The sequence below is a fragment of the Podarcis muralis genome, chromosome 5 (genome assembly GCF_964188315.1).
Source record: "Podarcis muralis chromosome 5, rPodMur119.hap1.1, whole genome shotgun sequence".
Lineage (NCBI taxonomy): Eukaryota > Metazoa > Chordata > Lepidosauria > Squamata > Lacertidae > Podarcis > Podarcis muralis.
In genome coordinates, this window is record NC_135659.1 from 60,879,438 (window position 1) to 61,165,218 (window position 285,781).

At 43.9% G+C, this 285,781-nt stretch overlaps 3 protein-coding genes across 11 annotated transcripts; 1 reads left to right on the forward strand and 2 right to left on the reverse strand.

Annotated features, from left to right (window-relative positions):
• Nucleotides 1–5,838: 5,838 nt before the first annotated feature.
• DSTYK (dual serine/threonine and tyrosine protein kinase) lies at nucleotides 5,839–43,471 on the reverse strand. Of its 4 annotated transcripts, XM_028734308.2 has the most exons (13): nucleotides 42,910–43,433; nucleotides 30,561–30,949; nucleotides 19,975–20,638; nucleotides 19,011–19,246; nucleotides 18,625–18,708; nucleotides 17,758–17,934; nucleotides 16,410–16,539; nucleotides 15,997–16,153; nucleotides 15,307–15,439; nucleotides 14,071–14,184; nucleotides 13,125–13,239; nucleotides 11,884–12,018; nucleotides 5,839–9,897 (listed from the first exon to the last, which is right to left on the reverse strand). In XM_028734308.2, exons 1-13 carry the CDS (start codon nucleotides 43,205–43,207, stop codon nucleotides 9,710–9,712), a joined length of 2,820 nt encoding a protein of 939 aa, XP_028590141.2. In that variant the 5' UTR covers nucleotides 43,208–43,433; the 3' UTR covers nucleotides 5,839–9,709. The 4 variants fall into 4 exon arrangements, with proteins under 4 accessions (XP_028590141.2, XP_028590142.2, XP_077785127.1 ...); XM_028734309.2 differs by lacking the exon at nucleotides 11,884–12,018 and having other exon boundaries at nucleotides 42,910–43,471; XM_077929001.1 differs by lacking the exon at nucleotides 30,561–30,949 and having other exon boundaries at nucleotides 42,910–43,079.
• An 11,161-nt stretch (nucleotides 43,472–54,632) lies between these two features.
• TMCC2 (transmembrane and coiled-coil domain family 2) lies at nucleotides 54,633–147,717 on the forward strand. 6 transcript variants are annotated; one of them, XM_028734310.2, is made up of 6 exons: nucleotides 54,633–54,988; nucleotides 55,378–55,599; nucleotides 79,103–79,624; nucleotides 134,003–134,937; nucleotides 142,331–142,466; nucleotides 143,053–147,717. In XM_028734310.2, exons 2-6 carry the CDS (start codon nucleotides 55,411–55,413, stop codon nucleotides 143,362–143,364), a joined length of 2,094 nt encoding a protein of 697 aa, XP_028590143.2. In that variant the 5' UTR covers nucleotides 54,633–54,988; nucleotides 55,378–55,410; the 3' UTR covers nucleotides 143,365–147,717. The 6 variants fall into 6 exon arrangements, with proteins under 6 accessions (XP_028590143.2, XP_028590144.2, XP_028590146.1 ...); XM_028734311.2 differs by having other exon boundaries at nucleotides 55,384–55,599; XM_028734314.2 differs by lacking the exons at nucleotides 54,633–54,988; nucleotides 55,378–55,599; nucleotides 79,103–79,624 and adding exons at nucleotides 111,795–112,288; nucleotides 119,693–119,835.
• Nucleotides 147,718–223,470: 75,753 nt separating this feature from the next.
• NUAK2 (NUAK family kinase 2) lies at nucleotides 223,471–243,084 on the reverse strand. The gene is made up of 7 exons (XM_028734317.2): nucleotides 242,767–243,084; nucleotides 234,054–234,174; nucleotides 232,510–232,661; nucleotides 229,962–230,027; nucleotides 227,722–227,841; nucleotides 227,083–227,215; nucleotides 223,471–226,665 (listed from the first exon to the last, which is right to left on the reverse strand). The coding sequence occupies exons 1-7, from the start codon at nucleotides 242,974–242,976 to the stop codon at nucleotides 225,509–225,511; spliced, it is 1,959 nt and encodes a 652-aa protein (XP_028590150.2). The 5' UTR covers nucleotides 242,977–243,084; the 3' UTR covers nucleotides 223,471–225,508.
• Between the last annotated feature and the right edge of the window lie 42,697 nt (nucleotides 243,085–285,781).

Consider the following 285,781-nt stretch of genomic DNA (forward strand, 5'->3'; position numbering starts at 1 on the left):
AGGCTGATGGGAGTTGTAATCCAACAAGATCTGGAGAGCACCCGGTTCACCTTCCTGGCCTGAAAGAGAAATCGAGGGGCATGTTGTGATAGCCGCAGGGCTTGTGGGGGAAAGGCATCTACTGAGCCGCATTTTCTCTCCAAATTACAAATATCCATAGCTGTCAACTTTTCCCTTTTCTTGCGAGGAATCCTATTCGGAATAAGGGAATTTCCCTTAAAAAGGGGGAAAAGTTGACAGCTATGCAAATATCTGGAGAGAAAGAACTGAGATATTGAAAGCAAAGCAGGGTAGCTATGCTCCCGAAATGGCTTCTCAATCAGTTCTGTTAAATGCTGTATGTTAAAGGTAGTAGAAGCAGCAGCTGTAACGTGTTTCGACATGATTTCATGCGGGTAGTTTTTAGACTTCCCTTCGAAGCAAATCCCAAATTTTCACGTACCTATTTCTGATAAACCACTGCCCTTGCTGTCACATAACCTTACCACATAGTCTGGAATTGTCGTTTTTAGGTTTCAGCACCAGAAACACAACCCTTCTGTTTCTAGCACTTATATCTGTTGGGACGTTTACTAAATATTTACTAACTTATATTGTTTCAGAAGCAGGTTCAAGACAGGTGGTTGCAGAGTAAATGAACACACCACGATGCAGCAAGCAGAAAGCAGCTTTAGCTTTCCTTAAGTGGGTGGTGGTGATAACAGTGCTCCTTCTTGGGAGGGATGTGAGTGGTACAAATACACAAGTATTTCAATTTTATGGACGGTGCACTTCAAAAAAAGTTATGTTTATATAGAAAGTGGTATACAAATAAAGTGACTGTAAGTGTCTCAGTTATCATTTGTAAAATGATAAAAGTATCACAACATTGTTGTTGTTTAGTCGTTTAGTCGTGTCCGACTCTTCGTGACCCCATGGACCAGAGCACGCCAGGCACTCCTGTCTTCCACTGCCTCCCGCAGTTTGGTCAAACTCATGCTGGTAGCTTCGAGAACACTATCCAACCAATCACAACATAGACATCTTTTTCTGTAAACTGGCAGGCTTCTTTTTTTCAGGTTCTTTTTGGTCTTGTTGGTTCTTTCTCCCAAAAATCAAAAGTCATGGTAAGGCTGTGAATATTTACCTTCCAATACATTTTTATCCCTCTGAGTTACAGTAATATATTAAACAGAAAACAAATAAGTTCGTGTCCAGATCTGGAGGTCCGTTCTTATCCTGAGGTACCACTTTAAGCTAATGGGGCCTCCTGCTGCCACCACCCAGCCGGCACACAATTTATGTTCTCATCCTGGGACAAAGTTCTTAACCCGAGGTACTACTTCCGGGTTAGCAGAGTCTGTAACCCGAAGTGTTTGTAACCCGAGGTACCACTGTACGAGTGCTACTTTTTCTGTGTTTCTTCCCAAAGTGTGGGGTAAGCTGCCTTATAGAAGTTAGGAAAATGTTATGAAAGCTGCAGTTCACTTTCTGCATTCTATGTGAATTGAGAAGAACAAGAGGCAAAATGCCTTGTTTCTTGCTTCTCAACAACAGACATCCTGCTTCTTCTATTGGCAGTGGGGTGAGGAAGTGGGAGGTGAGCAGACCTCAGGCCCAGGGATCAGAAGTAAGCCTCCACATCATTCTGTCCAGTGCTCAGCACTCTACCAAGGCCACATTTCTCACTGGTTCTGCTCTGCACTGCCATCTTGTGTTGCAAAAGGTTCAAGGAATGTGTCCTTGAACCTTTTGCTTGCCTGAATGGAGTGGTATTTGTTTGGCCACACCCACTTTGGCTACACCCACCCCTCGGTAAGTGACCCCTGTCATTGTCCAAAAGGGAGTGTGACCCTGGAGCTGAAAATGTCTGCCATTTCTCTAGTGTTCTTTGGAAGTTTCCTGGTCCTCCATTTTAGTCTTATCTCAAAGTCCAGGGCCACTACCAGAATTCTCAGCCAAAATTTGTGAGGGGTTGAAGAAGAGTCTCTTCAGCAACTTTTCAAACATGCTTTGAATAAAAATAACTACCCTCTTTTTTGCTCTGAGTGTTTGGAAACTCCTATATTGTACAGGTTTATTTGCCAAGGAGCCAAGATTAGCTGGGACATCTTGCCAGCGAAAACAGGTTTGCTGCAATATATTTACTTGCAGGAGGCAATGCTTCTTGAGTACCTGTAATCCTAGCTTGATGCTGGAAAAAATATATGCAAGAGGGCAGCCTAATTCAATTTTGTAGATTGCAACAGCTGCTGTGATAGAGGCTGTTTCTGTTTTGTGTGGGGTTCTTGCTTTGTCATTAAATTCATCAGCAATTGGGATTTCAATAAAACATTTGCTGGTTATATGATTGGGACTAAAGACTTTGAAGAACTATAACAGAGCACCTCTGTTTTTCTGACAGGCACAAATCCAGTTTCATTTTTCTGTGCTAATGCTGACTCACTTGTTGACAAGTTAATGTACCTTGCCCTAGGAAAATGCTGGGAAATGTTCACAATATTCCATGAGATCAGCTGAAAAGCTTGTCTATACTCATGTGGCTTTTTATATTTCCAAATATGAAAAAGCCCAGGCAGATTTTACGTTTCCAAATAGGTGTAGTCCTGGTTAGGTGGTTATAGTTAAAAACAAGTTTCTTGAGCACCTTAAAGACAAACTGTTGTGTAAGGTTTCATAGACTAGTACATAGGAATATGCTTTTATGGAGCTTGGTCACTGGTCCATCTAGCCCAGTATTGTCTACCCTGACTGGCAGCAGCTGTCCAGGATTTCAAATGAGTGTCTTTCCTAGCTCCACCTGGAGATACTAAAGATTGAACCTGGGGCCTTTTTCATACAAATCATGTGCTCTCCCACTGAGCTACAGCACCTCCCCATACATATCAAATCCATGAAATTGTAACGTTAGTTGGCATATTATGTACATACATATGGGTGGGTGTTGGTGGGTCAAGAAAAACAGGGATCAAATGGTCATGAAATGCATAAAGTACAACCTATAGTAATTTAAAGGCCAAACTACACATTATGTATTTGTACTTTTGAAAAAGCATACTTAAACTCATCACCATTCTCTGGGGGGGAGGGAGCAATCACAGGGCCCCAATCCAGAACATGCTCCCAGTGTGGATGGGGGCTCTGTGCCAGTTTCCTTGTGAAAATCTCTCCTACCCACTGATTTAGCTAAGCCCTGCTATGTGGCAATGTGTGGGAAAGCCTTCCTTGTGATGGCACCTTAGCTTTGGAATTTCCTTCCCTCTAAAATATGGCTTGCACCTTTTTTTAAAAAACCAACTACTAATTTGGATGTCAGCTGAAGACCTGGTTATTCACCCAAGCTTCTTGTTACAGTTTAGTGCCAAAATGTTTATTTTAGCATTGACTGGCTGCAAACTTATCTGCCTTCTTTTGCAGTGATTGTATCAGGTACATGGATGAACTGTAACTTGCTCTGGAATTGCAACTGAAATGAACAGGTAAATAAATGCTTTAATTAAATCTCTCTCTGAGGATGCAATTTCCTGGAAGCAAATAGCAGCTGGGGGTGGGGATTTCCAGGAGGAAACTGGTGTAGGACCACCATTCAAATCAGGAGCTCTTTTTAGATTATGGTGCTCTGCTTTCTCTTCAGACGGAAAATATCCAGTTTAAGCATGAACAGTTTAGCCCTAAGGATCATTCACAGTAGTGACAGTAAGGAATAGGTAAGGTATAGGACTCCTGGATGTCCAGCCAAAGGCAACTATGGGGTGCAGCGCTCATCTTGCTTTCAGGCCGAGGGAGCTGGCGTTTGTCCAGTTTTCCGGGTCATGTGACCAGCATGACAAACGCTTCTGGCGCAATGGAACCCCGTGACGGAAACCAGAGTGCACAGAAATGGTGTTCACCTTCCCGCCGCAGCAGTACCTATTTATCTACTTGCACTGGTGTGCTTTTGAACTGCTAGGTTGGCAGGAGCAGAGACAGAGCAACAGGAGCTCACCCCATGGTGCAGATTTGAACCGCCGACCTTCCAATCGGCAAGCCCAAGATGCTCAGTGGTTTAGACCACAGCACCACCCACATCCCTACAGTAAGGAATAAAATAATGTGTAATGGAAGGGGGAACTGTCCTTATTCAAGCCTAGAATGCAATCAAATCTTCGATAAATTCTAATCCAGCAACCACACACGATCTTGTACCCACTTAATTGTATTTTATTATAGCACAAGCTTTCACGGACAGATGTGTCTGGCCTCCATGATTAGCTATTAGCCTTTACTGTATGCAGTAGACTAACTCTAACCAGCACATTGTTTTTTAGCACACATGCCCTGCTGCTGTAGTTTTTAATTATTCCTTAGGGATAAATTAGATGGAATAGCAGCAGACCTGGATGTCAAAGGCAGAAGGGGAGCATAGTACACAGGATACCCTCCTTCCCATGGGTACTCCTATTGCTGCAGCCTGACAGAGAAAAAATAACCTTGAAAACTGTGGGTGGGAGGGTGGGAAAGAAAACAGAGCAGGCAAGGGTTAATTTAGCCTCAAATGTTTTAAGTCCTTCTGTCTTCTTACACATCCCAAATGCCCCAAGTTGTACCCTCTGGCAGCAAAAGTAATTGGGAGGAGTCATCTATCAAGTCTCATTTGCCATCTAAATCCAGGATGTTAAACCTTTAGAAACAGTTAAAGGAATTTATGTTAAGGAACATGGCTGCCTAGAGCAGCCAAGAGGAAGCGCCTTTTTCCCCATCTAATTTCAAGAGCTGTTGCATTTACAAAGAGATTGATTAAATTTGTAAAACTGGCACTATTTGTCAAGAGCTGCTGAAGAGCAAGGCAACTCTGGATTAGGATATGTCAGTACATGGCTTATTAAGTTTTATTCGTTTAGAAGAGATGTTTGGGGAACCTTTACAATAGAGGTGAACATGACAGGAGCATTTTTGTTCCCGTATTACAGTTCTGTGTATAACTTCTCTCAATTTTATGTGCTCTTTGCTTTTTTATTTGCTCTTTTGCTTTAAAAACTCTTTGCTTTTTCTTTTTTGAATATCCAGAATTACAAGCAGGCAGTTTTTTTTATATACTATAGTAAGAAATTGTGGCAGCCTTATATTTTTCTAATGCCAGACATTACTTAATGCAGTAGTAAAATAGAAATCTCTTCCAAACTAATCCTCTAAAATCCTAGGCCACCTTGAAGATGCCTATGGTAGAATATAAGAGGCAATGACTATGGGACAAATGGCTTTGAATGGACCCTGTGAGCAGACCCAAAACAGCCTATCAAAATTACAAAGACTAACCCATTTGATTCCATCATAATAAGATTATCTGATTAAATGATTATCTGATTAAATGATATCCCATTAAATCCATTGAAATTTATTGTGCCAGAATAAAATTTGCCAGCTTTAAGGTGCCACAGGATTTTGACATCCATGATTGCCAACGTGCCATATCCAGAGTAGTAATCATGTGGACTGCAGCAAAAACAGATTGCATTTTATCAAGCAAGGTTGCAATATAGTATAGTGAAGAGAAAGATTAGGTGGAAACTATTACAACAGGAATTGGGATTATTACTGTGTATACTATCCTAGGGGCAGTACTGGCACATCCCCAAATAAGTGATGAATTTTGTGATGCAGTTCAGTACCCACAAGGACATCCATCCATCCCCATTGCCAGAGAGCATGTACTGCTGTAGCTTCATCAACACAAGCCCACGCCCTTGTGGCTCAATAGCCACTTGATCAGTGTATTAGCAGGTATTATTGCTACCCCAGGTGGTGGTGTGACAGATTCAAAACTCAGCAAAGTCTCTGGAACAATTATTGGAAAAGTAAAACCACACAAGCAGCAGCAAAAAATGTTAATGCAACCTTTATTATACAGCACTTCTGTGCATTCTACTCTCTATTAAAACAGACTTTCATTATAGCACTAAATGAAGTCTTGACCCACAGTCACGTCTCTTAAAATACACGTAATGGGGGAAGGGGCTGCAGTGGAGAGTCAATTAGTATTACAGAATACAAGGGAAATATTTTTCTCAATCATGTCATTTTCCATGTTATTGCACTTTTCCTATACAGTTGGTAAGTTTGTTACCTTTGCCTTTAACACTAATATACATAAGTTTTAAAAAAAATAAAAGTAGTACAAAAAATCTATAGGCATTACAATGGAACTGTACAACTCTTAACTCAGGTTTCTACCTCCCCCAATAGCCAAGTTGTAACAGTTGACCATCAGTTTAATAGAACCAAAACAAAGGGAAGCATTAGAAGTTCAAGAAATACAGTGCTATTTAAGCCCCTGAGGGAGTTTTAAATGCTGCTGTGCTCTTATTCTCTCCCTGGAGGGGGAAAAATCATAGTATTAAAATTTAAAAAATAACAAAGCGAGGACAACTGGCCAGGAGACCAGTAGATACAGAGAAGGCATTATGTACATCTCTAAAAGTGAAAGCTCAACAGTGAACCACATTAGATTGGGATTCAGTACTGATGGTCCTTCCATTAACGGCAGTCACCCTACAAGAGCCTACATTCAAGCAGCTTCTGAGCCTCCAAATACTATCCAGGAGGGAAGGGGCTGAGAGAAGGATGAACACAAAAGTGCTAAAAAAAAGATAAATAGAATAGCTTGCACCTGAATTCAACAAGCTAGAAGGGCTTGCATTGTATAATCAAGTCACTAGAAGTACTACAGATGGAGGAAACACACACAAAAATGGTCAGTTGCCAAACAAAAGCTCCCATAATCCACTGCACTAGACAGCAATGTGATAGACAGCAGCAATGCACTAGCAAGCTGAGGGCAACACTCCAGCATCGCAACATGGCAATGTGACATTGCATTCAAGCCTTGCTTTCACTCATGTGAATCCTATGTAGTGTTTGTATCCAGAGCCTAAATTGGCCACAATATCCAAACCAGAAATAAGTGGCCTAGCAATTGGGCAGCTTTGAATAGCTCCATCTTTGAACCATGAGCTACTAGCACCACTATGGATTCCTCCAGCTCTGCTTTCTGTAAGTATACTTGTTTTTGTAAACTAGTTTGATGTGTCATGTTTCCAACTCTAAAGAAACCTCTCTTTTGGAGCACCTGCTTTAGCCATCCAGTCAGTGGCAACCTGTAAACGTTGCATAATACAGTTTAGTAAACAAAGTTTCCTTTTGGGTACAGAAGAAAGTGGGTGATGAAGTTAAGAGGCAGGTGGGGAGAGAAGAGGTATTTTGCAGTGCATAAGATAGTTGTACGTGAGCACAACAATAACTTTATTTTTAAAACAACAACAACCAGGAGTTGCTTCTAACAGATCTTCAGTTTAATGCTTTTTGTCAAGTAACTGGAGTGGGATCGCAGTGATGGATGCTCTGCACTCACAGCTGGCCTGAATACACAGATAGCCACCATTACCCCTACCATAATACCTGGTAGTGGCATCTGTTTGCCTCTATTGAAACAGCTATGAAAAATTTTAGTGTGTTCAAAATACATGCTTCTTAGGCCACAAGGGTGGTAGTAACGTAGAGAAAGCATACAGCATTGCCAAATATGAACAAGGGTTTTAATCGAAGTCAAATGTGCTTTAACTAGAAGATCTTTAGACGACACAAAACCCATCTCTTCCCTCTTGTGAGGCATGTCAGGGGGCCTGTGAAATCTGATTCAGAGCTGCTCAGAATAATTAACATTTATGCCTAACAAAGGAGCACATGCATTGTTGTACATTGGGAAAGGTGTACTGAGCCAGAGGTGTCCATGGGGAAGACAGTCCTAGTGGAATTTGATACACTACTTCAACTCAAGTTTTCAAAAAGGCACAGGATATTATAGAATAAGGAAGTGGCTGTTTGGGAAAAGCTATACAAGCCGTTTTCAAATAGTTTTATTCATTTTAATTTTACATAAACTATATACTTCCAAAAATACTGACCTAGACCCTCCTAACTCTAAACAAGGTCACTAGCCACTGTAGCACAGAGTAAATGGGTATGAAATGAGTAATACTGTCAAATGAGTGGAACAGTGGCCTAGCTAGCACATAAGTGACATTTCTAATATCTATTTGAGAATATATGTGCTTTTTTGTGAGCATGGTTGGCAACCGTTGCTGCCCATTCAAGTTGCCAGGTGCTACAATTTGTAGACAGAAGTGCGAATACAGTTTAGATCATCACCTAGCAATGAATGCCCATTAAGTAAAAAGCAATCATTTTAAAAGCACAGTTTCAATTTTATTGCACACAGGAAGGGCTGGGCAAGGTCACTTTTGTCTCTAGTAGTTTATGTAAACAGGCAAGAGGTTGTAATTCTGCTTTGTGCAACAGAAGCAATGGACTGTATGTTGCATGTTTGATTGGCTTTGTATAGCGCACACTCAATTATCCTATGACGATGAAACCAGTGCATGCCTCATTGTGTGGAAGAAGGAGAATAAGGTTTCACCCTTCATTCTCCAAACACACGGGAGAAAAACTTTGACCTTACGCCAATTGCATTCTCCAGCTCATCCCACACCTCTCCTCAAAACATTGTTGTACTAAGAAACTAAGTCTTGCACAAACAAATGCAAACAAATCTTTCTCTCAGGGGTGCATTAAGTACATGAGAAAGAACCCTTCATTTTGCAGGACTCTGGACTGTCCTCCCCATGTGCTCCCTGGAATGGATTCCTAAATTAACATAGTCTAACACAGCCAAACAACAAACCCTAAAGAAGGAAATGGTCAGAAATAGCAATCATGCACATCTATGGAATGATGTCAGGTCTCTCTTAGGTATTCTCCAAGGGAATGGCTTAAAAAAAGTAGCTGAAGAAATATTTTAAAATGCCTGTCAATAATTAGTTTAAAACAGTCACTGCCTTTATACTTGGGTTCAAAACAAGAAAACTGCTGTAGTTAAAAACATGGCCTGCTAGTTGTCCACTGGGTACAGGCAGTAGTTAGTTGCAAGCAATTTATGTTTCAATTTCTGTATGTGCAGAGTCTTTTTTGGTGGAGTACCCATCTTGCTGTAAGATTGTAAAAATAAAAATAAAAAGGCCATCTTTAATCAGATGTTGCAAAAATTGCTACTAAGCGTTTACCAAAAAGAGCTTGGTTCACAAGATAAAGCACAGGTAGCTTATACTTTCTTTAAAGGGCATTTCCATTCCAGTGTGGCCTTCCCCTCAAGAGAATGGATGCTTTGATCCTTCCATGTAAACATACCAAGTACTATGAAGTTAATATTAGCTTAACACCCCTCAGAATCCACGCTAAGAATAGCTGGAAAACCCATCCTATGAAAGAGATACTACTTTATGTCTTCCAATAATCCACATTCATGTTTGTGACCTTCAAGGGAGCCATTGCAGACATATAGCAGACTGAAGCTAGGGATGCAGATGTGCTGGCTGCCCCAGTTATGAAACATACAGTGCTTTCTTCCTTTTACTGGAATCTGAAGGGGATAAGCAAAATCCTTTCCAGGCAGCAAGGCCTGAATTTCCCATCTTTCTTGCGTTTTAAGGGAAGAGGGAAGCACTAGCAACTTGCATTAGTAGTGTATTGGGGATGAATGTCCCTGGCTGCTATATGAGGTGGAATTTCGGTATCGTCTCACCCAAGCGCCCAATTTCTGGCCAGTCTCTCTTCAGAAAAGCTACCCTCTTGAGCTGCCCATGCCAAAGTGGGGGCCGGCATTCTCACATAATAGAACAGTTCCTCCATGGCTTGTTTTTCAAGTAGAGTCATCTAATCCTTTATTCAACGGTGCCGAGTTTGACCCGCAAAGCCTGTCCATTATGTTCTGCAAAGTGGGCTGGACAATGCCCAGGAGTGGGCGCTGAGAAGGGTCTCCATCCCAACAGGCTTCCATCAGCTGCCAGCACTCCTCATCAAAAATACGAAGGCGTTCGGGACGTACTCCTGGACAAAAAGGAGAACATGGTTAATTGACTGAAAGGGAAAATAATTCATTTGATCTTTGCTACTTCAGCTTTAATTACATTGGTCAGAGGCATAAGCTGCTTACCTGGCCCATCTGGAAAGAAACCAGACGTAAGCTTCCAATTATGGACAAGGCTCTGAGTCAATACACACATTATTAATATATATAAATACTGACTTACACAAAGTAGGGTGCACTGGGAAGGTATGGCCCCTTACTCATGGAAACTGCTGTTGTGACCACGAAAGTGTTGCCAGCATTACACTGTTCACATGAGTTGACCACTTATAAGCCGTTTTTCATATGTTGTAACGGTTCTGAAACCTAAAAATTAACACTTCGAAACATGTCAAGGCTGCAGCTCCAAGCACACTTACTTGGGAGCAAATCCTACTGAGGAGACATGTATAGAATTGCACTGCTTAGTTGTACTACAGGTGCTAGTCCTGTTTTTTCATGAGATACTACGCACTGTAATTTCCACAACTACCATTATCCATAAGGCAGGGAAGCTTTCAAATTAAGTAAAAACTTCATCTTGGGAGGTCATGTTTGGGGAAGCTTGAAAATAGGCATGAAGTTAAAAGGGTACATTTTAATAACAAAAGGAACTATGCAGGAGGCTCCACTAATTTAGGTAGCAACTAATAGAGCCCATTGTCCAAAGAATGAAGCATGTTCACAGAGATTCCCAACACTCCAAGCACTGCAAATTCTCAAACACTTTAAGGGGATTTAAGATATTGCTGGGTGGTTGTTGTTTTATTTAAAAAAGAAAATCACTTAAGCATTAGTCATGCATGCATGTTTTTGAAAGAATTAGATTGCTGTTGCCTTATTCCAAGAAAGTACTGATTATATCTAGTTTGAAGATCTTTAGATGTCTCATTTCTATACGAACATAATACCAAGAGTTGAAATCCTGGTTATCTGTCAACATCTGGAACAGCAGATGAAATTAAGTATTGTCATTCATATCTGGCCTATATTTCTGTCATAGCCCTCATAGCAACTTATAGACTCTTGGGACAGTTAGTTCTAAACAAAGGTACTCTTTATGTTACAGGACCTTCCTTAAATCACACACACTATGCTTTGCAGTGCAATTCTAAGCATGTTTACTCAGAAGCAAGTCTTCCTGGGCAGTTTTAAACTGAAAAGATCCACTAGTGCAAGGACTTTGGGCTGTGCAAAGGAACTTTGCCTCCATAACTCTGTTCTGGGTTCCTCTCCAACCCTCTAGAGCAGATTGAGGGAGGGGAAGTTCCATTGTGCAAGAAAAAATCTGTGCACTAGAGCAGATCTATGTAGTTGGATACCGCCCACCAAGTTCAGTGCAGCTTACTCCCAGGTAAGTGTGCATAAGACTGCAGCCAGAATTTTTATGCTTTCTAAGCTATCAACAGTAGCCTGGAAACCACAGACTAAAGGAAATGCTCATTCTCCCATTTCTCTCAGCCCACCTTATCTGCTTCAAGTTTTCAGCTGCTGTGAATATAAAGACAACAGTACCAGGAGATGCAAAGACATGAGCACTCCAGTACTACCTTATCTAGCTTCTGCTGAAAATGCAGAGGGTGTAAAGATTTAGTCGAATGGCTTATTCACTCAGGACAGTTGCTCCAAAAGCATTTAGTCAAAGCAAATTTCTCTATGCAAAATTGCTTCAAATGTTGGAAGTCTGCTACAAAGCAGCTCACTCACATAAAAAACACTGCACTGGAGCTCTTTGTGCCTTCTTCAGCCTTGTTTAGGAACAGCAGTTGCACAGCACTGAAGGAGGTTTCTGAAGCTGCCATGAGTTTCAAGGGCTGGCTTGTGTGGCAGCACAGAGGACTGTGGTCGGAAGAGAGAGACCCCAAAGCTCCACCACGAGAGCAGATCTTGACATGCGGTCATTTAGATTAGGAACTTTCGATATAGTCTCCATCCCTTCACAACACTGAATTATGTGTTATGCCTACCTCTTCGTACATTGTTCCAAAGGTGGTCCTTGCTTGCACATCTCTCAAAAGCTTCTGGTAACTTGACTTGACCCGAACAGATGTACCAGAACAAGATGCCAAATGCATATACATCCACAGAATTATCATATTTCCCTGTGGCAGATGAGCAAGAGATACTGGTTGAAGACTAGAAAGCATAAGATTGTTGTCAGGAAAATAGCAGCACACTGGGTCACTGGGGACTCCAACACAACCTAGAGCTTAGTTAAGGCAACTTTATTTTCAGCAAGGCTACTACTCTTAAATGCTCCTGCTTGGGACAAAAGCACACTCAAATGCTCTTCCCACACAAGTCCACTGGATCAAGTGAGGCACCACCATGCCTTGGATGTTCTGACGTTCATCCTGGAGCCTGATGACAGTTCCTTCTCATCTGATCTTGTGGACTCATATGGGAAGAATATTAAGATGTTCTTCAGGGGTGTGGCACTCGCCATACAGCTACACAATACAGTGGGAGTTAGCTACACAGTTTGTGGAGAGGAGAAAGGGATATCCTGTCGCTAGCACTGAATTAAATCATTTCCTACATGTGCCCCATAACAACCACCAAGGATCAATACCAAGGGCACCTTTAGTTATAACATTTGTGTCAGTTCAACCATATGAGAACGAAGAGGTATTCTCTGTAGCCATCCCCACCAAATTAGGAAAATTCCCCCTCTAGGTAGACTTGCTGAAGTCCAAGTGTGAGCACTTTTTGGAAGCTCTGTAAGAGTTGTTTGGGTTTCATGGTTTGAGCTGGTCTTTTAATGTGATGAAATTTTACTCTGGTTTGCTAAGGGTTTATGTTGATTGCCCATATCCACCCTGGGTCTTCATAATGAGGCAGGTTATAGAATAAAGGGCCCTGCATAGCTAATCCTTTAACAAAAATAAATTTGTAACAGGACAGAAGTATCGAAGCATTCATTTGGGACAAGGGAGATTCAAAGATAAGAATTAATTTATCTAAAGATATTTTGATCTGCAATCCAACATCTACCTGTTTTTTCATTGGTAATAACCCACACAGTTCAATGTGGCATATCTCCTTGAAAGTATACTCCTCCCCTCCCTGAGGATACATGCATGTATCTGCCAAACTTCCTGGCAGAAGCATCCCTCTAACTGTACACATGTAGTTTTGTCATCTTAAGGGAACGGACCTCAAATTCTTCATGGCTAACAGTCCATAAGGAAATCTATGATAAGTTTACCTGTGAAGAGTTCAGGAGCCATATGGATAGGGGTCCCAACAATACTGCCGGACATCATCGCCTCAGGTTTGCAGAATCCCAGGTCTGTGATTTTAGCTCTGCTGTTTTTATCAAGCTGTAAAAGATACAAACTATTCAAACCCAAGCCTCAAGACTTATCAAAAGAGACCAGCATGCCATCACTGTAGTACAAGTGTCTTCTACAAACAATCCCAACTAGCACATTACTAATGTATTTGCTGAACCAAGCTGAAGTTCATTATCTAGCCCAGCACAAAAATAATCACAAATTCCTTATTTTGTTTTTTCTTATAATTTTGTGTTATCTGATTCTGTCCTGGAGATTGCTAGCTAACAGCCACAGGTACACCTAATCCTTTATGAAATGGTAACAGTGTAAAAGTAGTCCTCTAAACTAACTGCCATCACCACATCTTGTGGAAATGAAAGTCTGAACAGATGAAGGGTATATTAGCCTTCTGATCATTCAAAGGATCAGAAAAGATAGCTCTTTGTTACTCCAGTCAATTTTACTCTGGCTGAGCTCCCTTTAGATATGCCTCAGTTTCTGATCTTTCCCCTGGGTTTAAGCTGTGATCGGGTATGGTTGTCTTTTCTTTATAAGGAAATTGGTCCAGTCATATGAAAACCTAGATATTCTTGAGTTTCTTGTTCAGCACTTGAGTCTGTCTTTTTGGGCAGCACCATTGTCCTTTGGTGTTCTATATACAGCAAAGTACAGGTTTTGTGCTTCACAATGGCAGCGATCACTTTTGCTCGTGCTCCCCCCCCCTTTTTGAAAAAAGTGCTTTTTACATTTTTAAGAAGTTATAAAGCAGAGATACAATTCCAAGGAATGGTTTTAACAAGGCCATTATTTATGTACCGATGTCTTGTTCCATTTTAGCAAAGAGAATGACGCTCAAGGCAAAAAGCTGTCCCTTACCAATACATTTTTAAGCTTGATGTCTCTGTGAACGAGCCCCTGGCTGTGAAGAAATCGAATCCCTTCTACTACATCCAAGGCAATCTGCAATCTTATCTCCAATGTCAACTCAGCCTGAGGGGAAAGTGGGGGGAAAAACCTTATTATCAATCCCTTAATGGGATTCACATCTATGGTTATTAGGCAGTGCTTCTTGCCTAAGGTGAAGCAACTCCAACAAAACAGATCCTTTAACATTGTTTCTTCCTTAAACAAGCGGGTCAGAGAGTAGTTCTGCTGCTATTGTGTTAATCCGTTCTACTGACGCATACAGTTTTAGTCCCACAATGGTAGCCAGGATCAAGTGTTGTGTGTGCTCTCTCGCTCTCTCTAATGAAATATATAACAATATAAAAAAATGCCTTTACAGTTGTACTTGTGATCAGACCATTAACCCTAGATTTTACCCGCTGCTAACCAAAAATGTAATAGGGCTGAGGTTGGGAGGTGAAGAAGAGACCATCTGATCTACCAATAGTCAGGATCAATGTGAAGGGAGCATAGCTGCCAAAATTGTAAAGCCAAATTATAACTTATCAACTTGTCTATGGATAGGCAGTTCACTGCCCAAGGCAGTAGCTTCTGTATTCTCTAGAGACTCCAAGAACGCAGAAGTATATTAGCTTGTAAGTTAAAAGAGATGTGGGGGGGGCGGAAACCTAGCACAGCCCAAAGAGGACTGAGCATCCTTAGTAGCTTTCCAGAGCTATGGAATAGTGAAGGTGTCATGGTTTGGGGGAGCAGGAGAAAGAGAAAATTGACTTGGCTGGACCTTTAACAACTTATAGTAGCCACAGTGACAGTTTGGGTACATGAGTGAACCTCTCCTCACTGAAATACACAGGCTTCAGGAGGCAAAAGGAAATATGCCATTGCCTTTTATAACTCTAAAGTCTTTGCCACCCTGTAATATGGCAATATAGGGCTAACCCAAGTGCTTTATAACACAGCTGGGGAATATTTCAGGTGGGTAGGAAACAAAAAGCCTGCAAAAACCTCCCCTCCCACAAGAACCCTAGAGCCTTGCAAGGCTTGTGTTCCATGCTGGCTAGAGGCCTGAAGAGGAGTACTTGTGTTGAGTTGGGGATACTCTGCAACTTTTTATTATCTCCACTGATTCGAGTATAATGAAAAGCTACCAGAGATGATCAAATATTTACACTGTCCATTTTCCATTTAATTGTTTTAATTCCTCACCTTTAATCCTGTATAGAGGTCTCTGTGCAATTGTTCCATTATCAGTAGAACAGCAATGCTGGAACCTCCACCATACCCATAATCTATCACTGATCCATGAAGATCTACCAACCGCTCATGCTTTGGTAAAGATCTGGAGAAAGATGCAGCACAAGAGTCAAGAATAATGGATTTATGTCTTCTAAGGAGATAAGGCATTTCCCCCCAGTCCCCTGTTCTAGGAAAACATACAAGGCACACACCATTATTTCCAAATGACTATTCATGTTAACAGAATAACTGTGCAAGCTAGATATGCAATAGAAATGTGCAGTTTCAAGATATAGCAAATGCCAGCTTTCCCCAACTGCTGCACTTCCTAGGTGTTTTTGAACTGCAACCTTCCCCATCCCAGGCCATTTACCATGCTAGCTGAGGCTGATTGGAGTTTTAGCCAATCATCTAGAGGGTGCCATATTGGAGAAGGATGACATAGGCAACCTAATTCTTCAGAGTATGAAGACAAGTATCAACTCAACATCATTATTTTATATTGTCATGGTTTCACTTAAGAAGGTTCCAAATAGCCCTTTGTGCATACATGAGAGGAATTTTGTGTCAGTCATCAGACTCTGTCGAACCACTCTACAAAATATAGTTAAGCTGCCAGGTTAATGTATGTTTATTACGGAAGAGTTTAATGCCACCTACCTCATATAGTGAAACTCAAGTGCAAGGTCATTCCAGTGCTTCTCATCTGGTGGAACAACAGATTTGAGGGCACAAGGGAAGTGGCCCCCCCAGGCATTGCACAAGTACACCACTCCATACTGCCCTCGGCCCAGCTCACGGCCTAGCTTTGGTTTACCTGAAATATAAGCACCTGCTTGTCAACTTGTTTTCTCTTTCTATTTTATTTTTAGCCAATTATTTTTTACTGATTTCCCATCATTTTTACTGTCGACATGTTTTCTATGTCCCTCCGTCCCTCCCCAGTAGCATGAATTCCTCAGGATTCATTCCCTCAGTGTGTCTGGAACAGTACAGAACAAGTCTCGTTGTTTCATAAGAAACTTCTGGAAAGTCATCAATAAAATGAGATGTGCAGACAAGGCATTGCTCACCATGTAACAAAACATCCTGTAAGGACCTGCTTTCCAGTGAGAGGCGAGCAAGCCGAGGGGCATGGTCTTTTCGCACCTTCAACCAAAGATCTTCTGTCTTCTCCAGCCTGCCCGAGTGGCCAGCCTCTAGCTAACAAAACATAAGGCCAAATTTAAGTAAGGTTTTGCTGTCCTGCTGGTCACACCTAGAACTGAATTCCCAAAACCTGCTCCCCTATTTCCTCTTTGCTAAAGAATGAAACAGGCTCTCATTTTAAAATGTTTGTTCTGTAGAATAGTCATTTCCATGGATTATAGAATCACAGAATTCTAGAGCCGGAAGGGACCACAAGGGGAATCTAGTCCAACCCCCCCCCCCCCCCCCCCGCAGTGCAGGAATCTTTTTGCCCCAAACACCTGCATATTCATGTGATCATAGCCCATGGAGAATGTGCTAGGACATATTCTCTTTCTAAGCTGCTCTTCTGGGCAAAAGGCATGTAACATTTTTTTCCTTGTGAATAAAACCTCTATGAACTACATGGATGGAATGCTGTGATAAATGTTCCCTTTGCGAAGCATTTCAGCTTGCTAGATGAAACAATTCCCCCTCTCCTCCCACACACTGTTCTGTGGGTTCCCCCCAACCCCCCAGAACCAATTTCAGAGGGTGTAAAGATGCACAGGAGGATTGGGGAGGAAAGCCTTATCGCACTAGTGGAAGCCGTTAGGTAGGAGAATCCTGCCCTAAGATTTTCAGGTCATGTTATTTGAATATATTGCCCAACATGGGGCTTGAACTCACAACCCTGAGATTAAGAGTCTCATGTTCTACCAACTGAGCTATCCACAGCCCTTGCGTTGCCTCATTAGTCTAGCAAAACTATATAAAAAGGTGCAGTTTCCCATCAACAGAGGTTCATAGTACCTAGGAAGGCAGAGAAAAGGCAGCACTCTCAACTTCTCCATAGGTTTCAGAGACCACTACTATAGCTGGCTCACTTAGTTCTTTAAAGCTCAACATGACACCGCCAAAAAAGGCACAGGCACTTTTGTGAGTTGGAGAATGAACCCTATTGTGTGGTCACTTCCACCTCTATCACCATTAAAATGCCCCTAGAAGAAGCAATTGCAATAATGACCCAATGGTCCTCCAGTCCCATAGAACAAGAACTGCTAGTGCTTTTATAGCCATTTTTGCCTGTCTTAAAAAGTCAGAAGAAACAGCAGAGCACCTGTGTGACTGCTTCTTCTTCTTCTTCTTTTAGTGGCAAGGAGTAGAGAGAGGATAGGCAGGCAATTGTCAACTATTTGAAAAATGGTTAAGTTTCATCTAAAGAGAACTGCGATGAACAACAATCCAACTGACCTGTCGCAAGGAAGCTGCAAAAGCATCATGAGAAATGTATAGTCTTGTTCGGAACTGGCTACAGATGCTCTTGGCCAGCCTTGATGCGCTGAGACTCTCAATGGCATCCTGAGCTACTTTCCTTTTCCACTCTGTGGTGATAGCTGGTGGGCTCACCCAAGTAATCCGCTGTATTATCTGAATAAGACATATGTCTCATTGTCAAAACTCAAGCATTAAAAAGTCTACTTTCAGTTTCACCTGCCCAAGGTAGGGCATGTGATGGTATTTCTTCTCTCCCCAGCAGCTTGCCATGTGCCCCCCAAACCTTCACAGGAGGGCTAGGAGACCCTCTGGAGCACATTTCAGCTGAGTTGTGGGAGAAGAATAGAAACAGCACACCCAGTTGTGTAAGTAAATTTCTGCTGTGCAAGCAGGTAGACATCATTAGATGTCACCCACCATACAGGCCAAATAACATGAAAATCAGAATAATGGGGAATGAGCGAATGAGAATACAAGTTGTTTGTTTGCAACTGTGGTATGGGTATGTGGGTGATATTTATAAAAACAAGCCAACATCCACACAAAAGCACAACATACAAAAAAAGGAATAGGAAGGGAGGAGGAAAAAAGCAAAACCATGTGCCAATTCCTAAACAGTAGTTCTTCTAATGACCAACTAGAATGGAGATTCTTTATGGAGCTGGAATATCAGCAGAGCTGATAGAATAAGCCCTGCTTCCCACCTCCCCTATTAAGGCAGCTTGCTGGAATGGCTGCTACCATGTCAGTTGAGGGGGAGAGAGACTCAAAGGAAGATCTACCAAAGATAAGGTCCCATTACAGTTACTAGGAGAGAGCTTTTACTATCAGAATATTTAATACCTGCTTGATTTGTTCCCATAGCATTCTAGATACTGTTGAACCGGAGTGAAAGGTGATCTCAACATTGTAGGCTGCATTCAGTATCTATAAGCAGAAAATATATTAAATAAGCCACTGAAAACTGAAGGAATTGCTTATTCGGTAGATTAAGCAAACAAATATAAGACCTTAAAAGCAAGTGTCTTCATTTGTAATCTGGAAGAATTGCAATGAGCTCAAATTCTTTCCTTAAATTACAACTTAAAGCAAAAATCTGTTTGGCGCCATAACACAAAAGATATCAAATTATGTTACCAATTCACTTTGTCACCACTGATTACAGGCTACAGCTAACATTCTAGAAACTGATCTGCAATACCAGGTCAGCAATTTTGTATTACTTTTACCTGCTTTAGATAGTTGCTTGTGATATGTACTGTAACATCTTGCTGAGATTTCTCCAGACTCTTCAGACATCTTTCCAGAGTTCCCACAAAGCTCTCCCGCAGATAGTCCACAGAATTTATCAACTTGTTGGCAACTGCTTGGTTTAACCGTGATATTATCAGTTCTTGGATTTGCTTAATGCAACATTTAACATCTCTGGAACTAATAGGCTCTCCGTTTTCAGGAACTATAATATCTAGAGGGAACAAAAGGAAATCCAAGATTGAAAAGAAGCATAATTTCACAATTCCAGCATATTAGCAGCCACCCAGAACTAGTGTAAAGTAAATTTAATGACTAAAGGGCAATGAAAGCCTCACTAGCTGGACTGGATTGGTTCTGAAACATTGCAATAAATTAATCACTTTGATCCTTTGATGTCAATTGGCTTTAATCTTTCCAATTTAGTTCACTGTGACAAGATGTAATCTTATACCATGTACCTGGGAGTAAGCCCCATTGACTGCAACAGGATTCACCACTGAGTAGAAATATATAAAATTGTGCTGTTTTAAGTGTTTATACCCAGGTTGGGTCACACTTTTGATTACAGTTATAAAACTTCATCCAAGAGATGTTTACAAGCTTTTAAGACAATCAAATCTTGTTCACTTGGATACAAATATCTGCAAAGTTTGACATTTTAGCTAAACACATTACGACACGCTATGCTGACATTCTTTACAGATTATGGGGGGGGGGGAAATCTGATGAAGAATTTCACTATACAACGGCTTGCTCAGAGTTGAAGTGCATGCACGCAGCAGGTGAAAGAAGTTGAAAACAGAGGTAGCTGACCCACAGCCTCCAGTTCTTGTTGGACTAAACCCCTCATCATCTCTGACCACTGGCCATGCTGACTGATACTGATAGGAGTTGGAGTCCAACAACATTTTTAAGGCTTTTGGTTTTTCCGGAAATTACCTTTGAATTCCATATTAGCAGCATCTTCCAGCAGTTCTTCTTTCATGTTATTGAGAGTCTCAATGATCATGTCCTTCATCTCCTCTTGTTTGCGGTTAGCTATGAGCATCAGAGATTCATACAGCTCGTTCTCTTTTTTCCGTGTGTACTCTAGACGCTTTGGAGTGATCTGAAGGTCTCGTTGCATATCAAAGGCCTGGTTGATGAAAATGTCCAGGCAACGGCAGTGCACTAGGTTCAAGACGGTCGCTGCATCCACCAAGCGCTGCTGCAGCACCTGCCTGGAGAAAGTGCTAAGAAGACGGATCTTATCCGATTGTTCCACCAGCATGCTCTGGGCTTTGGCATCAGAGCTGGGAGCTCCACAGCTGCAATGGTTCGTACTAAGGTAGCCTAAATCCAGCAGCTGCCGGTAAAGGGACGACTTTTCATTCTCCGCATTCTGAGGGGATATCAGTTCAGCACCCAAATTTGGCACTTTGAAAAAGAAGACGGGCAGAGAGAATTTCTCTTTAATCTCCTGCAGTTCATTCACATCCAGCGTGGAGAGTTCTGCCTCACCGATAGCAAACGTAATGACTGGAAGGAAATGGTTCACGTATTCTCCCAAAGTGGCTTCGGCTGACTGGAATCCCCGACACGGAGCTACCACAATGTCCACTTCCTATGGGCAGCAAAAGCAATAGAATTTTAACATTAAGGCTGTAGCAGCCGAGCTTTGCAGCTGACACTCCACCCATTCTTCATCTACAACAAGAAACCTCCCCTACCTGCATTCAAGTGGAATTGGAGAAAGATGCAAAGCACTTACGTATTTCCTTTTGTTTTTAATGAAGAAATTCAGAAAATGCTTCTAAATGAGAAGAAAAAATAATGTTTTCAGGGCTGCCTTTCCCAAATCTAGTGCCCTCAATATGTTTTGGACTCCCAGATCTCATGGCCAATTATCGGGCACGGTAAATTACATAATCCAAAAACAGTTGGAGGGCACTTGGGTCAGTAAGACTGTTTGGGGGCAATTTTTAAAACCCTATGTGCAAAAGGCCCTTTTTTCATTCCTATGGGTTTTATCTTTTGTTTTTTAAGCAAGTCTAAGCACAGTACAGTAGGAAATACCACTCCACCCCCACCCACCCCCTGGCAATGTACACAGAGCAAACAGGAAACCAGCAACAAGAATGTGACCTAATTCCTCTAGAACCGTGGTTCCCAACTGATGGTCCCTGGACCCCTGGGAGTCGGCATAACCTACCCAGGTGGTCTGTGGCACCATTCACATAACAAAAACTATCACATAGATATCAAAACTTTCAAAAGTAGGAGGGTCCATGGCTTGGCTTTTAAAAAACGGGGTCCACACTACTTAGCCAATCGGGAACTACTGCCCAAAGCAACTGATCAGTGTTTTATACTCTCAGTGTGCCAGATAGTTAGGCCTAGATTTTAATGAGGCCATAAACCTGCATATTTTCTACAACTCTACACCACTTCAGACTGCAGGATACAGGCTCATAATGGAAGGCTTTTCTGCAACACATTCTCCCAAACATCTACTTTTCTAAACAGAGGGAAGTTTCTGTACAGAGAAGCATCAGTCTAAGCAGTCATGTGCATTCTGAACCGGTACAACTGAGACATAGGTTTATGGTTATGGAAATTTAACTAGGCAGATGATGTGGTAAAGCCAAGAGAAAAATTAAGAGATATTTAAGTGAGAATTAGGCCTTAGCCCCTCCTTGAATTCAAGCACTTGCCAAGTCCATAGCTTTTGAAATCCCCTCCGATGACTCCCATTCAATTAAGCTCTTTACACCATGCATTTGATATTCTGTAAATTGCCTTGTGCTCCTTTGGTCCAGATATTTTTTATAAGTACATGAACAGTTAAATGCTGTAATAGCTTCTGAGATACCCTTCCTGAGTCAGTTAATATCTGCTTGAGCTTTAGATATACAGTATTATTTTACATCAGACACAGCAATTCATTATACACAATCCTAGCCACACTCAGCACCTCCAATATGCTTCCCAGAAGAAAGCAGGAGCATGATAGGTATTTTTCTAACTTGTCACAGCATCTAATTTGAAGTACGTTGGATATTCTGGATAGAGAGCCAAGCAATAATAAATATGTTAAAAATAAGATCTATGCTATGAGTTATACACAAATTATGTCAGTTATGGCCAAGTATCCATAAGTACACATTTGTACAAAACTGACATCCTTGTGCCCTAAATGTCCTTCTGAGGGAACTGCTGCTTCAAATATCATCATCACTTCTTAGGCCAGCCTTGCAGCCTTAAATTACCATTATGGAAACTTAACTAGGCAGATGAATTGGTAAAGGCATAAGGAAAATCAAGAGGCATCTTAGAGGGAAAGTTGTTTTAAGCACTCATGAGATCTGGCACATTAATCTTTTCAATATCAATTAAACAGGAAACGTTTAGATTCCCACAGAAAACCGCCAAAGCTGTAGCCAAGGCATGAGCAAGATCTGTCAACAGCTGACAGAGGAATTATGATAAAAGTTATAAAGCCACTACTAATTCACTACTAGGCTTAATTTATTAAAAAATCCTAGCAAGTTTCAGCTATTCCATGTATCGCTAGATCCTCCCAAATTCCCTTTCTATTACTCCCAAAACAAACATTTAACATTGGTTTGCCTGTTATGACTGTCATGGGACTCCCAAGCATGGAAACGCAAAAACTGATGTGGTCAGACAAGAGTGCAAGTTAAAGAGTAAAATTGGATGTGCAAATCAACATTCAGCATGCGAGATGACTCACGCTGATGGCAGTAAACAAAGGAGGAAACCAATGCTGTCTCTAGGAGACATAAAGGAGGGAAAAGTTAGAAAAGTTATGTCTCAGCTAATAAGAACAACTAATCTTGCTTAGGCAACAGTTAATGCCTTGCTGCTGGGTATTTTTCTGCTAGATAGCCTTTATCTGTGATTTCCTTCTAGTGTCTGCAGCTCCTCACAGAAGGCAGCAGAGATGTTATGCAAGAAGGTTCACCTTTAACAATAAACCCACCAAGCTGGAAGCTCATTTTTGCAACTGACCCCTTTGATTCTCTTCATTTCACTGAAGGGAAGTACGTCAATAATCACATTTAAACATGATTTCGAGGTATCAAATTCAGTACGTACATTAAGTGAACTTTTTTTAAAAAAACTTCAATGTTTAGGCAAGCGGCAGTGGCTTCAGAGGAAAATAATCATCTCTAGGGCTACAACGCTTAATAGATTAAAAAATAATCAGAGACTGAATCAAAGATGCCTGATTAATCAAGCAGATTTATATTTAAACACAATGTCTATAGAGCAGCACTCAATTAGCTCATTCTGTAAGTGAACAAATTTCTCCTTGCTCAATGGAACTTCTCTTTCCCCTTCCTGCATGTTCCCCGCTGAGCAAATCCATTCTGCAGGGTTGGAGAAACCCCTAGAACAGGTTTAGAGGGCATACAGAAGGTAGCTGTTGAGTCAAATGCCCCCAAATTGTTAAAAATAATAATATTAATCATCTTGAGCTTTAATTCAGAGCCAAAACCTTTGGCAGACTTGAAGATAAAACATGCAATCCTGGTAGTCTAATTCTCTTTAAAGCAAAATGTTCAAAAGTCCGTCATTACATTTTGGTCTTGATGCCTGCCAAACGTAATTTCCTTAGCACAATGTTTCAATCATTTCATCTTACTCTAGATAGGTCACCCTTACTTCATGATTCTATGCCCATGACATTCTTCCTGCATGCATGAATCTCTCACACATCTTTGTGCACATGTATACATATTTAGAAACAGCAGCTGGATAGTCTGTCTCCCAATAGTTGACTGGTCAGTCCACAACTCATAATAGGCAAGGAAGATTCACATTTCTATTGACTGGGTAAAACTAGTTCCTTCCTCTTCCAAGAGAATCCAATGTATGCATGGATGTCCAGAGACCAAGCTGATACAGTGGTACCTTGGGTTACATATGCTTCAGGTTACAGATGCTTCAGGTTACAGACTCCGCTAACCCAGAATAGTACCTCGGGTTAAGAACTTTGCTTCAGGATGAGAACAGAAATCGCGTGGCGGTGGCACGGTGGAAGTGGGAGGCCCCATTAGCTAAAGTGGTCTTCAGGTTAAGAACAGTTTCAGGTTAAGAACGGACCTCCAGAACGAATGAAGTACTTAACCCGAGGTATCACTGTACTCAGCTGGTTTCACTTTGCTGAGTGCTGAAATGAGGCAGAAGAGAGAGGAAGACAGGGCTATTCTGAAACAGTAGAAATGTATGCTGTGCGACTAACATGGACAGGAGAAGGCACAAGACTCAGCCCATAGCAAAACAAAAAGTGCCTGGGGTTGAGGCTTGGCTTTTGCATCTTGAAGCAGCACACAGCAAAGGCCATTAGAAGAGAACACAGAAAGTGCAGTGTGCTTGCTCTCATTCAATTTTCTCTTGTAATTTACTTATTCTCCTTATTCCATGTAAGCTTTCTAAGCTTTCCTTTGAGTCAAAACTTTCTATTAATTGGGTCCTGCATTCTTAAGGAGTAAGAAACAGATCTGGCCAGCTGAAGTACAAGGGGGTGTCCCAACTCACCATAGGAGCAATGATCCATTCCAGTTCTTTGCAGATATCCTGAAAAGGTTCTGGAGAAGAACATAGAACATCAGGCTTCAGAGGAGCTTTTTTTTTCCTGTCCCAGGGTGGATGGGATCAGAAACTAAAAGCTTAGTGGATGGCAGGTCAGAACTAGCTTGGAGGAAAAGCAGGGCAATGAAGGGCTATCCGAGAGCATCACATTTTCTTACACAGAAGGACACATCAATGATTCCTTGGTTGAATTTATGTGAATTACATAATGAAACCCCACAAATATAATGTATTAGAAGCTAAATGTTGCATAATTATATTGGGTCTTAAGCAAGCCCACGCAGAGCTTGTCTGAGGCCCAGGACAGGAGTTTTGTTAGAATAAAGCTATGAACGCAAACAAAAAAGCAGCCAGTCTGTGGCCGACTTAGGCCTCTGAGGCCCAGGGCAAGTGAAGCTGGCTGCCCCCCACTCTGCACAGGCCTGGTCTTAAGTATGCCCTTGGCTTATTTTCTATTAAGAAAATCAGGCGTAACAAAGTTAGCAGGGAGCTAATGGTCAAAAATCAGTTAACTAGAAGTTAAGGAATCTCCCATCCTGAGATATCCCATTTTATATATTATTCTGTAATTTATTCCAAAGAAACGCAGGTCTTTGAAATTATACCTAATGGAAAAAGAATGCACTATTATTAAATATATTTTCAAAACATCAAAATAGCTTTTAGTGCTATTTGCAAGTAGAATAACCACAATTTCCTTTTCTCTAATAATATTTTCTTGCTGGAAAGGTGTCAGAATCTGTAAATGGACCAGAAAGTGAACAAAATGTGAAGGCTTGCTTGCTGGAAGGATTGAAAAAGGCCTACCTAGTGTTGTCAAGACTTTTAAAAATAAGGTTGAACAAAGACAGATGAAACCAGCAACAAATTTGAAGCTTTAAAAAGGCAACAGGAATATACAGATAGGGGCTTTAATACATATTGCCTCTAATCTACAGATTATTTGCCCGCAACAGTCACACATAACAAATGGTCCTAGACAGGGATGCACACCTACATCTGAATCACTGATGAAGAAACTGCTTCAAACTATGGGCTTATCCTGCTAGATCGGCATACACTCATCAAAAGGTTTTAAGGAGAAGAATCTCAAGACGGTTTATATGTGATAAATGGTAAAAATGAAAAAGGAAGCCCTTCAGAAAATACTTGAGTGGCTCCAAAAGAAGAGCAGACATTCACATATGGCAGGAATGGCTAATTAACCAAATGTTTTTTTAAAATGTGTTACAATAATGAGATACAGAATGCAGCATTTCCTATGAATGTAAAATATTCCCAATTGTGGATAACGTTTTTGTGCACCCAGACAGGATGGTGGTCTTGGACTTAATAGTTAAAACAGAAGTAGCTGCTGAAATGAGATATGTGCAACACTAGATGCAGACAGGGAGGTAACTTTCTTTTACACAGATAAGGGAAAAACCATTCTAAAACAACTGGGAGCAGCTCGCTGAATAAAAAGATAGAAGAAGAATGAAAATTCAGAGACTGTACTATGAAACTGACATAAGTTCTGAAAAGACTTGGATGCCAACTAGTTAATCTGAAGAGAAACAAAAGCTTAAGTTTATAACAGAGGTGCTTATATCAGTGGGAAAATACCGTATTTTTCGCTCTATAAGACACACCAGACCACAAGACGCACCTAGTTTTTGGAGGAGGAAAACAAGAACAAAAAAATATTCTGAATCTCAGAATCCAGAACAGCAAGAGGGATCGCTGAGCAGTGAAAACAGCAATCCCTCTTGCTGTTCTGGCATCTGGGATAGCTGCGCAGCCTGCATTCGCTCCATAAGATGTACACTCATTTCCCCTTACTTTTTAGGAGGGAAAAAGTGAGTCTTATAGAGCAAAAAATACGGGTAATTCTTAAATACAGAAATATGAGTGGGATGTGCAACAAAAAGCTGTTTCGTATCCTCATCTCCTAACAGGATTCCAGAAAACCTGGACTGGGGGAACAGAGAGACGAGAGACAAACTAAAGAGGACACCCTTTGTCTCTCTCACCCTAATGAAACTTTTCCCTACTGCTCAAGTGCTTTATTGATTCCCCTCCAGAATCTACACCTCCAGGACACAAGTTGTTGTTAGGGGCTTGAGCAGGCCAATCCACTTCTCCCCTAAATTCTTCTTACCTCCTACTCCAACTACACACAATTACTCTCAGTATCTCCTGGTTCCTAGAGGCCACTGAACATACCTCAGTCCTTCAGCAATTTTAGTTTCAACCCTCAATTTATAAACTAGTATGTCTGCATACCAGGGGCATCAGAGGCATTCAGTAATCACTACTGTACAGTAATGTGGGCTGTCCCATTCCTCTACCAAACTGATAGGGACAGTGCTACTAAATATAGCATTAAAAAGAATGATGCCTCTTAGATCATAGCAGTATGATCGTTAAATACAAAACTGTAACGTGGCAATATAAAAATTAGGATAAAAATGAAGTCAACAGACTAGCAGTCCAACAAAACTTGGGATGTTTTAACTATGGACTGGTCCTGCAAAATCACCTCCTTTGAAAATACTGGATTCTCTTGTAGTACCTTTTAAACCTTTTAATTTTTTTGCTAACTTTCTTATTTGGGCTCCCCTCCCTAAATGGAACTTACTATATACTATTGGTAAAGTTAGATGCCCCACATGCAGCAGTATTAACTGAAATGAAGGAAGGGCTGGAGCCACAGAATTCCTACAGATGTGAGAGAATCCTGACACAATAACTCTTTTATAAGTTCTTTCACTGATAATGGATTTAAGAGTCCGATAATTTTAAGGGATTGCTGTTGTGTTGTTTTATTTTCTTAATTCTAATATGTTTGGTACTGGTGGCATATAATAGTTGTTGCTCTTCAAACCAGATTTGAAATTACAGAATTCGACAATAAATTCTATTAATTTTACAACATGCATTATTATCCTGAAGACCAAGACTGAAATTTAAGTTGTTCATTTCCTTTACCTAGCTAGATGCCTCCTGCACACTGCGAATCTCTCTATGAATAAGGTCTAACACAGTTCTCAATAAATATGCATAGAATATATTGATATTTTCAGAGGAGATACAACATTGTTATGATTGGGTTCAACTTATGTTCAGGTTTAAATTATTTTATCTTTTATATAAAACTTAACCGTCACTCTCCAAAACATTTTTCAGTATATTCTAAGGCCACACTAAATTTCAATACTTAATTCAGACTCAAAATGTTGGCTCATGGTGGTCAATAAAATGTGTAAAACTAATTGCACAAGTGGATAAAGGAACGTTAGTATTACCGTATTTCTATTTATGAATAACTTTGTAGGTGCCAGCCCCGTTAAAAATAATATTTCCATCTTCTGTCCACTTTCTATCAGATCACATTTGATTAAAGAATACACTGTGAAAGATAGGCTATGTACGCCACACAACAAACAGAATCTTTTACTATCAAACCCTCTTCTTATCAATGCAAGAGAACCTGCCTGACAAACCGTCAGCCATCTTTTTGCATCTGATGAATGAGGCGTTTGTTTACAAAGGTCCATTTTTCAGTTCGTTAAGATTTGAAGGCTTACATAAAGGTGCCACTTATATCGTAAAGTGGAGTCTGGGATAGTGCTCAAATCTTATTCCAACTGGTTAATTCTTGCTTCTTGATTAGTCTGGCCTGCCTGACATAATTACTGCAATTGTATGGTGTGCAAATTTAATTTTGGAACCTGCAGTTAGTCCACCGGGTATGGATTTTAACTTCCTGTGTCACACAGAGGGGATGGCTGTGTATAATTCCATCTAGACTGCCTTTCCTTTCTAGAGCTCCTAACAAAGTGAATTAGCATTTAGATTACTGTGCAGATGTGTTTCTTATTGGCAGCCATTAAATACTACAGTAGAAATGGAACCCATTTCCTATAGCCTTTCTACTTATTTTGCCTGGTGCCATTATTCCACATAGTAAGACAATAGGGTTTATTTCAAAACTGTCATTAGTTTTAAAGCAATTCATTTCACTAGAAACTCCTTAATTTCAACATTTATCCAAACTTTTAAACATGAACATGGCACCAGTGCTGCCCTCAAACTACAGCAGAAGAAGGATTGGTGCTAAAGGATCCAAGCAAGCTGTGGGAGCTATGAAGCCTAAGGTGGGAGGCAGCACAATGTGTTAGAATGTACAACTTATTTACTGGCACACAATTTCCATGCTTTTAAAGCAATCATGGATTTGCAAAAGCCCCAATGCCTTTTTCAATTGACTTTTTAAAAATGTGGATTATGTCCGTTTTAAAAATTTATATCATGCCTCTCCCTATGGTGGAAGTATTTACTTGTTACCACTCATTGAAGCTTGCAAATTACAAAATAGGAAGATCCCTCCCTGTAATTAGATATGCAGTTTTCACATATAAGATGTAAATGTTAACTTTCCCTGTTTAAAAATTCCATTTGTAAGAAGGAGTTTTTCACAGTGGCTCTCCTACACAGAACAGAGGAAACAGTCCTGTGCCACTCCTTACAAATTAATCCGAGTGGCTGTTTTCATCTGATTTGTCCTAGATATATCTGGAGCCTAACAAAGAAATCTTTGTCACTGGTTTGAAAAGTTTATGAGAGATATTTGAGCTACCCTGTGTTAGCTGACCTATTAAAAAAAAAAAAGAGCAAGACAGACATATTCAGTTGAAGTACACAAAACCAAATTCAACACTCGGAGCACACATTCACAAACATTCAGAACAAAGTTATACTCAGGAACAGACAGGCTGGCAAACCCTCGAGGGGTAGTGGTATCGTGAACATGACTCACACGGGAGGCAAGAATCCCAAGTAAAAGGAACCCTTTCAAACATTACCTCCCCTACACTTGCCCTGAGCTACAGAATGCACTAGTTAAGTGTTTCGACTTTGAAGTGAAGGGATGGAGAGAAAAGAACATAGTATCCATTCTATTTAGTTTTAGAACAGGGGTTGGCAATGTTTATCTTGCTGGATCGGTCCCGCGAAGATACCTCCGTGGGCTGGATCATGTGCACAGATGCGATTTCCAGTGCTGTGGAAGCGAGTCCCAGCGCTGCGCTGGTTTACCGCAGTGTGCGAGCGGGCAGCTCAGTTCGGGGGCAGCTCGTGGGTCGTTCAAACAACCTCCACTGGCCGCTTCCAGCCCATGGACCTTAGGTTGCTGACCCGTTTTAGAAGGACTCCTTAATGCTAATTACAGCAATTCAAGAAAAATTTTGGGTGAAGACAAGGGTAACTATTTAGGCATGTCTGCCCCTTCTTTAGGGTATCTGCCTGTGTATGGGTTGGCCCTATGCTACCAAGAATCCTCCCACAATCTCTGGTTTTGCATAATAGAGCGCCCCCCCCCCACTCCTAGATGGAGGACAGAGGAGCATAAACCATCAGCACTTATTTCACAGGTACATATGACTGTCATTTCAGATTCAAAGCCAGGAGGAAGCTGGGTTCAACACACGGCCCAAGGTGCCACTGTAAGCACTGTGCTTTATTACTATGTCTGTCTACACCCTCAGATACCTTGCAGAAATCTAAGCAAGTTTATACAATCACAGGTCCGGCACCTGGGCTGCAGGAAAAGCAAATGAGTATGGGCAAAACCAGCAGTCAGGGGAAGAGTTAAAGCTTCACTGCTGCAAACTGCACCCTCCGCCCCTCAATCTTCCACAGCAGCAGTCAGACTTCAAACAAGAACCACTGGGTTGAGGCAGAACATGTGGTATCCGCCCTCAGAAGTCTTTAGGAATGCAGACAAACTCTGTTCTAGTTCTAGGACTCCTCTAGTTTTTATGTAGAATTTACTCAACTAAACGTAGGTGCAAAATATTCATTAAAATGCTTCATGCCAACGCTCCCTTTCTCATTAAGTTTATACAGGGCAGGGCAAGTACATACACACTGGATCTCGTCAGTACCTGTAATAAAGTGTGATTCAGTGTAACCTCCAGCTCTGCAATCTGGTGTGCAAGATCTTCATTATCGCAGTGGATTTCTAAGTCCTCTTCTGGTATCGTTTCCCATCTGCCTTGATGAGCTGCCAAGTTGTGAACCAATTCATACTGTCCTGGAAGAGCCAAACTAATCCGTGTTTGTCTTCCATGTGTGAAGCGAATTCGACGCCTCTTACAGTTCTCCTCACTGCTAACTTTGGAGGTCGGTAGCAGTCTCTCACCCAAAAGCATGTTGACTAACTGACATTTGGCATTGCAGTTCTGACCAAAGATTAAAAGGCATGGGTGACAGCTTACTGTCAGCTGGAGATACTCCTCTTCACGCCGGGGAAAGGCAATAGAGCTCAGCTGCCCTAAAAAAGGCAAAAAAGAATTTATTAGCAATTATATTATGAAGTGACCTATGGAACTTCAAAAGGATTCTATAGCTCTATGTCAGTACAGAATGAGACATTCCAAACTCTGACTTGAAAAAAATATTTTTGCACATGAGTGGGCAGCTAAGACTGAGGGTATCACAAAGAGGACTGAATATGGGGCAATGGTCACTCATTCCAGGATCCAAGTTTACCTTCTTCCCACATTCCCAGCCCAGATGACATTTTAGGCAGCAGGAACAGAAGAAGCAATGCAGTTTCTCACCAAGAATCAGAAGCCTTTAATTTGCAACATGGCAGGAAGAAGTTCCGCAAGTATCTATTCCACATACATCCCATATCAATGCAGTACTACGAGATGAAGTTATCAGCCCAAGGTTTAAATGAAAAATGATGGCTATTGTGCAAGGTCAGGAAGATATGATCAATGGTCTGGTATGTCTCAACTTACTAAAGAAAGATGGAAAGATGAAAGGAGGAACATATAATTTGGGGGAAATGATTTCCTTGATTATTAGAAATATAATGTTCAAGATAATGTATATCTGCACTTTTTCTTTCATATATTGTTGAATATGCAATATCACTGCATGGGGTGAGGATGTCTTTTGTGTTCTTTGTATAAACACTAGGGTAAATTGTAAGTTGGTGATTTGGTTTTCTACTTGTATTACATATATACAGGTGGCTTTTTAAAGTAAGTACTACATACGCGGGTGGCTCTGTAGTCTAAAGCACTGTAACTTTCAAAAATTGAAAGTTACAGTGAAGTATGAAATAAGGTAAAAAATTGCTGACATGGTTAATTTAAAGAACGCAGATCCGGAAGGGGTGGGGAAGTCCAAATGTATCTAATTCTTTCTTTTTCTTTCTTTTTTTCTGTGCTTTTTGTATTGCTAAAAAAGAAAAAATGTTTCTTGTATCTATTGTATGTGTTTGCAATGTACAAAACTATGGAAAGAAACGCAATAAAAATTTTATTTAAAAAAAAAAAAAAAGCACTGAGCCTAGGGCTTGCCAATTAGAAGGTCGGCGGTTTGAATCCCCGCGACGGGGTGAGCTCCCGTTGCTTGGTCCCAGCTCCTGCCAACCTAGCAGTTCAAAAGCACAGAGGGAAGGTAAGTGGCGTTTCCGTGCGCTGCTCTGGTTTCGCCAGAAGCGTCTTAGTCATGCTGGCCACATGACCCGGAAAACTGTCTGCGGACGAACACCGGCTCCCCCTCAGCCAATAAAGCGAGATGAGCGCCGTAACACAAGAGTCATTCACGACCGGACCTGACTGTCAGGGGTCCTTTACCTTTTTTTTACCCATAATAACCCAAGTGGTCTGCCTTATAATAATCAGAAAACTGTAGAATAAGATATCACTGAAAACCTGCCTAGACCTTATCTCCATTTGTGACACACAAGTAGGTGCCTATGAATTCCAGTGTTTACTTGTCCAACACGAACAGCTCACCTTTGTATATCACTGTCTCATTGTACTATGTATACTCCTCAAAGATGCCAAAAAGAATTTTAAAAATCCAGTGGTCTCTTATTTCCATCTTAAAGGGTATTTATGACTGGAGCCTTACACCTTTAAGCACAGCTCCTTTTAGAAATCTTGAAGTTCTCATATTTTACTACTATTATTTGTTGACCACTTAACTCAGGTGTGGGAAACCTTGGGCTTTCTGAATATTGCTTAACTATAACTCTCATAATCCTCGGCCACTGGGCATGTTTGCTAGGGCAGCACCTAGTGGCATCAAAGGTTCCCCATGCCTGATTTGACTAATAAATAGTGCCCAATGTGCTTTTTCCTTTCTCTCTCCCTCCTAATCCCTTTTACTTAGCCCTTTAAGACTAAGTTTAAGGGCAAGGTCAGTCTTACCATTAGAACTGATAAAGCTGCTCTGGAAGTATTTTTAGCTGAAGAATGGGATAAAAGTGTTTTCAATATTTAAATTTAAGAAGCAACCCTATGCTCCCAGGGAGTGGCTGAGCAGCCATAGTAGCCTGCAGAACTCTATCTCTGGAGTTCCCTGATGTAGACAAAGAAAGCTCCACTGCAGTTGATGAACTATCAGCAGTCCATGGGTCTTCGGGATCCTAAGGCCCATTATTACTCCAGTATGCTCCCCCCAACAGGTCCCCAAACTATACCAGCCCTGGAGATAGCATGGTTAATTCCCTCTCATTTCAGTCACGGCAGGTGGGTGGGCAGGTAGGTATGGGGAGAAAAGCTAGGAGGGAAAACAGGAAAATCTGTCATCCCCATCTCCTGTCCTCGTTTCAAGTAGCCAGCAGGGCTACTGTCACAGGTTCAGTAAAGGTGTCCATATTAAAAGCAACTTTATGTTCAGTGCCTTTAAAAGGGGGTTTCACTCATGCTGCACTACATTCTTGACCTAAGCATAACATTTTCCAAAAGGTATTTGGTACAAAAATTATGAAGAACAGAAAAAGAGAACAGCTTGTGTGTTTTATTCCACCCAGCCAACATAGAGCGATTCTGTTCCAAGTCAACTGCCAAACTGCTTCACAGTAGTGTCTTGTATGCAAGGGAAGAGAAGTACAGTAGAAAAAATTGTTTAGTGGCAGAAAGAGCCCTGCTGAAAATCATTTAAGACAACAGGGCCCCCAGTCACACCCTCAGCAAGGCAAGATTGTTTTCTGCAAAACCTGAAAAATCAACATTAAAAATGAAGATGAAGTAAGGTACATATAGCTTTAGACCCTGTGAATATTCAGCTGGTATGTGAACTTTTTCTTCTAGACAGGTCATAGCTTCATTTACCTTTTCCCCAGTCTAGGATGGGTACACTAGCCAATTGATCAGACAAATATTGCCAGTTGATTGCTTAGTCACCTGTTGAAGGATACCGCAAGTGCTAGATCAAGTTCAGAATGCCACTGTGTAGATAGAAGCTTACTTCTTTAAAAAATTGGATTTTTTTTTTACTATGAGAGAGATATACAAGATGAGAAATTTGATGATGGAGGTGAAAAACCGGTTGAAGGTGACGCAAAGGAAATGAACAATTGGCCTGCTGCCTACTTAACATTGACTTCTGGATGTACAAGTTACTTGGTTTATTTTTTATTTTTTATCTCCCTCTCTCTCTTTTTAAAAGTGTATTAACTGTAGGCTGACCCTAACTTTCCAGGAATAAAGCCAAACTACTATTCAGTGACTTGTTTATATTTATAAAAAACCTTACCTGCAACAATTTTTAAGTAGTACTTCCACTCATTAATCATTATTGTAAAACAATTTGGTTTTGCACTCAACATGCATATCCAACCACTGACTACTGGAATATTTTTATAATAAAAATATAAAATACTGGACCATTATTTGACCAATGTTTGCTCAAGTCAAATGCCCAGCTCAACCCTAGTCAGAATTCTATCTTCAGGGTCACAGAATAGGTTCAAGGATATTGGCTGAAAATGCCTGGGCAAACAGAAGCTGCATTCTATGCTGCAACATGTAATCCAGTCTGACTACACAGCAAGTATATTTTTGTTGACTGCATGTATAGTCCTGGTGCTGCCAATGAATAAGTCTCTAGACAGATGGTTGACTGCCACTAATTAATATCCTTCATGAATATTTTAACTGCCTGTTAAGTATCCATTTCCAGAGGGGTAGCCATGTTAGTCTGTTGCCAGGGGCAGGGGGGAAGGGTCCTGTGGTGCTGCTGTGAGTGACATTATATATTTATCTTGCTTTCTCACTCAAGAGCTCAAGGTTATGTGTATTATCCTCCCTGCTCTCCCACTTTCATCTTTGCAATAGTATCTACCCTATTCCTATAACTGTAATTTATTTTAAAACAGATTTTAATAGTAAATGCATGTGCAAAAACATCAGTTCTTGACAACAGGTTGTGGGGTGGGGGTAGGGGAGGCAATCCACATACAATGTTCTGGGCCCAGGAAATCCTGTGGGCATCTCTGCTAAAGATCAACAGCACAGACAGAGAATAGTGATTAAAACTTATATTAATATTTTCATATCCATTGCTAACGTACTAACAGGCTGAATAACTCCCAAGTTATTCAACTGAAGAACTAGCCTCAATTCAGCAGTTAAGAAAATGACTTTTTGTTGTGCCCAGCTGTCAACAAACAAGAATTCCTACACTAAAAGGATTAGTTGAAGGAACCATTTTGCATCAGTTGAGAAAACATGTGATCAGCACTTCAGAAGTGCGCAAAGGGTCTGCTTTTCCCAAGAAGAAACTAGGTAACTGATCTCAAAATAACTATATGAGCAGCACAGAGGAATAGTTTACATCACGTTACAACAAGTAGAGCATATTCACATAAGATAGAAATAAGATCTGATAAGGAAAAAGCCATCACTGAAAGGGCCTAGTTAGAATATTTCTGAAGTTAAAATCTAATGTAGTGATAAATGGATCCATGAAGTGGGATCATGGGTCCTGAATGTGAGCCAGCTCCACCTAGAAACTTGGAGAAGAGCCTTGCGCTCTCTGAGTGCGACCCAGGCATCGGGTATCCTGTTTCCTTGATGGAAACTATCTTGCCACATCTTGGTGATTATCAAAAGGCTGAATGTGCTGTGTGGGTCTGAGGGGGCTCTTTGCATGTCTGATCATATACAAATGCTTCCTGAGCCAAACAGCCATTGCTGTCATGACCAAGAGGTCATTTAGGTAGAGGTCGATCGCTATGCCTTTTAGTCCCGTGGCCCCTGCTGAGGGGATTGCAGGAGAAACATCAGTGTGGCTGCAGTTTCTCATACCACCATGCAGTCATACCACCACTGAGCAAATGGGGGTGGGGGAGAGATGTCTCTGTATTTGGTGCTTCACCCCATTTTACAGTCAACTGAGCCTAAGGTACTACGCTGCTCTCCACTGTGTCATGCAGTGCCAATTAGGACATGTGCATCACTTCTGCCCCAAGCACAAGGCGCACAACTGACCCTGCCTCACTAAGGCCACAGTGAGTCAGAGAAAATGCCAGGTACCCACTGCTTCCTCTTGACCAGTGTTAGAAGCGCAGATATATAAGCCAGGTGCCAAATGGCTCCTTAAACCTATGTTTCAGTCACCAAAACAGTTGCCATTTTGGTGCAAGGTGGCTCCAAAATCTTGCTTTTCAAATGATGGACTGACTGTGATTGATTTTCAGTTGAACATCTGGCTAATTCATATGAAAACTTTGAACTAGGTTAACAACTCTGAAAATTTAAAGAAAAGTCACTTTATCCAGAAACAGTCCACATATATATATTGGCTTATTTCTACCTCATTTTCTTAATGGTGACACGGACCACCCCTACCTCCACAGGAGTGCAACACAGAAGTCTCAAGGAAGGCAGAGTCAAGACTGGTGTAAGGTTGCTTCCTCTTTCAGGATGGCCAACAATAGCAACTGCTTCTTGTTTTGAGACAAGGGTGGTGTGTTTTGTACTCCACTGCTGAAAAAAACCAGGGTGCAAATTTCTTCATCGTTACAATTGCTTGTCAAATGTGATCATATAAAGTGTCTCTAGTTCAGCAGTGCAACTTCACAGGTCCCTTTAATGATTCACCAATATATCCATCAAGAATCAACTTGGCCAGTACTAAGACACTTGCACAAGTATAACCAAATATGCAGAGAATGGGGTGGTGCCTTAATGGTTCACACATCTAGCAATGGATTGTTAGATAACATGGATAGCAAGGTTCAAGTCCTGTCCCTGTCCTCATTATGCAAAGACTATGGGGAAAAGCTGTTGAAATCAGAGGAAGGTTACAAACTTGAGAAGAGATGACAGCAAAGAGTTTAGAACAAAAAACTGAAACACCTTTTCAAGAAAGCTAGGGGGAGCTTTTGTGGGCGGGGGGAACTCTACATGATAATTGAAAGGGGTAAAAGAAAATCACAACAAATCCCAGAGGAAAACGTGTGGGTTCTCAATTAGGTTTGCACATTACATGGGCAATGTTTCACAGTTCAGCTCCCAGGAATCATCATCTAGGGTTAAGGCTCAGTTCCTGAGAATAAGTTTATTCAGGGAAAAGAAAACCTTCACTAGTGTGATATTCAAACTTAAGCATTATTGAAATATGTTACTATTAGTATATTGCAACTTCACATACTATTTCTACTCACAACACTTACGTAAGTTTCCACTTGAATAAGAACTTTCGGCACAACCTTGTTTTCTTCACCATAGAATTTCACTGTACCAAGGGTGTGGATCATTAAACTTTGCCAAGATTAGAAGTCCAATAGGGGGAAATGGGGTGTATATAGAGCCAAAAGCTGTAGGCTAGCCCTGCAAGCATTCAACAGGCCACTGCAGACATCAGATTTGGTGGTTATGGGATTTTGTTTGTTTGTTGCCAACACTGACCTTAAGAGAGGATGGCTTACAAACAGCCCTGACCTTTTGGGATAAGGTGGCTTACAAACAAAATGCTTAAAGCCACAGAAAGGACTGCATTTTGAGAACAGGCTCTGTACCATTTGGGACTTTGTTAATCAAGACACAGCAGAGCATGTGCATGCTAATTCACAATCCAGGATATTGTCATAGTATACTCCCTATACCACTATCAGACTTTGCAGTCTGATAGTATAGACTTTTTTGAGGACAGGAGTGCCTGGCGTGCTCTGGTCCATGGGGTCACGAAGAATCGGACATGACTAAACAACAACAACAACAACTATAGACTTTGCAGTCTATACCACTATCAGACTTTGCAGTCTTTGCACCACTAACTCCATCCATATGTCATATGAAAGAATTGGTTTTGAGCTTCAAGAGCTCCCAATTACTATTATTGGTTTGGGGCTTAATTTTCTAATTTTGAATCCTTGCCCAGAGGTTTCCTTCGTCCCAAAGCATCTCTGTTTTAGAAACTTCACTTAATTTTATTATTTTACTCCTTTTAAAACCCAGCATCTAGATTTTTGCATTGCATTGCCTGAATGTATCTTGATTTAATGTTAAATTTATAAGACAATAAAGCAAGTAATTGCTTTTTAGCTGATTATTTAGATTTAGCCAACTGATAAGATTTTACTCTATTTACATTTGTAGAACCTCACTGAAGGAGGCCTTAGTGCATTTTGAGAAAACGTAAGAAAACAAAATTTACATTCTAACCAAAGATTATGTTTCTTTTAGAAATCAGTGCCATCTGAGTATGACATTTCCTTATAATAATACATTGAGATGAGTTATAAAAATAACTAAACATGAGATCTGTACTGTTTGTTTGTTATTAGTGTTTATTTTGTTGAAAACCCAATGAAAGCTCCATAGAGACCAGCCTGGATTGGTGAAAATCCAGCTAAGCCTTCTTGTACTTTCCTCCTAAAGCAAGAACCAATAGTTGTAATAACTGAAAGCAAATTATTATTTTACTCCTTTTAAAACCCAGCATCTAGATTTTTGCATTGCATATTTTTGCATTGCATATTTTTTATCTATGCATCCTACATGGCAGCAGTTTCTATAAGTATCCCAAATCAAGTCATTGTTCATCTGCTCCACCATTTACTCTGAGGCTATGTTTAAAGATTAATCACACTGATAATTAAACATTGCAAACCTGGTCCTTTTCATGTTATGAATCACCCAAATGCTGCGCCTCGTTTTCCAAATCAAATACCTTAAGAACAGCTCCCTGATAAGATTTACTGGTACCACGTAAATAATGTGTGAAACTATCATTTGCCTATCTTGTAACATGAACACATGACTTAGTTTCCAATCATGTGCATAATTTTTATGCAGAGTTATGTATATGCTTTCTCACCAAAGTCAAGCAAGAAGAAATGTATTCTATGAAGCCATCCTCTGTAACTTGGTTCAGACAATCCACTAAAGAAACAACCTTTGGGCTTATGTGTTCCCCCACACCCCCCCAAAAAAATCCCACAGCAATTATCTTACAAGGTCTCTGGTTACAACAGAATCAGATAAGTACTGTTTGTCCATATCCTATATAAATCACCATCTCAAAACACAAAATGGCAAGGGGGGAGTGTCTTCAGCCCATGCCTTGTTCCTGTTTTGTTCAGAAAGCGCTGAAGTTTATGAGGCAGGATTTTTTCTTGTGCTTTATTTTTCCACAGAATATTGTCCGTTTCATGCATTCATTAGAACACTGAACGTATGCTAACTGCAGTACTGGCGTTTTTGCCAATTGGAGGCAGGCAAATGTTTTCTACATCTTTAAAAAGGCAGGTGGGAGGAAGAGGACCCATGCAAGTACCAAGCGGTCATCAATACTAGGAAAGGTATTAGAACAAAAAATTAAACAGCCACTCTTTGAGTAGTACTTAGAAAAGCATACTGTGATTACTAAGAGCCAGCATCGGTTTCTGAAAAAGAAGTCATGCCGCACAAGTCTTATTTCTTTTCTTATTTTTATAGAGTTACAAGCTTGGTGTATCAGAGGAATACTGTGGATAGAGCATATCTTGCTTTCATTAAGGCTTTTGACAAAGTGATATTTGTGAGGAGAAGCTGGTAAACTGTGGGCTAGATGATGTTACTCTCAGGTGAATTTGTAGCTGATTGACTGACCGAACCCAAAGAGTGCTCACCAATGGTTTCTCATCATCCTGGAGAAAAGTGACAAGTGTGGTGCCACAGGGTTCTGTCCTGGGTCCAGTGTTATTCAACATCTTTATAAATAACTTGGATGAAGGAACAGATAGGATGCTAAGCAAACATGCAGACGACAACAGACTAGGAGGGGTAGCTAATACCTCAGAAGATGGAATCAGGATTCTATATTACCTTAAAGTTCAATAGGGACAAATTTAAAGTTCTATACTTAGGCAGGAAGAACTAGCTGCACAAAAATAAGATGGGGAACACCTGGTTTGCCAGTAGTACATGTGAAAAGGATCTAGGGGTCTTAGTAGACCACACGCTTAACATGAGTCAGCAGTGCGATGCAGCAGGAGTAAAAAAAAAAAGGGGGGGGGATGCTATTATAGACTGCATCAACAGAAGTATAGTGTCCAGATCAAGGGAACTAATAGTGTCACTCTTCTGTCTTTGTCAGACCAGTACTGTGCCCAGTTCTGGTGTGCAGAGGAGAGCAACCAAGGAGATAAAATGTCTGGAAACCAAGACTTATGAGTAACAGTTGAGGGAGTTGGATATGTTTAGCCTAGAGAAGAAAAGGCTGAGGGGTGATATACCAGCCATCTTCAGATATCCAGAGGACTGTCATATGGAAGATGGCGCAAACTTGTTTTCTGCTGCTCCAGAGAGTAAGACCTGAACCAATGGCTTCAAGTTACAAGAAAGGAGATTCTGGCTAAACATCTGAAAGAACCTCATGACAGTAAGAGCTGTTAGACAGTGGATCAGAGGAAGGTTTTTAAACAGATGCTGGATGGCCATCTGTCATGGATGCTTCAGCTGTGGTTCCTACATTGCATGGGGCTGGACTAGATGTGTGAACTTGCATATATCTGAGAGTTTGATTCCAGTTTCTCCAAAAATAAAAAAGCGTTTCAATAACAGAAATAATTGCCATCATGTATCACAGTGCAATTCTGATTCATGCTATTCTGCTGCATACTTGCCGGTGCCCAGAAACCATAGCATGGTAGAAATCCGGAAGCAGCATTTTAAGTATAAAACAGCCCTAATGCTTCTTAACAACTGCAAAGCCAGAAGGAACCAAGCCATAAGTAGACACCTACATTTCCATTACTATATATTTGTAAATAAAACATTTCAGGTATTATATCAGTATCAGTCAAAACCTGCCAACTATAGAATATCCAAAGACATACACAAAAGAAACAAGTTTTTTTAAGGGTTGCCATACATCTGGATACATCCAGAATACTGTAGTATTCAACCAGTGTCTGGGTGGGGAAATCAATGTCAGTGGACTGGGTGGACAGTCGATGTCAGTGTCGTCTTTGCTGATTTTCCTCAGAAAAAGCTCAAAAATGTCTAATTTCTTTGCAACCCTATTTAATTGGCACATCAACAGCTGGTTTACTCACAAGTGTAAACAGGATTGCAACTTAAAGCTTCTGCCAACTCCTTCTGATCTAATATTTTAGAAATGCACTTTGTACAAAACTTCCCAATGAAAGAGTGGGGAAATATACCTAGAAAGTTAAAGCTGTAGGGCAGAATCAGAAAGCGGAAAACATCTGATTGTTTTGACAAACATTTAAAAACAATGTCTCTGTAAGAAGAATCACATTTCAACTAGGTGCAGATTTATTACAAGTTCGGGGCCAACAGCCTGTGTAGCGAGCCACTTGTTTCCTGAAGAGGCAGGTCATGCATTCCAATCACACATCTATTCAGATCCTCATTCTAATTTTTGTCTTACTTTATTCATTCTCAGAAGCAGTTTTGATTCCGTTACTCTTTTACAAACCTCTAGTGTCCATCCAGATCATTCCGTCCAATCACATCTATGCCATTTCTAGTTCACTGCTACTTCATTCAGCATATTTCAATGCAGTCCAACCTCAGAACATTTGTTTCCTTCCATCTCAAGGAGCATTTCTTCTCATTCACCAACAGAGACCAGAATCACAGCATTTCAGAGTACAGTGGAGAAGTTGGGGCAACAAGCTACACCAACATGCATACTGAGAAATTAAAATACTAATAATAAACATCAAGCTATTGCTTAGACGTACAGGAGGCTGCTGACCACAATGACTCATGCTCCAATAAATCTGTCTCAGAAGCAACTTCTCTCTGCTATCCATCCTGGGGTTTGTTTGGTGGGGGGACTATGTTAGTTTGTAGCTTACCTTACATAAAATTCTTACATTTTGGTAGAGTATAGGCAGAGCCTAACACAAGTGAGCACATAAAAGCAGTCACTGATGGTAATCTTCAATCCAAAAGGCATATATGGGGGTGGCAACAGTGCCATACCAAATTCTTATTCAAAGCCTGCATGCCAAACACTTAAAGGGCAGCCAATGTCATTTGTTTGTGCATAGCAAAATTCTTCTTGGGTTCTGGGCAGCTTCAAACAGCAGCCACCTGTCAACCACTAGTTTCTTCAACCTTCAAGGATTCCTATAATTACTCCTGAATAATCACCTTTTTTCTCGGCTACCTCCCTCTTCACCTTGGCTACCTGAAGGCCTCTCAATTGCCTTTTCCCACTCCCTCTGGAAAAGCCAGGATCCCCTCCACATACCTTGCAGTCACCCACAGACATGGATGCCAGATCCAGAACCATGAGCATCGCATGTGGTTAGAGATTATAGGACTTGCAGTCCGGCAACATCTGGACAGCCACAAGTTCTCCAGCTCTGCCCCAGCAGGCCTCTCCCTGCTGTCAATCTTCTGTTCATCCACACCATACATTTTAAGCAGTCTTATACCACTTTAACTGTCCCGTCCCGTCCCCCCACATTAAGTAATCCCGAGAACAGTAGTTTGTTAAGGGTTCTTTGAGGAAATGGTAGTTCTGTGAGGGGTAAATTACAATTTCCAGTATTCTTTTCTGGGAGGTAGGGGGAGAGCCATGATAGCTAAATGTGCTTTAGCTGTATGGGGCGGATGTGGCCTTACTTGGGGGGGGGGGGCAACAACAGTACAGTCCTAACCATGTGTACTCCAAAGCAAGTCCTACTGAATTTAATGGGGCTTTCTCCAAGCCCTGCAGCTCTAGCACTTTGGTGAACTCAGCCAGAGTTACTTGGGAGTGCAGATGCACAAGACCAGACTGCAAGGGCTGCCCAAGAGGGGGGAATTCCACCCACTGAGTGCCATTCCCACACCGCTTCAGTGATGGAAGAAGCCACACCGGTTGGAGTTTCCCTTGATGCGTTTTTTTTTTAAAGGGAGAGGAATATCCCTGCGATTTGGGCAGAGACCCAACATAAAATGCGGAAGCTCCTCCTCCCACCGACCCGCCCGGTTCCCCCGATACGCCCCCCCCCCACTCCCCTCCCGAGCTCCTTACCGGCCTGCAGCGAGGGACCCTCACCAAGAGGGGCACAGACATCTGGGGAGGGCTGCTCCTGCTGAGGCCGCGGCTCCTCCCCGGCCGGCCCAGGCGTAGCGGCGGCGGCGGCAGCAGAGGCAGCGCCGGGGCCCTGGGAGTACTTGATGTCGCGGAAGAACTTCTTCGTCTCGCGCAGGTTGTGCTGCAGCCGCGCCAGGTGCCGGTTGTAATGGCCGAAGGCGCGGCACAGCTCGCGGCTCAACCCTCCGCCGCCGCCGGAGCCCCGGGTCGAGGGGCCTCCCGTTCCCCCCGACATCTCGCCCGCGGCGGCGTCCGCCTCAGAGCTCTCCCCCCACCACGGCGGCGACTCGGGGGATGCCAGGCTGTTCTGGCGCCGCCTGGGCCACGGACTCGGCCTCCTCCTCTGCCAGCAGCGTCGCACCGAGCCGCACTGCGCACGGAACGGAACCTTTATCCGGGCGCTCTGGCGGGGAGGCGGCGGCGGCGGCCGGGGGCGGACCCCATTCCGCGCGCTGGCTCGCCTTGCACTGTGGGGGATGTAGTCGCCGCTTCCCTCTTGTTGCAGAGTAGCGGAACTGCACCCTCTTGGAGGGCGGGGAGAGGGCGGGTGAGGGCCTTTCCGAAAGGCACTCTGGGATTTGTAGTCTTCTGCCGGGAGACTCCCCACTTCAGTTTACAAGTCAAAGGACCAGTGCCGGATTTACGTATAAGCTAAACAAGCTACAGTATAGCTCAGGCCCCACTCTCCGGAGGGAGGGCGGGAATTAAAGGAGGGGGGAATCTGGATGTACATTTCCAAAATATAAGATAAATAACAAATAAAATAAAACCTGCATACAGCAACAGTGGCAAATGGCTTTAGATACCTATTAGGTCCATAAATTACCATATATTCAACACAAAAAGGGACAATTTGTTGTTGACAAAGGACAGCTGGACATATAAAGGGCCCTATTACCTTCAGTAGCTTACGGCCTCATCAAACCTAAATCCCGCCCAGACGGTGGGCTTGCAGGGTTGGCAATGCCTCCAGTTAAATGCAAATAGCATATATGGGGGAGGGGGGAATACTGAATAGGAATGTTGAAAAAGTAACGTTTGAAGCCACAAGATACTACTTTGGGGTGGTTTTAGAAACACTTCGCTTGTTACAGTAAATGCTAAAAAAACAAACAAACCTACAATCTAAGACCAGGAGTCAGCAAACTTTTTCAGCAGGGGACCGGTCCACTGTCTCTCAGACCTTGGGGGGGGGGGGGGGGGCGGCGGACTATATTTTGGGGGGAAAGGATGAACAAATTCCTATGCCCCACAAATAACCCAGAGATGCATTTTAAATAAAAGGACACATTCCACTCATGTAAAAGCACACAGATTCCGGGACCGTCTGCGGGCAGGATTTAGAAGGCAATTGGGCCAGATCCGGCCCCTGGGCTTTAGTTTGCCTACCCATGATCAAATGAATTTGCCTCCATGAGGAGAACAAACCTTTCCGTTCAGAGCAAAGCTAACCATAATTGCTTGAAAGTATATCCTGCTGAATTCAAAGGAGTTTACGCCCAGGTATGCGATATTAGGATTGCAGCAGTAACCTCCTTCCCTTTAGAATCATAGAGTTGGAATAGACCACAAGGGCCATCGAGTCCAACCCCATGCCAAGCAGGAAACACCTAGAGGAAACATCTAGAGTTGCTCCTAGAAAGAGAAACAAGACATCTTGTGACATCTTGAAGAATAACATATTTGTTGTGACATAATCTTTTCTGGGCTCTTTCATCTTTTGCTGCAACAGACTTAATACGACTTGTCTTCTGAAGTTGTCATTGTGGTACTTAACTGGCCAGCCAAAGCCATTACCTTGACAAAGGAACTGGCTTGGAAAGCTTCTCCTTATCCAGTCAATCCTCACAGATACAGGATTGTCAGTTCTGGAAGAGGACCCAGGGTTCCATCCAAACTGACCCCTGCCCAAACTCATAACAATACTAACCTTCATTTAATGTGGAGAGTTATTTTTCTGTTTGCCTGGGGATCTGTGCAATGTGGTGGGCTTGAATGTTCTATTCTATCTCCAAAGTTCTTACAGCAAAATACTTCTTACATTTTAAAGCTTATAATTAGGGATCAACCGGAGAAGAGTTTTCTGTAACAAACTGAGCCTGACCAATTACAGGGAATTCTTACTTGTAGTCCTTAAATAATTTCATTGCTATACTTGATAATTCATATTATTAATTATCTGAAACATTTTGGAAAGCTACTTAAAATAAGGTTACCAGACGTCCCCGTTTCCTGGGGACAGTCCCCGGATTTACAGATCAGTCCCCATACAAAATCCATTGAACTTGAAAAGTGTCCCTGGATTCATTGAAAAAAATATGGTAACCTTAGCTTAAAAGCTATTATAAAAAGTTTACTATAGTAATGAATAGCTCTCAGAATGATTTCTTACTTCCTGCATTTAGACCTGGATAAAATCCAAAAAGCACTTCAAGTATGAGAAAAGGAAAATGCAAACATTCAGTTATCTCAAAATATAAAACTGAATGTCTGGAGAGTCCTGCAATGTAAATAGAAACTCTAGTTACAAGTAATTGATTCATGGCAAATCACAACATAATTCTCAAAATTCATAGACTAATAAGGAAACCATCTCCTTTGTTTAATTAGAGCAATTGCTTTCAGCAGTCCTAGATGACAGATGCAGACAAATTCCATACAATTCTCCCCTTTATATTTGTGAAAAAAATGCTACAGAGGATCCCATATTTTTCAACTCTTTTATTTTTGGAAGTCGACATGTACCGTATGTCACTTTATATGACGTTGTTCTGATTTGCAAAACAACTTTGAAACAGAAATGTAGTATAGCAAACAGCTGTATTTCTTACCATGTTAACAAAAAAAAAACAAAAAGCAAATGTATTTTTATATGCATGTGACAGATTATCTGGTAAAATTAATCCTTTTTGGATTCTTGTTCTCTGGACAAATTGATTTATACTGGATGTAAAAATGAAAACCAGTTGTAACCCCCCCCCCCCTTCTTCTTTTTTTACTGGTATGCTTTTATTGGTTAAATATATTTCAGCTAATGGCCAAACAAATAAATTTTGATTGATTGATGAGACAGATTTAACCTCCAAAATATTTAAGTTCTTTGATTCTCCCTTCAAAGGCTGAAGTAGCTAGGAACATGATGCTTTTTGTAAATTGCTATTTTAAAGAAAAATGAAGAAAAATCCACATATTAGTTAAACCAGATCCTTTCTCAACCTTGCTGACCAAATCCATGCTAATTTGGAAGTTAGCTGGGTTCATATTTCATCAACTGTCTAGAAAACTGCAAGATGGAACTTGAAAAATCCTAACTGCCTTCATTATTAACACATGATGCACATACAGCACCAAGAGGCTTCCCCACTCTCACATTTTTGATGAAAATCACAACACAATATAGGAGGGAAGGTAGATGCAAAGGAAAATATCATAAGAAGAGCTTTGCTGGATTGGACCGAAGGCTTATCTGTATAATCCAGCATCCTGAGTGCAGAAGCATTCTTCCTACTTGTGATTCCCAGCGATGATTATTCAGATTTCTCCTGAATTGTAGGAGAAATATGGATGTCAAGGGAAGAACAGGCTTTGCATAGCAAGGATTGTGAGATGGTACAAAACAATAAGACACATTATTCATTACATTTATCTCACCTCTGATCCTAGTGATCAAATTCAGATTATTATAAACTGAACCTCATATTTCTCTGTGTTTTTCTTTAAAAAAGCAGCAATAGTAAAACTAATCACAGTCACTGAGACAAGCTTTGTGAAAAAAATGCAACATTATTAAACCGAGGGAGTCTATTCAGATCTCCGTGAATATGCATTCTGGTTAATTTGGTTTATAAAAGCAATATTATCTGCCTAGACACACACCCATCTTCTGGGTAGAGGATGTGGCTCTTCACATTTCCCATACAATAAAAAATGACCTCCTTTATTCCTACTCCTTTTTAAATGACCTTCAGTGCCCTTTGGCCATTATGATCTCACATGAGCTGAAAGGATGATTTGTGCAAAAATTACCCACACCATTAAATTGGATTTTTGTGTGACAGCTCAAGTTTTCTTATTTCCTGCAGGGAATTTAGAGGCAACGTCTTATTTCTCCCAGTCATAAGTCATAAGATCATCTCAACTCATTGGCTCAAATGCTGCAACCAATTCACACAAACAAGGCCCAACCTTATGTATGTTTACTCAGAAGTAAGGCACACTGATTTCAGCAGAATCACAGCTTTATGCACCATAATGTACTTCTTGTGCATGATGCCTAGCTGAATCATTTGAATGTGTAGAGTCGTGTTCTCAGAAGTTCCTTTTTAAAAGAACAGAAATTGGACTATTTGTCTCTGTGTGTGTTTTTTTGGCTTGTTGAAGAAATGGTAAGCAGGTTGTGCAGGGAGCTGGTTACTGGATGAATATACAACCCAGCACTGAGCATGTACATCACCAATTTTGCAGTTTATCTATATTGCTGTTTGGTGCGACACGGTAGCCAATACATAAAAATTAATGGGAGAGAGATCTAGTCACAACTGTGAGCTATGATATCTAAAAATCACTTTTGTGTTTCAAAGGCAATATACCTCTGAATAGTAGGAGTGGATGTGTGGAAACCATGGATAAGAGCTGTTGCCTTTGCTCCTTGTGTGTGGGCTTCCCAGAAGGATCTGTTGGGAAAAGGATGCTGCACCAGGTCGGATCTGGCAGAAATATTATATTCTTATGATGTACTGAATCCTGCTTATTGAAATGATAGCTTCTTGGTATTCATGTTCACCAGGTCGCTGTGTGAGCCAGAAGCAGTAAGGCCTCAAGGGGGATCCACTATTACTTTTGTCCTTCTTTTCTGTTGGATTGTAGAGGTTCAAGCCCCCCATTTTCTTTCTAAGAAAGAAGATGGAAACTGCCATCTCACCATTGCAGCACACTCAGCTTGCATAGCCAGGATCGGTCCGGGTCCCCAGCTCTTAATCTCCAAATGCTATGTACAGAACAAAGATCCAGTCATTGTCATCTCAGAGTTATTTCAGGGTTGTCGTCCTGAGACAACAACCACTGACTACACAGACATGGAATTCATTGAGCCTTTCTTACGTCAATAGATGTCTTTATGGCAGCAGATCCCCTGCCACCCTGCACACACCAGAGATAAACCAGAGATTGCTTAGGTGTTTACTAAATCCTAGAGGAAAGTGAGATAAGCTATTGGACAATGATCTTGCCAGAGGTTGTGGACTTTCTTTCAGCTTGTTCTAGTTCTCTGATTCACTCTGTAAACATGTTTAGAACCACTAGGGGCTGATGTGAGTTCAGGGGTTAGTAGCCCAGAATATGGGACGCTGGTGGCGCTGTGGTCTAAACAACTGAGCATCTTGAGCTTGCCAGTCGGAAGGTCGGTGGTTCGAATCCCCGCAACAGGGTGAGCTCCCGTTGCTCAGTCCCAGCTCCTGCCAACCTAGCAGTTCAAAAGCATGCCAAAAAGTGCAAGTAGATAAATAAGTACCGCTCCAGCAGGAAGGTAAACTGCGTTTCTGTGCACTGCTCTGGTTTCGGTGTTCCATTGTGCCAGAAGCGGCTTAGTCATGCTGGCCACATGACCCAGAAAAACTGTCTGCAGACAAACGCTGGCTCCCTCGGCCTGTAAAGCGAGATGAGCACCGCAACCCCAGAGTCATCTGCGACTGGACTTAACCGTCAGGGGTCCTTTACCTTTACAGTACCTTTAGCCCAGGATAACTGGATGTGTTGGTGACTGGTTGGAAACCCAGGATAATTGATCTTATGTTGCTTTTGCTACCTTCGTCATGTGCTCTCACCTGTAGCTGTAGTTTCTTTCAGCCTTTCAGCCATTGCTTATTGCCAGCCCATCCCCCTCATCAGGCTTCTTGTGCCCCTGGGAATCCCTGTGGCAAGATGTTGAAAAATAAACAACAAAAAAAAGACCTGCATATTAGTGCATGCTCATTATGAGAGTAGCATTCATTCAGCATGGTGATAGCTCTCAGAGGCAAAGGAAGCAGAACTTATTCCAGCAGATGACAATAAGTCTGTGGGCACGCTATACCTTTAAAGCACATTCTTTCTCTCAAAGCATGCTGGGCACTGTAATTTGTTAAGAGTGGCTGGGAATTGTAACTCTGTGGGAAGTAAACTACACTGTCCAGAATTCTTCGAGGGGAAGAATGTGTTTTGAATGTGCTTTGAATGCATAGTTTGTACACAGCCTTTAAGAAATATCAGTATTTTGTTTCCTTTGCGTTCCCATTTAAGTAGCTAGTGATACTTGGTATAAATACTCTCAGTAAGAGGCACTTATTGTTCAATGCTTTTTATCATATTGTTTGTGAAGCCTCTACATTATAATCTAAAAGCACATTTTTTTTCCATCTGAGACCTAAAGAGCTGACAATGGGTAGAATTTTGCCTCTGTCTGGAAAACTATTATCATATGAAGGTACTGAATAAAACCATTTAAAACGCAACATGAGTTAAGAACACTTGGGCCCATTGATTTAAGATTTAAATCCGAAGCACATTTAGTAGTAATTCCTATTGAACTCAGAGGGACTTATCTCCGAGTAAGTATGCTTAAGATTTCACTGTATAAGTGCTTAACTCTCTGTTGAATTGAGAGCTCTTGTTTGGACCTCAGAGTGTTTCACCCAAGGGCATGTATGGTTTGGAGCTGTTTAGCTAAGACTCCTTAGATACGTGTCCTCTTGAAAACAGACATGTTTGCAACCCCTAGACTCTCTTGGTGGCGGATATGTCTCATTTGCCCATCTGCTCCTCCTGTTAAATTTATGGCATGTAGGAAAGGAATCCAACAGGACATTGTTTGCATACCCACAGGGTTTCCTAAACTTGGGTCTCCAGCTGTTGTTGGACTACAACTCCCACCATCCTTAGCTAGCCAGACCAATGGTCAGGGATGATGGGAATTGTAGCCCAAAAACAGCTGGAGACACAAGTTTAGGAAACCCTGCTACAGTATGTGGCAGTTCCCAAATGATTACATAATATAAACTTAAGAAACACTATCTATGTGGCTTTTCTTTCTCCTTCCCTGCATCTTTATATGTATTGAGATTGAAAGAAAATGGATATGTCAGAATAAAAGCGGTGGAATCTAAATTTTGGGTTTTACCTACTGGGACAGCTGCAGAGAATGTTCTGTTGAGTGATATGAGGATCTGTCCTGGAGTGTCAACACAAGGGGGCTTGTGAAGAAGGCGCAGCAGAGACTGTACTTTTTGAGAATTCTAAGGAAAAATCATCTTCCGCAGAAACTGCTGCTTGCCTTCTATCACTGTGCCATTGAGAGCGTGCTCACTTATGGGTTATGTGTGTGGTACGGAAGCTGTACTACCCAGGACAGGATGGGGTTGTGCAGAGTTGTTAAGGCAGCAGAGAGCATTGTTGGCTGCCCACTCTCCACCTTAGAGCAGATTTATGCCACAAGGTGCCATAGGAAGGCACTGGACATAGTAAAAGATCCATCACATCCTGGTCACTGTCTCTTTGAGCTCCTGCCATCGGGACGGAGATACAGGACGATGAAGACAAGAACGAGACGTCTTAAGAACAGCTTCTTCTCCAGAGCGATCTCGGCCCTGAATGGGAAGCCTGGACTTTGAAAGTCATCTAATCTTCCTTGCTGTATTATACTGTATTGTTTTAATTAGTGTTTTTATAGTTCTTTTGATTTTGTGTGGAGTGCCCTACCTGGGTGGATGGAGCAGCCAAGTAATTCCGTTGTCCCCGAGAGGGGGCAATGACAATAAAGATTTTATTATTATTATTATTATTATTATTATTATTATTATTATATTGCTCTCAGATGTATTAGGTCATAGAGCTGGGAGAGGGTAAAATCACATTCTATCACATTCTATAACACCCTACTTCTTCCCCATAGCTGATCATTTAGACTAATAACAACTAGTTAATCCTCAGTGGGGCACCTTAGATCAGTTTTATGGGATATGAAAATAGTTTCTCATCGGTAAACATGGATGTAGGTGAGGTCAAGCACTCCAGAAAAACAAAGCAAAACAGGAGGCCAGGTATTATTGACCCTTGCCTGTACAATTGCCCTAGATTTTCCTGTATAACAAAATCAATGCTAAGGAGCTCCAAGCAGGAGCCTTTTGTATTAAATTTAATGAAGTGAATGTCCCCAAGGCCCTTTCATAGGAGGTTATCTCTGTCAACCTGGTAAAGTACCCTGCTGTCTCAATGCCTTAAATTTAAAAGTGAATTATGCAGCAGGCACATTAAGGCTTCAGCCTTCATGCAGACTAATGAATATGCTTATAAAGCTATATTAGAGCTATGCATGTAAAAATAACTCTTTACAGAAATAGTCAAGCCAATGAGACCACCTACTAGAACACATCTGTTCTGTGCTGACATAACTTGCACTACTCAGAAACAGGAAATGCTTTAAAATAAGATGAGAGGAGCTTATGTATCCATCACGGTTCATTTTCATCAGAGCTCTTTCCTTTGGGTGAAACAGGTCATTCTGTGGTCTGTTGAAGCAGTTTTCTCAGTGAATCAATCAATTTATGTGAAAGCACTGAAACCTCATATAATGGCCACAGGATGATATGAAGCCCTTAATTAGTTTTCCCCCGATCAAATTGCTGCCAAAAGCACTTGGACTTCCACTTCAGGGGAAAAATAAGTAAGATAAGCTGAGAATTTCCCAGCTGATATGACTGACGCTCCTGCTGAAGCCCTGGCCAACTGCTGGAACATTTGGATGGCTCAGGCCATTGATATGATCGCTGCTAAGCACCCTCTCCTGCTTCATGGAGCCCACTTGGCTCCCTGATATACTCCAGAGCTTAGACAAGGAAACAAGCTAGAAGATGGCTTAAATGTGAGTGGAGGAAAACTCTAGTCGAATGCAACAAAACACTGCTGAGGGCTCATCATTGGGCCTACCTAGTGGCAGTGAAGGCACCAAAGAAGATATTCTCCATTGCATTGTCATTGTGCCAACTGAGTTGTAAATTGTTTTACTCTGTCTCTGCTGCTTTTATGTCATTTTTACTGACATATTTTTAATTATTTTATTTTAATATATTGCATTTTGCACACTGCCTAGGCAATTATATTGATGGGCAGCCAAATACAATCTAATAATAATGATAATAAAAAGACATCTTTTAATTGCCAAATGTTTTGCTACCCCATCCAGACATTCCTCCCTTTATCTCTTTTGATTCTCTTCTGAAACAGCCTGCTTCTCCTTGGTGTGTGGTGGGACCAGCCCTGATTGAATCACTTTACAGTGATGGCCGTTCACAGACCAATTAAATTTGTTTCAATGACTTTCATGGGACTAAGATCACTTATATCAAAGCAGTCTGATTTAAATTATTTATGCACTAGGTTTTTTGTGTGGTCGGTTCTGTGGAGCCAATATGGCACAGTACCATTGAAAAATAAATAAAAATAAATACATGCACATATTTACAGAACTAGGATCCCATGGATTTAGCATTTAATGGTTTTCATGGTGAAGGTTTGGATCTTCTGAAAATATTAGCAGTCTATCTACCTGTATGGAATACAATAAGGGTGGAAGCCTCACATACACAGATCAGAGGTAGTCAGACGTTCTGATGCAGTGATGGCCAGAGTGACTGCACTGGGCAGAGCCATAGATGTATTGTATTTGATTAGCGAGTGCGACAAGTCCATCCTGCTATTTTTCTTTTTGGTTACAATCCGATAATAAATGTCTATTTTTCCAAACCTTGGATAAGTAAGTTTACACTAACACATTTGACTTTGCAGTGGTCAAAATGCCACTATACAATATTTGGTCAAAATGGCTGTTTTCAGTGTAGCTTTAGTATTGAACTACTACAGTGGTGTGGTGACCTGAACAGCTAATTATGCAGTTACATACCATGGTGGGTCACAACTCTGGAAGGAAATGGCATTTATTGCCAATGCCACATCATAAATGCCCTTCACCCCAGTTCTGCACAAAGGCTCATCACATATTCAAGGCTGTGGTTCTCAAGCCACCTACTCTAAACTTACTTCATTGAATTACACTGCATTTTTCTAGAATGTGTAGTTTAGCACAGCAGCCCATGGGGCTTAAACAAGATTAAAAAGATAGTGTGGGAGTACTAGATTTGGTCTTCTGTTCTGAACTCATCATCAGCCTCAAACGATAGTCTGCAGTTATTGATTATAGTGTGCTACCATTTTCTGCCTGGACCACAAAGCTTGTGAGCATTTTAAAAGGCAGACCTATAGTTATAGCAATTCACAAATTTAGGGTCAGCAAAGGTTATCATCATTCTTAGGAGCAGAACAAGACTGCCGGGTACCCAAGGATTTTGTTGCTAAAGCAGCAAATGCCTCTGTCATCACTGGATTCAGGTGTGGCCTTTGATGTCCTACAAATGTATCACGATATGCAAATGGAGTATCATTGTGTTTCAAATTATATACACCAACAAACACCGATATATGTCAAATAACAAAGAGGCAAATGAAAGGGTAACACAATTCCAAGAGGATGTTACAGACAGAACATTGAGTCACATATTGCTGACAGTGGCGACCTGCTTTCTTAATTTAGGCCTCCTTTGCATGTGACATTTTTCTTTTAGCATTGTATAGAGTAGGCTGGATCAAAGACAAAGTGGGAGATTGTAGGAAGTAATTCATAGAGAGGCTACTATACATCACAGACTACCCAGCTTTTAAAGAAAGGAATACCCACCCTTGTCCACTAGTGGGAGGAAACCCATGTATGCTGCCTTGAGCTTCTTGTTGGTGGGGGTGAGCACAGGATACAAATAAGATTTCCCCTTTTTTCCTTTTGCAAAGGCCAAATATTGTGTGGTTTTGACAAAGTCTGGGGACGAGTCTCTGTTCTGCACAGATTCTGGTACATCGGAGTGACACACAGAGAGAGAGAGATGTCGAAAGCGGCAGTCTCCAGACAAAATGAAAGAGTGCGAGTTAGAGGCCTGTGTAAGGCTGAAAAACAAGTTTAGCAAATAGACTTCCATCCTTTCCTAAAGGAGGAAAAGACGAAGAAGAAAAGAAAGGGGGAAGAAAGAGAAAACACTTGGAATCTGTCTGTCCTCAGGAATCGAAAACATCGATGATGTCTGCGTATCAGAAATGGCACAGACACAACAACAACGGTAATAATGGCAATTGCGATAATAATAATAATAGTAGGAAGGAAATCAAGTTGATGAGGCTGCAACGTAGTCCTTGGGTGGAACCTGCTGACGGATTAAAGGCAAAACCAGCCCCCGGCCAGGAGCGAGGTGGTGGGAGGAGTTCCCATGGCAATGGGAGAGGTGGCGCTTCTCCTTCTCCTGATGCATCGCGGAGACCGTTCGCCACGTTCCCACAAGCAGCGCCGGGCGGGGGTCCTCCGAGGAGTCCCTACGCACGGCGGAAGCGCCTCGCCAATACAGCCACCGGCTCCTCGGCCTCCCGCCCCCCCACTCCCAGCCTCCGCAACGCTACGAGGACGGCGGCTGCCTGCACTGCAAAGCCGCAGCCCTGTGCAGCACCATTCCCCCATCGACAGCTCCCGGGAAGCGGGCGGGGGCCGGCACGGGGGCGAGGCGGGGAAAGCGGAGGGGCACCGGCCAACCAAGCCTGGAAAGTGCCCGGCGCGGTCTGCCTCCTGCCGCTCTCCAGATCGGGCTCGGGCTCTGATTGGTCCTGCCCTGCTGTCAGTCAGACTATCAAGCCGGCTGGCTTAGATGGGTGGGTTAGGCTGAGGGATTTGCTCTTGAGCCTGGGCAGGAGCGGCGTAAAGTGGGTTCTCAGAGTGAGAGAGGGAGAGGGTGGGTCGGCCGGCGGCTGGCTGGCTGGGGAGATAGCAAGGCAGACAGAGAGCAGCTGTCCGGGACATTGAATGAAAGGGAGAAGACATGCACTCATCGGATGGGAATTTGCAGCCCTGCAAGGCGGCGCGGAGAGCCGAGGCGCTCGTTTGCTTTCCTAAACAGTGAGTAGCGTTGCCAGGAGGGAGAGAAGGAGGGAGGGGGGTGTGTGAGTATCAATCCATGGCATCTGCACACGCACCCCATCAAATTCCAGCTACTGCCTTTTGCAGATGTGGCTGCAGCCAAAGTTTTAATTGGGGGTGGGGGGGTGGGTAGTGGTGCTAGTGGTAATGGTGGTGGTTCCACTCCTGCTGCTACCCAATGCAGCGAGTTTGGATGGAGGCATCTTCTCCCCGGCTCCTCCCCATGGCCTGTCTGGCTCCCTGCATCTCACAGGTGAAATGAACTTCAGTCTTCAGTGGTGATCAAGCCTGTCTGGTCCTCTTCTCTCCTCTCCCCCCCCCCTTCCCCATCTCTTTCCCCCTGTTTTTCATCCATAAATGCTTTCAAGAAGCAGAAGGGCAAGCCCGACCTCTCACCCAGCATGAAGAGGTGCAAATCGGATGAGCTGCATCAATCAGACGAAGACTCTGCTGGGGCTGAAGATGCCCCTGTCCTGTCCACCATGGATGCCAAGGCTGGGGATTCAGCTGCCGCCCTGTCAGATTTGGCTGCCTCCAATCCTAACCCTCAGCCCCATCCTGTTACCCGGAGTAAACCTCCTGATTTAAAGGTAAGCTTTGGTAGGTCTATTTCCCTTTTGAAAGAAAAAGAAAAGAAGGCATATTTTCATTTGTTTTGTTTTATTGCTGCTTGGAACGCACATTTCAGTTTCCAACTCATAGGCGTTTAAATTATTGACAGCTGCAAAAATATTACAGGTGCCGCATTTATGAGCTGTCTTTTTGAAGGCATGTCAGTCAACCCAATGTTTACCAAATGGTAACACTAGCCAACTTGCCTGGCAAGTTCCTGGTGTGGGAATTCCTTACACTCATATAAATAATATTGGTCCATCTTTAAGTCATCTTTCCATGTTCCTGTTATACAGATAATTTTTTGTAATGCATCCCAGCACTGGTGCAGACAGTGTTGATTCAATCAGATTCAATGATTTTTTTGAACACCTGTGTTGCACAATCATTTTTATTATAAATGCATTTGGACTCCAGGCCTAGAAGTGAGTCCTGTCAAATTCAGTTGGACTTAATCTTTGGTTGACATATTGTGCTCTTAATAGTATCTAGTTTCAGATTTTGCCCAGTGGCTGTTCCATAAGAACTATGACTTACTCTCTGTGTGTGTCAATTTATGCCCAGTTGTATGCCGGTGGCATAATGCTGTGAGGTGTCTTAACAGCCAATAGCATAACAGGGACATTTCACATGTTTATTTCTTTGCCAAAATGGTTCAGGCATGCAGCTTCGTCTCAGGCTTGCTAGAAGCCAAGTGTGAATGTCAGGAAAGTGTTCATCCTGTTATAATGGCTGTATCTTGTTCTTTGGTTTCTCCCAAACCTTTACTATTGTACGTGGTCACAGGTAGGAGGCTGGATCTTAATGGGCCATTGGGGTGAACCAACACGTATATATATCCATTGCATGATACAGTTCAAAGCTTTCTTTTCCCTTACAATGTAGCCATGTAAATCTTTATGTGGTTGCAAAATGCGTCTGAAGAAATCTTTATCAGTGATAAAATAGAACTTTTATACACAGCTATGACACAGACACATTATGCAAAACAGCTCTTCTGAGCAGTACTATGCGTTAAGGGTTGTGTGATGAGTATAATCTGTATGAATGGTTTATTGGCTTGCGGTTCAGGAATTTCCCAGCATTCACAGCTGCCTCCTCGTGTGTGTGCTGTTGAGTCACTTTGCTTCTGTAAAAATAGAGTGATATTTATTAACCTATTTGGTAAAGCAGTTTTAAGTGTATAGACAAAGAGTGCAAAAGGTTACACTCAAGTGGAAGTTCTAATACTATGTTTTTGTAGACTTCTACATAGTGATTTAGTCACCTTTGGAAAGCGAGACTCCCTTCCAGATGACCAAGCAGGAAAAATACATTTATGCAGTGGAAGGAAATTGTTCCTGTTGCTTTTTGATTTGGTCACTATTATGTCACAATGTTAGGCAACCTTCACCAGCCAGGTAACCTGCAAGTATTTTGGACTACCTATGTTGACGTGTTTATGAGAGTTGTAGTCCAAAACATCTGGATGGCATCAGTGAAGGCTTGTAATATCTGTGGACTTTTTTCTAAAATTGCATGGCAGCAAGCTCCTTTTCGCTTGACCTCAACAGGAGATCCTTGCTGCTGTTCTAATAGAAATAATTCTGCAGAGGCAGCTTGGAAGGCAATAGGAAGAACTGCTTATTTATTTAGTGATCAAATGTTTAATAGAAAAAGTAGTCTTCAAGTTGTTCACTTAAAATATAACTTTCAAAAATCAACATAAATGCATATAAATATACAACAATTGAATAGAACCTTTAAGTAGCTGACTAAACTATATCTCATAGGTAAAACTAAACTGTGCATAAAAAGTAGAAAGTTGCAAAATTAGGTAACAAAGTCCAGGAAAGTTTGGGTAAACATATTTGTATTTAAAAAACATTTAAAACTAGCTACTGCTGCCTCTGGAGAAAGTGTGAGTGCGACCACTCTTCCATATTGTCACCAGGTGACAATTTGCTGGTTGTAGGTCTGCACCAGGGAAAACAGTTCGCTAAGCCCACTGATCCCAAATCATTTAGGGATTAAAATGTCAACAGCAAAATCATGAACCTGGCTTGGTAGCTAATAGCCAGCCAGCACAGACCTTGCATCGCTGTTGTAACATGTGCAGAGGTGAATTCCCCCTTGAGCATTCTAGCAGCTACATTTTGCACTAGCTGCAGCTTCCAAATTGGATGCAGGGGTAGAACACCTGCTTTGAGTGCAGAAAGCCCCTGGTTCAGTTCCTTGCAACTGCAGTTAAAAGGATCATGCAGCAGGTAATGGGAAAGGCCTCTCTCCCTGACACCCTAGAGAGCCACTGCCAGCCAGAGCTGTGGACAGGAGGGGCAAATAGATTGACCTGCATAATGTCAGCCATGCTTAATATACAACCACACTTACCATAGTTTGCGTCAGTGTAATTCGCCTTGTGTTAGGCTGATCAGTAGAGGCCTCTCTTACTATTCAGGCTGCAGCAACTGAAGCAATTTGGCTACAGTGGGCCTTTGTTGAGCACGCTGAAGCAGGACTTAGTGCCCTGAACATAACCTGTTGAATACACAGTAGTAACCCATTGCAGCAGCCACTAAGGAGATCAGCAAGGAATGTTCATCTCCTCTGATAGGATTAAACACATTTACAGTCAGAAAATGGCCCCTGCTCACTCCCCTGGGATGCTTTTTCTTTGGCTGTACTAAGACCAGAGAGCAAGAGCATCCACAGGTGATGGAATATATAGATTAGAGTGCGCTGCTGTAGAGGAGCTATTTAGTAAGTTCCACTGCAGACCTTTTATCGCTTCTTGGAATGGGAGAGGCACAAATGGCATTTTAGGGAGTATCAGGAAATTTCAAATAGTGGTGTGCTAGACATAATGTACTAGGAATAGCAGTGGCATCAAAGAAAAACAAAAGGAACAATTTCCTTCCAATTCCAGTATTTAACTGGAACACGGAACAAACTATGACCAGAAGGGAAATGGAATGCTAATTATTTATTATCCCTTTTTCTTGAAAAGAACAAGATAAGAGACCAAAATGGGTGTGTTTTTTCAGAAACCCATTATATGCTAATGCATGAAAAAATGTTCTCCTCCATTGATAACATAATGGTCAGTAATAACAATTAGCACGTAGCAATAATTGCACTTAGTATGTGTGGTGTTTGCCTTTTCCTTTCTTTTTTTTGCCATGCGTTGCAAAAATGAAGAAGCATCTGGGTTCTCCATTTTATAGTATGAAACAATAATGTAGTGAAGCAGGAAACACAGATGGCTGTAACTCATTGTCTTCAGAAGAACTGTGTTAGTTTACACAAGCTAAAAAGTAGAGCTGCATTACCAAAAGCGCAGCCGTTCACAACCCAGGCCCAATTTTTAACATCAGGGTAGCCAATCTATTAATGACTGAATATTGATTATATTTGATTTTGCAATTTTTCATAATTTCATGGTTTGAATGCCTGATGGAACTAAAAAGGGATGCTGTTTGCATTTTTATTGCATTTTTATTTCAAGCAAACATAAAACAATAAACAAGCAATATATTTTACAATACAGAGCAGAGTAAAAAAATCAAAGACATATGTAAATATAATAGTAATAAATAATAAACTTTTATTTGTATCCCGCCCTCCCTGGCTGAGACTGGGGTTATATGTCATAACCACATACTTGAATACACTGGAAGAATGGGTTGGTTATATTCTGTTTTGTTTGTATAAGAGATAGAATCATACTGTATTGTGAAAAAATGCATCATGTGTGCTTTGTCCTCTGGCTACCTTAAATTTGTGTTACTCCTCACCCCCCAATAGGGTTAAGTGTCATACTTTACTATACAAAAATGAAAGATTGCATAAATTAAAAGTTTTCCAAAATGTAATACTGGTAGCAGAGGACCTACCAAGAATTGTGTGATGAGTTTCTGATTTGTAATATCTAAAAACATTTTAGAAAGGTAGCTATGGAGATAATGGGACCAGCTGATCAGTAATGAGAACAATTTCAGCAAAACCTGTCACCCCCCAAATTGCCCCCAAATTTGGGGCAGTTCCACCACAGGTGTTGATAGGAGCCTATAATTCCACACCCCTTCTAACATAGAGGGGACAAATCTCGCACACAAAAGAGAACTGTCTTGACATTTTGAAACTCTGTCTTTGATATCAAGCAAGTACCTTCACTGTATTTTCTTTGGTATTTTCTTTGGCCTGCTGAAAACATTCTTGTTTAGACAACCCTACCCAGATGCTCACAAAGTTGCAAATTTTAATCTGTTTTATGATTTTAACTATTTGCATGTTTTAAAGTATTGTTCAAAAGTTTTTTTGTTTTGTTTTATCTTTTTGTATACTTTGTTGAGGTTTTGGTTTACAGTCAATTTTATGAAATAAATAAATTAAGTACAGTACCAGCCATGGACCAACTTCAAATACAGCTTCCTAATTTGCACAGATAAGGACTTTAAGGACTAGTTTTTCCTCCAAATTTCATCATTGGTTACCATATCCTAATTCTGCTCTCACCAAGTTTATTGAGCCAGATTGCACTTAAATGAAGCCAGGAGCGTACTTTGGTATTTCAGTTTTCAGTGGCGCCCTGTGTGAGGCCAAATTTCAGTGCTCCCCCCACCCCTCACCTTCTGTTTTGCTCAGTTCACTGCGTCAGAGTTGCAACCCCGTGCAGTGCGCCATAGGCTTGGCAGTGGAACTAGTAGTGCTGCCCTAAAACCTCCTGAGGAAGCTTCAAGCAAGATTTTGTATATAGCTGAAATGAATCCTTGAACCAAACCAAACATAGACATTATAAAGCAGCCAGTTATCACCTGTAGTCTCCTTTCTATAGCTCCAAGAGCAGACAAATAGAAAATGCCTTTTTAACGCTTTATTCTCTCTTATGTTAATACAACTCTTATAATCAATACTTCACTAAGTATTAAGCACAGAACTTCTTCCAATAATCTAACACCTCGAGCGAATAGTTGGTATACTATCCCAGCACAGCATCAATCCTAGTAATTGGTTGATAAACCAGTTAGTAGGTAGGAATGTTACCAAGGCAGGAGTTACAGTGCTTGGATTAGATGTAGTCCCTTTTTACATGTGTGATATGTGTATCCTAAAGATTTATCCCTGGACCTTTGTATGATTTTCCTCAGAATTACTCTCCTGGGCAGATATCATCATCATCATCATCATCATCATCATCATCGAATTTGTATATAAATTTGAAGTTTCCGAACTTGAGATATTGAAAACTACTGCCCAGTTGTGAATGTTCCTTTCTTAGGCAGGGTAATAGAGAGGATGGTGAATGGCCAGCTGAATGTATATCTGTATGAAGCCAATCGTCTGGACTCATTTCAATCTGGTTTGAGGCTTGAATTTGATACTGAAAGAGCCTTGGATGGCCTTATTGATTAACTTTATTGAGAGGCAGGAGGTATGCTACCCTGTTGATTCTCCTAGACCAGCTTGGTGTCTTTTAATACCATTCACTACGGTATCCATCTGGAGGGGCTCAGTTGATTGGGACATTGGGCGGCGGGGGGGGGGGGAGTTTCGGTGGTTTGACTCCTGCCTTCAAGACTTCAACCAGAGGGTGCATTGTGGGACTTCTGCTCTGTCCCCCTGTATCCCACAGGGTTCTGTCTTGTTGCCCATGTTATTTATCATCTATTTCAGGGGTTCTCAAACCGCAGCCCATAGATCACCAGTGGTCCAAGAGCTTCACTCAGGTGGTCCATGTCTGTAGATTTGTGGTTGAAGATGGGAGAGAGCACATCCATTCCACTGAATATCCATATTGGTTTTTAATTAATTCAAACCGTAATACAATATAAGAAATAAAAGAAGCAATACACTTAAAAACCATGCAGCATTTAGCATGGTGGATTATAAATGCTATCACAGGCAGAAAAATCATTAAGTGGTTATTCAGCAACTTTCAAGTGGTCTGGGGGGGGGGGGAGTTTGGGAACCACTTGGATCAGAATAGGTAACAGTGGGAAAGAATGGAAAGAAGTCTGACACACGGCTGTTTAACACTTTATAATAGGGATGGTGAAACTGTGCCTCTCCAGATGTTGTTCAGCTCCAATCAGCCAGAATAGCCAAAGGTCAATGATGATGGTGATTGTACTCCAGCAACTTTTGGAGGGCCATAGGTTCCCCATCCCTGTTTTACAACTCACAATGATGAGAGTGAACAAGTAAGTCTGCATTCCTACTTTCTGCCGCAAGTTATAGCTTGCATTTTGAGATGCGTGTGCTGCAGAAGTGGACAGGACTGACAAGTCTCCCTCCATGCAGCCAGCTCCAGGGGGTGGCAGGATAAGGCACTTGCCCAAACCTCATGACCAGCAAAGCACTTAAAATCCACATGCCAGCATTCAAGAGATGCATAGGTCTGCTTTCAGCATATTAAACTTTGCACTGGAAAGCAGAAGCATGGGACTATTCATGCATCCATTTTCTCCAAAAGTGGAATCCCATGAAGACTCATTCATACAACTCCTTTTGTTAAAATCTGCCCGGGTGCCCTTTTAATTGACATTTTGGGAACTGAACCTGGACCTTCATTCATTGTTGTTGTTGTTTAGTCGTTTAGTCGTGTCCGACTCTTCGTGACTCCATGGACCAGAGCACGCCAGGCACTCCTGTCTTCCACTGCCTTCCGCAGTTTGGTCAGGCTCATGTTTGTAGCTTCGAGAACACTATCCAACCATTTCATCCTCTGTCGTCCCCTTCTCCTTGTGCCCTCCATCTTTCCCAACATCAGGGTCTTTTCCAGGGAGTCTTCTCTTCTCATGAGGTGGCCAAAGTATTGGATCATCAACTTCACGATCTGTCCTTCCAGTGAGCACTCAGGTCTGATTTCCTTAAGAATGGATGCGTTTGATCTTCTTGCAGTCCATGGGACTCTCAAGAGTCTCCTCCAGCACCATAATTCAAAAGCATCAATTCTTCGGCGATCAGCCTTCTTTATGGTCCAGCTCTCACTTCCATACATCACTACTGGGAAAACCATGGCTTTAACTATATGGACCTTTGTTGGTAAGGTGATGTCTCTTCATTCATAGACCTCTCTATTTCAGCATTGTATCAATAACCCCACATTCACCTCATTGGCTAAAGCTGGGTTTGATCTGTTAATTTAATAACAAAGGTGCTGTTGTAAAAATATGCACCCTCTTTGTTGCAGAACATTCAGACTTTAATGTTCTGCTGGATCCTTAGCAGGAAAGAATCTGTTCTCCTGTGACTGGGGAAGAAAGAGTGCAGGGTTGCGTACATACCTTTATCCAAATAAAAGTTCAAATCATCTGGTGATGAGCAAGCCTTTTAGAGCAGAAGTGGACTAGGAAAAAGTCCTGGCAAGACACAACAGCAGATGGATGACCTAATTCTGCCTAAGATTGGATGGGCAGCAGTTATAAGCTCAGCAACAGGATGCCTGAGTTCATAATAAATTCAGTGTCATAAATAAATACACACCCCTTCACTTTACTAAAGGGAGAATTGAAAGTCCTATGGAGAATTGGTTTCTAACTGCTGGCCAAGCTTTTACTGATCTGCTTTCAATATGATTTTTTGGCAATCTTCTCCCAGATGTAGTGACATATCCCAATTTTCCCCAGTAGCAACTTCCAGAGATTAAAAACACATTGCTAATAGCAGGCCACAAGTTCATTTGGGATTTCTGCAACTAAAAAGATGCACCTTGCAGAATCCTTAGAGTGAAGAGCTGGGCATGAAGCATTGAGCGATTCCACAAAGTGAACCTTTGTTGCCAGCTTGAGGCAAGGTGCTTCTAGAAAGCAAACAAATATTCCCATTTTTACATGCCTGCTAATTTTGCTAGATGTAGTGACATATCCCAATTTTCCCCAGTAGCAACTTCCAGAGATTAAAAACACATTGCTAATAGCAGGCCACAAGTTCATTTGGGATTTCTGCAACTAAAAAGATGCACCTTGCAGAATCCTTAGAGTGAAGAGCTGGGCATGAAGCATTGAGCGATTCCACAAAGTGAACCTTTGTTGCCAGCTTGAGGCAAGGTGCTTCTAGAAAGCAAACAAATATTCCCATTTTTACATGCCTGCTAATTTTGCTAGGGGTGGGGATAATTTAAAGAAAAGATGGAGGACCTTTTTCCTATGAAGGTCCATTAACTCATTGGAAAAGGCAACCAGGAGTTGGAACTGCAGGTGGGCACACATCTGATGGAGAGTGGAACGGCAGCCAAAAGTAGTAGAAGTGCATGATATTGCATCGCTCTCTCTGTTATCCCTTGATCTTCCTCTGTGTCACCCCATCTCTCTCTGCTTCCTCACTCCCTTCCATTACTCTGAAGAGCTGGATGATGCTATGGGTTGCATGATGTTTGGTTGTGGGCTGCAGGCTCCCTTCCACACTATGCTGACATAGCAGCCCCTGTGTCTCTGTAACCTTGTGTTTCCTTCTGTTATGATCCTCCTTCCTCTTGGCTGATGCCCAGTGGCAGTGACCATCGTAATTTTCATAGGAAGCTGCCTTATACCAGGCCAGACTATCCATCTATCCAGCCCACCACTGTCTCCTCTGGCTACCAGCATCATTCCCCCAGCATCTCACACCAGAGCCTTTCTTGCCACCTGCTATCTGATCCGCTTGAATAGGAAATGCCAGAGGTTGTACATGGGACCTTCTGCAGTAGCAGCTGGCGGGGTGGCACAGGTTGGGACCCAATGCTCTCCTCACTTCCGATGGTCATAAATGGAGTTGTATTCCAGAAACATCTGGAGGGAGATGGGTTCCCTACCTCTGCCTTAGGCAATCGATGCCCAAACTCTAGCACACCAACCATCACTGTGTTTTTTCTTTATAAAGATTTAGTGCAGTCTTCTGAGTGAAAACTTAGTAAATGACAGCCTTGGGTCTCATTTTTCTTTTTCTTGTGTTTACAGGCATTCTGTCTTTGTAATAAATGAAGACCTGAATGTTTTAAGCTAGCAGATTTTGTGTGTGTGTTTCGGGTGTATTCTTCTCTTGCACATTTTGCTGAGTGTAACAGAATATAATTTAGTCCTTGATGAAGTGCAAGTCAGGCTCCTTCCAAGCCCAGAGTGAGAACAGCATTGCTTTCCTTATCTAAGCGTGACTGTGTATAGGTCCTGTTCTTTTACATAACTATGAATGTTTTGCATTGTAAGGTGCTGTCATAATTCTTTGCAAGCTGAGTGCTTAAACTTTGTGTTGGGAAAATCTCCCCTGCAGTTAAATCATGGGCTCAGACAACTCTTCAGCATAGTAGCAGTATAGCTGTTCATCCTGTTTCCTGACACTGTTGAGGTGGGAACTGAGAGCCACATTAGACAGGATGCTAAATGCACCATTAGCAAGTCCCATTGGTACCAATGGAAGCTTTTTTCTGGGCCTAATAGAAGCATTGGCGAGCGGGGGTGGGATTTTTGTTGGGATGACGGTGAAGCAGGATGTCATGCTGCAGGTGTAGGGTCCCAATTGCAGGAGATACGAACTTTCACCAAAGGACTCGCCAATGAGGGCAGGGTTGCAGATGCAGTATGTTTCAAAGACATTAAGCTCAAACACAGAGATTTAGTCTAGGTTCAAACATGACAGAATCATGCAAGAGTCCAATGTCAACATCACAGGAAGTTCAAGCAAGGTTCAACACTGCATGGTAGGAAGACTAGAACCAGGAACTAGAAGCCAAAGAACAAGGAACAAGGCCTGAAGCCAAAGCTTTTTAACATAATTACATATATAAGTATTTTGTTTTGCACCCCACAAGAAGCCCAACTTCCATTTGGAAACAAAAGTAGCAGGTTTCTAGTCCTCTTGTTGCAGCAATAAAAATTATATACCAGATGGTAAAAACCAAAATGCTGAAGGGCTTGCAGTGGACTAAAAGGGAACTCAATGTATCATTATACATTTTCAGTTTCCACAAAGATTTTGCAGAAGCTGACTTAACCTTTTTCACATTTGAGTGGTTTGATTTTGAAATAGAATGTTGCAGAAATGCAGTCTTTTCACCATCTGCAATTTGGCATCTGCCATGTTGGTTAAAATAATATGCAGGTTATGTTAATTATCAGCAGTCCATCAGCTTGCAAATATATTGTGAATTTGGCACAAATGTGCGAACAAATTTCCTAACCTTGCCTTGTGAAAATAGGTGATCTCCTTTCCCTGCTCTGCTGTGCACTTCAAAACCTGAAGGGATAGCAAAGGAAAATCATCCCCAGAATGGTACTTGGATAGCTCTAAATTAAAATGCAGTATTGAATACCTATAGTTAACTGTGTTCAGCTTAGTTTTAAAACCGTTTACCGTCTTTGTCTCTGGCACCATTCTGGAGAGACTGTTTCAGGGTTTGACGTCTCTGAAGATTAGAAGCCTACTTCTGTCAGGAGACATTAATGTCTCGCCTTGTGGGATAGCTGGAGTGGGTGGATGTGACATTTGCCCTTTTTTACCCGTGAAGATTAGTATGTCCAGTGTCAGAGCTCTTGCATAGTATGCTTGAAATGTGTGTCCAGCGGGAGAATAAGCTATTGCCTTTCAGTCTTAGAAGGTCATTGTCAAGGTGAGCCAAGTCCCCTACGGGTTACCTGAATATATTTGCTGTCAGGCAGCATGAACAGCACCAGCTTGGGCTCTGGAATGACATGATTAGTGACTGCCCTGTAAAATCATTTATCAGCCACTGTCTGGTTTTCTACTGTGGGTTTCAGTCCTTTTCTTGCATGCTCAAACATTTGGTGCATGGAGTGTTGTGCTCTATAACTTTATCATTATGCCGCCCTTATGATAACATAGTGTTTGTAAGTGGACCCTTTGCAACACTTCATGCTTGCTGGCAACTCTTTCTTCTTGCCTCCTGCACTTGGTGTGGTGCTCACCCAGAATTGTGCCATAATCACGATTATGATACTGTGTTGTACCGGATGCTAGTTTGATGGTCTTTTATATTCATGTTATGGTTTAATATTTTACTACACCCTGCCTTGGGGTCACTTACATGAGATCACGTGGGCAAAAATTACATTACATAAATAATCCTTAAACAATACTTTGCTAAACCTGTATGTGGGATTTCGAGACATGTAAATGTTCAGTGATGTTTAATAACCTTTCAGGGGGAATAGCACATAGATCTTGAAAAACCAGTTTTTCCAAGTGGATTTGTTTGAGTTAAACAAGTAAATTAATTAGATATAAAGGTCACAATTCCTCAGGACTTCAGATGGCAGATGTGTGCAGTTTCTTTTATTTCTGTTTGAGGTGACATTTAAGGAGGATAAAGGAAGGCATGCGTGCGAGCACAGACACACGCACCATTTCAGGTCACATTTGATTTTGCTTCCATTACTGTGGCCAACCTCATACTGGTTATAAACTGTTCAGTTGGCCTGAAGTCTGGCTTAAAGAAAGAGAATCACTGCAGGGAGAGCGAGCAGGGGCCCTGAGGTTCCCCACCCACAGTGAGCACATAGAGGGCCGACTAAGCAAGAACACAGGTCATCTGCACACAGTCTAGCCCACTATGGTGAAATGTGTTGCATTACTGTTTAAATTGTAGTGTTTGTTGCATCTAGGCATATAAATTAGCATATGGAAATTTTATTCAGATCTATGACCTCTTTTTTGATTATTCATTTCTTCTTTTTTTGGTGATGTGTAAGGGACGCAGATGGCGCTGTGGGTTAAACCACAGAGCCTAGGACTTACCAATCAGAAGGTCAGCGGTTCGAATCCCTGCGACGGGGTGAGCTCCTGTTGCTTGGTCCCTGCTCCTGCCAACCTAGCAGTTCGAAGGCATACCAGTGCAAGTAGATAAATAGGTACTGCTTCGGCAGGAAGGTAAACGATGTTTCCGTGCACTGCTCTGGTTCGCCAGAAGCGGCTTAGTCATGCTGGCCACATGACCCGGAAGCTGTATGCCGGCTCCCTCAGCCAATAAAGCGAGATGAGCGCCGCAACCCCAGAGTTGGCCACAACTGGACCTAATGGTCAGGGGTCCCTTTACCTTATTAAGTGTATCACACTGGTCCAAAGCAGGCACCAGCGTGTAGACTTCAAGCCAAATGGAGGAGTTATCCATGAGAAGCAATAACTGACAGGAGAACATACAAACTGGGATAGGCTTGCCATTCCTAGCTGGTGGTGCTACACGTCCTTTTTCACATAGAATTACGTGGACAGTTTTGTGTATGTGTGCTTTCATGGTTCTGCAGCTTGCAGCTATGGTGCGGTGCCTCTCTACCCTCCAGAGGAGATTTGGGTGAGGTGTAGGGGGCATGCAGCAGGAGGAGAAGGGGAGAGCCCTGTTGTGAAGGCTAGAGCCCTTTCCCTGGCGGAATGGGTTTGCTGAATAAGATAATATTCTCAGACTGCATTTGTAACATAGATGAATCTGTGCCCTCTTCTGCAGCATAACTTCACTTTAGCTTCTGTCTGTCTGTCCTGGATTTGAGCAACAGTCATTCTATGCCAGCCACCTGCCATTTGCAAAGCAAATGTTGGCTGATTCCAATAATAATAATGGCTGGCTGGCTGGCTGGCTGGCACTTTGAACAGGAGCACTCCACAATGAAACATTTTGTGACAGGTCCCACTTGTCTTGACTAAGTTCCATTGGAAGCTGTGGGTCTTGAGTTAGTTGCAACTGACTTGTCGCATTGGGTTCGGTGGGACTTTTCTAGGACTCATGTTAGCTACATTTGGGCCCAGTGTGGTGTAGTGGTTAAAGTGCTGGATTAGAAGTTGAGAGGCCAGGGTTCAAATCTCCACCCAGTCATGAAGCTTGCTGTGAGACTTTGGACCAACCACAACCTCTACCTCTATTTCTACTGATCTACCTCATAGGGTTGTTGTTGAGATAAAAAAAGGGGGAAAAGGACAGCTTTGGGATTAAAGATGGGTTATTAATTTAAATATATATATATATATATATATATATATATATATATATATATATATTTTCTTTGCAACCAAGACTCTCGTTTGTACAGGAACGGCAAAGTGCTTTCACCTTTAAGTCATGGGGGAGGGGCTTACTGAAACAGTGATTTTTTTGAACTGAAGGTTGTATCTATGGCCGGAATCTTTCTTTTGATGTGGTAATTACCCGGAACAAACACCACCACCATCATCTTTATCATTATTTACCAATGTCAGTTTCATGTCATAAATGCAGTATTTTGTTTGTCTGCCCCCCAGTGGTAAAAATCAGTATTCACTAGGCTGGGTCAAATTCTGCCTTTTGAATTTTTCTGCTTTGCCATTATAATTATTTGCTGTTGTTACATGAGAGTGTACACACATAAACCATGAAATTGCTGCCATAAAATCACTTCACAGTGACTTTACCATGTCAAAAGTTATCATGAGTTTGGGCCTCAGTACCTTGAGAGCAAGCCCTGCAAGCTGTTCCAATAAAAACGGATTTAAATATGTACCTTGAAGTCCATTTTACAATTACAGTGATTGTTGTTGTTTAGTCGTTTAGTCGTGTCCGACTCTTCGTGACCCCATGGACCAGAAGAGTCCCCATGGGCCAGGCACTCCTGTCTTCCACTGCCTCCCACAGTTTGGTCAAACTCATGCTTACAGTGATACCTCGGGTTAAGTACTTAATTCGTCCTTAACCAGAAACTGTTCTTAACCTGAAGCACCACTTTAGCTAATGGGGCCTCCTGCCACTGCTCTGTCGGTGGAGCACGGTTTCTGTTCTCATCCTGAAGCAAAGTTCTTAACCCGAGGTACTATTTCTGGGTTAGCGGAGTCTGTAACCTGAAGCGTATGTAACCTGAAGCGTATGTATCCCAAGGTAACACTGTATTATTTTTAATTAGGTCAGTTGTTTAGCCAGAACAATAAATTAGATTATCCAAAGGGATGGAAGGTTTAGGTGTCTGCTTCTACATATATGTAAAATATCTCTGTGTATATGTGCAATACATGGAAATAGACTCCTACACTTTTGTCACTAGCAGTGCGCATTGGTAATTTGTCTAAAATTTTCATTTGCATTGTTTGGAAAATGAGTCACGTTTCATGCTTTGAAGGCTGTTATTGACTCACTCAGGTTAAGATTGGCAAGTTAATACAAACATGATTGAACAGGATGCAGTTTTATTATATATCAAGGCTTGGGGTTAATTATATTAACACAAAAAGTGCTGTGCTAGATCAGGTCAAATGCCTATCTAGTCCAGCCCTCTGTTCTCACAGTGGCTAAACAGATGCCTCTGGGAGGCCCATAAGTAAGTTCCTTGTGCAATAGCACTCTTGCCACATGAGGTTCAGAGGCATACTATCATTATCATGTCCTCCTTGTAATGTGTGGCATGTAATTATTGTTTTGAGGTGATGGGTGGTGGTTTTTATTTTATTTTAAATCATTGCTTTAATTAAGTTGCATCCAACTAAGTCATTGCACTCGCAAAGCAACTTTGCATCATGCACTTGGACTTCCTCTTACTCTCCTCCCCACTGCTCCTCTAAATCTCTTCCATTCATGCAGTGACTGTATTTGATTCAACCAATGGTATTGGACTTTTGTATGTTCTGGTGAAGAGCAGGTCTTTTATTTATTTCTATACCTATTACATTTATATTCCCACTTTTCCTTCAAGGAGCTTCAGGGTGATCATGCATGACTTTCTTCCTCCCCATTTTATTCTTACAACCACCCTGTAAATTAAATTCTGCAGAGAGGCAATGACTGGCCCAAGGTCACTGGCCCTTCGCGGTTGAGTGGGGATTTAACCCTTGGTCTCCCAGATCCTAGTCCAACACCTTAGCTGCCACGCCAGTGGAACCAATTGGCAGGTTCTCGTGCTGCTCTGCTGATCTCCCAGACCCTCTATGTTCAGAAGCAGTATGCCAAGAAATATCAGTTGCTGGGAACGAACATCAGGTGAGGCCTGCTGCTTTCATGGTCTACTTATGAGCTTCCGAGTAATAGTTAGCTGGCCACTTTGGGAAGCAGTAGAATGACTGCTCATGCTTGTCAAACAAACAGACAAAAACAGAGAAAGGAAAAAAGAGGTCACAGATCTGCATACAATCCCCTATCCTAATTTATATGTGTGTGCAAATGTGGAAAAAATGGCCATCATTTAAACAGAAATACTATACATCTCAGGGTTGTGGGTTCGAGTTCCACGTTGGGCAAAAAGATTCTTGCATTGCATGGGTTTGGACTAGATGGCCCTTGGGATCCCTTCCAACTCTACAGTTCTATGATTGGATATCTCACTATGGTAGAGAAGCCTAAAGCCAGTGCCCTCTTTGTGCCTACTCAGTTTTGCTGTCTATGTGTTGTCAGTGAGCAGCTTTAAGGCTCCTGCTCCTCTCTCTTTTTATGGAGAAAGATAACTGGACTTTGGGTGCATTTGGATGTGGGGAATCTGGCGCTAGTTTTCCTGATTGTAACGCTAGGACTTATGTCCTATTTTCTGACGTCCCTTTCACACTGCAGTACCTGTTATGCTATGGAAGTGGGGTTTTTTGACTGACGTGTTGCCCTATATTTTGTTCATACCAGTGGGTGTGGCTTGACACAGCAATAGATGTCATTGGGCAATGCTCGTGCCTGATTCTGTTTCCACATGAAAACAGCAGGAAATAACTGTATGCTGGTATACTGTTCCAAATTCCATCACTTTACTACCACAGTTTTCTAGGGTAAGGGGGCTGCACATTGATTTTTTTCCTGGAATCAAATAGCACAGAAATGAAGGTTAACATGCGCTATATTCTGTTAGTTTTTTGGGAGTGGCTTTTACATTGTGTGAAAGCTCAAATCTAATGTGGAAATTACCTGCTTGGGAAATGTCAGGGAAATGAAATAAATTGCTGCGTGAATGCAGTCTTGGACCAGACAGAGAACTGTGAAGTAGGACACACAGGATGTTAGGCTTGGCAGACATTTGGCCTGACTGTGCAGGGCTTTTCTTACTTTCTTTTGAGAAATCCATAGGTCAGAATAATTTGCCAGCGTACATTTGCATGGTCTGGTTATGTCAGTTGTCATCTGTCCATTTTCTCCCAAAAGGAAACATGGAGAGAACGCAAGGCATGGCGTGATGCTGTGAAAACAGCCTATTTTTCCTTCCCCAGCCTCTTTTTTAAAAAATGTTTTTTTTAATGGTTATTTTTAAAATGTGGGAACCAGGCATTTTGGTTCCCATGAGCCTTTTTTTAAAGGGCAAACGAAGAATCTAAATCCATTCTGTACCATGATGCAGAAATCTGTGGGTTTTATAGTTCTTTTCTACCTTACGTGCGCTCCGTTTCCATAGAGACTCTATAAATAGAATAAACTTTAAATCATGATGGCCCAAAGCAGCAATTCAATACAGTAGGATTTCCCCCCCTTTCTTTCTGGTAATCCTTTTCACAGGTGAAAATCAGTAAGACGTTCTGATTCTTAAAGTCTGTTGGCTGATGAGGAAAGCTTGAACCTCTTTGCCCTTCACCTGTGCAACTTTAGTGGCTAGTAAATTATTCCTAACTTTTAATGAGAAGAAAGGAGGCCTAATGATTTGGGTACTAGTGGGAGTTGAGTGACTTGAGGCTAGTTTGCAGAAAACTACACATTAAATGTTCTTCACTTTTGATTAAACCGTGGGGTGCTGATGTGAGGCTTCCAGGAACCATGAGATCAAGTTGATGTTTGGGAAATGAATGTTTCTGCCCCTTCTCTGATACTTCAGTGGAGCTTAAAATAGGGTTCAGGCATAGAGAATGCAAAAAACATGGAAGGTTCAAGGTTCTTGTGTTGGTATGCAAAGGGCTGAAAAACGAGTCCAGGCTCTTAAGCACTTCCTGAGCCCTTATTTCCCAGCAGAATTCTTGAGATCATCCAGAGGAGTGCTGTTAGTTGTGCCGTGTGTTCCAGAAGCCCAACTGGCCTCAAGTGGCTATCAGGCATGTAGTGTCACTAGTTCCCTGTTGTGGAATACAGTACTCCTCCTGCAGTCATTTGGCAGGCATTCTCACCTTTGGCTTTCAGGCATCTCTAGAAGACTTTTAAAAAAGCAGACAGGCCTATTCAGTTGTTTAAAATGTCTCTTGATTAGCCAGTCATTTTAATGATTGCCCTACTGATGTTTTGTATAAATGCTTTTATTAACAAATAGATAAGCCACCCCCCCAAAAAAAAAAAAATCCAAGGAGGGAGAGGCTCCTGAGAGAGGAAGTCCCTGGGTGGGACTGTGCAGAAAGAACTGACCCAGACTAAGTCCTTAACATGTCTAGTTAGGAGGACCACATAGCTGGTCATTAGAAAAGACCTCCGTCTGAGACTGTAGAGAGCTATTGCCAGTCAGAATAAGCATTACTAGGCAAGATGGACCAATAGTCTGATCTGCTATATGGTGGATAGCTTTGTGGCAAGATGAGTTTTGCATTCATAGGCAAACCAGAACACAGGTGGGCTGAAGATCCTTTGTGGTCTGGTTTGGATTTATTAGATATTTGTTCCCTACCACTTGCCCCATGTCGTGCCCCTGTTGTGACATGGAGCACACAAGCCTTGAAAAAGCAAGGTGACGTCCAGAGGAGCAATTTTTTTCAACAGTGCCTTGACATCTAAATCCACCCCCTTTTTGAAAGTTAGTAAAGGTAAAGGGACCCCTAACTGTTAAGTTCAGTTGCGGACGACTCTGGGGTCGCAGCGCTCATCTCGCTTTACTGGCCGAGGGAGCCAGCATACAGCTTCTGGGTCATGTGGCCAGCATGACTAAGCCGCTTATGTGAACCAGAGCTGTGCACAGAAATGCCGTTTACCTTCCTGCCGGAGTGGTACCTGTTTATCTACTTGCACTGTGACGTGCTTTCGAACTGCTAGGTTGGCAGGAGCAGGGACCGAGCAACAGGAGCTCACCCCGTCACGGGGATTCGAACCGCTGACCTTCTGATCAGCAAGCCCTAGGCTCTGTGGTTTAAAAGGCTTTGAAAGGGAAGGCCTCGGGCCTGCAGCCTGACATCTCTCCAAGAGTTTTTTTAACCAGTGCATAGGCTGCACTGAATGTGAGATCCTTGGAGGTGAATATGCTGCTCTTTTATTAGAATTGGGCCCAGTTGTTTCTGCTTCAGGGGCTTCGTTCTGTTTGCTTTGATGGAATGTGATGGAAGCTTGCACTTCTCATGCCAAGTTTCACCTGCATGGTGGCCCTGATCCCACAAGAAAGCCCTGGTCTCAGGTCAGCTGCTATTCTTGCACCAGCAGTGGACTTTTGAATTTTCAGCTGTTTTCCCAATACAAAATCATTAATTTAATTAGAAGAGAGTGCTGATGCAGACTCCTTGTCAGTGGGCTGCTTAGATCACTTTTCTAAATGCTCTTCAAACTGCAGCTCCTGTAGGGTCACCGTTTGTCATGTTTTTCAAAAGAACTCAGCATTGTTGGGCTTGTTACATATTAATGATTTCACATAACCAAGCTCAGTCTGGTTTATTAATAATGAAAGAGCATTACAGGTTAATCTTTCTGCAAGAAAAATAAAACAAGATAAGAAGTAATGTATGGCCAAATACCATGTTCTCCTGGGAGAGCAGAATGTACAGAATGTCCTTGTTGTCATCCTTCAGGAGATCTGATCCCATAATTAGAGATGCATACAAATGAAAATAGAAAATTTCCCACATAGTTTGTTTATGAAAAACATAATCTTTTAATTATGTTTGCATCCACTAACATTAGGTAAGTCCTTTCTTTTATGACCATGGACAACATGTAACATGGATTGGAAATACCTTTTATTTCATCCCCTAGGGATCCTTGTTCAATACAGTGGTACCCCGCAAGACGAACGCCTCGCAAGACGGAAAACCCGCTAGACAAAAGGGTTTTCCGTTTTGGAGGCGCTTCGCAAGACGAAGTTCCCTATGGGCTTCCTTCGCAAGACGAAAGCCCATAGGGAAATCTCCGGGACAGCGGGGAAGCGCCTCCGCTGTCGCCCGCCAGCATTTTAAAAAGCCCCGGGACAGCGGGGGACTTCTCCGCTGTCCGGGGCGATCTTAAAATGCTGGCGGGCGGGATCGAAGCCTCCGCTGTCGCCCGCCAGCATTTTAAAAAGCCCCGGGACAGCGGGGGACTTCTCCGCTGTCGGGGCAATCTTAAAATGCTGGCGGGCGGGATCGAAGCCTCCGCTGTCGCCCGCCAGCATTTTAAAAAGCCCCGGGACAGCGGGGGACTTCTCCGCTGTCGGGGCGATCTTAAAATGCTGGCGGGCGGGAGCGAAGCCTCCGCTGTCGCCCGCCAGCATTTTAAAAAGCCCCGGGACAGTGGGGAACTTCTCCGCTGTCGGGGCGATCTTAAAATGCTGGCGTGCGGGAGCGAAGCCTCCGCTGTCGCCCGCCAGCATTTTAAAAAGCCCCGAGACAGCGGGGAACTTCTCCGCTGTCGGGGCGATCTTAAAATGCTGGCGTGCGGGAGCGAAGCCTCCGCTGTCGCCCAGCAGCATTTTAAAAAGCCCCGGGACAGCGGGGAACTTCTCCGCTGTCGGGGCGATCTTAAAATGCTGGCGTGCGGGAGCGAAGCCTCCGCTGTCGCCCAGCAGCATTTTAAAAAGCCCCGGGACAGCGGGGAACTTCTCCGCTGTCGGGGCGATCTTAAAATGCTGGCGGGCGGGAGCGAAGCCTCCGCTGTCGCCCGCCAGCATTTTAAAAAGCCCCGGGACAGCGGGGAACTTCTCCGCTGTCGGGGCGATCTTAAAATGCTGGCGGGCGGGAGCAAAGCCTCTGCTGTCGCCCGCCAGCATTTTAAAAAGCCCCGGGACAGCGGGGGACTTCTCCGCTGTCGGGGCGATCTTAAAATGCTGGCGGGCGGGATCGAAGCCTCCGCTGTCGCCCGCCAGCATTTTAAAAAGCCCCGGGACAGCGGGGGACTTCTCCGCTGTCGGGGCGATCTTAAAATGCTGGCGGGCGGGAGCGAAGCCTCCGCTGTCGCCCGCCAGCATTTTAAAAAGCCCCGGGACAGCGGGGGACTTCTCCGCTGTCCGGGGCGATCTTAAAATGCTGGCGGGCGGGAGCGAAGCCTCCGCTGTCGCCCGCCAGCATTTTAAAAAGCCCCGGGACAGCGGGGGACTTCTCCGCTGTTCCGGGGCAATTTAAAAGCCCCGGACCATGCCCCGATGCCGGGCGGCGGACGGGAATGCCTCCCCCCACCGCCCGCCATCGGGACCATGCCCTGATGCCGGTGGACGGGCGGGAATGCCTCCCCCCGCCGCCCGCCATCGGGACCATGCCCCGATGCCGGGGGCGGGGCCGCGAAGCCTGGGCGCGCTGATCTCAGCGCGCCCAGGCTTCGGCATGCCGGCAACTTTCCGCAAGCTGCGGCAGCGCTGCCGCTGCTTGCGGAGAGGTCCGCGAACCCTGGGCGGACATCTTTTGAAGGCAGGGGGGGAGCAAAGACTTTTGCCCCCCACCAGCCTTCAGAAGAGGTCCTGGACCTCTTCTGAAGGCCAGCGGGGGGCAAAAGTCTTTGCTCCCCCCTGCCTGCCTTCCCGGGAGAGCGGAGAAACGCAGCACGTTTCTCCGCTGTCCCGGAGGGCTTTTGAATGCAGGCGGGGGGAGCAAAGACTTTCGGCCCCCCCAGCCTTCAGAAGAGGTCGGGGGACAGACTGTCCCCGGACCTGGTCTGAAGGCGGTTTCCCTAGGAACGCATTAATTGATTTTCAATGCATTCCTATGGGAAACCGTGCATCGCAAGACGAAAAACTCGCAAGACGAAGAGACTTGCGGAACGAATTAATTTCGTCTTGCGAGGCACCACTGTACATAGGAAAAACTTTTATCTACATTCCATGCATAACCAAACCATGCCCCATAAGCACCACAGACTAATGAATGGGTTCGAAGCAGCCCAGGTTCTGGGAGTTGCAGGCTGGGAGCAGGCTCCACCACACACTTCTCTTCCACAGATCCACTTATTTACCATATGGATTAAACACGCACAGATATGGGATGATGTGGTGGGAAATTCGTCCTCTGCTCCAAAAATAGCAACAAGCTCATTTGAAATGGCAACTGACACAAGTTGCCACCCAGCGGTCTTTCTAGGGGACAATCTGTTGTTTAATTGCTTTGATATGTTGCAAGATATGGCAGGATCAACACTTTCCTGCTCCTGACTTCCAGCTTCCTTGGAAAGTTTATGTGGCTCTTTCATTCCAGCTTGAAGCAATGTCCCAAAAGGAAGTTTGTTCTCCTTATAAGCAAACTTTTATACACACACACACATATATACATACATATATATATATATATATATATATGTGTGTGTGTGTGTGTGTGTGTGTATACACACCCACCCATATATATATATATATATATATATATATATATATATATAAATTTTTTGCTGCATAGGCGATAAATGCCTTGGACTTTTGTAGCCTAGATTTTAATACAGTACAGTGGTACCTCGGGATGTAAACGTGATCCTTTCCGGAGCCCTGTTCGCATCCCGAAGCGAACGTAATCCGTGTCCGCGCATCTGCAGGTCACATTTCGGCGCTTCGGCGTATGCGCGTGACGTCATTTTGACGGTCTGCGTGTGCGCGCACGGCGAAACCCGGAAGTAACGCGCTCCATTACTTCCGGGTCACCGTGGAGCGCAACTCGAATTTGCCTAACCAGAAGCGTATTCATCCCGAGGTATGACTGTAATAGCCAAATCTGATTCTCTCAAGATGTTGTTAGGCCACAAATCCCATCAGCCTCAGCCAGCAAGGCCGATGGTCAGGGATGATGGGAGTTGCAGTCCAACAACATCTGCAGGGCACCACATTGGCTATCCAGGGTGTAAGACCAGCATTTTGCCCCTTGTTCTGGCATTCTTTCCTGTCTCATATTACTTGGATTGTGGAGGAAACCCGAGTGGGCCACAGCCAAGACTTTTAGCTACTAAAGCCGCATAAACTCTGAAGAAAGGAAAATCTCCTATTCCGTTTTCAATGATGATTTAATGAAGGAAGCTTTGGCCACCTCATGAGAAGAGAAGACTCCCTGGAGAAGACACTGATGCTGGGAAAGATGGAGGGCACAAGGAGAAGGGCGCGACAGAGGACGAGATGGTTGGATAGTGTTTTCGAGGTTACCAGCATGAGTTTGACCAAACTGCGGGAAGTAGTGGAGGACAGAGGTGCCTGGCGTGTTCTGGTCCATGGGGTCACGAAGAGTCGGACACGACTAAACGACTAAACAACAACAACAATGGTTTGCTTTTGCATTTATACATGAAATTTGGTTACATTGCCTGTAGCTTCTATAAGATGCATCTGGTTAGGCTTGACTTGAGTAACTGTAACCATAGTTTGCCTTGTGGTTTGGCAAAAGCAGCAGAGCATCCAGCTCTCTTCTAGACTTTCTTCTCTGTCTCCCTCAGTCTAGTGAAGCTGTGACTTTGGCAAAAGCTTGTGCCGCCTCACGGGACTCCTTAAAAAGAGAGTTTGCAGGACAAAGGGGCAGGAGTTAATATCTATAGCTGGCAGGTTCAGTTGGGAGGGAGTATATCTTGTTAAAGCATATTTAAAAGGCCAGGAAGAAAAGCACCTGCTATGCAGAATGCTTTTGCAAATTGAAGAGTTGTCAGCAAAAAGTGTGGAAGCGACCATAGGACACCTGCCACACCAGTCACGGTTAGGGTGCAGGTCAGGGGCAAAGAACCTGTGGCCCTCCAGATGATGCTGTATTCCCATTAGCCCCTGCTAGGATGGCCAGTGTTCGGGGATAGTGGGAGCTGTAGCCCAGCAACATTTGGAGGGCCGCAAAACTTCTCCACCTCTGCTGCAGATCTTAATGCAATATAGTGATCACCTTTAAAACATCCAGTTGTGACAATGGATAGGGCGTACTATGCCAGGCTTTGATTGTTGCATAGGAATGATGAATAATCCTGATGTTTAGCACCCTTTCCACCCCTTAAGAAATATGTCTCGGGGAGGGGGGGCACACACACAACATTATCACAATTGTCACTGTGCTATTAAATGGTATCAATGTGATCTCTCAGCCTTCCAGTCGCTAGATATTGTACAACCATCATAATGCTTACCCTACATTGCTCACATCCATTGCCTCCTGCCCTGGCAAAAGTGCTCTGACAATGGTTCTTGCTGGATGCTAGCTGACGTGGGATCTTTTGGGAGGCATGGGGGAGCAGTAAGTGTGTATAAGTGTGTACTGGTGGTGCATTGTGACAAATGGTGGTGGTGGTGGAACCCTAGGGGTTAATCAATGCTGAGAGTGCTGGATCCCTAGGTTCATGGTCATGAAATGCAAAATATTGTACTCCAGATTGTTATGTGTGGGTGAGCCTGGACTTCAAAAACGCTACACCAGTTCGTAACAACAGAAGATGCAGCTGCAGGATTGTGGCAATATTGCGAGCTAATTTTTCCATCTGTGTTCTGTGCCGTCTGTGTTATGTAAGAGAAGCCCTGTGTAGCCCCTGTGCTCCCAATGCTTTTGTCTCTCTTCTCCATGCAGAAGATACAACAGCTGTCTGAGGGATCTATGTTTGGCCATGGCCTTAAGCATCTTTTCCATAGCCGCAGACGGTCCCGGGAACGGGAGCACCATAACTCCCAGGAGTCATCACAGCAGCAGCAGCACCAGCAGCACCATGGCATGTCTGACCACGACTCCCCAGACGAAAAAGAACGTTCCCCTGAGATGCACCGTGTCTCCTATGCCATGTCTCTCCACGATCTTCCGGCTCGGCCCACTGCCTTCAACAGGGTGTTGCAGCAGATCCGCTCCCGTCCTTCCATCAAGAGGGGAACCAGCTTGCACAGCGGCAGTCGGCGAGCCAAGAGTGGCTCCCTGGAACCCCAGAAAATCAGCCCGCACCTTGTCCGCAAGGCCCCCCAAGATAGCAGCCTGACAGCAATACTGCACCAACACCAAGGCCGGCCAAGATCTTCATCCACCACTGACACCGCTCTCCTTATGGCCGAGGGTGGGACCGTATACCTCCTGGCAGAAGAGTCTGACTGCCTCGCTGACAAGGTAAGACTGAAGGTCCAGAAGTATGAGGTGTCCAGTAACTGGGAAACCCATTTCACTTCATAGTATTCTATGTTCCTGTTGCCCGCCTCTTTGATAGGGAATTCAAGGCCCTGGAATCCAGTGAGTTTCAACATCTGTCTTTATCTAACAAGGTTTATCTAACTTGGCAGGGTTGCTTGGTGCCACCTGTGGGGTTTGTGAGAAGCACATAGGAATGGGTGAATCTGTCAATTTCAGGTTCTTTGGGTTTTCATTTTTCTAATTTTTAGTTCACACTTCCACATCAGTTTGTGATATTTTTTTTTTGTCTTCATGAAAATTCAGCAGCATTTTAGTGTGAATTTCTCCAAACATACACATTTGTGTGTGTGCAGTTTTGCCTAATATACCCATTTTTGCTGGGCAATTTTACCTCATAGAATGCATTTTGTATATGTTTCTTGGCTGGAGGGCTGCATGACATACTTTGGAGAACTGCTAATTTTGATGGATGGCAGTGTTTTGGTTTTCATGTTGTTTCAGCAAGTGCAAATTACATAGGTCCAGCTTTAAATGAAAACTAAATAAAATTTATCACCAGAAGCTCCTCCATGCTAAAGAGAGATGCAGCATCCATCAGATGCACCTAAAATAAATCGGGTGGAATTCATATCAAAAGGCTAAACCTTAGTTAGCTGAGCTTGGCCAGCATTGCTACAAATTAGCCTTCTGAAATTATTATGGTATTGCCAATTATCTCCATATGTCTGCTTGCCTGTCCTTTCATTAACAGAGTGTGAAAAGTTCTGTCATTCCCTAGATTAGGGTGGGCAGAGTTCAGGGCTGTAGGATGAGCTTTGTTTTTTAGCCAAACCCCACAATTTACTAGTCAGAACCAGCTGCAAAAGACATAGTTGGAATTCTATGCCTCTGAGCGCCTCCTGAGACTAGGAATTTATTTTTGGTACCAGATCTGAATTGAGCTCACAGTCCTTTAGGGCAAAATCCACTTTTGCTTATTAGCGGATTTTCATTGCAGCCGCCCAATTTAGGTAGGAAAAGTTGATTTGTTGTTAAACAGTTGGGAGTCATAAATGTTTTTTCTCAATCTACTACAAATCACCTAGAAAACTACCAGTAGATCCCAATCTACCTTCTGCCTGTGCCTACTGTAGATTATCTAAAAAAGACTGGATTCTAGTCTGCATAGCACTTCAGACCTCTCCCTGCAAAATTCACATTTATTGTGACCACAGAATTTTAGATTTCTATGTTGATTATTCAGTATTCCACTAAGACAGGGATGGGGACCATTTGGCCCTCCAGATGTTGTTGCATTCCATCTCCCATCAGCCCCAGTTGGCATGGTCAATGATCAGGGATGATGGGAGTTGTAGTCCAACAACAGTTGCAGACCCAAGTTTGAGAAACATTGAATTCTAGAGGGCCACAGATTCTCCATCCTGGCACCAAGGCTGCTATGACAGTGAGTCCCTGGATGCAGAGTCTTACCTTCATTGAATGAAAAAAGAACAGCTGAGAATGGTGAACAGTTGACTTGGATTCTGAGCCTAGGCAGTTGCCCTATATCTAGACTGCACCATTTAATGCTAATTCCTTGCACAAAGAAAAATAGCATATTAGGGAGAAGGGTAAACTAGAATCCTCCATGATACCTAGCTTTCTATGTGGAGGGCATTTAATGCATGGACATTCATTTATGTGAGTCTGTTTCTGTATTTCCACATAGATTGGGCTGGCTGTTATCAGGAAGGATGTAGCGATCACAGATTGCCCACTCTTGTAGCACATTGTGACTATGCTGTTAATGTCAGACATCAGGGCAACTGCTTAATCTATGGATGTGGACTTGCAGGCCTACAAAGGAACATTGCATGTCCTACATTGTTTCCTACTTGCTGGTTTTCATGTTGTCTATTTTTAGCATTATGCTTCCTTCCTTCCTTGCAGTAGGCTTGCTTTATGAATGACCTCACTAGTTGGCATCATGGTCAGTCATGCTGCCATTTGATGACCTAGAATGATATCCAGTAAGTCCATGAAATCTTTGTCATCTGCTGAAAGTGGATGATATCATTATAGCTGTGGGTTTTCAGAATCTGGTCATTTAATGAAAATTCAAGTCAAGACCAACTTGGAGTGGGAGCAACAACTTTAGCAGTTGTTCTACACCATGGGTAGGCAAACTAAGGCCTGGGGGCTGGATCCGGCCCAATCGCCTTCGAAATCTGGTCCGCGGATGGGAATCAGCGTGTTTTTACATGAGTAGAATGTGTGCTTTTATTTAAAATGCATCTCTGGGTTATTTGTGGGACATAGGAATTTGTTCATTTCCCCCCTCCAAAATATAGTATGGCCCCCACAAGGTCTGAGGGACATTGGTCCGGTCCCCTGCTGAAAATGTTTGCTGACCCCTGTACAAACATACACACACACACACACACACACAGAGAGAGAGAGAGAGATCTCAAAAGTTTTCTGCCTGGCCTTGACAGCTGTTGTTGCAGGTAGTGCCTGATTCTGATTCTTTCAGCAGGTTTTTTTGTGATTGCTGCAAACTCACAAATTCAGGAAGCTTTGGTCTTGCTCTGGATCATCTTCATTTTGCCTTAGTGATGATTTCATGTAGTTAAAACTGATTGGCTGAATAATGCTACCGCATCATCCCTCTCATTATGTGATCCCTGATTGGCTGTGATTGCCCATATGACTTTTTTGATAACTATGAAGCAGTAGCAGAAACAATGGAAGGCACAGGATTTTAAAAAACTGAATATTTGAACCATTTGCAGGGTTTTTTCTGTCTCTGTGAAAGCAGTTTCCAAGCCAGTAATCACGAAACATTTGGCACTGCTCTAATTAACTTCCCCCTTTATATAGATGTTGACAACATTACCACTACCACTGAACACTATGATTAAAATAAAGTAAAAATATTTAAAATATGCAATTACAGAATTAACTGAATTAACAGTGTATAGCGTCAGCCCATTGTGACATGTAACCTGGTACCAAAAGACAAACCCCCTAAAAAAGAGTGCACCAGAAAGCCCTAGATCTTTCTTGTCCCATTCTTGTCCCATTTTATGTGCATAAGACGAAGACTCCAATTTTTTTCTGCAGGTTCAGGAACAGAAATCTCAAAATGTTTACCATTTCTAACAGTAGCAAAATTATCTCCTGTCCTTATCTTCCTGCCTAAGAATCACAGTATTAAATAATGTCGCACATGACCTTACTGAGAATCTGGTTAGACAAGGTCTTGCTCTGGGGCTTAGAGCTTGGAGCTGAGCTCTTGTCATGGAGTTAGTTGAGAACTTCCAATGGGACAAGGATTCCAATGGGACAAGCTTAACCACCAGGCCCATGCACAGCTTGCCTGAGATCCAGAGTTGGAATAGAATAAAGTCATAAACTCAAACAAAAAGGTACCCAGTCCCTGGCAGGGCCCCCCAATCAGCTTGGCCCTCCAAGTCCCAGGGCAAGTGTACCTGGCTGAGCCCCCCTCTCACTTCTGCATGGGCTCGACAGCCATAAAGCCAAGCTATCCTGAGCATCTTTGCAAAGTTTCTCTTTTGGCCAGAACAACACTGAGAGATATGAAACAGCAATTACCCATACCTGTGAGCTGAATTTTAATGCTGCGTAAGCAGCCCATCTTTACTGAGCAAACGTGTTGTTTTGGGTGCCTGGAAGATGCCTGGGCACGTCTCTGGGTGAAATGAAGGTGGCGGATGTGACTGTGAATATTTTCAGTGAGGGGATTTGGGGGAGTTTGTGAGGAGCTTTGCAAATCCTAAGTAAGGGCTTTTGCAGCTGCTAAGACCTTTCCGCTAGGAGAACAATAAATTGCCTGGTTCCTTTGGGGTCAGCGGGATCAGGCTAATTCCATACTGAAGTCTTGGTATTTTCTTGTCGCTCTGTACATGCACTGTTTGTTGCTCTGTAGACAATATTTCCTATCAAGCAACTGCAAGTAGTAATCAAAGTGGAGGTCATGGATACAGCTGCTTCTCATAAGACAGGATCTTGAACATTGCTTGGAAGATCATGCAAGCATTGCCCCTTGCACATTTGCCAGATGGAAATGTACATTGAAGGGGGGCTGGGATAGTGTTGGGTGAATTCCAATCCCTCACATTATTTTTAGACCATTCTGAAGTCTGGGTCCTGTTGCTGTACCTGTGACATATGAGAACTCTGCTGTTGAGACTTGGCTTCTTTTTTAAAATGATGGCAGTATCAAGAGTGCCTCACCCCCAAACACTCCTCTGGCATCCCAAATCCCCTTCTGCTGCTCTCTCTGATTTATAGTGTATAAATTTATTGTGTGTATGTGTGGGTGTCTGTACACATTAGTGTATGGTGGGGTAACTGGCTGCTGCTTATATGCTTACCTGACATACGCTTAGACCTTTATTGTTGTTTTGATCATATGTACATAGTTACAGCACCTGCACTGTGCAAAAGAGGTACAGTCACATGTGTACTGATGCGTGCGCATGCACAAATGCACACACACACAATCAAATGAGAGACAATATTTCATAGGTGGCAGGGGAACTACCTTTTCATAAATAGGCCAAAAAGTAGATGCCTTGGGTGAGAGCATTGGACCACACAGCCATCAGTACTTCATTGTGACTTGTTAGTAAGGGCAGTGGGTGGAATACTCAGGGGTTTTCTTTTTCAGCCTGCCAAAGGTATTGGATCATTGGAACAAAGTTAATGCCAAGTGGTACAGTTTTAAGGTTTCTTTTTTTAAAAAATTGATTTTGGCCAGCAAGCTAGCCAGCTTGCAGGCAGCTACCATTTACCTTCTCCATTTGGCAGCTCCCTTCTGCCTTCTGCCTTTGACTATGAGTGCTGTCATTTCAAAATGATAAGGGGCTCCTCTGGATGTTTCTCTTACCAGCTATAGGATCCCAGGTTTTAAGTCCCCCTTCTCTGAAGACAACATCCTCCAAATCGTTTAGCAGAGGTATCCTGATACCTTTTCCCCGCCCCTCTTTGGGCTGCCAGAGAACATATCCCTTCTCAGTGTCAGAAATAGAACCGATAAAGTCTTGGTCCTCAATTCTCTCTTGCTTTGTATCTTACAAAACCAACAGCTGTGTCTCCCTGTAGACTGAGAGAGTGAGTATCGGGACTGGAGAGCTGCAGGCTCCTGCCAAAATGAATCTGAGCTTGGAATGACATCAAGGGTGCCAGCTTGCTTATTTGCCTGGGAGGGTTAGAGATAAGTGAGAGCTGCAATTTTAGCTGATTGCTTTAAAGATGGAAAGCCAGTTGCCTGGCAGAGAGAAACACACACACCAGGATTATTACTGTTGTTGCTGCCGCTGCCGCTGATTGCTATTGATGCATTAGGCAGGCATTCCAGACAGGCTCAGAGACTTAATGTGTGATGCTCCTGTGTTCCAGTAGTGTCTTGTCATGGTTACAGTGCTTTGTACAGGCTTATAGGCACATGGGTGCTTTTTAATGACCTATGCAGGGATACTCCCTTCCCCTCAATGACTTATGGTCTATCCTCTATGCAGAGCAATTGTGGAAGTATTTGGTACTTGCTAGGTTGACTGACTGATTGATTACATTTATATCCCACCTTTTCTCCAAGGAGCTCAAGGTGGCATATATAGTTCTCATTTTAACCTTACAACAGTCCTGTGAGGTAGGTAAGGCTGAGAGGCAGTGACTGGCCCCAGTGTAATAAAAATGTACCACTGAGCTATGGTCTTGGCCCTCTAAAACATGCCGTATTTTTCCCTCTATAAGATGCACCAGACCACAAGACGCACCTAGTTTTTGGAGGAGGAAAACAAGAAAAAAAATAATATTCTGAATCTCAGAAGCCAGAACAGCAAGAGGGATTGCTGCCCAGTGAAAGCAGCAATCCCTCTTGCTGTTCTGGCTTCTGTGATAGCTGCACAGCCTGCATTCGCTCCATAAGACGAACACACATTTCCCCTTACTTTTTAGGAGGGAAAAAGTGAGTCTTATAGAGCAAAAAATACAGTAGTCCCATCATTTCTGCATGTTGAGATTCCCGGCTGCATTGAGCTGCACTGAGCCAAAGTTATTCAGTACTGAACTTAGCCAAGGGAGCTAGTTAGACAAGGAAAGAGACCTTAAATTGCAAATGTCTCTTATTTGGAATTAATTGCACAATTGCTTTTGCATGTTGCTCAGAGAGAGACTGAAACTGAGCCATGCTGATTATTAATTTTTTGTCTACTTCATCTGTCTCAACCTCCCCCAGCCTGGTGCCCTCCAGATGTTTTGGACCACAACTCCCAGCCAGCACAGCCATGCTGTTGGGGGACTGCATCAGTAGACCAAAACATATGGGGGGCACCAAGTTGGGGAAGGCTGTTGTACATGATACAGTGATGTGGACCCCAAGTAGTGAGCCAGCACCTTTCCTTGTGACCTCTCTTTTTCCAGCAGCCACACAGGAATAGCCGACAGCTCTCTTCACATTCTCATCTTTCTACATGTGGTCATCATGTGAACCATCTGGAGGAATTTGATGATGTGCACTCGCTGCCGCAGTTGGACGGCTGCTCTTGAGCATCAGCTGAAGGGTGGAGTGATGCAAACTCTGCACCATAAGGTTATGACAGAGCAGCATTAAAGAGCCTGCTCCTAGCCAGCAGTGTCTTGCATCAGCCACTGACATTATGGCTGAAGCCTCTGAACCTCTGAATGCTGGGACTCGCAAGTGAGGAGAGAGCTCCCATAGGCATCTAGTTGGCTATTGTGAGAACAGAATGCTGGACTAGATGGAGCATCGGCCCCATCTAGCAGGTCCTTCTTACGTCTTACCTTTCCCATGCCTGAGATCTTTTCTCTGAAGATGCTGAGGATCTGAATTGGGGCTTTTCTTTTTATGCCTGCAAAGCTGAAAAGGCCATTGAACTGCAGCCCATCCTACTTTCATCAGGATGGGCTTTTTCTTGTAGCTTCAGCTGCAGATGCCAAATACTTCCAAACTTCTATCAGCCTGACCTTCTAGAAGCCTTGGCTTATTAGAATTGTTTAGACATGCTGGCTTTCATGTTTATCTGACCTGAGTCCAAGAGCTGAGGGCAAGCTAACAAAAGAGAATTGATAAAGCCAGTCGAGAAAGTAGTTGCTGTCAACTTAACAAGAGCAGTGGAAACTACCACAAGGGGCAGTATTTAACTTTTCCCCTGGATGAAAATAAGTTTTTCTCCAATAGTCTGAGAACAAATTGGTAGGCATCTGTGCACTCTCTCTCTCTCTCTCTGACACACTAAAGTGCTTTCTGGAACGGTAGCTATATTGGTCTGTTCTACTTAAAAACAAGCAACTCCTCCCAATCCCTGTGTATATTTATTTGACAATAACCCCATCAAACCCAGTTACAGATAGGTAGCCGTGTTGGTCTGCCATAGTCAAAACAAAAAAAATTCCTTCCAGTAGCACCTTAAAGACCAACTAAGTTAGTTCTTGGTATGAGCTTTCGTGTGCATGCACACTTCTTCAGATACACTGAAACAGAAGTTGCCAGATCCTTCTATATAGTGAGAAGGTGGGGAGGGGTATTACTCAGAAGGGTGGTGGGAATGGGTGATTGGCAGATAGCTGTGATGAGCCTGTTGACGACTCTTAATGACTGCAATAGGTCTTACAGGAAAAGGCAAGGGGTGAGAAGGTGAAAAATGGCTTTGTCATGTATAATGAGATAAGAATCCAATGTCTTTGTTCAGACCAGGTCTCTCCATGGTTTTAAGTTTGGTAATGAGTTGCAATTCAGCAGCTTCTCTTTCCAGTCTATTTCTGAAATTCCTTTGTAGTAAAACAGCTACTTTGAGATCTTGTATAGAATGTCCTGGGAGATTGAAGTGTTCTCCTACTGGTTTCTCTGTCTTGTGATTCTTGATGTCAGATTTATGTCCGTTTATTCTTTGGCGTAAGGTTTGGCCTGTTTGTCCAAAGCTTACTTCTGAGAGATCTGCATAGGATTGAGAATTCTAATCTGAGGTGAAGATTGAAGTCCAGCAGGTGGGGGAGTCTTTGTTCTAGATTAGTTCATCCAGAGCACTTTTGTCTCTGCTCATCATCAGATATGGCTCCATCAACTATTGGAACATGGCCCCCAATGGATTACTCTAGTGGGAATGTGGCCCTCAGCAGAAGGAAAGGTTGCCTAGTCCTAATATAAAGGATAAGGCAGGCTTTACATTTGAAAATAAAAATCCTGAATAGCAGTAAATTGTAAGAGAGATTTGGAGGTCTACAATTAAATTCTTGGGCAAGGTTCTTGGGCGGCTGGTTGTGAACCAGATTCAGGCGCTTTTGGAGGAAACTGATTCACTAGAACCATTTCATTTGGGGGTTCAGCCCAGTTTGGGGACAGAAACTGCTTTGGTTGCCCCGTTTGATTTACCTCTGTTGGGAGAGAAACAGAGGAAATGTGTCCCTCTTAATTCTTCTTGACCCCTCTGTGGCTTTCAGTACCACCTACCATGGTTAGGGATGGGTGGCATTGCTTGCAATACATCAAGGACCAGCTCTCCTCATATTAACTGACCCGGACCCTGTGATAATCATCTGAGGCCCTTCTTCATGTGCCTCTTCCATGAGAGGTCTGACGGCTGGCAACGTGAGAATGGCCCTTTCATGGAATGTTCTCCCCAAGGAGGCTCACCTGGCACCTTCATTACATATCTTTTTGCGTCTGGCATTTTAAATGTGTCTGTGGGGGGGTGGGTATTGGTTTGCTTTGCTCTTGCTTTTTTTATTATGTATTTTGTGTTTTCATTTTGTATTTTTATGTTGTGAACCGTCCTGTGATCTTCAGATGAAGGGCAGTATACAAATTTAATAAATAATAATAATAATAATAATAATAATAATAATAATAATAATAATTCCAGTGTATGTTGTTGTGAAGGCTCTTCATTTATAGTCTTGCTTGCAATAACATGTTTCTGGTTGTTTAAGCAGAAGTTTTGTTTTATATCGTCTGTGCTTGTATGGTTTTGTAATAACGTTTGGCTAGCACAGGGGTCTGCAACCTTTAAGACAAAAAGAGCCACTTGGACCCGTTTCCGAAGAAAAAACAACAACTGGGAGCCGCAAAACCATTGCGACATTTAAAACAAATATATCTCTGGAGCCGCGATCTGACAACGGGCGGGAAGGTGATGTCGGGACGGTGCGTGACTAACGCACGCACCGCCCCCATGCGACGTCACAGCCAGTACAGCGCCCGCCACAGTGAGGAGTGTCGGGGCGCACAATGCGCCTCCTCCCCTCGCTAGTATCTGCCCCGGAGCCGCAGCAAAGATGTAAAAGAGCCACATGCGGCTCCAGAGCCGCGGGTTGCAGACCCCTGGGCTAGCACAATAAACTTATTGAACTTGAAAATAAATAAATAAATACAAATAAATAAATGAGATAATACACTTCAAACAAACAAACTTCATTAGGAAGGCTGCCAGTATGCAGCTTCCATACAGTCATCTAAGGCAACCTCCAGAGAATATGTTACAGGAATCTAAGGGTCACTTCATATATTACATCTTTAGGTGCGCACCTGTTGTTGTCGTGTGAATGGGATGTCCATATTTGTAGTTGGGTGTACCATGTTTTTAGACACTGGTCAGGGAGATATAGCTGTCTATAGGTCTCTGCTGACTGTGAGCTCAGGGTTGTTTCTGCAATAAATGGGGGAGGGGGTCCTAAGCCTGAATCTGACAAGATTCAAACAAGCAACTTTCCCATCTGTATAAGCATCTGTTTAGCCACATTCACATGTTTGTAAGCTGCAATGCAGAGCAGCTTCCAAAGTCTTGTAAAAACACATTTAACAAACGAAACTCTGCAGGCAATCAGGCTGTGAGGCTCTGCAACAAGCAGCCGTTTCCCCCAGTTATGTTAGCTCTAGCAACTCTAAGGCTCTTATACACCAAGCTGTCCTGTGGTGGCCGCTCTGCACCCTCTGTGGCCTTGGCAAAGTTATCCCCAACCAAACATTAAAAGCTCACGGAAACCATTTGATTAGTGGTAGAAGAGACAGGGCTCGCTTTATTTGGTCTCGATTTAATTTCATAATCGAAAACGAAATGTGGAAGCCACTGCAGATTTCAGTTTCAACATCTGAGGCTGACATTTGGGTCTGAAGCAGAAGGATATCCCAAACCACATATTGAATATTTATTTCTTTAAAAACAACTAACTGTTCAAAAACAGGATACTTTTAATGTTAGCCCAAGATTTATTTATTTTTAAAAAAGCTTTCTACAAATTGAAATTGAAAACATTTACCCCATACTTACATTAATTTCAGCAAAAGCCTATTTGGGCTCTGAAAAACAAGGGGGAAATAGCCTCTTGTCTCCCGTTCCAAAGGCTTTTATGCCTGCTGGGACTGAGGTGCCCTGTACGATGGGTACCACCAACAGAGCTTTTCTTGCTTGAAAGGAAACGAAAGGTCTCGGGTGACAGGCTCCTGTTCCACGCTGATACCATTCAGCAGCACAGCGACCTCCTGGCATCCTGATTTATAAATTCAGAAGAAAAGGATCCAGAGGAGAGAGACAGATGGATCATGACAACCCACAATTGCCCCTTGAGCGGCTGAAATGAATGTCTTTCTGCGTTACTCTAAAGAATGAAATGTGATCTTGATCCTTTTGTTGCGTGATGAGGAGGCAATGGAAAAGCGGCATCGGCATTTTTCTTCTCTTATTTCAATTGCCGTTTGGCACGTAGCAACAGCAGACACGCACGAGCACATAATGCACCCAGCCATAAGGACCGAAGCAAAAGCCTAGTTGTTGTTGGCTTAAAAAACACCCACCCACGAACCATCCATCTAGCTGTTATTGTGCCTGTGGCAACGGCCCTTTCTTTTTTTTTTTAAGGAAAAGGTCCTGAATTTTTCACCAAGTTGGAGATAGAATTTTGTACTCACAGAAATTGCAACGAAAGATCAGCAGGGAAGCTATATTGTTGTTTGTAGAATTTGATGGGAGATCCACACTGGGATTGGTTTGGGCTTCCTGTAGGGCATTGTTTATACTTTACCTTTGGGCAGCGTCATGTCTGCAAGTACATTTGATTATGTATTGCCACAGTAAATTTTTGCTGTTATAGTCAAGAATTTTAATTGGTAGTTGTTTCTTTCCTTTGCCCTGGTGCATTGTGAGGGCAGTAATGATGTTTTTCTTCAGGGGTTTCATTGCAGACTTGCCAGGTATCATTCTTAGGACACCCTGGTAATAGTTTCACCAATTTCGAGCTGCTAGGTTGGCAGAAGCTGGGGCAGAGCAATGGGAGCTCACCCCATTGCGTGAATTTGAACGACCTTTCAATGGGCAAGCCCAAGAGGCTCAGTGGTTTAGACCACATCCGTATCCCAGTGCAAATAGATAAATATGTACCACTGTGGCAGGAAGGTAAACGGCGTTTCTGTGTGCTCTGGTTTCCATCACTGTGTTCCGTTGTGCCAGAAATGGTTTAGTCATGCTGGCTACATGGTCTGGAAAGCTGTCTGTGGACAAACACTGGCTCCGTCAGCCAGAAAGCAAGATGAGTGTCACACCCCATGGTCACCTTTGACTGGACTTAACCATCCAGGGATCCTTTACCTTACCTTTTAGTTTCACCACTACATATTTTAATGGTTTGGAAGATAGTCCAAGCCCTAATTACACTGGGCTGGTGTGTGTGTTCGGATTAGATAGAAGGATTCGTCTACTCTTCTCAGCCAGCTTCCTACTGACTGCTGAGTAGGCATGTGGATAGTCCATGGTGGTATCTCTGCTGGCATGGGCAAGAAGAAAGCTCCCAAATGGGGCATTCCAAGTGTGAGGAGGAATAGGGTTGAGTCAGCCCTGGATTTGTTGGATCCCGAGTTGGTGTCACAGCTGTTGCACATCTGCATTGGGCAAAATTCTCCTGCCCCCACATTGCTTCAATTGCTGTGTATGTCAGGGCTGTGGTTGTACTTTGGTGGGTAGGTTGGATCTGACCTTGCTTTGGACAAAGTTACTTACCATATTTGGGGCCAATGAGGAATTTTCCCACCAAGTCTATTGACCCTACTGACCCTGGCGGGTTTCTCCTGCCTTGTAGCAATTGTCACAACTTTGGCAGAGAAGACATTGGGTAAAACCTAGTCATGGTCGGAGGGGAGGTTGTAAGCCCCTGCCTGCCCCTCCAAGGGAACGGGGCATCCCACTAAATGGATCCTGGAGGAAGTGCTTCTATCCAAATGCTCAAGTGGAGGCTAGACTCATAGCACTATTCGAGTCGTCAATCCTGGAGAGGTGGCTCCTATTTGGTGTATGCCGTAGGGCCTCCTCGATATTGGTTTGATCCCTTGGCTGATCATCTAGCAGGCAGGTTGGCTGATATTGGTTGACCCAGTGCGTATGCCACACCCATTGCACCTATAATCAATAAAGTTGTGGCCTAATTTGAACCCTATAATGTTGTTATGAGTGGTCTTTTGGGTTGCAGTGCCCTATTGGGCAGTGAGCTCATGGCACCTGGGCATGCAAAGTCCCACTGGGGCAGGGAGTAGGAGTCAGAATTGTGTCCTTTAACTATTAAACTGAATTGAGACAAACCTAACCATAGGGCAAGATTGAGAACTGCCATTTTTTGTTTTGTTTTTAAATCAGCTGAAATCAACATGTGTTAATTTTTTTCTTGTGGATTTGGGGGCATTGAACCAGGCTTATGAAACCACAATTTACCACACTGGGATTCAGTACAGTTTTCAAATACTACTCAGGGTATGGGTTAGGATTTGGATGTAATGCAGAAAATCATCATGATTTGGTTCAGTATTCCAAAATCCCATTTAAGAGTCAACTTGTTTTGTCTACAAAAAACTACTGCTCAGAACCGTTGCTTTCTTGCTATGGGCTTTTGACAAGGTTCCACCATGGCTCTCATGCTCTTCAATATCTACATGAAACCACATAGTGAGGTCATTTGGAGTTCTGAAATGAAGTGTTAACCAAAAGGCTGACAACACCATGCTCAACTTCTCCTTTTCACGTGAGTGAGGCAGAGGAAGTGCTGGGTTGGAATACAGGACCGCAGATGAGAAGCTGCTGCTCATTTGTGACAAGGCAGAAATGCTTTTGGTTAGTGGCTTGTCAGACATAGATCTGGTGCTCACCCTGTTTTGGGTAGGGTTGCCTTTTCCCCAAATAATCGTGCTTGCTGTCTAAAGGATTGATTCTTTTTTTCCAACGGATGTCCAAATGGCTTCTGTTACATGAAGTGTTTTTCACCAAGTGGTGTCCTAGCTGTGACCTCTCCTGACCACAGTTCGTCACAGTTTGGTAATTTCCAGAGTAGATGACTATAATGTGTAGTACATGCACATTACATCTTGGAGACTACAGTTAGTACAAAATACACAACTGCTAGACTCTGAACTGGGAGTGGCTCAAGGGAAATTGCCTTGCTATTTTTTAAAAAACACATGCACAGTCTATTTCTGAGCTCAATTCAAAGTGCCAATGCTTACTTTTTAGAGCCCTTACTTTTTAAAGTTGAAGGACCACCTTTCCCCACACAAACATGCCCCTTTACTTAGGTCATTGTTGGGGCGCCTTCTGTGGGTGTCCTAACCTAGTCAGACAGAAAGAGGGCCTTCTCGGCTGTGGCACCTAGTGATGTTAAATTCTCGAGAATAATCTTTTGGAGAATATTCTCGATTAATGAGAACTTAGAGAATTTTCATTTAAAATAGGAGAATATTCATTTTAATGCATTGAAAATGATATAATTAGTTAATATACATGTTTATTCATGGGTAAACATGTTCAGATGGCAACCAAAAACTGTACAGATACTTTTATTCAATGGGGCAACGCAGTGAATTCATATTTTTTGTTTTTTTGCACCAAACTTGAAATTGAAAATTCAACGTTTGTGGAGAATATTCTCCGGAGAATTTTCTAGTAGAGAATATTCTCACCTCACATCACTAGTGGCACCCCATTTTCAGAATGTGTCTCCCCCTCTCTGGCCTTTTGAAACGGTTTTATTTTGCTGTTTGATTGCTTTTGCTGTTCCAATGACTTTCATTTCTTATTTTGATTAGCTGTATTTTTCTATTTGTCAACTGATAGCTGCCCTGAAAGTAGAATCCCAAGGGGGGAGAACATATATTTTTTTCAAAATTTAAAAATAAACAAATTATCATTCAATCAATTTTTCTCTCTCTCTTTTTGGCAAATTTGGGAAAGCAATAAGAATTAATTGGCATTTATTTGATTTCTTACCTACACTTCACCACAAGTTTCCACAGTGGGTTACAGCCAGTGTTTTTTTCTTCTTCTGGGGGTACGCATACCCCTAAACATTTTGTGAATCTTTGTCCATTTACTGTATTTATTTCCCCCAATTTGAACTATAAAATGGCGATTTTCTTGAGTCAAAATGAGAGTACCCCTAAACATTTTTTTTAAAAGCACTGGTATCAGCAATTTAAATTGCCATATTAAAAACCATTTAAGACAAATCACTGTTACAAGAATAAAGTGGATGCCAAAATATATAAAGCTCAAGTGTCCAGGATAAAGAGGTGTGCCCTCAGCAAATAGCAGGAACTATGCAATGAAGGTGACAGACTCACCTCTGTGGGGAGGGAATTGCACAGCTTAATGGCTGCCACAGAGAATGTCCTTTCCTGCCCCCTTTGCTGATCTTAGCCCATGAGAGGGCTTTAGGAAAGGAGGCAGTCTTTCAGATATTTGAGGGGCTAAGTCCTTTATGGCTCTAAACACTGATGTGAGCACCTTGAATTGGGCCCGGAAACCAGCCAGCAACTAGATAAAAGATTAAAAATGGATTGTGTGAAGTGGCTTTAGCTGAGATTATAAAGTGGGCCCTCTTTATCTTCAGTGCAGAGTAGGATTGCCACCATTTTCATCGCTTAGGCCCTGTGTATCTTGAGTAGCTCTGCATCATAAGCAAAAATTTAGGGCATGTGTCCTTCTGACAAAACAGGACCTGTCCCAGAAAAAAAGCTGGCAAGTCCATGTTTTGATGGTTCTTTTTGTTCTGTTATGCACCTGTTAATAGAATAGTAGGATGTTTATAAACAGAGACTTACTCAAAAGGCTCTAGTATTAAAGACAGCATCTTGTTCTCCTACTTGTTAGCATGCATTCATGTTTTAGTTTTCTAATGTCCATCTAAAAGCTGAGACAAAACTGGTGCCCCATTAAATATATATATATGCTGTAGTTAACATGAGAGTTTAAAGGTCAGGGCTTGCTTGCCATTAGAGTGATTGTAATATTCCTGTATCACATACACTTATTTCCAGTTATTTAATCACTCTTCAGGGCCAAAGCAATGTATGGCGATAAATAAAATTGTAGAATTGCAGGTGGAATATGAAGTGCTGGGTGGATACAGTCAAGCAGACTAATGAAAGACACTGAATTAATCATGAAAATTCTCTTCCGGAAAGGCAATCATAAAAACACAAGTTTTCTTGAATACCAGAACTGAATGGGCCAAACTAATGCTAACTCGAATTCCACAAAAGAAGGGTGAAATGAATCCCCTAGAAAAGGAATATAGCAAAACAGAAGTCCTAACATGGAAAAAATTAATCTGAGTTCACTAAACATTTGTGCTTTAAATAGTGCTAGTTAATCTTAATTGAGTTTACGTGTGGTTTTAACAAGATTAATTTAGGTGCGTGCAGATAAGCCTTTGTCTAGTCAACAGGTTTGTACTGCCGCTCTTCATGATCTGCCAGAAACTGACGTGACACTAAAGGGTGCTTGGACCAATTATTGTTCCCTCCAAAGCCAGAGTCTAATTCCTCCCATTGTGACAGTGCCAAATTGTGTGCATTAACCAAAAGCGTTGGTAAGAAAGCTTAAATGAACACAACCACCGCACAATGAATAATTAAGCATGCCACAGGAAAGAAAGTTTAGGGTTTTGTTGCTGAGGGGCCTTCTTAGAGCAATGGAAAAACAACAACACCACCACAGTTTGTTCTGAAAAGACAGTAACTCTAACCTGTACTGTGTCATATATTTTTTCCATGTCCCGTGAAACAAAAGCCGCCTTCTTTGTTCAGTGATTCCTATTATGTATGTTTTTGTGTGTGCGCACACATGCATGGATGAATGGGCTCATGTGAGAACCACATGTGTGTACAAATGGAGGTTATGTCCTGACATCTCAGTGACTCTAGTGCCATTCCAACCCCAGCAGCAGTGTGGCCTAATTAATGCTGTAAAAACCATACATACATATGCATGCTCATGCATTCTTGCACATGTGCTTGTATATGCACACTATGTGTTTTAACAATACATCAAATGTCCAAACCTATGAACCAAAGAGCATTCTAAAACATACACACCCATGTACCGAATAACAGTTTGAATGGCTCTGATTAGTCTCTGGATGCCGTAAAGAAATGGCTGTGTTATTCCTCTACCCCTCCTCTGTGCTGCACTTGAAGGACTATGCTTCCTATTCTCTGTGCAGCATGCACTGATCTTGGCTGACCTAGCCACCCATGAAGAGGTTGCAACAGTAAAGGTATCTGACTCTACCTATTTCTCTTCCCTGAGAGGGATTTCTTACATGTGCCTCTTACGGCTTTCATCCACCTGCTGGCACTTAAACTTAAGCCTCCAGAACAAATGGCCTCTTAGGGACATGGGGCATAATTTCTAGGAGGGGTGTGCTTTTAGGGCGTGAAAGTCAAAGCTGTTCAAAAAACGTTGGGAGCTTGCATTTAGCACTAAGCGTGTATGTCTCGTGAAACAAGTTTGTTGCTTTCATGCAAGCCTATTAATAAACCGCACAATGCAGGAGGAGCACAAATCAGGAAGTGATCAAGGAAAATTATCAGGCATATATTAATCCAGTCACTGATGAAATTACCATGGGATTGCAGAGCTGGAGGGCAGCATGTTCTGGCCTCTGCTATTGGCCAAGTGCCCAAAGGCCAGGAGGGTGGAGGGGCCTGCTCCTCCTGCCCTGCCTCTCAGGAACCACATCGTGGCAAAGGGGAGACCAACTTTGGCCCCATCCATCAGCCACAAAAGGAGCAGCTGCAGCACGCTTGCTTCCCACCTCCTTGCTCCGGAACTGCAGAACCAAAGGGAAAAGTAAACCTTGGCCACATCCATCGGCCAAAGGAACACGAGTCATTAGCTGCTATTCAAGCAAGAACAGCGACAAGGTGAGATCAGCCCTGCCCAAAATGGATGTAAATGTGAATTGCTTAAGACTTTGTTTTGGCCTAAAAGGACTGATCTCCCTCCTCTACATTGTTCCTCCACTCCTTTTGTCTTTTTCTCTTGGCATCTCCCCCCTTTTTTCTGTATTGATGTGATCCACTTTCCAAGACAATAAGTCTCCCAAAAGCAGACTCAAAACATAATAAACAGATATCCCCTTAGCTCTAGCTCTTTTGCAAATGCAATCCAGTTTAATTATAACGGCTTCAACTCCAGGAACCTGGGTCTTGTCATGTTATGACAGCACCAAGTCTCCTTTGTTAGCAGCAAATGTTTGGAAAAGCACAGCCAACATGATCAAGGGGATGGATCATCTATAAGGAAAGACTGCAACATTTGGGGCATGTGTATTTAGAGAAAAGGTGAGTGAGAGGGGCCATGATAGAGAGGCATAAACTTATAGAAGGAGTGGAAGAAGTAGCTAGAGAAAAGTTTTTTCTCCCTCTCACATAATAGAATTTGGGGGAAATCCAAAGGAAGCAGAATGTTGGAAGATGCAAGACAGAGAATAAAAAGAACTTACGCAAACAATGCATAGCTAAATCCCAGAATTTGCTTCCACAAAAGGTAGTTGTGGCCATCAGCTTGGATGGTTGTAAAAGAGAACTAGACAAATTTATGGAGGACCAAGCTATCAATGACTTCTTTTCACAGTGACTATGCAGGGGTTCCGCTGGAGCTGGTAATGGGAGCTGTGGCTTTAGTATAGGCAAAGCATGTATGAGTCAAAGGAGGAATATTCCAATGGTGTCTTGTTTTCAAGCTCACAAACTGATCCAGAGAGCCTAGCTCTGGATAGTTTTGTTATGTTCAGAGACAAGGAGATTTCCTTTTGCTTTTTAAGGCAAGCAGGACAGAGCTATTCCATTTTGTCCTGTTTTGCTTGGGCAGAATGCCACAGCAGCTGCAGCAGTGATGGTCACTGCTATAAGATGGAATGGGACAGAGCAGTAGTTGTGTAGACCTATCCACAGAGTAGATGGAATCATATCATTTTGTTGGCCCATGTTTTGGGCTCATTGCATCCTGTTGCCTCAGAACTTTGAGCAGTAAAGGAGGAATCTTTATTTGCAACATGACCCATTGTGTTTTGGAAACATTTTTTAATAACTACAAGCTTTCCAGTGGGCACTGGGTAATAATAATAATATTTGATTTTCCACTTGTATACATGTGAAATTATTCTTTGACCATTCCTTGATCTTTACATGTTTCCTTGTGGTTGGCCTTCAGGGCCTTTGTTCATTTCTACCAGTTGTTATTACTGGTAGTGGATATGTGGTGGGTGGCTGACTCACATATTAGTTAATTTTTGAAATAATACTGTTAATAATAGTATGTATGTTGAAAACCCAAAGTATTGCTTGGCACTGTTGCTTTAACGACATTTTCCTTTCATGGATTCTAGTCTCCCTGTTCTCCCTGTGGGAATTTTTTGGAACCTTCCCAACACCTGTCCCAGTTGGGCTAAGTTCTGTGGTGGTTGAGACTGTAGCTAATTGAAGCCAAATTTGTGACAATCTGAAACCAGCTGCTGTCCATTTAATTAAATCTCTGGTGTCTGTTATCTGGACAATGGGAATAGCCAGTGCATTTTCTCAGCCTTGCAAGTAGGTCATGAGAAGCTTTGATCTTATGGCTGTGGACAGGCAGTGTCTTTTCCTGATTTGTAGCTTTTTGCAGTGTTACCAAAATAATAGCTACTGGCACAAAGGTGAATGTCGAGGAGACGCTGTCTGAGATTGTAGGCCTGCTGTGAGTGGAACCCGTATCACGTTAGAACTTCAAATCAGTCTAAAGTTGATAGCTTTTGGTTAGGAGAAATCCCCTACAATCAAGAACTCTTCAGTATAATTAAAATGGTTTGGTGCTTTCAGACAATTGAAAACCAGTGATGACACAGCATTTTTTAAAGCAACAACTTTGCTTGCTATACTTAAGAATACACACACACACACACACACACACACACACAACTTGACTTCATTTATTTTAAAGCCCTTCATAATTGTGCTGCTTTGGACCGAGTAAGTAAAATCACTTACCAGTCCAATAAAGGAAACTGGTGCTTCACGGTAGGATTATTTCCTTATGGCATTAATCATCTGCCTTGGCCTGCTTTCTGGAACCGATTCACTCACATTTTAATGAATGGTTCCAGTGCCTCATTATTACAGCCTTCATTCAGGTCAAGAGATCAGTAGAAGGGGCTCAAGCGAAGGGTCCATGGAGAATTTCCAGAAGGTGTGCTGGGACCTGTCAATGGGTCTGGGGACATTTCAGATGAGCTGCGAGGCTACCAACAATGGGTAAGGGGATCCAGATGATCCCCTTGCACTCATTAAAAGAAGGTGTGACAGGGTGTGTGTGCTGTGAAGCACTCCAGTTGGAGAACAGCCTTTACCAAAGGTGTTGTGGACTTTGAAGAAGTTTGAAGTCAGGACGAAAGGGAGAAACGTGCTAAGAAGAAGGCACGTTTGGCAAACCCTCACCATGGTCAACTCTTGCCTGGAAACCTATGTTCCCAGAACTGGTCTCCACAGTCACCTATGGACACACTTTAAGACCATGTTCATGGAAGACAATCTTACTTGGCTCTGAGTAATCACCAAATAAGAAGGGTAGGCCTGCCCCTGCTGCTGACACACATATGGCCATGCCTCTTCCTCACTTAGTATGCTTGAAAAAGTGTTGTGTACACTTATCGACATACACATGTAAAGCTCAACCATCAAGGGAGATCCTGAGTGACCCAGGATCTCCCCTTGGATGGTAGAGCCTCCACTTACATAGGGCATCTTCTTATTCTCATACATAGTAAATGCACAACTAGGAGGGTGTGTGGTTTCTGAGCAAGTCAATAGCTGGGCATGGAGGGGCAGGAGCAGCCTTATAGCCATGTGACACACACATTCCGGCATTCTTTGAGCACATGGGGTAGGGGTTTCTCAGTCCCCCTACCAACAGTGCAGCAGCAGGGGCTAATGGCTGAGAAAGTTCTGGCTTAAGGGACAGGACTGACAAGTGGGCTCTGAACAAATTCATAATTTAATTGGTGGACAGTGCTCAAAAAAACAGGAGCAGCAACAGGAGCAGCAAAACTCAGCCCCTTTATATTTTGTGATAGCTTCCTTAGCTACTCCTTTATTGAAGGGAAGGGGGAGCAGGGTATGATCTGGGTAAAATTAGGAGGAGGCAGGGTGTGTCTTGGGGGATTTATCAAGAATCGTCCTGCCTTTCTCCAACTTTACTTTCAAGACTTGATTGTCCCACATTGTTAAAGTTTGAGGACCTTCAAAATACACAGGCATAACAGAGCAGTATAAAGCTCCTGTCTAATTCTGTAGAGTGGCACATGAGAGACTTTGCCTAACTACTTACAGAAGGTATTTAGAGAAAAATCTAACAAAATCTTTATTTTAATTATTGAATTTATATACTGCCCTATACCCAAGATAAGGGGACGCGGGTGGCGCTGTGGGTAAAACCTCAGCACCTAGGACTTGCCGATCGTCAGGTCGGTGGTTCGAATCCCCGTGGCGGGGTGCGCTCCCGTTGCTTGGTCCCAGCGCCTGCCAACCTAGCAGTTCGAAAGCACCTCCGGGTGCAAGTAGATAAATAGGGACCGCTTACTAGCGGGAAGGTAAACGGCGTTCCGTGTGCTGCGCTGGCTCGCCAGATGCAGCTTGTCACGCTGGCCACATGACCCGGAAGTGTCTGCGGACAGCGCTGGCTCCCGGCCTATAGAGTGAGATGAGCGCACAACCCTAGAGTCTGGCAAGACTGGCCCGTACGGGCAGGGGTACCTTTACCTTTACCTTTACTACACCCAAGATATCTTAGGGCAGATCACAGAATAAAATATTGGTGGAGTAAGGACCTTGGTGGCAATAAATAGCACTTATGTGCAGCCTGTCTGAAAGTTAAAACATTATGGGAGAATGTTTTTTAAAGTTGTGTCAGATGATGTAAGGATCTATTCTTCCAACATCTCCATGAGGAGCGAATGCGTGGAGAGGGGAGTTGTCCATGTGCTCAGTTGAATGTCGGCAAGGACTCCTTTTTAATTTAAGTGCATACACACAAATGGTGCTTCCAGATGGGGGCTTAATATTGTAACTGGTCAATGAGATGGCAAACAAGTTGTTAGCAACATTAAAAAACAAAAACAAACTTCTAGTCAATTTCTGCAAGAAAGGAAAAAATATAGATTAAACAGGCATTAAATTGAGGGGGACTGGCTAGGACTGATGGAAGTTGTAGCCCAAAGCATCTGAAGAGCACCAGGTGATGGTTTGTTTAAATGCATACCTTTAGTTAAGTTCTATGATGAAAAAAGAATCAGGTAGTCTATTTCTAGATAAATGGATTTATGATTTACTAACATTTTAGCTACAAACAGAATGTCAATCTATATCTTTTTGTCCTTTCTTTGTGAAGGTCTGTAGGGACTCGTATGTGCTGAATATTTGTAAAATAGTAAGAACACACCACACACTGGGATGCGGGTGGCGCTGTGGGTTAAAGCCTCAGCGCCTAGGACTTGCCGATCGAAAGGTCGGCGGTTCGAATCCCCACGGCGGGGTGCGCTCCCGTTGCTCGGTCCCAGCGCCTGCCAACCTAGCAGTTCGAAAGCACCCCCGGGTGCAAGTAGATAAATAGGGACCGCTTACTAGCGGGAAGGTAAACGGCGTTCCGTGTGCTGCGCTGGCTCGCCAGAGTAGCTTCGTCACGCTGGCCACGTGACCCGGAAGTGTCTGTGGACAGCGCTGGCCCCCGGACTATAGAGTGAGATGGGCGCACAACCCTAGAGTCTGTCAAGACTGGCCCGTATGGGCAGGGGTACCTTTACCTTTTACCTTTAAGAACACACCAGATAAAACACAGCGATAACAGAACCAAAAAGAAATTGGGAGTTCGTTGCATAATATCTTAAGCGTAAGAGCTAGATTATTTATCTCTTATATAATTGCTCTGCATCAGCAAGAGCTTTTCATTGCTATTGATACGTGCAATTAAGTCTCTGCTGTCTGCCATGTCAAACACAGTTTTGACTCACCATCTCCACTCCAAGGCCACTCTATCCCAAGGCGCCCCAGACAACTCCATTCTTTTGCTCCACTTCTGCTAATCCAGATCTCCCTCTGCTGGCAGCAAAATAAAATGATACAAAGTTAGAATTTCACAAAAATCATGCTGGGCAGGAGACATTCGGGAATCAGGTGATTGATTGGGCTGCTGAGTAAATCAACCCAGTATTTAATTATTTCAGGAACTGCTTCAAGGCATATTAATCTTTTTATGTCCCTTGGAATAACAGGGTGAGATTAAGAAATCCGGAAGCTCTCATTGTGGAATTTATTCCAGTGGATTTACAAACCTCTCAGATGGAATACTGTGGTACCTCGGGTTACATACGCTTCAGGTTACAAACCCCGCTAACCCAGAAATAGTACCTCAGGTTAAGAACTTTGCTTCAGGATGAGAACAGAAATCGTGCTCCGGCGGTGCGGCAGCAGCAGGAGGCCCCATTAGCTAAAGTGGTGCTTCAGGTTAAGAGCAGTTTCAGGTTAAGAACAGACCTCTGGAACGAGTTAAGTTCTTAACCCGAGGTACCACTGTATACACAGGAAAACACACTTAACTTCAGACTAGGATGACCAGGGGAAAGGAAAATAGAGTTTGTGTATTATTTCAGAAATTGTGTTACAGTGGTACCTCGGGTTAAGTACTTAATTCATTCCGGAGGTCTGTTCTTAACCTGAAATTGTTCTTAACCTGAAGCACCACTTTAGCTAATGGGGCCTCCCGCTGCCGCCGTGCCGCTGGCGCACAATTTCTGTTCTTATCCTGAAGCAAAGTTCTTAACCTGAAGCACTATTTCTGGGTTAGTGGAGTCTGTAACCTGAAGCGTATGTAACCTGAAGCGTGAAGCGTATGTAACCTGAGGTACCACTGTATTTAAGAAATTTGTGTGAGTTAGGCAGATTTGCCTTTAGATTCAAACCAAATTGAATCTTCCACCCTAAAATACTCCTATTAAAGTGTGTATATCATGGCAGCCTAATGTAACCACCACACAAGGCGTTTCCTATACAGTATAATGTTGCTGCAGCAAGAGCCTGATTTGGGGCTGAGGCCCTTAATGTGATAGTATGAATATATCAGTGGTGAAAGGGAGAGTGGGCACTGATCTCCAAGGCCCCCTTCCCCCACCATCCAGAATGCTCAAACCAGCCAGAAGAACAAACGAGTCTTGAGACGCCTTAAAACCTACAGTGGTACCTCGGTTTACGAACTTAATCCGTTCCAGAAGTCTGTTCTTAAACCGAAACCGTTCTTAAACCGAGGCGCGCTTTCCCTAATGAGGCCTCCTGCCGCCAGTGCCCTCCCACCATTTGGATTCCGTTCTTAGACCGAGGTAAAGTTCGCAAACTGGGACACTACTTCCAGGCTGCTTGGCGTGAAATTCACTGCCAGTGGTATAGCCCTTTCTCTTACCCCATTCAGAGCTTTGCAAGCTTATTCCTCCCCAGATAGGAAGTGTGAAAAGAGCTGCCAGTCCATATTTCCACTGAAACTTGGCAAAGTCTGGTAGCTTTTAGAGTTCCCTAGCCTGCAATCCTGCACATACATTTGAATATGTCTATTGCACAGAGTGAGACTTAGTTCTGAGTAAATATGGCGGGATTGTGTTGCATGTATAATATGACTGCCAGATCTTGCCATCTGACATGTTTGCTGCTAATTACTGCAGATTAAGCTTCCTGTTTCAATTTGAGTTCAAGGTGGGGTTAGTTGAGATGAGAGCTTCCATGACTGCTAGCATGACTGTTATTACCACGAGTACTGCTTATTTGGGGGAAATGCAGGGCCATACCTTTTAGCCAGCATAAGTAAGGAAAAGGCTTGTATCTGTATAGATGCATAGGAGAAAGGGACAGGTTTGATAGCAAGGTAGTGAGAATGAACAGGGTTAAGTAGTATTAGATAGACTCATAGAGTTGGAAAATACCCTGAGGATCATTCCGTCCACCCCTCTGCAATGCAGGAATATTCAGCTGTCCCATACGGGGATCGAACTTGCAAAAGTGCAGTGATGATCCAGAAAGTGGAGAAATATTGGGGGGGGGGGAGAGAGGAAAAAAGAGAGAGCGTGTAATAGAAGTATTTATTTATTGCATAAAAATTATATCATGGAATTAGAGAACTGAACAGTTGGAAGGGACCCCAAGGGTCATCTAGTCCAACCCCTGCAATGCAGGAATCTCAACTAAAGCATCCATGACAGGTGGCCATCCTACCTCTCCTTAAAAACCTCCACTGAAGGAGTGTCTACCACCTTCCGAGAGAGTCCGTTCCACTTGATTTTAAGAAAAGAAAAAGCTTGATTCTAAGGAAAAACGTCATCCCCAATTAGCTCTCTCTGTGTTGTTTATAACATATAAAAAACACAAGTAGCTGAGTTAATCCATAATTCCCGCCCCCCCAAAAAAACCACAGTAAGAACTTGAAAGCTTGTTCCCTATTTTGCAACATTTTAGTTGGTCTAAAAAAAGACATTAAATGCCCTACTATAATATATTTGTTGTTTGTTAGCCATGTATCTCCCCGTTATTTATTATAAATCATTTATGTTGTATGTTGGGGCAGAGACCGATCTTTTTTGCTTATGCAAAACACCTTGTGCGTTGATGACACTATATAAATACTAACATGGGTTATTATTTTCACAGCAACATTGATTTTATTTAAGAAACATTATGTCCAGCTTTTTTCAGCACAATAGTTTTCAGTGTAGATTTTCCACTGTATTGAAATCAACTACAATTTTATTATGGCATCTGCCATTTGAGATTTAGCGCACAATTAGTATTTAATTATTTAATTAGCATGGGTGTTTAATTAATCAGCATTAGTATTTAATTAAGGATACATTGCTATTACCACTTCCACAAATGATGTGCAAGCAGGATGTGGAGCATAGGATTAACCTGCAGCAGCTCAGATCATGAGTCTGTGAAATCAGGTATCTTGTATCTCAGAGTGCCTGATACCTACACTTGGACAATAAGGGTGAATTCACACAATCCTGTGTGAATGCATTTCTTCCTTTGAGCGTTCTTGCACATAGGGTGGGTTTCATGCTTGCACGATAATGCACACTGCCAAGGAGGAGGAGGAGGAGGAGGAGGAGCAGGAAGATGCGAGTTTCAGCATCAGCTGTCTTGCTGATGAGGCTGTTTTCTTTGTAGTGAGAGAAGGTAGCACAGCATTTCTGTCTGAAGCCAGCTGGTGATGCTGCAGCCTTGCAAGAAGGATTTGCATGGTGGTGGGGAATACAGATTTCCCATCCGCGCACCAAACCACTGCTGGGTGACTGAAGCATCTGCCTCGCCTGGAGAGGGTGATGGTGCTGTGCAGACCCCAGCAATGGAGGTAGGAGTGCTCCAAGGGGGGCATTTTCATTATCTCACTAATCTCCCCTTTGGTGACCTGCCAGACTTCCCTGGAAGAGAGTGAGACAGAAGGGGATTACCGAGACTGGAATCACCCATCTCGCTGAGCAGCCGCAGGGGGAGGTGGGAGGGATGGGAATGATTGGTGTTCCACCCGCAGGCCTTAATCCCCACTGGCTGTCGCTCAAGCAGGATGGTTTGCAGGCGCTGTCGGATTAAAGCAGAATGGAAGGGTTCTGTAGGGTTGAAGCCTTCCTGCATGGCTGAAGTAATATTTTACCTTCCAACCCTCCGCCTTGCCAAGAAGGGCTGCTGCACGCTGGGATCCCAAGCAGGATTTGTACATGGTGCCACAGGAGAGAGGGGCAGAAGGTCACCTGGGATTGTACCCCCTGCCTGACTCCACGAGATGGTTCATACCCAGGTGAGCGTTCAGTCTGGACATCCAACCCGGACTTCCTCCCCCAAGTTGGAGGCTTTGAAGTGCATTGTTCTACCTTTGGAATGTGAATGACGGGAGAGAGGGGAGGGGTGCCTGATAGGCAACAATGGAGCAGGCTGTTGAAAGGTGGAACAAAGAGGTAACTGATCGCTCTCAGTTTGAAATTCAATAGCATAAGGATACATTGGTTGAAATCCAGGGTCGGAGGCTTGTAGCATCAACAGTGGAAGACGCTTGTTGCAGCATTAATTTTTTTCGTTTTTAACAGAAACAATTCAGTGTGAATCCAATGTCACTTCTAAAGCACAATGCCCCCCCCAGCCGTGTTTGCCAGCAAATGCAGAGCTCTAGAGGTGGTGGGACAGTTGAAATGGAGGCAGATTGGCCTCTTGCTGTGATTTTTGCAACCCAGCGAGAGAGAGAGTGGGAAGTGTGTGTTTTGGGTATGTGCTGGGAGTGTAGGATGGTTGCACCTGTGATGAAGCAGGCTGACTGTACTCTCATGCGGGTGGAGGAGGCAGAGCAGCTGTGCTGATCTATTTACAGTATTTGCCTGGCTCCAGCGGGAGATCTGTGCCTTCATGTCCTAGATAAAAACCTTTCTTTTGCTCCTGCTCAAACAGATATGGCACACTGGAAACCTCCTAATGTAAAGTGCTCTGTGCTACAGCGTTCCAGGAACCTCTTGAATCCATTGATGAGAGTTTTACGGCGATTCTGATAAATAGGGCAATATCTGTACAAATATAATTGCTGTGCTGTGCCAGAACAAAGATCTCCCTAGCATAGCATTCTGTCCCCGACTAGAGCCACTCATATGGCCAAAGGAAGCTTGCAAGCAGGGCAAGTCTGCAGTAGCTATCCTTATTCTTTGTTCCTAGCATTGTGTAATTATCAGCAAACTGCCTCTGAATGTGGAGGCTCCATTGCTAGCTATTATGTCTTTCAGTCACTGATGTCCCTGTCCTCCATCTAATCTGATTATTGATTGCTGGTGGGTGGACAATGTATTTTTTTATTGCTTTGGGCTATTTTATAGTATCTTTGCATTTTTACAATGTAAGTCACTTTGAGACTCTCTTTTTTCATAGGAACATAGGAAGCAGTCTTATATTAAGTCAGACTTTTGGTCCATCTGTCCCAGTATTGTCTGCAATGAGTGGCAGTGGCTTCTCCAGAGTTTCAGACCAGAGTCTCTCCCAACCTTAACTGGAAATGACAGGGATTGAACCTGGGACCTTCTGCATGCAACTCAGATGCTCTACCTGAGCTGTGGCCCTTTCCCTTCTATAAAAAAGCAGTTAATAAATTGAATAAATCATCATCATAGTCAATCCACTTCACTAATGCTCATCTCAGCAATCTCGGTAAATGATTTCCACAGTATGATATGGTATGATGAGTAATGATAAATTAATTGTGATATTTCTCTCCCTCCCCGAATCCGAATTTAGACTAGTGACATTCTCTGTGTGGCCTGGGTACTGCAATAGCTTTGCTGGTTCTTTAAGTTTATTCCAGTTTCTTCTTTTAGTAGCAGAAGACATGCTGGGACTCATTAAATCAGAACTTGGCCAACATATTTCTAAAACAAACATGTGCACACAAATCACTGTGTAATTAGGATTTGGGGGGTACAGTCTCCCCAACAAATCCAAACACTTTTTTAGTTTCATCTTTGGCTGTTGTAGCCATGTTGATCAGACAAACACAGGAATGTGCCTTTATGTTGTGTCAGATCCATCTAGCTCACTGTTGTCCACCCTGGACAGAGCCCATCTATATATACTAGTAACAGTAAGAGCTCCCCATAACCTGTTTGAAGATCTCCCATTCCCACAGCTTTGTTTGTTTGTTTGTTTGGTTGGTTGGTTATTACATTTCTATACTGCCTTTCCTTCTTAGGAGCTTAGGACAAGGCGTTTGAGGTGTTCTTTGATCCAACATTGACAGCTGAGACCCAAATGGCCTCAGTGACCTCAAGCACCTTTTACCAGTTTCTGCTAGTTTGTCAACTGTGGCCTTTCCTGCATAGGGATAGCCTGGCTACAGTGATCCTCCAGATCTGATAACCTCCAGGTTGGATTGCAATAAGTGCATGATGGGTATCTTGAAAATGGTTCAGAAGCTCCAGTCTGGCTGCTAAAATTCTGGCTGGTTTACCCAGGAGATGTATTAATGTCAGTTCATAACAAACAACAGTACGTTGGCTTCCAGTTCACTACTGAGTGCAATTCTGGTGTTTATCTTCAAAGGGCTTGGGCTCCAAATATCTGAGGGAGAGCACCTCCTCCCATATCAGCTCGCCTGTGCATTAAGATAATTAAAAGAGACCCTTCTCCATGTTTCCTCTTTAGGAGAAGCACATTACAAATACATAATAGAGAGGACTTCTCTGTGGTGGCACCACCACTATGGGCTTGTCCTCCCAAGAGAGGAGGTGCCAACATTTGCTTTTGTTTTTTGACACCAGGTTAATGCCTTGTTTGTTTGTTTTGCCAGGCATTTTAGATTATGGTGTTTCGAACTGGTTGAATGTTTTTATTCCTCTGAATTGTATTGCATTGTTTATTATATTTTATTCTGCATTTTCAAGTCTCCTTGTATATCATGGTGTGATTAATTTTTGGTTATAGGGTGGCTTTATTTTTATTTTTTAAAAATTAAATACATATATGTAAATAAATTCATGCAGTTACTCAAGTTTATCATCAAAGCAACCATTAGGGGTAGGCTAATTTTAGAACCATCATGGATCTGAATGCATTCTTCCTAGTTTGGATCTAGTACTTTACCCACTGCACACACATAGGCTGTACACACCACGTGCAGTCTCTAGAGATTCTGGATTTAGATCAGCTGTAGATTATCCAGATTCCATAGGTTCAATTAAGGATTGTTGTTATAATGCCCATTGTTTGCGTTTCTTCATAAGAGCTGGTAGTCAAAGATCCCTTCTGGCATATTTTTACTCTGGTACATGAAATGTACCGGGAAAACTGCTGTTCTGCCAAATATTGTGGTGTAGCTGGTTGCATTTACACTTCCTGCATCATGCCTTTTTCCTGATTCTGTGTAAGACTGAGATTGATTCCTGGCTGGCAACAGATCATATTTCATAAGCTGTTCATTGAATTTGTTCTTTCAGTAAAGGTCTGTAGTGGTGTTACCTCTATAAAAGGTTCTACACATCTTGAGTAGCTATGGACCAATGATTACTTTTTCGGAATGGAGAAGGTCGGTGACCAGCAATTGCACTTTCAGAGTGCTGTGTTACCCAGAGGGAAGCCTCTGGATCTGAGAAGGAAGCCTGCTTTAGTTCATTATGACCAGGAAGCAACAGTATACAGAAGGATCTGAGGCTTGTCAGTTTGAAAGTCACAGATACTCCTTCGGCAGGGGGAGCATTGGAATTAGGTTTGTGACATCCTTCCATTTAGCTGTCACACAGATACACCACCCTAACATTATGTTCAAAGTTCATGCTCTAAAACAATGGCTCTTTAAAAAAATGTAATCTTGTAGGATGTCACTTAATTGCTAGAAAAGGTATAATCTTCCCTCTGCTTCTGCTTAGTGTGAGGGTTGGGCTCAAAGATAGAGCTCCATTGTCAACCCACCCTAGGCCCTCAGTAGCAAGTGCCTGGTATTGTGTGCTTTGAAATTGCAGTATAGAAGCCACTGCTTTTGGTCTGGTGATATGAATCTAAGTCTGCAATTGTCATGTACACACTGCAGGGTGGGGAAGAGCTCTCTGGGTTTAGAAGGTCCAAACTTGATGACATGTGGAATAAGTCAATGCATTTCATGCTATCTAATTAATTAATTAATTAATTAATTAATTATAACAACAACACAGAGGGGACGAGGGTTGGGACTGTAGCTTGCTGAAGGAGAGATTAAATTGTTGATGTCAATGGCTTCTTCCCCACCATGGCAAAGAGTTGCTTCAGTGGGAGGGGGGCACTTTTAATTGCAACCGTGGCACAGGAAGAAAGGGTTAAACTCTACCTCCCTGTTCATGATGGTCCCTATCCTAATTCCCCCTCCCCCCCAAAAAAACCCACATACACAAACACTCAATGCATTCAGACATTTAATGTGTCATCTAGCTGGGTCATTCTGAAATGCTTGAGTTTGTTTTCAGAGTTAACCCTGGCTCTCTCGGCCACAGTGTAAAGTTGCTCTAGCAAACATGACAGCAGCAGCTGTGCCCTGCCTGCTCCCTTTCCTTAAAGCATTGTCATCATGCTTTAGACATTCCAGGGCCTCAGTTAGAGAATTGCTTGAAGCCTGCGTGGCTTGATGGTAATGGGCCAGATTTAAAACTCTACAGCTGGGTGGGTCTATGTCATTTAAGTTACCTCATAGGGAAGAAAAGCTGGGCTAATTTTGCATGTGGCCTTCTTTCCACCATGCTTCACAAAGGCACGCTGTGATTGCCACATACATGTCTCCTGTCATCCAGCAATGAAATACAATCGCATCGCCTCTAGGGTGAAGCATGCTGTTTTATTTTGGTCAGAGAAAGCAGGAGAGTGTATGATCATGTTGCACTCTTTTGTTCGTGCCAACCAAGTCTATTTGCGAAGTCCTGTATAAGGAAAGTGGGATAGAAATCATATATATATATATATATATATATATATATATATATATATATATATACACACACACACACACACACACACACACACACACACACACACACACATATATACATATATATATACGCATAAATAAATAAGACAGTGGCTGTTCCTTCTACTTCCTCTGTTATTTGCTTTGCCTATAGCCGTCATTTACCCTTACTATGTTTATGTAGCCTCAGCTAGAACTGAAACATGAAAAGTCATGTTCTGTGTCTCCCCCTCCACCCCGAGTTCTTGTGCAAATGAAATCAGCAGTTGGCCATAGAACTCCTGGCTTCTTTGGGTTCCTTGGAGCACAAGGCATTTGGATGCCCATCTGCTAAGCATTTTCTCAAAACTTCCCTGTCTGTGACAGTGTCTTGAAATAGATGCCCTTTTAATCCAGCCTTCCTCAAGCTGATACCTTCCAGACATTTGGGACTGCGGTTGTTATGCTCCCTGGCCATAGGCCATGCAGGCCAAAGGTGATGGGAGCTGGAATCCAAAACATCTGGAGGACACCAACTTGGGGGTGGCTATTTTAATCGTCATACTTAGATATCAGAAACTCTAGGAAGTAGAACTATTCCTTTGCCTCTATGGTTTCACTCCACATTTGGTGCCTCATTAAGATGGACTTGTGAGAATGTTATTGATTCCTAGTTTTCCATAGTGCCATATATTGAATTATGGTCTATTCCTTATAGCGATTGATGTGGAAATCTGAGGTAGTGGTGGTGGATGGTGTGTGCATCTATATTGTTGCACGCCACCCCAGTCTCCAAGCAGTGCGAGATTCCAGGGGTTCCAGACTCTTACCCAGGGTTTGTGTTTCTTTTGGAATGATGCACAGCAGAGACTGTGGTGTCTTTATGAAATATGGTTTATTTACAGATATATTCAACCTGAGCCTACGGTGGAGGGGTTCACAGCATCAACACCCAAAGGGGATCTTGCTTTTCCTGTAGGCCACAGCCTTGGATTCCAGCATAAATCAGGCATGGCTCTGTCTCCCAGCTGCCCAGCCTGCAGCCTTCCCACTTACACCTTTTAGATCACATAAGTCAACTCTGGCCTTTGTCTTTCTAACTACCAGGGAATTGAGGATGGGTGGGGGGCCTGCCCATTTGCTGTCTGGCACAGAGCCACTTCCTTTGTTACCTTAATGGCCCGTACTTAGAGGACCATTCCCTCACTAGGAAGCTAGCCTGGCTATTCCTGGAATTGAATCTGTGCTGGATCCAGGAATTAGGAGGCTCAAGCAATGCAGTCTACCCCACAAAAAACGCATAACAATATGTTTTAAATAGAAAAAGATGAGAGTGGTTCCAGAACTTTTCAAGGACTGGGCGCTTCTAATCTTTGCAAATCCTGGCATGCCATCAGTGAGCTGCCTGCTCTTCTGACTGGAACCCATCACCGCAGAAGGTCTGTCCAAGTTTGTCACTTCTGACAAGGCATTTTCTTGTTGGCTGGGACTTGGGTGCAGCAGCTATGACTCCTTCCTCCATGCCAGCTGGCCTCTGACCGTGTTCGGTTTCGGGACTTTGCCTCCCTTTGCCCTTTTAAAGATTGGGTTACTTAGAGAGTCGACAACTGTCTGGGGCATGAAAAACTGCCTCGGAGAGCTGGAGAGTTTGGACTGTTCCAGAGAAACTCTTCAGAGACCAAAGCAAGTAAACTAGAGGAGAGGAGTATTTTCTGGCTGGAAAGAAAGACAATGGTAAAGGCAAAGGACTATCCTTGGGAGACGTTTTGAGGAACAAACAGAACTGACCTAGCACAGTGACCTTTTGGTCAAAGGAAGCTGGAGATCAAGATTGGCTTCTCAGCAGAGGAGATTGGCTTCCAGAGTATCCTTTGTGTTTTCTCTCTGTATAGCATGGAGTTGGGATGTTATGTTTTTCTGCATTACTGTGATTTCTTGATTTTTGCGCTCTCTGTGTAAGGTAGAGGGGATTTCCCAGGCTTTCCTTAATGGTGAGGAGTTATGTGATTGGAATGCAATTTTTGTAAGCAGATGTATGTACACGCTTCCTAGAAGTCTTACTATCCCATTTTCTGATTGCTTCTAATCTTTGGGGTTCATTTAGTTTCAGGTCACCTGGGTGTGTTAGCTCACAGAAGGCATTTGCTTCTCATTCAGTTTTGGATGTTGCCCCAGGTATACTAATGTTATACAGTAATCACAGTTAACAATAATGCTTTATAGTAAAACTGTAAAATGTTCAGTGTTTTATTAATGAAGAGGGCTACTCTTTTCCTGAATGAATCCTTTGCCAAGAGAGTTAACACAGCCCTGAATTCAGTGGATGGAATCGTAGTAACATGAGCTCTCCTTCCTTAGGTAAGACCTCTGGTTCCTTAATGCAGAAGGACTGAGCACAGAAGCAAAGGAAGAAAAAATTAGAAACATTGCACTAATTTATTTCTCTGTGCAGAAACACATCCCTAGGTTGATAGAAGTGGGTTGTGTTTACATTTAATACATGCTGTTACTACTACTACTACTTTATTTAGTGCATTTCAAAATTGCAAGGTACATTATATCCATTGAATGGTCTTTTTTCCTATGTGTACATAGATTTTTTTTATCACCACTGTACACTCAGTACAAAGATCTCCTTCAAAAGGTAAAAGATATAAGGCCGGGTGGGATGAAAAAAAACCACACCTCCCAGCAGCCATAAAGCATCATATTCCAGTAATCTTTACAGCAACCCTGTGAGGTAGTCTAGCAGTATTATCCCCCTATAACAGATGGGGAAGCAGAGTGAGTGAGTTAGTGGGGGTGGTGGAGACTGAGGCTGAGTACAAACAATCCTCTGCATGTCTGCTCAGAAGTAAACCCCACATAACTGAATGGGGCTGGCTACCAAGTACGTTGGAGCTACAGTACCCAGTAACCTGGGAATAAGCCCCACTGAATTCACAGGGACATGCTTTTGAGTAGACATTGAGCGGAGGATTGCACTGTGAATTACCTAGTGACTGTGTGGCATTGAAATGAGGGAGTTTCCAGCTCCCTATGCTGTGCCAGCTCTAAAGCCATTTGGAAAAAAATATAAACAAAATCAAACTTTAGAAAATGCAGTTTTCCTGTTTCTTTCCTCCCTCTTTGTCTTTTGTTGGTACGGAAAGCAGTGAAGTCAGCGGGACTGAACCGCATGTCATACAGTGCCCAATGGGAAAAATGGAGTAAGACTTTCATAACCAATTCCTTTGATGCCCTAAGCATGCTTGGAATTGTACTAGTAAGCTTGTGGCCAACCAGATTTTGTTGGATTACAAGTCCCATCATCCCTCACCACTGACTTTGCTGGCTGGACTAGATGTGATTTGGAGTCAGAAGCATATGGAGAGCCACAGGGTCCCCACCCCTGATCTGAACACTCACAAATCCTGCTGAACTCAGCTCCAAGTAGGGCGGCCAGATGCAAAAGAAGGCAGGACTCTGCACCTTTAATAGTTGTGTAGATGGGAGGATTTCACCAGGTGTATTGTGTGTGATGCTGAAATTTCTTCTGCACATCTGTTAAAGGTGCAGGAGTCTGATTCCTCCTTCCCTTGGCCACCCTAACTTCAACACTTCTTCAAATCTGACCCCCCCCCCTTAATTTGGACCTCATCTAGAGCAAAGGGGTTGGTTTTTTAATTTTGTACTGAGGCTGGTTTGATAACTAAAGCATGTCATGTATGATTTGGTCAGAAATAATACAGACTTTGACTCTTAAGGTTGTAAGAACATAGGAAGCACCTGTTGGATCAGGCAAATCATCCTGTTTTCACAGTGGTCAGCCAGATGTGTATTCTTAATTTGGTGGAGGACTTCACACACTGTAGGTTTAATTCTTTTTCCAAGTTCAGCTGAATGCATGGGAAGAGCTCTAGGTCTGTTAGTCAGGAATTCTAGAGTTTTTAAGTTTTTAAACTTAAGTGAAACACTGGTTCTTTGGATGGTGGTGGTAAAATTGCCACTGATTTACAAGGGGGCAAAAGGAGTCAGGGACCTGGTTTTATGTTAGTTGATTCTTTTTAAATTGTGAGAGCTTAGGAGCGGTGAGAACTTATTTACAGATGTGTATACTTGGTGTGTATACCAAGGAGGACCAGATGTAATGAATATAATGCATCCTTTACATCTTATATTACCACTCCCCTTTAAAAGTCTCTTCAGCTTGGAGAATGTGAGGAGGTTGCAGTTGGGCATCAGTTAAATGTGGGCAAGTGTGCTTTCTCCATGATTCGAAAGCAGCCATAGTAACATGGTACCCTCCACCTCCCCTCAGCCTCAGCTAGCATGGTGAATTGTCAGGAATGATGGGGATTGGAGTCCAACATCTGGAGGGCACCTTGTTGGCTGCCTCTGTTCTGGAGGGGGGAACCCTGGTCACATTTTGCAGCTGTTATCCTGGAATAAAGAATCCTTATAAATTTTGCAAGAAAAAGCCCAAGCAAGATATGGATTCCTATGACCTTCTGGTATATCCTTTCTGTGCTCTTCCATGTGGGATCAGTAGATGCAAATGGAGTAGGAAATGGATGAATTATAGATTAAAAACAGTAATCTCAAAATGCTGGCTGTTCTTGGATATGTTGATCAAAAGCCTAGTCTCCACAAGAAGAAAGAGGAAGGTTGGCCACTAGTGGCAGCTTCAGGATTCATTTCTTCAGTTCAGGGGTTTGTATAAACCAGCTTATGACCAAAATTGGAGACTTAACTTAAGGATTGTGGTAGGAGGCAGCCTTTATCTCTCTTTAGCAAGAATGTATACTCTAGATTAGTTACCCTTTCACACACATGAGCTAGACAGGTATACAACTAAAAGCAAGCTTGTAACTAGGCAGTCACTGGCTCACCTGTGGCTAGTCAGAATTTCCACCAGGTGAGCAAATAGGGAGATTTTTAAAATATAAATTTGAGTTTGCGCCCTCCCTCCATCTCCCAGGCTATAGATGTGCTTTATCAATGGCTTATACTGGTATGCATGCACAGGTGAGCATAGAAAAGTGTGGGCTGGCAACTTATTCGTAAGGCTGGTTAAAAGTAACAGTGCTAGTGGTGTTACAAGAAACAATGCAGTCGGTTGGTAGTGAAAAACTGAGAGGGACTTGTTCTTGGGGAGTTTTCTCCCTGGCTCTCTTTTTGACTGTGACTAAATAGCTTTGAAATGCGTTATTAAACCTGATCTCTGGCTCTCAGTGTCCCATCTGGTAGCACCCTCATGTTGCCATTTCATAATTTCAATTCTTGTGAAAGCTGTCATTACGCAATACCTCTGAACAGCTACAGCAGACGTGTACACAAGGTATCTCATAATATGTGTGGGTAGCCTTTCCGGCTTTCTTGACAACTTTGCTTTGTTTTTGCCTTATTTTTGTACTTATGAACTGATCTTGGGTGTCTGAAGTAGAGCCAAACAAGATGTGATGGTGACAGATAAATGCTGCTTTGTACATGTCTGCTCCACTCATATATAAATCTGGGGTGTTTCAGGAGGAAGGGAGGTATATTTAGACTGAAAACAGTGAGAGGCCTTCTGGAAGAGCCTTGCTGCTGTTAAGAGTTGTGTGCCTTCACTACCAGTCTTGAAGGTGCCATGACAGGCCGCCATGACTGTACTGCTAGAATTGGGCCACCAGGATATCACTGTACCTCTGATTGTTGGAAATAGGGAGTGAATAAGTGAATGAGGTTGAATCGCTCCGCGTATTGTTCTGTGGTGCCACAGGAAAATAGACATTAGCTGTGGATGGGTGGAGGTGATACAAGGCTTGACTGCCCATATCCAGACAGATCTTCAGATACCCAGCATTTCTTGTTCACATTTATCAGTTTGCATGCAACCAGCATGGGCCAGGCAGAGTACAGAGTGGCTTCCCATGCCGAGTGACAATATCATGTGCTCCCATTTCTGTATTATGGCGCCAAACCACAGGAAACTGTCTAGCAGTATCCTTAATTAACTGAGATAATTAGGCTGCAGATAAGAATTTCAGAGAGAGTATGCAGTGACATTTCAACCTGTTGCAGTCGCTCTGTAATCTAACTCTCTTCAAAGCAAGCTTTGTTGAGTTGCCAGCAGGCCCAGGCATGTGCTGTCATCCATAACAGGACTGGGTTGGACCCCAGCAGTGATCATGAAACTTTTGGAACTTTCCCTAGCAAATGAAAGTCCTTAAATAGCCTTCCCCTGGATTCCAACCCAGAGAGCAGCAAATCCGCCTGCTTACTGGATGGTGGTAAATTTGCAGAGGTGAGTCACTGTTTTTTCACCACAGAACTATTTGTTGAACAGCGCAGTCCTGCATGCTTACTCAGAAGTAAGCAACATTGTGTTCAACATTATGAATGATTCCCATTGAATAGGATTGCAGCCTCTGTTTAACCATAAGGTGATACACTCCTGACATCTGTGCCCCAAACCCAAGTTTTGTACTCAGTTGCTGGTTTTTTGTTTTTTAAAAAAGATTCATACAAAACTAAAGTCAAATCTGGGGCCATTTGTTAAAATGTCCCTTAAACAACCACAGGGTTTTGGGTTGTTTTTTTTTTTTTGCTGAATTAAGCCATGTAATTACCTTGTTTTAAACTATCATTGTTTAAGGGGCATTTTAATGATCAAGAGGATGGAGCAACTTCCCTATGAGGAAAGCTTACACAGCGGTTCTCAACCTGTGGGTCCCCAGATGTTGTTGGACTACAACTCCCATCATCCCTGAGCTCTGGCCTTGCTAGCTAGGGGTGATGGGAGTTGTAGTTCAACAACATCTGGGAACCCACAGGTTGAGAAAAGCTGGCTTACAGCATCTGAGACTTTTTAGTTTAGGGAAAAGGTGAGTAAGAGGTGACATGATAAAAGTTTATAAAAATTATGCATGGCATGGAGGAATTGGAGAGAGAAAAGTTTCTCATAACACTAGAACTCATGGACATTGAATGAATCTGCAGGTTGAAAGATTCAGGACAGATAAAATAAAGTACTTATTCACACAGTGCATAAATTGTGGAACTTGCTCCCACAGGAGACAGTGATGGCCACCAACCTGGATGGCTTTAAAAGAGGATTAGACAAATTCGTGGAGGATCAGGTTACTGGTGGCTGTTAGGCACGATGGTTGTGTTTTATCTCCACTCTGCTTGCCGGTTGATGAGTATCACAGGTGGGCAGAGTGCTGTTGTGCTCAAGTCCTGCTTGTGGGCTTCCCATGGGCTTCTGCTTGGCTGCTGTGAGAGCAGGATGCTGGTCTAGATGGGCCATTGGCTTGACTTCGCAGGCTATTCTTAACAAATGGCCTCAAGATTTGACTTCCATCTTTTTTTCATCAAAGAGTTTCTACCGCCCCCAAAGCCTATAAAAACTTGAAAAAATAAAATTTGTATTGAAACTATACAGAAAGTACAGTAACAATAAGAAACCATGCTATGAATGCTACCTTTTATCCTTCTGCCGTTATTAGTGGTGCTTTGCACTGCAGCAACACTGAGGTGTTCCATTATGCTAGGAGCTGTATGGCTACCTACCAAGACGCATATTTCACAATCCGCATGGGAAGAGAATGTTGTTTCCATTCTCCTAATGAAGAACTAAGAGACTAATTAAAATAGCCTGCTCAAGGTCATTCCTTTCTTCTTCACATACAGTTTTGTTGAATCTGTGCCTTCCGCATCGCAACCTTGCATTTTTATGGCAAGATGTCATCCCACAAGAAAAACTCCCAGAATGAGCGCAACAGAAGAACAATCTGTGGGAAGCTGCAGAGATATATTTATAAATCAGAAAACAGATGGGAGAGGCTGGTGTTCAAATCTTCCTATAGGTGTCAAAATGCTAACCTGTTTGGAGACTCTGCTTCTTGATAGGAAGCTTTCATGCTTGATCAGTTTTTAAGCTTTACATACTCTAGTTCAAAGGCCTCTGAATTTAGTCCACGTGCAATGAATGGGAGATAGCCTCTTAATAAACAGGTTGGCCTATGGGAGAGCAGGTCTTCTCTCAAGTATCCAGGCCCCCAGTTGTGTATAAAGCTCTGAACAAGTATCAAATCTTTGAAGTGGTTTCAGTGGTGTATTGGCAGCCAGTGCAGTTCATGCAGAATATGTTCGCAATCAGCCACTTCCTAGCTGCAGTTTCCAGACAAGCTTCTTGGACAGTTCTACATGGGGGTGGCCTATCACTGGGCCTGATACTAGCAACCAAAGCAGATTTGCAGGAGCCTGTGCTCATATGAAGCTCTGGCCAAGGAAAAGTTTCACTCTCAAAAGCAGGAGACTTAACAGACTTCATAAAGCACCTAACACTACAGTCTTAAACACATTTACTAGCAAGGGACGAGGGTGGCGCTGTGGGTAAAACCTCAGCGCCTAGGACTTGCTGATCACATGGTCGGCGGTTCAAATCCCCGCGGCGGGGTGCGCTCCCGTTGCTCGGTCCCAGCGCCTGCCAACCTAGCAGTTTGAAAGCACCCCCGGGTGCAAGTAGATAAATAGGGACCGCTTACCAGCGGGAAGGTAAACGGCGTTCCGTGTGCTGCGCTGGCTCACCAGAGTAGCTTCGTCACACTGGCCACGTGACCCGGAAGTGTCTGCGGACAGCGCTGGCTCCAGGCCTATAGAGTGAGATGAGCGCACAACCCTAGAGTCTGTCAAGACTGGCCCGTACGGGCAGGGGTACCTTTACCTTTACCTTTAAGGCCTCTTGAGCTCTGTGTAATTTACCTTTGAGTAAACATGCTTAGGATTTAATTGTTAGTTGTGTTTTGTTGTCCGTGGATGCACAAGGCCAGATAATCTGTTGCTGTCATGAGCATTGAGTGCTTCGTAGTCCCCAGCTCGTTGATGAAATTGGCATGGCGGAAGGGATCTGCCATAAGATCTCTTTTGTGGCTAACTTGTTCTGTACCACAGAATTTTCTTCTAAATTGCTCTCTTCAAAGAGCACACTGCTTATTCAAACAGGGCTGATTGGTAGTGTTTGTTCTCTGAATGCTTTGGGGAGGAGGGGGGTGGTGCAGGCACCAAGGAGACAGAAAAGCTTCCCCCTGCATCTTGCATGTTCCTTCTGCCTCTGGGTTCACTCTGTTCTCCGTGGCACTAGCCAGGGCTTATTGTACTTGGCTGCTGATTCAGAAGCTTCAGTTCCCCAGCGAGCAGCCGAAACACACATGCCTTCCTCTCTTCCTCCCCCCCCCCCATCCATGGTTCGTATGCTCCCACCAGTACCCAGCCCTCCAATCCTTAACTCAACTCATGACAGGAGGAGGAGAATTTCCCTGTGGAAGGATCACACAGCCGGGCTCGTTACCAACGCTGCTGCTCATGCCAGAAATGCACCCTTCTGAATCTGACCCCTGCCCTGGGAAAAAGATATTGCTGCTCAACTCTTTATTAGGAGTCTTTGTAAGTACAGCCTTCTTTCTTCTGCATTTTCAGGAGCATAGGCTCATCGGAGGGCAGATGGTAGCATGCAGGACCAGCCCAATATGTCTTGCTGCCTAGGATGGACAAGATTTCTCTCCCACTCCAGTTCCATGAACAGAAGCTGATCAGATTGGCAGTTGAATTGAACTTGAGTGCTGGCTGTCTCCACCACAACAGAGGGCAGCAGGTCGCTTACAGAGTGCAGGGCAAGCTGGGCGGCAAACACAGTTCTGTCCTCCAAGTCTTTACCACCTGAGGCAGATGCCTTACTATACCTAATGGTGGGGCCTGTCCTGGTTGCAGGACATTTGGGGGCACCTTGAGTGGGGTGATGAATCTACTGGGTTTATACTGGTTCTACTAGACTGCAGGATTCCTTATCATACTATATCTCCTAAAACCAGCCATCTGGAGAAGAGGGCAGAAGAAGTAGGAGGTGCTGCTGCCAGAAGCTCCCGTATGGTCCCTGTCTCTCTGCCTCTTTCATGATAAGCAGAAACATTTTGATGGTTGCAGTGCTAAACCTCTGCTGCTGGAAGGTTTTTGATGTTCCAGATGTTGCTGATCTTCAACTCCTGTCATCTCTGACCATTGGATATACTGGCTGCATCTGATGGGAGCCCAGCAACATTTGGAGGACCGCAGTTTACCCACCCCTGTTTTAGGTCTGTTTGCTGCTGGATCCTCTCCCACCCTGGAACTTTACACCCTCTTCCCAAAAAGGAGAAGGCTATCAGTGGCTGGTAGCCATGATGGCTGTGCAGTACCTCCAGCCGCTGAATACTGGTTGCTGGGGAACACAAGTGGGAATAACATTTTTGAGCTCATGTCTTTCTTGCAGTCTTCCTATAAGCATCTGCTTGATCACTGTGGAAATCGGATGCTGGTCTAGATTGACCTCTTGGCCTTGCAACAGAAGGGTTCTTATGTTCTTATGCTTTTGGATAGAATACAGTTGTGATGCTCTGCTTCCCCTTTGGTAGGGAAGAATATCATAGTGGTGTAGGTGGTTGGAATGTGCAGATTTTCATATTTATTCTGATTGTGTTCTTGAATCTTAGGAAATTGCTTTCTCGGGGTTTTTTGTTTTTGTTTTGTTTTTTTGCAAAAGTAGGCTGCTGTTCCTGCTGCAGCACAGTTCTCCTGCTTACCTTACTAAATGTGAGGTGGCTTGGCAGCTGCTATGGTTAACTGAAACAACTTTGTCATTTTTTGCTCAAGAAGTTGCGTCAGCTCAGGTCTTTAGGAGAAAGTTGTGCCCATTCCAGACAGTGTTCTGTTCTAGCACTGCCAGTCTGCAGATCAAATTGAATTTTAACACACACATACACACCGGTGTGCATTTGTAAGGTGACCCTTGGCTTATTTTAGACACTTAGGATTGAAAGTTTTGAAACTCCGATGAATTTAGGCCAAGTTTCCTCCGCCTCCTTCCAAAAGACCTAAGTGTTCTCATCAAGCCAATAGAGCTCCTTTTTCTTGTAATTGGCAGTGTCTAGGAAAACATGCCTTGTGCTTACTATTTTGAGCATAGGTTGCTTAGCCCTTTTCTTCTTCTGCTCTGTTTCTGAGCAAACTGGTTATCACTGAGCTGAATTTTATTCAGCATAGACTTTCCATTACCCAGCTTACAGAGGGTTGGCACTGCCGTTGCAGAATATGGCTCACTGGCCACATTCAGTACATAGAACTGAACACATAGTGTGTTTTCTCCTTCTGTGAAGCTGCTCATTTAAGGTGGCCTCCTACCACCCAAAAGAGATGAAATATACTGCCAAAGAAGAAACCAATCTGCATAAAATTTGGATATGCTAATTGATGTGTACGGATGCCAATTTAAAAATAATCATTGGAATTTACATAGAAATTGACATAGAAAGACTTGTGACTGGGTGACCTGATTGACTGTTTAGTCTGCTGTCCAGGTGCTGATTTCAAGGTCCCCAACTCTCCTTTCTTGTGGTTCTTTATATGGAAACAAGACTTGGGTCTGTTCAGCCCTTCAGATAAAGAGCGTCTCTAAACAAAGTTCTCCTTCTCAGTTTGGCAGCCTCTCAGCTCAAGGACACTGGATTTGTGCTGGAGTTTTGTTTGCTGTTTAAATTTCTCTCCCACCAATCCATTTGCTTAAGATGGAGGTAGTGTTTGTAGACTCCTGGCTCTGTTGTTCTGATGACATCAGGCTGTTGAATGCTGGTGCAAATGGATGTTGTAAAAGCAGGCATTGCTGCTGGATCTTCAGGTTAATGCTCATCCACATAGTACTTTTGAAGGGGAACAGATGTGTTTTTGACTTCATTCACAGTAACACACTTTGGTCCTCTTTCTGCATATCTACTTGAGTGCAAAAAGGGCCAATTCCAGAGTACTGGGCTATTGCATCTTTTAGGTAGAAAAGAAAATATATCGTAACGCCATGGCAGAGTCATGGCCAACGTTTTGGGCAAGTGTTCCATAAGTCTAATCTAAGTATGAGACAGCACCACTCTAGCTCATGCTCAGTGGCGGAGGAAGGGGGTGCGGTAGGCGCGGCCCGCCCAGGGTGTCACCACTGAGCAGGGTGACAAAATGCCGGGTGGCACTCACCTATGTGCGCCCGAGCCAAGCGTCTTTCACTATCCTGGGAGAGACGCAGTGGCTTGGCTCTGTGTGCAGGCTCTGCGGTGAGTGCCGCCCAGCATTTTGTCACCCCCCAGCTGTAGGGTGGCTGAGTGGGAGGAGGCAGGCAGACTCCAGAGGCTCTGCAGGGTGCGCCCCACCCCTATGGGCAGTGTGCCTGAGGCGCCCGAGCGGCTTCCTCCACTGCTGCACAGATCGCCATGGCGCCCCCATGTGCAGATTGTCGCAGCACCCCGTCCACCCCTTGTGGGCAGATCGCCCCACCCCCGCCGCTCCAGGTGCTGGAGCACCTAGCTACGCCCCTGCTCATGCTGCAGTATTTATGCAGCCCCCAGGAATTGGGGGAGTTTTGATGTTCTATGTTTTGATGCGCTGAATTACAGGCAGCAGCAAACCATGAAAAGACAGAATGTAGGTCTGACTATGCTGAGATGTACCCAATTTCTTTTAAAATTATAGTCCTTATTTCTAAATTCATATCTAGACAAAAAAAATAGTACACAGAAATTTTATGCAGAACTGTGCCCTCTTTTGTCCTCTTTTTTTATTATTACAGATGTATAAGTGGCCACCCTATTTCCACCACACCAGCTTTAAATCCTGCTTTTCCTCCTACATCTCCAAAGGACCCCACTGGCTTTCTGTGAAAGAGAACTTTAATTATGACTGAACAACTGCAAAGCTTTCCCTCCGTACAGGGATTTTAGTTCATTTTATTTGGCTAATCCTTATGTCAAATCTATTGCACAGACATTTCAGGTTTGCTGGGGTTTATTAAACACTTTGCCCTTAAGCGTTTCTGGCATCCCAATTATCCTTTTGTTGCTGAAAACAATAAAACAGATTGATTTGCTGTAGGAGGTTTGACATGACTTTGCATTTGCAAATGAAGTATTCCACTCTGGTAGGTTTAGGACATAAAGATTGAAGGCTTATGATATGGTCCAGATGCAGGAAATGATGAGGTTCCATCCTGCTGGAAACTAGCGTTGATGGTAGCATGTAAAGAGTCGGCCACGACTGGACCTAATGATCAGGGGTCCCTTTACCTTTACCTTTTTAATCCAATGCAGGCAACTCCCCATTTACATGGGGGTTACATTCCGAGGCACGATGCATCGAAGTGAAATCGCGTATATTGGGAACACCATCGAGAAAGCCTGCAAACACCACAGTTGCTCCCTTCAAGCCTCCTTGCTCAAACTTTGTGCTAGGTCTCCTGGGATTGCTCTTGCAAAGCCTTGCTTGATGCTGTTTTCGGGCCATTTTGCCATTTCCACGCTCTTTTAGGACCGTTTTTGCCCCTATTTGTGCCACTTCCGGATTTGTGGGAATGCGTGTGGTCACAGTTGCATTTGCCTTGAACGCCCGCAAATGGGGAGTTGCCTGTATATTGTCTGAATCTGCTAACATGTTTGCTGTTGGACAAGTTTGCCGCATTCACCATTCAAACTGGGATATTTTGCTTGCTGTTGTAATGCTACTCTGAGCATGGGTGCATCCAAATAGGGACTTCCTTAACGTCAGATTTCCCCTGGACAGGGTAATCTGGTTTAAATTGCCTTTGACGTGATAGCTTCTAAGTGCCCTCTTTGGTCATATGGGGCTCAGGAGGGTGAGGGTTATGTGAGGTTGGCGAGCTGTGCAAGTAGCAGCAGCATACTCTAGTACAAAAACATTTGTTATTGTCTGAAAATAGAAAATCTGTAGCACTACCCAGTTTGTGGCTGATCCCTGAAAGTTTAAAAGAGCTTTATCCTGAAAATCCCATTACCCTGCTGTGGTTTTAGTACTATTCCTTTTAGTCTGATTATGTAACAAATGTTTCCATTTCCACATCCAGTGTGCATTCCTGTGTTCAAAATGAACCCAGTATTCATCACCTTTAGGCAGCCAAGGCTTTCCTGGGTTTTTAATTTTGTCCAAAGAGCCTGGGAGAGGAAGTTCCTATAGCTTTATAAGGCGTGAGACACCCACACATGCTTCCTCCTCTGGAAAATCAGGCTCCAGGGCTCCCATCAGAGTCAAGAGAGCCTGGCTCACTCAAGCCAGCTGGGTTCCTGAACTCTGCTGTTTAAGTGGGAAAGAAAAGGTTCTCTTGGACTGTACAGACTGACTTTGCCCAGGGGCGTTTACACAGGCAGCCTAGAGTGCTGAGATTGACCTAACCTCCTCCTGATGTTAACTGGAGCTGAAGGTGCTTAGCACCTTGTAGGATCAAGGCAGTTGAAAAAGCTGCCTCAGCGTTCCTCTAACCTCTGCACTGAAGGCTGGCTGAAGCTCTCCTCCTCCTCCAAAGTAAAATGCTCTGCAGCTTTCCACCTTGTGGTGTTTAATGGCAATGGCAGCCAGTCCCCACCACCACACAAAAAAGTTATGGGCAACCCACCAACCCTTCTCCCAAACATCTATACGTTCCACATGCTCCCCTTACATGCACAATCTCATGTCACTCTTTTCACCTTAGGATTTCATATTGCTTCTTTGTTTTTCTTCCTTTCCACTTCTTTCCCCCTCTGAACTATCTCCTTCTAAACCCCATTTCTCTCTTATTTCATGCTTCCCCTTCTTCATCCCATTTCTCACTCCATTTGTTTTCTGCAGCCTCTGCTCCACCTTTTCCCTCTTAAACCCCAATTGTTTCATCTATGCCCGTGGTTTACAAGCTTGATTCAAGTGGTCTGTGAAGTGTCCATGGATTTATAGTTGAAGATGGGAGAAAGCACATCCACTGTATTAAATATTTATATTGATTTTTAATTGTATTTTATTGCTTTTATCTCTCATAAGTTGGTATTTGTATTACAGACTAAATTCTGTGGAATTCACCTGTAATACAATCAAATGCAATATATAAGAAATAAAGAAAGTACTAAAAATACAATTAAAAGTCATGCCACGTCTAACGGAGCATTACAGTTTCAACAAGGGGCAGAAAAATAATTCAGCAGTCTGCCAAGACCTGCAGCAACTTTTCAAATAGTCTGGGGTGGGAGAAGTTTTGGGAAATACTGCTCTGGTGCATGAAAGCATATTACATAATGAAAATATGTTGATTCATAAGATGCCATGAGACACTTTGGGTTGTGTCCAATGCTAGTGCTACTTAGAGTATATCCACTGAAATTAACCGCCCTAAGTTGGTTGTGTTCATTTGGTTCAGTGCAACTTTTTTGAGTAGAATCAATGTTGGGTGCAACCCTTGGTTTTTTCTGCAACTGACATGGCTGCCCCTCTAAAAATTGCCTCTGTTTCAGTCAATCACTCAAGTTGGCTTGGTTTTCCTCAGGCACTATGACCTCACTGCTACTGTCAGCAAGATTGCTTGCCTCCTCTTGTCACGCTGCCTGCCTTTTGAGTGCAACCCTTCTCTCAGAGATGGCTTGCTCCGGGATCACACAAGGCTCCTGCTGAGATTTCAGACATTCTGTGCCCCTTCAATATCATTATCCAGTCAGGCTGAGGAAATTGCTTCTTTTGTGTGCATTAATTGAGGAAGCATATAACCTCCCTGTGGGACTTTTGTCTACATAGTAGGCAAGGGAAATGTATTTTTGGCTGTTTCCAAGGTCTTGTCACTAATTTGTGTATTGATATTCAAAGCACTTGGTCAGCCATGCTCTTCCTTCCTTCAAACAATTACTTTCTCCCTCTTTCCTATGTTGATAGTATTCTTTTTCTTTTGAGGTAGCTTTTATACGCCGTAACACAATATAAAAAGCACACTGTGCTGGTTGCTATGCTAACCCAGAATTTGGTCCTCTCTTAATAGGTATGCTGTGGTCACTATGACATGCAGTTCTGTGAGTCATTTTGGGGACTGGGTTAAAAAAAATGAAATAGAAGACCATCACAAAAGGCTAGCAGTTTCTTAACTCTTTTCTGTCAGGTAATTCCCCCATCAAAGATCTTCCCCGGTCCCTAGCTGCTTTTATCCCTGTTATGAAAGAAGATAATTTCCTATCTTTTGCACAGTGGGAGTAAAAGCAGTGGGGAGTGGAGATTTGGGGCAGGAAAATAGCCTCAATGGGAAAAGATTTGGAAAATGTCCCCCTGTCCATTTAAATGGCAGTTTCATTGCTTGCATTTTGTAAAACAAAAGTGTAACATGTAGTTCCACCCTACATTGATGTTATTGGGGCATTTCACATATTCTGCAGGGAAAATTTGACGCTTGATGGGGAACCTCCATTTTGTATCTTGTGTTTTGACACCCTTAGGCAAATAACTTTCAAGAAACCTCTTTCAACAATTGTGGCTTCCTGCAAAGAGTCCATAGCTTGTTGAAGGTGCTGAAAGTTGTTAGGACACCCCACACAGAGTTATAATTTGCACCACCCTTAACTAGCTACAGGTTCCAGGATTCTGTTAAAGTGCTTTAAATGTACGGCCTGGGTGTGCCCTTGGACAAGGTAGCATATGATAAACCTCCTGTTCTGCCACTCACCTTCTTTGGTGCTTCATGCAAGGGGAGAATAGGTGTGCAGTTGGGGCATTAGACCCCTGCCAGTCTTGAAGGCTTGCTATTTTATGGAGCAGCTCTGCATGCTTGTAGCTTCCAGACTTTGTAGCTTCCAGGTTAGGCTGAGAGGCAGTGTCTGACTCAAGGTCACCCAGATTTGAACCCTGGTCTCCCAGATCCTAGTCTATCATTTTGACCACTACCCCACACTGACCCCATTAACAGAAGCCCTATGCAGGGATTTGTACTTCCACAACAGGGTCTCCCTCCTGCTCCCATGCATGCTCCCAAAATTGGCCTAGAGGGGGCGTCGAGAGAACTCCAGAGCAATGTGCGAGGGGGGCAGGGAATTGTTCTATCTGATAAGCTGTTACGCTTGTACAGACAGAATGTTTTAATAGCATAGTGCTGAATTCCACCATATACTGTATACACACACACAGTGATATTCAGTGCTGGTCCTACTCAGAGTAGACCCACTGAAGTTAATGGCCATGGCTAACATAGCTTTATTAATTTTAATTGGTCTATCCTGAGCAGGACTTGGTTGAATACAACCCATATATATATATATATATATATATATATATATATATATGAGATAGCAGCTAGTTGGTCAATTAAAAATTCAGCATAAAACAGGACAAATAAGGCAGGTTTCCCCTAGTGCCATAAAGAAAATAGAGAGAGTGCAAGGTGAGTCTAAGAAGGGAGTTCCTTTAATGAAGCACAGCAACTGGAAGACTCTGTCTCTGGTCACCACCTGCCTTACTTTATGTGGCATGGGGATGTGGAGCAGCGTCTCTGACCTTGGTCTTAATGACTTGGCAGATTTAAGGTAGAGAAACCGTCCTTTTGGTACCCTGGTCCTAAGACATTCAGGGGTTTGTAGGTTAAAATTAGCACTGAACATTTTGCTCAGAAATGACCTAGTAACCAATGTAGTTGTACCAGGACTAACGTTTAGATGCTTTGTATGACTCACCCCAGTGAACAATTGTGCTGCTGCAGGTACAGTGAGTTGCAATAGCCTGAATGAGATGTTATCAGTGCATGGATAACTGTTCAAAAGAGTGTACCTGGTTTTGTTTTGACATGCTACAACTGGGTTAAAGTCAGTTGGACAGGACGAGGGAAGTGGAGGTGTACAGTACAGGCAATAACCATTTTGCACGCGTTCAAAGCTCGCGTAATAGTGCACACGCACATATCGCCATGAACCTAGAAGAGGCAAGAAAACAGGTTGGATTGAGGGTGGAATGGGGTGTGGCAGGACAGGCTCCACTGTCACACGCAATGAGCTTGAATGCAAACCCCACGAAAATTGGGGGTTGCCTGCATTTCTTATTCCTAAAGCCTAGTTTCACCAAAAATTCTGAACCTGACCTTGGCACAGGCCTGGGATTAGAAACATGTTTCTTGTGTTCCAGAAAGTTATGCAAGCAGTTGTGCCGCAGAGGGACAGGTTCATTTTTGATAATCAAGAGTTTTGATTGTCACATTGCCACACTTCCTTCTATTGTATCTGCACAGTTGGTGTTGGCTATTTGGGAATCTGATATAATTTGTCGAGTAGACCTCTGGGGACATCAGTGCTTCCCCCTACCTCTATCTCCTTGAATCATACTTACCTATGTCCTATTTTCAGCTTCTTCTATAAAGGAGTTTAGCATAAAATCAGGAAGAGGCTGCCAACACAGGTTCCTTAAAACAAAAACAAAAAACCTATCTTGGCCTTGGAATTTGAAATTACCTCTTGTGCAAGTCTGATTCACAAGACAGCCTGCCAGCGTTGCTGTGACTTTTGAAGAGCAAAACAGACATGTTGCAGGAGAGCCATGATTAGATCTCTTTTGCTTCCCATTTTAAAAGATGCTGCAAATTCTGATACTGATTGGAACAGCAACATTAGGGTAGGTAGGAGATGATTAACTGTTTCCCATCTACCCTTTCCCCCCCACCATCAAAAATAACCACTCATGAAGCTGCTAGTAGTTCTAAAGTGGAAAAGGGGAAGGTACCCACATCATGTCTCTCTTTCTTCCCACTGTAGTGCTAATACTAGCTTTGAGGATGGGGAGGAGCATTTAAATAGGGGAAATGACACATTGGGAAAGAGTTAAAAGAGCCTTTCCCACAATACTGATGATCTCTTCACAATCCAAGACCCATCTCCACAAATGTTGGGATATCCAATCTCTTGTTTTGATGTCCCTACCTTAGTTGATGATAGAGAAATAGTTTTACCTATACATGTCTAATTGAGTTGAATGGAAGTTGTACTCAGTCTTAATTTTGGGGTGAGGCTGGATAAGTTTACAATGGGTGGGGAGCCTGTGATATTTCATACACTGTTGGACTTCCAATGCCCATCAGGCTCAGTCAGCGTGGCCAACATTCAGTGAAGACAGGAGTTGGGAGTCCAGCAGCATCTAAAGCAGCCTTTCTCAACCTGTGGCCTTGCTAGCTAGGGGTGATGGGAGTTGTAGTTCAACAACATCTGGGGACCCACAGAATATGGCTAACCTGATCCAAAACACCCACCCACCCCACTCACACATGAAAACAAAGATCATCACAGCCAATTACAAACAAACAACCACACCCTAGGCCAACCCCAACCTCTCTCACCACCAAAGAAACACAAGTGAATATCTGGGGACCCACAGGTTGAGAACCACTGATCTAAAGGGTTGTAGGTTCCCTACTTTATATCAGTGGCTGACCATTCAGCTTCTGACAGTTAACCCTAAAGAAAGCCCCTGTTGGTAAATTTTCTACAGACATATTTACTACCATGTCTAAGAACTATTTTCTAGAATACATCCAAAAGTGGTGCCTTGGGTTTGTTCCTCCTCTGTTGTTTCCTAGTAGCGGTTTCTCCATCTCCACATGGGTTTTGTCCTGCCTTACTTAAAAAAAAGGGGAACTGAGTGACGTAGTCTTTGTAATAATTGCACACTTCATGGAAACAGAAGTTGAGCAACTTCTCTAATAAATTGACTTGGTTTCCTCTTTCAGCTTCACCAGGCTTGCTTTTATCTTGACCGTACACAAAATAGTTCTTAAAAAAAAAAGAAAGAATCTATATCTTGAAGGTTTCAGTTCAATTCCTGTGGGTCGATAAGAGAGAAGGAGAAACTCCTCACTGTGTTCTGGGTCCTGGAAAGCCCCCAGAGCAGCTCAGGAGCTAAGAATAGGCCTTCGGTCAGTGTTTGTAAAGTCTGCAGTTCCTTGTTGTTTTTTCCAAAAAAAAGTGCTGATCTTATAAGGTTGAGGCAAGTTTGTGGCTGCTCTGAATGATGTTGTGTGTGGGTTGTGTTTTCCCCGCCTGCTTGCCTCTGTCACCCAGCAAAACAGATCAGTAGGATGTCTGAAGCAGAAAGATAACAGTAGCCTGGGCAAGACTCCGTAGCTTTTGGATAGCTTTGTCGGTGCTTCCCTCATGGTTTTTCCTTTGCCAAGGATCTTCCTTTGCTCAGCAGTGAAGCTTAGACTACTATGAGAAAGAAGAGAGTGCTGGAACCAGATGAACACTGGAAGGTATGGTACAATGATTGGTGCAAACCAGCCTTTCTTGGGGCACAGCTGTATGAGATACCTCTGTAGAATCAACAGGATTTTTAGCTTTCATAAGTTTTGAGCTGGAACTTCAACACTTGAAGAGATAGCTTAAGAGCTATTTCACTCCTGCATGAAAGTGGGATTAATACAGTGAGATAGGAAGGCTAACCTTGTGATCAATACACAATTATACACAAAGTGTATAATGTATACTAAGTCACTGGTTTAGAAGTAAGGAAACAGGGTTGTGGCTAGTGCCAGTACCAAGCAAAATTGGGCAGCCGCCCAGGTGCATGGATGATAAATGGGCCCCTTAAGCCGAGTCCAAGACCTGGCACAGTCCTTAATTAACCACCTCCTTGCTTTCCCGGCACCAGTAGAAGAGTGGGGATCTGCAGTGGTCCAGATACTGTGACCTTGGACAGGTATTTTAAGATAGTGCCTCCCAATTTATGGAAAACTAACATACCACAGCTGCAACATCATTCTAATATAGGGGTGCTAAAAATTGGGGTTCTGTTTTCCCACTTAAAGCAACTTGTCTGAAAATGGTTATTGTGGGTGTTACTAACAACTTTCACTTTTAGTTCTGGTGAAATTACACGTTTCTTTCGAAGAATATTTTGACTGGAAGCAAGGGGAGTAGAACTTTGTTCTATTCTGTTATGTCTAGTACCTTCTGTAATACGACTCCTAACATTGCCTCATTTTTTAAGCTACTCCTGCACAGTATTATATCATTTGGAAAGGGAGACTTGTTGTAGTCTCTAGAAGTATATTAGGCAGTGCCTATCCATTCATAGTTGTTGTTTAATCCTCTGTGTGTATATATAATTTATTTAAGAAAAGCAAATATATATGTATAATATAATCTCATTTATTTAAGGAAAACAGAGTCAAACTCCTTCATGGCAAACATCAGTAATCTCCATTCAGCCTGTCCTGTCTCCTGTCAAGGCTTGTTTTGATTTGGATATGAATTTCAGTTGCCACATCTCTTGAAGGCAAAATGGATGAAGTCCTTTTGTTACTATGCTGAAAAATTATAAGAATTGAAAAGGCACTGAATTGTACTACTTCAGTTTACAACTTAGGAAGAGATTTACAGGCAGGTATAATATCTGCCATTAAACTGCAGTTACCACATGTCTGAATGAAATAGCTCCTAGGGTTTTAGCTGTGCTGGTCCTCAAGCTGGGAAGAAAACTTTGTAGGGAGAAAAACTAGAGAAGCCTTTGCTCTTTGTTTGATGGGAGTTATAGTCTAAAACATCTGGTGTGATCTCAATCTCCCGTCCAACTATTCATTTTGAGCGCCTAAACAAAACTTACATGATGAAGTAGACTCTAGTTCATGAAAACTTATGTTGTAATAACTTTGTTTGTCTTTAAGGTGTCATGAGACACATCTGTTGTGTTTGCTGCAACCATGACACCATGATAATGGGAACAAATGATGGCTATAATAATAATAGTAAGAACTTTATTATTTATACCCCACCCACCTGGCTGGGTTTTCTCAGCCACTCTGGGTGGCTTACAGAATATATAAGGGCAAAGGGACCCCTGGCCGTTAGGTCCAGTCGCAGACGACTTTGGGGTTGTGGCACTCATCTCGCTTTACTGACCGAGGGAGCCAGCGTACAGCTTCCAGATAATGTGGCCATCATGACTAAACCGCTTCTGGTGAACCAGAGCAGCACACGGAAATGCTGTTTACCTTCCCGCCGGAGCAGTACCTACTGGTATTTGTCTATTTGCACTGCGTGCTTTCGAACTGCTAGGTTGGCAGGAGCAGGGACCGAGCAAATGGGAGCTCACCCCGTCATGGGGATTCAAACCGCTGACCTTCTGACAGCAAGCCCTAGGCTCTGTGGTTTAACCCACAGCGCCACCCGCGTCTTCTACAGAATATATATATATATAAACACATAATAAAAACATCAAGCATTAAAAACCTCCCGATAAAGGGCCGCCTTCAGATGTCTTCTAAAAGTTGTATAGTTCTTTAACTCCTTGACATCTGAAGGGAGGGTGTTTCACAGTGCGGGTGCCACTACCAAGAAGGCCCTCTGCCTGGTTCCCTGTAACTTCCCTTCTTGCAGTGAGGGAACTGGCAGAAGACCCTTGGAGGAGGACCTCAGTGTCATTTATGAGTTAAGTCTCCACTTCTTCTACATTGAAAGCCTTTCTGTCACTGTAGTCTAGTAACAATGGTTCATGGGCACCACAGGCTCTTCCATGAAAGCAGTATGAAAATACTGTACACAGAGTCTACAGAGTCTAAGAACATCAGGCCAATGTTAAGCAGGCTTTACAAAACCCATTAACTACAGCCCATATGTGATTATCAGCCTTTTGTCATTCTAGTCTCAGGGGATGGCCTGCAGACTTACATTTCTGCTGAGCAACATCAAGAGACCGGGGAGCATTATTAACCAAACCCTGAAGAGTATCCTGAGGTGCTCTCTGGTCCTTTCACCTCTACTTATGACATGGTACAAAGTTTGGCTCTTGCCTTTGCTTTCACATTTCCCTTACTCAAGTGGTATGATAGGCTGATTCTCAAAGGGCCATGAGTCAGGATTCCTGAGTTCTGTTTTGTTCCGATGCCCTGAGGAGGAAAAATAAGTCAAGGGCACAATTCACAAATTTATCATCACAACATCAGTGGAAATATACTATGAAAGTCCTTAAGGCAGGGTGGACAACCTGTATGCAGAAGGGTACATGTAGCCCTTAGCCTAATTTCATGCTGGGGAAATGAGGGAAATAGGGTGGCAGAAGGAGAGGAAGAAAGGGGGGGGGGTGCCATGCTCAGATTTTGCTCAGGCCCTGCCCACCACCAGCATGCGTCTCCTGACAGATTACTCCCAAGGGAATGAGACTACAGACTGAAAAAATGTTCCCTGCTTCCCATTAAGGCTTCCAGATTTTGTGTACAAAGATAACAGACATTCCACAGTAAGACCACTGTTCCATTCCTTCCATCAATAGGAACCACAGACAACTGAGGATGGAAGTCTCAAACTGAAATTAAAAAATGGGTTGTTGTTTTTACCTGAATCTTCAATAATTCTGATGGGATTTGAACTAGTTTTACTCTTTTTAAAAAAGCCGTATAGCTCTGTTGTCTTGCTGTAATACCAAAATATTCTATATTCCATATTTCCAAATGCATGAAAAAGGGAAATATGATAGACTTCAGGATATGCCCTTCCTTCAGATAACTTCAAAATGGCATCTGTATTGAGAGTTTGGTAGCAGGCATATTTAAATCCATTTTACCAATGAATTGGTAATTGAAAGCCGGATGATCAGTTAAAACTCTGTGATACGGTGACCGTCACCTGATTTCCCTTATCTTTTTCTTCTAGCTGTTTTTGGTAGTTCATCACCATTTCTCTCTCTCATGCCATCATGTGTTGTCTCGGGGAATGACATTATTTAACAGAGCCTTTTAACTCAAGTCTCTTTCTGTGCTCTTTCTCCTCTCCCACAGTTGGATAAAGGGGATGTGAGCCAAATCAGCCTGCCTTCCAATACAAGCCACGGTGATGCTGATGGCAACTTCTGCCTTGACGTTCCAGATGGCAACCCAGACCCGCAGAGGACAAAGGCTGCCATTGACCACCTGCACCAGAAGATCCTCAAGATCACCGAGCAGATCAGGGTTGAGCAAGAGGCACGAGATGACAATGTGGCTGAGTACCTGAAACTAGCCAACAACGCTGACAAGCAGCAGGCCTCTCGTATCAAACAGGTCTTTGAGAAGAAGAACCAGAAGTCAGCCCAGACCATCGCGCAGTTGCACAAGAAGCTTGAACATTATCACAAAAAGCTAAAGGAGATTGAACAAAATGGGCCCTCTCGACAGCCCAAAGACGTCTTCCGGGACATGCACCAGGGCCTCAAGGACGTAGGGGCCAATGTCCGCTCCAGCATCAGTGGCTTTGGAGGCGGAGTGGTGGAGGGTGTCAAAGGTGGACTGTCAGGCCTTTCTCAAGCCACCCACACAGCTGTGGTCTCCAAACCCCGAGAGTTTGCAAGCTTGATCCGCAACAAATTTGGCAGTGCGGACAACATTGCCCACTTGAAGGACACGCTGGAAGATGGGCACCCTGAGGAGGCTTCACGGACTCTGAGTGGCAGTGCCACTCTGGTTTCTAGTCCCAAATACGGCAGTGACGATGAGTGCTCCAGTGCCACTTCTGGCTCAGCAGCAGGTAGCAACTCGGGGGCGGGTGCTGGTGGCTTGGGCAGCCCCAAGTCTAACACCTTGGACAGTCACCACTATAATTTTGAGACCATCATAGAAGAACTGAGGGAGATTAAGGACATTCAGTCCCACCTTGAGGACTCCATGGAAGACCTCAAGGCCCAGCTGCAGCGAGACTATACGTATATGACTCAGTGCTTACAGGAAGAGCGTTATAGGTAAGACTTGTTGGGTGTGCTGCTGTTAATTCCCAGTGGGAAACTGTCACACTTAACCACCATATTTAATTGTCGTTGACTTGTGGAACTGGGCATGCTGGCCAGTCTTTATGTTGTGGCTCTTGAAGGGTCATGCTGTGGGGCACAATAGATGAAGATGCTGGCAAATAATGTAATTAGGTTTTATGTTCCTATGCAAAGAAACAAATTGACAGTGAATTTCCCTTTAGAAGAGGCTGTGACAGAGAAGGGGAGATGAGATGCTACAAAGCATAAGGCAATCAGCCTATCACCTCAATCCAGTCAGTTATTTAGCAGCCACAAAGGATTCTGGGATATCAGAACCAGCCATGCAGCATGGACATTTGCTTTCCATTTCCTAATTTCCCCCAGATACTGCTATTTCTTTCTCCTGCAAAGTTCTGTTTGCTTTGGCCACAGTCCTGTGCACAATTACCTGGAAGCAAGCTCCACTGAGAACAGTACGTATTTCTTTATTTTTAAAAATAGCTATCCACTTTTCTTTATAAATCCAAAGTGGCAACTTACAGGATAACACAAACCAAACAACAACCTAGCACCAGAAACCGTATAGAAACAACAATAGATAACACCTAACACAATTATATGCATGTGATAACACTTGTTATCCTTCAAGAAAGTAATTTTCCTTGTTATCCTTGCATGTCTATGTAGAGAGAGAGCCAAACAGAAATTTCTCTCCTTTTTTCTAAGCCAATAATAATTTTGCGGTGGAAGGCCAAAGCTTTTGGATTTATGTTCTTTAGTTGAATTTAGGCTCCCATTTAGTTGCAAACCAATATGCCTTAATTGCTATAGCAACCATGAGTATGCATGCTTGTTCAGGAAATGTCTGAATTTCAAATGGGGGGGAGTTGAATTTTAAATAAGTGATTCAAATAAGTCCTCCTTCCTGGTGATTTAAATCATGATTTAAATCCTGCCTAGCTGTCACTAGCTTTGAAGATGTCTGCTGGAATTTCCTGTACTGTAAGTTCTCCTCAAGAAGAAAGACACTGCTCTATTAACTGCTTCTATTTATAAGACACAAGAGGAAATGCATTCCTGGCTGAATGCTCAGTGCCAGCTTCTTGCTTCTCTTCCACCGGTGGAAAAATAAGGACCAAGAACTCTTTTGCCCGTGGGCTTCATTAAAATTGTAGGCAGTGAGGAAAGAATTATGTTTCCATTTTTTTGTGAGAGAAGGGTCATAGGCTCAGTCCTGGGATGACACTTGCATGCAGTTGCTATGTTTATGGTTCCCACAGGTGTGGGGAGCAGAAGTCTCTTGCAGGCTTATGGTCCCAACCAGCTCTCATGTCTAGGGCTGGTTAGGGCGGCCGTGGTCCTCCCAGATGTTGCTGGACTCCAGCTCCCATTAGTTCCAGCCACCTTAGCCCAATGGCCAGGGATGATGAGAAAGGTACTTGAGCAACATCTATGGAACCACTCATTCTGCATCCCTGGTCTAGGGGTATGGCTCTTCCTCAGTGTCAGAGGTCTCTGGTTCAAAGCCCAGACAACTGTGCTGGGGGCATGGAGAGGAGGAGGAGGCTGGTTGGACTTTTGGGGAGATGATGTAGGTCAGTGATTGATCACTTGCCTTGCAGGCAGAAGGTCCCAAGGTCAATCTCTGGTATCTCTACTAAGTAGCAGAGGTGGGAAAGACCGTGAGTCCTTGGTGAGCTGCTGCCAGCCAGAGTAGACAATTCTGGAGTAAATGGACATATAGCCAGACTTTGTATAAGGCATCTTCCCACACAATCCAGTCACCATAGAATAAATGCTACTACTGAAATCACACTTACCTTTTGCCCCACTATTTCCAGGCAGATGTCCACACTTTAACACCACATGTCCGATGAATTTTTAAATTTTCTTTTGCCCTGAGCTTTTCCTGTGAAAGCCTGCTCTTTAAAGCCAAATTGGAGCAAACAGCAATTCAGGTTTTCTGCAGGTTGATGTTTGCTCCAACTGAGCTTTAAAGAGCAAGTTTTCACACAGAAAGCTCTGCAGCAAAAAAAGAAAAGAAAAGAAAAATGGTGCTCGGACACAAAGCTTTAGATTGCGGACCATGCCTGGAAAGAGTGGAAGAAAGGTAAGTGTGGATGAGCCTTCAGTGTGAACACAGTGCGTTTCACGCAACCAGCTGTGCATACAGTGAACATGCCCAGAGAAAGCAAAGTTGCAGTGGCAAATCCTACCTCAATTCGCTGGACCTTACAATCTTCATGTGCATACAAAGTGGATGGTTACAGTTTTCCTGCATGCAATTGGGGCTGTGCAGGGCCCCATACCACACTTATCTTCCCTTTGTATATGCATAGAGATTGTACAGACAGTCTAGTGCAGTGTTCCTCAACCTCAGGTTCCTCGTATTTATTAGACTACATCTCCCATCACCCCTGACTATTGGCTAAGTTAGCTGAGGATGCTGAGAGCTGTAGCCCAACATCTGAGGACCCAAAGCTAAAGAACACTAGTCTAGTGAGCATATGTAGGTCAGGGAGGGGCTCATCACCACGAGCCCTCTTCTCCCCACATGCATTCACTAGATGTGTGTTTGATTGTTTGAAGTGCTTATCTGTGTCCTCATTTATTTTGGATGTCCATTTTGTCCTACCCTGGTGTTTGATGCTCCCCACCCCCTGCCGTTTGGGTTTTTCCCCCCAGAAGCTGGAAAATATCTCAAAATATCCTGGAAGGCAATTATCAGTGACAGCAGGGATGGAAACAAAACTCATTGTTCCCAAAGGCAGGATTGTTTCTGAAGAGACACACACACCCCTTCTCATTTGTTTTCCACTCACCCACATGTATCCCATTTGAAGGGCTGAGAAAAACCTTTAGATTGCAACTGAATAGTGACCACCAAACCAGGAAAGAGGTGGGGAGAAAAGAGGAAGGAACTGCAGGTGTTCCAGAGAGAGAGAGAGAGAGAGATTTATTTCAGGCCTGACAAGTTCTGAAATAATCCTTCATCCAAGCCACATTTTCAGTGGCAGCTTCCACCAGATGCATAAACCACTAATGCAGGTGTGAGGAACATTTGGTCTCCACATGTTGCTGACATACAACTACCACCCCTTCCCATTGGCACTGCTTGCTGGCATTGATAGAAGCTATGGTTCAGCAACATCTGGAGGGCCAAAGGTTCCCTCACACCTACACTACAGTAACTCTTATAGAATAGGTTATCCACTTGATAGAAATTGCTGTTCAAAACATGCCTTCCAGGGAAAGAATTATTCTGAAGTACGTTAGACCTGAAATATTTTTTTCTTTAAGCCCCACAACTTTTTCCCTCATCTCCCCCTCACCCCCAAAGCTGAATGACATTTATTTGGGAATCAACTCCGCTAAATGCATTGGGACTTATTTCTTTATCTATCTATCAGTTATAAGTTTTTTTAATACAACGCTTCAAACATATTTCCAGCTTTGTTTACCAAAAGAAAATAACACAATAAAATGTGAGTAACAAAGGCATAATAAGGCCAGTACAATCCTTATTAGTTCCTCAATAACTAATGGAGTTGGGTGATGTACAGCGTAATAATTAAAACTCTGAAACCTTAAATACAAAATAACAGTTCTAAAAAGAAGCATTAAACCATCTATATCGGGGGTCAGCGACCTAAGGCCCATGGGCCAGAAGCGGCCTGTGGAGGTTGTTTGACCAGCCCACAAGCCGCCCCCAAACCGAGCCACCCGCTTGTGCTGCACTAAACCAGCGCAGCACGGGGACTTGCTCCCGTTGTGCTGAAAATTGCGTCAGTGCACGCGCAGACGCTGAAAATCGTGGGCATGCGTGCTCACACACATACGCGATCTGGCCCACGGAGAGATCTCCATGGGACCGATCCAGCCATGGCAAGATAAACCTTCCTGACCCCTGATCTATATGAAACTTAGTGGAAACCAAAACTCTATCAGCAGCACACAATTTCAGCTTAGAGCAGCCTGCATCAACCTGGTGCCCTCCAGATGCATTGGATTGTGCTGAAGACAACTCATGTATATATAAAAGAGCACATAACCTTAGGCAGTGCCCTAGAAACAGTCCTCCTTGCTCCAGGTGGTTGAACCATGTCCATCTACCCATCAGCTGGTATCACTGGTGGCGTCAACTGTTGGTTGGGAAGGCAGGGTTAAATCTCATATTGACTGCACACACCTACAGAACAGGCTCCTGCAGCCAAAGCAGCAAGATTTAATCCCCACTCATCAGCTGATGATTGGGGTTAAATCCTGCACAGTTTTAAGCAGTCCAGCAATCTGGTTTGAGCCTCTGATTTTCAGCAGCTCAAGGAAGAGAGGAGGGGGCTGGCTGAAAGCCCGTTACAAAAGGGTCTCATCTTGAGCGGGGGAGCTGCAGGTTGCTGTTTGTGACAAACACCATATGTAGGATTGATGACCTCTGCTTTCAAATGATGGAACCACTGATAGAAATTTGGCCACCACCAACTGGGGATGATTGGAGTTGTAGTCCAAAATATTTTGAGGGTCTCTGGATGGGGAAGGCTGCCTTAAAGCATACTGCACGGGGCACAGGAATGAGATGTTAAGAAACAAAGCATTGCAAGTAATCATTTAGTTGTACTTAGGACAATAAGCCTAACAAAATGTTCAGTGAAATCTGATGTCTTCTTAGATGGCCTCCTCAATAAGATGAGGTGATGGGATATGGTTCCATGAGTATCAATGTAACATTCAGGACATGTAGCCCTTTGGCTGGTTTACCCAGAGGTAATCATCACAATAGCTCTTCAGAGGGGCATCCACTGTCAAACTGGTTCTTCTCACAGCTGTCTGACAGCCAAATATGAAACACAATCCAATTCCTTGTTGACATCTTCCTCTGTTGCAGGAATGTAGGAAGCTACCTTCTTGCCCTAGGTCAGATGTTTGTCCATTGATTCCAGTATTTCCTCTGTCTAGCAGCATCCCATGCCACCTGATCTTTGCCCCTCCCAACCCCCTCCAATCCTGGAGATGTAAGGGACTGGACAAAGCATGTGCTCTATCACCAAGCGGTTGCCCCTCCCTTGTATTTCATAGTTCTGCTCAGTATTCTAAAGAAAAGTTATTATGAAGAGCCAAGCCACTCATGCAATGATTTTATTCAGTTCCTTTTTTATTGCTATATTTAACTTGCCATTTGCTTTTGAGTTCTGCTGTTTGTTTTTCTTTTATTTTCTATTTCAGTGCAATAGACAAGCCACTGGCTTGGTTTAATGCTATATAAGGTTAAGCGGTGGAAATGGGAACATGTTTTGAAGCATAGTTTTCCGTGGTGATCCAGGGGTAGCCCAAGATGTTTTGTTCCTTTAGGTGAGGAGCAGCACTTCATCTTCCACTCCCACATTCCATGTACAGAATTCAACTGGACTGGCTGCTGATAGAATCTCAGCATAAAAGTGCAATATAAAAGTACAAAATACTTTATAAAAATCAAGAAGAAGAAGAAACATGAACCAGTAATGCCCCCTCCCACAAACACATTTATCTGTTATTTTCAGTTACTTCCTATTTTGAGTGGCCAGATATCACTGTGCTTATTCATTTAAGCTTTATATATAGAATTGTCCAGAGTGCACTTTCATGTTTCCTCTCCATTTGATGCCACTGTTTACATTTTCTTTCCTCTGAATCCATGTAGACATATATATTCCAGTCTACAAAGGCTGATGCCATAACACATAGAGTGCCAGAAGGTTCCTTTTTACATGCTAAATGACCCCCCCCCATTTTTTGGGGGGGTTGCACTTAAAATTTAAGTGGAGGAGGAGGAAGATTGCCAGAGCCACATATCACTATTGGCTCCCAGTAGAGGGAAAGATGAGGCAGTGAGGAGCCCATTGCAGGCAGAGCAGCTGAGCCAATCTGATGCACCTGTTTCTGCGCCCACACTGAGCTGCCCACTGCCTACCTCCCCCACTTGGGTAAGTGGTAGAGGTAAGTGGCATTGGATAGGCAACTCTGCCCTACTTTCCCTGCCTGCTGCTCCTGCTTGTACAAATGACAGCCAGTCATCCTGGGGCACAGCCTTGCTCTGCGGAGGCTGTTTTCTGATCTAACACAAGGGTTGGCCAACCAGCATTGTGCAAATCTGACCTCAGACAGTCCCGGAGAAGGGGCTATAATTGGGTTGCAGTTGCAGTGAGTTTGCTTCCACAGTGGTTTAACTGTTCACAGCTAAATGACACTTCCCTTTCTATTCTGCTTGACTGTCAAGGATATAGCAACATCCTGAAGGAACGAGGCAGGGACGTTTCATAGGGATATAAGAGGAAATCCGGTCTCTTGGAAAGTAGAGAAAATATATCATTAAATGCTTTCATCATGTAGAGCGCTCCCTGGAGTAGCTGCTTCTGTGGACTGGCATTACCTTCCGCCATCCCCTGAGACCATCTATAGCTCCTGCTGGCTTTTTACTCAAGAGGGAAGAGACTGGAACATGGATTGTTACATCAGCTGCTAAGGACAGAAAGACTCTGGCATACATACAGTGGTACCTCGGGTTAAGTACTTAATTCGTTCCGGAGGTCCGTTCTTAACCTGACACTGTTCTTAACCTGAAGCACCACTTTAGCTAATGGGGCCTCCTGCTGCTGCTGTGCTGCCGGAGCACAATTTCTGTTCTCATCCTGAAGCAAAGTTCTTAACCTGAAGCACTATTTCTGGGTTAGCGGAGTCTGTAACCTGAAGCGTATGTAACCCGAGGTACCACTGTACTCCATTTCTAAGTGCATTCTAATCATCTTTGTGAACCTGTCAAGACTGAAAAGCAGGATATTATTTAGTCAGCTGTCAGTGTTCTTAAATGGTTGTTCAGCTCCAAGGAAAGTTAAAGTTGGGTGTTGTTTGTGGGCTGGTGTTTTCATTAGCATTGGCAAGTTCATCGCCAATGAACTCAGAACATCCTTCCCTTCCTCTTCCCCTTGAGGATTTATCAGCCAGTAGCAGCAGCACATGAGAAAATGGGAGAAGTGAGCTCTGTCTCTTCTCGCCTATCTCTCTGGAACTTGAAAGGTTTGATGGTCCATGAGAGATGTAGCACTGCTGTCATTGCTACTCAGGAGGGGAATAGACAGAGATCCCTCGTTCCTACTCCCTGGATACCTCTGCTAATTCTGGCTGGTGAGTCTTGAGGGGAGAGGGGAGTTTGGGAACTGGGAAGCACTGGTGTAGGAGATTAAGGAAATCTGAGCCAGAGGAAAAATTAAGGGATTTGAAAAGTTCACATTTTCTTTGACACCAGCATTATGAGCCCCCAAAGCTCATACCCACACCTGAATACAATGAGCTTCCCTGACTTCTCCGGCTCCGAATTCTCACCCACTGTGTTTCTCCCTCTCCTGCTACACAGATATGAACGCTTGGAAGAGCAGCTGAATGACCTGACAGAACTCCACCAGAATGAAATGACCAATCTCAAACAGGAGCTGGCCAGCATGGAGGAGAAGGTGGCTTACCAGTCCTATGAGAGGGCCAGAGACATTCAGGTATGGAAATGCATAGGGATGCTTGTACAGCTGGCCTGACATCTTCCCCTCCCTATTGGGTATTTATTCTTTCCACATATTCAGTCTCCCTCCCAAAAACATAGAACGGCTTACATATAAATACAAATCCTAGCTGATCTGCTATACAGGCAGAGCTCAGGACCAGACCTGCAACACTAGAACTGTGGTATATTCCTACAGATCATTCTCTCAGCGTGGATGTTTGGCACTGATAAGACTAGAGAACTGAAAAGATGCAGGAGGAGAGGAATGAGACTTGCATCTGAAGAACTGAGAATTTGTCTATGGATCTTAGCTTTAGATTAGCTAGTCTGCAATCTGTTCCCTCTTGTCCCTAGATCGTAGAAGGGCTCAAGATCAGTAGATGTGCCACAGCTTTCGCAGGAACCTTGGAATCTGCCTTATAATAAGTCACACTGTATGTCCATCTAGGCTAGTTATTGTTTGCTCCAACTCATAGCCCTTCTCCAGGATCTGGTACTCTCAGCATGCAGTGCAGATGTTCTAACACAGCTGTGATCCCTCAGCTAAGCTAACACTGGTCCTTTTTCTCTTTCCCCTGCAGGAGGCTGTGGAATCCTGCCTGACTCGTGTCACCAAGCTGGAACTTCAGCAGCAGCAGCAACAGGTGGTGCAGCTGGAAGGGGTGGAGAATGCCAATGCCCGGGCCCTGCTAGGCAAATTCATCAACGTCATATTGGCCTTGATGGCTGTGCTGCTGGTCTTTGTCTCCACCATTGCCAGTTTCATCACGCCCTTGATGAAGACCCGCATGCGTCTCCTGAGCACCACCCTGCTAGTGCTTTTTCTCTTCCTCCTCTGGAAGCACTGGGACTCCATCACTTACCTTCTGGAACACGTGCTGCTCCCTAGCTGATTCTCTTGGCAGCCAGGTATCGGGGCTGCAGGGTGTTTCGGTTTTTTTTTTCATGTAGAGAGAGAGAGAGAGAACGAGGAGACCTTGCAACTCAGTTCCTTTGTCTATACAGAGTATGTAATCCTCACTCGCTCTTCCCCTGCACAGCCAACTTTATTCACGTCCAACACCATCTCTCAGCCGTAGGGAGTGTAGCTGCATCTGAGCTTGTGAGAGGCTGAATAAGCCCCTCTTCCAGGATGCCTTTGCAAGGGGTTGCGGGAAAGCAAATGAAGTCCGGAAGAATCTTTAGCTGCAACACCTTAGCCTTTTCTTTCAAAGCAAACAAAGGAAGTGAGGGCGATTGCAAAGCTTTGTGCGCAGAGCTGCAGAACGCCAGTCTCCAGAAAGCGTTTTTTTGCGGGGTGTTTTTCTGCCTGAGAAGGATGATAAAAGGCTCATTTCTACATATGAAGACAATGGTTCAACACTGAAGATGAACTTTTTTCTTTTTCTTAAAACTGATGCCCCTTAGAAACGTGCACAGATTTCATGGAGCAGAATGATGTACATATCACACCAGTTTATCCAAGTCACATGGCTACTTTACTTTCCATTCCTGCAGAACAGCTGATGTGCCAGAAGCGCACCTGGGCATCTTTCTTATGATGGACTTGATGTGATTATGGATTTGGCTGGGTTGTTTCACCTGTTCAGTTTTGCCCAGTGGAGACAAGATCAAAGGGGGGAAAGAATCTACCACTCTGGTGCAAGTTCAGCATTTTTGGTTGGCTTTGTTTTATTTATTTATTTTTGCTTTTGTTTGATATCTTCAGGGACTAAATGAGAAATTCTGACAGTGCACCTGCGAATCTTACAATCTTTGCAAATGTGTATGTGTGTGTGTGTGTGTTAATTTATTGATTTACAGTGGGTTCCTTTTTCTAAATCAAGTATTGTGTGAAAATTCAGCTGCCTTCACATCTCCTGTGTACCTAGAGAAAATAGAACATGATTTTAAAATGGTTGAATAGTCCATGCAAAATTAGTGAGTCTCGATTTGAATTTGGCAATGCTTCATCAAATTTCACCAGTAGAAATTTTGCTCATTACTTGCTCCAAGAGACATTCCTCCATCTTCATATTGAAGCGATTCTATTAATAGTACATTATCGTAGTTTTTTTTAAAGCAGACAAAGAAGCAGCCATCGTATGCAGTATCAGGCCCTTAGTGGAGGTTTCCTCACAAAAGAAGAAAAACCAACTAACTGATCACTTCTGCTCTTAAGCTCCTGACATATTTCTTCAATGTTTATTTCAACTGCTTATTTATTCACACCTGCTATTGTCCGAAGCATTTTATTTTACAGCAAAACTGTATGGCACGTTTTAAAGCACATTTTAAAAGGTTTAAGATGAAATGATCTGGGTGAGGAGTTATTAATATAATATTCGCAAAAATATAATTGCTGTTGCTGGCAAAAGAGAAGCTTATTGTAAGTTGAATTCAGGTGGTTATTTAAGGGAAGCTGTGAGTCATGGGTAGAGACGCTGTCCCTCCCCAAGGTAAATTCTAGTTGGGCCTGCAGTCACCCTCCACGTTTGCACCCACTTGCCCTCTATCAATCCCCCATTTACCCCACACTTCCTCTCTTTCATCCACACTCCCCCTACATACATAGACTCTCCATTCTCTCTTGCTCCCTTTTCTCTCCTCTCTCACCCTGCCCTCCTTCCACAAAAAACGCCTATGGGGGAGGACAGAGAGAGTAGGATTTAAGCCTTCACTCCCCAGTTGTCACCTCCCACAAATACCCCCCACATGGTAATTAGGCTTGGGGGGGGGGGTCTCAGTTGCATGTGGATGTAATTTTTTAAAAAATGGGGGTGGGGAAAGAAGGAGAGGCTGTAGGCTGGATTGAAAAGTGCCACAGATGATGCCCACCCCATGCAGTAAAGATAGTGTGTAATCAATGGACTAGAATCGAGGTTTTCAGTACAAAACTCAAGCTTGATTTATATGTGTCGCAAAGTGAAGTGGCAGAGTCTTAAGGTGGTGGAATGGCCTCTTCTCAATTCAGTGTCATGGGTGGTGTGTCTAAGTGTAGGGTTATATTTTTGATTGCTTGTTTATGTTAGAAACAACATTCCTGAAAGCAGAAACTCAGGATAGCAGACAGAAGGCTGTCTAAAAGAGGCTCCCTTCTATGCCTTGCTAGGTTTCTGCTTGCAAGAGTCATTTTTACATAGGGTTTTCAAAAACATGATTCACCTGCAGCCTAAGTTATACAATCTGCTGTACTTCGCAGGACTTCACCACCTCATTCTGTTGCATGTGTAAATTTAGCCTTAGATGTGATTAAGGTCAAGCTTGCGCAAGTTTTGCTTCGGTGAGAACTTTGGGCGGATGCCAAACGGTTTTGTAGAAAGAGAAAAGGAATGTGTTTCGTTACGATACAATCTCTGATATCTTCTGATATTGCTCAAACCCATGAGGATATGCACTTTATGATGCTTTCATCTATGGCCGATGGCTGTGGTGTAAGATCTTAGGATCCAAGAGCTGTCAATTACAGTACAGGACAAGAAGAGAGAATTTTGGCAGGTCAGCTCCCACCCCAGTGACACTACAACAAGAAAAGCTTCATCTACTGAAATGCTCCTCCTTATGACTGTTAAATGCAAAATAGCCTGGCAGAGTGGTTATCTACTCCCCTTATTCTGGTTCTGCCTGCAGATCTACTCTTCATTACATGAAACATTTTTATTTTATTTTTGCTTCTCTGAGGATGCTGTCCATAAGGCATAATCATAGTCTAGGTGACAGGTTTTCCAACCCAAGCACCTGATCTTGGCTCTTGAGAGCCTACATGTTACTCTCCCTGGCACCTAAAATGGAATGGTGGCTTGAGGCATAACCTCTGGAATGTATCCCCTTCTTTGCTAAGGAAGCCTCTGATGTCAAAATTCCATCATATGTAAGTAACATTTGTGATCTGCCTTTAATAACCCCAGGAGATGTGAAGGCGCTCAACTTTTTTGTATACATCTATTTATTTTGTATATTTTCATGAGTCAGAAAATCAACTTGCCTTCCCTGCCCAGTTATAGGAGGAGATGGTTTTCTAGTGCAATGTGCATGGATAATTTATTTAATGATGTCAGGATGAATGTTGTATGAGTTGGAAAAGAGAGTTCAATAACAAACACAAAACTGTTCCAGAATATAAAATGAAGCAGATTTTGGCCAAAATCCACAGTGAAAGTGTAACTGAGGTGCAGGATTTGTGCTTTCCTCTTTAGTTCTGACCTTGCACTATTCCTGACCCAGCCCCTGTCACCAAGTAATGAATAAGAGATGCATCTTGCTGCACAGGTTAGTCTTGCAGTGGAGAGCTAAAGAGGATGCTGTTGTGCTCAGCTTCTAAAACATAAATGGGGCTAGATGAGGGTTCCCATGCAGACTTTGCAGAGCAAGAGGAGAGCATAGTCAGCTAGGATTTTTGTTTTTATTACTGGCCTATTTATGTTCATGGGTTACACACACACACACACACACACAAAACACCAGACGCTTGTCTTTTGATGTAATCAATTGAATAGTCCTTGCGAACGTTGACTGGTGTAAGAACAGCTGGGTAACATTTTCCCATGCTTGTGTGCACCAGAAGCAAACAATTGCAATAGTCCTTTGTGGCCTTAGAATCATGAATGCATGATTTATTTACTGATCTAAATTCAACTGATATAGTATCTTTGCCCCACCCCTCCTGCCTTATCGAGAATAGGTGTGGCATGTGGCCACATACTGTGTTTTCATGGGAAGCCTAAATCAAAATTAGTTTAGGACTGTTTGATGCCATTGGTCATGCCTATCGTATCCATATAAATGTAATGGATTAGTTAAAGCAACATTTGACACTTGATAGGGCGATGCTGTCACTTGCAGCGCTGCCCTAGCAGAAGGAGGGCTTGATTTATCCAACGAACTTGTGACTGGAAAATTGTGGTTGGCATTTTTCACATGATTGTTGCAATCATATAGTTTGGCATGAAAGGTGTTCCTTGTGAATTGGGTGCTAGTGGTTCCATAAGGTTTTAGAGTGCTAAGTTTCTAGCCCTCGTGACAGGCATGAATCGGCAAGGTTTGTGGACTTCTGTCACAGAGGGCACCCAAGCCCGCTCCATGGCATAACCCTCTTCTTATACTGTTTGACTGTATTTATTACGTATGCTTGAATCTTTTCCTGCCCCTTACCCCTTGATATTATGTTTGCTTTCCATTGGGAAGCCCATTCAAAGGAAGCTCTGATTTCATTTCACTATATTTTTCCATTCTTTTTTTTTTTTCAAATAAAGAATTTTAAAACACTGGCATAAGACAAGTCCTTTATTCTTAACTCCTGCAGTGGCACAATGAAGCAGCAGCAGCTATTCAGAGAGGTGCATTCTATCAGATGATGGATGGCAAGGGTCTACTTTGCCACTAACATGCAGACAGTGAGGGCAGGCCTGTGGATTCCAGGCTTCTGTGATGATACTGCCAAAATGCAGCATTTTGCAATACAGTTCCCTGCTATTAAAAAAAAAAAAAAGTACCAGCATGTGCACACCTGCATACATTGAGATAAAATATGTATTTAAATATGAATTTTCACATGGACTTTAAATCAGAGACTAATTCACGAACAGGAGGGACTTGCGGAGAAATGTGTGTGAAATTGACACCAGCTAGAAATAGGACTGATTCATCTCTCCCTAATGCAATGAGACTTAGTCATGCATATGATGGTGCTGAGAGAGATTCTCCTGGTATTTCTAACCCGATCAATGCTCCCAGTGCAAATCCGCACCCTAGCTGCCCACCCTTGGTATACACCTGCCCTTTGATCTGTCCCCACTACTCATTCCCCAGCAGCCTTGTCACTTGTCCAGAAGGAACCAACTCTTTGCAGCTTCTGAAGAATGATCAACTTCCTCACACCCAGATGCATTGAATTCCTTCATTTTACATTAATGGCTGGGATACAGGAAGCCGCACATTTCCCTTGCCAGTCCCACTGATGAGCCTTCATATATCTCTGAAAATAAGTTGAATACAATAGCACAGAAGATTAATGGAAGCCTTTGGTAAGGCCAGCCTCTTTCAAGGGGGTTGGGAATTTTGGGGTTAGGGCTGGCGTTTAGCTGCAATAGGAGTGTGGCCTATTTATAAGGCACCAGAAAGTGATAGGCTTTCCTAATGCTCAGGTTAGATTTCACTGTTCTTCATTTGACCTAGGAGGACATTATATATCATTCTGAACTACAAGCCCAAAGAAGAGCAGTGACTTGGACATGAATGGCTCTAGGCAGCTTATAGGCTTTGGAGACAAGGCTGGTTGCATACTATAGATACCTTCAAAGCTACAGATCCATGTGGCATATTAATTCAATTAATTTACAAGCATGAGCTTAGAATACCATTCTCAGCAACACTGGTGAGGCCAGTATGGGGCTATAGCACCTGCAGGGCCAGCTGCTCATCAGAAAGCATGATTTTTTAAATTTTTGTTATTTGTTATTTTTTAAATGGCCCGTATCCTAGCAGAATATCCAGCCACTGCTTAGTATACGGGCTGGAAAGCTGTGGCCCTTCAGATGTTGCTCCCACCATCTCTGAACATTGGCCCTGCTGGTTGGGGCTGCTGGGAGTTGGAGCTCAAACGGGAGTGACCATGTGCCCTGTTCTACAGAGGACAACCCCTAATTTTGAAATGCTATCCAGGTCTGGCGTAAAGATAAGGAACCATAAACAGGGAGAGCAGGAGTCTTGAAGTTGCCTGTCAACAGCAGCTCCTGACCAGCATACTGAGCATGGAGCATGCGCACAATTCACCTGGTGTCTTTTCCTCTGTGGTGCAATGTATTGTATTTCTATTTTAACTATACAGGCAACACCCAATTTGTGTGAGGGTTGTGTTCCAGGTGATTGTGCACATAGATGGAGTGGACATAAGGGAAGCCCACCCTGCTGTGCCCTGTTCTGCCCCTGTTCCACCCTTTTCTGAGTCCAAAAGGACCTGCACATCAGCAATCATGCGTCAATTGTTGTTGTTTAGTCATTTAGTCGTGTCCGACTCTTCATAACTGCATGGACCAGAGCACGCCAGGCACTCCTGTCTTCCACTGCCTCCTGCAGTTTGGTCAAACTCGTGCTGGTAGCTTCGAGAACACTGTCCAACCATCTCGTCCTCTGTTGTCCCCTTCTCCTTGTGCCCTCCATCTTTCCCAACATCAGGGTCTTTTCCAGGGAGTCTTCTCTTTTCATGAGGTGGCCAAAGTATTGGAGCCTCAGTTTCAGGATCTGTCCTTCCAGTGAGCACTTAGGGCTGATTTCCTTCAGAATGGATAGGTTTGATCTTCTTGCAGTCCATGGGACTCTCAAGAGTCTCCTCCAGCACCATAATTCAAAAGCATCAATTCTTCGGTGATCAGCCTCTCACTTCCATACATCACTACTGGGAAAACCATAGCTTTAACTATACAGACCTTTGTTGGCAAGGTGATGTCAATTGGACGTGCCTAAAATGGTCGCTGCCTGTAGCACCAAGTTTTCAATATGAGCCTGTACATAAAAATTACGGTATGCCAAATTTATGCAGATTGGTGCCCTGGTTTGTCCTCTTTCCTGGTTCTCTTGATCAAGCCACCCCTGGAGGGTCAAAGGTTCCCCAGCCCCAGCATAGGATGTGGTTGCCAGTCACCATCTATCAGGAAGTTCTCCTCCACAAGCCCTACTGAAATGCAAGAGAGCTGCCCAAGACCAAAAAGGACACACTGGAGTTTGCCCTTTATTGCTCCAGTCCCCTGATCCATGGCTAGATAGGAAAAGTGCAAATGGAGACTATGTTGTGTTGTCATACATGGGGAATCTCCAATGGGGTTGCTCAACACGCCCAGTCACTGTGTTTCCAGACATGGTTATTTCATTTTATTTGTTCTGTATCTCTTTGATGTTTAGCTGGTGACTGTCTTTCAGGTAAGGCTAGGTTGCAACATATATTTTAAAGCAAAAAAATGAATTTTAAACAGCAGTTAAAAGTCCAACAGAAGACCTGCATATGATTCAGCGCAGATTAAAAATCTCAAAATGATTTTGCCACCAACGCTACTGTGACACCATTAACAGCTAATCTTATTAAAATGGAATTTTCTGAGATGGTAGTAACTAAATATACTGAGTCCAACAACGGCTGCACAGGTTTTTGAGGCAATCATGTGAATCAGTTGTGATTCACAACAGCCGTGGGAGGGTCTCTCTCTGGAGCTGGGCGTGATATGGAAGATACCACTTCAAAGTTTTGTTTAGCTCCTGAGTTTACAGAGCTAAGAATAACAGCAGCACAGAGAACTCAAACCCTCCATGTTTGGAAAGCGGCTTCTGCTGCAAAGCAGGAGCACACGGCAATCATTTGTACACATGGACTTCGCAGGAATCTGACCTGTTCCCCCGTTCAGCATTCATTCTTTCCTTTTGAAAGTACATTTTGAGGTTGTGATTTTCCACTGCAAGTTGGCTAGCCTGGTCAGCAGAAGGCACCAGGAAAATCTGTGTTTGTGTCTTCATGAAACATCGCAAACTTTGTCCCATCATGGACAGCATTTCATAGGCTCAGTTCCTGTGTAACACGTTATAGAGACAAGCTGTAGCAAACCTCGAGCTCACCAACTCCTCTTCCTGTCTCCTTTGGCATGGCTGTGAAGAGGAGAGCAAACACTTTTGCTTCCATTTTTATCCTTATGTCATCAAAGTGCAAGTAGATAAATAGGTAACGCTCCGGCGGGAAGGTAAACGGCATTTCTGTGTGCTGCTCTGGTTCGCCAGAAGCGGCTTAGTCATGCTGGCCACATGACCCGGAAGCTGTACGCTGGCTCCTTCTGCCAGTAAAGCGAGATGAGTGCCGCAACCCCAGAGTCGGTCACAACTGGACCTAATGGTCAGGGGTCCCTTTACCTTTTTTATCCTTATGTCAGAGCCCTAAACTGTTCATTCTTAACCATGGCTTTTTGGACCAAGCCTACTTTTAAAACTTTGGTTTGAAGTTGGCTTGTGTCGGCTAACTATGGCTAAAGATTAACCACAGTTTGTTGGGTTTGGACAACCTGGCAAACTGTGGATAAACTAAAATGGAAGTGAAAGTTTATGGGCTTTTCCTTGCAACTGTGCTTGAGGAAAAGGGGGCACCCATGAGCCAAGGCTTATGTAAACTCAGTCTCAAAACACTGAATGTGGCTTATTGTCACATCCCAACCTGCCTGATCTAAGAAATCATCATTACAGGGCAATAATTCAGGTGGCATTTGATAGGAAAGCAAAAAGAGTGGTGTACAAAGCCAAAACAGCACAGTAATAGAGCCTTTTATTGATTTCAAATCAATTGAGGAAAGAGCTGGAAGTATAGTGAGCCCAACGCCACCTTTCCCAACCTGGTGCCCAAACCTGAGGGCAAAAAGCTGGGTGGTCTTACTGATTTATGCTTTTGCTTCTACTTTAAATATTGTAGTGGTCACTGCATTGAACTTACAATATGTGCTTCAGCCTTTCACATACTTGGGAAGAAAGAAAGATAAGCATTAACTGTGTGTCAGCAGCATTGACCTCGCAGAGCCATAAACAATCCAGATCTGGCATCTTTTCCAGCATGCACATGGCTCCTGCTGGTTGAGAAAATAGCAAGTGATGAAATTATTCTCAAGTTACGACTTTGGACTGCCAAGACCATATAAGAAAGCTACTTCTCAGCCAGTGCAGAGATCCTGTTTTGTGGCTCCATTTACTCAGATGTTCAGTGAGGCTTATTCACATGTGCGCTGGACTGCAGCCCAAAATCTATCACAGAGAGTTGGCAGGTGTGGGGGCGGCACATTTTGCTGCCAAATAAGATGCAAATAATCAATCTGGAAATGGTGTGTTTTAATATCAGACTCCCAAAGTGCTTTTAAAAGAGTTGCGAGAACTTGCATGGAGGGATAGGTGAGCTAGTGTAGAATTCAGGGTGGTCCAACGCACAGCCCAAGGGCTGCATGTGGCCCCCGAGGTCTTTCTTGGCGGCCCTTGGCAACATTTGACACACACATCAGCCTCCCCAAAGCCGAGTAAGCCGGGCGCTAGGCTTTGGGGGAGGAGTTGTGAAGATTGACAGTGTCATAGAGTCTTCCAGCCTCCTTCCCAGTTAGCTCTTTCCTAGCTTTGGGAAGGAGGTGGGAGGGCTCTAGGACCCTGCCAGAACCTCATGCTTCCTTCCCAAAGCCCAGTGCCTCATTTACCTGGCTTTGGGAAGGCAGCATGAGGGCTGGGCAGAAGGGAGGGAGTGTCAAATTTTGGCCTCGCTCCCCCCTCCACAAAAAAAGGCAGTGTGTGGCTCATGGGTTCCATGTCAAATTACAGTCATACCTCGGGTTTAATACGCTTCAGGTTGAGCGTTTTCGGGTTGCTTCCAGGTTTCACCGCTCCCGCATGCGCAGACGCTCAAAATGACGGCACGCGCAGTAGCGTCTTACGTTCCTTTCAGGATGTGAACGGGGCTCCAGAACGGATCCCGTTCGCATCCACAGGTACCACTGTACTATGGCAGCCTACTTTGTATGAAAAGTTGGACCGCCATGGCTATAGATGACCTCCAGGGCCCCATTCTAATTTAAATTATTTGAATCCAGAGCCCTTTTCAGGCATTCTGCCTGACAATGTGGGGGTAAAAAGTGGGGAGGGGATGTGCATGTCAGCCTGCCCCGAAGGTCACCATGTGTGTTGGCCCCATCGCCGCCATTGGCAACTTTTGCATGAAGGTCTGAACCACTCTTGGAGGCATTTACAAGCTTCGTTGTGATGGGAACCCTGCCTTATCTGTGCATTCAGCATCCAATATCTTATGACTGGTTCAGGTTTATGGTTTCATACATGTGTCAGGAAACAAACATCCTTAAGTGTCTTTAAGGAGGTGAATGCACAGCCATTATTTATTTGATTTGGGTGCATATTTTCTTACACAGGTATGAATCGCCATACAGTGGTACCTCTAGTTATGAACTTAATTAATTCTGGAGGTCCGTTCTGAACCTGAAACTATTCTTCACTAGAAGCGTGCTTTCGCTAATGGGGCCTCTTGCTGCCGCTGTGCCGCCGGCACAGAATTTCCATTCTCATCCTGGGGCAAAGTTTTCAACTCGAGGTAACTCTTCCAGGTTAGCGGAGTTTGTAACCTGAGGCGTTTGTAACTCGAGGTACCACTGTATCCAGAAAAGGGACACAAAGGCCTAGAATTGCCCTAAGGTATGGGCACACTTTTTTCAAGGATCAGATGCAGTCTGTTTGTACAGTGAGGTACACATCTCCTATTTGTAAAAACAAATAGCTGTCAGTAGAGCTGTCAACCAGCTGGGACTTCAACTAGTATGTCCAACTTTCTGAAATGACATAGGAGAAAAGTTGCCTGACTTTTCAAGGACACTTCTAGGGTTACTTTACTCCAGAAAGTTCTGACAAATGGTGCTTCTGCTACAAAGTGCTGTATAAACTGAAATGGTTCCAATTTAAGATGGTGATTAGTGAGTAATACCCCCTACGCACCTTTGCTAAAGTACAGAAACAAGGAGAAAGACAGTTTAGCCTTGATTCATTGATGTTTTCTACCACTAGGGAGCAGGGTAATTGTTGAGCACAGGTTCCAGAAAAGTAGTCATGCCAGAGGTTATTCATAAGAAGAGCCTGGCTGGGTCAGACCAAAGCCCACCTCTAGGGCCAGCATTAGTCTGCTGTAGCAGAAGGAGAAACTTCGCTTTGCCTTTGTATGGTTAAAAACATTTGCTTCCATTCAGTTTTAAAGCAGTTTTCTTATACTGATCTGGAAACTGGACTCAGACCTCTCTCAGACTCAGACCTAATGTTTACATTGTAAAATGCGATATAAGGAGCCAGAGCGATGCAAAACAACCAGGATGGCTAATCTTTTTTTTTTTTTTTATTAAATTTTTTTATTACAAGCACATAAGATTTCCACACATAGAAAAAGAAAAATTATACAATCAAAAATACAAAGCATACCTTAAAAAGACACATACATCTAAAAAAGAAGAAAGAAGAAAAAAAAAAACAAAAAAAAGAAACAATACCAAAAAGCAACATTTCCAATCATTCCCTTACATACCTTTGACTTCCATTAACCTCAGCTTTGGATTAGATATTCTACATAAATCTTCTGCAGTGATTTTCATTTTATCTTTACATGTCGTAGGAGTTAAGCCTCGTCTACTGTTAAGTTATTAATTCCCAAATTGATCTCGAGATACCTTAAAAATTTGGACCAATCCTCTTTCTTTTTAACGGGATTATCCCTCCTGATATGCTGTGTAAGTCTTGCCAATTCCAAGTATTGATACAGTTTTACCTGCCATTCTCTCATTGTGGGTGTTTCGTCAGACTTCCATTTCTTTGCTATTAAGATCCTCGCTGCAGTGGTGGCGTATTGGAAGAAGGTCTGGTCTGTCTTTTTTATTTCCTCCCCAATCACCCCTAAGAGAAACGCTTCTGGTTTCTTGGGGAAGTTATACTTCAGAATTTTCTTTAACTCCTCATAAATCTGTCCCCAGAAGCCCTTCACTTCCTCACAGGTCCACCAAATATGGAGGAAGGTCCCTACCTTGTCTTTACACCTCCAGCAAGTGTTATCTGCTGTTCTGTACATTCTACCTATTCTTGCCGGAGTCAGGTACCAACGATACATCATCTTATATAAGTTCTCACATAAATCTGCACACGCAGTAAATCTCATACCCTTCTTCCACAAAATTTGCCATTTATCGTACCCTAACTCATATCCTAAGTCTTTATTCCATTTGATCATTACATCTTTAATCATCTCTTCCTTATTTTCATTTTCTAATAGTTGTTTATACATTTTGGAGAGTAATTTATTGTTACTCTCCAGAATCTCCACTTGAAATCTAGATTTATTTGCTCCCATACCTATTTTCTTATGTTCACTCCATACTGCATTGATTTGTTGAAGGTAAAACCAGTCCTTAATTTCCTCTTTCAATTCATCTAAAGATCTTAGCTTCCAACCTTCTTCCGATTTAGTTAGCAGATCCTCATACGTCCATCTTTTGCCTATCATATTTAGTTTCTTTATCTTAATAATATCTACAGGTGATAGCCACCAAGGAGTACTATGTTCAATCAAGTTTTTCTTCCTTTTCCAGACTTCTAGAAGGGACCCTCTAACTATGTGGTTATGGAAACCTCTATGAACTTTATCCTTCTCCTGCCAGAGGTAGGCATGCCACCCAAATCTTAAATCAAATCCTTCCAGATCTAATAGATCTGTGTCCTTCAAAATGGCCCATTCTTTTATCCAAAGTAGGCATGCCGCCTCGTAGTAAAGCCTTAAATTTGGTACCCCAAAGCCCCCTCTTTCCCTGGAATCCATCAGGTATTTAAGTTTCACCCTGGGTTTTTTCTCCCGCCAAATAAATTTGGTCAGGGTCTTTTGCCAGTTTTTAAAGCAGGCGGTACCTTTTATGACTGGTAAGTTCTGGAACAAGAATAGCAATCTTGGGAGAATGCACATCTTGATCGATGCCATCCTCCCGGTCCATGATAGATTCAATCTGCGCCAGGTATCCATATCCTTCTTAATTTCTTTCCACAGCTTATTATAATTATCCTCTACCAAGTTAATATTCTTTGGCGATAGCCATATTCCCAAATATTTCACTTTATTTACTACTTTTAAGTCTACTTGTTGTTCCAACTGTTGTTTCTCCTGTTCTGTCAGATTCTTTATTAATATTTTAGTTTTTCCCCTATTTAACTTAAATCCGGACAATCTGCCAAATTCTTCCAAAAGTTCTACCGCTCTGCTAATACTTTCAACTGGGTTTTCTAAGAATAGGACCAGGTCATCTGCGTAGGCCTTTAATTTATATTCTTTCTCACCAATTTTTATTCCCCTGATGTTCGGGGTTGCTCTTATTTTATTTGCTGCCGTCTCTAGCACCGTAATAAACAATAAGGGTGACAGGGGGCAACCCTGCCTTGTACCTTTCATAATTGGGAAATATTTAGTCAACTTGTTGTTAATAATCAACCTGGCCTGCTGCTCTGTATAGATCGCCTTGATACCCTTCAGGTAGGGGCCCCCTATTCCCACCTTTTCAAGATTTTGTAACAAAAATTCCCAGGAGACACGGTCGAATGCTTTTTCTGCATCTATGAAAATAAGGGCTGCTGGTATGTCAGGTCTTGTCTCCAAGTATTCGATGATATCTAGAGCGTGGCGGACATTGTCCCTCAGCTGCCTACCTGGGAGGAATCCCACTTGATCTCTATGTATATATCTATTTAGCAACTTTTTAAGCCTACTAGCCATGATATCCGTAAAGATCTTATAATCACAATTTAGAAGTGAAATTGGCCTATAATTTTTTAGATCTGCCTTTTCATTTTCGTTCTTAGGGATTAACGTAATATACGCCTCCTTCCAGGAGCTGGGGATCCTCCCTTCTTGGAAAATATTATTTATTACTTCCGTTAAGACCGGCGCTAACATATCTATCAGTTTTTTATAGTATTTTGCGGGTAAGCCATCCGGACCAGGAGACTTCCCGTTCTTCATTTTATTAATGGCATCCCTGACCTCTTCCACTGTCACCTCTTTATTTATTTGTGTACGGTCCTCTTCTGTAAAGTATTTTCCTATTTCTTGTTCTAGATAGCTCTCTATTTCTATATTATTCTCTTCTCCTTTCTCATACAGTTTTTCAAAGAAAGTGACAAACCTGTTTTCAATTTCCTCTGGATCCTCTATCACCTTCTCATCTATAATTAGTTTGTTAATCACATTTTGCTTCTTTCTTTTCCTGAGCTGCCATGCAAGTAGCTTCCCCATTTTATTAGCCGACTCGAAATATTTCTGTCTTGTAAATTTAATTTTCTGTTCTACCTCTTGATTCAGAATCGCTGAGAATTGGGACTGCAGCACCTTCATCGCTTGGTTAATCCTTTCATCTGTCGGGTTTAGGGCCAGTTTCTTTTCATAGTCTCTCAATTGGGCCAAGATATCTTCTTTCTTTTTCTCCCTTAACTTCTTTCTAACACTGTTTTGCTGTATTAGGAAGCCCCTTAAGACTGCTTTACCAGCATCCCATACCAACTCTATTGGGGTATCTCTATTCCAATTTATCTCCAAATATTCTCTCAAGGTTTTTTTGGCCATGTCCAGCACCTCCTCATTTTCAAATAAATATTCGTTCATCCTCCACCTAACTTGCCCTTTCGACTCATTTTTAATTTCCAGAATCAAGGGGCAGTGGTCTGATAGAGTCCTAGGTTGTATCTCGCATCTCTTAACTCTCCATGCTAGGGCCCTAGTCACCCATATCTGGTCGATCCTGCCCCAGCTCTGGTGGGGCTCTGAATAATGGGTGAACTGTTTAGTAGTAGGGTTTCGATGTCTCCAGATATCAATTAAATCTAAGTTTTCCACTAGCTCATTAAAGGAGTTAGGGAGCTTCCCCCTGTTTGCATTTCTCTGGTTCTCACTTCTGTCCAGGCTCGGTGTGGGCACCCCATTCCAGTCTCCCAGCAAGATTAACTTATAGGGTTCCAATTCTAATAACATACTTTCGAGATTTCCAAAAAACTCCGCTCTATTAGTATTCGGAGCATATACCGACACTATGTTAATTCTTTCCCCACGAAAGTTTAATTGGATACCTAGTATTCTACCTTCCTCATCTTTGCAGATTTGTATTGGTTCCCACCTTTCTTTCGCATATATTACCACTCCTTTTTTTTTATTCACATCCGAGTTTACAAATTCTACTCCCAATTTTTTATTCACCAAAATATGTCTGTGTCTCTTTGCAATATGAGTTTCCTGAAAACAAATTACATCACATTTCTTATTTCTCAAAGCTTTTTGAATTTTATTCCTTTTAGCTTTCTCATTCAGTCCATTCACGTTCCATGATAAAAATTTTAAAGTGTCCAGTGTTATTTGGGTGTTCCTACTACTTTACCTCAAATTAGATCTCAAATTAAAATCCTTGGAGCCTCTCCCCTTCCACCGCCCTTTCTCCCACTGCGGCTTCTTCATCTTCATCTCCTGAGTTTGGGTTTAACCCCCTCTCTCCTAGGTCTTTCGCACTCCCCTCCCTTTCATCCTCCCTTTCCCGACCGTTCCCTTTCACGTCATCCTTCTCCCGCACTCTATACTCTGTTCTTCCCAGCTCTTTTTCATATCTTCTCAAGAACTTCTCTGTTTCCTGTGTGTCAGTCAGTTTGAATTTCTTATCTTTGTAGAAGAAAGTAATCCCCTCAGGGAACTCCCACCTAAATTGTATTCCATTTCTATTTAAGATAGCTACCACTTGCCTGTAGCGCTCCCTTTTTTTTAATAATCTTATTGGAATTTCTTTGTAAATAATAATAGGCCTCCCTTCTATTCTAAGTTTATTGCGGTAGCTCGTCCTTAGGATTAAGTTTCTCATTTCTAGGGAGTTGAATATCACCAGACAGTCACCCAAAAATTTATTAATTTTTAGATGTTGTGGTTTAGACATTCTGAATGCATTGTCTATCGTTGGCGCAATCTCTTCCTCTTTCAGACCCAGCCATTTAGCGAGCTCCTTAATCATTTTCTTTCTAACATCCTCATTTCTTTCTTCTACTACGCCTCTAAATTTTAAATGGAGCTGTTTTTGTCGCATATCAGCCATGGCAAGGTCGTCCCAGATCTTATCCTGCGCTTTAGTTAGTTCACTCAGCTCTTCCCTCATCCTCCCTGTCTCTTTTTTCTGTTCCCTCAATTCTTTCTGTAATTTTTTGTTAGATTCCTCAATTGTTTTAGACTTTACTGATAGATCTTGAATTTTGGCTGAGAGCTCTCCTACTGCTTCCTCTATTTTTCTATCTATCAAGTCATGCATCTCCCCCAACTTATTTTCCATATATGTTTCATTTTGTTTAAATTCCTCCTTTATTTTAGTCCATAAGCTATCTAGATCTTTTATCTCCTCCTGACGCGATGTCTTTCTTTCCCCCGGGGTCCCCCCCACTTTCTTCAGATCTTTCCCTTCCTTCCCCATCATTATCTATAGGGCTCCCCCTTTATCACCGTTAATTTCTTCTTAATATCTTCTTTTATCCACCCTTTCCTCCTATCCTCCTAACCTTTCCACCTAACTTCTCAGGAAAAAGAAAGAAAAAAAACACCCACCAAGGAACTGTATACTATGTCCAATCTGACTAAGTTGTGTACACGTGCAAACACCAGGAGGGCAGCAAATCCACCGTATGATCTTTAACAACCCTGGGGGGGGTACCAATCCAGAGGCATTAATTAATCCACTCAGAGCCTGGCTTCTTCTTTCACTTCTCTCCGTCCTCCCCTCAATCCACTCACATCACACCTGGGGGGAGAGGGAGGTGAGGCGGGCGTTGCTCTCAAGCACTTAGTTATCCTACACAGCCTCCTGTCCTATACATTCAAGCTCAGATCAGTTTAGATTACTTCCGACGCTTCAGGAACTTTGCACGCTTTGCACACCACAGTCTCCTCTCGCCAAGGGATAGCAGTCCCGGTGACGGTCCCGTTGCAGTCCCGGTTACAATCTGAGCCCCCTCTCGGAATTGCAGACAAGGAGGGGCTCTGTGTGGCTTAGTCTGTTTCGTGTCCTGTTTCCCCCTGCTTCCCCCGCCGAAAAACCAGCTACTTAGAATAACGACCTGGCCAGCTGTTAGCGTCTCTACAGGGTGCGTCCTTGGCGTGCCTCAGCCCACAGACCATGCACCAGTCCTCCCTTGGCGTGTTCTCTCCAGCAATTTAACAATCTCTCCAACAGTCTTCTAAAAAAAGGAAATTCCTTAAAGGAGTAGCGCTGAAATGTCGAGGGGGTTCCCGCAGCGTAGCCGAGACAACACCTCTCCGGTGGGCTTGGAAATATATTAGTCACGGATTATGCCCCAGAGGCTAATTGGCGTCGTAATTGTTTAGTAAAAATAGAAATTTAGCCTTGCCCACTGATTATATTAGGGCTAGGTTCCTTAATTTGTCCTCTGTATTCCGTATTCCGTATTTATTATCAATTCGGATCTCCCTCATTCAGTCAGACTATTTACTAACCTCCTCTCTCCTGCGACTCACCTCCTGCGCCATCTTGCCTCCGCTGCCGAGGGAAATCCCATAGGTAAAAACCAAAGAAACCTGGGCGTCTCCTAGCTTCGTGTCAGCTGTGCGCTTAGGTAGTAAGCACTTCAAATAGAAAAACCCTTTCACATGCAGGAGACCCCGTTTTTATCTCCCAGGGGTTCCGACGCTGTTCGCAGTTGAAGCTCCGGGCGTTTCGCTGTGGAGTCGGCACTTCCCGATTCGCGCTGGCGGTCACCGTTCTCTCGTTCTCTCTCTGTCTATCCCAGAGATAGTGGGTCGACCGCGTCCACGCCGCCGGTGGCCTGTCCCCCAAGGGTTTCCCCCCTGGAGTTTCGGGGTACGCTTCGCCCTTGCGTTCTCCCCACGTTCCCACAGCGCCCAGAAAGCCAAGAGCTGGCTGTCTGTGCTTCCTCACTGCTCGCGTCCGGAACCGGAAGTCCCCCAGGATGGCTAATCTGGTATAATGAGGAGCCTTACTTTCTGGCATTTTTATAAGCCTTTCAAAGTTGCAAACTAATTTCAATGTTGTCCGCTAGAGGCCGCCCTTTTCCCAATTTTGAACATGGTGACGGTCCTCAAATCTTTGCAAACCTGACACTGTGCATTTTTGTTTTAGCATTTAATGGCATTCTTTTCTGTTAATACGGTTTAATTTTTATTAGTCTTCTTTTATTTTCTGAGCTGGCCTGTGGACACGCTATACCTTAATTTTGCAAACTGCTTTGCAGCCATTATTGTGTATCGCCTCACAACAGTCTTGTGAAACAGGAACAAACCAGTTGGGTGGGAAACCTAGGGTGTTGGGTGGGCTGGTGAAAAACAGAACATGGCACCAAGGAAGCTGCCACGCCTAGTTCCCTATTGTCTCTGCATTGGCTGCAAGAGCTCTGCAGGGTTTCAGACTGAGCACAATTCTAGCCCTACCTGGAGATGCCAGGGATCAAACCTGAGACCTTCTGCATGCAAAGCACATGCCCTCCCTCTGAGTTGTGGTCCTTCCCCCAAGGGCTCCTGCACCTTTAATCATCATGCAGAAAAGGGGAACATTCTGCAGAACTATGGAAGCTTCAAAAACCCTGCCTTCTTTGTCACGAGGCCACCTACCAATAGCTTGCCTGTCCATATAAGGCAAACAGGTGTGTTGCTCTAACCCCATGGCATGCAGCCCAGCCCCTTAATTTCTCCTCCCTTTCCAGTCCCTCAACTGTCTTCAACATTTCACAGGCCCTGGAAGCAAGGGAAGAGGAGGAGGAGGAGGAGGAGGAGGAGGAGGAGGAGGCGGCAGCGTTTGGATTTGATATCCCGCTTTATCACTACCCTAAGGAGTCTCAAAGCGGCTAACATTCTCCTTTCCCTTCCTCCTCCACAACACTCTGTGAGGTGAGTGGGGCTGAGAGACTTCAAAGAAGTATGACTAGCCCAAGGTCACCCAGCAGCTGCATGTGGAGCGGAGACACAAACCTGGTTCACCAGATTATGACTCCACCGCTCTTAACCACTACACCACACTGGTGTACCAACTTGAATAAAATATGAGAAGGGGGGCAGATAAAGCCTAGTCCACATAACTGATCACAAGATGGGGCACATGTCATCCCAGGCCAGAGTCCTTTGGACCTCCAGGTCTGGGTAAAGCATCCCCTCCCTCTCCACTCACCTATGCTTGGGATGCAATAATTGAGATGAGATAATTTGTGGAATTCTTGGATAGGGGGATCTTGACAGAATGAGCAGTACTGGGAGCGATGGGCCCTGGATTCCAGCACGCTCAAGTAAATAGCAATCTCTGTTCTGAAAATTGTAAGTTGATGGTCCTATTGGACAGCATCAGTCAATGATGCCACGTTGTTCCGACAGTTCTGGGCTGAAATTCTTATCCTATTTTTTAAAGTCCTTGGGGGAATAGAAAGGGGAGATTTCCAATGTGTTACGGTCAAGAATGAAAATGATCTTGAGTCCCCATGAGTTTGACTGTCTCACTTTGATCTTTTGGACACAATCAATTTTTGTCTCTGATTTTCCCACTTTGAAAATGGAGGAGGATGCTTCTCGAGTCCTGAAACCTGCATATTAATGTGAGCTTAGTAGTCCATTAAAATTATTCACATCCAGTCACCTGCACTACTAGAGACATTCAGGTATAATAAATCATGATTTGGTTACAGAGAAATTACAGATGTTCACAACAGCAAGTGGATCAGCTTAACTAAAGGAAACTCGCAAAGGATTGCAGAATGTTTTGCTGAGCAAGCCCTCTGCTTTCATGATACCACATTATGGATGTGAAGCTCCCTCTGGTGGAAACTCAGCAGCAGTTCAACACAGGCTTTGCCTTGGTGGACATTTTTACTTATCGGTTCAGTTAATCTAGTAGTCCATAGCGCCTATTATCAGAGGAAGTAAAATACTTCCAGCGAGGCCTAGTCATCTGTCAGACTGTCATCCAATGTTCCGGCTCAAAAACTCCTTCCTGAAGTTTCACATCTGTATAATTTTGGTTTTGTTAGCACTTGTACTGAAGAGTGATGATTTTTTTGAAGTGCACAATAATTAAAAATTGAATCCTGTACAGATGAGCCGTGCCTAGGCCTTGAAATGTTGTGAGGCAGAACTGAAATAAAGGGCAACAGTTCTTTTCTGTCCTACTGCCCTGGATTGCTTAAAGAGAGGTGAGGAACCTGTGGCCCTTCTAATAACGTTCAACTCCCATCAGTACTAGCTAGCATGGCCCAGAGGTTTATGGAGTTGTAGATCAATTGCAACTGGTGGACGACGAGTTCCTCATTTCTGGTTTAGAGGTAGACATCATCTCTGGGCAAGGATCTAGCAATCTAACCTGCAGACAGGGTGGACGGGAAGTTGGACTCCCGCAAGGCCCAGAGGAAAGGAAATGCTTACTTTTTGTGCAATGCGACTCTTGCTGACAAATCCCATGCACGCTTGCAAACCCATCCAATGCGCACTTACTCAGAAAGAGAATCTGATGAAACAAATACCCAAAGTGTGTGCAATTCAGTTCTGGGCCCATTGTTCAGTGACAACCAGGAAGAAACAGATTTTGCCTTCCTCCAGGCTCACCTTTCTCTCTGAGTGACCAGTGACGAAAGCTTTGTTCCTGGAATATGTGCAGGACTTTCCCCAGCGTTCCTTAGGAGGAGAGGGGAGAAGACTTTGTCTTGGTTTCTGTAACAATGCAGGTTGGCAAATGAGGACAGGTTCTGCGTAACTCTGTGCGTTTGCTTACTGCATAGTAAAAGCAGTAACTTCCACATGGGTCATTGGGTAACCAGATCTGCCAGGTTGCTGCTTCTGGGCATAATTATAAATATAGGTGTGGTGTGAATTGGTAGCTCACCTTACTTCAGGAGCAACAGGTAGCAACTGAAGCATAATACAGAACATCAGTGATTGCTTGGGTCAAGCAAGGCCTAAATAAGGCTGCTGTAAATTTCTCAACATTCACAATAAAGAGTATTTTTAAGATGTACCTAAAATAAGTGGTATCCATTATGTTTAAATAAAGGGTGCTATAGGTATCAGTGATGTCTGCTATGTAATATGATGTGATGGTCTCTGCCAATAAGCCTCAGACAGGCCTGTAGGCAGGGGTGAGGGACTATAATGTGTTTTTTTTTTTGGGGGGGGGTAACAATTTTGCAGAGCAGCCTCACAACATTAGTAAAGGTAAAGGGACCCCTGACCATTAGGTCCAGTCGTGGCCGACTCTGGGGTTGCGGCGCTCATCTCACTTTATTGGCCGAGGGAGCCGGTGTACAGTTTCCAGGTCATGTGGCCAGCATGACTAAGGCGCTTCTGGCAAACCAGAGCAGCGCACGGAAACGCCGTTTACCTTCCCGCTGGAGAGGTACCTATTTATCTACTTGTACTTTTGACATGCTTTCGAACTGCTAGGTTGGAAGGGGCAGGGACCGAGCAACGGGAGCTCACCCCTTTGCGGGGATTTGAACCGCCAACCTTCTGATCGGCAAGTCCTAGGCTCTGTGGTTTAACCCACAGCGCCACCCACATCCCCACAACATTAGTGCTAGTAGCTAAATTAAAGTTTCTTTATTGGCATCGCTTCCTAGTGAGCAATTGGAGAGGATATTACCTGCATGCATTTCAGTATATTTATACAAGCACTATAGATTTAAAGCAGCATCATTCCACATCAAACACACTGAAGTATTAACAATTTATTTGGTTGACACCTAACGAGAGAGAGAGAGAGAGAGAGAGAGAGAGAGAGAGAGAGAGAGAATTTTTGGGGAGATGTGTTGTGAGAAGGCCTTAATTTGAGAAACGGGTCACTGTAGAAGTCTCAAAGTGTGATAAGAGGAATAACAAAGAAAGATGGGTTTGACTCTGTATGGCCTCAATTCATATAATTTATTAACAATAGCACAGCAATCTCCTTTCTTTCTCAATCACAGCAGCCACTATTGAGAAATTATCTTGAATCTTCGACTGACGTACACCCTGTGGATGTGAGGTTAATTTATAATGTGAAAGACTTTCCCAAGTCTGCTTTGATGCCCTGTGGATGACTCCATACAACACTGGAAGACAACACTTGATGCTTGCAATTGTTCTAAAACTTTTCAATAGAGTTTGTTAATAATAATTTAAAAAAGCCTTTGGTGACGTGGGCACCTGTCTGTTAACCCTCCCCTGTGATGTCTCACAGATGGGCATTGAGCAGATGGCACACACAGGAGACGGGTTCTGACTGGGCGTACAATGAAGAGCAGGAGGGAGCCTCCTGCGCCCTTGAAAAGCTGGTGTCCTTGCTTATTGTTCTGATTCCACTGCCCCCTCCCCTCCCCAAGAGCAATCCCTTCTCCTCCAGGGTCTTGGGCCTTCTTAATGACTTGCATTCCCAGTGGCTGGAATAGGCTCAGCGGGACACCCTGGCTCATAACACAGCGCCCCCTCCCCCTTTGTCTTTGCGGCACGAGGAGAAGGGAGGCTTTTACGTCACCCTGGGTGGAATTCCTTAATGCTATTCAGGCCTGCCTTTGCTAATTGCGCCTTATGTAATAGCTGCAGCTGGGTGCCCATTGCTCTATTGAAAGAGGGATAAGTCAGAGTGACAGGGGCCAGGCTCTCTCAGCAAGGAAGCAGGGGCTGCTGGGAAGCGGCAGGCAAGGCTCCCTCGCCACGCCACTGAATGGGGAGGTGGGGGCAAGGATGCCCTACAAGGTCCCAGTCAGCCCAGCCCATTCAGCAATGCTGGGGCTACACACACACACACACACACACACACACACACACAGCTTCTTTCACCCTTGGGCATTTGGCCTCGAGGCTCCAAGGTGGCTGGAAAAGCCACAACAGAGCCCAGCCCCTTCTTTGCAACAGCAGTGGCTGACAACTGCAGCTGGCTAAGAATGCAAATCCCCGAGGGAGGGTCGGACAGGAGGGCGGCCTATGCTCCTCACCCGCTGCGGAGAGCTTTGCAGGGGTGCTAGCAGAGGGGTTGAGACAGCAGTTTCCCAGGGACCTTTTCCTCCCTGCCCCCCCCAAACAGTTTGGTGGAAGCAGGAGCATTCAAGAGGAGCTCAATGGGAAAGGCACATTCCAGGGTCTCTCAACACAATGGAGAGAGCTCTGGGAAGATAGCAGGAGAGGAGCCAGAAGGCTGGGGAAATGTGGAGAGCAGTCAGGATGAAGGAAAGCTGTCCAATTTGTGATATCCCTGCTTCTTCTCTGGGTTTAATTCTTCCTCTTCCACTTCCACGAGTCTCCTAAGGTAAAATAAAGTAGGAGGGGGTTGTCACAGTGCAGTTCATCTCTTACTCTAAAACTGCACCAGATATTCTGCAGATTTGCTTTTCAGGTAGATCAGGTAGATTTACACTGTAATAATTCATCCTCAGCCTTGGAATCCTCCCATCCTGGTTCACTTTTATCGCTTTATTTGACATCATTTCCTCCTTGCTGTTGATACCTTGGGTTGTCACTGCTTTCTTCTCTTCTGGAATAATCAGATGGCTGACCTGACCCCCCTCATGGGTCACGCAATAAACAGGACAGTGTCACAACCCCACGCAGACAATCAAATTTGATTTCATGATGACATCATTAAAGGCAACTGAGGGCAATTGGGGGCATGGGTGAAGTAAATGAATAAGTTAATGTTTTCACAAGTCATAATGAAAAATCACTAGGAAAGAGAGGCATTTTTGAGCACAGTTGACCATATTCACACACACCACTGCCCCCCCCCCAAAAAAAACCCCATGGGTAATTGCAGCACAGTTATGTCCAAAAGGCACCACAGACAACAGAGGATCGAACATACTTTGTGGAAGGTTTTGATATTTTTGGATTTTAACGGTTTGTAAACAAGTGTGCCCATTGTCTTATATGAAAGTGGGTGATGTTCAGTTCATAGGGCTGGGGGTTATTCTCCTGAATAATAGAATCACATAGAACTGTAGAACTGGAAGGGACCCCAACTCTAGTCCAACCCCCTGCAATGCAGGAAGCACAACTAAAGCATTCACGATAGATGGCCATCCAACCTCTGCTTAAAAACCTCCAAGGAAGGAGAGTCCACCACTTTCTGAGGAAGTCCACTCCAAGGTTGAAGAATTATTCCCGTCAGAAAGTTCTTCCTGATGTTTAGTAAGGCTCTTCCTTCTTCTAACTTGGATTCATTGGTTCATGTCCTACCCTCCAGAGCAGGAGAAAACAAGCTTGCTCCATCTTCCATGGGACAGCCCTTTAGATAATAAGCATAATAATAAGTTCTTTGCATTATGCCTGTATCTAGAAAGCTCAGTTTTGAATTCTTTGTTGCCTGTACTGAGAAGGACTGGCTGTGCCCCTAAAGAGGCTATGGGTTCTAACTAGCCATGAATTACCCTAAGAGTTGTTATGGAACTGTACAATTTTCTACACAAAGAAAACTCAAACTGTGTTCTCAGATTAAATAAATATAATTAATATTATTAGTATTCATTTTATTCTGCAGGATACAGTATTCAACACTAACTTCCCATCAAATAGTTCCTAACAAAGTATAAGGCTGCATTGTCTCGGAACTTGTTCTTCCAGTACATAATATATATTTCCAGTATATATTCTTCCAGTACATAATATATACTCAAACAAATATGGAACGTCTGCATAAAGCTGCATAAAGGTGGTTGGTTTGTCTGCCTTATTCTGAATCAGAAAGCAATAATGCCATAGCATCACGGAAGCACGACAGTAGATTTTATATTGTAGATTGATGTGTGGAAACTCCAGCGTAAATCCACTACTAATGCACTATGTGCCAATGACATGTTGCATACAACACCTGCACACAAAACCTCTCTGCTGGGCCCATGCTTGCTGGTTGGAACTATCTGCCCTCTTCTCCTCCTGCAGGCTGTTCCAGGGGTTATCTGGAACACCCCCCCCCAAGCCAATTTTGTGAGCATTTAGGGGGAGGAGATGGGAAGCTCTGTGGTGCGAGCAGAAGTCCTTATGCAAACTTCTGTTGTTGGGGCTCATTAGTTGCATCCCCCCCTTTGGTTTGCATGAGTAAAGGGCCTGGAGAAGTCATGTCCAAGGTTTTTCATGAGACCCAGCGTGCTCCAATACAGCTTTCTACAGAGACCTCAATTAGTTCTCTATCAGCTCCCACAAGCAACAGATGAGCTTAGCCAAAGCTGGCTGCGCTCTGCTTAGTAACTCATGTCAAGGGCATTAAGCCCACACTCTCAGAAATGTGCCATATAACAGGAGTCATGCTACAAAACCAGTTCCAACCTTGCCGGGGGACAGGTGTCACCTCAAACGCAGGCAGCTCTGGCTTACCATAGCTAAGCATGTTAGACACACTCCTCCATGAGGCCAACCCAACCTGTTCTGTTTTGCTTTCACAAAAGCACGTTTTCGGTCCAGCAGAATGCGCACAATGTGCAAGAGGTAATGTATGTGCCACAAATTAATAGCTAGTGCTCACTTTCTGAAATGCAGTGTGAATTGTGGGGTGGGAGACCTTGATATTCTTTGAACCTTTCTTCTAACACGGTAGAGACGGAGGCATCTTTTAAGCATCTTGATGATTGCGTCATAAACCTATGTAACCTAAATGATTATGAGAGCCCCTGGTGCAAGGCAAGGTTTAGCAAGGCAAGAATGTATCATTTATCCGTAAATTCCACGAAATCTAATTGGATAGGCCTTGAAGAAGAGACTCACACCTGCACAGGATTTGAGACTTTGCATCTAACAAAGCTTTTACCGTGGGTGTTGCTTTTGTAGACAGTTTCCCTTTTTTGGAGGACTGCATTGCGGGAGGGGCTTTAGGACCTCGCAGTGACCTGGTAGTGAGGGGAGGGGTGCTGCCCACATCACTAGGGCACCCAGCCATGTCACGCCCCCTGGCCGACCAATTGGGTTGGCCAGGGGGCATGGTCACGGGCCGTTTAAACTGCGGCACAGCTGGGTGGGCGGCCTCCACTTGTCTCCTCCATCGGATCTCCCAGCCCACCCACCCCTTTTCTTGTGTTGCTTGACTATGGCCTTGCTATGACTAATGTCAGTCGCCTGGTTGTTGGGGCCGGGTAGGAATTTTTCCACTTGGCAAATTGGCACCAGCTATTTGGTTTTTGCCTGCCTAGTAGCAATTGTCACAACTTTGTAAGGTTAGGCATTGGGTAAGCCTTGTCATGGGAGGGGCGGTTGTTGCCTCTGGCCTGCCCCTCCATGTTAAGGGTATCCCGTTAAAGGGATCCGGGGGTGTCTGAAGCCTGGGTGTGGGCTAGGGCCATGCCATGACCCCATTGGTGCCCCTGGGGGTTCTTACTTGATGTACATCATGGGGCTCCCCCTTCCGGTGGTTGACCCTTTGAGACTTCCTGCAGACAAGCAGGAGTCAGGTCATAGTCTTGCTTCACCCAATTGCCTAAGCCAAACTGTTCACATCTGTAACCAATAAAGTTGTGGCCTTATTTATCTCATTAGCCCAACATATTCGTGTCTGTGTGTTTATTTCTGTGGGAACTGCGAGGCCCAGGGCCTCGCCACGCAAGTCAGTTATTAGGACATAATTTAATGGTGATTCCTACATACAGAGGTCTCACACAGCTTCAAAGGAAGCATGGTTTCATCTAGAAAGTTAGTACCATAAGCAATTTATTACTCTTGAAGATGTCTCAGGATACTTTATTCATTTTGCTACAGTAGATTGCTCTTTTGGAATTTGTCCCAAAGCACTTCAGGGGGTGGTAAAGGCTGTTCAAATCCATAGCACGGATCTGCACACTGGGGTGTGGCCCTGTGGTATGTTACCATGGGGTGGAGATGCTCCTTCAAGGCTTAGCTGAATGCTGGCAGTTGTGTCCTCCCATACTTAGGCTGTGTTCTGGGAAGATGTTTTGTTTATGTAAATTCGCTTCAGGGCAGCAAAGCTGTTAAATGCAAGATAAGTGCTTTTAATGTAGGTGAGGGCACCTACCATTCATCTTGATAAGGTGAGGCTCTCAGTTTTCCAGACTGGAATTAGGTCAAACTGTAAGATAAGCAACTGCTATTTAGTTCTCAGTGAGGGCAAGCCAATTACTAGGTAGGTGTTGACACAGTGTTGGGGAGCTATTTGTCTGTCATCATCAACATACAGTACTTCTGTGGAGTAAAAACCAGCCCAAAAGCAGAAGGTGGAGGACATTATTGGATTATAGTGGTGCAATTGGATTATAAGGGTGCAATTGCACCATGGGCCAATGCCTGCAAGGAACACAGACTCTCAGCTTTCATTCTGAAATTTCTAGCCCTCCTAGGCAGAAAGTAAATTATTGACTGGTGGGAAACTCAACCCCTCCAAGTGTCCCTATTTTCCAGGGTCAGTTCCTGGATTTACAGAAGCCGTCCCAGTTTCTGATTTGATCCCGGAATGTCCCACTCTTCCTTAGGATGTCCCTATTTTCATCAGAGAAACATTGGAGGGCATGGAGTTATGTCATACCCCGGCCAAGGTGATAAGTATACAAATTTTAGAAGACATCTGAAGACAGCACATTAAGCTTTTTAATGTTTAATGTTTTATATATGTTGGAAGCAGCCCAGAGCAGCTGGGGCAACACAGTCAGATGTGCAGGATACAAATAAATTATTATTATTATTATTATTATTATTATTATTATTATTATTATTAAGAGTGAGGGCAAGATGCTGCTTAAAATTTCACTGTACACTCCTGAAGCAAAGGCTGCGTACACATTACCATTTACTCTGACAGCATCATGCCCTCACCACTGGAGTATGAAGCTGAGTATACATGACATTAGCCACAATTCATACAGTAGCTATCCTGCAGTTTTTTGAGACATGCTGCTGTTTGATTTTCCCCAAACAAGCTTCCATCCAGTTTGAAAATGCAAGGCACAGTTAAGCTGAGGTGTGTACATTTCAGGCATCCATGCGCATATGACAGCTTCCTTGGAAACGAGGGGGGGCATTGCAGGCATGGAGATACAAATCATGTCATGTGCATCTGGTTAAAACATCCCTGTCCCCTCTCTGGCGTGCATAGCAATGTCCAAATGTGCCTTAAAATGCAGCGGGCAGGGGAGGCATGTTGGAAAGGGAGAAACTAACTGTGCTCTATGCAACTAACACATGGGTAGGCAAAACTAAGGCCCGGGAGCCAGATCCAGCCCAATTGCCTTTTCAATCCAGCCCATGGACGGTCCGGGAATCAGCGTGTTTTTACATGAGTAGAATGTGTCCTTTTATTTAAAATGCATCTCTGGGTTATTTGTGGGGTCTGCCTGGTGTTTTTACATGAGTAGAATGTGTCCTTTTATTTAAAATGCATCTTTGAGTTATTTGTGGGGCATAGGAATTCATTCATATTTTTTTTCACAAGGTCTGAGGGACAGTGGACTGGCCCCCTGCTGAAAAAGTTTGCTGACCCCTGCCAAAGAGTCTTGTGACATCCTAAAGACGTAACAAATTCATTATGGTATGCAGCTTTTTTTGGACTAGAGTCCATGGTTATTCCACAATAAACTTGTTCATCTTAAGGTGCCACATTGCTGTGTTGATTTTGCTGTAACCTCCTGAGAATCACAGGACAAGGAACAACCAAAGGAGCCTACCAGAGAGTGGAGTTTTTCTTTCTCCTGCAGCAGCCTGCAAACGGAAGTCAGTCAGCCATTGTGTCCCAGATGCCAGTAATTCTCCTGCCTCCTTCAGTCCCTGCCTGCTTCCCCAGCTTTGTCTAGAGGGTACTTAGTCTGTATAAAGAAAGACCCGGTACTATGGATAACATACTTTGCATTCCATGTCTGGAGGGGGGTGGATTTTGACTGAGAAATATCCAGCTACCCTTCAGGTCAAAGGGTCTGGAGGAAACATTTTCTGATGGAAAAGGAGCCACTGCCAAAAGAGGGCATTACAAGGACCACAGCAGCTTAGTGACTCACCTGAGGTGGCCAAAGCAAGACAGATAATTCATTTATTTATATACATTACCATCAATAGACAAGGCACTTTACAACAAGGATGGCCAGCTGCTTTGCTGTTAGCTGCCGGCCCAATTGCCTAGACCTGGGATTGCCAATGTGCCCACCAGCATCACCTATGGAGCCTGTGAAAGATCTCAGTGAAAGTCCCCTCCAAAATCCACAATGCACAATACCTGCCTGCCCTGGCTTGGCCTCTCCTACCTTGAACATCCCCCTTTAAACATGACCACATTTCATGGATGCCAGGGTTGGATGCCCACTCTCCCATTCAGGGGTGTCAACTTGAATAAAATATTGGGGGTGCCAGGTGAGTCCCGCCCTGCATAATTGATCATAAGACACAGTGCACACACCCCATTTGAATGGCAATGGCCATCAACTTGGGGGGGAGCAGCCTCCACAAATATCTATCTATCATCTATCTATATCTATCTATCTATCTATCTATCTATCTATCTATCTATCTATCTATCTATCTATCTATCATCATCATCTATCATCTATCTATCTATCTATCTATCTATCTATCTATCTATCTATCTATCTATCTATCTATCATCTATCTATCTATCATCTATCTATCTATCATCTATCTATCATCTATCTATCTATCTATCTATCTATCTATCTATCTATCTATCATCTATCATCTATCTATCTATATCTATCTATCTATCATCTATCTATCTATCATCTATCTATCTATCTATCTATCTATCTATCTATCTATCTATCTATCATCTATCTATCATCTATCTATCTATCTATCTATCTATCTATCTATCTATCTAATCTATATCTATCTATCTATCTATCATCTATCTATCTATCTATCATCTATCTATCTATCTATCTATCTATCTATCTATCTATCTATCTATCTATCTATCATCTATCTATCTATCTATCTATCTATCTATCTATCTATCTATCATCTATCTATCATCTATCTAATCTATCTATCATCTATCTATATGTGTGGGGGGGCACTAAGGGACCTCCTAAGCTCCGATCTGTTGTGAACAGATCAGAGGTGCTAAGACCTTTTCTCTGGGAGTGACTGTGACAGTGGTGGATGTAAGTAACTTTTCCCACGTTTTTGGTGTGATACTTTCCCACACCATTTTGTGGTCTTTCCTCAAAGTTCCCACTGGCCTAAAAACATTGATAACCCCTGCTCTGGAAAATGGTCTAGTTGACAGGCGTGGATTTTACCATGCAACTGAACTCGCTTATGGTCGGGTTGTGAAGTAAAGGCAGGCATGACCAAGCAGCGAGGGTGGGTGGAGAACACCAGAGTTAGGAAATAACAGGACTGGACCATGAATTTCCAAGCGCATGGTGCCTGGATGAGTTCCAAAGAGAACTTCCTTCTCCTGAAATTCTTTCAGTGCTTGGAATGCAAAACAAGACTATTAAGAATTTAGTAAGCTTGCAGCGGCTGCTGGCACAAGCTCAGAAGTTTATTGCCTTAACCCATTTGTCTTGCTGAAACTGTCATTTGATGCCTGCAATTGACTGGAACAGTTTCCAAAATGGGAATGTAGTTTACAGAGCAATCAGTTGGCCTGGGGAAGTCCAAATCTCCCAAAGCCAGGTATGTAGCATGGGCATGCGACTCTTCAAGCAATTAATGAGTCTCCACTGGGGAAAAACCCTCCCCAGAAACTGTCCATAGTGTCTCTTTGCTTTGGGGTCCATAACAGACAAATAATGAGCCACTCAGCCTTGCTGCTTAATTTGGCTTCTATTGACTTTGTGCATAGTGCCTATGGAGAAAGTCGATTTGGTGTGGTGGTTAGAGCAGAGCTTTGCAAACTGTGTCGTGACGTATTAGTGTTTTGGCTGCAGTGTGTAGGTGTGTCGCACGAGCGCTTGAAAAGGGTTAATTTAACCTCTGGTTCGCTAGTAAAACTGAATTACTGTGTCATGAAATGATGCATGTCTAAAAAGTGTGTCACCAACATGAGAAGTTTGGAAAACTCTGGGTTAGAATGACTTTGACCTGGGAGACCAGGGTTTGAATCCCTGCATGGCCATGCAGCTCATTGCGTGACACTGAGCCAGTCACTGTCTCTCTCGGCTTAATCTATGTCACAGGGGGGTTGTGAGGACAAGATGGGAGAGAGGGAGAGGCCACCTTTAGCCCCTTAATGTAACAAACAAATAAGCAAAACAATACTATTCTCTGGTTTTGCTATTATAAAGACTACCACATTTTTCTTTACTTTTGCTTTCTGCCTCACAAGACACTAGGTGTTCTGATTAGTCTGAGAGGCAGATCTGACTGATTGCTGGTACAGTGGTACCTTGGTTTTTGAACGTCTCCGTAAACCCAGAAGTAAATGCTTCAGTTTTTGAACATGCCTCGGAAGTTGAACATGCAATGCAGCTTCTATCTCAAATTTCTCCATATTTAGTTTTCTGTATTGAGGCTTCCGTATTGAGTTTTCAGTTTTTGAATGTTTCAGAACCTGACTGGTCTTCCGGAATGGATTACGTTCGAAAACTGAGGTACCACTGTATTTATATTTTCAAAGTGAGAGCAGCCAGGGGGCTTGTCCCTGTAGCTCTTTAGCACAGACTGAGATCTTTTTACACCAAGTACAGACTCACTCAATTTTAGTCTGCTCAGCACTTCCCTCATTCTATTTTAAGATAACTGCAGTCTGAAAACTAGGACTTTCCCCCTATCTTGTGCAGCTATAGCCCCCCCCTCACCCCTCTTACTTTGCATGGTTTTGGGGAACTTGAAGTTTTGCTCACTTCTTTGTGACCTTTTAGTTGGTCTCAAGAAATACATTACGATACACTTATTTTCAGAATTAGTCTGAAGTTATGCAGTGAACAAAGAAAGGTGGGGATGTTTCCTTGAAGATGGAAAGATAATTAAGTTACCAGGCCAACATACCTGAGGAGGAGAAAGGATGATCAAAGAGTTATGCTGCCAGGAACTTTTGGTAACCCTGTGATGGATGCCCTGTCGGCACTCCATTTTCTGTGTTACTCTGGACAAGTGATGAGGTTGTAAACTACAAACTATGTAACCTGGAGTAATTCCACTAAAATGAAGTGAGAAGCACTTTGCCATAAGCTTTTTGAGGAATGCATCACCTGATTCTTTGGGGCAGACTTTCAAAGGCAGAAATCAAAGAGGGATTGTGAAAAACAGGTCACATCCACTGCTTTCTGTATATTAGTGACAACTACCTTACCCTATGCCAGGTGCTCCAAAAATACCTCATGTAATAAAGTGGGTGGAAGCAGAACATCATGACTGCTTAACTCCATCTACAACAGTGGGGAGCTCATGGGCCTCCAGATTTGCTGGACTATATCACCTATCGTTCCTCACCATAGGCCATGCTACCTGGGGCTGATGGGAGTTGGAGCTGAATACTATTTGGAGAGTCGCAGGCTTCCTACCCATGTTCTACAAAATGCCCCTTTGTCAGTAGCAGATGACATGGTGTGGATTTGCCTCTCACCTGACCTCCTTCCAGCTGAGTTGCTGCTGCATGATGAGCTGGGGAGGGGAGGCACTGGCGAGGTTAGCATGGTGCAACTGCACCAGCAGGAGCACTGGATTGGCTCCCCCAGTACTTTCACACTACGATGACCTCATCCTTCACCCTCTCTGTCCCAGTATGTAGAAGCAACTCAGCTGGAGGGAGGTCAGGTGAGCTCAGGCAGCCCGACCACACCATCTGCTGCTGTCCCATATAATAACAGAGAGCGGAGGTTTTACCCAGAAGTGGCCAGTGTGGTGGTAGTGCCATGGAGCCAGCTTTTTTGCAGCGATGTAATGGCTGCTTACCAGGTTGTTGTAGTGGGGGGAGGCAGGGAAGCGGTGAGCTCAGGCAATGCAGATGCATCCATGGAGCTAACTTCCTGCTGGTGCACCATGGACATTGTGGCTGGATCCACAGCGCCACCTGACTCCTAGCCTTACCTCTGTGGGTTGCACTAGAAGACTAACATTTGTGAACTGAAGACATTGCAGCTGCTACACTGATCTGCTTCTTTGAAAGGAGATCATCTAATAATTAGCACCATGCCCATTTTTCATGATGTTAAATTTTTGTTATGGAAACCAGTCTTTCAAGGTGACAAATGTTTTGGCCGAGGTTCAGCGTTCCCTTTCCTTCAAAAGAAATATCTGTTTTCTTGTTCGTTTGTTTTAATGCTGCTTTTGATTTAGATGATTGGTGTTCTCCCTCTGCTCTCCAGTTCTGGTAGTGGTCCAGGTTCTTCACCAGCATTATAGCCCATGTCTTCACAGGCGCACTTTCAAGAAATGAGTTCTATTTAAAAGTGTGCCAAGGCAGTTTATGTTTCACCTTCTTGCCACTGCGTGCCCACTGTAAACATGTGCGATGCAACTTGGCACTCAGCCACTGAAGTTGCCCCATAACTGGCAGTGACTGCTGTAAATAATGTCACATGATTTTCGTGCCAATGAGGTCCAGTACTGGAAGCATTGTAACATTATGGGTTAGCTGTCAGAGTTGGAAAGAGGGTTTGATTGATAAGCCACTCTGGAAATCATAGCTCCGAGTCTCCTCTCAGCACCCTTAACAAACTACAGTTCCTTCCCATGATTATTTGGGGGAAGCCAGGACTGTTGAAGTGGTATATTGGTGCTTCAAATGTATGGTGGGGATGTAGATCCTGTCTAAGTGCTGTGTGAGCTTTGTGCAAACAAATAGGATGAATGCTCAATAAAGAGGTTGTCTGGAGGAACCTTAATAAGGTTTGGGGTGAGGGTTGCCAAATGTCCTCTTTTGCCAGGACATGTCCTCTTTTTCATGGGTATGTAAAAATGAGAGTCACCATAGTGATCCATAGTTAAAAGTAGAAGTTGGCAAATGTGTCCTCTTTTTTGCTCTTCAGAATATGGCAACCCTAGTGGTGACCAAAGTCATCTGGTTACACAAGATAGGTGCCATGTGGTCAGATAGTGCATGATTTCACCATGTTCAAATGAACAGGAAGATGTCAGCAGCTCCAAAATTTCACCTCTCCAGTCTGGATAGAAAACTGATCTCCAGTTGGGAAAGTCCCTGCCTTTTTCCTGTTCCTGGCTTCCCCCATGCTGAGTTTGCTCAGGTTACCTCTGTGAAATACCCCCAATGCAACTTCACTCACGGAAAGGGGATGAATGATAACCATAACAATCCAAATAGCCCCCATGCTTTGCATTCCCAGTCTATGAAGTCTGGGCTTTTTTATTCCTCTGTTTCTGCCTTTTCCTCTCTTTGCCCACACCTCATGTTCACACCTGCAGAATTGGCAAAGGGGGAACAAAAACCACACAAAGGGAGAAGCCAGCAGCATTCCAAAATGCCTTGGGTGGCCGCTGCAATTCACTCCTCCCTGAGACGAAAGCCCACATTCCTTCCCAAGGTCAGGAGCAGATGCTTTGTTTGCTTTTAGTGGCTCTGGTAAGAATGGAATGAAAGACCTTTCCGAGGCAGGTCTGGGCTGTGCTGAGGAAGAGGAGGAGGAAAGGGAGGCAGGAGGGGGTTCCCACAAAGGGAGCAGAAGGCACATTGTTCAGAAGCGGTCAAATGCTCCAAGCATGGAGATAGATATCTATGTATTCCATTGCTGCATAGAGTCTTGGTTGTACCTAAAGCCCTCTTTAAAATAAAATGAACCTAAGGAGATGATAAAAAAAACACCACACCCACATATTCTCCTCACAGACAGCCCAATTATCCTAAAATTACTCAACATGTGTGGGCAGAAGATGTACTTCTAAGGTGGGAAGGAGCAGTCAACTCGATGGAGATTAATTATAAGTAACATGTAAACACAGCATCCAAAAAGAAGCCAGATTAAGTTTGAGTGTGAATGTGGCCTCCCCAGATCTGTTATGGTCAACAGGCAGAGATCTGTGTACACTCCCTCTTCGAGGCTAGCATGGGGGTTGTATTGTGTTTATGTTATGCTGTCCAGCAAATGATGCAGGGGCTGGACAAGAGGGCTGGGGAGAAACGGGAAGGAGAAGCCACCCTAGGAGCTTTCAATACTCAGCTGCTTTGAATCTGGCAGCTTCTAGCTCCAGCTCCAGCTCACAAAAAAGGGATGGCAAGAACCAGGATTGGGGTGTGTGTGTGTGTGTGTGTGCTCTTCCACCCTTCCCTGCTGCCTCTATTGTAGGTGGCTAGAAGAGAATAATGTGCCTTATATCTGTCCAAGGCAGATGCTGGCGATTGCAGGAGGGTTTTCAGGGGCATTAAGCGGGGACCATCTGCAAATCCCTGAGCCAATCCCCCAGCACAAAAGGCAAGTCAGAGCGCATCTGTCATGTCTTCCCTCGCTTGGTGGGTAGGGAGCTGCTGCCATTCTACCTTTTGAAAAGGCAAATTCCTGCATGTGCCAGCTGTTAGGAACCCTTCTGCTGCCATCGGGACAGCATTAACCCCCTCCTGCCCTGCCTGGTAGCACTGTGAGTTTTGCCTGTGCTTAGCTTTCAAGGGGGCAGCGTTCCTTTTAACCGCTTTGCAGCAGGGAGAAGCAGGACCAGCCTAATACACTTGGCTGCCTGGGACAGGAGCAAGACAGTATGCTCTGTAGTTGCACATAGAGAACATAGAGAAAGGTGACCAGACCAACGACTGAATATGACTTCAGCACTGGCTGCCTCAGCTGAAAGAGCTGGTGTTGTGGTTAGAGTGTCGGACTAAGACCCTGGAGACCAGAGTTCAAATCCCCACTCGGCCATGAAGCTCACTGGGAGTCTTTGGGTCAGTCACTGCCTCTCAGTCTAATCCACCTCACAGGACAGGGCTGTTGTGGGGATTAAATGAGGAGGGAAGAGAACCCTGTGTTCTACCTTGAGCTTCTTGGAGAAAAACATGGGATATAAACGCAACAAATAACTAACCAACTGCACCTGAGGCTGCTGGGCCAGCTTAGGAAGTTCAGATCAGGTTGCACAACACTGTCCTCCAACACTTCACTACCACTCTGGTCCTCCCAGCATCTGCCGCCTGAAGCCAGTCCACTGCCTCAGTCTACTTAATGGTAGGACCAGCCCTGGGGAGAAGCTGTCCATGGAAATTTAGTCTGCCAGTGCTGAGCAATGTGATGGCCAAGTCGGGGAGCACACCTTACAAACCTCTCCCTGACCCAACCTGCAAAAGGTGTGGGCGCTTTCTCTCAGACCGGTCATGTTCTTTCCGACTCTGAGGTCCAATTGAAATATTATCTTACTTACACAGCGGCTGCTAAAAATGGCTTGTGTGTGGCTGGGGCTTTGCGTGACTGAGAAAAACCCAAACCCCCTTCCCATGTGGGTCTGCAGCATTGCTGTGGACCTGGCCTTTCTGTGCAGATGGTTGGCAAGCTTCCAGGCCCAGTGGCGTAGCGTGGGTTGTCAGCACCCGGGGCAAGGCAAGTAATTTGCGCCCCCTAACCCGTGGATTTGCGCCCCCTAACCCGTGGATTTGCGCCCCCTAACCCGTGGATTTGCCCTAACCCCACATGTTGCGCCCGGTGTGGCCGGCCCCCCCTGCAGCCCCCACGCTACGCCACTGTCCAGGCCCCATGCCAGGATCTGTTTTTAGATTCTGGAGACCCCAGTTCCCAGGGTGAACTTACTAAATGCCTCCCAAGGGCCTAAGAACACAAGAATATATGGCAAGCCTGCTGGATCAGGACACTGGCCCATTTAGTTCAGCATCCCGTTTTCAAGATGTCTGTGGGAAGATGCCTGTGGGATGCCTCTGACAAGCTGGGCATGAAAGCAAGAGCCGTCTCCTCAGTTGTGAGTCCCAGCAACTGTTATTCGGAGGCATAATGCCTGTAATAGTGGAGGAAGAACATAACTATCATAGCTAGTAGGGTCCTGTGAGTACCAATTAAGACTTGAGATGAAACTAACGGTTAGAGTTTATAGTCTCAAAAAATGGTGGAACAGTCATTTTTTGCTTTTTTAAAAATTGCAATAGGTCTGAGTGCTTCTTACATTTCAGCTTGCAACTTAAGAGGTCGATCCAATGAACTTTACAGACCGAGTGTCCTTATTTTCCAGGGACAGTCCCAGATTTACGGAAGCTGTCCCGGTTTCTGATTTGATCCTGGGATGTTTCTTTAGGAGGACGTCCCTATTTTCATCGGAGAAACGATGAAGGGTATGGAGCTACGTGACCCCTGAGCTAAGGAGACAAGTAACTATACAAATTTTAGAAGACATCTGAGGGCAGCCCTGTATAGGGAAGTTGTTTTTAATGTTTTATTATGTTTTTATATATGTTGGAAGCAGCCCAGAGCAGCTGAAGCAACCCAGTCATATTATTATTATTAGTAGTAGTAGTAGTAGTAGTAGTATGGAATAAGACGTCCCTATTTTCATTGAAGAAATGTTGGAGTGTGTACTCTGAGTAGGATTAGGGTTGGCTACCACCCAGTGTCAAGGACTGGACCAGGCTCATGTCAAGCAGAAGCCGGGGGGGGGGGGAGGCTTGAATGCTGCTGCTCTCAGTGCTCCAGATCAAGCAGTCCATATGGGGAAGCCCTTCAGGTTCCTCTGATCCTCCGAGGTTGTCAGAGGTCTCTAAGCGCATCTTGCTGCCTGCCCGTTCCCAAAGCGCCTCCTGCCCCAGACACGTTTTGCCTCACGGTGCTGAACTAGGATCACAGGAAACGGCCATCTCCCTGCGCCTCTGATACATGCAAAGTCATTGCTGGCACAACAAGTCAGATGTTCTGCTTCAGCCCCAAGTCCCCCGCACTGCGTGTCAAGTGATATACGGGAAATTGAGCAAGCTCTGCGCCGAAAGGAAGTGTCCGTGCAGAGGCTGAATCAGGTCTGAATGAGACGGAAGGATGGGAGACAGAAGCCAGCTCTACTCAAGCTAAACACTCACTGGAAAGGGATCAGGAATGCAGGAGTCATGGTGATGCTGCTTGACCTGCGAGCTCTTTGCCTCTTATCTAAGATTACAGTGACAGCTGTTTATTATTATTTTTACCTCTGTGTGCTCTTGAAGCCAAGCAGGATGGATACTGGAAATGTGAAAGCAATTAAGAAAAAAGTCTTTAATACGGGAATGGGAGAAAATGGAACATGGGATGAAGGACAACTCTAGATATCTCTCTGCTCTAGCCACACAAGGATGCTCATGCAGATGGCTCATGCATTCCACTTTTTATCCTGCGTTTTGCTCCAGTTCATCTAATCTGCCACCATGAGAACAGGATGCTGGACTAGATGGGCTCTTGGCCTGACCTGGCAGGGTCTTGTTATGACCTTATGTTATATTCTTAAGGTGGTATACATGGGGAACCCAGGAGGTCAGTCAGGTACTGGCCAGCTTTTTGCTCAGCTTCAGTAGGGTATCTGAATCAGGTGAATTTCAGAGCTGTACCTGGACTGGTGTTTTCAAGTTTTATGTTTAATCTGAGTTCATTTTGTTGCTTTGGCAAAGAGTTCTTCAGTCAGTCTGTCTCTCTCATATAGACACACACACACACACACACACACACACACACACACACACACTCAGGCTGGATCTAGACACATCAAAGAAGTGTTTCAGTTTAAAGCGTTGTAAATTTAAACAGGGAAAACAGGTAGAGAAAAACAGGACTCCACATCGCCATCTGGTGGCACGAAGTTCTATCGCATATACAACTCATATAAATAGCTTTTTCTTTACCAGTCTAACTGAGTCCTCAATTCCTCACTTTTAACATGGGAATTACGGCCTACCTCATAGGAATTATAGCCAATAAAAGGAAATCGTGTAGCAAGTCATGGGGAAGTCCTTGATGAGCCACTGTCAGGCCCTGTACACACCATGCATTTAAAGCACATGACTCTCTCCCCCAAGAATCCTGGGAATGTAAGTTGCGGAGGGTGCTGGGAACTGTAGTTCTGTGAGGGGTTCAGATCAGGTTGCACAGATCAGGGTTATTGGGGTGCCTGTGCTTTAAATGTATGGTGTGTACACAGCTGACGTTAGAATAAAGAATCCTGAACCCAAAAGCTCAGTTCAAGGCACCTGCCTCTGCTCCTTCAACAAGCTGGTGTTGTTCTGTGGTCTAGCCAAATGCGCAGCCTCAACTTGCCCTTCTAAGAGGCTCATGGAATTGGGGTAGGGAGTGCCCTTCATGCTACAGCAAGTCGGGAGATGGTTGCCTGGCCTAGCGAAGCGAAGCCAGTCATTGTTCTGCCTGTTTGTTCAAATGCCTGGGGTGATGTGCCAGCCTCAAACCTGTGAGCCCTTCCGCAATATGCCATTGAAGATTACAGGGGCCAGGAACCAGCCAAGAAGTTCCCTAGACAAAATCTTCCTCCACACCCAGTCTCATCCCCTGCCCTCCAAGAGAGGGCGAGAAACCAGCCAAGATGCTTGGCTGGATTTGCATCAAGGTGAACGAAAGGGCTGTGGCTCAGGGGCAGAACAGCTGTTGTGCATGCAGAAGGTGCTAGGTCCAATCCCTGGCATCTCCAGGTAGGGCTGGGAGACAATCCCACCTGAAATCTTGGAGATCTGCTACCAGTCATTGTCCAACATCTTGAGCTAGGCACACCCAACAGTCTAATTCAGCGTGAGGCACTTTAGTATTTTCCTGGCTGAAACCTAGGATCATGTAATGAGCCATTTAGTTCCATTGATAAAGCAAAGGCTATGGAGACAGCTTCAATGTTTATGGTCTTAAAAGGGATTAAAAGCAAAAGTGATGAGGAAAGAGCAATCAACTGGTTAGCTGGGGTGAACAAGGCTTGAGGCTGACTTTTGGGAGACCTTGGACAGGGAAGTGAAACTGAGGAGGGCTATTTATGCCTTCTTCCCATGGTGCAGGCACGGACAGTTCCCTAAACACTGAAGGCTGAAGTGGCAACACAACTTCCGCTAGAAAGCCACTGCCAGTCTCTTTTTATTTCCTTGTCCTGTATTGGAAATTTCAATACAATTTCCATAATGCATTGCTAATCTTTGGCTAACGCTGGATTTAGGGCAGTGTGGACAACTCCACCGCACAGGATGCCAAGCTGAGGGGAGGCAAAATAATTTTAAAAATAGAATTATTGTGAAAATAAGAAACAGGGGGGGGGAACCAATTTTTGTCCTCACTCAGGGCGTCGTATTACTAAAGTCCACCACTGCTTTGGCCTCTGCCTTTTCCAACTGCTTACACCAGGAATCCAGGCCTGGAATTTTTCTTCTCTTTTTGCAAAGTATTTTAATCCCTCTCCCCCGCCCAAATCAGCTGTAACTTTGGCCACATTCACACCACACCTATAAAGCACAACGACAGAGTTTGGATTTGATATCCCTCTTTATCACTACCCGAAGGAGTCTCAAAGCGGCTAACATTCTCCTTTCCCTTCCTCCCCACAATAAACACTCTGTTAGGTGAGTGGGGCTGAGAGACTTCAAAGAAGTGTGACTAGCCCAAGGTCACCCAGCAGCTGCATGTGGAGGAGTGGGGACGCAAACCTAGTTCACCAGATTATGAGTCCACCGCTCTTAACCACTACACCACACTGGCACTGATACCACTTTAAACAGCTATAGCTTCCCCCAAAGAATTCTGGAAAGGAACTGTAGTTTGTTAAGAGCCCTGGGAGCTGTTAGGAGACCCATATTCCCCTCACAGAACTACAATTTCCAGTGTTCTCTGTAAAGAAGGATTGACTGTGAAACCACCCTGGGATTCACAAGTGGGATGAGGATTCTACTTGCGGGCCTTCCAAAGGCATATGCTTGGCCATGTGAGGAAAGGATACTGAACAGATGGTTCTTTGATCAGATCCAGCAGGTCAACTCACTGAGGGATGCTGCTCCTGAGAAGGGCCATAGCTCAATGGCAGAGCATCTGCTTTGCATACAGAAAGTCCTAAGTTCATCCCCGGGTTCTCCAGATAGGGTTGGGGAATTTCCCCGAAACACCAAAGCGCCACTGTTAGCCAGTGTAGACCAGACTGAGCCACGTGGACTTGGCACCATATAAAGCAGCTTTCTGGAAAACAAAACAACACATTAGCCCTCTTCATGAGTGTGCCATATGTACAGCAAATGGGTGGGGGTGGGGTTCTGATGGTCTGGGCCATGTCTCCAGATTTATTGCTATGCTCATTATTGTTATTGTTTGTTATTGTTGCTCTTGTTATTTTTTTAACCACCTTCCACATATATATCTCAAAGCAAGGCACAAAACATAATTGAAACAACACTAAAAAAAAGAATATTTATACGCAGATGTATTGTTTATTTCATAAAACTTATATACTGCTTCATTGTAACCCCCCCACAAAGTAGCTTACTAAAAAAGACAAAACAATAAAATCATCAATAAAAAACTTAACGATAATTAAAACCTTTCAAAAAGTTAAAATTGGAATAGACAAAAAAATGAAGAAGTCTGGCATCGACTTTTTAAGCATCTGACTAGGCTTGTCTAAACAAAAATGTTTTTAGCCTGTGCCAAAAAGAGTGCACCCTCTGGAGGTTGCTGAACTACAACTCTCAACAGCCCTAGGAAGCAAGGGATGATGGGAATTGTAGTTCAGCAACACCTGATGGACCAAAGGTTCCCCACACCTGATTTATGCCACGGCCCTGGTCCTAATCACAGCCCCCACCCTCATGGCTGTTCTATGGGAAAGACATAGCAATCTGAGTGTGTGGAGGGGTCTCACCTCTGATCTCTGGTTTCATGTGTTGTTTGGTCAACAAGTCGCAATATACCTTGAGGGGAGGCAAGAGGAGGTGGAAGCTCATAGTATGGTGACTTCTGCATTATTTTGGGTATGAGATTCCTCTTGTACAGTGGTTTTTGAAGCCAGTGGAGACTGTGGCTGTCGAAGACAGGGCCTGAGCAGAAGGGCACTCTCCCCTACTGTGGCTTCCAGCAACAGGTATTCAGAAGCTTTGCTGCCTCCAGTTGTGGAGGCAGAGTGTAGCCAACATGGCTAATATAGGTACAGCGAGTGGCATACAGGTGTGATGCTCTTGGAGGGAAATTTAGTAGCAGGAAGAATTTAAAATAGACTTGGTCATCTGCATTTGTCCACAACAGGCTGCAAATAGCAACACACTTCTGAGGAGAAGATAAGGATGAAAGGATCTTATCCTCGCAACAAGTTTAGTCTGAGACCCAAATGAGCCAAGAACCTACTGAACTTTAGACGCTGTATCTCCGATTTAAGGCATCAGAGCTTGTTTATCATCTGAAATGATAGCAATGACTTCTGTAAGCTTTAGAAACAGACCCAGGAAGATTCAGGTTCCTTCTGTGCTTCAGGTCAAATACAATAATTTCATAGCATATTTACAGAAACCCGAGAAGGAGCTCTGGGATAAGGAAGGGCATTGCCCGGAATGTTTCGTGCTCAATAAAGATAAGAGTATCAAGGGTTTATTCTGAGGATCAAAGGGAATCGACTGGCAAGGGTTTGTTCCTGTTGACAGGGTGCAAAGTACTGGTAAGGAGGAGAAAAACAGCAAGTGAAAGCACTGGCAAGAAAGACAGGGTATTGAGACTGGAGATCAAGGCTATAGGGGGTTCATAAAACAGCACTGCTGCATCAGCAAAAACATTTTGAGAACTATAGGATCATGTGGACAGTGCAAAACAACCACCAACACTACCTTGCATGCAATTTCACAATAAACCTCCACCTAGAAGCACCCTTGGCTGCTGTTTCAATGCCAAACCAGGATATGAAAATTGTAACGAAACTGAACTCAGAATAGCAGTGGTGTTCATGGGGACAGATCCTGAGTAAGCCTGATCAGGGGCTGCAGGGGTGTGTCTCCTGCTGGCTCTGCATGCCCCAAAGGCGGACGCTTTCTTGCCATCTGCATTTTTAGGGAAATGTATGCAAAGTTATTTTCCTCTTTCGGAGCCTTCAGTCATAGGGTTCAGAGAAGAGAAGTGAAGAGAAATGACGCAGAACTTCCACCCATGACAATATTAGCCCTTCCCTGAGTCTTAACAATACAGTGATACCTCGGTTTTTGAATGTCTCCACTGATGAACATTTTGGTTTTCAAACGCCATAAACCTGGAAGTAAATGCTTCCATTTTCGAACACGCCTCGGAAGTCAAACATGCCACGCGACTTCCCCTGAGTGCAAGAACCTGAGGCCTGGCTGTCGGCTTTCGAGTTTTTGGTTTTTGAATGTTTCAGAACTCAAACGGTCTTCCAGAATGGATTACATTCGAAAACCGAGGTACCACTGTACTGTGATATAAGCTGACTCATGGCTGCAAGTGGCCACAGATGAAGCTGGCATTTATACTGAAAGCTCGTGAAGAAAACTACCGAGTCATGGAGCATTTTTATTTTTTACTTTTATAAACACAGCAAGCCGTTAAAAGAAAAAAATGTCAAGGTTATTGTAAAGTTGCCTAGTTTCATAGCTTTAGTGCAGAATTCTTATAATTCCACAGCCTTTGACCCTACCCTCCAGGAGTGAGCTTTCTATTATCAGGATACAAGCAGGAACCTGCCCCATGGCAGCTGGAGAAAGCAACCCATCTATTCTTAGCAGGAAGACGAACTCCTGGACAGCTTGTCAAAAACCTTCCATTCCCCTAACCCTTACTATTGAACCTCATTGCTCATTAAGGTCTTCAGCAGAGGTTTCCATAGGTGTTCCACCAACCTAGCAACATAGGAAACTGCCTTATACAGACTCAGACCATTTGTCCACCAGGCTCAGTATCTTCTACAGCCCCTTTCATCAGTCTGTTTTGCTCCAGAGGTTGTAGACTCCAGTGCCCAGCATCCTCAGCCAGCAGAGCCAATAGACGGGAATCAGGACTGGTGCGGCCATTAGGTGGGGTGAGGCTGCTGCCTCTGGCAGCAGAAGCCCCAAAGGCTGTGCCTCCACAGATGCCCCGCCCCCAGCATTGATGCCAATCTCAGGTGAGATATTGCAATAACTGCATGAGATCTTGCAGTTATTGCCCAAAATCGGTGCTGGCAGCAGGGCAAAGCAGCCCTTCCTGTTTTGCTTCAAGTGACAAAATGGGATGCACCACCACCCTGGTCAGGAATGATGGGGATTATAGTCCAAAGCAGTTGGAAGTTGTCACCTTGGCTCTCCCACTGAGCTACAGTTCTTCTCACACCTGACATATGGTTGGCTGGAAAGAAATGAGAGGGTCTTTCTTTCTCTTGGGAAGATATTCTCTGGGATATCTTCCCAAGGGAGGCCCAGCTTGCTCCCTTCTTTGGTAGTCTTCTGCTAATGCCTGAAGCTGGTGCAGCAAAAGGGAATCAAATGAAAGAACCACCTCTGCTCTGGCTGATGAAAGTGACAGGACTTTGAATGCAGCCCATCAACCCACCGCTTTGCCCATAGGCGCCGACTCCATGGGGCTTGAGGGGGCCCGAGCCCCCTCAAAAATTCGTTTGGGGGGGCTCCGCCCCCCCAATAATCTCCCGCGCCCCTCCAGCAGAGCACCATCGCCGCCCCTCCCCCAGCCCAAAATGCACAGGGAGGGGCGGGCTGCATGCCTCCTGCCCTCCCTCCCGAGCAAAAGCTCCACCCAATTTCCTTTGGAGCTGATTAATAGGCGCAGCACGCTCTCCCCTATTCGCTCACGAGGAGGCGGCGCCACTTTATTTGCATATTCATGAGCTTATTTATTATTCATGAGCTTTCCCGGGCCCCCCCAATATTTTTTATAAGTCCGCGTCCCTGGCTTTGCCCCACTGCTCTCAGGTTGGGCTCTGGAGTTCTCTACCTCTGCTTAACCTGTGGCAGCTTTGACTACCTCTTGTGTTTTTAAACTCCTGGATTTCTGATATGCCTCTTGGTTTCATTTGTTGTTTTGTCTCTGTGTCTTAGGGTGGTTTTTGTTATGTAATGCAAAACTGCTTTGGATATTTCAATAGAAAAATGGTATATAAGTATTTTAAAATAAACAAATAAGTGTTGCATCTGGCTGGTGCACATTTTGCATGGGCCTCCATGTCTTTTCTATGCCCCAGCTCAAGATCCAGAGGCTTTCATCTAAGGTGGACCTGGTCTCCCTTCTCCTTTGTAAGACAGCAATGTAACTGATCTTAGAATCATAGAATTGGAAGGGACCATGAGGATCATCTAGTCCAGCCCCCTGCAATGCAGGAATCTTTTACCCAATATGGGCTTAAACCACGACCCTGAGATTAAGAGTCTCGCACTCTGCCAACTGAGCTACCCCAGCTTGTTTGGCTTCTGCATATCTGAAGGTAACTGTGGCACCAGGACAAGAGGGAGAGATGCACATTTGTGCCTGGTTTATTATTATTATGCCAGATCCTGTTATTCATTTAATCGACAGTGTGGCTCATAAGAGCGAGCTGCAAGCAAGTACCAGCAAAGTATTATGAAATTCCAGGAAGGGCAGGGGGAGATTCATAACTAAGCTTTGCATGCCAACAGAATGTTATGAATGTGCTGTCAAAACACGTAACCCACTTTTATCACTGCTTGGAAGACTCTGCTGGATAATTTTAACTTTTATGGGGTTACACAGCAGATTTTTTTTATTATTATTGTGAGCATTTCAATCACCAGAGTCAAGTCACTTTTTAAAAATATATATGTAAAACTATAGCTATTTTTGCTATAGCTATAGCTATTTTTGTAACCCTATCTAAGTTTTGGGAATAGGATAGTTTCTAAATATGAATGAAGGCTTATTATATTAGCATCATTCATGTTGGGACCAAAATATCAGCCACTCCCCCTTCCATTAGGAAATGGACCTGGGGATCCAGATCAGGAAGCAATATGGGGGCCAAAATGCCTATGCTATCTGTTTCTACAAAAACACCTTCAAACTTTTCATCAATGGCATCTGACGCCATAACGGTGTCATTTACCCATCAACTTCCCCTCTCTGTTGGAGATGATGTAGTAAAATTGGGACTGTATTCCAAATATGGTGGATCTGCAATAAGATACGGACATTTCAGATGAAAGTCTTTAATGAAAGAAGTCTCATTACACAACAAAAAAATCCGATGTACACCTCAGTTGGCTTTACTATTTTCCATAATGACCAAAAGGATTTACAGTTCAAATAATTTTTTTATGTTTCTTCTTTTGCCTACACAGCAACTGCTGGTGCAAAACTGGAAAAACCAGGAAAAGCTATGCTTTTCCCTATGGACAGCGGAATTAATGGGAAAGCTCATTCAATGTGCGAGAGCTTTGAATGTTAATCAGGACTCTGATGGCTTTATGGAAATATGTTGCCCTTTTACAACCTTTTCAGCTGACCACATCACAGCTTCACATCCTTCACATTCACATGATCAATTGGGGTACAATGCATTTCCATGGATGATGGTGTCTGCTGCTCATTTTGGAGGCAGGAGTTGGGGGTTTGTTGTTATGATTCCTTTCATTCTTTTTACTACTTTCTTTGTCACAGCATATTGAAACTCAATGAAAAACATATTTAAAAGAGAGAGCGCATTTCCTCATTCTGTTATCAGGAGAAAGGCTAATAAAAAAGATAAACATTACCAGGATGCCTGGAATATGCCAGCACACTGTCTTTCACAACAGTGGGGGGAGGGGGTAAGTTTAGGTGTCCAATAACTCACTGATTGGGTGTCCATGTGTGCTATTATGAGAAGATGCTAGAGCAACCTTCTCAAGCTCCCAGATGTTTTTGACTACAACTCTCATCAGCCCCAATCAGCATGGCCAATGGTCAGGGATGATGGAAGATGTACTTCAACAAAATCTGGTGGGCCACATGTTCCCATCCCTGTGACAGAACAGCGGTCTTCCATTTTTCAGAAGGCTCCACCTTTAATCCCAACTTTAACGTGGGATGTGTATTTTTTTTAAACTATTCATTCTCTCTCCTTCCTCATACAGCTGATCTATGACACCATGAAAGTACTTACTTCTGTCATTATGAAGACTCCCCCACCCCAAAAAACTTTTTTTCCAATAAATGATTGCAGTCCCACACATATGACCCATTTTAGGATTGTTTGCAAGCCAGTTATAAGTCACTCACGCAACCCACCAGTCGAAATGCCAGTCACAGTGCTAAAGCATGAAAACGGAACCAGGAAGTCCTGAAATCCCACAATTGAGCAATGATGGATGCAAGTCTAGTCCGCCGGCAGACCACCTCTCAGCTCAGGTGACCAGTCTAGAGATCAAGGCATGATAAACCAATGACTCAAACCATTGCGTGCAATGCTTGCTCCTTGGAGACTCTCTGCCCAGGTGACCTCGCTGACCTTGTGAAACTTTTCCAAATTTAGTTAACAGACGTGGGTGTGTGGTTGTGCAATTCCCCTTTTTAAATAAAGTAGCAATGATGTTGAACATACAGTGACATGTATAACTGCAAAAAGCAAGAGCATTACTGGGTCCTTTTATATGTATGTTTTTTTAAAAAATAAAATAAAACAATACCCTAGATGACACTTTGCTAGTGATAGAGAGCAGGGTTAGTGCAATCGGTTCCCTCACACTGGGCACTGAGCTGGGGGGGCAGCATTGCAACTATTATTATTAAATTTGTATATTGCCCTATCCCCATAGATCTTAGGGCAGTTCACAACATAAAAATACAATATAAAAAACACACAAAATAGATGATTAAAAACAAAGACAAGGACAACCCAACAATTTCCCAATAATAGTGATGTAGTGCATATACAGAATGGAAGGGGGGGCACTGAATTTTGGCCCTGTATGGGGTGTCACTGAAACTTGAAAGACCAAAGCCCACCCCTGTGAAGAGGGCTCACACCAGGCTGCAGCATAGATTTGTGGGGTGAGAAAGGGCAACCTTAGGGCCAAGATTAAAGACTAGCTGTCCCCCAAATCTCTAGTTCATGCCACAAGTTTAGCCACCAAAACAATGTTGCACTGTTTTTGTCCACAACCTGGAAACATGGGGAAACTCTTTTTTAAAAAGAAAACAATGCTAGTTTGTCACTGGTAGCATTTATTCCACCGCTTCATAAGGTACACAAAATCTGCGCTGCTTCATGAAAGGCAAAGCTACTGCCGTTGTTATTTGTGCATGGAATTGCCTCCTCAGGACACGCTGTGGTCATGCATGTCTGCAAAGCACAGGGCCTCTTGCTCATGCCTCGCTGTATCCTCTGAGGGGGCCAACTTGAGACATGACAAAGTCAGCTTCAGGCCCTTGCAGATGGCTGGGCTCACACTGGCTACCTTGCCAAAGAGACCATGCATGGGTGTGGCACACATCCTGTGGTTAAGTCAATTCATGTCTCCTTTTGCCAGGTGAGAGCAGCTGGCAGCCTGGAGCTGTAGGGAATGAGGTTAGTGAGCATCCTAGGTATCTGTTCCGCAAACAGAATTGCAGCTGGTTGGCCTCCTCTCCTCAATAAATATTTGTGAATCCTGTGCGCATTGTATACAAAAGATGGGGCCGAGAGACTGGTGCTTTGCTCCTTGCAATCACCAGGGCCATACCACAACCTGCTGGGCGATGCAGTAACTTTAAATGCCCCAGTGAAGTGGAAAGCAAGGCAACTGTGGCTTCTCATTCTGCCCGGCTCCTTTTATGCAACCCATCCTTGATGCTTTTAAGGCAGGTTTCCACCCCAAAGAGGAACCCCCTCATTTCGGTGTGCAGAAATAGAGTGGGGTGGCAGCTCTTAGCTTATCTTGTCAAGTCCCAGAAATTAGAACTTGGCAATGTCAGCTAAAATGTGTAGAAGGAAACTGAAGAAGACCTACAGCATGGCACTATATGCTATGGAGAACCTGTGAAAGATCTAGGCAGCCTGGACTGACTACCCAGAAGAGGACTAGTCTTCTGGATAGTTCAGCTGGTTAAAGCATAGTGATGATAATACCAAAGTTCGCTCCCCATATGGTTCAGTCCCCATATGGGATTGCTGCATATTCCTGAATTGCAGAGGGTTGGACTAGATGATCCTCAGGGTCCTTTCCAACTCTTCAATTTTATGATTCATTTCCCAGGTCTGGCTATGTATCAAATCTGTTGTTGTTTTTTTAAATATATCCAAAGCTCTAGGATGGAGGCCTTACAAACAGCCCCAAATAAATAAGATGGATTGTACTGGAACTCAATGAGTTGCATTTTTAGGGTGAAACTACCTAAAGTTCTATGAGTATTTTTTTTTAAGAAAAAGACTTCTGCCATTGACCACTGTGGCAGCAAGGGGGAAATGGAGGACAGTGGCTGATCACCTAAATGTACCTAACCATTCGGTTCATTCTATTTTTAATTACCAGTCTGGCTTATCCTGTTACTAAAAATGGAATGTCATCCTCTTCTAGGGGAGGCAAATTTGGATGGTTATTTCCATACTCTGCAGTTTCTGAACTCACAAGACTTGCTTGCAGGGACTTGCAACTACATGTTGCCTAATAATCAACAACAAGCAGCTTATGGTTCTATTGACATTTATAGGTTGATCTGCCAGGTATGCTATCTCTGAAACACCTATCTAAATAGCTATGATCAATGCAATATGCGATGAAGCCTTGAGGTCAGATATCAGTGTCTGAGCCTTGCTCACACAAATTGTTTGTTGAAGCATTTATATGCCGCCCTGGATCCTGGAAGCAAAAGGCTCTTGCTAGATTGCTTTCAACATTCTGCCCTGCCCTGGGAAGATGATCAAAGCCTTTTCTTGCTCTGTTACATCCTTTCCCAGCAGCTGTGGAACTTAAGTGACATGCTGTCAGTAGTCAAAGAATATTCAAAGCGGGAAATTTTCCATCCTGAGATCTACAAAGGAAGTCAATAATCAAAGAAGGAATATTGAAAACTACTTTAAACAAATAAAAAAAAAAAAACCCACCACGTTGGAAGCAACATCTCACATCTCTGTCCCATCCTCACCCCCATCCTTATTGTTTCACTCTGTCAAATTAACACACCGGTATCTTTGATATACAGTTTGTCTCCAGATCTAGCCAAAAATCAACCCAGTGCAAAATGCAGAATTCATGTGACATGGAGCAATTTGCTCAGTATCACTCCCACCCCCACCCCCTGGGGAACCTCCAGAAAGGGATTGTTTATTTATGCCAATTCACATTTTCACAGCCCCAATCCTCACCAGTTCAATGGGGCTTGCTCCCAGTCCCAGATAAGGGGACATAGGGTGCAGAGTAAGTTACATGATCCATGTTTGGAGAGGAATATTTTGGGGCCATAACAAGATACTGAGCCAACTAACAGAACTGAATAGGCATGATGCACTGGTAAAAGGTGGAGATTCTCCCATGTGCACCATCCAAGAGGAAAGAGGTGATTTATTTGAAAGCATATGAACTCTCATGTTACCTTACTTCCCAGCAAAGAACTGGAGGCAAATGCTGTTCTCACACATGAGATATACAGGTACATGGAGCACAACTCTGTGTTTGTGCAGTCTTCCAGTCACAGAGTCACAGACTTGTAGAGTTGGCAGGGACCACAAAAATCATCTAGTCCAAGCTGATAGATTCCAGGAATCTTTCACCCAATGTGGGACTTGAACCCACAACCCAGAGAGAAAGAATCTCATGCTGTACCACCTGAGCTATCCCTTCCAGGCTGATCTTAACTTGTACACCACCGTGATGCAAGTGTAAAAGGTCATGTTTTTGAATGAATAAACAAATTAATTAATTAATTAGAGACACTCCTGCAGATATTTGGGTCCCAAGCCTTCAAAATGGCTCAGAAGTGAGTAGGGGTCAATGCAGTGAAGCAACAAGTATCTAGGACAAGTACGCACTGGTGCAATACAGCCACTCAGAATTCAGTGCCGTATAAAAGAAAGATGCAAGGGCTTCTATTTAGCTCTTATACAGCTGAAAGTCATTCTCTCTAAGCCTAGAAGGAAATGGAGAACTAGATGTGATTAAGAACTTAAGAAAAGCCCTTCTGGATCAGATAAAAAGCCCATTCTAGCCCAGCACCCTTTTCTCACCACGACCAACCACGTCCCTCAAGTTTCCCTTCTGGTGGGATAAAACTCACTCTGCAGGTTCAGAAGCAGCTTCTGATAGCTCGGTTCACAGAGAGAGAGACGTAGAAATGCCATCTCTCTTGGATAATGGCATTGCTCCGAGTAAAGTCCCACCCCCTCTGTCTCTCCTATTATATGTCATCCCTGCATCAGCTTATCTGTGCTTTCTGCCTCTGAGCTTTCTGCTCTCCTACTCTCAATGCCTGCCGGGCCCTGGCAGAGGGGGCGGGGGTCAGGAATGCTTTCTAAAGACACTGACCGCTGTCTCCCCCCTGGTGCTTTTTCTTCCTCCTGCTCCTCTCCTAATATTTCCCAGCTTCTCCCCTCTGCAGCCTTTGAACTATGACCTTCTGCAAACCACTGTTGTAAATCTAGACTGTCCTCCTCTTCTTGGGAAGGTTCAGGAGGAGGGGAGTGGTCTCCACTGTTCCTCATCAGTCCATTCCCTGACAATGGGGCAGCTGCATATTCATGCATTGCAGGGGGTTGGACAAGGTGATCTTCAGGCTCTCTTCCAACCCTATATTTCTATTATCCTATGATTCTTTAGTGTTCTGAAGCAGCACAGCCTGAAGCAGGCAGACAGGAGTGATGGCCTGTCTGAAGAATAGCAGAACCATAGATTTTTACAGCTGGAGGGCACCACAGAGGTCCAGTAGCTCAGTCATCCTAGACAGATAGCCATCGAGCTTTCGCTTAGATATCTCCAGGGAAGGAGAACCTACCCAACCAGAAGCTGTCTCAGCATCCACCCACAGCCTTGAGCTAACTAACATGATGCTCTCCAGATGTTGCTGAACTCCAGCTCCCATCAGAACTCCCATCCTGCTCCAGAGAAGCGGACACGGAGCAATGGATCCAAACTACAAGAAAGAAGATTCCACCTAAACATTAGGAAGAACTTCCTGACAGTAAGAGCTGTTCGACAGTGGAATTTGCTGCCAAGGAGTGTGGTGGAGTCTCCTTCTTTGGAGGTCTTTAAGCAGAGGCTTGACAACCATATGTCAGGAGTGCTCTGATGGTGTTTCCTGCTTGGCAGGGGGTTGGACTCGATGGCCCCTGTGGTCTCTTCCAACTCTATGATTCTATGATTCTATCAGCCCTGGCTCTTGGCCCTGCTGGCTGGAGCTGAGGGGAGCTGGAATACCAAAAGCACCCAGAGGGAACCATGTTGTCTACCTCTGGCCTAGAAGCTCACAGCATGGTTTTTGTTTTATTGTGACGCGGTGAAGTTTGCACTTCGTTACAAGGATCAAAGGTCTCCCTCCCCCACTGCCTCCAGTTGGGGTTACATAAAGTGAAACCTGAAGAAATATATTGAGCCTATCAAAGATATATAGAAATCATGGTTCACAGCAAAAACAAAGCAGACTTGCAGAATGCGGCTCACCTTGACTCAGCCATTCCTGGCATGCCAGCACGAAGTAAAGTTCAGATAAGCGTATTTGTGATTAAATGAACGCACGTAACATTTTGTGAGCTTACTGAATGACACAAAGGGAGGTCAGCATCAGATGACTGGGCAGCTGGCATTTAGCTCCCTTGCCATCTGAGCAGCTGGCACTAACTTTCACTTAGCAGTTATTTGAGGCAGCTGTGTGCTTTTCATACACAAGCTTGGAATTTGACTCTGGGCAGACGCCCATTACCTCTCTGCCCCCATCCCTGAGTGGCCTACTTTTACACTCCTCTACCTGAAGAGCTGTTGGAGGGTAGTCCTCTATTTGAAGGACTGTGCAGTCCAAGTCTCTGTTGGGGCGGCGGCAGGGATTTGAAATGACCTATTAACACTTTGCACCTAAGCAGCTAACTGAGCAGGCCCATAGATCATCTGGTAACAGTCTTCCCTGTTATGCTGGTATGCTTATCTAATTAAGTTGTAGAAATCATATCTAAACTTGCATCTACACAATTAGCTAATTAATCATAGAATCATAAAATTGTAGAGTTGGAAGGGACCACAAGGGTCATTTAGTCTAACTGCCTGCAATGAAGGAATATTTTTGCCCAATGTGGGACTCAAACCAACGACCCTAAGATTAAGAGTCTCATGCTCTACCAACTGAGCTATCCCAGATTGTGTTATATCAATTAGCATCTGCAAGTTGTATGCAAATATTGCTCTCTTTTGTCCACTGTTTTGGTTGTGCATTTTCTATCTTTTTTGGCAACGTGTAAGAGATCACTCCTGCCCCACCGGTTTCCAGACAAGCCCCCCCCATGTAGTCAGCTGACTGTTTTCAATAGACCACACATCCAAAACAAACATACGCACTGACCTCTCCATTTCTCTGTCATCCGCAAACACGTGCAAGGAAGGAGAAAGAGCACACTGACTGACCCCTCCTTGATCTCTCCATTTCTCTGTCATCCAGACACGTGTAGCAACACCAAGCAGAAAAGAAAAGGCACAAATACCTAAGATTAATGCAGGATCTAGCATTCAAAAGGCATATATCTCATCAAAAGTAGATGATTCACCTTCCTGTCATTTGCCCAGGGCAACTGAAGGCTACTCTCTCACACACAAACTTGTTTCTCTGTCTGGAAATTCTCTTCCTGAGTCAAGCACAATAATGAGTGGGATTATCAAAAGGGATACAGATGCCACTCTGTTTCACATTATGGCACAATCCTATACATGCCTACTCAGAAGTAAGTCTCATTAAGTTCGGCAGCAGCAGGGATTATTCCCAAGCAGGTGGGTACTGTATTGGATTGCAGCCTTTTCCCTCTCTCTTTGAGCCTCACATCAAATTGTGAGGTTTTGAAAATTACAAGGACCAGGCATGTTTCCTTCAGCAAGGCTGGTAAGAGAAAGTGCTTGCTTAAGTCTATATTTTAAACTATTACTGATGACACTCTAGTGTCTAGACATACTGGCTGAGATTCTGGCTGGTGCAGTTGCATATCTCTAAGTCTGAGATTGTGGTGTGAAAGCAGGCAGGCAGTAGCAGAAAGGGTTGTAGTGCCCATTTTAAAGTTGGAATAAATGATGAGAAAAAAGGGGGGGAGTGGCATGACTATGTTTGTATTGAGGAATCTGTGGCAGAGCCAAATATCTCTGCCATATTCCACCTGGGTCTCCAGTGCTAAACCAGGCTCCCAATGAACTATGGCATAAACGGCATAGAACAGGTAAGTTCACTTACCTCTTCCAGAGATGGTTGTTCTGCGTATCTCACTGTGTCAGAAGCTCCCAAGGTAGTAGCCCTGTGAACGTCCTACTAACTTCGCCACCAGCGCAGAGTGCCTCCGATATCAGTGCTGACTTGGGTTAATATAATGTCTGAAATCGCCCAAATTGGGTGAGATCTCACCCAAAATTGTAGGGTGTGTGGAGAAGTGGCAGCAGCAGCAGGGCAAGAAAAGGCAGCACATCCCATTTCACCTCAAGCATCAAAACAGTATCCTTATGAGCCTGTATCCTCATAAGTATTTCCCACTGAGGTCAACATGTTCAGCAGTGCATCTCCAAAATACCAATGGGAGATAAAGGCTGCTGAAAACAAGGGCACAAGGTGTACATTCTGTTCCCACTAACCTTACGCACTGTTATGTTGGTATTTCAGCTCAAATGTGGAGTAAAACAGAAGCCTCAGCCCTCCAACCTTTTGCGGCAAGGTGTCCCACAATATTCTTATCACACAGTTTAGAGAAGATCAGAGGTGGATGGAGTTGGAAAGCAGATCATTAAAACATGTGACTAATACTAAGTCCTCCCTATTGCAGCATGGATTATTTGTAAAACATTGTGGTGTTTTAGCAGTGATGGTATTGTTGTTGTTGGAGAAATCTGTTCTTTCCTGTCCTTCCTGTGATTGCAGAGTCCTGGCAAATTCAGGCTGACACCACCCAGGCATTGAATCATCGCCAGTCCATCATGTGAAGCTTGCCACTTGGCATATTTTATTTTTGCATGGAAATGCCTCATCTAGACTGACCTGCTAGTTTAGCCTTCCGCAAATCTGGTTCCCTCCAGAAGTTTTAGACTACAAGACCTATCTGTGGGGCTGATGGGAGTTGGAGTCCAAAATATCTGGAAGGCCCCAGGTTTGGGGGAGGCTGTGCTAGTTAGACTCCCAAATTCAAGCCTGAAGTGTGAAGCGCTCAGAAAGATCTTTCAACATAATCTAGACTCTGGAAAAGGTATTTAGGAGTATATAAGCAACCAGTTGAAAGATGGGTTCTTGCCCTTTCTGGCAGGTCAGAGTTAAGCAGGTGAGGTGGGAGTTATCTTTTTATTAGCAAGAACACAATCTGCACAGGATTGGTGAGGTGTCAGGCCTAATGAGCACAGCAGCTCATCCCTTATAGGTCTTGCCCCATGGATCAGTTGCTGAGACTGAAAGTCCCTGCCTCCCCACAGCTGTCCCAAGCAATCAAAGACTATACTTGTGTGCAGCCAACCTCTCCTTCGCCCTTTTCATGCCTCTTTTAGTTCTGGGAGACCAGTGGGGAGATAAGCTTGTAGCAGCAGGAGGGGGAGATGCCAGCCTGACTCATCTCTGCCTCTTGGCCACCCTCCTCCCCGCTTCAGCTTCTGCCTCTAATTCTGGGCTTCTGTCTGCCACAGACTCTTCCAGCTCACTAAGCCCTGTTACCTCTTCAGTTTCTGACACCTCCTCCTCCCAGTTTCCTCCTTCTTCTTCTTCTGACCACCCATCATCATCCCACCATCAATCCCCAGGCTCTGAACCTTCTTCCCTTGGTGGTTCCCCAGTTGGTTCCTCTCACCATTCCTCTGTGCCCAACCAGTCCATGACAGGCCCCTTTGTCCATTATTATGACATTCCTACATGAAAATACTAAGCAAGATTATACAGATATATGGTCAGTAGGCTGATGACATCTTTCTCTCAACACACACTCCCCTCAACTGTTCATCCAGCCTACATCCTGCAATCGCAGAGATTACTCACTCTTCAGTCATGACTGTTAACCAGTGGGGCTGGTACACATCCAGACAGGTAGGGTGGAAAGCAGAGAAGCCAATGGGAGGTAGAGTCAGAGGCAATGACAGACTGAGCCTACTAATACTCATTTTGTTCCCATCCTCCTCCCTGCTGTGCTGTACAAGGGCAACACATAGATTAAGCATCAGGAAGCTCATAGCCATGGCTTCTCCCTAGACTGAATGTGTGGGTAAGAAGGCAAGCATTTGGGAGCTGGCTGGGAGCAGACTGAGGTGGGTGCGGTGCGCCATTTGTCACAATAGACTAGCCTCCACTGCTGTTAACAGGATGGGATAGTGGGCAAGGAGAAGCAAGGCATATACAGGGCAATCAGGATCAGTTGGTAAGGCAGTGCAGGTGGGACACTGCTATTCTCCCAGCTTTTCCAACACAGTGGGTTGCTGCCATTTCCAAAGAGGAAGAGGGGAGACATGGGGAGCTTGGTGCAGTGCATGGCAGGTGAGCCAACCCGCCACTTCCACTACCACACAACTCAGCATCACCCCAAGCTCTCTGTGCCTCTCCCTCTCAGGAAACACTAGTGACCCGCAATGTTGGGAAGCCAGGAGAGCAGTGGTACCCCACCTGCATCAACTCACCAGCTGCTACTGAGGAGGATGGAGGAAATGTCAATTCTTTATTAGGGAATTAAGGCAGCAACCCTATAGTCACTTATTTGGGTGAAAGTAAGTCTCTCCGAACTCAGTGGGAATCACTTCCGAGCGGATACGTATGGGATTGCACTGTATGTATCCTATGTGTTTCAAGCAGGAGCTCTGCACCAGAAATCAAGGCAAAGCTTGGGCCCATAAGTTTATACCATGGTGGAGACCCCATTGTGGGGTAAGTAACAGCATAAGAAGACTATGAACCCACATATTCCAATATACAGAGAAACACACAGACACACATTCATCTCTGTTCAGGTGTCCTCTGAGTTGGATTGCTTGAAAATGCAGTTTAAAGCCAATGGTGAACCCCATTCAGGCTGCAATCCTATATGTACTGACTTACCTAGGAGTAAACCCCATTGACCCTAGTGGAACATATTTCTGGGTAAACTTGCATTGGGTTTTTAGGACTGAACTTCTACCTGGGCTCAGCCTTCAAGATGAGACAGGCTAGAAATTAAAACAAATCGATATGGCTACTTCTCCTCCGTGAAGCCTGGGTGCAATGTGCTGGGAGCTCCCATTGTCTTGCTCTCAGTGACCTTGGAAAAGAGATCTTAATCCGCCTGTCTTTCTCATAGACCGAGATGACTACTTTAATGGAATGGAGCAGCCTGGGTGAAATTTTCCCAGCCACAGGAACCAAGTATGCTTTCTAGTGGTGCCTTTCTCTGCTGTGCCATTTTTGTGGCAGCTGCCGTCAACCCAGGGGTGGAGTTCCCTACAAAAGTTCTGCCACAAAAGAGGAAAAAAGAAAACTATGAACTCAGTGGAAAATCTTTGTTGTTATACAAACAGCAGAGATGATGGGCAAGTCACATAGCTGTATATGTTTTTTAACTTGCTCACACATGGCCCTGTTTATAGCTGCTGCACGTGAGTTCAGAATGTCATCAGGAGTCCATGGCTCAACGCTGCTCTCTCTCTCTTTCGCTCTCTCTCTCTCTCCCCTCTCCCCCTCTCTGTTAGATGTGCCCTCTGTTCTCATGCACAGCAAAATGATGAAAAGAGTGGCCGGTGGGCCACTGTTCCCCATTTCCACCCTGCTTGCTCAACAAGTTTTTGATTTAGACATTGTGCAAAGCCACATTGGTACTCAACTCTGGCTTACAGCCTTTAAATTAAGGGGTAGGGGAGAAATTCAGTGGAATCTCCATTTTAATGCAGATCTACACACTTCCTGAAACAATACAAGAACCCACAAGACAGCTTCCTTTCAAAGTCTTCCTTCTCTGAATTTTGCAATGCAGTTGTCCAACCAAAAACGACACAAATGGTAGGGGAAAGTGTGCATGAAATGCATATTATTGGGGGAATGCAAAAATGCATTAGGGAAAATTGCTCACAAGAATCTCTGTGTTGGGCAGAACTGCATGCAAAGATGTATTTTAGGAGAAATGTACACTAAAGTGATGATGAGTTTTCATGAGGACTTAATCACAAATTGATGCATAAATGTGGAGACTTGAACTCAATATGGGGAAAATGATGAACTAAGAGAAACTGAATTTGACAGATTTGTCCATCTCTATACAGAACCTTTTTGAGGGGTGCTATTGAGATGGCGGCAGCGACACCGGCAATATCATATGTTAGGTCTTACCTTTGAAACCAGACATTTGGGCAGTTTCACTTCAGTTCTTCAAACTAGGAATTATAAACACATACTTCACCACTTTTCATTATTATAATCACAACGATCCTCTCAGCCTCTGAATGCCATTTGCTGGAAATTACAGATTAGGGAATGCTTTTACATTCAGGTTCTGGGCTTCCCATGGACATCTGGTAGATAACTGCAGACCCTGAATGCTGGCTTTTCTTATCATCATCATCAATGTATAGTCTTTATAATTCACAGTATGAAAAACTGAAATGGAAGTACCTAGATGACTGATCTAAAATGGAAGACCAAAGGCCCAAAAGGCTGAGATGCAATTTAGCTCTCTCAGTGAGTCCGTGGCTGAGGACAAAGTTGAACTGTCATGTTTCCAGAATCCAAAGTCCAGCATCATTTTCTTGTGCTGCCCCATACTGTCTTGAGACTTCTTCATTTCCTTCATTTCAGGGAGCAACCAGCCACCTTTCTTCCTCTGTCCAGCTCACACTAAGAATCTAACCAGACTTATTTTCAGCTCTCTTGTCCTTTCTAGGGTTCCTGCCAGATGTCTGTCATTATTAGGGAATGTAACTGTAAAAAAATATAGCTCCATAAAACACATATCTCTGGCTTCATAGCACCCCCTGACAATACCATAACTAGGTAAGGCTTAATTTATGTTCCAGAGCTCAGCCCCAGCATCTGTTTTTAATGTTTGGACTGCTCTTTAATATGTGAAGTAAGTGGCCCTGGGCAGGTGTACAGTTCTTTTTCTCGCCACTGAGTTACTTCAGAGAGTCCTCATACATCAGGGATTAGATATAAGATGCCTACGCATGACATTTTACTCTAGAATCAATGAAGACTCAGTACATGGTTTTCTGCATAGTCCACACACAATCCAGATTTCCTGCATATCCCCCTCCTCCCAACACCTCTTGAGAAACGGGTGTCATTCCAAAAATAAAAGCTTATTACAGACTGACTCTGCATTACCCCACAGTGCATCCATTTGGAAACAGATGTAGACTGTCCCAGCAGTGGAGGGAGGGTGTATCGACACACCTACCTGAAGATGTTGTGGGTGGGTGTCTCCCAAGATTGCAGTCACCACTTCCTCCTCCATTCGCCTGGGACATGTGCAGGGAGGGAAAGGTGTTGATAACCTAATCAAGAGGAGGATTTTCAAATGTGTACCAAGTAACCACACCCACTCTTGTGGATGGCAGGATCTAGAATCAATCTAGATTGAAAGCAGCATGTTGAGGATGAGCATGAATGATTCCTGATTGAGGAAAAACTACATTTTTGTGCTATGAATGAGTAAACATGTATACAGCCTTAATCTGGGCATCCAGATCAGAGGGATCTGTCTTTTAAACCTGGCATCTCTTTCTTTTTTAGAAATTAAGCTCACTACTAGAGGGTAAACAGTTTAACGCCAGTTGATTTCATTTACTCACATCCTGAATGGGGCTCTATCCATGCCAGTGTTTTATTTCCCCTCCCTTTCTGTTTTCTTTTGGGGAGGATCTTTTCATGGTTCGCACTCTACATGGCAAACATATTACTTGGGCTCCTTCTTGGTACCTTAAGGTAAAACACTTCCTTTACAGCAGATCCTCACTATCACAAACATTTACTGTACATTCCATACCTGCCAACATTTCTCCAATGAAAATAGGGACAACCCATTCCATAATGAAAATTTTACTATTTATGCCCCACACATCTTACTGGGTTGCCCCAGCCACTCCAGGCAGCTTCCAACATACAGTGGTACCACTGGTTATGAACTTAATTTGTTCCAGAGGTCCGTTCTTAATCTGAAACCGTTCTTAACCTGAGGTACCACTTTAGCTAATGGGGCCTCCCACTGCCGCCGTGCCACAGGTGTGCGATTTCTGTTCTCATCCTGAGGTAAAGTTCTTAACCCAAGGTACTACTTCCAGGTTAGCGGAGTCTGTAACCCAAGGTGTTTGTAACCTGAGGTGTTTGTAACCTGAGGTACCACTGTATATTATAAAACAGTAAACGTTTAAAAAAAACCTTCCCTATACAGGATTGCCTTCAGATGGCTCAGGGGTGGATAACTCCATACCCTCCAACATTCTCTGATGCAGTTCAAAAGCACGTCAAAGTGCAAGTAGATAAATAGGTACCGCTCTGGTGGGAAGGTAAACAGCGTTTCTGTGCACTGCTCTGGTTCGCCAGAAGTGGCTTAGTCATGCTGGACACATGACCGGCTCCCTCGGCCAATAAAGCAAGATAAGCGCTGCAACCCCAGAGTCGGTCATGACTGGACCTAATGGTCAGGGGTCCCTTTACCTTTACCTTTAAGGAAAACTGGGACATTCTGGGATCAAATCAGAAACCGGGACAGTTTCTCTAAATCAGGGACATTCTTGGAAAATAGGGACACTTGGAGGGTCTGGCATTTTAGTTCATTCCTATAATGCTAATAGTGAACTCATTGTCTGGCTGTGGAGCCTTATGTAGCCCAAACAGAACCATCCACACACACGAGAGAAGGTATTAATAGGCTTGGAGAAACCTCAAAGTTTGCAGAAGTACCAAAAGTTCTCTAAGGGTGGAACTAACAGGGGAATGAGCCACAAAGCAGCCCCAGTGAGGACTGAGCATGCTCAGTGATAGAATGCTGACTGGCTGCTGGTTGGGAAGAAATTGAGAACCAGGAGGAGGTGGAGCCTGAGAAATGTAACAGAGTCCTTTGGAAAAGGGCATGGCTGGCTTGCTGGAATCTGGAACAGGAGCACTCTACACTGCAATGGGGAGCACTAATGCAGCCTAGTGTTTGTCTGATTCTACTGATCTACATATGTTTTATCCTTATTGTTCTAGTGATAGTACAGTCGTACCTTGGATCCTGAATGCCCCTGAACTCAGATGTTTTGGCTCCCAAATGCCGCAAACCCGGAAGTGACTGTTTCAATTTGCGAACGTTCTTTTGGAACTTGAACGTGTGACGTGGCTTCCGTGGCTTTCAATTGGCTGCACGAGCTTCCTGCAGCCAATTAGAAGCCACAATTTGGTTTTCGAATGTTTTGGAAGTTGAACATACTTCTGGAACAGATTCCGTTCGACTTTCAAGGTATGACTGTATTTTAGACTTCATTTTTAAACCTGTTGCACACCACATTGAAATTTTTGTATTAGTTCTTTATAAAAATTTGGTAAAATAAAACAAATGTTTTGTTGTGGATCCCAATTATTCACTTCTCAGAAGGAACTGATTCACACACACACCCAAGTACCCATCCTTAGGGGAAATTTGTCTAGACTGGAAGCTGCTTGCCAGGATCTGTTTGAAAGGTAGGGCTCCAATCTTGAAGGAAGTCCTTAGGCAGATCCTCTCTACCCAGCATGCTGCTTAAAACTGGCTGGAGTGCCTATCCTTGAGCAGAGAAATTTGTGAGTAATCATCCTAATTTGCTATTACTAGCAGCAAGCATCCTGCGGGCTGTTTACACATTTCAAGGACTCTTGCGAAAGGAACAAGTGGTCTGGAGTTCCCAGTGTTCCACAATACGTAAAGCTTTTGCGGTGTCACAAGATTCACTTTGTGTTAATGGTAAGGTATGCGCCCTAAGGGCCCCTCCAGTCATCCTTTCTGTAGAGCATCCATGATTATTTGTGCTCATGATGGGATCTAGATACACAGCCCCACTTTCAATATTGTCTGCATCTGCAAAAGTCATGAGGTTAGACGTATTGCTTTGCTTCCAATCAGTGCATGCCCCATAACTGCCTGCTGAAATTCTGAAACTTTTCATACTGTTCCTAAGACTGTTGATTGCTTAATCTGTCTGATTGTCCTGTATTTGTTTTCATCTGGGTATTGATTAAATTGGAAATTTCATCCTCATTGTAATTTTGCTTCTTTGCCTTATGTTAACTGGTTGCTTATTGGTCCCATCTATATTTTTTGTGATTTTTGTATATTGCTGTTTCTCTGTTTAACCTTTTTATATGGCTCGCCACTCTGGGACTGAAAATAGTCAATGAATAAATACCACAAATGTTTCAGGGCTTTTTTGTGTGTCCTGATTTTGTTGCCCTATAGTGCAAAGGAGACCCTCCAGACAGTAATGATGTGATCACATTGTGGAAGCATCACAGAACAGGCAATGAAGCAGACTGGTGTATGGTGGTCCAGTATAAACCCATCACCAACACACTACTGTTGCATCAATGACATGTTGCAGAAAACACCCGCAACCTACCTGGTCCTACCTGAACATTATAGTACTTCCATAGTCATTCAAGGGAACAAGCAGCACAGGAGAGTATCCTACCTCCTTAGCAAATGAGCTCTAGGAAGCGCACTATTTTACTGAGATTGTTTGGTGTTTCAGCTGTTTTTCTCTGCCTTGCCTCTCTTTTGTTTCCTCCGTTGCATCACCCAAGTTTGCACCAGGAATGCTGTTTTTCTTCTTATTCATTCCTAAGCCATAAAAGACACTTTGTGTTAAATCACAACAAGTTTATTATTCAGCACAGTCTTGTTGCAAAAACAGAAAGAGAGAGAAATGCAGAAATATAGAGGAAGAGGAGGAGAGGAAGAAGGGGGAGATTATTTCCAAAGGGAAAACAATTGCCATCATTTTCCAGGGATTAACTAACACCCAGATTTTGCGAGGTTTTTGTGTGTGGACAGTTTTCTCCTGCGATGGTGTGCTTCACCCATTCAAACATCACAACACATTTTAAAAGAGTGCTTAGTACTTTTTGCCAAGATGCAGAGTTTGATTCCCAACGACACTGAGCACCTTCTGCGAAACTGCTGAAGTGAAATATATTTTAAAAAATGTCCAGTAGCACCTTAGAGACCAACTAAGTTTGTTCTTGGTATAAGCTTTGCTGAAGTGAAGTAAGCCGACCATGAATGAAGCAAGACTTTCATGCCTACTGAAAGGAAATCAAGCCGAAGGCTTTTCATGGGGCTTGGGGATCTGGCCCTAACCTTCTATTAAAGCACTGGATTGGACTGGGGTATCTTTGGGAAGAGATAAAAGGTACTAATTAATAATAGTCACCGAGTGAATGCAGCCCTTCTTGCGGAGTGTGCTTCAGCCAGGGATCAGAAAGCAATGGGGGTGGAGAGGGAGGAGGGGAAGTACCGGAAACTGTTGCCACCGAGTGAAAGAGCCGTCTCCAAGGATCAGATGGAGAATGTTGCGATCTCACACATTTAATTGTATTTGCTCAGTTTCCCCGTCTTTTATCTTCAGCAGATGTGTCTTAAGCGGGGAAATGTAGAGTGAAAGGCTTTTGGAAAGTTCTGTGTGGCTTTAAGCTCAGCAGCAATAAGCAGAACCAGGATTCACTACATCACTTTCTGAGTTGGGGGTCATGGGTTTAAGTACCCACTGCGTCCAGACTGGGGAATGTACCATCATGAAAGTAGCAATCAGGACCATAATAAAGCATTGGTCTTGCAAATCATGATGGATTCATACTAACCCAGCACTCTCAACTGACAGAGAAAGGAGTATATCCATTCACCACACAATTCATACCTATCAGGCCGATTCCTGTCTTTATTCTGCGTTAATACTTCTGCGTTGAATGCAGCCCAGTTGGGTGTACAGTTATTTTGAACATTGTGCCATGGATTTCAGCAGCGCTTACTCGGAAATAAGTGGGCATTGGATTGCAGTCTTGCCCTCATGAATCAAGCAAAGCAAGCTCAAGGATTGCCTGAGAATGGATTTCAGAACAATTGGGTTTAACTGCCCTGGTCATACAGTTATAGGATTCAGCTCAGGACTGCAATACCTCAAGGACTGCCTCTCACCATAGGAAGAGATCTGGACCCTGCAGTCATCACCTAAGGACTTCCTTCATGTGCCTCTTTCACAACAGGTCAGGAGGGTGCTAACATGAGAAAGGGTATTTTTTGTGGTGGCTCTGCATTTGTGGAATGCTTTCCCCAGGGAGGCTCACCTGGCACCTTCACTACATACCTTTAGGCACCAGGCAAAAGCATCCCTCTTCTCCCAAGCCTTTGGCTAATTAAACTAGCTTTGGTCTTTTAAACTGTGTAGGGGGAGTCATTGTTTTTGTTTGCTACTATGGTTTATATGTATGTTTTTACATTGTAAACCACCCTGTGATCCTCAGGTGACGGGAGGTATTGAAATTTAATAAATTATAATAACAACAACAACTATTATTATTATTATTATTATTTTACACAGATGTGTGTGTTTAGAGAGGAGGGTGGGGGAGAGGGGGAGAGGAAGTCAGACTTCCATTTACCCTGTTAAGATCTCCAGGGAGTGATTCCAGAGTTCAGTTGAGTCAAGTGTAATTAGCTTTGTTGATTCTTGTCTGTTTCTTAAACTCTCTTTAAGATCAGCTCCAAAAAGTGTGAGGCTGGATTTTGCCAACAGTGAGATATCCTGTCATTTGTCTCCTGCCAGTCATCAAAGGTGCCATAGTCTAGTAAACAACATGAGAGGTAGCCAAGTTCTGCTCCCAGTTACTTAAACCAAAGTCAGCTCTAGACTTGCCCATGCAACTTCTCTGCCCACTCAAAATGCATTCATTCAGGGAACTTCAAGACTGTCGATATTTTCGGGTGGGATTCAATCACATGTTGGCAAATGGAGATTGTGCAATTAAAGTCTGTTTGGAGCTCTTGTACAACAAGCCCACGCTGCGTGCCAAAAAAACCCCTGTCTTTTGTGATAAGAAAGTGCACTGAAAAGTGTGGGATAATACAGTGGTGCCCCGCAAGACGAATGCCTCGCAAGACGGAAAACCCACTAGACGAAAGGGTTTTCCATCGCGGAGGCGCTTCGCAAGACGAAGTTCCCTATGGGCTTGCTTCGCAAGATGAAAACGTCTTGCGAGTCTCGCCATTTCCCCCCCGCTTCCCCCCCCCTTTGTCAAAGCGGCTAAGCTGTTAATAGCCTTTTAACAGCTTAGCCGCTAAGCCCGCTAAGCCGCTAATAGCACTAAATCGCTAATAGCACTAATCCGCTTAGCCACCAATGGGGTTGCTTTGCAAGACGAAAAAACCGCTAGAAGAAAAGAATCGCGGAACGGATTCTTTTCGTCTTGCGAGGCACCACTGTATTTGCTTGGCAGAAAATAATCTAATCCCAGAAACAAATCCAAATGAATGCTCAGTAAGTAGCTGGCATCACTGAACCTCCCTGCAAACTTTGTGCAGAAAAATTAGGATGAATGCTCAATATATACAGGTCTTCTGGAAATAACCTTTTGATTCCCTTGAACTGTGTCTGCATTGGCCTCCTTAGCCTTGCCAGTTCTCAGGTGTTTTCTTGATGATTTCAGGACTTGGGCTCTTCATCTTCTCCAATAAAGTTGTCCAAACCCTGGGCCTCCAGGCATGAGGAAGGAGAGAAGGGAAGTCGTGTTGCTTTGTGTCATCCTGTCTCCTTTACTGCCGCTGCACTGCTTCATCTTCCTGTTCTCTTTCCAATTGGCCTGGAAGGAGATGAAGAGGCAGGGTGGATTGGTGACAGCAAATGAAAGGAAGGCCACAATGCTGTATGGTGGTAGCAGCAGTGTGGAACATGGCAGTGCTGGTCCAGGAGCAAGACCAGGAGCAGGAGCAGCAGCAGGAGCAGGCTCACCTTCCCACAACAGCAATAGGACTCAGGAGGGGTGAATGACAACCATAGGTCTAGTAGCCAACCTGAGATGTTTTCAGATAAATTTGCTTCTGTACACAGTCTCCTAGTATGTGCAAGCTGTAGGGCATAGCTCAGTTGGTCAGAGCAAGTTCAGTCCCCATATGGAACAGCTGCCTATTCCTGCAATGCAGGGGGTTGGACTAGATGGTCCAACTCTACAATTCTATGATTCTATTATTCAAGATCCAAAGAGCTTAATAGTGTGGGCAGGCCAACAGAATTTATTTTTGACTTTTACTTTGAACAACGGAGCCTCCTTGCCTTCTCACAAAATGCTTTTGAAAGTCCTACCAGTTTCAAAAATCATCTGCAATATTGCATTTGAGGAGTGCTGTTTGAAAAACACAAGCCTGATCCTTTCTTGGGCATGCAAAGCATTTTGCACAGTTCTTTAGATCTCAGCCACAGAGTACCTGTACAAGCAAGGGACTGAGCTTCCCCTTCTCTAAAACTTGTTCTGCAAACAGATATTTTTCTTCTGATAACAGATTTCTGCCAAAACTGGTCAGGTGTGTCAGCCAAGTAAGCAAAAAGAGGGGAACATAAGAATCCATTAAAATACACCTGGAATCCAACATCTGCTTCGGGTAACAATTGCATTCTAGACAACATTCTACCATCAGCATCTATCGGTTATATAGTAAAAACATGTAGAATCATTCATAGCAGTCCTGACTACAGAAATACCATTTTTGTTGTTTGATTGCCGGTATCTCTTTACATGTGCATGTTGCGTGCACAGATTATACGTGCATGTTCCCATAGTAGCAGGCACACTTTACCTTCACTGGTGCATGAACACAACAGGATTAAAAAGTAGCAGACCTTTCTTGAAAAGCTGGTGCTATTGTGCTATTAAAAAGAACCCTGATTTTGCTGAACAGGCAGGTTCCCCCCTCCTTCTCTTGGGTTTATTTTTTCTGAGGAGAGTGGAGAGGGAGCACAAGCTATGTAGAGAAAAGCCTGAAGATGCAAGACAAGTTGGGAACAAGCTGAAGTAGGCAAGTGTGGAATGATCTTAGCAGGGCTGAGGTGTGGCTATACACAGAAATAAGGGTATCAGGCAGGGGTAGACTTTGGTGTCATCGTCCTGTCCCGTCCCCCCCGCCACTGCCTTTCACCTTCTATTCTAAACCATCAGAAGGGAGAGCAGCAGGGGGCTTAGAGTGTCCTCTCAATGGTGAGTGACTGGACAGCAGTTTGAGCAGCTAGACAAGTGGCCTGTGGTCACAGTCTTTTTCCCTGTTATGCTGAGCCGCACTGTAGTTCTGTTTAAATCACAGCATCTCACAGTGTGCATCTAAATGTGCCTCTGTCAGCTGAACAAAATGGTGGGACATTTCTTCTTTTTCAGCAACACGAAAGCGGCCACACAATTGTCTGCATAACCCGTTGTAGGATAACACTGGGGTCTCATGTACCATGTTGAATTTCATTTTGGGGGTACTTCTCCAAACATACAATTTGCACTAATTGCCAAACTAGGAGGGGAAGGAGGCATGTTCATACAGATGTGTTGCCCTGAAGAAATCTCAGAGGAGCGACTCCAGAACTAGGCCAAGGTATATAATTAGAAATAGAATTTGGCCGCATTGTTGCTTACAGCTGAAAACCAAGGAGAAGTATTTCTTGTTAGGCTAAGCCAGCTCTTTTCAGTACAAAACCCTCCCTGCTCAGAGACTCCCTGAGAGTTGTGGCCTGCCTGGTATTTATTACCCATTTCTGAGCCAGCTGCTAACAATTTGTATTCAGGGAAGAAAAATGTCCCTCTTTTCTCTCCACTGGCCCATTTGGTTTCACAGGCATGTCATGGTGGTTTAGCAGCCCCTCAACAATACAATGAAATGTTTGCCAAGAGCAGAGGCATAGCAAGGCAGCCAGACCCCAGCCATAACATTCCCGCCCTGCCCTCCTCTCCTTCCTCCTTCTGAGAGAGAGTAAAGAGAAACCGCAGACACTCTTTGTTCCCAGCTGCGCACTCAGCCACACTCTCTAGACTCAGGCTAAAGGCCCGTCCCTGAGGTCAACACTAGGTCACTGGAAACCACCCAAGGTTGGCCAGGAAACACCTTTTCTGTGGCACAAAGCTGGCTTGGAAACCCGAGGGGGAGCTGGGACATTGGGCAGGTTGCAGGATTCTTGAGCCTCTGCCCAGTATGTGTGATGGCTGGCCTACAAGACGGATGTGTGGAAATGGGAGAGTCAGTGAGGGGTGGTGGTGGGGAAATCTCTCAGTTTCTCTCAGTTTCTCATTTTTCCAAACTTACATTTGGTTCTCAACCTTTCCACATCAATCTAAGATTTATTTCTTTTTTAAAAATAAATAAATTCCTCATTGAAAATCCACCAGCATTTTAGTGTGGCTTTCGCCTCATACACACGTTTTTGAATGCCTTTTCCCCAAAGTATATATTTTTGCAAATCGGTTTTTCCATCACACAATGCAGCTGTGTATGCCATTTTTACTAATACATGCATTTTAACATATTTTTTTTACTAATACATGCATTAGGCACATTTTTATGTAATATAATCATTTTTGTACATGTTACTTGGATGCACTGCAAAATTCAGAGAAGTGCGAATTTCAAATAATGGTTTTTGTTCTCATACTGGTGATTTGCCCAGGGTCAGTTAATGCATTTCGAGGCAGATTGGGTATTTGAATGACTGGTGGGGTGACAGACGCTGCAGCAAGACTGCACTTACATTTCAGATTTTCCTAGGAAGTCAATCAGGTTATTTCAAAATTAGTTGGTTCCTGGTCAGTGTCACCTATACGGTAGCTTTATATTCACTGGAGGCAAGAAGGTTAGGAGATACTTTTTTGATGCCAAATGCTGTCGGCGGTCAAAATAATTTTTACATCTACATTATTGGGGGAACATTACCAATGGATTTTTGATTAAAAAAAATTTATAAGTTTTTATTGTTAAAAATAGTTCATCATTAATACACATATACAAGCATACAAACATACATTTCATACAATCCTTAAAAGTGTTCAAACATACTTACACTCAATCCCACAAATAATTCCTTTCCCCATCACCATCCACCACCCCTCACCCCACCTTTGTGTTTGACTTCCAATCTACTCAATTACAATTTCTTTCCACTTCTATTACTTTCTTTCACACACCTTTAGCCTAATTTCATACTTCTTTTTCTATTACACATTGTTATCCATCTTATTTGATATTTCAGTATTTGAAATGGAACTTGTTTATTCTAATAGGAGTTCTGATTTTTCGATATGATTTTGCAAGTATCTTTTAAACACCTTCCAGTCCCTATCTATCTTTTCTTTTGAAATCCTTCCAATTTCTTCCATTGTTTTGGATATATTGTAATACTCCAATAATTTGGCAAGCCACTCTGTTTTTGTCGGTATTATACCACTTTTCCAGTTTTTCACAATCAATAGCCTTGCTGCTACTGTTGCGTATAATTATAAGGTCTTATCTTCTTCCTTTAGGCCAGTGTTTCCCAACCGGTGTTCCGCGGCACACGAGTGTGCCGTGAGACGTTGCCTCGTGTGCCGCGAGATGCCTGGAGGGAGGCGGGCGAGTCGGGTGGCGAGAGGCGGGGCGGCGGCGGCGAGGAGAGGCCGCGCCTCCTGCTGTTGCCTGGCGCTCCTCCTCGCAGCCGGAAGCGCTGCCTGGGCGCCTCCGCGCGACTCTGCCTCGCTGGGTTTGGTCTCCCAGCAGAGACGGGTCACACGCGCCCCTCCCTCCCTCCCTCAGCCTGCGCGGAGGGAAAGCCAGAGAGAGGCATCGCTCCTGCGCGGCGGGAGAGGGAGCAGCCGGAGCGATGCCCCAAACGAACGCATGGGACCGGAGGGGAAATCCTCTCCGAGGCGGATTGAGCGCAGCTGAGAGAAGCCTTTCGAGGAGCTGCCGTGTCCCCTGGAAACCCCCTTCCCAGCTCTGCCTCAGCCGCCGCCGCCTCAGTTGCCGCCGCCCCTCAGTCCCTCGCTCTGCTGCCTCCTCCCACCCCCAAAGCTTGGAGGTTCCCCAGCAAGGGGGAGGGAAAAAACTTTCACTTTTGTGCGTCCCTCCCGGCGTGACGCTGCGCGCTGACGTCACGGGGCGGGGCTTTAATGGTGGTGTGCCGCGAGATTTTTTTTCAGTAAACAGGTGTGCCGTTGCCCAAAAACATTTGGGAAACACTGCTTTAGGCTTCCTGGTACTAATTTTTGATAATTAAAGGCAAAAGAACAATTACTTTCTTGGTATTTAAATGTTATTTATTTATTTATTTATTTATTTATTTATTTATTTACTTACTGACTTACTTACAAGATTTATTCCAATTGTTTTACATTCATAAATTTTAAAGTGACGAACAAAATAGTCTTTGCAGTATAAATGATATGGAATACATTTTTAAAACCCCAAAATTGATAAGTAACAAAGCTAGGATCACCCTTTAGGGATGGCTTGCCAAAGTAAAAAAGTATTCAGCAGGTACTGGAAATACAAAAAAAAAAAGTATTTCCTGTCTAATGCATACCAAGACAGAATTTCACAAGTCAGGTGCCATTACGAAAAAGGCCCTGCTCTGAGTTGTCATGGAGTTGGTTTCAGATATCCTAGGTCAGGGGTAATCAACTTGACATCCTTGTGTGCAATTTTACCCTTGAGGTCTTCTCCTAGCACCCAGGAAACCACTGAGCACCCCCTCACCTCACAGTCTCTCTGGTCATGCGCTGGTGAAGGTCATAATTCCTGAGGTCAGGAGTACCTTTTCTACCTTAAAAAGTACAAAGAGTTGAGGAAGTTGGAAGAGTGATACTCTATGTGCTTTTCAAGGCTCAGATTAATTCTACTGGACATGACTAGAGATGTTTTCCTACAGAAGTCACTAAAAAAATCTAAACGTGCCCATGGGCCTAAAAAGGTTGGCAACACTTGTCTGAGGCAACTGATAAGCAAACAACATATGGAGATGAGCCTTCAGGACTGTGTGTAATGGAGGGAGTAAAATAGCATCAGGAATTTCTCTATTTTGAAACATTGGAGGGTAGCAGGTCTTTTAAACAGGAAAAGGAAGAGGTGGAACCCTTTATGCCAGCGGGGTGCCAATCATATGGAGCGACACTGGAAGCATTTTTGGGGTAGTTCGGTATTAAATTGGAAAGGAATTGTATTACTTATTATTTACATAAAAGGCCACCATTTTGGACATAACCATAGCTGTCAACATTTCCCTTTTTTTAAGGGAAATTCCCTTATCCCGAATAGGATTCCTCGCAAGAAAAGGGGAAAGTTGATAGCTATGGACATAACCTGCTCGAGGTAGCTTACTCAGTGTAAAAACACAATACAAGAAAATATTGCAATAGCGGTACTATTCATTGTTTAAAAGCATTCGACAGTCAAAACAAATAAAACAACAGTATAAAATTTGGCAGATGTAGAAAAGCTATCCATCTTAAAAACAACTCCATAACAAGGAAAGTCTTATTTAGGAAATGTTTATACACCCTCCCCACTATTTAATGCTTCTTTAAATTTTGCAGTGCCAGGGCCAAACTAGATCCCAGCTAGAATGAAAAAATACAGTTCATAAATATTATAGGGTTGAAGAATTAGAAGCCTCCTGTTCAGGTCTTGTCCTCTTCACTCTCAACCTTAACACTGTCTCTCTCTCTCTCTTTTTCAATACACAGCAGCAGTTTAAGCTCAGCTCAACATCTCCCCTTCCAACTCTTAAGTTTTTCTGACTTTGGTCTGACCTAGCCGAGGTCTCCTTATACTGCAACAACCAAACACTGAATTACCACTCTGGTGCCTCACCTGTACTAAAAAACATTTCCCCTGTTTAGTTTTCCCTCTTTACATGCTCGTTTTCCACATTGATCCTCCTCCAAGAAAAGCCCCACCAGATCACTGCCCGCAAATGAACTCCTCCCTGAAATCCACACAAATACGTTTTCCCTTCAGTTAACTAGTCTGCAGAATTATTACCAAAAATGTTCCTTTCCCTCCCCAAAGAGAAACAAAGCTGCACTTTCTTTGCCACACCAGCTCTCTTCCATTGTGCTTGGGGGCATGCAGAGGGTTGCAAATGAGCTCTGGCAGGAGGGAAGGAGGATCTGTTCCCATGACAACAGATGCTGGGCCAAAACACCAATCCTGTTCACCCAAAGAGAAAGAAGCAGCGCAGGGGTGGTGTGGGGAACAAGGGGCACAATTTAAATGATATTAGCTGGCACCAATCAGTCACCATCTATGTTGATGGTGAATTAGCCTGCCTCCTTACTATCCCTTTTCCAAACAAACAATGCAGACACAAAACCATGTCTATCTATTTACACATCTATTTGCACATCTGAACTGGTCACCTACATGGATTGAAGCCTGATAGCAATAACAACAGCAACAATACCCTGCCTTTCTCCCTGGTGGGACTCAAGGCAGCTCACAGATAAAAATAAGAACTATTAAAAACAGAGAGAGAACAATAATTAAAAATGAAACATTGATAGAATTAAAACTATATACCGTACATCATCTGTTGATTACGTTCTGAGATTCCTACATTGCCAAATGCCTTTTAAGCATCATGATTGATGGTCTCCACCCTCACCATGGTATATGGCATTTAATGTCCTTCTGATGGAGCTGATAACTGATCTTTTCCAAATATACTCTATCTGATCTATATGTGTATACTGGGGAATCATACGGTTCAATTCCTTAGATAATACATTCATGAATAGTTTTGCATCTACATGAGAAATTGGATGGTAAGAACTCACCATTTCTCCATCTTTCTTTCTTTCTTTATTTTAAAATAACTATGTGCTCAAATCCCTGCACACACTCCAGCGTAGTGGAGTATTAGTCCTCGATAGTCCCCTACAGAGCATGGGGAGGCAAATACCATCTATGGATTACTTTGAATGGGTTATTTCCCTTGTTTGTGTTGACACTAACCAGAATGGTACAGAGTCCAAAATTTTGTTCCATTTCATACAGTATTCTCTATCTTTGATGAGGAGAGTAAAAATGTTACAAATAAAGACTTTAAAAACAAAACAAAACCATATACAGTATTGAATTGCTAGCACCATCCAGGAACTGTGCAATATTTCCACAGTAAAATATTTTGTACAGTGCAGTGCTTTCCCATTGGTGCAATGGTAGCATGTATCTTGGGAAGTTAAGGAGCTCATGACCTGCTTGAAGCTTTGACCAATTTGTGCACCCAGAGATTCCTCTGCAGCATAAGTGAAACGGTTGTCTTGGGAATAAAGCAAGGGGTGGAGGGTAGGGGCGGGTGTCTGGATGATGTTGAGAGTTCAAAGCCACATGGAGAAGATCAGGCAGAAAATATTTATTATCTGAGAGGATGCCCCTAATCCTGCAGCATGCAATGGGGCCTGCAAGCACATTCCCTGTATTGAAGGTTGACACTTTGCTGAGGCCAGGGCTCCATCCTATTAACATTCCTCTGTGAGATGAAAGCGGCAGGCCAGCAGCCAGACAAGCTCTCCCAGCAGAAACAACACCTGCTAAAGCCGTGTGCTCAATCAGTTCCCTTTTCAAAACAAAAGCTCGGGATTTGGGAGGCAGGATGGGGTCTGGAATAGATACAGACTCCAAAAGAGCTCCTTTCTCTCCCCTTCCTATTGAAAAAGTTGCACCTGGTTCTACTTTGCAGGCCTCTCTCTGCAATTTTGTTTATTTCCCCCCTTTTACCAGTGAGGAAGAAACTAGAGCCAAGATTCCAAGAGTCTTAACTTTTTAATTCTTCATCAGTGGGGAAGATGTTCATTTTGATAATGAGGGGTATAGGACAGTAACAAGGGCCTTAACTCAGGGCCTGGTGGAGAAACTGTGACTTGCCTCCAGATGTTGCTGGACTTCATTAGCACCAGCCAGGATAATTGGAGTGATGGAAGTTGTAGGGCTCATCCAGATGGCCCCCAAGGAAGTGGGCATCCAATTTGGCTGAATAAAGTATAATAAAGTCCTTCTGCATGCAGTGCATAGTTAGTCTATGGAACTCATTCCCATAGGAGGCCATGATGGCCATCATATTGGATGGCTTTAAAAGAGAAATGGACACATTTATGGAGATGAAGGCGACTAGCCATGATAGCTATGCCCTGACTCCATGCTACAAGGCTGCAAGGCTTCTGAATAGCAGTTGCTGGAAACTGCAGGATGTGAGAGGGCTCTTGTGCTCTTGTCCTGCTTGCCAGTTTCCCACGGGCATCTAGTTGGCCACTATGAGAACACGATGCTGGATTTGATGGACCATTGGCCTGATCCAACAGGGCCTTCTTATGTTCTTATGACCTACATGTTGTGGATTCATCCTGATTTGCTTGCCCAAAGTTTCCAAAGTGGTTATATTATATCAGTGAGCAAATCAGTGAGCCAGCGTGGTGTAGTGGTTAAGAGCGGTGGATTCGTAATCTGGTGAACCGGGTTCGCATCTCCGCTCCTCCACATGCAGCTGCTGTGTGACCTTGGGCCAGTCACACTTCTTTGAAGTCTCTCAGCCCCACTCACCTCACAGAGTGTTTGTTGTGGGGGAGGAAGGGAAAGGAGAATGTTAGCCGCTTTGAGACTCCTTAGGGTAGTGATAAAGCGGGGTATCAAATCCAAACAACTCCAACTCCTCCTCCTCTTCTTCTTCTTCATTGTGGTTTATTTGTGAGGAGGTTATACAACAACGAGCATTCATCTTGCATTTATCCTATTTTCATATTGCGTTCATCCTGATTTGCTTGCAGGATGTTAATCATTCACTCCACACTTTTCGATTGCATTTCCCCATCACTTTCCTAGCTGCAAAAGCTAGAGCTAACAGAGCACTTTAACTATGCAAACCTCAATTTCCAGTGGTTTGTTTCTCACGGTTACCAATAGAAGGCACAGTTTGCACTCTTAAAGCTCTGTTGGCTTTGTGATCTGCATGTGGCCTTGTGTGCCTGCGTGTGTTACAGAACCCCACATGCCAGCTGTGCATATAGCCCCAGTCAAAGAGGATGCTGTGTGCTTAGAAACATGTGTCATGTCCTCAACTTCCTTTAGGGCCATTTAAAATGGACTGATTGCACAAAGAAGTGCAGAAGAGATGCTAGGGTTGAGCCACCTGCTCCCCTTGCCTTATCCTGCTACTGCTGCTTATTATCTGTCACCTTGCAGGTCTATTATCAAATGCCTGCCTGCCCCACCAAGGTCATTCAGGTGCAAGTGTGCCAACATGCACAGGCTAGAGGAAAGTCTGTGGAGCGAGGGAACAGAACTCCTGCGATTTATGCTCCTTCCATCAGCCATTGACAGCTGCCAGTTTGCAAAAGGTTGGCAAGTTGTCGTCTCCTCTTCCAAATTCCGCATTAAAATCTCGAGGTTGGGACTTTGCCCTTGTTAATCAGCATGTCCTCCAAAAGAAAAAAGGCTTTAAGAGTGTTCCTGAGTTTTCTTAATGGACCTGGAAGCATGCGTGGAATTCTCTGCAGGGGAGCAAGCTGCACATTGCCCTCGTTAATGTCATCTGAATCGGGAAGGGGAAAGAGAGAATTCCTGGCATTCATTACTTTCATTTCATTCTCTGTTTAGCAGCCCAAGGTGGGGGTAAGGAGATGGAATCGGTAAGTTTTTATTAACCCAAGTGGAAATGGGAGCGCATGTTATAGTGCTTTTACTGTGTAATAAAACACACTTGGGGACAATACTGGAAGCCACAGAATAAAGGAGCAGAGGAAGAGGGCAGGAGGGGATGTGTGGAAATGTTCATTTCTTCACAGCAGTACCTTAGAGATACAATACCCATAAATCACTACCACCCCCAAAAGGACAGAGGTGTCAGCTTTCACAGGCTACCATAAAAGCCATCCCTATTTCCAGCAAATGTCTTCTCATTGTACCAAAATTTGGCTCTTGTCATCACCTGATCTAATGGTCAGATATTTAGAAAATCAGCAGCTAAGTCGGCTGTCTTTCTCCCGCAGAAGCTAAAGGAATGTTATGAACATGGAGATACTTTGTACAGGCCAAACGAGCTCAGAAATGCTGCAATTTCTGTGGTGTGTTATATGAGTTACTTCTATATGAACAGTTCACCAACACCCTTTTGTTCAGGGCCTCGGTCATTGCTTGTGGGAAATACTGAAATACAATTATTTCCAGCAGAAAGTAAGAGAGCAACTGATGTAAATGCATAGACACTGATGGCTACGGGGAAATCAAACCGCACCAAAGGTGCACAACAACCAGGTCTTGGGCTGATTAATATTCTACAGCCTTTTAAATGTGTCTGTTGTTGTTTTGCTGTTTTGCCTTACTTATTTACTTGTTTCTTATCCTGTCTTTTATTCTGTGAACCTCCTTGGGATCTATAATGGAGGGCAGTATATCAATCAATCAATCAAATAAATAAATAATACATCAGGGATAGGGAACTTCTGGTCTACCAGTTATTAAGACTACAGCTTCCATCATCCCTGATGATTGGCTGTGCTGGCTGGTGCTGATGGGAGTCCGAGTCCAAGAACACCTGGAGGTATTCCTAGTGCAAATACAATGCAATTACTGCTGGAGGTGCTTGTATACATAATGAGCAATTCTAAACACTATGCTCCATTAATCAACTTGAAAAGGCCTTTGAGAACAATTTCTGAGGTCAAGTTCCCCAAGAATAGATATTCTGGGCCTGTCCATTCAGTACTGTGCTTGTCTATTTTTATTTTTATTTTTGGAAATTAGACTAAGCATTAAAATGGAAATCAATGTTAAAAGCTAGCTTAAATCTAACATAGCAACAGCAATGACTTATGGTGTGTGTGTGTTTTGTTTACACATTTAGGCTTTGGAGTTCGGGCTTTTAACATAATTTCCAGGTCTTCTGGCATGCTGCTATCCAAGTTTTGTAAACCATTCTCAAACCAGATTTTTGCAAGATGCAGCGCCATTCAATTCCATTTTTAGTTGACCAATCAGAATGCTGGAAAAAAGATACCATTTTTGTTATGCCACAAAAGAGTTTGCTTCATGCAGTGGCAATGCTAGAGAGAGAAAATCCTGTGCTTTATGTAGGGTCCCAGACAGTAACCTTAAGTACTAGTCTGAATTTGTTTTAGGAAATTGAGCTTGGTAGAAAGTAAAGGATAATTAACCAGGAATTTGGTAAGTATGGTAGTTTCCGAGTGCCCATCATGAGTCATATCCTGTGCTGGTTTGTATATTTTCTGCTCTAGATACATTTATTTGTATCACTGCATTTCTGAAATGGCGGTGGCTGTTTTGTTATTGAATCCCGCCCGTTGTGAGCAACAGCAAGTTAGAAATGCTTTCTCTAATTGTGATTCCCTGGTATTAAATGCTGTTAGTGTCAAATTTAAGATGCCTCACTCATGCTGCTCTTTCTTTTTAAGGACGTAAACTCTAAATAGTTGTACATAGATCACATTCACATCATTCTAAGTACATGGCTTCCCTTCCCCAAAATATGGGGAATTGCAGTTTATTAAGAATGCTAGGAACTGCGGCTCTGTAAGGGCAAACTACAGTTCCCATGATTCAGTGTGCTTTAAATGTATGGTATGGATGTGACCTTAATTGCTAAGGTGTTAATTGCCTCATGGTTAGAAATTGCATATAATTGGAAAGAGGTAGTCAAATTCTCTTGAAAGGTGATGCTCTAGAACAGGGGTGCCAACTTGAATAAAATATTGGGGCGCCCAGGTAAGCCCCATCCTGCATAATGTAGTGCACACGCGCTCTCTCTCTCTCTCTCTCTCTCTCTCTCTCTCTCTCTCACACACACACACACACACACACACACACACAATTTGAATGGCAATGCCATTTACTTTAGGGGCCCCAGCCCCCTCAAATATTTTACTAGGGAGCAAAGTGACATAAACCCCTAGGAGTTGGCTCTCTAGAACAGCTTTTGGTACGGCAACACACAAGTCCATCGATTTACTGCCACATGAATTTTGGACCTTAAGTCTTCAGCAGTGTCAAAATTTCATACATCTTAACTGCAAGTTGCAGTTCTGCCTGTTGCAGAATCATTATTTCAGGTACAGTGGTACCTCGAGTTACAGACACTTCAGGTTACAGACGTTTCTGGTTACAGACTCCACTAACCCAGAAACAGTACCTCGGGTTAAGAACTTTGCTTCAGAATGAGAACAGAAATCGTGCAGCAGCGGTGCAGGTGGCAGTGGGAGGCCCCATTAGCTAAAGTGGTGCTTCAGGTTAAGAACAGTTTCAGGTTAAGAATGGCCCTCCAGAACGAATTAAGTTCTTAACCCAAGGTACCACTGTATCCCTGCAAGAATGTACAAACACCCCTATGAACACTTAATTTTGTTGAAAGATTTATTGTACTTATAAAGGTAATCAGGTTTTTTAATGAGAGGGGGAGAATGTAAGATCACCAATTATCTCACTGCAGGATTAAGCTATAAATATTTAGTCTAAAAACATATGGTTAAACAAGCACTGCAAGAAATAACAAACTATGGATATTTTTAATACTTTTTTTCATGATAAAGTGCACTTTGGCAAGTATCAGTGGGATGGCCAAACCTTTGCCAACGGGGAGGTCAATGTGGGGTTTGATGGTTGTCAGGCATAGTCTCCCCCACCTGCTTCTGCAGCACAGGAATTGCTTCATCAGCAAGCTCAGTAGCTTCCTGGTTTTCTCTTGCTCCACCCCTGCAATTATTTTCCCCAGACAAGATTCTCCCTACAACAATTTAGTGTCCCTCGAGGCAATGACCAGGTCACAGTATATGCCCCTGTATCATGAGCTGCTCAATGGATAGAAGGCAATACCCATAATTTCCTCATTAACCTTTGTTTCCTTCCTGCCTAGAAGGCACTAGTTGGGCTGATGACCACCTACCCTCATTTACAGCCAAGACGAAGGGACATGTTCAAGCGGTTTGGCCTTTGCCCTGTCACTTTCCCCTGGAAAAACCAGTGGTCTAGCTCTGATTCGGAACAAATGGCAATCCATGGAACACCCAATTGCCATTTTGTTCCAATTCAGCACTAAACTGCAGGTTTCCCTGGGGGAAATGCAGCGGGGCAGTGCGGATGAGCCCTAAGATTATCCTGAATCCTTGTTTCAGCTCTGCAACCTCAACTTCTTGAGTGCATATGGCAATTCAGACTTCCATTTACTGAATATTATTTTTTGGAAGGGATTCCTCAAAATCGTGCAGTTCCATGTCCGTTTTATCCCACTTCCCCACTCCAGAGGAACTGTACATAGCCTAGCAGCAGGGAACCCTTGTACACAGAAGGCCCCATCCCCATGTTCAGTCCCTGGCATCTCTAGCTAGCAGGATCAGGCAGCAGGTGTGGGGCAGGGTGGAGATCACTGCCTTTGACTGGCAGTGGTTCTCCAGGGGCTGAGTGGCAATACTGGACTAGATGAACGAAGACTCTTTGAAAGCTTCATGTGTTACACCAATAGCATCCAGTAAGACTGCTGAAGACTTCCAGCTTCTGTGCAAGCCTTTTGGCAATAGAAATTGGGAGGGTGTGTTTGAAATTGTACAAACACCTTTCCTGCATTTTTTGGTGTAGTGGTTAGTGTTGGACTAGAACCTGGAAGAACTAGGCTTCAATTTGTGCTCAGCCGTGAAGCTCGTTGGGTAACCATAAGCCAGCCATAAGACTCGGAGGCTGCCCCACCTCTCAGAACCATGAGCTGTGGTCTAAACCACAGAGCCTCTTGGGCTTGCTGATCAGAATGTCAGCAGTTCAAATCCCCGCAACGGTTGCTCTGTCCCAGCTCCTGCCAACCTAGCAGTTTGAAAGCATGTCAGTGCAAGTAGATAAATAGGTACTGCTGTGGTAGGAAGGTAAACAGTGTTTTGGTGCGCTCTGGTTTCCGTCACAGTGTTCTGTTGCGCCAGAAGTCATGCTGGCCACATGACCCGGAAAGCTGTCTGTGGACAAACGTCAGCTCCCTCGGCCTGAAAAGTGAGATGAGTGCCACAACCTTTTGACTGGACTTAACCCTCCAAGGGTCCTTTACCTTTTACCTTTACTGGGGAGGAAAGGCGGGATATAATTGAAAGTAACAAAAAGAATAGACCTTTATTGCCTGTGTGATTACTTAACATGAATGAGTTGTTTCTCACTGCTGAGAGGCAGTGAGGTGCAGGGGCTGGAGTGCTTAATGCAAGAATCCTGGGCTTTAATATCTGACCATTTGCAATACAGTGCTCTCCTCTGCCTCAACAGGAATTATCGGGTGCTAGCATGCCCCTCAAAGGAAGAAGTGGGATAAAACTGTCATGAGTAATCTATGTTTTATAATAGATATATTGGGGTTGCAATGAGGTATGAAAAACCCACTTTTACCTTCTAATGGTCATAATTGCCCATATGGAAATCAGGGGCTCACAGTATTTCCTGATCGATGGCCAAAGGAGTTTGTGATCTTGCCTAGAGAGTATTTTGCTGTGACTAGCACCAGAAGATCTCAGGAGATCAGTTTTCAGAGAATGTGAAAAAGACCAGTTGTCAAGAGTGGGTGGGGAGCAGACTTTTAACCGTTTGGCAGGACAACCAGTGAAGTGGGAATGACGACAACTGACGTATCCAACAATTGGTTCCTTTTCCTTTATTCTTTTTGCATAACCATTGTTTGCCATCAGCTTGCGAAAAGGAGAGCTGCATAGACCAGAGAGTTCAAGTCTCATTTTGCTTTTTTGTATTAATTAACTTCTCTGGATGGCAAAAATAATAATCAAAGCAAACAGAGTTGGAAGGTCAACCAGAGAAGACATGGCAAGATAGTGCAACAGGTTATTTGGAATCCAAAAGGGTTACAAGAGAGAAATGTTCTGCAGATCACTTTCCTGCTAGATATTATAAAGTCACCAGTTACTTTTTAAAAAAAAACAACAAAACACACACACACAAAATACCATCTTTAACCATTAAAAGAAACAAAAACATTTCATCAAGTAGCTTGCATTGCTCAGAAAAGCAGTGTTTTGAAATACTCGGCAACAGCAAAATCCTCATTAGGTAACAGCTATCCGGGCAAACACACATAGGCTGAGATAAGTTAACTTCCAAGGAGTTCATAAAAAGAAAGTTTCCAGTCCTCTGCCCACAGCCTCACCCCACATTATTCAGGCGGCCCCCAGACCTCTAGAGAGGAATTTTAGGGGGTATAAGAGGCTACTGAGAAGTGAAGGACACCAGAAGGCTTTCTTCCATTAAACTGTGTAAGTTTACTTATCTAATGCTCAAAGCCACAGTTCATACTTTTGTATTTAAAGGCACACGTGTTTATCATGGACAAGATGCCCACTTTCTCTAATGCCTGATGTGCCTATTCTTTCAAACCAGTCTCCTTATTTGCTCCCATTCCAGTAAAGGCTTCCATTTGGCATTCAGATGTCATGTGCCCCAGGGCCCAGTTCTGATTTGATTCGCATTTCAGTCAAGATCTTTCCCCAAAAATAAGGGCAGGCCAATCTCCTGAGATCCACAATGACTGCTGTAATGGTCACAGGTGTTGTCCAACTGACCTTCTCAAAATTGCAATCTCTCTCTCAGGAGGTGCAGAGAGGAAAGGTACACCAAGGATAGAGATACACCTTTAGCCATCTTGCATTATTTTATTTTTATTTTTAGAATCTATAATTAAGAATCAAAATATTCTAGTCTGCTCAAATGAATAAATAAACCAAAGCAGGAAGGAGGTGAGGGATCTTTTTGAGGTCCTGTGTGCTGTTCCTGTGGTGATTTCTCAACAGCTGACATCCTACTTACACCACGGTTGCATGTTTTTAGTTCAACCACCAAGGCTTTTCTAAAGACAGTCTTGATTTTATGGAGGATGCTCAGAATCACATTAGCAAGCCCCTGCCCCCTCCCCACTTTTAGGGCTGAGAATACCAGGATATAAGAAGACACCCTTTTTTGTGTTTGTAGTGCAGATACTCTCCAAGGGGCCAGAAACCTAGTTTTTTTGCAGCTCAAGAGCTATTCCTTTCCTATTGCCTTGCCACATCATTGTTCCCCTTCAGAGGAGTTTCTACCTCAGTTACGATCTTTGTGCAATTAAAGAAGCACAGTGCAAATAAAATAACCATCCCAGTCACTAAGATTAGAAGGATGATCATCAGGGTCTGTTTGGAGAAGATGAAAGCGTTCAAGGGAGTGTTACAGGTCTCCACCATTTAGGATTTCAACTCACTGTGAGAAGGCAGAGATTGATTGATTTTTTTAAACCATTGCCCTGCATTTAACAGATGCCTCCCTGTTTCTCCCCCAATACTCCAGCCCCACTACACTGCCCTTACAGATCCATCCCACATCCACAAACTTCCTACCAACATACCTTCTTCTCCCTCCAAACACACTCCTGTACCCTGTTGACCCACTACAAGCCATTGTTAAAACCTTCTCTTTACATTCCAAAGCGTATGCAACAAATAAATACTTCTAGCCGGTTGCACTTCTAACCCTGTCGGGGGAGGAGAAGACAAAGTCTGAGGAAATTTCTCTCGTCCCACCTCAAAAGGAAGTGCAAATTGTTTGGACAACTCCGTTCCTTCCGAGCCAGAGCCACTGCGAGACATCGCTGTGGATGTGTGCATTGATTAGCGCAAAGTCTTCCCGTGGCCCCCTCAGCTGAGTTTCATGCTGATGGCCACAGCCCGCTTGTAGACCTCGGTGACATTGTCGCAGTCCACCAGGGAGAAGCAGCTATCTGCCAGAGGGTTTTGGCAACGAGTCACTGTCCAGCGGCGGAGCCGCCGACCTCCCGCCTCTCCCTCCTCCTCCAACTGCAGGAGGTCATCCGCAGAGACGGATGCTCGCATCGGGATGCCTCCGCTCCCAAGCATCCGATCAGGCAAGTCAAGCTGGTCAAAGGACTCTGTGGAAAGGATACTGTCCTCGCTCACCGCACTGGATGGGCGACTACGGCAGGTCAGGGGCAGCTTGGGCAAGGCGACTTCTGTAAAAGGGGAGAAGACCTTGGCAGGCACGCTGTCTGACTCTGTGCTGCTGGAAGAGTACTTGCCATTATGCTTCAAGATGCCTTTCCTCCTGGTGTGATGGTCATAACTGGAGCTCTGAGGTGAGGATGCAGAGGAGGCATCGCCAGAAAAGACGTTGGCATCGAGGTCCATGCTAGAGTCCAAGACATCCACTGATTCACTGCGCTCTGGGGAGGAGTAGTAGCCAGACTCTCTCTTGGGGGGCTTCTTCAGGATTCCCTTCTTGGGTGCGGTAGGGGTGGCTGCAACATCTTCGTTCTTGCAGTTCAAAGCCTTGGATGACAAGACGCAAGTCAAGTCAAGGGCAGCTCCAGTATTGCCCTCCTTCCTCGTGTCCATGGGAGGCGCCATCATTAGAGGAAGAGGGGGAGGGGGAGCCTGGGTCTTCTCGCAGGAATTCCTCTTCTTCAAGATGCCTTTGGGTCTCTTGAGGATAGATTTGGATGGGTTCTCGGGAACGGGTCCTGTCTCCTGCAGAGCGTGGGAGACGTCGTTCTCCTTCTTAGACTTCTTCAGTGAGCGCTGCCTCTCCAGCGTGACGCCAGGGATGTGCTGCTTGAAGAAGCAGCGGACCTTGGAGCCGTTCTCAAAGAGGGGCCTGGAGGAGCGGCGCAGCCACTCTGCCACCGTGGCCAATGGAGATTCATTCTCACGCAAGGACTCCTGCTCCCCAATGGGCACCTTGTAGCCCCAGTTCACCCACCAGTGGCTGGCAATGTCTTCGATGGTGGCTCGGCGCTCTGGGTTCACCATCAGCATCCACCGGATCAAGCCGCAGGCCTCTGAAGGAAAAAGAAACCACATCAGATACACAGGTAAGGGCCATGTTCCATTTTAAATCTCCTTTCCCCAGAATCTCTGTGTGTGCTTCAAGTAAGTGAAGACTCTGACCTCTCCACCTCCATGTCAGCCAATGGCTTGGCCTGTTTAACAGATATTCAAAAGCCATGACATCTGGCTGCACCGTGAGAGCAGGATGCTGGACTAAGATGGGTCATCAACCTGATCCAGCAGGCTCTCCTTATGTTCATGACTATGTATTTTATTTAATAAACAGGGACAGTTGCATGCACTGGCTGCTATGTGCTTCATGTTGTTTGTGTTAACTGCATACAGAGAGGCACAGGATGTGTAATCCACACTTTCATAAAACTATCAAAACGGCAGAATGCAGAACTTCTACTGCCCTTTCCACTCACCCGATAGCTTGGTGGGCTCTCTATAGTCACCGCTTGAGATTTGCTTGACCAGAGTCTTGTAGTCTTGACCATCAAAAGGCATTGCGCCATGAATCAAAATATAGAGGAGCACTCCAAGGGACCAGCTGTCAACCTGAAGAAACAGAAGAGACAGAAGCATCAGCAGGTGAAAAGAACAAGGACTGTGTTGCTCATTGCTATTGCTTTAATTCAGCCTTCTGGGTGTCACTGGATTAAAGCTCCCTTCATCCCCAACCATGCTGGCTGGGGCTGACAGAAGTTATAGCTCCAAACACACGAAGGGCTCAGATGTTGGATGGAGCAGGCTGCTTTAATTGCTAGGCAAAGACATATCAAGACACATAATTTGAACTATGTGCCATGTAGACAATATCATCTTATTTGCCAAGGAAATGAGACAAGGAACCTCAGGCCTGGGAGCACATGGACAGAACCACCAGTGGTCTAAGAAGGGGTACCCTCACCTTCCCTGGGGTTGCCTAAGGCCTCTGTGCCCTGAAGGCAGGCAGAAGATAAGAGAGAAGCCCAGACTAGAGGGTACATAACTGCCAGCCCATGAGGGACTGGCCTGAGAGAATGGTTGGGTCTGGAGTTTTGTTTTATAAGCAGCCCTCTTACCTCAGGTCCTTTGTAAGGCCTTCCATTGACGATCTCAGGGGATGCATAGAGGGGGCTCCCACAGAAGGTCTGGAGGAACCTGTCTTGTTGGAAGACATTGGAGAGGCCAAAGTCTGCAATCTAGGGGTGGGAGGGAAATAAGGTCACAGGTTAGCACTGTTGTTGGTGGAAGACCACTACCATAACCTGTATTGTGTCTATTAAAAATATTGCTGGCCTGAATTAAGATTTGAAATCTGAACCCAGAGCTTCTAGGGCTGGGCATTGGATCACAGCTGCACCGGCTGAATTTCTGCCTGCCATGCACTTGTTCAGGAGCCTTCCAGGAAAAAGGTGGAAGCCCTAAAAGCACATTCAGTTCCTAGACTAAAAAGCAGAAGTGCTTCACCAGGAATGTACCAGGGCTTGAAGAACTGAGCAGCTGGGCTCTACCAGTCTTGCGCTTGTGCCACAGCTGCAAGCATCTGCTGATACCACATTTTTAATACCTTTGTTTATCCAGCCCCACAGCCAATCGTATCAGCCAGAAGGTACAGAACATGTTTCCAGGTTCACAGTTGCGGAACGGCCTATTGTTCAGGCAACATAGACCATGGGAGGTCTTTGTTTATTATTAACTGCACAAAAATCTCCATTATGTTAACAGTTGACTGGCTCTTTTTTTTTTTAAGGAGGAAAAACTCTCTGGGTGAAAGAGTACATGGTTTATGCCATTAAGCAGAACTTTGGGAGCCTTGTTTCCTTATCCTTGCAATATATGAGGAGTTGAAGCCCCCTGGATTTTAACAGTTCTGGGATACCACATTTTCCTACCAGTCCCTCTTGCTGCATTATGAAAGGCAGGAAGCTCAGTGGGCTGACACCACAAATCTGGGCCTTGAGGCAGTGTCATCTTCATGCATCCCCCATCACCGCTGTGAACCCAGACCTCATAGCTCCCCTACAGAAGGGTTTGGCTACATAAGCGCCTATGGGAATTAGTTGATGTACCATTATCATAGCAGATGCCTGGCGGTCCAGTAAGACCATCGCAGTTTTAAAGCTATTACAATGGATTTCTTTTCTCTGCATAAAGAAAAGTGCAGCCCAAGGTGCTGCCCTTATGGACTGTCTGCTGGGGGACTGCAAACTCAGTCATCCCTAACCAATGGCTGTGCTGGCAGAGGCTCAGACTTTTATGGGTTCAAGCCCCACACTGGGCAAAAGATTCCTGCATTGCAGAAGGTTGGGACAAGATGAGCTCGTTGGCCCTTCCAACTCTACAAAACTATGATTTTATGATACCTGGAGGGTCACATACTGGCTACCCTTGGTGTAAGATTTATCCTTCCACGGAGTGTGAAAAGTCAACATTGCTTCTTTCAATTATCAGAGAAGTTTCCTACTTGGTTATCTGTTGCTCAAAAGGTGCCTGGGAATTTCACTTTCTTATTATTCCATAGTAGGACAGCTCTAGGTATTATCCTTTTGCACAGAACTAGAATAAACTCTGTTGGATTATTCTTAAGCCTGACAACTGAAATATGTGGTGTAATCATCTTGGAAACAGGCATTTCCTCCTTGCTTGTAAGCCACAAAAAACTTTCCCCTTATCCCTAAGTTGCCATGAGTCACTATTTGGATTACACGGAATAGCTGCATGTTTATCATGGGAGATATGCCCTGGTATTCTGGTAACTGCTGGATATTTATAGCTCCTTCGTCTCGCTGGTTAAAGGATCCTGGTCCCCGACAAATATCAAGGATTTGGAGGACAGCATTTTCTCGTTTTCCACAGTTTCAAGAAATAGCAAGGCTCACCTTTCCCCTTTGCAACCCAAAAGTAGTGGGTGCCAGTTTAGAAATGAGAACAACCACAGAGAACATGGTCTGAACCATCCTTGCCCAACATCTGCCCTCCAGATGTTGTTGGACTCCAAATCACATCACATCCTGCCAGCCTGGTCAAGGATGAAGGGCATTGTGGCTGCCCAAACATTAAGACTCCAGGTTCCAACTCCACAATGCAAATGTAAAGCATATTCACTGGCCACAACGTTTGTTAGATTCCCACCCCCTTTCTCTCTTGCATTGATATTAATTTTGTCATTAGCTTTCTATTGCGCTTTTAAAGTCCTCTTTTCTGTATATTTTGCTATTATCTGAAAGCAACCTTGACTTTAAAGGTGCAAATAATGTCCTCACAGACATTTGAGCATCACATGTTGCAAGCTACTGACAACTTGAATAGCTCCACTTACCTTGATGTTGCCGTTAGCGTCCAGAAGGATGTTTTCTAGCTTCAGGTCTCTATGAACAATTCCATTCTGTTGAGAGAGGGAAAAGGAGAGTTTAGGTTTGTTTTTTCTGGTGGAAGCCAAAGCATGCTAGAAGGCTGCCTCTACTAATTCTGTCCATCTATAGAGATGCTAGCAGTGTGCTTAACAGACTGTTGTTGTTTTTCTTAAGGGCAAAAAGCCCAAAGCAGCCAGACAGGAAACTAAAGTGAGAGACACAATATACACACCCACTAGGAATACAGGAGAGAAAGTTCTAACAAGGGATTCCAGCAAATGTTCGGCCCAACACTTAGGTTCAAATTGAGAACCTTCCACTTTATTCTACTGTCGTAGTGCTCTTCTACACAACTAGAGAACTTTCCATAAGAGCATGTGCTTGCATACAAACCTGAGAGCCATGTTTTCATAATTGCAAGTCCATGAAAATAAGTAGAACCACCACAAATGAAAGCTCCAATTGCACTAAAACAATGACAAAAGCTCTAAATGTCTACAAAGGGCATCTTTAACAAAGTGTTTGATGTTGCTATTCTTGTTTCCCCATCTCCAAAACAAGATGGCGGGTGAAAGAACATCAGGTTTGCTAGTGTCTGACCAATGTTTGGTACCACTTTCTGCCATGGACCTGAAATCATGTGATGGACCCAGCACATTCAGTTGCTATCATTGCCTGATATTTAACAATTTCACGAGCAAAGTAGAAAGAAGTCAGGCTTCTAGTCCATATTATTGCAATGTGGAGTTTAGGTAATGCCATGACAAATTGCAATTACGGTATGTTCCCTGATCACACCTTCCTATGTACCACGCAAGCCCATTTTTGTCCTCTGGCCTTTAACATTCCTAGAATCCCAAAATTCCTTCCCAAAAGAAAGAGAGTGTTCCAAAACCTGCATCTCTACATTCCTCCCCACATTCTGCAACAAAAACAAAACATGCAAAGTAGAAGGAGGCCAAGAATTCTAGACATTTATTGCCTGGGTATATATTACGAGTTGCTTTATCCAAGCTCAATCTATCACCTTAAGTTTTTTTGTCTGCCTAGAAACTTCAGCAGATCACAGGAATACATTTTGAAGGTAGAATAAATGAGATTAGCTGTTTTCTAGTTTAGCAAATGAGCTTACCATTTTTGGTATACACTTTGCAAGTGGCAAAAATAAAATTAACCAAATCCAGACTTTCAAGAGTCAACGAAATTTCATGGGCTCTGTCTCTAAACATTCAGTGATGCAATACTACCGGCATCTGTTTCCTTAGCAGTCAAGATTTAAAACTATAAAAAAACTGATGACACAGCAGGTAGAAAGAGGTTTGTTCACATTCCCCATACAGATCAGCACAACTGAGTTTGTCGCTTCACAGGGACCCTTTCGCTTCAAGTAAAAGTGAAAATGCAAACCAGAATGTTTTACATTTTTAGTATTAAATCCAGTGTGACAGCTATGGGTGTTCCCCCAAGTGCAGGGTTGACATTGACAATACTACTGTGACTAACCTAGTTAGGAAAACAGTGCCTTAGCAGTATACAAAACACCCTGAGGAAATATGCAGCTTTGCTTGTCTCCCAACACCGTAACACCTCTGCACAATACACAGTACCTGTCCAATCCAATACTACACATAGAACACATCCAAACTACACAGCCTGTGCACATAAAAACCTTTGTAGATACTGAGCATGCAGTTTGGGCCCATGTGTGTACACTAATTCAGATGACTTGTCCCAGGGGCACCATGCCTTGGAATGGGCAGTGTTGCTCAAACTGGCCCACTATGTACAGCAGGACAAGGGTCTAATAGCCCTCCCCTATCACTTCTTCCCTTTAAGGAGGAAGGTAGCCCTCCAATGTTTATGTCCTCGTTAACATCAAAATTCCTATGGCTGCCAATAATTACTAACCTTTATATCTGTAATTGTTCTATAACAGTTCATTCATAACATCATGTATGATCCATGCTTGAAGCATGTTGCTGCATGGTGATGCAAATATATTATGCACTGTATGTTCCCTGTAGACCAATGCAGATCCACAAACTTGTTTCAGACATTCACACAGGCTTGTGAATGGGTCAGAGTGGTTTTCCGCTTGCCCCATGGTTTCTAGGCACAGGTCAGAGCAGTTCTGCCTTTGCCCTGCTGCTTTTCCACAGACAGCCTGTGCTTTAGTGCTAAATTGGAACAAATAGCAATCTGGTTTGCTCAGATTCAGTGGTAAACTGTGGATTTTCCCAAGCGAAAGCAGCAGGGCAAACAGCACTGTGGATGAGTCAAGAGATACAGGGAAAGCAGGAAGCAAGAGAATGAGCCCTCTTTTTTTGCTGTAACATGGTAAGCAGAACTTGTGGATCACACCATTGGGGAGATCAATGAAGACAAGGAGGCAACTGGTGATATTTGAACAGAGTCTCAAGACTCCTACACTTCTTGACTTTCAAAGTGTCTTAAGTAACTGCTGGATAAACAGCACAGACACGAGAAGGTGCACCAAGACTTTATTTGACTCACCTTGTGACAGTAGTAGATAGCAGACACCACCTGCCTGAAGAAGTGTCTGGCTTCCTGCTCAGTTAATCTCTGGCGCTCACTGATGTAGTCGTAGAGGTCTCCTTTGCTGGCATACTCCATCACAATGACGATCTTGCTGCTGTTTTCAAATACTACATGAACAAGAACAGGGACGGCATTAAGATGAATCACAAAGAATCCAAGATGTCTACGCCAAACAATCTTGATGGCAAGTCTGTGGCTTTAGTTCCTATCCCAAGAGTGGGGAACTTCTGCTCCTCTTGACATTGTTGGATTCCCAGTTCTCATCAACTCCAGCCAAGGTGATCAATGGTTAGGGATGATGGGTGTTCTAGTCCAACAACCCCGTCCCTGTCCTATCCTGACTTGTGTCCCTTCCAAATCAGGCTCATGAAGTTGGTGCTCTAGGGTACCATTTCAGTTCACTATTCCAGCATCTCAGCTGGATGCTTCCTATGCCATCTTCATGCAAGGCAAATGCAGCATTATTTTAAATAGTGCATTCCTATAAATTCTAAGATGGCACAACACCTGCCTGTTTAACAAACAGGCGCATTTCATTCAAGTCTAATGCATTTTACCAGTTAGTAGCTTAGGGTCAGGTTTTTCCTATCACAATTTAACACACCGTTCAAGTCATTTTGGGGTTAAAGTAAGAGCTATGGACCAAATGGCACAGGCTGTACAAACACACAGAGCCTTGTGAAATGCCAACCCTTCTGCTATATTTAGCAACACGGTGCCTTAAGAACTCTCACCGTCACCAGTATTTACAATACTGCACGTATCTGCCATATGCCAACAATAAATGTGCAATACCTGGAGCCAGGCTCCAGGTTAGAACACACACCTTACGTGGCATTTCACAGAGTTCTAAGAACAATTTTGCAGGAATCCTTACTCTCAAAGCTGGAAATAATAGGAGCTGGCTGCTATTGCTTTAAAAAAAAAAAATAGAGAGAGACCATGCTGCCACTACAAGTTGTTTTGTACACAAAAACAAGGAAGAAAGTACGAAAGGGTGTAGGAGGGGAACTTTTACCCTCTAGATCTGTGTGCTGCTGCTACTACTGAGTCATCCATTTGTGCCTCCGGTAGAAGCCACAGAGAGTTTCAACCCTTGCAACATTGTGGAGTTGACGAAAAATGGCATTTACTTGTACATTAGAACGGGAAACAGAAGAAACGGCAACCAGCACTGCTTAGTGAAAAGAGCTTTGTGGTCCGTCCCCCCCACCAATTAGTTTTGCAGATAGCCTCCTAAAAATTACAGAAACATTTTAGCACACTTTTGATACCTATAGTAAATTGAAATCATGCCCTATGCATATCATTTTTAACTACATCAGATTGAATTATATATGGGTCTCTCCATGTATATCTGGTTGGAGCTACAACTTCTTGAGTTCAGTCTGACCCCTTTCTGAAAAGTCAGACATCTGAAAAATAGGCTGGCACCAATATTATATGGATATACAGTGGTACCTGTACCTGAAGAGGGGCAGTGTGTTAAATGTTCTTACCTTCATGGACAGCAATGATGTGGGGGTGATTGAGAGACGACATTATTTCAATCTCTCTCCGGATATGGACAAGATCCTGCTCATCCTTTATTTTGTCTTTCCGGATAGATTTGATGGCAACCTGGAAAACAGGGAGTTTGAAAAAATGGTTACCCAAAAAGTTATCTCCTTTCTTGCTGATGGAAATACAACATACCAGTGTGTTCATGACTGGAAATAGACCAGCTACAAGCTCTGTGTCACAGGAGTGATATCTATTAAAAATGATCCATATTGGTGGACATGAGGCATCAACACAACAAAACGATGGGTTACAAATTCTTACTTGCTAATATAATAAAAATCCAGTAAATGTGCATGACAGCATCAGCTACTAAGGATCTGAAGCTTTAAAGTACCATATGGAGTTAAGAATTGGCTCAGTATTTGGAAGCTCACATGTTTATACTGACAACTGAAGAAATGCATGATGGGAAGCATGCAATCTGATTGGCTAACTAAAGAGACACTCTTGGGGAACACTGACTCTAGAAACACTTTGGTTCAAGGCTAGTGATTAAGACAATCCTATTCTATTCAAATCAAAGTTGCACTGAAGTTTATCATGTTCTTTTGAACATACACCTGCTTTGTTCTTTTTTAAGGCAGGGGCTGTACATAGGCATCATATGTTTCAGGCTTAGGTAAAGAGCTTCTGCAGTTAGGATACATCACTGTATGGAATGTGACCAGTGAACATGACTTAATATCAATAGTTTTACTTGATGCCCTTAGGAACAGTTCTGTTATATTAGACTGAGAATAAGTCGCTCAAATTTATAAAGAAAGAAATGGAAGAGAAGCCATGAGTTCCAGGTAATGTTCTCTTTTGTGGAAAAGAAGTACTAGTAAACACAGAACTCACACACACACACATACACCCAGCAATACAACCAGCAATCCAAAATGGTGGAAATTTGAACCGGCAGGAGGAAACCTTCCAAAGTTTGCTCAGATTTCTTTATTATGAAAATTCCTCCACAAGGAAATGAAGGGGAGGAGAGAGGGAAAGTGAGAGGACCAGAGAATAGATGCAGCTAATCCTCTTTCAAAGGGATTGTGAAGACAATGGACTCCTTGGGTTGAATTTACAAGGGAATCCAGCACAACCTCGTTTCTTCTATCAGACAAGAATGCGGAACAGCATTAATCCTGTAAAAGGATCCTGGAGGACACATAATACTAAGCCTCCCAGCAACAACAAGGAAAGGGAGGCCTGGCCTTGCATCCCAAAAGCAGTGAAGTGTTAGAGCTCTCTCCCATGCAACCACCATCAACGCACAATTCACTATTACCACTAACAGATAGAGGGCGGCACTGTGCATTTAAGTCAGGGGTCAGCAACCTTTTTCAGCCCTGGGCCGTCCCTCAGACCATGTGGTGGGCCGGACTATATTTTGAAGAAAAATATGAACAAATTTCTATGCCCCACAAATAACCCAGGGATGCATTTTAAATAAAAAGACACATTCTACTCATGTAAAAACACGCTGATTCCCGGACCGTCCATGGGCCGGATTGAGAAGGCGTTTGGGCAGGATCCGGCCCACGGGCCTTAGGTTGCCTACCCCTGATTTACCGTAAGTAAATGGGGTACCAAGCTATCCCCTGTTTGCCTCGGCAGCAAAGAGGTCTGGCCCTGGAGGCCTGAGTAAGGGCAACAGAATCAAGAGATGGTCCAGTTGCTAGTTAGAGAGTTAGCTTGGGATCCAAGAAATCAGATTCATCTGCACTTCCTTTTCCAAAAAAATCCCATGATTTTAGCAGTCATATACAATTTTAAATGGTTTGTTTTCAAATTAGCTTCAAAGTGAGCCAAACAAGAATCCAAGATGGTGGCCTTTCCCACTGCACTTTTAGAAAAATAAAAGTTGCCCTCAATCACAGTGTAATAATCACAAAAACTATCCTAACAAGAATATTTTCAGAGAAATGTATGTGGTGCATGCAAGTCCCAGAATTTGTTAACCCAATATTTACCCACCAATGCTGGCTGCTCTCCATATCTAGGGTCACTGGGCAATATTGCCACAGCAGTGTGTTGTTTAGCAATACCTATTTCATCACCACCTTCCCACTTATGAGTTTGTTGCAGCTTTTTGAAGTTAAGGAATTGTATCCCCAAAAGATAAACCAATTATGTGAGCTCAAGCAGGCACATCATGAATCATTTCTTGCAAAAATGATCAGGGAAGTTCAAAGCAGGTTCTTCTGTGCAAGAGAGATGTATAGATCAATCAATGACATAAAAGAAAATGAATAATATAGGGAGAGGTGCCTGGGGGCAGGGGGCAGCCTACAGTTTTCTTGCAATAGGAATTACTTAATCCAGAGTTGTCACATAAGCCAACATCCAACCTACACTTGGCATTACAGTTACAAGTAGGGAGCATCACACCCACATCCAGTTAAGACTTATCTGCTAAATGCATTGCCTCCCAACCAGCAAGGTTGAATGGGGGAACCAAATAAATAGAAGGTGTAAATAATGTTGGAAGCAATACAGATGGTGTGTTTGAGCTCAAGTCACTTTCCCTAAGGGGCCTTGGTTCAGGGGGTTAATCTTTAACCCTTTCTGCCTCAGTGCCTTATCACCTGGTCTCCCTTCTGGAATGTGCACAACTGTTGGACAATGCAAAGCCCTTTTTTGGTAAACAGACAAAGATGCAGCCTACTAATTTTACAAAGGTACTCATCCATTCCACCCCCTCCCCTCAGGAACCCCCACTATTGAGAATCCCCATTGCTCCATTATTCACTGACCCAGAGGCATGTGCCCAGAATGCCTGGCATCTAGTCTGGTCTGAACTGCCCTAAGGATTTGGGCACAGCTACCCAAGAGCCACCTGCCTTGCCTTCCCAGAAATTAAGAGTGCTGCCTGACAATTAAAGGACCACAGCTTGGAGGCCAGACTGAACTCACTTGGGAAGAGAAGAGTCAGCCTTTTAATAGCTCCACTTTGGGACTACTGTATGGCAAAAAGTGATATAAAAGTACTATAAATGAATAAAGGGCGACAGCCACACAAATCAAAGTGTGCTCACATGTGTTAGCACATGCAGGCCTTTGTGTGCCTGCCTGGCTGCCCTTCCACAGAGACTCAAGTGTGAGGAGGTGCTACATTTTCCTCAGTGACCCCGCAGTGACTGGATTAGCAAATTAATTTTAGCTGGTTTCTGAAGTGATTAAAGCTGCAACTAACACACTCAATGTGCAATGTATGAACGTTGGTAATCCGATCCCAAATTAGTATCAACAATAATCCAGGCTTGCATTATTGATTTTCTGAAACTTTTCATCCTAGAGATCCCTGAAGGGACACATTAGAAACTGCAATTGTGTGAAAGCTCCTAATTTTGCTTAAAAAAGAGTAACCGGATCTGTGCTTTCTGTGGCCCATGGCCTTTAGCCTGGTCCTGTGTTAGAAATGTATCATTTCTGTAGAAACTCACACACATAACTGACAATAAAGTGTACAAATTGAAGGGATGCAAAAATTAGTAACTTTTTATCCATCTCACTGATTTTTCTTCTTCACTGAGGATGACATTTGACGGGGGGGGGGGGAGGACCTGAGCAGGGCTCTTATTAAAGGTAAAGGTAAAGGTACCCCTGCCCGTACGGGCCAGTCTTGACAGACTCTGGGGTTGTGCGCCCATCTCACTTAAGAGGCCAGGGGCCAGCGCTGTCTGGAGACACTTCCGGGTCACGTGGCCAGCGTGACAAAGCTGCATCTGGCGAGCCAGCGCAGCACACGGAACGCCGTTTACCTTCCCGCTAGTAAGCGGTCCCTATTTATCTACTTGCACCTTGGGGTGCTTTCGAACTGCTAGGTTGGCAGGCGCTGGGACCGAGCAGCGGGAGCGCACCCCGCCGTGGGGATTCGAACGGCCGACCTTTCGATCGGCAAGCCCTAGGCGCTGAGGCTTTTACCCACAGCACCACCCGCGTCCCAGGGCTCTTATTAGATGGCAGCAATTTAGATCAGAGCATGATTCTAGACCCATAAGAAATTCCCCTGCCCCTGTTCATAATGCACTCGGAAAGTGTCTATGGCCCACAAGAGACTTTGAGAAAGTCTCCATTAGACTACTAGCCTCACACCCTTTCAGAGACCAGTTAGACTAGGCACATCTTTTGTGAGGCTTAACCACTGTATATAGTGCACTATGATTGTAGGCAGACCACGTATATCCCCAGTCAGTTCTGCTTGATTGTTATAATTTGGCTTTAAAGCCCATTTCAAATCCGGTTTTAATTATGGTTTTGGAGAGGAAGAGATCTCCCGACAGGTAATGAAAGTCTGTCAGGTGGTTCCAAAACCAGTTCCAGATTCTGCTCACTGCCCTAGTCCCAGAAAGCAATGAATTATATCCTACTGGCAGAGAGTGAATGTCAAAAGTGCCACAAGCTCTCTGTTTTTGCCGCCACAGACCGGTAGACTAACAGCTACCCCACAATATTCCCAAGATATTGGGGGTGTGGGGTGGGGAGAGAGAGAGACTTTCCATTTTTAGGCACACCACCCTCCCCCTTTGTCTGCACAGCACAGGACTAGGAGTCCATGTATCACATTTTGCTAGCAAAGTCTATAGAAACAGCAGGCTTCCTGTTTGATTTGGCGGAAAGCCAAAAGCTAAAAGCTACTCTCCAGCATTTAGGCAGACGCAGAATGGCAAACAGGTGTAGAAACCAATTCAGCTCGTCACTTTCATCTGGTCTGCAGTTTCACATGAAGCTCCAGATAGAAAAGAAGGCTGCTCATAATCTCTGTGTAAGCAAATAAACCAGTAATTTCATAAGGCCCGATATGAGCTTTGTTTGCAAATAAATATATTAAGTACCCGGTGGGGTACTTACGTACATAGAAAGGTGCCTGCATTAAAAGTTCATTGGTTTCTTCAGTCACAGTACGTCTGACACAATATCAGTTCATTTAAAATGTGCACTCCTCTACAGCTGACTCAGGATTTACTTCCTTTGATCCACAACATCACAGAGCAAGATTTGCTTGGATGCATTTGAAGCCTAAGCAGGCCTAGATGTCAGCAAAAGCAGGTGATCAAGATGACTCCCGGAGATATGGTGACTCTTGTGTCTTCTACACAGAGGCACTGGTTATCACATACATCTCAATTTTCATTCATATGGAAATTGGAATAAACAGAATGAAATTGGGGTTTTACATTGAAATTAGGAGAGGAGCTTCACCGTTTGATATTAGTAGCATCTGGAGAGCAATGCTGGTATTGCCCCAGAAGACAGTGCCAGACATACTTACAGAAAAATACAATCATAGAACTGTAGAGTTGCAAGGGATCCCAAGGGTCATCTAGTCCAATGCAATGCAAGAGTCGCAACTAAACAGTTATTGGTTTTCATAGCAGATCTTCCTTTGCTATGTCCATGCACATTTGCTGCATGGTTAACTCAGCCTTGGAAATAAAGTCACAAAAGTCACCAGTCTGCTAAGAGGCTATCAGTGTGCATTTCCAGACAAATGTGCATAGGAATGAGCACCCCTCACCCAAATGGTCTGGCAAGAGGAGGGCTCTATCAAGAGTTCCATCCATCCATCCATCCGCCACCAGCTTGCTCACTGGCCAGCATGGAATTCCTGGTTGCCTAAGGGCTACAATCAAGCAATTTGTTAAAGCCACTGATCAAGGACTTGAAAAATACTTAATAGACTTGTCAGTTAAAGAAACCAAGGTGGCAATATGAGGAAGGCGATCTTTAGACCCAGCAACCATAAGCCCAGTGAAGCTTAACAAGGTTTGAATGCATTAATAGGAGCCAGATAACACCTGGTAGGGGCCCCCAAAAGTGTTATTATCAGGCTAGATGTTAAGCAAAGAACCCCAGAAGGGGGTAGCAGAGATAGCTCAGTTGGTACAGCAGGAGACTCAATCTCCCCACCACATTGGGCAAAAGATTCCTGCACTAGACTAGGACTAGATGACCCTCGTGGTTCAACACTACAGTTCCATGATTCATCTGTAGTTTGCAGTTTGCAAAGAACCTTCAAAAGGAGTGGGGGTGGGATAGGCACAATTCATTAGATTAGGCTGGATATGATGCGAAACAAAAGAGGCATCGGGTTGCGCCAGATTACCTGCAATTTTTGTTTGCATGTTTGAGCAACTCAGCACTGCAGAAAAAGGCCAATCCCACTACTGCAGTAATGTTTATTCTTTCCTTCTACAATACCCAAAAGCCAACATGCAAATTCCTCTTTCACAAGGAAACAAAACTGCCACTTCAGTCAGCATGACTGGGAGCTGTTTATTCACCACCCACATCAACACTGCTCACTAATGGGCCAAGATGATCATGCTACCAGATTAATTTATTCCCAAAATCCAGGGCTTTGCCAAGGCCTGCATAGACACGCCTTCTCCTACAGGGGTTTTGTAGAGAGACCACTGTCATTGTGCAGTAGTTTTCTAACAGGCTAGCTGCTTAGGTGCCCGTGTTCAGAACCTGGAAGTGCTGCTATTAGAACACAGTCCCTAACAGCCTTTGGGCTAATTTTAATTGTGTTCACACAGACACTGATGTATCTTCCCCATGAAATACTAATTTACACCAGCACAGCAAGGTCAAATTGGGAGAGACCGACCCTGAGAGCTTTGGGTCCCTTCGTAGATTCTGCAGAGATTCCCTCCCTCCCTGCCTGCCTGAAAACTCCATCCAATGAAAGTCGACTTTCCCCATTTCAAATGAGGCCAGCCACAAAGGCAAACAGTGGCAGTGACAGGCAATTCATGTCAGATCAATAACAGCAGAGGAGAGAGGAGAACTAAATATAGCAGCAGAGGATTGGCTAGCTTTGTCCTCTACTTTTAAGGGGAAAGAAAAGAGTGTCATTGCCAAAAGGGGCCCCCAAACCACTTGCCCTCCCATTTTACAAGGGCATTTTGGCTACCACCAAAGCTCAGCCTTGCAAGGAAGCTGCTGCTATAAATGCCTTGCCATTGTCACTGCAAAAGAAAGCTACGGTACTTAAGGCAGTCTTGCAGAAGAGGTGAAATTTTCACCACCCTGGCTCAGTAGGATGTAATTGCCCTTAATCCTACCACTCTGTTCCTCACCAGCCAGAATGATTCACACCAGGAAAGTGAAGTTTTGCAAGGCCACCATTAACTTGCACAGGCCTGTCCCACAGCTTGCCAATTTAGTTTATTAACTCAGATTAGGATTAATTCGCTTTGCCTTCACTGTTTGCATCACTAATTTGGAACCAGGAGGCCTTTGCCACAAGGGGGGGGGATCCCTGTCTCATAGAACCACCCAATCAACCTCTTTCTCTTTGCACACCTCCCTTCCCTGCAACTTCACAATTTGTGAAGGCTGCCAACCCATGCGCCATTAGCTTAGAGGAAGTCCCATTAAAAACCAGTGAAATTTATTTTTGAGTAAATCTGCATAGACTCAGATTGCAAAGCTAGTTACAAGGCTCATCTGAATTGCAGATTATTTTTTTTAAACGCACTCTGGCAGAAGATAACTGACATTCATTTATGCAATCTATTTCTATGCTGGGGGTAGGTGGGTGAGCGAGAGAGCATGCACACATGCATGCGCACATTTTTCCCAAGGATCTCGAAGCTGCCCCGGGCACCAGCAAACCCTGAGGGCTGTGCAATCGCGATTCACGCGCCCCCTCGTCCCCCCCTCCCCGCTCTTGGAAAGCGCTCTCCTGCAGCACCAATCGCCCCGCAGCCTTTGCGGTCTGCAGCAGGCAACCCTGCGCTATGGAGGATGAAGACTTCTGTGATCTCCCAGGGAGAATCTGCCAACCTTTATGGCATCAGATGCGCAAAGACCATAGAGCCGCTGCCAGGCATCTCGCCATTCAGAAATGCAAAGGGGGTTCCAGTTGCCGGCTTGCACGGCTTAAAACCAGGAGGACGAGAACGCCGCGCTTGCTGCAGAGGCAGCCAGAGGGAGAAAGGGCTTTGCGGCAGGGGAATTTGGCCGAGGGCGTCCTGCCGCTGCCAGCCACCTCGCTGCTAAACTGAAAAGGAACAGCAGTGCTAATGGTGGCACAAACAGCGGGAAGATTCAAGGGAGATTTTCCCGGGGAATCCTTCGGGGAAGAAAAAACAAACTGCGGCACCGCGGGGGGTGAGGGAGGATTCTATCCAGGCAAGCAAAGAAACTTGTTCGGGGCAACCCTGTCCGGACACCTTGCAAAGGAGGGGAGCGATCAACAGCGCGATCCTATGCAGGATTAGGAATAAGCAAGGCGTTCAAGGGGCCTGACTTCCGAGTAAGCGCGTTCGGGTTTGCAGCAGCCCCAACCCGGGGTGCCAACCTGAATAAAACATTTGGCGGGGGGCAGATAAGCCCCACCACACATAATCGATCACAAGATGTGGCGCGCGCACCCTATTTGAATGTCAGTGCCAATCAACTTTGGGGGTGCCTGGCCCCTTCAAATATTTTATGGGGGGGCTGCTGGGACCTCCGCCCCTACGAGTTGGCACAGGGTCAGAATCCTGCCTGGAACCCCAAGAACCAAGAACTGGCCGATGATGGCCGAGAAGCTTTGGCGGAAATGGGCACGCAGCGCAATAGGCACCTTAGCATTAAGGGTCCCGGAATACTGACGCAAAGCGGGTCCGCACACACGCACACGCACACGCTTCCCTCTCTCTCTCTCCTTACCAGCTTGCCGGATCTCTCCCGCGCCTTCTTCACCTTGCCGTAGGTGCCTTTGCCCAGGGTCTCCAGGAACTCGTAGCGATGCCGGAGGTTGTGCTTGTGGTAGTGGCGCTTCACCGCCTGTTTCTTCGCCGGGGGCTTGGGCGACGGCAGGAGCCCGTCCCTTAGCGCGGCGGAGGCCGCCGGGGGATCGGAGGGCCAGGCGCGATCCATCGCCCCCTCCGGCGCAGGTGACAAGCGAAAGCGGGCGGAGAGAGCGAGGCAGACGGAGAGAGAGCGATCGGCAGACTGCAAGCGCCGCTGGAGCCGGCCGGCCAGCGCCGAGCCAATAAATGCTACAAACCTGCCCGCTGCCGGAACGCCCCCTCGCAGCCATTGGCTGCGGCGGCCCACGTGGCCAACCTATTTCGCAAGGTGTCCATGGCGGTGGGGGAGAGAAAGCGGGGGGGGGGAGCAGGGCGGGGGGGACAAGAAGCCTTGTGTTGTCAGAGAAATCTCAAGGATGCTTGGCCAGGCGCATCTGCGTGGGAGCAGAGCTATATGGACCATAGTTGGGGCTGACTCCCGAGGAAGGATACGCATCTTGTGGTCGGGCTTTGTCTCCCAAGACAAAGAAAGCCAAGAAGACGCGATCGGTTCTATGGAGACAAGTTAAAATTGCAGAAACTGAGCCACACGGCGGGGGTTGGGTCTCTGAAAAGCCAGCCTTAGCATAGCTGTTTGAAAGCGAGTTTCCAGCAGCAAGCTAGAGGCGGGAATCTTGAAAATAACTGCATCCTACAAAATCATTACTAGACTCTCAGCACTCCACAAACATCCTCGTTTTAGCACCTCGGGACCACTTCAGAAAAAAGATGCGTTTTATTTGTTGCCTTTTTATCAAATAGCATAGATGTTGCGTCTCCCATCATCCTCACACCAGCCCTGTGAGGTAGGACATATATACTTATTTCCCCATCAACAGTGAATCTCATACATCGGTCCCTTGCAGACTTCTTTTCATCCCGATTTGCTTACACAAAAAAAGTGTTAAGGTCACTGTCCCAGACTGTCCCTGTTTTCAAGTGGGATTCAATCGCATACTTGCAAATTCAGGTTGTGTAATTATAGGTGATTGGGAGTTCTTGAGAAACAAACGAGATCAATAGCAACTTTCTGTGATAAGGAAAGTGAGGGAGAAGACACTGGGAAGTGCGATAACACTTCCTTTGATGCCACATCATCTAACCGCCCTGCAAACATATCAGAATGAATGCTCAATAAACAGGTTGTTTGAAAGCCCCCTTCCTCACTAGGACACTATTCCCAACTAGTTATTTCCAAGGAAACAATGTTTAAAACTTGTAGCCCTCAGAATGATTTGGGACTATATGTCCTATCATTCCTCACCATTAGTCATACTGGCGGGGGCAGATGGGAACCGGAGTCCAACAACATTTGGAGGGCCAAAGGTTCCCCAACACTCCTCTAAGACTTCCAGTGTATTTAGAACAACAACCAGAAGACATATGCTAAGGAAATGATACGAAAGCAAATGGTGAATATATTTGTTGCTACAAAAACCCTAAAGCAAAATTAATGCGAAACTTCCTGTTTTATTCTGCAATTTATATATACAGCCAATCCTATGCATACCTACTACTCAGAAGTAAGTCCGGGCTTACCTGAAGATAAGTGTGCATAGGATGTAGCCTTAATATTTGAATTGTCCTTTAGCAGTGGATTGTTTTACTGTGGTTCAATAAAAACCTGCTGGGCTATACACATTATGCAAAATTAATACACAACCTCTATTTTGACTCAACTGGGGGGGGGGTTAATTTAAAAAAAAGTATTTGCTGGGATGTAGAAAGGTTGCTGCAGGTCTTGTTGTGATTCTTTGTAGCACTCCCCTTGCTGTATTTTCTTATTTTCTTATTTGTATTAGAAAATCTATGCCTTAAAAGGGACGCGGGTGGTGCTGTGGGTAAAAGCCTCAGCGCCTAGGGCTTGCCAATCGAAAGGTCGGCGGTTCGAATCCCCGCGGCGGGGTGCACTCCCGTTGCTCGGACCCAGCACCTGCCAACCTTGCAGTTCGAAAGCACCCCTGGGTGCAAGTAGATAAATAGGAACCGCTTACTGGCGGGAAGGTAAACGGCGTTTCCGTGTGCTGCGCTGGCTCGCCAGATGCAGCTTGTCACACTGGCCACGTGACCCGGAAGTGTCTCCGGACAGCGCTGGCCCTCGGCCTCTTGAGTGAGATGAGTGCACAACCCTAGAGTCTGTCAAGACTGGCCTGTATGGGCAGGGGTACCTTTACCTTTTATGCCTTAAAAAACAAAACCCCCTCTGAATATACACTCAGAAGCTACTGGGCATTGGGTACATTTTTAGAAAATCTAAATAGTAAAAACTCTTACAGAGTTGTTTCTGCATCTGAAAAAAACAACCCCCATATAGGTTGAAATAGCCCCCTCCACTTTTTATGGAACTTAATAATAGTTGGAATGACTGCCACATTGTGGTTTCAGATCTTAGAGAGGAAAGTTCCAAGAGCAGTCAAAACAAAAGCTTCAGCCTGACTTTGGCATGTGAGGTCATCACATTGATTGAAGAAAAAGATAACTACAGAGTTACTCATACAGACCTGGATTTTCCCAGAACTTCAAAGCGCTTGGGCAGCAATGACACATACCAGGGAAACACACTAATACCATCAAGGCAGATCACAGCTGAATATAAGATTAATTCAATCAATTCAGTGTCTAGTGTGGTTTGAATAACGTCACTAGTAGCATTACAGGAATAATAATAATAATAATAATAATAATAATAATAATAATAATAATAATAATAAATTCAGTATTGAGTTGGCATCATTGCAATTCTTACATGACAAATGTTTTGTAAAAGCAGGCAACAATATCATCATCATCAACAACAACTACTTGCATATAATATTTGGAGCCCACTAAGACTTGCAAATGTTTAGTTATCTAGAAATTCTTATGAGAAAGAGAGAAAAGGAGCCTCATTTTTATTTTAAAAAAATGTTGAGACTCTCCAATATCTTGTTGGCAGGTTACTCCTACATAACTCCATTATGTTGAAGCAATCCACCCAGCACCAAGAAATCAACAGATATTTGAAGACACGTGGTGCATGTATCTTTTCTGCAACAGAAGAAACTACATCTTCCATATTGTTTTATTTTCTGCCCTCTCTCAGGGCCTCCAAAGCGGAAAGAGAGCCTTACCATAACCATATCTCATTTTAAAAAGGTAAAGGTAACGGTACCCCTGCCCGTACGGGCCAGTCATGTCCGACTCTAGGGTTGTGCGCTCATCTCACTCTAGAGGCCGTGAGCCGGCGCCGTCCGAAGACACTTCCGGGTCACGTGGCCAGCGTGACGAAGCTGCAGCTGGCGAGCCAGCACCAGCGGCGCACACGGAAACACCGTTTACCTTCCCGCTATAAAGCAGTACCTATTTATCTACTTGCACTTAGGGGTGCTTTCGAACTGCTAGGTGGGCAGGAGCTGGGACCGAACGACAGGAGCTCACCCCGCCGTGGGGATTCGAACCGCCAACCTTACGATCAGCAAGTCCTAGGCACTGAGGTTTTATCCACATCACCACCCGCGTCCCTATATATCTCATTTTATTCTCATGATAACCCTGTCAACTAGGTTAGACCGAGAAATATTAATTAATTAAATTTCCATACAGCCCTTCATCTGAAGATCACAGGGCAATTTATTTCTCTCCTGAGGCCAGCTATTGAGTTTTGCTTACAAGGACCTATGTTTGAACAAACTACGTTAATTTGTGTGTGTACTGTACTTGAGCCCAGGAGGTTCCGTGCTGGCAACCAAAACTTGTGCCTCTGAAATCCAGTCTCAGCACACATCGGATGCCTAATCTATAGCTAGCTAGTCTTTGCTCATGGGAGGGAAGCAGAAAGGTAGCAGCTTGCTATCCTGAACATCTAAGAAGTAACAAGATGATCAAGCATATCTTAAGTTAAATGATGTGCATGCTTTGCAATGCTCATTAAAAAAAATCCCACTTGAATACCTTAAGAATACTTGAAGCAACATAAAAGCCCAAATCCAGTGAATCTGGAGATAAAGATCAGTGACCACAATTGTTGAAGTCTTTGTGCATTCCTTGTCAATGACTCTCCCATTAAGGCTGCTTCCAGATGACAGGCTTATTCATTTGTTTACAGAAAGGTTAAGCCGCGACAGCTATTTTTTAGCATTCATGTTGTTACATTTGTGGGTAGGTCAGACAACGCTGTGTCAAGCAAGTGTTATTCAACACTTTCCAGTGAATTTTCTCGTCATTTTCCACATTGCAAAAAGTCTGATATTTTCGGGAAGCGAGTTTGTTGCACAAGACTGACAAATAAACTTTAATGGGGCAACCTGATTTCTCTGGTATGTGCAGAGGTGGACTTTGGTAATATGGTGCCCTGAGTGAAGACGAAATTTGGTGCCCGCCCCATATTTCTTATTCTTACAATAATTCTTTTTGATAGTTGCTTTTTTGTGGATCATCTCCAAAGGTACCCATATAAATAGAGATATCACCACCACCACCACCACCATCATCATGTGCCCCCTTGGCTCTGCACCCTAAATCTGGTGTTGGTATGTGATTGAATGCCACTTGAAAATAGTGACAGTCTGGATGGAAGCATCTCTGGACTGAATGCTTAAAAACACACACACAGAGAACTAACTCAAGGAGCCACTTGCTTGAAAAGGCATAGGGAACAAAGCTGCAGATTAGATGCTGAGTTCCACAGTGCAGAGCATAACCCAAATTGGCTGGGAAGAGTGATTACATTGTTAATCATCCAAGTTGCAAATATTCACATACACACACAATACAGTAGCTATATTCTCATAGAACTGTAGAGCTGGAAAGGACCAAGGAGGTCATCTAGTCCAATCTTCAGCAATGCAGCAATCTTTTGCCCAACATTGGGCTTGAACCCATGACGCTGATATTAAGAGTCTCGTGCTTTACCGACTGCATTCTTTTTCTTTCTTTCTTTCTTTCTTTCTTTCTTTCTTTCTTTCTTTCTTTCTTTCTGCTGATATTACCAAACAGGACAGTTTTGAGATAGGCATATATAGACAGGAAGAGGTCAATAGCGTGTCTTATCCGAGATTACATGGCAGAACCCAACTACTCCTTTTGTGCTTGCAATGCTGCCATTCACAGCTCAGTGCATGCCTTACTTGTTTACCCAAATGAGGGCATGCAGTTATCCAGCTACCTAATTGTGCCTAGCGACTCAGAAAGCTGAATGCCATGTCCCTATCCTTATCTGAACCCACAAATACTAGAGCCTCATTCACGGAGAGGCCACGTTTCCAAAGGAGGCTTTAGAGTTACTAAACTGATGCAGAGCCAGGAAGCCAGGCCATTGCTGCTTCCACTTCAGTTTGCCAAGCAAAAATAATTTATTTGTAAATCAGATACAACTAATATTGAGGACAGGGGACATTTATTGGAAGAAGCTGGTGTTCGGGCTTGCCCTCTGAGTACATGGCAGGAATATCCAAAATGATGGCTGCTTAATGTGCCAAATTTGTGGAGGCAGAATTTTTTGCTGCTGCTGCTGCTGCTGCTGCTGTGTATACAGACATCACAGGATGAACCAGTGACCATCAACCATGTAGCTGGGGTCGCTGAAGGACTAATGAGTTCATGGAAGACTGAAGACTAATACACTCAGAGGAGACCATCTTATCAGGGATTACTGTGGGAATCCAGTATTACACTTAGATGTGTCCAGTTGATGGCAGTCGATGGAACCTTATGGTGAAGGATGGGTTATAAACTGATTGACTGATGGATTGATAAATGTTTCTTCCTTTTCCAGGTAGGCTTCTCACACACCTAAAGCACTTGCTGACCTTTTAGGGCCTGTGGGCAAATTTGCAAGCTGAAGAAGTTGTTGTGGCACTGCAGAGCACACTGTGGCCAAGCAAACACTGCAACCAGTTCCATTAGCCTAATTTCACCAGACAGAGGAGCCCTTTGGGCGCCAATAAAGGTCACTCTAGGCACATGTACACCTATGAGTGCCACATTGGTGGTCCCTGACCTAAAGGAAAACCTCTTGCTCCTGTATGCACTTACTCCATGCCCTGGGGTCTTTAATGAAGGCCCTTCTTCAAACCCCCTGAAACTGACATTCGGGGTGATGAGAGAGATAGCTTTTTCAGCAGTACCCCCCCATCTGCGGAATTTTCTATAAAGACTTTCCTGGCACCTACTTTTCTGTCTTCTTGGTACCAGGCAAACACTTTTTTGGTCCCCAAGCCTCTAAACATCTTTTAATATTATTTAACATGGCCGGTACTATTTTAATATCTGCAGAATTATAACAATCTGGCTAGTTTTATCTTTTGCAGTGAGGCTGACTTTTGTTTTTGTGCTAAATCGATTGCTTGCTGGGGTTTAATTTGTGCCTATCGATTTTTATGGTTGGCTTTTATTGTTGCACTGATGCTGGGTTGGTTTTATTGATTTGTGGCTTTCCAATCAAACTGTACATTATGTTTCAGTTTTGTCTGTTTTACTCTGGACGTCACTTGCTTTGCTTTAGGCAACTCATACACTAAATAAATAAATGCCTTCAATAAATTCAACTTAGAAGATGGAAGGGCTCCTAGGGGCCGACAGGTACTGTTAACCAAAGAGCTGAACCCATGGCAGGATGAACTGTTGCTCATTAGCCTTGTAAAGGTAAAGGTAAAGGTAAAGGGACCCTTGACCATTAGGTCCAGTTGTGACCGACTCTGGGGTTGCAGCGCTCATCTCGCTTTACAGGCCGAGGGAGCTGGTGTACAGTCATGTGGCCAGCATGACTAAGCCGCTTCTGGCGAACCAGAACAGTGCATGGAAACGCCATTTACCTTCTCGCTGGAGCGGTACCTATTTATCTACTAGCACTTTGACGTGCTATCGAACTGCTAGGTTGGCAGGAGCAGGGACCGAGCAATGGGAGCTCACCCCGCTGCGGGGATTCGAACCGCCGACCTTCTTATCGGCAAGTCCCAGGCTCTGTGGTTTAACCCACAGCACCACCCGCATTAGCCTTGTAGTTGGGGTCAAATGAGGAAGACTAATCAATTCATGGAACAACATACTATCACTAGGGATTACTGCAGGTATGCATCTCTGCACTTTGATGTTTCCAGTTAATGGCACTTTCCTGTGTTGCCAGTTGAGTCCTCTCACTCCGAGATCCCAACTGAGAGCATAGCATGACTCCTAAGGGCTGATGATGGGGATTGTCTACTGAACAGTGGTTTCCAGGTCTCCAGCATTAAGCACTAGATGCTGAGGACACACCACATGGGATAGCTGTTGCCATTATATGCCTTGTGTGTGAGCATCTCCCTTCTAGAGGCATCTTGTTGGCTGTGGATGGAAGCATAACCTTGGGGTCCACAGATCTTTGGTCTGATGCAGCAGGCATCCTCTTATCGCCATCATGTTTCTCCTCAGAAACACTGGGCTCAGTCTGCACACACACACACACACAGGCATATACTGTTAAGTTATTGCTGTGTAATACTCAAGTTATGATATTTTAACGTCTCACCTTTTGCCGAGTGTTTTTATGCTTCGTGGCCAATGTACCATGATGGGCTCCTAAGCCTCCGACACAACTTTTTAATTATTCCCTTTGATGTGGTCACAAGACATTCCATGTCACATTCTATGCTTGCCGTTTGCATTTGATCTTTTGCAGGAAGCCGTTTGATAAGAAAGATCAAGCACGGAAATATAAAACAGAAGGACATGAGATGGAATAAGAAACCAAAGGTTTAGGTTTTCCTCCCTCTGGGCAGCTGCTTTCCCTTCCACCCACCCACCCACCCTGCCTTTGAGGGGGACGGCTAATGTGCCTATAGACCCCTCCATTATCAAGAACTATTTGCTTTCACCACCAAGGAAACAGAATCCTCAGGATCCACTTCAAATTCACAAAATGATGGGAAATGTCAGACAGTAACTAACACTTCATCTTGCTCTATGGCCCTTGATGCTTATCAAGAGCAATTGGGGGGCTTTATAATAGTGAGGGGGTCACTGGCTGAGGGAATGGAAGGAATGAAGAAGAGTGCTCTCTGTTTTAACTCTTAATATACCCTGATCATCTAATTTTGTGTCATTCCCTCTTTCTCCTTCCCTGTCTAATGGCCTCCCCACCCCCAACCTGCTTTACTTAGTCTTGCCTTCAGATAATCTGCAGTGAGTTTTACACATACTAGCTACTAGTTCTGCATGAAAGGCACCTTGTTTATCTCAACTTGTTAATGAGTATCAGCTCTTAACACATTTCCTTGTGAAAGGTGTGTGGGAAAAACCTCTCCTGATACCAAAAATGAGTATCAGATTACAGGGCAATCCTAACCAGGTCTACTCAGAAGTAAGCATTTTCAAATTCAGTGGGAGCTTACTCCCAGGTAAGTGGGGTTAGTATTGCAGCCTTAGTATGTAAAATGCCCTAGGTTTGTAAGCCACCTCTTTCCCTTTCCTTATTTGTTAGCTTGCTTTTATATGTGAATAAATAATCTTCTCAACTATTCAGAAGGCAACAGATGCTAAGTAGATATTAGCAGTAAACTGTGCAAAGGGGGATTGTTATTTCCTCAAGGCCATGTACTCATCAATAGAGACTAGGTTCCCAGTGACAGATCTACTATGAAACGAATGAAGCTTAAGATTCAGGACCCTTAATCCTGGAGAGACCCCAGAGGCAAATTTACATTGCTTAAAAATGAAAAGCAATTAAAATTAAAAATTAAAAGCTTAAAAAATAGTCAACCCAATTTGAGTCACACAACAAGCTTGAGAGTCAGTAGCACAGAAGATGTAAAAATGGAGTGTCACGGTACAGCCCTTTTAAGCAAAATCTGAAATGTAGTGCTTAATTTTTATTTTTTAATGGTATGATCTGTTAGGGAACAACTCCATGGAAGAAGATAACAGTGGTTACTCAGGCCACATTGCTAGTTGCGAAGGGGCCCCCAGAACAGCTCAAACTTCAGGGCCCCCCAAAATGTAGGTTTGCCACTGTAAGTCCCTAGTGGGGAACCACTAGAAGTGCCACATCAGAGGACTTCAGTGGTGGAGGTGGAATATAAGGAATCGGATGCCCCTTAAGGGACTTTGTTCCCATTTAAAAAAATAAAATAAAACAGGGCTTTGTGAATTGACGCAAGTACCTTGAACCTGGCCTCATAGCAAAGCAGCCGCAAGTGAAGAAGAAGGAGCTGCTAGCCAGCAGCCATAAGAGATTGGTTGAAAGCCAACTGAACAGAAAGCATTGGAGGGATCATTCTTCTTCCTTTATTCAAATAGGGTTTCCTGTCTCAGAAGATGCAGCCAGGCAAACACAGGGGCAGATTCTATGATCATTTTATAAACACTTCACACTCATCAAACTTTCCCAAAACATTTGCAGCTCCCTGTCAACATGATGCAATCGTCTAGCTTAGCCTTGGGGGGAAAAACCATCCCAAGAATGTTGTAGCCGAAGCAGAGCATCTATTTGCCAGGCTTTATCTGGGTGATAAATAGAGGAAGAATGGAATAGTTTGCAGGGGGTGGTGTCTCAGTTTCCGGTTGTGTAAGACATTCCAAGGTCCCTCAACATTTCTGAACGCAGGAAGCTAAAAGTAAACAGATCTGCATTGTGTCTTCTCTGTCCTTAGAAGTATTTATTGTTGCCCATTGTTGGGAGACATAGCTAAATGGCCTTGACTCACCACGGGAATTACTGTCGGCCAGCTCCAATACATTGCTGTAGGTGTCATTCCTATATATTCAAATGCATAGTTGTGCCTCCAGGTGATCTCAGCCCTGCAGGGCAATAGTGGTATCTGAGGACAGATGCCAGCACATGCTGGCGTAGGAGAAAAATACTGAAGGGGGAAATGACCACTCTTACCATATTTTCAAGGAGGAAACTAGTATGCTTGACATTACATGGAATGCAGCCTCTGCATCCAGCCTAAAAGGTTGTTGTTTGTTTGTTTTGTGGTGTGATTAGTATCAGCTGAGAGGACTGATAATAAAACCAGAGCAGCCATGGGGGAGGAATTTAACCCCCTTTTCACCCCTGCTGTGTTTCTGAAGCTATTATTTGCTTGGAGGGGGAGGAGGGGATTCCCCATTGGTGCTGATGGGTTTTCTGCTGAAGCAAGTCCTAGCATCAGAAGAGGGGTTTTCCTCAGCACCACAGTAGGGGAGAAAAGAGTTGCATTCCTCCTCCAGGCCTACAGGGGTTGGCACCCTGTTTTAATGCATTTCAGATGTTAACACCTACCACTGTAGTTTGGCCCAAGATAAGATGTCTAAATATATACAGAAATGTGGAAACGGATGAGGTTATTGTTAATTTTATCTCTTTCCTTTTCAAAAAACAAACAAACCAATAATCTTTTATGAAGTGTTGCAACTGGGATATAGCAAGGGGAAATGGTAAACTCAAAGCAGGAGGAACAGTCTGTGACACTTCTGTGTAAAGCTCAAATGCACACTAGATTAATACAGTGACCATGGGACAAAGAAGTCAACAATAAGTGAACATTCATCTGACATTAAAAAATGGCAATGGTCAAAAAACAGTGGAAGAACATCCCGGTCTCATAGCTGCTGACCTGAATGGCACCAATCAAGGAAGATCTCTGTGTAAAATTGCTGAACTAGAATTTATCAGCATATTTGATTGTATGAATTGGCAGACCAATCCAGATTCCAGCTGAGCAGTGAGAAGGCGTGATGGAGCTGCGGCCACATCTTTAGCCCTGTTGCTCACACTGGATGGGGGTGGAGGGGGGGGTTCAGCACCTCCCCAGAAACTCTGTTTTGGGATGTCAGTTCCCCTTTTCTGGGGGACTGCATTGCGGGAGGGGCTTTAGGACCTTGTGGTGACCCAGCAGTGGGCGGAAGGATGCTGCCCACATCACTAGGGCACCCAGCCATGTCGTGCCCCCTGGCCGACCAATTGGGTTGGCTGGGGGGCATGGCCATTGGCTGTTTAAACTGTGGTAACTATGGGGCCCAGGGCCTCACCACGCAATGCTGTGCTAGCAGAATGGCAGATTGGAGAACCATTGAATTGCATCATTAGGAGTCAATAGTGATAATTCCAAAATCTGTATCAGGGCAACCAAAATGTTACAGATGTACACCTTCTATTCCAGCATCTATAACCTTGCTAAAAACTCTTTTATGCACCAGCTTTATGCAGGTAATCTTTCCACAATAGTTAACTGGTGGTCTCTGATTTTAATTTTTACCTTGCAGGAAGGTAAACAGCATTTACATGCATTCTGGCTTCCATCACGGTGTTCTGTTGCACCAGAAGCGGTTTAGTCATGCTGGTCACGTGACCCGGAAAGCTGTCTCCAGATAAACACTGCCTCTCTCGGCCTGAAGTGAGATGAGCGCCGCACCCCAACATCGCCTTTGACTGGACTTAACTGTCTGGGGTCCTTTACCTTACCTTTTACCTTTACAGTACCTATCTTTTATGCATAAATAAATAAATGTATAATGCCAATGGTGCCTAACACACTCTCTTCCACAACATTTATAAGCTGTGATCCATTCCACACCTATCTAGGAATAAGCCCCACTGAACACAGCTGGACTTGCTTCTGCATAAAGATGCAAAGGGTTTGGCTGTACATCTGCAGAGGATCATGGGCCTTGTTCCATCTGATAAAGTGTACTCCAGTCCACAAAAGTTGATGCCATAATACATTTGTTAGCCTTTCAAGTGCCCCAAGACTCTTTCATCTTTTTCATTTTGTGGGGAGATTAGCATCTGGGCACTTTCCTTGCTGCCTCACTAATCTTTCTGCTTCTGGATCAGCTTTTTCGTAGCTCAGCAATGAGAAAATATTATATTTACATACATTTCCACTTAACAGCTGAGAGAGTGCAGGCCTCTATCCCACTTAACTGGGATTGGAAGCTTAACTGAACTCAATGGGATTGACTTCTGAGAAGGCATGTAGAGGACTGCCCTGCAAATTTATCTCTGCCTGCCTATGTGCAGTGGTGGTGATAGCAATAGCTATTGTTTGTAAGCCACTTCAGGATTCATTTGAATGAAAAGAGGCATAAAAATGCATTTAATCCTTCTATCTCTATGCATTGCTAGTTCTCACTGTCCTGGCCCACAGCAGCAGTGTCACGGGTGTCAGGAAGTCAGCCCTGCAGTATTGCTGCACCACACCAGCCTACCTTGGTTGTTGTTAGCTGAGAGGTTCCTCAGTCTTTACCTTTTGCCCATTCAGAGAGCAGAGCAGCCATGCTCAAAGAGAGAGGAAAAAACCAGACAGAGAGAGTGGCGGGCAGTAGCTTGCCTTTACATTTATAACTTTGTTAAGATCTTGCCTGAAGACTGTTTGTGTGAGAGGGGACTTAGAGTGGACAGGAGCCATGCATCAGGAAAGAAATCACAGAGAGCAAGTCTATGTATTATTTTATTTTTTGTAACAGAGTGGAAGGCAACACAGAGCAGAGGGTGGATTGCTATCACCAACATGGCCTCCAAGAATGCTTTTGCTCTCACTGCCCCCACCCCGACAAAGTATTCAGGCATAACAACAATAATAACAGAGCTTTTATAAATACCTGAACCTAGGGAACGGAATAATCACATTACATTCAACCTGTCCATTAGTCACAGAATCTTTTGTCCATAACAAACGGATAAAAAGAATTCAGCAAGACTGATTAGAAATGGCTTCACCGACAGATGACTATGGTGAAATTCTTCTGTAACAAGGGTTAGCAATCATGACATCTCCTAGACCATAAATTACTCTCCCTAATGGTGCTAATGTGTTTGCCTCCCCTTTTTTTATTTATCACTGAAACTGGCAGGATTAGATTATTTGCTATTGTCCCTGTTCTTCAAAGGAAGGGTGAATTTAACACCTTGTTTTATTTTATTTTTTTAAGCTGTAGGCAAGGAGTGTTACTATCTGGTATGAAAACTAATTAAAGTCAATTATGCCTTCGTCTGACATCTCACCCAAGCAACCAGCTTAGCAGAGTTGGGTCTCAGAAGAGATGAGGGCTTCCTTGAACAATATTTGACTGAAGATCTTTTAACGAATCTGGGAAATGTAAATGTTGTTGTCCGAGGTGATAACTCTGCCTGTAGAGTGTAGAGATCAGTGGCGGCTGTTTCACACATTCCAGTTGTCACTTAACACAATACGGAGTGCACTTACTTGGAAGCAAACTGAGATGATTAGGGACTCAGCTATACAGCTGAAAATAAAATGTTTTAAGTATATTTTAAGTGCAACAATAATAATAATGTGAAACTCGATGAAGATGGGGAGCCTTATGGAAACTTCAATGTATTTTTAAAAACACTTTTTAAAAAAGCATTTTCATAATGTTTTTTTATATGTGTGTAGATTCCACCTAGGACTTATTTCTGGGTAAACATGCAAAGGATTGCAAAGTGAAGTAAGACTCTCTGTGCTCATTGGGACACCCTGTCAATAGTGTGCATAGGATTGCAGCCTTACAGACACAATCTAAATCCTGGCTTCTACCTGGCAGGGCTTAATGGAATGGCATCTGTGATAATAATGTGGGAGGCAGGCAAATCACTGCACCACCCTGGATCAAACCCAATGCTATCATGTGATTGCAATGGGGTCAGCTTCAGATCCAGTGGACCCACTGAGGCTGCATTATGGGTCTGCACTGAGCATCCTTCATCATTTTTTGTGCTGCCCCTTCTGGCTAGATTTTCAGGGCAGGTAAGCAGGCTGGATCCATTCAGAAAGCTCATCCCTCCTCCATTCTGTGTGCTAGATTCTTTTGACAGTTTGCCTCTGTGTAAGCTGTGCTTCCCTAGACCTACAGGACAGAGTCATTACCTTTGCTGGAGGGCAAACCTTGTCATTCTGCACACAGGAAATAGAAAGGGGAAGAAAGGATTCAACTTTCAACTGTGCCTCTCCTCATGCAATACATGCTCACTGGTTCCTCATTTGCACATCTCTTGCGTCATTGTTGTGGGGGTTATCGCACTTCCCCAGTACTCAAAGCATGACATTGTGCAGCTGGGAAAATGCAGTTATTCACTCTAGACTGCGTAGGTGTCGTGGGCACCTACTGGAGGTTGTCTATGATGTCTTGCGTAATCAGCAACATAATTTCCCCTCCCCTTTCATGTTTGTGCCATTTTGGAAATGTACAATGTGTGTTTAATAAAGGGCTGGGTGCTGTGTATATCTCATACAGACTGATTTAGTTGAAAAGGGAGTAAACCAGTCACACTGCTTAATGCTGAAGACCTGGAATCCACTATTCAGTAGACAATCCCCATAATCAGCCCTTAGGAGTCATGCTATGCTCTCAGTTGGGATCTCGGAGTGAGAGGACTCAACTGGCAACACAGGAAAGTGCCATTAACTGGAAACATCAAAGTGCAGAGATGCATACCTGCAGTAATCCCTAGTGATAGTATGTTGTTCCATGAATTGATTAGTCTTCCTCATTTGACCCCAACTACAAGGCTAATGCGGGTGGTGCTGTGGGTTAAACCACAGAGCCTGGGACTTGCCGATCAGAAGGTTGGCGGTTCGAATCCCCGCGGCGGGGTGAGCTCCCATTGCTTGGTCCCTGCTCCTGCCAACCTAGCAGTTTGAAAGCACGTCAAAGTGCAAGTAGATAAATAGGTACCGCTCCAGCGAGAAGGTAAACGGCGTTTCCATGCACTGTTCTGGTTCGCCAGAAGTGGCTTAGTCATGCTGGCCACATGACCCGGAAGCTGTACGCCGGCTCCCTCGGCCAATAAAGCGAGATGAGTGCCGCAACCCCAGGGTCGGTCACAACTGGACCTAATGGTCAGGGGTCCCTTTACCTTTACCTTTACCACAGACATCATTGGGCTAGATGGACCTATAGCTTGAAGGGGTGGCAGGGAAGTGATGTGTGACTGTGGCAATCTTTCTGGTTTCTGCCACATGGAAGCAGCACAGTGAGCGACTGCAGCATGTGATCTCGATCAAGAGTCCCTCCTAAAGAGACACCTCTTTGTCTGGACAGAATGATGCATAAAGTTAGTCATGCTCAGGATGCCTTGACCACCCTGAAGCAAGATGAGTATTGAGTGCTCTCTGTACACATTATGGGTCTGCGAACTGTGCACTGATCTCCATTGTTTTTGTCTTTTTTTCTTTTAAGGTCTGGGTGGGGTGCCCATGTCTGTTTCTTCTGGATTCCAGAACTGAGTTCTTCAGCCTGGGGGCGGGGGGAGGACAACCTTCTCTTCTCCAAAGCAGGAACCACTGCCTGATCTAAATCCCTGGCAAAATTCCTTTCTTTTGAGGCAACTAGGCTATAATAAAAACGGAATAGCTAATTCTGGTAGTTATATAAAATGAAACTTCAAAGGGGCAGCACCTGTGTCCCATTAGGGATGGGTTACACTGGCAGACTGAGGTAGAAAAACAAACAAACACTCCATCTGGTACCATCTGCTCCCAGGCCCAGTGCGACTGGTGAAGTCAGAATAACAAACCAGCTCTTGAAAATGGAGTCTTTGGATGCAATTACCAACGACAAGTTGCTTCTTGACTTGGCTGTGCTGAGATTAATATTTGGAGCCTGTTTAGGCTCTAATTGTGTTTGCCTAATCAAATTTTACAGCTCCCCTGTCTCCTTCAAGTGATGAGCTAAAAGAAACCAGGTTTTGCATCAAACCCCAGGCATTGCAGCTGCAGTTCTTCAGAATGGAAACCCCAAACCGATTCCTTATTTTGTGAACTGTCCCTTGTTCCCTGCTCAGCCCCCCCCCCCAATTTTTTTTACCAGAGGAAAGGCCAGACCCAAGCATGGTAAGCCTTTGAAGTGCTGCCTCATAGCTTTAACTCTGGTGCTTCACTAATGACACATCTGCATGGTGCTTATTTTGGGGAGGGCATATGCCTGGGCAGCACATCCAGCCTGTACAACCCATTCCAAGGGTTTGGTCTGTACAGGTTGACTAACTGCAGGGGTAGCCAACATGTTGTCCTCTTCATGTTCTTGGACTACAACACCCAGGGCTGGCCCAAGACATTTTAGCACCTGAGATGAACCACATAATCCACTCCCATGCCAGAGAAGAATGGGTGAATGAAGATCTGCACCAGCAACAAGGGAGGAACAAAGATCTGCTACCCCTGTGGATTCTGCCACCTGAGACAGTTGCATCACCTTGCCTCATGGGTGGGCCAGCCCTGACAACACCCATCAGCCCCAGCCAGCATAGCCAATGGTCAGACACCATGGTAGATGCAGTCCAACACCATCTAGAAGGCACCACTTTGGCTACATCACCAAAGTTTAGGGTTCTATCATGGTTTCTGTAGCCTTCATGGCAGACTTGAGAGCTTGGTATGTTCAGAGTGTGGTGGGAGAGAGAGTTGCTTGTTCCCCTCCTGCAAACACTCCTTATGTTCCCTTGTGGACAACTCTGAAAATGAGGGTGGAGTGGCTTCCGTGTGGCCACATGCTAACTGAGAAAACAAGCCCAAAGGACTTGCACAAAGGGTTTATTTTATTTGAAATATAACCACCAGTCAGAGTAAGTGTGCAACACCAGTGGTGTAGCATGTGGGGGCCATGGAGGCAGCTGCCCTGGGCACAAAATTTCAACTCTCAGTGCTGCCTCAATACAGCTATGCACTTCTGTTGCTGGGCTCCATTGAAAACAGCTTCTCCGTGTGAACCAAGAAGTGACCTCTCCAGACAAAGGAACGGCTCTTTTCTTATCTCTGTGGCTGCAATCTCCTTGGTGACACAGACGCCCTAGGCCAGGGGTGCCCAAACTTTTTTCAAAGAGGGCCAAATTTGATGAAGTGAACATGCATGAGGGCTGACCAAAATTGTTGAGCTTTTTTTGGGATTGAAGTTACTGAGCTTTTTTTAGGATTTTACCACAGGACATATACTACCACAGGGGCTGAATTAAATAAACTGGTGGCCTCCGAAATGGACTTTGGATATGCCTGCCGTAGGCAGTTGAACGTGCATGTGTACTCTGTCCATTTGCCTTCTACCCACTCTGCGCTGGCCCGGGCACTGGCAATCCATCATACACCACTGTGCAACACACCCATTTTCATATACATCTTTTGCATAACATGCATGGTGATTCCTACATGCAAACAAATGCATGCTCTTTCACTCCTGAAGCACAACTGTAGTGGTGTACCACTGAACACACATGGCTTGGTCCTTTGCATGTTGACTCAGAAGTAAGTCATACTGAGCTAAATGGAACCTTACTTGAATAATTGCACGCAGAAAGATATTTGCTTTGTGTGGCAGGCTTGCCAGTTGCCTTTTGGATCTATGGGTCGAAATATAAACATTCACCAATCTGAGGTTCTACCCTAATACTGGACAATATATTCCTCTCATACAGGGACTGAGATGAAATCAGATAGCATCTTGCTGGCTGCCAAGGGGCTGATCTTGCCAAAATGGAAGGCCTGAGTTGGACCAGACATAGATCACTGGTCTTGTGACCTCTTGAACCTTGTAGCCAATGAAAAAAGTGATACAATATAAAGAGAAAGTCTGATAAGCCTGAAGGCATCTGATAGGGCTTCCTCAGCAATCAATTCTTTGGTGATTGAGTGTGTGTGTAATTTCTGATTACCTGAGGAAATTGATGGAGAATCTCAGAAAATCCCACCCTTTTCGTCCCCCCTTCGTTCTTTCACTCCGCTCTTGTTTACCTATTTGTTAATTTAGTTAAGGGTGCCTTTGTGCAATTTGGGCATCCTGGGGTGGGCCTCTGGGAGTCTGGAAAGACTCTGAAAGGGAGCCCCCAGCTTTATGAGAAAGAATTGGATGAATTAGGAAAGGGAAAGACTGGATATATGATCAACCACATATTTTTATTTCAATGAGGAATTTAATTAACTTATTTTATTTATTTGTTATATTTACATACACTTTTTTCTTCCGAAGAGCTCAAGGTGGTGTACGTACATGGTTCTCCCCCTCCCCATTTCATCCTCACAGCAACCCTGTGAGGTAGGTTAGGCTGAGAGATGATGAATGGTCCAAGCTCACCCAGTGATCTTCCTGGCTGAGTGGGGATTCGAACCCTGGTCTCCCAGGTCATAGTCCAACAGTCTAACCTTTATGCCACACTGGCTCTTAATTAACAAATGAAAAAGTTGCATATTCTGTAAAATTAAACACAGGTTTGAAAATGCAATCAGGCACAAAGTGCATTATATATTTCAGTGCAAATGTAATCCAGAAACATAGGTAACTTTATCTATGGTGCGTGGGATATAACTTCATTCATGTACGTAGATATGGAGTATTACGCAGGTAGCTGTCAGCGTGCAAAAATATACATCCATACATACAGTTGTATGCATAGACAGACAAGATAATGTGGCATGATTGCAATGCACATATGAGGTGTACTGTGTCTCTGCAGAAGCACACGTAGACAGTGCAATCTATCTCTTTATCATGTCCTGGGACTTTGAGGCCAGGTTTTCAGAAGGAGCCGAACATATTTTTTTGGCAGACAGACGGCTTCATTGTAATGTTTCATCCTGACAAGCAGTTTCCCATCACCCTCAGCAAAAGGTAAAGAACTCTGCCACAATTGGTAATTACGATCAAAGACCCTACGAAACAGAGCTGGTTTGATCACCGGCTTAAATTGCCTGGTTTATGTTTTCTCTTGTCGCCTTGGGCAGTGAGATCCATCAAGTATCGCTCTCAAAGATGGAAAAGTTCTCAGATCCACTGTTGAAAAATATACTCCGCATGCTGCTTGTGGGCTTGCAATAGGACTCCAGGCTCATTTCCTTAGAGATCACAAGCAGGTGACAGGCTGTGCGATGGCTGCAACAACCATTCATGTCATCTTCTCTGTTTCAGAAAAGGCCTCTGTAACGAGCCTCAAGACACCCACTCCTCTTTGTGAATGTCATTTCCCTGTTTTGTGCCTTAATTTTCCCTTCTGAGAAATGGGTGTTATATGAGTAACCCTCCCTCCATAAAGAGCATTAGGGACCATAATGGATGCCATTGTGACACTACAGACCTCCGTGGGAAGGGCTAGATATAGTTCAGTGGCAGGGCATCTGTGCTGCATGTAGACAGTAGGTCCCAGTTTTCATCAGAATTGTGGTTGGGGAGTGAAGGGTTAAATGCCTCTCCTCACATGCTGCAGCCCCAATGAACATCTTCTCACACACACACACACCCCATGCACACCTGCTATCCAGTTATTTAAAATGTGGTTTCTAATGAGCCATTTAACATCATGTCTAGTTTGGTCCTTAGATTTCCGTTGCCTGCTCCCCAGGTTTTTCTGCCTCACTCTGTTGCCAGACCCTACATCCTTTGTCCTCTTCCATGAGATTCCTAAGCAGCAAAAGCAAGGAAGATCTAGCAAAAATGTTGTCTTTTGCCAAGTAGAGCCACCTAGGTATTACTTCATGGTAAACTAACAAAAGAACTTCTACGGAATGATCTGAATATTAACAAATATACATGCTGTACACTTCGATAGTGTACCTTGGATGTTTCTTTCCTGCCTTGTACTTGAGATAAAGGCCTGGAACTCAGAGCTTCATGAACAAAGGCAATTAACACTGCTATAATTAAATACTGCTGGGACTTCGGTTGCTTCCAGCCTGGGGCTTAATGTCACAAACAGGTCATTTGTATACTGTAAAACTAGCAACAGAATGGTGAGGTTGTTTAAAAAAGAGTGGGGTTCCATGGGGAGGGTAAGTCTGGATGAGGAAAAATGTGGACCGACATTTTGAGGTTGATCATGGAATCATAGAATTGTGGAGCTGGAAGGGTCACTGAGGGTCATCTAGGAATCTCAACTAAAGCATCCATGACAGATGGTCACCCAACCTCTGTTTAAAGGATGCAATGTGGAGACTATGAAAAACTTGCATGTATGAGGAACATCAGTCCCCCAATAAACACTCAGCTAGAAGCATCCTTAATCTGAGCCATGGACCATCAAGTGGTTTTCCCGCCTAGGGTTGATCCCAGAATAAATGGCAGTACCTCTGAACATGTGCAGAGTAACTTTGCTTCCCTGTTGAGCAATCCCAGATCTGAAAGTAAGAGTTGGAGTTCCTAAATCAGACAGGCTTTAGCCACTTGCCTCTTTTTAAAAATTAACAATGGAACCCCACCAAGTGTTTCTTGCAACTTGACCTTAAATATGTTTACTGTTAAGATTGGCTGAATTTGCTGGGATGAACTTCCGTGTCAAGTGTGTGTGGCGCCACAGCAAGCTGCTGTGTAAACTTGGATCACGGCAGTCACTTTAACCAGGTGGGAGCCATAAACGACTACACTTATTCTTCTTTTTGCATATATGAGAATAGTGATGGTATTCTCGGTATTCATCTGTTTTTGAGGGTTGTAGACCACATGAATCCCACACTCTTGAATGTGAGACAAAGAAATGCTGACAAAGGCCATTAAGATGCAGGAGAATTGTCTGAAAATTACACACAGACCTGAGGTTTCTGGTTTTCCTGTTCGTCTCAGAGCTCTGGTGCCCTCTGCTGTCCATATTATCCGTGATTCATAAAGGAAAGGTGCTTTATATAGATCAGGAAAGGTGAACTCTGGGCTCATCCACACTTCCTTTTATCCCTCTGCTTTCCCCCAGGGAAAACCACTCTTTAGCACTCAATCGGAACAAATGGCTATTTTGGTTCTCTCTGGATTGATGTTTGCTCCGATTTAGCACTAAAGAGCAAATTTTCACTGGTAAGAGAGTGAGGCGAGGGGAAAACCAGCCATGGGAATTGTACAGCCCCTGCTGATCTGCCAGTGGTCCCTTTTCTGCTGAGCAGATCAATGGTCAGTGAGGATAACAAGATTGCCATTTGTTTCAGTGGTCAAAGGCTCTTTGCCTTAATGGTAGGCAGAAATCAACCAGTGCAGTTTCTTTCCATCACTGCAAGTATCACCTGTTGAATTATGCCTGTCAGGTAGCTGCTAAGGCACAGAGCATCTGTGCATAACAAATGTGGCAACCTTGGATGCAGGTGGATTATAACTCTTTGTAGGTGTCCGTAATGTTTTCCTGGTTAGGTTCAGAAATGAACATGCATGGAGTGTTTTGATTGAATTTCATAATCTCTCTGTACGTGTCTCTTCCTGCCCACTTTAACCAAGACAGGTGGGAGATCAGTGAAAACTAAAGCCACCCCACCCCTATGTATATAAAATGGATGCCCTGAAGTACTAACAGCAAATTTGTTCTCCTAATATTATTATTATTCATTGCAGTTGCTAGTTACCCAAAACCAGACGGTCTCTCAGTGACTCACAGCAATTTAAAAACATACATATTTTAAAAACAAAAACACAACACAACTTTATAACAGTACTAAATGTTATCCAAATCACAAATCTTCAATTAAGGCATTGCAATCAGAACAGGATATACCATCAAATGCCCCAGTTTTAATTTGGTGTTGAAAAAATATTAGAAGCAATGAGACAGAAGAATATCCTTTTTAATATGACCATTACAATAAAATAGAAGAACTCTTGTTTAGTATCTGGTAGGCAAGAAAGTATGCAGACAGCAAATCCCAGTGGATTTATTCAGTGCCACTAAAGAGAATGGTCTGGCTGGTCTTGTCCTTCACAAATTCTGCTTTGTTATCTAACCCTATCTAATCTTCCTCCCCAACTCAGTTGTGCTGTGGTGTTTCTTGGAGATTGCAGACACTTCTAAACTTCCAAGTAAGATCTTAGAATCCCTCGGTGGAAAAATACTAGACAGAATTTCAGAGGAAAGCAAATCCTCTTTGTGAAAATATTTGCAAATGTGTACCCTAACAGTTCCTCTGTCTGGGTTGCATGCTGGCTCTGTTTTTGTTAATGGTTTATTGAAAATATATAACAACTTATCTCTCCCTATTGAATTTAACAAGCAAAACACAAGCACAACTCTAAGGGGCAGCAAGTACACCCAGTCAGTTTTCTTAAAGGATTAGATCTTGGGTCTCCCATATCCACATCTAACAGTACCCTCTACTTCGAGAAACTACGAAATTGACTTGTCTTCATTTTCAATCAGTGCCAACTGCAGGCTTTACAGGTAGCAAAGAAGACTAGACCCAAGGATACACCAGCTTTTCTAGAACTGTATCAGGTAGCCAGAGGGGCAAGAGGTACGATAAGAACATAAGAAGAGCCTTCTGGATCACTGAGTTCAGCATCTTGCTCTTCTTGTATTAGCCAATCAGATGCTTTGAGACGCCCACAAACAGAATCCAAACACAAGAGCATTTTTCCCTCTTGAATTTCCAACAACTGGTATTCAGGAGCATCATGTCTTCAACACTGTAAGTCAGACATAGTCATCAGGGGTAGTAGTCAATGATTGCCTTGTCCTCTAAGAAAAATGTCTAATCCTCTTTTATATTTGTTTTATCCTCTTGCTTTTTGTAAACCACTTTGAGGGTTGTTGTTTTTTACAACCAAGCGGTGTATAAATTTTATGAAATAAAACAACCCTATTTTAAAGCTGTCTAAGTTTATGGCCATCACTGCCTCATGTGGCAGTGAGTTCCATAGTTTAACTATGTGCTGTGTGAAGAAGTGCTTTCGTTTATCCGTCCTGAATTTTCCAACATTCAGCTTCATTAGACTTGCCTGAGTTTCAGGGTTATGAGAGAGGGAGAAAAACACTTCTTAACCTAATCTCTTCATACCATGTCTAATAGTACATACATCTATCATATTGCCTCTTACTTGTCTTTTCTCTAAACTAAAAACCCCAAAGTGCTGTAACTTTTCTTCATAGAGAGTTGCTCCATTCCCTGGCTCATTTGGGTTGCCCTTTTCTAAGCTTTTTCCAAATTCTACACTCTCCTTTTTAACCCAGCTGGGTGCCATGCAGAACTGAGGTCAAGCTGGTGCAGGAAGCAAAGAGAACTGATGCTACTCTGGATATTTAGTATTCAACTGGAAGGTCTTTGAAGAGGAGGTGGAAACCATGTGACATTTTTTCCTTCCTTCATAATATACAGGCAGAAAAAGTATGTTAAATCTCTCCTCTTTTCCAGATATGGAACTGAGGTTGTGCGGGTGTGATTTGTCAAAGGCCACCCACAGAGTTCAAGGGAACCTGAACCCCAAATCCAATGCTCTGTCTGCTAGACCACACAGCCTCTCAGCGCTGGCCCTCCATATAAATTGACCCTGTCAGATTTATAGAGGTAGGATCAAAGAGTATGTTTTTACTTTGAAGTTAGCAGGGACCAGGTACACTACTACTTAGCACAGGTCACAGAAAATCTCCTACGAAAGATACGACTGTTACACAACTCTCAAAAACAACATTGTGGAGGTAATTCGAGGGTCACTCATGTCAGTGACATCATGGCACTGAAGCTGATGTGACCGTACCAGTATCATTGGTTGGTGATATACCCCAAGAGAATGCTTCATGCTGGGATGAAGTCTTTGCATGAGACCTCTCCTAAGCATTTACAGCTCCCATCTTCTCCACTAACAGTTCTCTGCAGAATGATACTTCTTTTCCGTTGCTGTAAGTACTTATTGGGACGCGGGTGGCACTGTGGGTTAAACCACAGAGCCTAGGACTTGCCGATCAGAAGGTCGGCGGTTCAAATCCCCACAACGGGGTGAGCTCCCGTTGCTCGGTCCCTGCTCCTGCCCACCTAGCAGTTCGAAAGCACGTCAAAGTGCAAGTAGATAAATAGGTACCGCTCCGGAGGGAAGGTAAACGGCGTTTCCATGCGCTGCTCTGGTTCGCCAGAAGTGGCTTAGTCATGCTGGCCACATGACCTGTGAGCTGTCTTCAGACAAACGCTGGCTCCCTCGGCCAATAAAGCGAGATGAGCGCCACAACCCCAGAGTCGGTCACGACTGGACCTAATGGTCAGGGGTCCCTTTACCTTTTAAGTACTTATTGTTCTGCTACAAAATTACAGTCGGAGTATTCATCCTACAAGGAAAAAAAGCATTCCCCAGCACTGCTCTACCATGCTGGACAGTGTTGCTGGTCATGCAATTGTTTAAAGGTGTCATAACCCTGCAAGTGGTGGGGAGGGGGAGGTGGAAACCTCAGGATGGAAGAATAGCCAGGAGGAATATCCATTGGCTTCAGGAAAGTTACTCTTATCAGTTCCCCATCTGCAAACATGGCAGCATTAAGGACCTACTGAACAGGACCTACTACAAAGATGAATGCTTAAGCTCTCCAGCACTTTGTACACAAGCAGACCTATACAACACTTAACGCTACTTTGTTTGTAAATTAGTATTAATGCCAGAGAGAGATCTGCCATCAGTTTGGAGGGGGAAATTCTTGAGAAAGCTCTACTAGTGTGAATGTTTTTCCGTATTCCCAATTATGGATAGTGTTTTTAAAAAGTGGGGATATGAGCACTTTTAAAAATGCAGTTAACTTAATCAAGAGTTAATATTTAAGACTAATAATATGTTAGGACGTGGGTGGCGCTGTAGGTTAAACCACTGCGCCGCTTGGACTTGCCGATAGAAAGGTCAGCAGTTCGAATGCCTGCGACGGGGTGAGCTCCCGTTGCTCAGTCCCTGCTCGTGCCAACCTAGCAGTTTGAAAGCACATCAAAGTGCAAGTAGATAAATAGGTATCGCTCCGGCGGGAAGGTAAATGGTGTTTCCGTGCACTGCTCTGGCTTTGCGAGAAGCGGCTTAGTCATGCTGGCCACATGACCTGGAAAGACTGTCTGCGGAAGCGGACAAACGCTGGCTCCCTCAGCCTTTAAAGTGAGATGAGCGCCACAACCCCAGTCGTTCCCACCTGGACTTAATTGTCAGAGGTCCCTTTACCTTTAATAATATGTTATTGACGGTTGGCTTAAATTATATGAAGCACACTGTCCATGGCTGAACTTACAGATTTGTAAAATTTAGGTAAGGCAGAAAGTGGAGTAAGCATATTAGATCTTTGAATTAGAATTAGACAATACTGTAGTACAAAATAGAATGAGAAAGTACCTGCACTTCTATGTAAGGTGTGTGTACAGACAAGGGTGCAATAACTGTAGGGGCTTCATTGGGGCTTTGGACAGCCTCACCTTCCCTAGGTAACAAAGTCCCATATCCACCCAAGATATCAGAATGATAGCAAGTCTTCCTTCATGACTTCAATATTGCCTTTCTCCATGTTAGGGTCCTTTTCAAACATGGGCATAGCCAGGATTTTGGGGGGGGGGGAGAGACATTATGTTTTGGGGGGCAGAACCAAGTTATCTGCAACACAATTGGTCAGTTAGTTAAGTATTTCTATTTATTTACTTCTATTGGTGGGGGCAGCTGCCCTTTCTGCACCCCCCTGGCTAGCCCATGTTTCCAGAGACAGCTGCTGTGGACACCCAGAGTACTACAGCATAAACAACAACTCTGCATTTCACAAAGAGCATACTGAGACGGTGGCCTTATTTATTTTTGTAGTAGATAGCTTTGTATGGGGTGGGCGGGGAGGAACTGCTGTGAGATAAACAGCAGCATGCTTTAGCAAGCTGGGGGGGGGGCAGGATAAATTGTTTGCTCACCTCCTCTCCTTATGCATTGTTCTTTATAAAAACATATCCCTGCAATTCCTTACAGACCTTAATTTGTGCCCCCACCTCCCCATCCCCAGCTTTTTAAAGACAACTTTTGATCGCGTTGCCAATTTGCTGCCAGTGGCTGACCCTTCATATAACTTTATTGAGGGAAACATTTTGACACATTCCTTAATCCAGCAACATTCCTGTGGTTTGCAGCCTCTGATCTTTCCCCTCTTTTGTCTCATTTTTCAGTCTTTCCTTTCATTCTCTAATTTCCAGGCAAAAAACCCCCCTCTCTGGTGCCCACCCACCTTGCTTGCTGAACTCATGTCTACACGTTGCTGAAGAGTCTGGCCTTTGGCCATGTCATCCTGAACCTTCCTCGCTCCTTTTCTGGGTGCTCTGCGAGGATTCCGGCTGTTGCATTTAACAGCCTTGGACTAGCAGAAATTCAGCCAATGATGCTTCGCTTTTGTCAGCATCCACAAAGATGAGGTAGCAGGAGGAACTCAGCTGCTGGGTTTTTGCTGGACATACCGCTGTTATAAGGCACTGGGATCCTGCTGGGTGGGAGAAAGGGGATGATTTCATTGGATGTCCCTGGTTATTCCTTTATTTTCTATTTGGTTGATTTCCCTCCTCTTCAGGGCAGTGTTCATAATCGCCCCTCTTTTATCCCCAGAAGACTTCTGTAAGGTAGGTTAGTTTGAGATATTATTTATTTAGTGAAACAGTTCATGTACCACTTTAACTACAGTAGTCTCTAAGCAGTTTACACACGTACAATACCAAAAATTTAAAACTAGTTAAAACTATAATTAAAATGCTGCTGGAACAAGAAAGCATTCAGCAGGCACTGAAAGTTCGGTGGGGAGGGGAGATGTCTGACCTTAAGCAGTCCTTGAGGTAGAGACTGGTCCAGACTCCGAGGGTGGCATTCAACTGTGTTTTACTTAGTTCTATATCCATTGAAATTAATGCCCCTAAATTGTTGTTTATTGATTTCAATGGGTGTACTCTGAGAAAACTTAGTTGAATAGTACCCCAAGGTCACACACAATGAGCTTCATAACTGAGTAGGGATTGAATCTGGCTGCCGCCGCCCCGCCGGTCCAGCACTCTAACCACTACACCACACTTTATGTTGCCTATCTTGGGAGGAACACACCTTCTGATCACACTGTAACAGTGTCAGATGCAAATTCATGCTGCTAGGGCTGGTACCTTTTTCTTTTTTTACAGGCAAACAGAACAGTTACTCCAGCTGCCCAACAGTAAATGAGCAGGCAAACCAATTTCTGACATAGCTAGAGTGAGGAAAAAAGCTTCTCCTACTGATTTCTGGCAGTTGTACACTTAAAAAGCCATATACAGTGGTACCTCGAGTTACAAATGCCTAGGTTACAAACGCTTCAGTTACAAACTCCACTAACCTGGAAGAGTTATCTCGAGTTGAGAACTTTGCCCCAGGATGAGAACAGAAATCATGTGCCGGCAACGCAGCGGCAGCAAGAGGCCCCATTAGCGAAAGCACGCCTCTAGTTAAGAACAGTTTCAGGTTAAGAGCGGACCTCCAGAATGAATTAAGTTCATAACTAGAAGTACCACTGTACATTAAAAAGAGTTCATCTGTTTTAAATATCTGCTGTTTTACTCAGGCAAACCTACTTGTGACCATTCCCTGAGATTTATCCATGTATAATGTACTTGATCTATATTTGCTATTATACTCATATATTGACGCTCATATTTTTCATAAGCTAAAATGCATTCCCTGCTCTTCTGTAAAATAAATCTTTCTGAACAGATTTTTGTCTCTTGGGCCCTCTCGGGTCACCACCATTCTGCCCGCTGTCCGCTGTATAAATTAAGAACTTAGTTTTCATGTTCTGCTTTGTTTTGTTTTAATCATTTTAATGAAAGCCAACTTTATGACTCGACTCCATGGCTCTATCAATACATAATTTCCGTATAATAAATATTCTGATAATGCAGTACTGTAAATGGGACACTTGTGCCAAAGCACCGGCACACATACATCTCTTAGATAGAAACGAGATTCATCTTGGCAGATGCATTGCCATTCATGCTGGGGTTTGGACAAAGGAACCCGGCAGCACAAAGAAAGCCAGACACAGCCCACACACATTGAAGATTAGTGTGGGCTTTTTATCTAGAGCTACAGGACTGCTGGATTTTATATTTTTTTAAAATGAGGAATTAACTGTTGTGTCTTTTTTTTCCATCGCAGCAACCCCAGGTGTAACCTGAAACCGACATAGCACCTAATCTATTAAGTCTGCTCCTTCTTCCCACACTCCTTCTTAAGACTGATGCCAGTAGGGACTTTATTACTTTAACACCCACAACTTTTTCCTCCTACTGACCCCTGCCTTTCCCCATTCTCTTAACCTGATGAAGAGCTTTGGAGAAGTGAAAAGCTTCCTCGCTATTTGGCGACAATTTATGGGTGTAATAAAGGCACTGACCAACTGTGGATTCTTGATTCTCCTCTCCCCCACCCCTTATGTATAGCAGAGGGAACTTCTTCTCTTCAAAGAGGTGCAATTTGCACCTTCCCAGCACAGTGGCAACTGACACCAGTTCTCCCTAGTTTTCAACACATCTGATGGCTTCACCACATTCCTGCCTCCTCTGAGTGAACACACTACCATGATCTGTGCTGAAGCACACAGAAGAGTAAAAGCACTAGGCCTGGAGAAAACGGAGGGCAGAAGGAGAAAGGGGTGGTGTCCTTCAAACCCAGCACAGAATTGCAGCTGCAAAGCTCTCCACAAGACAGCAGGAGTAGTAGCAAATGGAAGGTTGCAAAGTGACCTCATGCCCTGCTGCCAGACTTGCCACCTTTATGTTCTGGCTGCTGCATCCTTAACACAGACGTAAATCACAGCCATCCATTTAACAGGTAAAAAAATTTTCTTGGCTTGAAAATGCCATAGCAAGAAAAATATTCAGTTCTGCCTCTCTGCATGGAAGAGTCTTACTCCAGTTCTGCCCAACACAAATCCACCGTCTGTTCACACTACCATAGATTAACTGATGCTGGTCAGGGCTTGATTCATTTCTGTGAATGTTCACATCAGATAGGCAGTGGGTTTTTTGTGGGGGTTTTTACCTTCCCCATAGTAGATGTCATTTGTGCATGCTCACTGGCCAAAGCATTGGCTTACTCAGAGGTGTTCATGCCCTCCCAGGAAACATGTATGCCACCTTGAGGAAATTTAATAAATTAATACATTAATAAACATCCTAATGAAGAGTTCTGGGAAGCACTTTGTGACTTGTTTAAGTGTCCACTGTACATCTGTAAGGAAGGAGGGATGGAAAGAAAACGAGAACAGTTAGAGGCCACACACCTTTCCGCTGCAGCACAAAACCAAGTGGGTCAGCAGGCAACCAAAGCAAACAAGCCACGGTCCAGTTTACTTCGACTGCAACTCTAACCCCACTTACACTGGAGTAAAAGATAAGGTAAAGGATCCCTGGATGGTTAAGTCCAGTCAAAGGTGACTATGGGGTGCAGCGCTCATCTCGCTTTTCAGGCTGAGGGAGCTGGCATTACTGGCGCATGGAGGACCGTGATGAGTGCCAGAGCACATGGAAACACCTTTTTCCTTCCCGCTGCAGCGGTACCGCTTTATCTACTTACAATGGCATGCTTTCAAAGTGCTAGGCTGGCAGAAGCTGAGACAAAGCAATGGGAGCTCACCCCTTCACGCAGATTCAAACTTACTGAACTCAGTGGGATTTCCTTCTGAGAAGACAAGGTTAGAGTCGCACTGTTAGATGCTAAGGAGCTGTATTGCATTGCTTAAGTGTCCAAGGGAGAAGGGCGGAGGGAAGAAAACCAGAAGATGTTGGCTCCACCTATCCTTAGCTGCCCTGGTGCCCCATCAGGACCAGTAGTGACCAGCTGCCACCAGCAGCTTCATCTGTTTGACATTTGCCTGCAAAGCTTCTCTCACTACTTCAGCCTTCTGAGTGAAGTTATGTAGCTATGCAACAGCAAAAGAGCTTTGCCCTGTATTGAACCCGACAACCACCGTAGCAGCAAGTGAAGAGCTGAGTCACGGATGCTTGATGAACTGTTGCTGCAGTTTAAGTTGCTGTCAGCTCTCTCAGCAATGTACTAATTACATCTCCCACACATTGATTAATGAACATTTTGTCTTGAGTCAGCCTTGGATAGGAAAAGTGTGGAAACGCCTGGAATATTTCCTGGGCATAAACACAGAATGACCAGAAAGTAGATACACTTGGTTTCCCTAATAAATGTGATGAGGGAATATTACCCTTCCCAAGGAAGGAGATTCTGTAGAAGATCTGAATGAGAGAAAAACTGTATATGTGAGCAGACTTTTCTTCCTGTGCTTCCTCAGACTCAATGCATACCTGCAGCACTGGAAATTGGGCATTTTTGCACAATGCACACAAGCATTCTGTGATGGCATTGCATATGTCCTTTTACCCAAGAGGTGCAATTGGATTTCTCTGTCCTCTAGTTAGCATTCATCAAGCATCAGGATTGCTCTGCCAGAGGCATTTGCAGCTATTTATAACTTGCGGAGCTCAGGCTTTGCCCTGCACATCTCAGTAAATAACATGGTGTGAACCTCTTTCGGATCAATCTACCTCTTTCCTTGCAAGACTAATGTTAATAAGAAAGCCACAGAGCCAGCCAAGCCCTTGAAGGGAAAGAGATAAATCTCTTGGGATTCAGTCTCATTAGAAGGCTGGCAAGGCTGTTCCTTGATGGACAGACCAGGATAACTTTGGTACCCTGCTTTTTCTGGATATGCCTAGGTGATGCTAATGCAGGCATTTGACTTCACCCCTGGAGGTGCACTCCACCTTAACAAAGTTCTGGTCCTAGCAACACTTTACCACAAATCCTATCTGCAAATGCTGACAATTAATTGCACAATATAGACCAACAAAATGGGGAGGGAAATCCCCACAGAAAATCTGCAAATTAAACTGCAAATAAAACCAAACCAAATCACTACAAACAAAACCATCTCCCCTTCCCTAGACAGGTTTTCTTTCTTTTTCTATTTTAAAATTTACTGCGCTTTTTTATTTAAGTGGATGGATGTCCATTTAATTTGATATAATAAACATATACACAGTGGATTAAAAATGTAAGGGAGAGAGAATGAGTGTGAGAGAAGGGCAAAAAAAGGGAGGGGAGGGAGTCTGATTCAGCATTCAATTTGTCTTTCAATCTGTCATTTGCATTTCAAAAAGAGAGGGAGGCTGGCTTTTCCCCTAGCTTGGGGGGAATGCGCTGTGACTCTGGGTTGTTGGTTTTTGGAACTTCTTGAATGCTTCTCTAATTTTTCAACAAGAGGAGAATCCAGCCTGCGTTCTTCTGCCTTGGCATTCCATCAGGAGACCTGGGTTTTCCTCTCCTGAATGCAGAGTGTGCAGCCCTGATGATGCTGACAGACCCTGCACTGATGCAAGTAAAGGGAGAATGGCGCCCTGGAGCTTCATGCCAACAGACGGGTCCCATTGTCAGGACTGCAGCTTGGTGCTAATGAGAAGAGTCACTGGCGCCGAGGTTGCGTCCTCCTGGGGACAAGGTCCTTTCAGGACAAAGGGAAGCATTTCATTATGTGCAGATAAATAGAAATGGATGAGAAGGGATGCTTTGCTCTTCTGGGGTGTGGGAAGGAAGATGACAAAACAACAGTTTTGCTAAGCAGAACCGTTATTTTTTTAAAACTAATAATGTCTTATCAGCCAAGGCAACACAGTATTAACACAGCAACCTAAAATGGGCACAACAGAGGCAGGATTGCCAATGTTGTTTTAAAAAAACAGAAATCTGATAGGTGCCGGAACTCACCAGGAACACCTCCTTTGTTCTCTTATAAGGGCAATGGTGCCCACCTGAGAGATGCCAGAACTGAGTTCCAGAGAATTCCAGCTGAAAAAAATTCCATGGCAGGGCCACACAGGAAGTGGGTATAAGAACAACGTCTACTGCCACCATTTTGCTTTGTCAGTTGACTCCTCTAGAGCCTGTTGGAGCAGCTAGGAAGGTACCACAGAATAGGGACACTACAGTCTCAGCCCCTGCCAGCATAGCCAATAGTCAAGAATGATGGAAGTGTTGACATTTCCATTCCACCTTAAGGGCAGACATGTGGAATTGTTGTGTGATACATGTCTGTTTACATTCCAGCACAGTATGCTAGGAACGTCTGTTGTGTGTATTGCTTTTGGATGTTCTCTCTGAAACAACATGAGAGAGAGATGACATGTTTCTTTGTCCTGATTTATGATTAATAAATCTGTAGTTGTAGTATGCTTCCACAAGCCTCACACCTATTCTGTGTGTGCAGTTCTATCTGCTGGTAGTGTGCCCTGGCTGTGAAGCCCGGGCCACTGATTTATGTTGGAGCAGAGGTGATGGTCTTTGCACAGGGCCACTGGAAGGAGATGGCCCAGCCGGGGCTAGCCAGCTGGCCTCCCGGCCCTCTGTATGTCAATAGGAAGTTGGAGTCCAACAACATCTGGTGAGCCATAGCTTCCCCACCCCTGCTTTAACTGAAGATACTTTTGACTTTGGTTATGCAGAGCATGTGCCCTTTTCCGAGCTACAGTGACCTTCCTCCACAGTTTTGATGACTATGTGCAAGCAGTTACAGCCTGAGGATCACCATGTTATATGGAAGTAAGCAGGGCATTTTTTCAGCTGGAGCTCACCACTGGGAGTAAGTCTCCTTGATCATAGCCACATGGCCATTTTACATCAAGGTCAAGGCTGATCTAGTCCAATTCCCTGTCTCCCTCAGTACTAAGCAGCAGATGTTTCGCAAGAAGGTTTGTGACCACCAACTCTGTGCGAAATCAGCTCTATGTAGGTTTTTGTTGAATCCCCAAAATTATAGCAAGCAATTACGCTCAAACTATACAACTGTAGCTTTAAGCTATTCTAGTTTTATATAGCCTTGCCATTCATGCAAATGTTACATTTATTTTTAAAAAAATATCTAGGGACATTCTTGAACCTAATCCAATACACATTCCAGCAGCTAATTAGAACTTGCGCAAAAAAGGTACTTCCCTTTAACAGTGTTGAACTTTCCACCTTTCAGTTAAAATTAAAACAAAAAGTATTCACATTTCCAAAACTGTTAGCAAAGTCATGTTGGTGGCTAATGATAACTTTCTCTCTCTCAGTTGTTTTGATTAATGACCTGGGCAATTGTGCCATAATTGATGTTTTCAGCCCATCAGTGCACTTTGTTTAGCTCATTCAGCCATTGTCAAGCTACTTAAATTCAGGCCACTTAAATATAGGTTGTAAAATCCTCTTTGATTTGAGAGCTTTATATCTAACTTCATCATGAATGACTGCCGGTCCATACAGTCATTTGGGGATGGTGGGCTCTGCGTAGAAAGCAATTATATTTCGAAAACACCTGTAGGGGTACCAAATTATGACTTCAAAAAATCAGGTACCTGGTAGGGATCAATCAATCAATCAATCAATCAATCAATCAATGTTTATTATGACAAACAACCAGCAGGGATGGATATCTGAGCATGTCAATGGGTGGAACCTATGGACACCAGTGTTAAGAGGGCTAATAGAAAGAGCTTTCTCTTTGCTCCTTTGGACTGTACAGTAGTATGTGAGGTGCAAATTTCTGCACAGAAGGGGATATAAGAAAATCCCCAGTATCCACCACTATGTCATCACGTTTCGTCCCTCCCATCTTTGCCTCCTTCAGCAAAATAGGGCCTGTTATAGTGGCAGCTGTGGAGGAAACACATACATAGTTTCTCACACAGCAAAGTGTGTGTTGGGACATTTTGCAGCCAAACATAATGTGTTTCCTTAGGGCAAGGCTGGTCCTATCATTTGGCAGAGTGAGGCATTCGCCTTAGGGGACAGGTGTTGAGGGGTGGGGTGCCACTAAGCTAGCCCACTACACTCAGGTGCAATAGAGGCTGCTGCCTCATTGCCAGCATTAAATTCAAATTCAAATACTAGCATGGTTGGCTTTTATACATGGATTGCAGGGAGGTGCCATCTTGTTTCTCGCCCCAAGCAGCAAAGTGTCTTGAGCTGGCTGGCCCTGCCTTAGTGTGTGGGCTCCATAGTTCCTCCAAACATTAGGTACATTAGGTAAAAATGCTGCTGCTAACTAAAAACAAACAAAAAAACCTCTGGCTTTACTCAAATAATCATCTGGCTTTACTCAACTCCCCACCCTCCATCCTCTTATCATGAGTCTGTGATAAGTTGACCACTTTTTGAACCTCCCTCATCTGTTCTATCTGTTCTGCCATGCACACGTCAAGTTGATTTCAGGTTCAGTCTAGAGTCCCTCTTAAGCCACATTCATAACATACATTTAAAGCACTATGGTACCACTTTGAACAGTCATGGTTTCCCCCAAAGAATTCTAGAAGCTGTTGGGTGCTCTTAAGCGCACTAAGAGTTGTTAGGAGACCATTCACCTCACAGAGCTACGATTCCCAGAGTTCCCTGTGAAGAGCAAACACTTTTTAAACCACTCTGCAAATTGTAGCTCTGTGAGGAGAATAGGGGTCTCCTAATAACTTTTCAGCACCCTTAATAAAGTACAGTTCCCAAGATTCTTCAGGGGGAAACCATGATTGTTTAAATTGGTATAATAGTGCTTTAAATGTACAGTGTGAATGTAGCCATATTATCACAGATGTGTGAACTGGCCTTATTATGAATACAGTGAATCTTTGCCTCACATCCACTTTCATAAGAACTGAAGAAGAATTCTGCTGAATCTGAATAAAGGCCTGTTCTGTCCAACATGCTGCTTCACATGTGGCCAACAAGAGGTCCCTGGAAAACTCATAATTGACAACTGACGGCAATAGTCCTCTCTCAGTGTTCTTCCTTATTATTCAGTTGCATACAGTCTGGAATGCCTAACAGCTAACAATCTCTCCAGACTCTTGGGTTGTGATTCAGGAAGAACATTGTCTCATCTGCATCTTTTCAAAACTCCTTCCTGAGAAAATGGATAATGAATGTTTCTTCCACCCCCTACTCCTTGGTGCCATCCAGGGTTATTCAATGTTTGTTCATTCGTGTTAACAAATCCATTGAAACTAACATGCATTTAATTCACCCAGTGACAAAATGAGTCCACCGTGTTCCCAACTGGTAAGCTGTTGTTGACCTGGGAGAGGCAATCCACAGATCTTCCCAGGATATGTTTAGAGAAGGCATCTAATTAGTTTCACATACGACTTAGCAAATTAGAAGCCCAAGCACCCAGCACCAGTCCTAATCCACTGTCCTTTTGCAAACACTGCTGTCATTTCCTTCTTGCTACCTCACAGACCTTTTTCAGCTTGAATAATTAGTTGACATTTCCCTCCCCTTCCCTTTGATTCTGCTTGTGACAAGCACAGCTTAGAAACTCATCATTCCTCTTGTGATAAGCAAAAACTGTGTCTGCTCAGAACATACAGCTCAGTCCTATGGAAATTTTCTCAGGAGGGAAATCCCACTAAGTTCTCAGACAGAAAGTCCCACTGAGGACTAGGTGCCAAGTAATTATGTTTAGGACTGCAACCTTTGAGAAGAATTGTCTTGGGCAAGGATGGAGAACCTGATGCCTTCCAGATGTTGTTGGATATAACTCCAATAATACCCGACCATTTGCCACGCAGGCTGGGGCTGATGGAGTCCAACAACTGGAGGACCAAAAAACCCCCAGCAACTGGAGGCCCACAGATTCCCTGTCTCTGGTCCACAGACAAACCAAAGTTCCTCTGAATCTGATGCTCATCCAAGGAGTGCTATAAGGTGTGGTGTTGGCGATATCCTTTCATTCTGAGCACTCATGTTTCTTGGCACTTTAGAAAAGCTTAAGGCACATTAATGTGATATAGTTTTAATTTCCTTTGGTTTCATTCAGAGAATTAACCAGATAGGATGTATCATTCAAGTCCAAAGTGGGCTGTAGGAAGATCAGGAACTGCATCTCTGGATGAATCGCAAGAGACCAACCACGGTTTCTGACTTCCAATTGTCTAAAGATCACAGCCACTAAAAAGCTTTCCCCCTAAATTGGGTTGCAGATGAATAGTGGGTTTTTGCTTGATAGGACTTGGTTCTAGTATGGATCACAAATTCCTAGGCTGAGCATGTGCTCAGAGGCATCCTACTCCTCCAACTTTAGCACATGTTCACCTGCCTGAGCCACTATTTTGCACCCGGCTCAGGTTGGTGAATCTTGGGGTTCTAGGGGGGGGGGGGAATGAAACAGGCCTGAAATCTGCCCACTCCTTTGAAGGACCTCAAGGATCAGCTCCAGGTGTCCTGTCCTATACTTTTGAGACCCCTAAACCTAAAGGACTGGAGCATCCTTTTTTTATCCTGCTGCTACGAAGACATCTTTTCCTCCCCACGTTCTCACTATATAGAAGGATCTGGCAACTTCTGTTTCAGTGTATCTGAAGAAGTGTGCATGCACACGAAAGCTCATACCAAGAACTAACTTAGTTGGTCTTTAAGGTGCTACTGGAAGGAATTTTTTTTATCTTTTCTGGTGTTTAAGGAGATGGCTCTCTGAAATCTCCAGTAGATTAAATGTCTGAGAGCATGTCACACCAGGTGTGAAAACAGAGGCCATGTCTGCTGTCAGTTGATTTAAACCAAAGCAGAACAGGTGGGGAATTAATAATGAATAATGATGTTGCCAGTTGCAGAGCAAACCTCTTTTGCCCTTTATCCATCTGAGGTGTTAGGTGAAGATCAGACAGATATACCAGCTGCAGCAGCACACTGAGGAGATTTATTTTATTTTATTTTTTGGTGGCAAAACCAAACAGACTGGGATACTTTCCCCCTTGCTCTGAATTGTGGTTCAGGAGATGGAAACTAGCAAAGCTAACTTCTGCTTCCACTGGCTGTTTCAGTGTCTCAGTTGGTTTGTTGGGCTGACTGAGCTGGAAAACTCAATTAAAGCAGCTCTCATCAAGCTAACTGATGCTCATGGGGATTTGGTGTGTCAGAAAACTGGACCTATATATTTATAAAAGGGAAATCAGGTCCTGTTTTCTCAGCCCACTGTCTACTTTCTCCTGTCACTTCACCTTCTGGATTCCCAATTAGAGCATGTGCTCCACAGAAGCAGTTAGAAATTAATGCTGCCACAGTGTGCCTCTTTAGGTAGTCATGAGGTCCAAGAAGACTAGCAACTTAGTACTAGTTTATTGTGTAAATAATTATGTGATAATCATCCTTCTTGCAGCACAAGTCCACAAGCATTGGATATTGAAAGACAACACAGCATTGATTGGGTAGGGATGATGATGATGATGATTTTGTTTGTTTATACCCCGCCCATCTGCCTGGGTTTTCCCAGCTACTCTGAGCGGCTTCCAACAGAATATTAAAAACACAATAAAACATCAAACATTAAAAACATCTCTAAACAGGGCTGCCTTCAGATGTCTTCTAAAGGTCAGGTGGTTGTTTATTTACTTGACATCTGATGGGAGGGTGTTCCACAGGGTGAGCGCCATTGCTGAGAAGGCCCTCTGCCTGGTTCCCTGTAACTTCTCTTCTCGAAGTAAGGTAACTGCCAGAGGCCCTCGGAGCTGGACCTCAGTGTCTGGGCTGAACGATGGGGGTGGAGACGCTCCTTCAGGTGTACTGGGCTGAGGCCGTTTAGGGCTTTAAAGTAAGTTAACTGCCAGAAGGCCCTCGGAGCTGGACCTCAGTGTCTGGGCTGAACGATGGGGATGGAGACTCTCCTTCAGGTGTACTGGGCTGAGGCCGTTTAGGGCTTTAAAGGTCAGCACCAACACTTTGAATTGTGCTCGGAAACATACTGGGAGCCAATGTAGGTCTTTCAAGACCAGTGTTATATGGTCTCGGCGGCCGCTCCCAGTCACCAGTCTAGCTGCTGCATTCTGGATTAGTTGTAGTTTCCGGGTAACCTTCAAAAGTAGCTCCACATAGAGAGCATTGCAGTAGTCCAAATGGGATATAGACAGTGTAGTGGAGGGAGTATGTAGAGAAGTCCAGCTCCAGGGCTCCCCCCCCCCCCAGCTGGTGTGATATCAACTGGAACATTGTGGAAGTTGATGGAATCTTCTTGCTCTGGTAACTGAATGAGGCGTTAACAAGGCTTTCAAGATTGTGACAGTTTAGCATGGTGGAAGTCAGAGGCTGAGGAAGATCATCAAGCAAAGGCTGGATAATTCTTTCCTGTACTTCAGTGGGATTCCTATATCACATTTAAATGGCAATGCTTCTTTGCAAGTTGTTGTGCATTTCTATATAAAACGCTAAAGTTGGCTGAAGATCTTTTGTTGTGGTTCAATGTCCTTTACAAAGCGAACATGTGCAGGCAGAAGTAAGCACCACTGAGTTCAACCGAGTGTACTCATGTATAGGATTGCAATGGCTCGTGAGGGGGAGCAGAGGCAGCAGCAGCATCTGCAGGTGTGTGTGTCCCAGAGCACCCCAACTTCACTGCTGCCCCGCCCCTTCCCAATGACCGCAATCCTGCCACTGCTGGTTGGACATCACTGGCTCTGCCTCCACCCCATGAGTTGCTGTTACTGGTGCCAGTATGGTGTAGCAGTTAGAGTGCTGGACTAGGACCTGAGAGACCAGGGTTCAAACCCCTGCTTGGCCATGAAGTTCACTGGGTTACCTTGGGCCAGTCCCTGCCTCCTCAGCCTAACCTACCTCACAGGGTTGTTGTAGAGATTAAACGCTGCTGACAACCTAGAGAACTCAGTTGATTAAAGCCTAGTGCTGACAATGTCAAGTTTGCAGGTTTGACCCCCCTATGGGGTAACTGCATATTCCTGACTTAGCCTCAGGGTCCCTTCCAACTCTACAGTTCTATGATTCTCATAATGATGGGAATTTTGCTAATAAATAACAATGAAACGGATCCACCATGTATCACAGGAAAACTACATGGGAAGGCAATTCTAGCTTAGTCAAAGCTATCAAATCTCCAGGTGAAGACTGGATTCTTCATTCTGGAACTGGATTGAGTCTTACTGTCCATTTTTTATTAAGGGAGGCAGGAGGGGCTGCTAGTTATCCATCGTTGCCTGAACTGCAAATATCCTGAACTAAGCTTCCAGTTGTTGTTTGTGAGAAACTCCACAAGATGTCCTCAGAGCTTCACAAGAATGCCACCTCAGAGACACACTAGTTTCTTACAGCCCTGGATATTTTTAGCTACCAGTCTGAATTTGGGGCGGGGGGGGGGGGGGGGGGGAGGGGATTCGGACGAAAAATCTCCATTTGGGTTCTGATTAGTTTATGTATTTGTTTCTTTAGCAATTGTGAAGTTCAGGCTATAAAGCTGCAATAGAAATGAGGAGGCACTGAAACAGGGCTGGAGGGCCTGATGTTGCTGGACTACAACTCCCATCATCCCTGACTGTGGGCCAAGTTGTCTGGGGCTGATGAGAGTTGGAGCTCAGCAACATCTTGGGGAGCAGGGCAAATGTCCCTATTTTCCAGGGACAGTCCTGGATTTGCAGAAACTATCCCTGTTTCTGATTTGATCCTGGAATGTCCTGCTTTCCCTTAGGATGTCCCTATTTTCATCAGATAAATTTTGGAGGGTATGGAGTTATGCGACCCCCAAGCCAAGGAGTTAAGTAACTATACAACCTTTTGAAGACATCTGATGGCAGCCTTGTATAGGGAGGTTTTTAATGCTTAATGTTTTGTTGTGTTTTTATATATGTTGGAAGCTTCCCAGAGTGGCTGGGGCAACCCAGTAAGATTTGTGGGGTACAAATAATAAAATTATTATTATGGAATAGGATTTCATTAGAGAAATGTTGGAGGATATGCAAATGTTCCCCATCCCTCTACTAAACTAGTAGCTTGCAATGTAGAAATTCTAAGTCCTCGAACTTACAGCAATATTTAGAGTCTTGCAAGCCTTGAGTCAGTTCCTCCAGACTTGGGAAGGTTTCTCTTTCCAGCCCAACTATGCAAGTTGTTGTCCCATGATAGTCTTTTTGATCTCCTTGTTGAGGCCAAACTCGCCATCTGCAAATTTCCTCTGCTATTGTCTAGAATTACTGCTCCATCTTGCTTCCTCATTTTAATTTACCTTTGGGGGGGTGGGGAGTATTGCAGAGTCTGTTTGTTTGTTTACTACATTTCTGTACAGCCCAATAGGCAACGCTCCAGTGCCACTCACCTATAGCCAAAAGGTACATTATGGAACAGGAGAGAATCTCATAGTAGTCTTTGTGTGGAGGGTCAGCTGAGTAACTATACAAAGCACAGCTAATGAGTAGCTGAAGAGCTGAAACAATGCCTTATTTGCACCGCTCACTCAATACCTGTTCCTGCCTCAGGCACAGAACAACGTCCCCCTCCCCGCAGCCATGGCTGGATTGTCTGTTGAATCTTACTTCAAGACAGAACAGTATCCTTTATCACACCTGCGGGAAATAGGAAACAGACTAGTTTAGGAGTTGGTCCTAGAAAACCCTGGTGGCACTTCACTGCTCTCTGAAGCAAATGGGGCTATGTGGGGCATCATCAGTTTATCCACAGCTAAAATCTGCTAAGGTCTTAGTTGGTACCTTCAGCAGACTGCAGAAATATAGCAGGATCATAGTGCAACCAACATGTGTATGTGCGGTAAAAACCCCACAATATTATCATACTGAGTTGTGTCCAACATGCTCAGGATAGATCCATTTAAATTAATGGACCTAAGTTAGTTGTTTCAACTCATTTCAATGGGTATACCCTGTGTAGGATTAACATTGGATACAAACCGCTAATATTCACACACCCCTCCAACATTTTGGTAGGGAAATTTTCTTCTGTACAAAGCATCCTTTAATCTTCTTTCTCCAAGATAAGTACATCTGATATTTCCTCCCATCTCTCCCTCTGTTTGGGGTGCTATTGAATCGCGGCAGGAAAGCAGAGGGATGGCTTGCTTGCTGGGGAGTTCTGTGCCACGGGAATAGGTTTTTCAGAGGCATTCGCTGCCAGCCTTTGCATCATCTGCCAGTTCAGGAGGGGCAGAGGATTAGCACAGATGGTTCTATCAGTGCACCAGAGGAAAGCCGGCCTTTGTATGCCACATCAGAAGCTCTCGCTACAGCTCCTGCCATATTAGAAACACGGATTAAAAGCAACAGCATTCTAAAGGCGGCAAGAGGCTTAGACCATTTACACTCCAGATCGGTTCTCGCTAAGTCACCGCGCAGCTTCCTCCGCCCCTTTCACCTCCGCAACTTGTTCTGAACAACATGGGCTGAGGCTGCAGTGTGCTAAATCCTATTTTCCTTCTAGGCCAAGTGACTTTATTATTACATGTACAACATGATAAGAAGACTGAATGCTGCCACTTGGGAAAGCATGAAGGTTTTTCCCCTGTGCCAATGCTATGGTTACACAACACATTTTTTTGTTAACTTACTTCTCGGCTATGTGTACTCCCTGGGGTACATATGCATCTGGTCCCCATTATCATACATGGCACAATTCAAACACAGTTAAGCACTCGTAAGTCCCACTTATTTCAATGCAAGATTTAAGCATGTGCTTATTTTTACATTTGAAACTAGTGGGACTTCCAAGTATGTAATTTTGGCAGGAGTAAGCACACTAGATCAGTGTTATCGCCTGCAGGATGGGATGTAGCATCTGCATTATAAAGACTAGGGGTTGTAACTATTTGAAGCTACCGTATTTTTCGCACCATAGGACGCACTTTTTCCCTCCTAAAAAGCAAGGGAAAATGTGTGTGCGTCCTATGGAGCGAATGCAGGGGGGGAGGCAGGCGGAAAAAGCCCCCAAGAGCCGCACACAAGCTCCGTGCGCTCTTGCGGGCTTTTCCACAGGAGGGAGAAGGGACTGACTGGCCGCATCAGTCCCTTCTCCCACCTCCCAGGAAAGCCAGGAGAAGCCGTGCAGCCCTTTTAAAGTGCACGCGGCTTCTGCCGGTTTTGCGGGAGGTGGGGGAATTCCCCCACCTCCCAGAAAAGCCAGGAGAAGCCGCGCAGCCCCTTTAAAGAGCTCACGGCTTCTGCGGGCTTTTGCGAGAGGTGAGGGAATCCCCCCACCTCCCAGGAAAGCCAGAAGAAGCCGTGCAGCCCTTTTAAAGTGCGCGCGGCTTCTGCCGGTTTTGCGGGAGGTGGGGGAATTCCCCCACCTCCCAGAAAAGCCAGGAAAGCCCTGCGCAGCATCTCCCGGCAAGGAGAGGCTGCGCGGGGCTAAAGGGGAAGGCAAAACAGCGAGCGGGATCCATCCCGCTCGCTGCCTTGCCTTCTTCCATAGCCGCGCGCAACCCCTCCGCAAGGAGAGGCTGCGCGGGGCTAAAGGGGAAGGCAAAACAGCGAGCGGGATCCATCCCGCTCGCTGCCTTGCCTTCTTCCATAGCCGCGCGCAACCCCTCCGCAAGGAGAGGCTGCGCGGGGCTAAAGGGGAAGGCAAAACAGCGAGCGGGATCCATCCCGCTTGCTGCCTTGCCTTCTTCCATAGCTGCGCGCAACCCCTCCGCAAGGAGAGGCTGCATGGGGCTATGGCTTCTTTAGCCCTGTGCAGCGTCTCCTGGCAAGGAGAGGCTACATGGGGCTAAAGGGGAAGCCAAAACTTGGCTTGCTCCATAGCTGCTCGCAACCCCTCCGGCAGGGAGAGGTTGTGCGCACCCTGTACGCTGCTCTTTGGGGCTGGGGGGGGAAAAAGATTTTTTTCTTGATTTCCCCCCCTAAAAACTGGGTGCGCCCTATGGTCCGGTGCGCCCTATGGTGCGAAAAATACGGTACTCTTATACCGCTACTCTCTGCTGCAGTCAGCTGGCAAATGACTTAATAAAACAGCAGCAGCAGTTGATTGACAGGTGGGTGACCCCACTAATCTGCAAATTGATTCACAGTAGGTGGGAGAGGTAAGAATCTGGCCTACCAGCCAGATCCAGTTCCCAAGATTTCCTGGATCCAAAGATGTGGCTCTCCTACGCAGATTTTCAAAGCATAGGGAATCTGAGGATTTAGGAAGGGAAAGGGGGCTCACAATCCACATTAAGCTGAAGTATGGATGGGGCAAGAGGGTGAAACAGTCGTGTCCCCCCCTACACCCACAACCCCCCCTCCCCCTCCCCATGGTGCTGGCAAAGAGAAACAGGTGGGGAGAACAATTTCCTAAAGTGTTCACCCCTAGGTAGCAGTAGAAGCCTCTTGCCTGAGAGGAGGAAAGGTGTTCCAAAAGCAGCAAGCCAGAAGTTCACACAATCACTTACTAAAGTGAAATGAAGAGTTGGCACAGAAAGAGAAGCTGCCAGAAGAGAATCAGGAACAAAACCAAGGAACAAGGTGTCTACACAACATTGTGGGATGCAG

What these genes read in the sequence shown, in the direction of transcription:
- TMCC2 (XM_028734310.2), top strand. Translation starts at nt 55,411, where the DNA reads ATGAAGAGGTGCAAATCGGATGAGCTGCATCAATCAGACGAAGACTCT. An exon ending in GTAAACCTCCTGATTTAAAG is followed by an intron (nt 55,600 to 79,102) that starts GTAAGCTTTGGT and finishes TTCTCCATGCAG; the next exon opens with AAGATACAACAGCTGTCTGA. An exon ending in TTACAGGAAGAGCGTTATAG is followed by an intron (nt 134,938 to 142,330) that starts GTAAGACTTGTT and finishes CCTGCTACACAG; the next exon opens with ATATGAACGCTTGGAAGAGC.
- DSTYK (XM_028734308.2), bottom strand. Translation starts at nt 43,207, where the DNA reads ATGTCGGGGGGAACGGGAGGCCCCTCGACCCGGGGCTCCGGCGGCGGC. An exon ending in ACCTCTATACAGGATTAAAG is followed by an intron (nt 14,185 to 15,306) that starts GTGAGGAATTAA and finishes CTTTCCCCTCAG; the next exon opens with GCTGAGTTGACATTGGAGAT. An exon ending in TTGGAACAATGTACGAAGAG is followed by an intron (nt 9,898 to 11,883) that starts GTAGGCATAACA and finishes CTTTTTGTCCAG; the next exon opens with GAGTACGTCCCGAACGCCTT.
- NUAK2 (XM_028734317.2), bottom strand. Translation starts at nt 242,976, where the DNA reads ATGGATCGCGCCTGGCCCTCCGATCCCCCGGCGGCCTCCGCCGCGCTA. An exon ending in GGCCTTACAAAGGACCTGAG is followed by an intron (nt 227,216 to 227,721) that starts GTAAGAGGGCTG and finishes CTGTTTCTTCAG; the next exon opens with GTTGACAGCTGGTCCCTTGG. An exon ending in AGAGCCCACCAAGCTATCGG is followed by an intron (nt 226,666 to 227,082) that starts GTGAGTGGAAAG and finishes TTTTTCCTTCAG; the next exon opens with AGGCCTGCGGCTTGATCCGG.